The sequence below is a fragment of the Apteryx rowi genome, unplaced genomic scaffold, assembly GCF_003343035.1.
Source record: "Apteryx rowi isolate R43461 unplaced genomic scaffold, aptRow1 scaffold_747, whole genome shotgun sequence".
Lineage (NCBI taxonomy): Eukaryota > Metazoa > Chordata > Aves > Apterygiformes > Apterygidae > Apteryx > Apteryx rowi.
The window spans coordinates 142057-365062 of NW_020451035.1; the positions used below are offsets into that span (position 1 = coordinate 142057).

The 223006-nt window shown below is 38.0% G+C and overlaps 3 protein-coding genes across 4 annotated transcripts; 1 reads left to right on the forward strand and 2 right to left on the reverse strand.

The window, feature by feature from the left end:
* Nucleotides 1-1880: 1880 nt before the first annotated feature.
* On the reverse strand, nt 1881-40315 carry MOSPD2 (motile sperm domain containing 2). Its single transcript, XM_026087947.1, has 15 exons — nt 40151-40315; nt 39837-39900; nt 31295-31450; nt 30430-30516; nt 27689-27843; nt 22227-22287; nt 20917-20955; nt 19838-19962; nt 14634-14804; nt 11689-11801; nt 7956-8052; nt 7027-7123; nt 5617-5746; nt 3642-3744; nt 1881-3130 (listed from the first exon to the last, which is right to left on the reverse strand). Exons 1-15 carry the CDS (start codon nt 40157-40159, stop codon nt 2984-2986), a joined length of 1554 nt encoding a protein of 517 aa, XP_025943732.1. The 5' UTR covers nt 40160-40315; the 3' UTR covers nt 1881-2983.
* Nucleotides 40316-40748: 433 nt separating this feature from the next.
* On the forward strand, nt 40749-55562 carry FANCB (FA complementation group B). Its single transcript, XM_026087946.1, has 9 exons — nt 40749-40832; nt 41088-42136; nt 42697-42849; nt 43361-43456; nt 48273-48401; nt 49302-49468; nt 51612-52066; nt 52919-53156; nt 55080-55562. Exons 2-9 carry the CDS (start codon nt 41207-41209, stop codon nt 55498-55500), a joined length of 2589 nt encoding a protein of 862 aa, XP_025943731.1. The 5' UTR covers nt 40749-40832; nt 41088-41206; the 3' UTR covers nt 55501-55562.
* Nucleotides 55563-93990: 38428 nt separating this feature from the next.
* On the reverse strand, nt 93991-222439 carry GLRA2 (glycine receptor alpha 2). 2 transcript variants are annotated; one of them, XM_026087950.1, is made up of 9 exons: nt 222372-222439; nt 220052-220185; nt 200184-200251; nt 193045-193268; nt 179220-179302; nt 177790-177927; nt 174813-175027; nt 121223-121372; nt 93991-94269 (listed from the first exon to the last, which is right to left on the reverse strand). In XM_026087950.1, exons 1-9 carry the CDS (start codon nt 222437-222439, stop codon nt 93991-93993), a joined length of 1359 nt encoding a protein of 452 aa, XP_025943735.1. The 2 variants fall into 2 exon arrangements, with proteins under 2 accessions (XP_025943735.1, XP_025943734.1); XM_026087949.1 differs by lacking the exon at nt 200184-200251 and adding an exon at nt 200348-200415.
* Between the last annotated feature and the right edge of the window lie 567 nt (nt 222440-223006).

A 223006-nucleotide genomic window follows, 5' to 3' on the forward strand; every position in this document is an offset into this window, starting at 1 on the left:
AAGGGAGGCTGTCAAGAGGATGGAGCCAGACTCTTTTCAGTGGTGCCCAGCGACAGGACGTGAGGCAATAGGCATAAACTGAAACACAGGAAGTTCCATCTGAACATGAGAAAAAACTTCTTCACTGTGAGGGTGCTGGAATGTTGGCACAGGCTGCCCCAAGAGACTGTGGAGTCTCCAGATATTCAAAACCCACCTGGACATGATCCTGTACAACRTGCTCTAGGTGACCCTGCTTGAGCAGGGGGGTTGGACTAGATGATCTCCAGAGGTCCTTTCCAACCTCAACCATTCTGTGATTCCGTGTAATTCTGTCTGAATTCTTAAACGCCCTAGCCTTACAAACTGAAAGTTTCATGCATTGTGGAAAAAAAAATTTTGAAAGTAATCTTCTCTTTGTTGATGTCAAATCACGCGACTGCTGTGCCCTCTGTAATGTTAGTGTGTGCTATACATAAAATCTTCCCAAAATGAGTTTCTGAAAACTGTGCTTCCATGGGTAAGCAAACAAAACCTGAAACTATTAAGAACTGAAGACAGGGAAAATGTTGATGGGTCACCATATGCTTTTTGATAATAGAAATAAAATTCTTACACAAACAAAATACAAAGCACAGTGCTGCCAATTTCTRCTTAAGAACACAAAATTTTATGGCATTAATTTTTTTGGCTTAGGTATATTTTTCCATATATTGTATAATGTTTAAAACATGTTTAGATTTCCCAGGACAATATATATTTGTATTGTCTGGGTTTGCATTACTCTTGCCATGGTAGTGTTTACATGCCAGTATCAGGTGATATCTTTCATCACGGTTAGCCCTCTGCCTAAGAATTTAAGATTCTTTCATATTTGTTTTGCACGTATCTTCACAGCTTCTATCATGCAACAGAGTAGGGGCAGTTACCATACTGATCCCTCTTCATATTAAGCATCTATAGACTAACAAAGAACAAAAGCCTCAGAAGGTGTAACTATTTTTAAAAAACTAAATATTCATATTCAAAACTGCATATTTATTCATATTTATTTTGTAACTGTATTTTTCTAAAACATTAAAATAGAAAAAAAGTCCATCTGATCCATACAAAGAAAATACCAACATAGTAATAAAATACTGAAAATATATGAGAGCACCAAAACATTAAAATATTCATATTGGCAAAGACTCTAAGAATATTTCTTGCAATTCTATGGTAAAGTGCTATTCAATCCAGTCAAATTAAGGAATAAGCATCTTAACAGCATGGTTAGTAAGCGTCATCTAAAAATTACAAATTACTGTGTTACTTTTCTTAACAACATGACAACAATTCATTTTGTGAAAAGCATAGAATTTGAACTGTGAGCACAGGAAAATAACTTAAAAGCTTCATAGTAAACAGTGAAAAATATGAGTTGCAATTCATTAAGAAAACAAAATAGTAAGAAGCAAGCTGAACAGAAATGAGATTAGTGAAAAATTAAGAAAATATTGATATGATAAAATGTATAAATTAAGAAAGGACAGAAGACTGTGTACCAAACAGTTCTGTAGACTTGCCTTTTACAAAGTAATTTTTCAGTAATCATATTGAATCATATGCTGCTTTATTAGTTAGTTTACTAACACATTTTTTTAAACTGCCCTTTTCTATTTTCTAGAAATAATGTTACATCTACAATACATTGAAGAGAGACTCTCAGCAAAAAGAAAGATGCAATGTATGACCTTTATTTCCCGCAATAATCTCTTCTCATCTATTAAGTTGACAGACCAAAACTAAATAACCTACTATGCAAGCCTATTTGTGGTGAAAATTAATTCTAGTAAAAAAAATATTTTTAAGTTTTAGATATTACCAAGAGTGAAAAATTTAAAGGTATGAAAGATATCAGCCTCTTTAAAAGGATCATTTTAATATACATATTTACAGCAATGAGTACAAAGAATCTGTGTTAGAATAAATTCTCACTAGCTTCATACACCATTTCTACAATACTTTCAGAGAAATTGCAGATACAACACTTTTATATTCCCTTCAACAATATTAAATTTTCCTGACTTGACTTGCCTTTTCATATATTCATCCATGATTTAAGCATACTGCACACCTCAGAAGAAGTTCTTAACATTGATTAATTATTAGCCTTTTTATGAGCCATAAATAGGTCATCAGAAGTCAACTGCCACACTTTTTTGGCGTTTGACTAAGAGCTGCTTTCAAAAAAAACAATAAGGGAAGTCTAATAGATGAAAGCATATATAACACGAACAGTGTCTCAACATGTATATTTCATCAATATCTTTGGAATCAAACAAGGGTTGTTTTCCAGGTCAATATGGCTGTGTGCATGGTGTTTGGTAGGCAATATTTATAATAATTTTGCATTCAGAAAAAGCACGAGAATAAGGAATATGAACAAATGAATACAGTGATCCTGAATTCTCAGAATGATAATTATCAGCATTTTTAATACATGCTGTGTTCATGTACCTAGGTAATATGAAAAAGCTGCCTGTACTATGTAATTTCTGTAAATTTTCCTGAATGAACAGGTTATCCTTTATAAACACTAAGCAGACTGCTTGCACCTTCTATGACAGCAATTCAGGATGTAACCATGAGTATGATCAAAAGAAATTAAATATAGTATTTCAAATATTTGAACAAAACAGAAAAAATACTATACAGTTTTAAATTATGCTGTTGTATTCGGTTGCTCCTTCCTCCTCCCAGTTCAGTAGTATTTATTAAGCTGTACAGTGAAAATAGCTCCCAGCTCTAACACCCTTCTCATGCACCTTACAAAGTGTCAAGTTTCAGTAATTTATTTTGTTGACCATTCATTTCTTCTTTTTTCAGTAAATTGTATCATCATTCAGTGTTGTAGGCTCACAAATCTYATTTTGGCAGTTCCAGAATCTGAAAGCAGCACTGGAACCTTTTTCACTTCAAACCAACCCTGACAGGCAGCATATTCAGTGCAAAGCAACGCTTTTTAGCTTCTCTGGGTGTACACCAGGTAGAAGCAGAAGGCAGCAGTAGTAACTGATAGTAATGATAAAACCACTAACAACTGCTGGAACCACAGGCAGCGATCAATCTGCTCTTGAAGTCTTTTATTAATTTGCAGTAAACGAGTTAGCTGAAAATAAGAATAGTTGCATTAAATTAGAATCACTGCAAACGAAAGCACTGGTTAATTTAAAGCCATTCMGTCACAATAACTGCAAGCACAGTTATAATATAAAAATGATTGCTCTTAGTGATAAACTTTTCTATCGCTGCCTACTTCAGTACTCTGTTCCACTAAAGAAACTTAGAATTTTTATGGAAAATCTATATCATCTGTATCAAGCAAGAACATCTTTATATTAGTAAGAAAAAAAGACTGCTAAGTCTCATTAATACCTGAGATCTGTAATATACACAAGAGGAATGAGAATACTGATTGAAAGTAGTAGTGTTTTATTAAACCATTAACATTCAATAAAATGATTAAATCACTAACTTATTTAGTTACTTTGAAGTGCCAAATTTTTCAAACAGTAAAATTTACAAAGTATCAAGGAGGTTCAGCACAAAAAAAATTCTTTTCATCTGTACCAAATTTAATGATTTTTTTCAACATTCAACACAAAGGAGTACATTATTACCTGTATGTGTAAATCTTCATTGGTTTTTGCAGGAATATTAAACGCATTCTCTTTTAATGTCAAAGTAGAAGGCTTACTACTTTCTACAACATGACACCTGAGTCTGTGAAAGGGAGGGAAAAAAGCAGTGTATTCTCAAAATCATAAATTTAATGCAACATTGAAAAATTAATACAGAAAGTAACCTGTCCAACCCATTTGGTATATGCACTTTAACACCTCTTTTGGTTGACTGATTTTATAAGCAATGATTGCAATGATAGTCTGAAAAGCCTTCCTCAGTCCATCCATTATATTTTGACAATGTTTGATATACAAAGAGAAGTCAAAATGATCTTAATGCTCAAGTAAAATATACCTTTATTATTTTAAATTCATAACACGAGATCCACTGGGTTATTTAATCAAATCCTTACTACCAGAGATGAAAAAAATTAACTGAACAGTAAACAAAACCTATAGGTTTTCTTTCCATTTTAAACCTTGCCAACGGTATTTTCCATGTACTCCATTTCTTCTACAGTTGAGTAAGCAGGAATAGAATTTCAAGCCATAATTAAAGGTATTGGAATCCAAAGCAATTTATAAAATATAGTAAAACATCCTCTGATAACATGCAAGTCAATTAGTGTGGGAATTAATTTATCTGAACTGAACAAATGGTTAAATGCTGTAGCATTTGTGTATTTTAAGGATGAAGAAATGCTAGAACTTCTCTGGCAACAAAAAGCAGAAAAAGGGACAAAGGCATGTAATAAAACCTAAGTAGATTCCTCAGAGAAAGCACTTGCACATATAATCTTAGAGAGACAGTAATGATATTCTCCACTACTTTTAATTTAGGTTTAATAAAAAGTACAGATCAGTTCTGTATTTATCAGTAATGTATGTACATGACATACTGCTACATTAAGCATGTTTGGGAAATCTAATTTTCTCAAACATTCATTCAGATGGGCTGTTAGACATATTATTTCAGGTGACAAATTTAATATAATCAAATATTTTTTCCCTAAAATTTTTCCCTATTGTTTCATGGTCTGTCCCCAAAAAAGAAAAAAAAAACAAAGCAAAAAAACCCTCCAAAAAAACCAACATTTATTCAAAGAAGCTAAAGGTAACTCACATTTTATAAACCAGAATGTGCAAAGGTATGCAAGCCCCTCCAAACATGGCAATTATTTCCCTAAGTGCACAAATATAATCTATAACTAGCCTCCACATTATGTACAAATTTTTTCCTCTCCTTAAGAACTTCAGAAGATTAAAAAAAAAGGCACAGAACAGTCTAAAGTTAAAATGTGGTAAAATATCCCTTTTTATAGATAGAACAGCCTCTTGATATCATGGCTCTAAGAATTCTAGATGAAAAAGAATTATAATGAACCAAGACTTTTCCTAGAAACGTGCAGTGATATAGCTAGATGTGAAATAGATCTGAATAAAGAAGAGCAACAAGCATATTTAAAAGTGTGTATAGTTCCTGGAGATATTTTTCCACCAGTAAATAAGGAAAACACACATATTAACACATGATGGGCTTCAAAGAAATCTTCTACAAAATTATGATTTTCCCTCAGAGAAAGTTTGTTAATATCGGCAGCTTTGCATTTGGTAATTGCTCTTTTCTTGCTTGTTTCTTTTTAGAAAACTCAAGAGGCACATTCTCATTCAAAAAAGAAAATCTGATCTCCATCTGTATTGTCACATCCATTCACATTTTTTTCCATTTAACTCTTAAATCAGAACAATTAAACAACAATAAAGAGAGCATGTGTAGAATGTCATGACATTTTATGCATTAAAAAAAAATCCCTCTATCAGTTAAACACAGAGGAGGTAGCAGTGATACACCTCAGTCACTAAGAGTACAATTTGTTCTGAAAAATCTTTTCCTAGTTTTGATACGTAAGTACCATAAATCAGATTACACAATATGGCTAAAAAAGCCTGTCAATGAAAACCATCTGCTTACCTATGTTCCATCACTTTGGTCCTAGGGACCTCTTTCCAAAACTGAGTCAGTTCTGATACACCTGCTCCAGAACACTGGTCCATTTCTGCTGCCATTATGAGGAAACGATCCTGCAGAGAAGCTGCAAATCCTGCCCTCGGGGGGGGGGGGGGGGGGCAGGAAAAAAAACAGCAACAGTGTGTTTGGATAATCAATGTTACAGAGCATGTGGAAGCATTTTTGAACATTAAGTGCTCTAAATGGGAGCTTTCAGGACATCAGACACTGACTTACAGGAAATAAAAAGAATGAAAACATTCCCTTACACTCAACAGTTTTCATTACAATTTGCCCAAAGTTCTACACTGTTTCTTTTAACAGAACTAGCTTCATCTGAATGATTTAAGGAGAACTCAGAATTCTGTAAAAAATGTATTTTCCAGAAAATTTTCCTGCCCTTACAACTACTTAGGAAGCCTGCTTTACTACAGATAAACTACTACTGTAATACAGCACAAGCGGGATAGCTGTCACTATCAGTTTTTTTAGACAAGAAACAGAATGGGCTAAAGACAACACCTGCTCATGCTTGAGTGGAATAGTAAATCAGTACGGACAGTTACTCAACCAGCCAGTAAAGTGGCACCAAACAGAACATTAGCTGCCAAGTCCTGCTTGCCTCTCCTTTGGTGAGGTACCAGTCTGGGTACCTCACCTCTGTCCAACTATGGTTTTCATAGTACTTGCTATCCTTCTTTTGTGTATGGCTAATGCTGCTGAAGGATTCAAAAATGGTTTGAAAAAGAACTGACTTTTTAAAGTCACTTCAGTTCCTTAGAAAATAAAGCTAGAAATGATTTATATCATATCAGTTTTTCTTAATAAGTGTAGCAACAATGAAGTATAATATCAACTTTACTAAAAACAACATGGATCATATTAATGACCCATACAAAACAAAGTCAATCGTGTTATGTTTGAAAGTGTGACAGGCCATTGGAGTCCAAGATTAATACACTTGACAAGAGATGTGTACCAAATACAAGCCCACATAAAACATTGCTCCACCATACACTATCAAATGAATATTCAGGAAACACATCTGAAACAAAAATTGTCCTGAAACACATTTCTATGTAGAGCAACATAGGGCTGTTCAAAATCAGAGATGAGAAATGAAAACAAATTACATGAACTTCGACAGTGCAGAAAGTGTGAATTACAACTCCAGAGAAACGCAGTTTGAGAGACACGTTCTCTTACAAATGATAATACTCTCATATATTCACAAGACCTTTCCTACAACAGTCAAGACATGGGTCTCAGATACCTTATTACTCAACAAGAACAAAGATTAATATCTAGAACAGCCAGACTCTTCATAAAACTTGTCCAGACTTCTTAAAAATTCTACTGTAAGGTTTTACTTACCACCATGAAGAGATATTATTATGTCTAATGATGCACCAGGTTCACAGCTGCTGTTACTGGGTTTAACTCTGTATTTTTCAGGAGCAGTTGTTCTCACCTACAAACAAAACATACCAACCAAGCATGTAAGTAATACACATGCAAACTGTGATCATTTCATATCCTCCCTCTTTCTGTAATGGCCAAAAAGAAAACAAGTATTACTGGAAGTCCAAAAACCTTAACTTAATATTGTTTAAGACACAGTGATAACATACAGTCTTTAAAATACTTTATTTTGTAAAAAGACACTATCATTTTATTTCTTTCCCTCTGTCAGCCACTTTCATCCTTTCTTTCCTGGCATATGCTGTTTTCTCTTTTTTATATAAAAATAAAGCCAAGAATATCAAATAGAGTATCTGTCAAAATTATTGATTTGAAATTACAGAAACTTAAGTTATTTATTCCTGTAGAGAACACAGAAAACGTGGTAGAAAACCAAATCAAGATTAAGTCAATTCAGTATTTCTGAAAAAAAAAMCATTGCATTCACTCCTTTGAGAGTGACATGTGCATCACTGTGGAGCATTATTTGTTCACAGGATTTATAAAGGAAAACAAATTCTAAAGAGATCACTTTTCTAAGCTCAACATTTTCTTTTTATGGAAGGTTTAGATCAGTATGAAAGAACTAACCACCTCTGTAGCTCTATTCCAGTCAGTGCTCCAAAAGATTTGTATTACTGATTAGAGCCTTTACAATGGTACACGATACGCACAAATTCAAAGATTTCTTTGATCTGCTTCAAACATCATAACAGCAGGAAAAAAAATATGAGACCTAAAAAAAAAGGGGTTTAATAGTATTTCTTCCTCCTTCCCAAAAATTATACAAGAAAAAGCCACACATTTAGCAAAGTAACCCAGTGAATACACAAAACATTTACCTTAAAAGCCACTATGTTTTTAGTCACGTTTGTCAGCACTATCAAACATTTTCTCTCTCCAGTTTCTTTGGATCCAAAATATAGTTCTTCTGCTGGGCTAACAAAAGTTTAAAAAGAACTGGTTTATTCAAATTATCTTTACAACATAGAATAAACTTGACTACACCTAATAAAAATATAAAATACTTTCAACCCAGCAACTACAGTCTGTTTTTCATTAAAACACTGTGAAAATAAAATTCAGAAATTTTGTAGTGAAGCTTGGGGTTGACTCATGATCACAAGTGGACTTAGCTGCATCAGTGGAGTAGGCTACTGCTATTTACTTCTTACATCAAGAAGAGAGAGTGACCACCTGCTACAGCAGGAATAGCTGATAGCTTTAGAGAGTTGCCCTTCAGCCACTACATTTTACAATGGTATGTTAAAGAAAAGCATAATTAATTAATATTCTAATATGATAGGCTATACACTGTCACAGCCAAGAAGTAATTTCTATCTCACTCAGCTATCCCTGTAACAGGTACAATACATACATAACAGGAACAGGCAGATATTTGGGGTAGTAATCATTTCAACTGCTATAGCTAGATGCACTTGTACTTATGAGTCAGACTTCACACATTTCTGGAGACACATGCAGAGCTCCACAAAAGAATTTAAAGTTTTGTCTTTTTTTTAAATGTTCTTGTGCAATTTAAAAACTCATGCATAAAATCTTTTAAAATGATATCACAGTAGCACAACTCATCTTGGAATAAGCATTCAAATGAATACTATGCTGAAAGCAGGGCATGCTCACATCCCACAAGCTGAGAGAAAGCTTAAGTAACAGGGAAAGAACTATTTTCTTTTAATAAGTCTTGTTAAGAGTACATAAAGAACGGCCATATTCTTTGACATAAAGCCTTTTCCAAAAAATGAGCATAATCTTATATTGTGAGGGTTTTTTTTTTTTTCTTCTCCCCATTTTTAGAATGTCAATTTTATGTTAGTTTGACCTGTTCTCTCTCAAAGGATCTCCTTTCACAACACCAATCCTTCCTTCCTTCTCATTTAAACAAAACAGGATATTAGCAGAGAAGAAAAATACTTGGGGCTTTAGGGCAAGCTTGAAGGCAGGGAAGAGTAACTACATTTTATAAGGCACTAGACAGTTCACTTGACTATTTTTTTTTTTTTTTGGTGGGGAGGCAGGAATAACTGTGCTAAGGCAGGCACGCAGTAACAAACTGATGGGTTTAAACAAAATTAATTGTGTAACTGTATCCCCTTGTCTCAGATCTTTTCCCCCTGTTCCCAAACTCAACTTCAGTAAGCAACAAGTAAAGAAACGAAGGACTGTAGCTATTAGATACTTCAGATATCAATACCACCCTATTGCAATGTGAATGTTACACAAATTGCAAAACAAAGCATGAATGACACTGGAAAGTGTTAAAAATAATGTCAAAAATGAGCAAAAAAAGAGCTCGAAGAAAGGGATGTTGTGGCAGAGCTAGTAAAGCCTGACATTTCTTGCTATACCAACTGTGGCAACAGACAGGATTAAAAAAAAACAGGCTTAAGGGCCAGCTTTGTAGGCATACTGTCCATCAAGTCAAACAGCAGCATAGTATAATGCATATGCATATATATGTTTTATTTTAAAGTAGCACACAAGATTTTACATTCCTTCAGAAACCCTATTTTCCTTACATCTGAGATACAKGGGAGTAAGCATTTCAGCTTGTACTAGGAACTCTAGTCTTCAGGACACAATACAACATGAGAGTTTTCTGCCAGACAGTGCAAGTGAACAGCTACACCTCCCCGCTCTCTTACCAAATTTATTCATTTATTAATCAGGAGGACCAATATTTTAGAGAGAGGTATTCATGGAAAATGCAGTAGTGGTCTAAACTAGGGCAAGACAGATCAAGTGAGCGTGGCTATAAACGTGAGAAACAGAAGAGCACAACTTTGAAAATGTCCTGCTTATTAGTTAGCTTTGGCCATACACCAGAGCCAAATGTAGCAAGTAGTGCTAGGTGAGGAATATTTGCGTAGTGGCGGGAGAGGTCGAAGGCGGCCTCAACTGAGCTTTTGCAGCAGCAGCAACCCCAGAAGGCACAGAAAGGTTACTGGTTCTTGGCAATTTCTGTTGTAGCAGCACTGCTGTGCCTCAGCTTCCTTTTAGTATCTGCTGCTCCTGTCACATGGCAGTGCCAGTATCAGCAAAAATACAAGCTAGTCATGCTGGCAGAGCTTGTACTCTAGTTCATGCCTCATCTTTGATATAGGTGCCTGTGGCTGGAGGACTGCTGGTTATCTGGTTATAAACTGCATCAGAATTCAAGGCCCAAAGAGATTCCAGGAAATCAAAATTAACTCTAGCTTCTACAGAGTTAGAATATTTATAAAGAACAGTTGTGGGTAGCATACTTTCTCATGAGTTTTTGTAAGGAATGAACAGTAGGGACAATGGAGACACCAGTATTTTATTTTCCCTGACAGCAAAACTACAGTATCAGCATCTCTATACTTGACTAAATTTATTCTTCCTTATAATTTGCATAAACTCCAACACTTCTATTCCAGTGGTAGAGATTAAAAGATTTTAAGAAAAAAAGTACCTTTTTAAATTTGTTTTTAAAGACATCAGTGCAAGGAAATATCTTCTTTTGTCACGGGGAGAAAAAAAAGGAAAATATCCTATATCTGACTTATTTCTTCAAAGAAAATCTAAGTTCATAGATTTTAGAAATTCTTTTAGAAATCAAATCTGCAATCTCTGCCTTTGTCCTGCCATACAGGAAATCAGGACTATACGGAGGACGGGTTGGCACACAAAGGACAATATAGCTGATTTTCATTTCAAAACCAGAAACATTTCACACACGCAAATATTTTAAATGCTAACAAACATGTCATTATTCAAATTCATTTCAAATCTAATTTAGTCAGCACTTATGAAGTTAGCTCACCTAAGAAATTATCTATAAATTAGACATTTTCTTCATTCACCTAATAGCAAACTGGAAATGAAAATAAAAGTTAACATCTAAATCAATTTCTAAACAAGCAACTTAACTTGAAAAGGCAGTGGAAAGAAAAAAAAGATATCAGCTAATTCATTTTTCTTCAAATTTCCTGATACAAAGCAGATTAACTGCAAGACGTATGAATCTTCAGTGACGAAATCTTCTGAGCAGAGATGCCGTTTATACACAGCACTTCCCTCACTGAAAGAATCATACGCTTTTAAATTTGGCTTTATTGGTGCAAATTACTAGCACAGACATTTAAGCCACCCTAATTTAAAAACAATTTAAAGAAAATTTATCAGAAAGCTGTCTTAGCAAACAGATCGCTTAAAATTTTGTTGGCTTAAGAAGCCAAAGTTAAACCACTAAGCATTCTCATTACTGATATACATTGGTTTAACTAAATCAAATGAGTGAGTTTCCCAGTATAAATGAAATATGCATCTATTAATCAGCATAAAGCATGCCAATGGTTATGTCAAAAAAATTAATTAAAAGCAACACACTCAAATCCAGAAAATTGTTTATGGGCTTTGGTGGAGGGGGGGATCTTAAAAGGTATTCATTTAATTAATTCATGTTTATAAATATTGTTTGTTTTCTCTAATATTCAGAAAAAAACAGTCTCTCAAAAATTGTAACTAGCTCCATAATCAAGTGTCCAAAGCACATTGTGAAAAAGCATTAAAAAGGAAAATTATTATTACCTGATATGTAATAAAGGTCCTTTAAAAGTGGTTAGTGCTTTCTTTGCATTTTTTGGTTTGAAATCTGTTTTGTCAGTTTCCTCTGATTTGGGAATTTGTTCTACAGAATTCATCTGAGTAAAAATGACAATTATAAAGATTAAGTAGAAACCTGGCTCATACATGTTAAAATCATATAGGTATTTCATCAGCAAACAACACGAGGCAGCTCATTTCAACAATATGTATACTAAAGACCAAGCTTAATATGCATTTGCTGAAGCTGCTGGAAGTCCACTGCATAAAATGTTTTTGCATAAGAAGTTACATTATATATTAAGCATGCATAAAACACAACTTCTCTGCTTTTTGCAGGTATTTTCTTGATGCCCGAGATGGTTATTCTTAAAAGCACCAAGCCCATAAGTTATACTACTTCAAATATTTCAATTTACAAAGCACTGATGTTACTTTACTTATTCTTCCACTGCAAAACAGAATCAGAACAGACACGCCAATACAATCATTACAACACTGAACAGAAAACACAACAACAGTTCTGCACCTCATCGTATTTCAGAGCTGTTAAATATATCTTCATTACTTTTTAGATTGAATTCTAAGGTATTGAAGAAGAAAAAAAAAGAAATGCTGATTGAATTGGTGCATCCAGAACTGCAGATACCTTAGGTTCTGAGGCTTTCTTCCTCTACTAGATTAAGAAGGCATACATGTCAACAAGCCTGAATATACATCATATAATTCCAGAATTCTCTGTTTTTTAACAAAATGCAAAACAACAGGGGGGAAAAATAGAGAAGACTGAAAAAATAAGTGGCATGATGGCTCATCGAGATCAGCTAGCTAAATAGTTTGTTTAGCCTTATTTTTATTCCAGTTAAAATACAAACAGAAGGCCTGAAGAGAATTCAGTTTATGTAAATTTGAAGTAAGGGAATGGATGAAATTTAAGATTTTGTGGAAGAGGTCTTCTAAAAACAAACAAATCACACACACAGCAATTTAATTTCATTCTTTATAATAATAGTTATATTGGAAGTTTAAGGTTTAAATACAGTACACTAGTAATGTGTTTGGCTTTATTTACATTATTCTGATTAAAGTCACCATCAGTGAAAATATTACTATAGTATACATTAAAGGTGGAATTCCTCTGGACAAATGCAAGTTTCTGCAGGACAGGCATTTACAACTAAGTTTATTACTCATTGGTCCCTCTACTCTGTAGAAAGAAACAGGCACTTCTATGGGATGAGAGGAGGCATACATATATAAAATAAATCAGGCAAATTTTCAGTGATGACAAAAGCCCACAGTTAAAGACTGCCAGTGCAATAAATAACAATGAAGGCAATGAAGTCTCACAGATCACTCAAAATCTATCACTTTGGAACCTGGCCTATTTGATTATTTATATTTAGATATAGCCAAGTACAAAATAATTAATTTAGAAATAAGAAATGTCAACTATTTCAAGAGAATGAGGGCCTGTTTCCTGAAAAACAGATTTTGAAAAAGGACATAACATTAAAGTGGCAAACAATGGTATGCTTGCTTTGGAAGAAAGGGCAAATATTAATCTTGAACATATGAACAGAAGATAAGCGAGTGGAGAGTAGAAATAAAACAATAATCTACTTCTTGCAGAAATTGTATCAACAATGAGATACGGTCCAAAATTTTAAGAGCATGTTAAAGATGCAAGATGCCTTAAAAGTAATTGATACATGACAAGTTTAAATGTCAATCTGCTTAGTTGATTGAAAAGACTGATTAGCAGCTTGATTATGCTGTATTACAGAGAAGATACCATAAACTAAACCATTATTTTTAACACTTAGAAGAAAAGGAAAAAAATGACCGTAAGTAGAAAACTAAAGTAAACCAAACAAATCAGAAAAAACAAAACAAAACCAGCAACAACCATTGAGGGTCTAAGCACTGAAGCAGACTCCTATGTTAAGTGGGGCTCATCCATGTTGCTACTGAGCTAATGGTCAGGAAGTCATGATAGTTATATCATGCTTCCTTTTGGCCTTAAAGTCAGTGAAATTACATTATCCAAATAGCTGGCCAAGTTGCAAAGAACAGCTCAACTATTCTAAATGATACGCGTTTCAAATTATTCTGGCAAAAAGTTAAAACAGGAAATGAAACAAAATGTAATATTAAGTTTTTACGTTCCATTAACCAAAAGTYTTGTGATTCATATTCCAAAATTAATTATGGCCTTGAGTGATGAATTTCAGATTTTTCCTGCTGTTTTCAAGAACAATATCCCCACTGACTATCATTGCATATTCCTTAATATCACACCACTGCAGGAAGACTGTATTTTCAACACAGGATTGAGAGATTAGGGATACAACTTCTCCTGAGACTAAATAATGACTTTTATATGTTGAGATTTTAATCAATAGTTAAAAAAAAAGAAAGAAAAAAAGGACAGATTAACATCTGGTGAAGCATCAACAGACAGTTTTAATATTTTCTCTTGCATATACTGATTTTAAAAGAAAACTAGAAATTGTCTAGATATGTCTAGAAAACTAGACGTTTTAACACTCATATTACAAGATGTTCTGAGTAAAGATTAAAAACGGACTAACTAGAAAAACATGATCTTTGGAAACAAAATTAATGCACAAACTTTTTAAATTTTACTGTACAATCCATTAAATTCCAGAGACATACTAAATATTCAGTACACATTTTACACATTCAGAAGCACGAAGCTGGTCTTAACAGCAAAATCTGTTCAAAGTAAGAAGGAAGGCCAAAACTGTAAATATAATTTTCAGTTTTACCGAGTACTTATTTCAAACTGGGGGGGGGGGAAATCAAAATACAAAGTAAAAACCTGAAAAGAAAAAAATCATATGCCTCCTGTCCCACTTGGTAGACATATAAGTAGTTTTGCCTCAACTTTAATAAGAATTAAATACCTTTTTCGGAATAAGGTTTTGTTCTTCACTGGGATCCCCAGTCTCCTTGGTGTCCACATCTATCTCTTCTTTACTTTCATGCTCATCTTCACTAGTAACAGGCCCATTTTCACATAAAGGAGTTTGAAAATCATCATCCACCAATGGAGGATAACTATACTTGAAAGAATCCTAAAACATAAGGAGATTTTTAAAGGAATTTATTTTGGAGGATGAAACGTGCTTTCTCTGGTATATTTTAAAATGGAAATACTATCTATTAAAATTTTTGTCACATAATTATACATTTAATTTATACATTTTAAAATGAGCCCATGTGCAGAAAGTTAACACTATCAATAGTTTTAATTTTACCATCACTAATAGACAAATAAAGACAGTCACCTAATAAAGCCRCTGAATTAAAGCTACTGTCGTTACTTATAGATACACAGTTGGACTGTAAAATTTGGTTTGTCAGAAATCAGCATTCACAGTCTTAGCTCTGAAGTTTTGCTACCATTGTTAGGTTTTAAACCAAGTTTCCTAGAACTGACCGCTGTTTCTAAAGAATGTTCTAAAAAGCTAAACAATTTCAGCTGTTCTTTGTATTTTAGATTAATAATAGCAATAGTTTTTTAAAAAGCAATCCTTCAAGTTCAGTTTATTATTTGGACCCTTAACATACCCTGTATCTCATGCCCTTCTTATATATATATGTATATATATATTTATTTTTTTTTTTTAACTAGAAAAAAATGGAATCGCAAATCAATTTAAAGACTATGTTCAAGACACTTAAGTAATGTAGAAGCAGCATAGTGAAGTCCTCACTGCTTCTATAATAAAAGTATCACTTCTATTGGAGGACCAAGAAAGACCAGTTTCTGTTAACTAGAATTACTCTTAACACTCTCAAAACAGTTCTATCACATATAGTATTAGGAACATTAACAGTGCTCTCTTCCTGCTGCAATTTCAAGCAGTTTTAAACTCTGAGCGAACTGAATCAATTGGTTAGCTTTTCCAGTGGGACGGGGGAAATAATACATCTTTAATTCCTGTGAAGCTAGACTCAAGCCACACCTGCAGTTCCCAAACTATGCCACCAGAAAGGAGTTACAGGAATGGTGTTTCAAGAGTGTTCTCCACAAGCAGGTTTGTCTTCCCAAACAGCAACAACGACGTGATCTTAGGAAAAAACTTAGACTGGGACTTTCAAAGAAATCCCAGAGAACATTTTCTGCTAATCTCTGATCAAGACCTGAATCTCTTCCTATCCTTCAGGCTGAAGCAATAGCTGTGGATCTTTAGCTGGAAGATGAAAGGAACAGGTATTCAGTGTTCTATTAAGGACCTAAAGGACAATCTTTAAGTATCAGTAAGGGACAGATTCACTGTTAGAAGAAAAGATTCCAGACTGTTAGAAACACTATGGTAGGCTTGCAGAATATCGAGATCCTCCACTTGCAAACACAAGGCAGAAATAACCAAGTTCTCTTTAGCCAAACTAATAGAGCTTTTTCATCCAACTCCAGCATATAATCAAGAACATACGACAAAGCGAGCTTAATAAGAGACACTAATTTTGCTGCACACCTCACTTGGTCACATTAATGCATCATGATGAGTAACTTCTACAACTGAACAGAATCTCATCACCGGGACAGCCTGAAGTTCCACACTTCCCAATCACAATCCATTGGTTTCAATGACTTGGGCTTATCTATTAATAGGTTCAAAATCTTAGTCAGCTAAACATGACAGATTTTTTTCAATGCTTGATGTATTCATTGTACGGACCAATGGCTTTCTTTCAAAGGGGATGCAGAGACCACTATGTTTGGCAATATGAAGCATGGCAGTGGTATTTTCTCGGATTACGTGTTTGCAGGGGCTGTGAAATCACATGCAAAAGGCCCAGTGATGTCTTAATTTCAGGCCACTCATCTATAAAAAGGTGCTTCCAAGGAAACATAGGCCATGAACTATCAATTTAGAGAGATAACCTCTGTGAAGAGCACAGCATTGTAGTTGTACACATTGTTCAGCAATGGCGCTAGTAGAGGGAACCTTGGATTTATCAAGGATGAACTGCCCACCCTGACAAGACTAAACTGTGCGAATACACAATCTAAAATCCTACTGCATGTATACATATTCAATCTTGCACAAAATGTTATTGAAGACCCTAAGCAATGAACTTCCCTGGCTAGCCAGAAAAACTAATGTTTAAAGAATTCTAATTGGACTGTTCCAGCATCAACATCTGGAACCAGTCTTGTAGAAGGCGAACTACAACAAATATGAAGGAGAACATTTCCTAAGCGCATAAATATGTTATTAAACAAAAAGGATTAGGGAGTGACTTTTGGACACCTGACCCTAAATTTCCAGACTGCTTTATCATTGACTTCCTCCTAGATCTGTTTTGGCCAGCTCCAGCTAGTTCTCCAGGACAAACCTACTATAAAGAGAGGGAGTTCTACACAGGGTGGACAAGAATCACTCAGAGCCAGGCACGTGGTATGTAGCCCCTCTTAATTAGCAGTATGGAGATAGCCACAGCCAACACTGATGGGGATTGGATGGAACTTATGTAAGTTTATAATCCCATGTCTTGCAAAATCCAAGTTTGTTTTACATAATTAGTTTTAATGCTTTTGCTATCTAGAGACACATTTGTCCACCAGTTGTCCAAAAAAAAGAGTAAATCATTTCCCTCCTTTCTCAGCTGGGTGACAGTTGATTAAAGGACTTCCATGGTAACCCCCAGAAGGCTAAGGAAAGCCTCAAATTTATCCTGTGAGCAACCCTGAACTCCAGTAAACCAAAACTTAAAGATATTTGACTGAGCTATGGAAGCATAAAGGCTACATATAGAGAGCTGCAAAACAGTTCTGTAGATTAAGCAAAGGAATCACCGTTCACACAGTTCAACACTGCAAATTTCTAAAATGGATTTTTTAAAATTCTGAAATTGGTCTCTATCTACCATTCTTCTTGGATACCTASGTTCTACAGCACTTTTTTTTGTATTTTCCTAAAGTAACTAGCTAAATGAGCTGTTCCACCAGCTGTTTACATCTGGCATAATCTGGCTTTTCCAGGGTGGAGCCTAAYAAGAGACACAGAAGAAAGCAGAGAATTGAGAGAATCTAACTTATGGCTACAGTGTGGAGTACAACCTAAGGACAGATGTGCTTTGCTCTTCACCCATGCCATGCTAGTTGCAAATCTGATGATCTTTTCCTAAAAGGCGGAGAAACAAAGACAGAAACAAAGAAATTARAAGGAGGAAAAAAAAAATGCTTGAGCGAAAAGAATGAGAGTTTGTATAAACTAAATACAGCCTCAAGAAGCCAGCCTTGAGAACAAAACTGGTAAATTCACTCTTGTTCAGAGACTCCAGTTGCCTCAACAGGAGCCAAGGTTAACTGCACCATGAAAAGCTGCATCCTAAGAAAAGGTCAGTAAGTTTTCTTTCTTCTGGACACTGAAGGCTCAATATTTAGAAAAATATACCTGGTAGTTCAAAATACAGGGCTTTTAATATGCAGAAATAGAGCTGTTTTTTGAAATTGTTGATATGCTTACAATTTTTGTTAAGTAAATGCACTCATATTCCACTAATTTCTTTCTGTCACAGCAACTTATCACAGGTTTGGATAAACTGCTGTATGATTTGGAATTTATGTTCTTCGAAGATGGGCAACATGAAGCTAGCTTTGTCAAGTATCATTAAATGGCCACGAGACCTTTCAGAACCCAGGGAGGATAAAGCATAACTTGAAGACTGTGTGCTCAAGCATTTACTTCAGAAAGACAGTAAGCAAAGCCTCAAGATTCATTCTTCGAAGACTTAATTGTCAGGTAAGACTGTATCAAAAGCAGACAGGAGATATTTGACTCTAAGAATGAAGAAAAGAACTTTTCTCTCTATTGCAACAACAAGACAATACACCCTGTTGTGGGAGCTKGGCCCAAAAGCATTACTAAATTCCATCCCAATCCTTACTGAAGCCACTTGAGGCACAATCAGCCATTCCCTCCATGGCCACTCCTGAAAGTCAGAGATTTCAGCTTTCTGTAATGAGTTCTTTTACAACAGCATGGAASTAGGGCAGCAATTCTCCAGGCAGGAAGATGTTATCATCTTTTTGTCACAGGTTTCTTGCCCTAATGACATAAAAACTGCTTTTTAAGGGGTGCTACTTTCAGTCAAATAAAAAACAAGGTAACTTCATCTTTTTCTATTCCCAAAGTAACACTATTTCATATGTTCTGGCTACCAGAACTCCACCTTGACTTCAAAGAAACAAGCTTCTCCTACTCAGGCTGAAGCAAAATTTTTCTTTTCTCCATACTGTTAGCTCTGTAAATACAAGAAACACTTAGAAAAAATGGGAAAAAAGAATAGTTAATAACTCCTCTACAGTGGGATTATACCATTACTGTATCCTGTCTGCAAATATTTTAAAGGAGAAAAACATTCTTTTTTTCAAATTCTATTGTAGAGATTATACAAGCTATGATTTACTAGCTTTGCAAAAAATGCAATTTGTTGTGCAAGATACTTGTGCTACTTTACCATTTAGATTGCACTAGGACAGGACTTAACTTCTAGCAAAGTGATACTGGATCACAGTATACTCTCTGGAGCTCTAACATGTTCTTTAAAAAAAAAAAAAACTTCCATATCCATGCTTAAAAAAAAAAGTAGCCCAAGGGACAATAAAGGAAAGAAAATTGAAATATGATTGTCTTTACTGAATCATAACTTTGGAGCAGGATGAGAAATTTCAGAGGGCCTTGACACCTGTTCTCTGTTTGCAGAACTTCAGTGTCACAAACCAATACATAATCTCTCTAATTCATCACGTGAGTGGAAGGAGGAGAGACTTTAACTGGAAATTGTGTGTGKGGGGGGGAGTTGATTCTGAAAATTAAGAAAAGTAATTTCCTATGACTTAAAAGTGAATGATAAAAACAATTAACAAAAGAGATTTCTATACTTCTTTTGTACATAAGACTGCCAGATAATAAATTCTCATGAAGTTAACTCATTTTACATTAACATGATTTACAAATTACCATTTTGACATAACAGAAAATTTCAAGAAATTTCACATCCATGAAATGCCAAATTTCAATTCCATGTATGYAGTTTAAATAAGCATGTCTCAAGCCTTTACAAAAGTACCTTGAAATGTTAATGTACTTACAGTTCCACCCATGTGAGGCGGCAAATACTCTCCACTAATGTAGTCCTGTACTTCATTCTTGTTTGTGAACTTTAACATGCTTATTGCATCTGGGCCAAGCCAACCCTTCACAATTTTAAAAGCAGCTTTAAAAAAAAAAATTATAAATTGTCAGGAAGATTTTTTTCAAGTTTATGGTAGATGTTATAGAACACTCAAATGAGCTACATGACATAAARTATGGCAGAACCTGCTCTGAAAATATCTGTTGTATTGTGGACACAGTGCAAGAAAAAGAAAGTATTTAAACAGAAAATATTTTATGGATATATTCTTTCCTACAGGTGAATGCAAATACATCACAAGACTTTCATGGAAAGAGTAATTTTGATTTAACTACTGACAATTTCCTTGTCTTGAAACTTAGATCAGTAGGTGCCGAGAAGAGTAAAAGCAATTGTGCTTCCAAATCTGAATGAGAGAGAGGTTGGAAAAATTATATACTTTCCCCAAGCTGAAATGTTTTGCTGCTTTAAATGAGACTTGTTTAGATCTATAGAGAATTTCCAAATATCAGCAATTTCGGTGCTGAGAAAAAAAAGTGCATATACAAAAAAAGAATACAGAGGTAATATAAAAAAAAATTTAAAACATGTTTATCATGTGTGTTATAACTAAGGATAATTATCAAAATACACACATCAGAATATATGCACATAACAGTGTCCAGCATCAGGTATCTCCCTTAAATTGCATAACCTAATTTTTGCCTGGTTTTAAGTGTCCACCATTTGTTGATGATACTATCCCTAAATCAAAAACAGATCTACCTTTGAAAGGATTACAGCTGGAAACATTCAAGGAATAGACTATTTATCTTTAAAAACTTGAGAGACCTTGATAACAGCTAAATATGGTTTCAATCTATACTTTAAAGAGGACTATTTAAAGTATGACCCAAAACGCAACACTAGAAGGAAAAACAAAAACATACCAAAAGCATGCAACCTAAAAATTGACAAATCTGAAGATGCATGCTTAACACAAATTCCACCACTTAACTATATTTAAAAAAAGTATTTTTCTGTAGATTGACTTACCATTCATTATCCATGGCATTTCAAAGATCACTATCTTCGCTGAAAAGACAAAAGGAAATAATATGAATACCAGATATTATGTATTTGTCTCTTTAATAGGAAGCACAGCAGTAAAGGCCATGTAAAAAGCAAATAGTCATTTTTAGAAGCCTCCATGTTTACTTCCCTGAAGAAGTGATTTTGAAGAATTGTTTAGAAACATGTACAAACCTATTTCTATATATAGGTATTAGGTGTTTGCTTGGGAAACAGTCAATAAAATCAGAAGTTATACACTATTCTGGGGTACTACTTTTCTGAGATACAAATATTAATAAATATTTGCTCCAAATAAAGCAGAGAAAAGATGAGAATTTATCTACACCTAGAAAAGCAACTGCTTACTAGAAAAGAAGGTTAACAGGCATATCCAGCACCACTTCTCTTCTTCACAGTTAGGCAAATAGCATAGCCCTTTGTAAATCTGTATTTAAGTTTTCTTTTAGCAAAGAAGCCTAAGTTAGTACTTCAATTAAAAACATGCCCCAAAATATATTTTTCTTGAATATGTCAAAACAAACAAAAACACCACACTGCACTTGTTTTTGAAGTTTTCCAAGCTGAAATCTACTATTCAGAGTTTTAGTAGTTCCTGTACATAATTGCAATCTTCACAGACACATTTTGACTTAAAATTTAGAATGCATGAAAGATGAACTGGCAAAAATGATTCAGTGTTTGTGTATACAGAAGAAATTAACAGACAAGTGTGCAGGTTTTTCCAAGTACCCAAACATGCCTTAATCCTGCCCTCAAAGGAGTAGACCATTGCTCCCAAATAGTTTCTATAGCTATTCATTCTTTTGTATCCTGAAGACTGCTACAGGATACCAACAAGTTTTCAGAACTTCTACCCAAGTAACGAGGGACAAAGGCTAATTCAATCCTACTAGATATGCATATTAATTTTTAATCCATAAAACAAGTCTTAGATTCTTCATATTTAATGAAAAAAAGTTGATTCTGTGTGTTTTATAAATAAACATTATACTCAGAATTGTGCTGATTCTTAAGAGTGCAAAAATACTCTGAATCTGTAATGTAAAAACATTGCATGTAATTAGGCTGTTTCTAAAACCTAAACTGACCTTTCAGTCAAAATCCTAAATTCTCAGGACATGTTTTTTATTTATTTTTACAATGCACATAAAGTGCATGCAAAAAGACTTTTTTCTGAAATAAAGAAATTAGTCTCCCCATCATCTGCAATATTATCAAGTACTTTTATTACACAACTCTACAGAGCTTCACGTGTAATATACAATACTTACTGAGGAAATTTGGATAATAATCTGTAAAACAGTTGACAATAAACCGAACAAAGTCCAAGTCCTAAAATAAAAGCACAGAATAAATGCAGCGTAAATCAAAAAAATTAAAAATACAGGTTTAGTAAGCATTTATTGAACAGTAAAAGATATTTATTATATTTACTACTACTACAAAGGAGACTTACAGAGGTAGAGAAAAATATATGCTGCTGATGGAAGATCCAAAGCCTGCCATAAAAACAGTAAAAATGGGGAACTGGCTGCTGAACTGATGGAAACACACTGTTGTAGCATTTACAGATAGTAAAGTGGGGAAAAACAGTACAAGAGGATTACCCACAACCTGAAAGCTTTATTAAAAGCTTCAGTAATTATAAACTAACTGAAAGCTTGGATATCTTTAGAGGCAGAAGGCAGCCTTTAATAGAAGCATTTATCTCACCCGGATGTTGCTTGTGCCAAATACAGTATCATGCATTTAACAGCATAAACACAGTGATAGATTTCCAAGTAATGATTAAAACCTCCTGTGCATTAGTGAGCATGCTGCTTTTATTTCTGCTGTCTATTCAAAAGCAGCAGTATCAGATATAGGGAAGATGGAATGGGTAATACCCAAAATAAGGGTATTTTGAATAAGTCTAGAATTAGAACGATAGGATTCAGCAGACCATTCAATAACTGTATTAATTCTAGTTACTTGAACTGCTTCAAAAAGACATGAGTTATCAGAATTACCTGGCTGCATATCAATGAGAAAAGCTGACACAGTGCATGAGACTATATTAGCAATGGAACAAGCAAATGAAACATGCTCTGGAGAAGAACTCAGAATTCCATATTCTTTTAAAATAAAGTTTATCACTTATTCTATTCTGCTACAAACAGCTGTTAAAAATATTTCTGTTCTCTGATAAAAATACTAACTACAGAGCAAGACTCTACAATGGGAGACTTGTGAACAGCATTTGCTGAAACTGTCTCTCTGAAAGTTTCAAAGACACTGGAAAGAAGTTCCTTCAGGATACGTGCCATAGATTGCAGGATCAAACTGTGGTTCTGCAAAAACAAAATGATCCTACTCCTTCATGCTTGTTATAAACAACACAGCTCTAGTTTGTTAACAGTGCGGACAGGCAGTTCTTAAGTCACAGGTAAGAGCATCATCCTGCCTGCAAAATTGAATTACCTCATATTTATTTGTAAAAATGTCTCAACAGGTTTTGTTGCCCTGCATGGTCCTAATGCAACATTAACCACTTTGCTTGGAAAAGGCAGAGAGAAAGCTTTTTTGTTTGTCTGTTATTTCTAAAGGAATTTCTCCCATGGCAACAAAAAAGAAAATAAGATATGGAACTGTACTTCTTRCAGGGATGGCTAAAACTGGTATACAGAATAGCATGACATTTTCTGTGAAAAACTTAAAAATCTTGATCTACAGAGTCAATGTATACAATTTTTAGTTATTAGATGGAATCTATAGATATCTAATGATAATCATGATCCCCACCTTACAATCTAAAACGGTTTAGATTCTGCTCAGAAAAGTGCATGCTAAAAAAAATCAACTTCTCTCTGCTGATCTCAGGTGAAGAAAATGACAGAGCTCTGTAGACTTTCATCTCATAAATTTCTCAAATACCACCTTTTCCTCAAGAAATCCTAATTTTAAGTTATTCTCCTTCTTTAGGTAGAAGCACATAAGCTAAGAATTAGTAAGGATGCAGGCGATCATACTGCTCTATTCCTCTAAACAAGCTTCTATAAAGCAAATCACAAAGGAGATTCCTTTAGTAAATTATGGACATGAATTTATGCTTTCCATATGAAGATATTAAGTAGGTAGAAAACTAGGCATAAGGGAAGAGATACCACAGCATACATCCGCTCCTACATCTATAAATTTCCAAATGATAAAAACTTAAAAAAAATACCCCTAACCAGTAAGCAGGCTGTTACTTTGTTGTACACCACTGACAAGATGCAGTTCTACTGCTAGTAGCGTCTCATTCAGACTTCATTAACATCAACTGCAGATAACAAAGCTGTACTCAAGCTGATGCCCAGACCCATGTGTAGCATGGATCACAAAAACAGGTTTGGTAAAGACTTTTTAAAGACACACTTTAAAAGGGCAAGGTAAAACAAAGATTGCACCTGGTGCACTTATTAGAACTAAGAGAATCTAGAGAACCAGGTATTAATCAGAACTTCTGTTCCATAACAAGAGTAACTTTTGAACCATAAGATTTTAATGACATACTTAAAACCAAATAAGAAACAACCTTAGAAAGAAAATGTATATATATATTTAAAATTTTTCCAGAAAATAATCCAAAATCCAGATGAAGCAAAGGAAGTGAAAAAGAAACCCCAGCAAATACTTGACCAATTCTATCTTCAACTACGATATATCTATAAATAACTCCATGAGGAACAGTTTGCCTTTTTGGTCCTCACGGAACTGCTGACATATATCATGTATGAACACTAATGGAGATCACCAGAGGATCCCTATGTCAAGTTTACTAAATTAAATCAACCAAAAAACGTATTTCATGAGTCACTTTAGTTTTGCAGGTTAAAATCCATCATCTCAGAACAACCTGTAAGAAGCAAAATGTTTCGAGGCAATTGTTTACCTCCTGAAATAGGTAACAGTATTCCTGCATTAGAATGGAAAATTACGATACTGGCCTGAAGCTTTAGCTCAGGCTACAAAAAACATATTCTACATGCTACCATGTTTATTCTACCAAACTACAAACAAACTTTGCATAGTATAACATTCTTCAGGGGAAAATAGTTGTATGCATGCCAGGTTACAACAGATTCAGCTGGTGTGGAAGAATCACTGAAACAAAAGTAAACATACTGTTTCCCTGAATACTTATGAAATCCTAGAGGTCATGTAAAAGCAAACACTTATGTGCTTTGATCAACTAAGGCTTTAATGAAAATGGAAGATACTCAATTGCCAATTTTTGGAAAAAAGATCATTTCATGGGGAGGAGAACAAGTAGAAATTTTAACATTTCATAGCTATGTTTTTAGGATAAATTTATGAAAGATTATGGCCAAAGAGGCAACAAGACATAATGCTTAAAAAAATCCAATTCCTTAAATCTTCTAATTTTTATATGTTACCACTCCATCTGCGCAMAGGATTTAAGAACACACTTAAGTGCATCTATTCAGAAAAAGGTCATAAATACACATTTAGGTTTCATACAACATAGGTGAACAATTTGCTAAATTCCAATGAGCATCTAAACAAACTATGAAGCTTACTTCAGACAGGCAACTGACTCAATCCTATGTGTGGCTACGATAAATCTATAAATAATTCTGAAAGCAGACTACTGACTTGATATATGACTAATTGTTATGAAATACATTTTCTTAGACTTATTTGCCAATACCTAGGACATAAAATTTCAAAGTCTCATCAAATATAAAAACATTGCAAATTACTGTACAAATASGATATTGCTTTCTGGAGTGCTTTCCAAAACTAGCATAATCCTCTTTATTTCCTTCAAGATTCAGTTTTAGTTATGTCCAAGGCAAAGAAGAAATCCTACTTTTAAAATAATTAGGGTTTTTTTTTTTTTCCTAATTGCAATATTGTGAAAAATGACCAGTATTATAGACCAGACTGGGCTATGCTATACTGTTCTGCCTTAATTTTACAAAGGCAAAGAACATCTAGAAACATGTATAAAGTCCCCAGCAGAATTTTCTGTTCTTCTGAAAAAAGTTGGGACCTCTCATTTGTGTAAGATCAAGCTTGAATGAAGCAGTCTTACATAATACTGGCAGGGTGGACAGGTAACTGAGAAAAGTGGGTGAGTATTATTCCTGGCTTAAGTASAAACATGATTCTGACACAGGCCTACAATTCAGAAGTCTTTCTATCACAGCTGTTCAGACAACAGATAGAGTATTTTATAAAGAATTTTTCTGTATCTGTACACAATAATAAGCATGCAAATTTCTTCAGCATAGCTTCATTACATGATTAACCTAAGCTTTTGTTACTAAGAAAAGAAGGACTTGGAATACTGGAAGCAATGCCTTCTCTGTGAACTACTCTTAGCATCAAGTTAATTTCCAAAATTCAAAATAGAGAGTTCAAAGTGAAAAGCCTTTACTTTTAGAACTGAACAAAYTTTCAAGTCCATTCTTTGAAAACTTTTTTTCGATTCACATGATATAGCTTTACTCATGTTCATCAGGTGCAGGAAGTGCGTTTCGTCCTCTTATTTTACAAAAGAAAGGATACTGACAGAGTTTTCTTAGTGCAAAGTCCTTGAATTCAAGTCTCAAAAATTGTGGCAGGTAAAAATCTATCTTCTACTATAATTTTAAGTAGAAAGTGTATAATGGAAATAAGATGGAATAGGGCCAAAATTCTTTTGCCAATGCAGTGGACAGATATCACAGGAAGCTGTTCCAGATGCCTGGCATGAGCACCTACTTTGCAATACAATGCAATCATTTGGGTGTTATTTCAGATAATGTTTTGAATACTCACTTTCAAATACAAACTTCAGTTACGCTGCTTATGCTGTCAGAGGATGTACATCATGTATTCTGTTAATACATGGGCACTGGTATTTTCATTATATATTTCCTTGTATTCTGCCCCACAATACTGCATCAGCACCTCAAAACAGTTAGGTTGTAGCTCACAAGGTGAATTTTGGAATACAGCCATTACAGCTACCAACAAAGTACTAAAAAGCACAATGGTTAGCCATCCAGGAGATAGCAAAACAAGTCTTCATATTACAACTGATGCAATGGGTGGAGAGAGGGGCATACAGGAACTTAAGAAATGCAGACAGTTTAAATACACACTGACAGCATATATGGTATGAAGAACAGAGAGACAGGAACAGAACTGCCAGCTGGAGGAGATGCTGGCTTTTCAGAACAGATCATCATTCTCAAAGGTCTTAGCACTGCATCTGCGGGCCTGACTTGTCATGCTTATCCCATTTTTCCATCCTTCACTTCTGACTTGCCTTGATTTATCCAAGAATGATGACAACAATGCAAATGTAGCTGTTCAGGAAGAGGCAGCAAGTGCACACATAATAAAAGAGGGCTCAGCCTATTATGTTTTGGGTACTTAAAAATTAAATCCTACAACAATCATCTGTGAAAATTCACAAAGCAAGCTGGTGGGCAACTGCTACATGTAGTCATTTTGGCTTGGTCACTTGTCAAATTGAAAACAAATTTTCAATGTGCGGTAYAAGACTTTAAAAAGTAAACTTTAATATGTAACAAAGGATCTAGGAAACAGCTCAAGTCATGAGAAGAAGCCTTACAGATCACTCCTGTGAGCAATCATTAAATTATTTAGGTTTAATGGACTGCACAGGACCTGGGGAGAAGGGGACTTGGATTAAATAATTCAGAAAATAATCAGAAAGAAAAATAAAAATACTTACTATGTGACTGATTCCAGTTTCAGCCATGTCGAACACAACTGTTAAGGGCTTCCCGTGATCTCTCTTGGCGTAATGTTCTAACCAAAAAGCTACCAGTTTCTTTTTCTCAAGTTGCTGTTTAGGATCTCTTATATGAAGTTTCACTCTGAACCAAACTTGGGAGCAGGAAAAGAAAGAAAAAAAAATACACAAAAATTGGAACAACAAATTCAAATTAACAGAAAATACTATACTGACAACAGTAGAGGATGCATTATGAAATTCAAAGTCTCTGCTTTTGTATTCTACATTTCTACTGGTTTTGCAGCCACTACAAAACAGCTGCATGTTATTTTTTTCCTTTTCTTGCTTGCATTTTTATTCCAGAATTTTTAAAAATTAAAAAGACAAAAAGGAAAATAATAAGCATTAGAATAGGGAAGAAACAGCAGAGTGGAAAAATACTTTTCATGTATTTTATTTAAACATTTCTATTATATTTTATCTAGAATATTACTTATTTCATAATTTGAAATTAAATTCATGCAGTCCTCAGAGATATGATATGAGGTTCTGTATATATTCCCAGTATTGTGATTGTGCTGCCTATTGCTTCTGTGTTGCCTTTTCTGCTTAGATTTTCCATATTGTGGTTAAAGTGTTTTGAAAAATTATTTACACATATATTATTGTGAATTATATAAAAAATAGACCTTTCTAGAACAAAACAAAGAAATCCAGAATACAACATTATATAATGAAACATTATATATTTAATTACATAACAAAACATTATATAATGAAAGCTCAATGCATATCCTTCTTTCGGAAGCCCAACTCATAACCTTTGGAATAAGAAGTGAGTCATGTAGAGACAAGTCTTTCTATAAAAAGTAAATTTCAAAGTAATTGACTTTATAAAAAAGCCTAAAACCAAATGACTAATTGCACAGTGAAGTGATAAAAATAGGTATTTGGAGAAGGGCCAACATGTGTGATTTTTTGGTACAACAACAACAAAAAATAAATAAGCAAGCCCTGAAAACAATTGTAGATGTACTCTAATACCTTCCTCCCTAAAACCTGGAAAAGTTTTACTTAAAATAAGTAAAGTCTCTCAGTGTCTTTTATTTCCTTATCACAAGTACATACTAACAATTGCAAGTAAGAAAATTCTGGCTCGCGTAAAGCAACAAACATGTTTTTTTGAAAGGTAGCATATTAACTGTATGCTGTTAAGTTCAGAATTTCAGAAAGATATCCTGTCCAAACACAGGACACTCCTGTAAATAAGCAATAATTCTTGAAGAGTTTCTTTATAGGTTAAAATGTCTATTTTACATACTGGGATAAGTGTGGAATGTGTGGTGTCTGGCTCAAGAAACATGCTTCTCAAATGCTGACTAACCAGTAACTCATAACTACCATACACTCTGAATCTGCATACCAAGACACAGACATTCTGACCCAAACATCACAGGAATAAACATTCAGGGGATAGGAAATTAAAACATTAGTTATGACATAATAGCTGATATAATTACTGGCAGCTAAGATGTAATACACTGTTAGTGACAGTAAAATCAAAACTCATTATTCACCCAAGTTATGCATTCTTGCCATGAAATAAGGACAATTTTTTAGTCCAACCACAGATGCAAAAGTCATGTTTTCCTACTTCAGTTTTTCTCTCCATAACCTCACCAAAATGAGCATTCAGTAAAATCATGCTCAGCTTTCTCAATGCTATATAAAGGTTTCATCACCCCTCATCCTTGATTACCTACCTTGTTTGAATACGGGCTGAAAAAGAAACTCATCAAGGTATTAGTAACTTTCCATACAGTATTGAATCTTACAATGACAAAAAAGGGACACTTTGATGAAGTACAGCCACAGAACAAGAACTGCATTTTTCTAGTCATGATTTTATTGCAATACTAGTATATTACAGTGTTTAAAAGGCAGTCACTTCTGTAAAACAGTGGATTGTTAATCTATTTCTAGAGGTATGAACTAGTCTTGGCAAACCAAAGAAAAGCAGAATTTCAGATTTAATAATTTATTTTCTAAACTTTCAAGATCATTGCTTGGAGAGTGGCATGAGTGATTTGTTTTAAAAACTCTTGTTTCATAGGATTTAAAATTATTCACTTTTAATTGTGAGAAATGTTGCTATCCATATATAGAAAACAATATTGCCCATCTATTATACACTAATAAACTTCAAAGTACTTCAGGGAATATTTACTGTTTCTCTACAAATCTTATTCTTTAATTACTAAAAATTAATTTGACACTCAAGAGTTTTCTCCTAGAATTCCTCAGCTGTCCACACCTTTACTGAACATCACAATGATATAAACAGAAATCAAACCTTACGACCTATGAACCACAAGTATATGAGAATATGATGGGCTGCTGGAAAAGCAATGACAATGCACTGTAACATAAGCAAGGCTTATTCTAGCTATATATTCACCATAGAAGATGCAGAACAAGGCATTTTAACAGAAAAGATAAAAATTGCATTGACAATTAAGATAATGGTTTATGATTTTTGAGAAGTGCTGATAAGCTTTGCTCATTCCACTTCTGTGATCCAAAGACATACTGCAAGTTATCAACTGCTCATCATTTTTGTAAAGACAGTTACCAATAATTGCTTATTTTTAAAACATTTATTTTTCAAGATGGATGTTGCTAAAATGCTGGAAACAAAACATAATATTTTCAGTCATCTATCATTATATGTAACTTACATAATTTATAGCCCTCTTTATCATATCCATGTAGAAAGATGGAACCATTTTCAAATAACCATTTTGGAAGGACAGATTCTGTCAAGTCTAGGGGGGGAAAAATGATTATTTCAGCAAGTTAATAATCACATTTTAGCTTAACAAAACTCAGTACAAATGCAGAAGTCTCACAACAAAATACAAAACCCCATTTCTAAAAAATAACTTCCAGGGCATTTTATCAATTAACACAAAGACTGAGTTCCTTTGAAAAACTTTACTATCTTCTTCCTCTCATGCTGTAGAGTAAAATCTACTTAGGAAAAGAATAAAAATTTGAGGGAAGAGAAAACACTGCAAATGTTTTGTTATTTTTCCTCAAATTTCTACAGTCCCTCGTTTTATCCTTTCTGAAATCAGATTCTAAGGTCTTGGAGATAAAGCTCATCTTCAAAACACTTTCACAGCACATAAAAAACAGATCTATTCTGTTCAGGGTCTTAGGCCACTAGAGTAATTGCAGCTATGACAAACGTTTTTATCACAACAGAGTCCCAAATTTTTAAAAGGATTTCGTTCTGGCAAATGTACAGAGACAGAACAAAAGATTCCTCCCTTCCTTCCCTCCTCTCAAACAACCTTACAATAAAAGATAGCAAATAGAGATATGGAAGCACAACAAAACAGAGAGACAGTACTGGGCAATATAAAAAGCAATAGTTCTAATATTTTATTTTCTAACTGAATAGAAAAGTTTTTGCTTAGCATGCTGCAGAACTTACACGACCTCTGAGAACAAGGTGCTTAATGAAACTGTATATATGGGCTAGCTGTAGTTCAACAGGAAAGCAACATGCCTCATCACAATAATTATAACATAGCTTACCATTAACTGTGTATTCTTTCCTCCACTGAAAGCTTTCATCAATCATCTTCAATGTATCATCCACAACATCGTGCCTCCAAATCAGATAATTTTCAACCCATTTATCATCTTGCTGAAGTCTTTCCACATCTCTAGAATCATATTTATCTGATTTATCTAGAAAACCAATTTATTATTGTAAGAATACAGCACTTTTATGAAAACACGAAAAGATTTGTCAAGCGTCAACATAGCCATCCACTAAATACATAAGATTTCTTTTGCAGTCCCAAACTTAGGCAAAGCATGTGATGAGAAACTGATTAAAAACTTCTATCATCTTATCTACTGTGATGACATTTAGAAAAACTATGAAATTATTCTCACTAGAAAAATATTTTCAGTGATTCTTATTCAAAGAAAAAACATTACCAATCAAGTTGTGTATGACAGGTGTAATTTTCCTAGAGACAGACAGGTTTCTATAATTAACATATAAGTGGGTATATAGTCTAAGAATCTGTGTTTCGGTGAGTGCATATATAAATAAGCATTAGCAATTCAAGCTTGAATTCTCTAAATTGTAGGCATTTGCATGATAGACCATGAAATGCTAGAGAACAGAGGAAAAAAATGACTATTTGACTGTGCTTTATGCACCAGCACATTGAACAAAATTAAGTGTCCTTTTGAAAAAGATTACCCATTTCACACCTGTTATAAATTGTTACTTTACTGTACACCAAATACACAACTCTAGAAGAGTGCAAAACCCCAAAGCCTCTTATTCTTCTTGCTTCAGCAGAAGAACAGGTTAACAAGCTTTAAGAAGTACTTAAGATGAGATAGGAGTTGCAGCTGCTCCTTACTTTTTTTTTTTTTAAACCTATCCCATTTTTAATAGGAAAGTTTTAAAATACAAATACCTAAACGGACATGTTTTTATTGCAGATATGTTCAAATGAAAAGGCTCAGTTTTTAGATCAATGCTTCTCTTTCTCTTAAAAAGTTGCACAGCCATTTTAGGAACTATTGGGATGCAAATAAACTAAGACCCCAGAAACAGGCTTCTGAAAGCAACAGATACTGATAAATATCTCTGCTGACTACTAAAAAACTTAAGTTCTTCTGACTATTAATTTATACTGATATGTGATTTCCCCCTCATAACTAGCATGAAATTTAAGATTGTTTCTTAATGAAATAGATGTTATTTTTCACTTACTGGAAGGACTGCTCCTCTTTCAGAAGCAATAAATTGAAAATAACTACCTTTATGGACATCATAATTAAAATAAGTATTTAAAACAGCTACTGGATGATTTAGGTATGCCTATTTCAACCAGACCTATTAACTGTGATGAAGACACTAAGAAAAATACACCATTAATTTCTGATGATATTTTTAGTTTTACTGGCCTAATCTAGGTTTGAAAACATGATATATTCTACTTGTTTCTTAATTTTTATTCTCAATTTCCCAATACAAATTATCAATATAAACACAAGAACGATATATTAATTTTAAATGCACCCATCTACTAAGAAAAGTAATAGCTGCACCCCCTATGCATCTCTTCACATTCAACCTCCTCTCATATACACTATCTACTCAGTTTCTGCTTCTTCATTAGGTTTCAGACTTACATTCCCCTTGATCCTATTCCACTATCTTATCTTGTTCCTTAGCCAAGCACAGTCTCAACTTCTACTTTCCTTAATCTTAGTCCCCTRTTTGTTCCTTCCTGTCCACCAGGCTCCAATTCACTGAAAGCTTGTTCTCTTTCAGGTCCTCCTCTGATCATTTCCACACTCACATCAGACAGCTTTTTCCCTATGTTCTGACCAAGCCCAGATGTATGAATATTCAGAGTAAGAAAGACTGGGATGCCATTTAACTTCTTTGTGGCTCTGGGTGAGCCACAGATGGAATAAAGTGCAAAGATCTAGGGTATTAAATTTTGTGAAGTCTCAACTGCTTATCTGAAAATTGATTATTTATTCCCCCAATGATTTATGATTTGGGCAGTTTTGCCTGGGATTAGCAGAAGGCACAGAAAGGCCAACAATATCTAGTTTCAAGTTAGAATCACAAAAAAACTTAATATTGGAGAGGATCTCTGCAGGTCACCTAGTCCTATCACCTGCTCAGAGCAAGGCTAACTTCTAAGTTCAAACAGGCTGCTAAAAAACTTTGTTCAGTCAAATTTTCAAACCTTAAAGGGTGAAAATTCCACAGCCTGTCTTAGTAAAATGTTCTAGACCACGAACACAGCATTTTTTTTTTTTTTAATTAAAAGTGGTGCCATGGATTAAGACTGTATTTTTCTTTCAGCATCTTTCTCTGAAGGTTTGTTAGACTGAAACTTCGAAGAAATACTGCGAGAGCCAGACCTCATACGCAATAAAACTGAACCTTGGCAACATTCAAGAAAAGCAACTGGCATCTGAAAAACTGCACAGAGTGTAAAAAATTGCAATTGTTGAAGTCCCATTTATAATGGTGTAACGCATTCCCATCTAACTTATCTTCAAAAATACTGTGATGTAAAATAACTAAGCTAGCACATCCACAGTTAGCTAAAATAAAAGCAGCACACCAGCTATGGCAAACTAGGGCTTTGAAAGACCAAAGATTTACTTTAACCTAAGCACTACATGCCTATAGTACCTGAGCTACCTACCTTACTTTGAGCTGGCTTAAGACTCTCTAACACACAGTAGCTTCCTGCTAAGAATGACTGTAGTTATTCAATTTGCTAAACATTTTTCCTAGATCAGTTCCACGTATACCCTATTTGTATAAAGAATTTGAGTACTGTGTAATTACAAAACAAACAAAGAAAAACCCCAACACACCACCAGCTAAAAACTAAGAGGATAACATTTCATACTACTTTCTGGAGACTCTCTCTGCTGTCAATATATATTTGAAATCAGGACAGTCAACAGAATGACAGGTTAGTACCTCTTGTATCTAACAATTATTTAAATAAATTCACATATCATTGTGTGGAACATACCTCAGAATACACATTTATGGGTCACTAACAAATTTTCTCAAAATCTTAAAATATATAATATTAAAAAACACAAATTTAACTTAATGAATACTTTAAAAAAGAGAAAAAAGGAGAAAACATTTTATCCAAACTTTTGCATTGCAATGAAAAGCAAGGTGAATATGAAAAATTATTACAAAACTTTATCTCCTCTTCAGTAACTAAGTCCAACAAGGTGATATACATAAACTGCTTGAGCATGTGCTGTTGCAGGTATGTAAAGAAAATCAGCTAGTCAAATACTGCTTCCACATGCACTGCATAATACCATTATTTCAACCAAGTAAGCTTGGCAAGACTGAGAGCATCAGAGTGCTTCTTACTGATTTAACCTTACCTGATTTAACCAATTCTTGCTACAAAATAGATAAATAAATTTTACAACAAAATCTACAACGAAATTTTCTACCCTAAAGAACATTTGGGATAAAGGGAGAGGATTGGGAAGAGACAGAAAAAATTCCATCTGAACATCAGCTTCTTCCTTTTACTCCTCTTCCTTTTTTCTTGACTAATTAAGGAGTTCCATCATTTCTACGGCAACACTCTGCCCTCTCTATTAACAGCTGTATTCCTTATTTGAGAAACTTAAGGTGAAATGCTATGATTTTTCTCCAGAAATGCTATGACTACTTCCAAGAGGCAGGACCTGGCATCCTACAAAATAGCAACTCTAAAAATAACTTCAGAATCACACAAAACTAAATGAACACAAGTTCCACTGTAATACTTTTTCTGGAAGGATTAAATTCTTTGATGTACAACCTTTAACTTTCATTCTAATAAATAACATTTTTGTTCACTGTCATCTACATTACCAGTAGACCAACACTGCAATGCTGTGTTTTCTTCTGGCATTCATGCTTTAAGAATAATGGAAATTGGAGAAGATTCAAAAAGAAGATAGAAGAAATATTACAAGACTGGAAAATGGGCAGCATACTTATGTTCCACATTAAAACGTCCAAGAGAAGTTCAGAATTCACAGATTGTAAGAAGCAACTCCTCCCTATGGAAAGAATGCTATCTAGAAAAGAGATTTTACAGAATAAAAAATTCTGTACAAAGCTAAGAAGTATGGATAGCAACTACATACCTCTAAGTGGGGGGAAAAAAATGTAAATACCTTACTGTATTAATAAATTGTAATTAGCAACTCAAAGCACATCAAATGCTCCATTACGCAAAACCTTTACATTTAACTATTACCCTTCTAAAACATACTTCAGTCAAAAGCTCTTGGGTCTGACATAGGGATTACAGCATATGTCTGTATAATGCAAGATGACACACTTAACTATCATAATTGTTCCTCTGGCCTTGAAATCTATTATTAGAGTCTATTATTTATCCATTGACTAATGTTCATTTATCTCAAACATTTCTTAGAATTTTCTAAATATCATTATCTACTCAGGGCTCAAATAACAACTTTGCTTTCTTCTCCAGACTAGACCTGCTGCTCGCTAAAAAGAGGAAACCCATTTTAATAGGCTGTTGATTTTTAACATGTTAAACTAAGTACTACGCCATTCAGATATATGCTTCCAATTGTTAGACAATGAAATCGGCGAAACTGAAAACAATTTACGGTCACCAGCCGTACAGGCACAGGGAGGAGGAAAAAAAAAAAACCCACCACCACTCCCTTCCCTTCCTCTTCACGCCCAGTACTGAATTATTTCAAAAAAAAAAAAAAAAAGTAACATGCAAATATCTATCTCCTTCAGAGGTGGATATCTATCTCCTTGAGAGGTGAAGTTTAAACTTTTAGCAAAAGAGTACACTGTTAATGGTAACAAAAATATTTTAATAGAAAGCTCAAGATTCAATATCACACAGCTTTCTATGAAAGTATGTTTATTTCATACATGTTTCCTATTTTCCTTCCTGCACTTTTCAGTCTGAAAGCCAAGAACCTGGGAAAATACATTTTCAGAGCACAAGCAGATAAAGCAGGCATGCAAAACATTGCCTTTAGAGTTTTCTACCATAATCATATCCCACTGTTCTCTCTGAGAATGCCCCATGTGTCTAAAATTGTATTTGAAGTGGCCCATTTGAGTAACAAGATATAGTTTGTCACTGGCTTAAACCAAGTCATGACCAAATTTAATCTTTAAAACTATTTATACAAAACAGCAGAGTGGGAAATCTCTGCTGCGAAATTGTGTCTGAAAATTCAGCTTTGCCCAAAACAAAAAGGAAAGGAGGATACAAATGGSGAGCAACAGGGAATATGGACAAGAAAGATAAATACACAAAACAGAGAAGAAAACAGACTTTTTGAACAGGAGAGAAACTAAGGTTTGATTATAAATAATTTCCACTGCAACATTAAAATGGGAAGTAATAACCTCAGACTATAAGCTAGTTTTAGAAATTCTCTAAGCAGCGAAAATGCATTGAAGAAAAAGACAAGATTATTTACTAGAAAAAAATGCTAGCACAAGTCAGTACTGGAAAATAATCTTTTGTTCTCATTGCTCCTGTTACCACTCAAATCCTTTACATCATCAACTCTCACAAAGAACTTAAACAAACAAAATTGAAATGACTCCAAACTGCACAGAACAGATAATGTGCTGTCCAACTCCTACACTAGACATCATTCATTCATCTACTGGACTAAGAGGAATGTTTAAAAGGTGTATTTACAATAACAAAATGCAAGGGTTTTAATTACTAGGAATATAAATTCTTCACAAGCACTGAAGTTGTCTTCCAAAATTCAGCTAGAAAATTCACTGAAAGAAAAAAAAAAAAGTCCAAGATCTCAGTTAACATAAAATACCATTTTGCAGACAAGATCTCACACTGGTCAAGCTTTCCTTCTAGATCATCTCAGTGGCCACATGAGTTCAACAACTTTAGCAAGAAAATTCTCATGCAGATTTGGGGGATATGAGCCAATAAGGTTCTCTGACATATTTTCCAAATTGTACCTAATTATGAAAATAGTTGGTTGATTTAGTCACATAAATGAAACAGCTGTTTAATGCAGAAAGCAGACATCCAGTGCTTTCAAACATTGAACATGACTTTTTCCATCTTACCTTGAAAGTTCTCAAGACTGTAGTGTATTATTGGGTTATAACTTTTACTTGAGATATTCCAGCATGCATCAGATGTGGCAGTTACTATTAGGCTTTCCTAAACCAGCTACATATTAAAATGTATTTTTCATATATTTAGCTTTAATCTAAAACATTGTATTCTGATAATCAGTAATTTCAAACAAAATAAGGTTTTGAAAGGCCCTCTAAGTTTTTATTTCACAACAAAAATAAACATTATTGCAAGAAAACAACAGCATGTGACCAATAGCAATTCCTCCTGTATAGAGGGAACCCCACAGCTATGAGTTCCATAATATGGTAGAATCACTTCACAAAACAAAAATAAAGTCTCTAGATTAATCAGAAAAACTGTTTTCCTCATAGGAAAAAGAAAACAGTGGCAGCTGCAGCACAAGAAAAAAAAAGTTATTGAAAATTTCACATAAATCCTAGTACTTGCAGTTCATCTGTAAATGGAGTTAGGCTCGCTTCATAGTTAAACTCACTTCATAGAGGCCCACAATTCTAAGACCACACCAAACTTTCACAGACAGCATCAGTTTACTTTTCACAATGTATCTTGACAGTGCCACTACTTTTCAAAGCAGACTAAAATCACTAGATATCAAGCAACACTTTGTACCCTTAAAACATAGAAAGTCATATGCTTGGGGTATCTGTATTATTAAATAAAGAAACCTCCATAACCCTTTCAAGTATGAGGAAACATTTTAGTATATTTTAGAACACATACAGTAAAGGCAGAAGAACCACAATAACACTGAATCCCTGTGTTTTTTCACACTTCAACTGAGTTACTCAACTGACAACAGTCATTTGCTTATGGCATTCCTAAATTCAAGGGAGAGATTTAAGAATGTTAACTCAAAGGAATCCTAATCTCATTTTCTTGAAAAGACTAAAAGTTCTAAACCATGACCCCAAAATGGGCTGAGAAAATAACTGTACAGAATATTCCAAGAAGTAGAACTATAGTTTACCTTGCAATTGCAACAGTGTTTCATTCTTTTAATGGCTATAACCAACCCAGCAGAGGCTTTGTTACAACTAGAAAAATTTGTGGAATTCCAGCATTCTAAGGGATAGCTCAGCTGAAAAGATAATACTCCCCCTTTTTCCAGCTGCAACTGTCCCAAAGTAGTTTTAGGCTTTCCAAAGTAATTTTTATAAGTAGTTCTAGGATAACAGATTACAAAGAAATATGAACCATCTATCATGGGGAAACATATGCACTAACTGAAAATATCAATAGCCAAAAAACTTTAAGATGATCCTTCTCTCCAGAACTTAAAAGTTCTAAGAATGCCAAAGACATCTTTAATCACAGAGATGTCACATGATAAAGTAAGTTCTCTCTTCTCCAAGATATTATTCCAATAATTTTATCATCATCCCAGAAATACATGCATTCTCTAACCAGGGCCAAAGTTGGTTTCTTTATTAATATCAGTAGGGTAAACATATGAGATAAAATTGCACCATTCTCAAGACCCTCCAGAAGTTTGCAAGAGAAGTACTATACCCAATCACAAAGAAGCCATAAAAAGTGTGGAACTCTTGTGAAAAAGTGGTAACTAAGTCTCAATAATTCTGATCAGGAACATCAAAACAAAGCACGTGTTCACAGGATTGAGGCTTATGTTAAAGGAGGTACATGCAATTCCTACACTAAACTGCTGAGTTCTCATTGTATTTGCATTAAAAATTGGATGGGACTATGTTTTTAATAGAATGCCTTTAGACATTCATAATAAAACTCATTCCTTAGTGCTACAGTTGTTAGCACAAGACACTACTATCTATTTTCCTATTATAAGCAATGCAAATCAACCTTGAATTGGAAGGAAACCCCTCTAAGTTTCCCCAGACATTCCCTTTCCTCTAGGCATGCCAGCACCTCCTGCCCTTCATTTATGGGTTTAAAAGCTTCTGCACTTAAGAGTTGAGTCGGACACACAATATGATTTTAATTAAGCACAGCATGAATTCAGAGTGCAAGTTACTCCAGAAAAGCAACTCCTTTCCTAGACAAACTGGTTAGGGCCAGGAACTTTTTTTTTCTTTTTTTTTCCCACCCCCTTCAATGTCCAGGCCCCAGCACTAAAGCCAGCCAGCCAGCAACCAGGACTCAAAAGGACCTAAAACCTTTGCCCTGATACTCCCTGCCACCCAGAGAGACCAACCCAAAAGAGAGCACCAAGAGCCAACAGAGACAACACCATGCTCCGTGCGTCATCCCTGCCTGGTAGTTTCGGCCACCTGAAGAAGCGGCAGAGACACCCACTAACCTGGCTGGGAGGGAGAGAAGGGAAAGAAGCGGCCCACAGGCGAAAAGCAATATCGGGCAAGCGCCAGAGGCCGCACACAAGGAGCCGAGCCCACCGCTCTCAGCCCACCCCAGCTCCACCACCGTGTACTCACCTGGCAAGTACTCCGCCTCGAAACGCCGCCGGGTCTCGCTTATCAGCGCGGCCTTGTCCTGTCGCTGCCGAGGGGGAACAAGAAACGGGGAAGGACGTGAAAGGAAGGGAGAGGCAGAGGCCCGAGCCAGCCCCCCTCAGCTGTGCGAGCGCTGCCGACGGGCCTGGCTACCCCTGCGCGCTCCGCGCCGCTCAACCGCCGCCGTCACCCCCCCAACGGCAGGTGCCGGCGCGCGGGGGCCGCTGGGCAGGGGAGACCCCGCGGGCGGGCGCGCTCGGCGGGCGGGGGGAAGGCGCGCGCACGCAGCCACTCACGTCAGCCATGGTCCGGCGGAGGCGTCCGCAGCCGCAGCGGGACCCGCGCGCGCCCGAGGGGGAGAAAGAAATAGGGACGGAGGCGGTGCGTGACCCCTCGAAGGGGGCAGAGTGGGAGGGGGCGGGGCCAGCGAGCGGCCGCACAGCCCAGCACAAGCGCGGCGGCGCCAGGCGCGGCCAACCACGCAGGAGCCCCGCCCCCTGTCCCCGCCCCTTGCGCCGTGCCGGGCTCTGGGCCCCGCCCCCGCCCCGGCACTGCTCGCTCCCCTTCCCCTCCCCCGCTTCCTCTCCCGTCATGCCCCGCGTGGCGGGAGTTTCGGAGCGGTGGCGCGCTTCGCTCCGCGCCCCTCCCCTCTCCCGCGACCCAAAGCTGCGACAGCCCCGGCCCCGGCCCGGGCAGGGCAAGGCAAGGCAAGGCAAGGCGCTGCTGGGGGGCGAGCGGCGCGGGGGGCCGGGCTGGGCTGGCGCAGCCCTTGGGCCGCTGTTRGTGCAGGAGCGGCTTCAGTGGCCGTGGGGAGGGCGGTGAGGCCTAGCGAAGGCTGCGGGCGGGGCCGTTACGGGAGGCGGCGGCCCCTGCTGCCGCCGGTGGGCGAGTCGCCGGCGACCTGTGCGTGGTCAGTGGGTGGCAATTCATCCCTTCTCTATTTCAACTCGCAATATATTTTGTAGCTTTTGATGAGCGGTGAGTTAATGCTTTGGTAAATAAATGTTGGAATACGTTTTTGAAACTCACTTAGGTTATCTGCATCTCTCAGTGCAAAGTTGCTTAATTTCACTCTAATCCTGTAGCTCTGCAAAGTTAACCGCGTTCTAGCCTCATGTTCTCTAGCTTAGGCTTTGTAATTGCTTTACAATGTGTCGCTTTCCTTGTTCTTAAGGATCAATCAACTCAGCTAGGTCTAAAACAATTTAATTTTGTTATTGTTTGTTTTTGTAGAAAAAAAATGTCCAACTAGATTAACATTTCAGCAGAGAAATCTTCCTGACCAAAAAAAAAAAAAAAATAGAGAGGCATACTGTTTTCTTGTAGAGGAATGGGCATAAAGATAAAGAAAGATGCTTCTGGGTGAGGAAGAACAAGTCTTGTCCTACAATGGAGAAGTCCTCATATTTCAGTTGTCGAAAACAAAGCACGTGGAAGGAGCAGCTAGTAAAATAACAAAGTTATCTGTCAGAAGAATGGTCTTTGACAGAGACACTAAACTGTTTATTCAGAAATCTTCCGGACTATTCAACATGCATGGCAGTCACTTAGAAATTGAAATGATTTGTTGTAGCTGTACCACAGATTCCAGATCAGGAATTATTCTTCCCTGCATTTTGATGAAAAAGAAAAAACGGAAAAACGTTCTCAAATATCTCTTGTTGTTGCTTCACAGCTCCAATCAGTTTGAACAGTCCTTTCATTTTAAATTGGATTATGAGCTGAAAGAAGACATCAGGTTGTTTACCGGTCCTTCAGTCTTGTGGAGGCATGCTAACAAGCTATTCTACATCTCTTCCGACACCTGCACGATTCTAAGTGCTTCTGTTCAACTTTCTTCCATTGTGTGGGCAGGGGAAATTGAAGATGAAGGCACTGTTGTCTTAGGAATAAGAACTGCTTGCTTGCCAGAAAGCGAAGATGAACAAGAGTTTTCCGCTTCAGATGGAGCTATCTGGGGTAGTGAGTTCTTTGGATATGCAATTGAAACCCAGAAAATGATAACTGGCACGTGCTTTATGCCTCATGCATACAGCAGAGTGGTATCTGTCTGTGTCTGCAAGAAAGAGGTATTGAAAAAACAGCTCAGAATATCAGTTGTTGCCGTCACTCACAAGAATCAACTTATTTGGTTTCAAGATGGTCTCCCTAAAGGTGTTTGCGAGCTTCCATATGAGAAACCCTGTTCAATAAAAACAGCTGTAACCAGTAGCAATGACTTACTATTTATTGTTTCTTTTGCCTCTGGAAATACCTGTGCTATATGGAGAGACAGCTTCCAGGTATTTGTGACCTTAAATAACTTCCTTTTACTACTGTAAAATAATTCTGTTTCTTCTTTTTTATATAGTCTTATCAGAAGCTTCTGCAAGTGAAAAGCTACGTGTTTAAGTTTTTTATGTTGCTTCTGTTAAAACAACCTGTATAAAGTATCCAATCGTTTTGCTTTTATTACTTTCTCATATCTCTGAAAATGAGTCCTGCATTCTAGAATTTAATAAGTCATTTTCTGAAACCGAGCCAAAATTTCTGTTGTGAATCCAAAACTTATTTTGGATGAGAACTTACAGCTGTAAGATGGCTATGAGTGTGCTCACATAATATACATTAGAGGGGCACTAAACCAATATCATCTCAAAGTATAAACTGCCTTCTGAAATTTACTACCTTTGTGAGTCTCACTTCCTGTTCACAGAAAGCATCACTTCAGGGAAATGACAAGAAAATGCCATACTTTAGTTTTCTAAAATTTAAAGGAGAAACAAAATTAACTGCTAAGTTTTTTTTCTAATACTCTGTCAAGAAGAATTATGTAACTCTGGAAATACTTCTTCTACTGTAGGTTGCTTCCAAATGGCAAAAAGTGAAGTCTGTTCTCGTAGATGATTTTATTGGCTCTGGAACTGAGCAAATGCTACTGCTTTTTAAGGATGACTCAAATACAGATGTGTTGAGTACATTCAGAATAATGGATTTTGGAGAAATCAACTATGCAGTAAGTTCAACTTGCCTTTTCCCAGCTATTCAGTCTGTGCTTTCTAAATTAATAAACTTAAGATTCTTTAAAGTATGTGTGTAACGTGAATTGAATATGTGTTGTGAAATGCCATGAGGTTTTAATACAATACCCCTTTTTTAATTCTGAGATTGGGAGATAACTCTTATCTCAAGAGACTATTCTACTTTCTTGATAGTATCAGTGTTCTTTCGGGAAATTAAAATAATGCCATTGAAAATGATTTGCGTATGTAAAAGGTTTGCTACGATACTTACCTTTTGGCTAAAAATTTCTAATTGAGACCATAGTCCTCATTAAAAATCTTCTCATAATTGGATCTTTCTATCATGTACCATGAATCTCTAATTGCTTTCAGAAGATAGTATTTTACCTTTAGATTGCATATTGTAATCCTTTTGGTTTTCTGATTTCTTTTCCTAGACTTTTATAATGGCATATTATAGTCTGTAGCTTGCTTTCTATTGTTAAATTAATTTATCTTTTTTAGAGTGATATTAATTATAAAGAAGATGATGTTCCTACTGCAGAAGGATTGCAAGAGAATGGTTTGCTTATGGTCCAAGCCCTTGAAACAAGATTACAGGTTTGTAGTGAATAGCTCTGGCTCCATGTTTCCTTCAAATTACTTTTCTGTATCATTACATTATCTAAAAGGTGAGGTTAACAATTCTGTTTTTATTGGAGAAGTGGGTCAGGAAGAAATCAACATTGTTAGGTATCCATTCTTGAATTGGTGATAGGGTGTTTCAGTACAAATATGTTTGGATGATAGGAAGGTTCTGATTTGTATTTTAATTAAAATTTTGAGATAACACAGAAGCCATTCTATCAAAGCTTCATAACAGCCATTTTACTCATAGACATTTAAATACCAATTTAATAATATCAGAATGTTTACTTCTTTTGCTCCAGATTGTTTACTTCGAGATTGTGTAGTGCCAGGTTTCCAATGAGTGAGTTAATCCTGGAAGAAAAAAGGGGATTATGGTGTGTTTTAYTGTCCATGGACTTCAGTGAAGTTGGCTTTTACTTTGCCTGATGTTTTTCCTCCTGTTACTACCAGTTTTATTAGAATAATTTTGCGAAGTAGAGTAAGTGAAGCTAAAAAGTATCCTTCTTTTAATTAGCTTATTTTATAAAACAACCAGGGGGAACTTGTTAGAGTCCAAATTATGAGTAGGACTATAGCTTTGCCTCCTACTGAAACTTGAGGATGCAGCTTTCTTTCTACCTTTTGTTCTGTTAGCAAACAGCCGGCATACTCTGTAAGATGTTCCAATGCAGTATTGTGCCTGGTCACCCTTGTCTACACTAAATGGTAATAACTGAACAGATAGGAAGATTATAAAAAAAGGCTTTGGGAGATACCGTGAATCTCAAATTAAGTCAACCCGGTGAGGCTGTCATTAATTTGCAAATACCACTTTAGATATGAGATAGGAGATAATTATTCCCTTCATTTCAGAATTAGTGAAAACTTAGGTAGTGTACAGTGTCAGTTTGCTCTCCAGCCTTTAAAAAGGAAGCAAATTAACTGGTGAAAGTTTAGTTTAGAACTGAAAGAAAAGGAGCAGTATGACCTATTAGGAAAAGACTGAAAAAGAAAGATTTTCTGGTTTCTTCTGATCAGAAGAGACTTCTAAAAAGATGTTATAAATCTTCCAAAAGATAAAAGCTGTTGTTTGGAGGATACTGAATACTAGTTTTTCTTATTTCCTGAAGGCAGAATAAAAAAATTGGCTTCGTTCGATGACCTCTTGAGGTCCCTTCCAAACCTACATTTATGCAGTTCTTCAATTTGGAAATTAGAATCCTATTGGCTTTTACATAGAAAAGTACAAGTTTTCTTCAGTATGCATTGCTTTCAGTTTCCTTTTCAGTAGTCTCTTATTTTAAATTTAAAATTGACTTCTTTGCTACTATGCTCTTTCCTTGTTCATTACGTTACTTTCTTCTGCCAAACAGAATTTAGTTTCCATCTCTCTCTCTCTCATTTGTTGCTCCCACTTTGGTCGTGAAGATTGTCTGCGAATGTCTGCCCTGCCACTGAATGCTAGGAGTTCTGTGTAAGCTGTCCTTTGACTATGTTCTTCTCTTTAGACACCAGTTGGCTTTTACTTGTTGAGTTTTGAGAATCTGTGCCAGGATCAAATGAATAGCCTAAGTATATCCTATACTTTCTGCTGGTTCTGGTGGAAACAAGCCGCTGTCTGGAGATTTTGCCTGTCTTCCGATGATAAAGTCTTTCTGACAGAGGCACAGAGTCCTTCATAAGACCCGTTGTTTGTTTGTTTGTTAAGACATCTTATTGTTTCCCTTCCAGAGTTCTGCTAGATCACTAACTTTCAAAGCCATGTATTAGTATGAGGGCTATATGCAAGTTAAAAATCTTATTTTGTTCTAATGCTGTAAATCCTTGAATATTGCTCTGGTAATGAATTTGGAAATAGACATGAATATATTTTTTAACCTTCATTTGCTTCTTTGTTAAGATCTTTGTTGTTCTATGTTTCCCTGAATAGTAAAGCATTCTTGATTATTGTCATCTGTTGTATAATTGTATTTCAAGGGTGTTTGTTTTGATGCAATAATGCATGAATCCTGCTTAACCTGGGAATTTCCAAAGGTTGTTTAGCCTTGAGTTGTTTCTATTGATAGTTATTACCAAAACTCAGGTCTTCTAGAAATTTGTGATCAAATCATGCTGTGACAGTCTCTATGGTATCTCCTATTTTAAGACAAAGGGGAAAAAAATAGCAAATGCAGCCCTTTTTCATACCTCTGTTGCTTACGCCTAAGTATTTCACATATTTCAGCAGTTTTCAGCCGTACAAGAGCTTTGGCAGGAATGCATTGTGTTCTGCTGCATATAAGTAGGCTGGGTGTAAGTTATATGCATTAATATATCTAAGCTGCATTTTGTAAACAGTGAAATTGTAAAAGCTGTCAGTTTGTTTATTTTTGGAACCATTTTAAGTTTATCTGGTCTACGGTCTTTTGGGCTGAAGTCCAGCCTGTTCTCCTCTAAAGAGTTTCTTCTTTAACGCTCACTGTAGTAACTTACTGTAGTAACTTACTAAAGAAGACTTTCTTCAGCAGAGTAGTGCAGCTACACTGCAACAGTTGTGGTGAGAGGGTTTCTGATGGTTCCGGTTGATTGCTCTGGCAGTAATCCCATGAGTCAGTAGTGTCTTTTCACAACCCACCCCTAGCTCTTTAACAGTTTCGTAAGGACTGTAATGCCAAGTTCTTTTGACTAGAATTGAATGGTTCCTTTCCTTTTGGTTTGTTTGTTTTGAGGCAGGTATATTTTTGATGATGTTGACTTGGTGAGGGGAGATATGTTCTGTACATTTGATTTTTTTTTTTTTTTAATTACTTTTTTTTTTTAGTCTAAGTTTTAAGTATTTCTTTTTCCATCTTTGCTTTGGATTGGCCCATTTTCTTTTTGACTTTTTTTCATGAGGAATTTTAGCCACTTGAAAGCTACAGAACCACTGTGAGGGTGACAGAGCACTGGAACAGGCTGCCCAGAGAGGTTGTGGAGTCTCCTTCTCTGGAGATATTCAAAACCTGCCTGGATGTGATCCTGTGCAACGTGCTCTAGGTGACCCTCCTCTAGCAGGGGATTGGACTCGATGATCTCCAGAGGTCCCTTCCAACCTCAACCATTCTGTGATTCTGTGAACCAGTTATTTACCGTAACAGCAGCTTCAGCTTCTAGATCTGCAACACATTACGGTTCAATTACGTTTTCCTCTGGCTTTTTTTGACTGCTTTTCCATTTTACCTTTGCTTCCCCCAATATTATGTTAGTCCTACCGTTCATGAATCTGCCTTTCCATTTTTTTTTCTTTGCTAAGGTGCCACAGTTCTTCATGTAGTAGTTTTAGCTCTGTCTATACTGATGTTTGTTTATTTATGAATATTGCAACTTGAACTGCAATGTATTAAAATGATGGCTGTTCTATGGCTGTTCTACTTGCTACTAAGCCTCTGCCTTAATATGCTTTGCTTTTGACAGTGATTCATCTGTTCCACTGTTCATGCTGGATTTTCTCACAGTGCTCTTGTTTGGTTCTGTACTGTGATATTTTTATGTTAATGTTTATTTTCTATTTTGAGGTGATCTAGTTTTACTTTCTTAGCTTCACAGTGCAAAGATCATGACCTCTGCTGACACTTGTTGCTCAGTAAATCTTAGCATGTGGCACATAGAAACAAGTGAAACACATATCCTGAGACAGTTGCTGGGGGGGTTGTTCAGTCTTGTTTTTGTCATATGCTAAGTTTCAGGTCTTTTTCCTGTATTGTTTTTATGGGGGAGAAAAGGTTCTCAAAAGTCAGATTGGTCAGGAAGCATAGATCTGTGAACCTTTGGCCATTTTGATTCTTTCTTAGTCTGCTTCCCCATGTTTTTTTCTGTTTCTTGATTACATGCTCAGGAGTTACTCACCAGTGGGAATAAGTGATGTTTCCATGTTCTGATGACTGTGCTTGGAAAAAGTCTATAGAAACATCTTTGTTCTCTTTTCTTTCTCTTCTTCCCCCCACCTCGCTCCCCAAGTCTGGCACTGCAATATTGCTTGGAATTTGGTACTTACGATGCATGGTTTGAGAGGTGGAAGTTTTTTGGGTTTTGTTTTTGTTTTTTTCTAACAGAATTTATCTTGATGAATGCTATTCACTCTAAATGCCCTTTTGCTGTTACAGCCTGAGCAGATGGCCTCATTTCTATTACATGAAGTGCTTTTTATTAAGGCCTGCCAGTTGGTTCTGATTGATCCTGAGATTTTTTTCAAGTTTAAAGATTGGTTTTGCATTCCAGTGACCAACTTTTTTCTCTTGCTGACGGCATTAGATTTCTCAGGATCTTGATTTCCAGAAAATAGCTTTTCAGGAGCTTTCTTAAAGTCTAAGGAGCTAGAGCTGGCATGCATTTCTTTACTTAGAAGTGACCTACATGTATGTCTGTTTGTAAAACTCAAATCTTCATAATACTTTCTTGACCTATAATGAATACAAATATTGAGAAGAAATCTAAACTGATATAAACGGAAAAGTGAAGCAGGAAGCAATAATGAAAGATTTGAATATACATACATACATACACATACACACACACACACACATATGTATATAAATAATTTGAGAAAATGTACAATAGAAGTTTTTCTTAAATTCTAGGTTTAAAACTGAGAGTCCAAGACTTAGATGCATATTTTGGCCACAAAGTAACCTGACTTTCACATTTTTAGAAGCTTTACTTAAAGAACGCCAGGACCTTGGCTTGTGATACTTGCATAAAATAGAAAACTGAAAGATATGTTGGTAGCTTCAACATGAATTGGTTGCAGTAGACAAAAACATAAGTCTAATGATTGTTTTATCTTTTACAGGCTGGTTACACCTCTGTTCGAGAGTTACAGCACCATTTAAGGCTCAAAAAGAAAGTTATTCTTGAATCTTGCAGAGCATTAATAGATCTTGTTCAAGAAAGAAGCCATATTCTACCAACCACAAAAAAGGTAAAATGCAGAAGAGAGTACAGATCACAGAGAGATCACTTCTAAATTATACTGAGACATTTTCAGATGATGCCACCCTCAACTGCTTGTTACTTTCACCAATAGAGATAACCACTATCAAAACTCTTTAATCTGCTTCAAATAAAGTCTGGTTCATTACCTTAGCCTGCCAATGAATATAGATAAGAACAAACTTAATTGTCTTTGCTTGAAGTTGATTTGCACAGTACCTCCTGACAACTGAACCGTAGAAGGAGTAACCTCTAACAGTGTGTGACAAACAGTAGGGGGATTGTACAGTCTCTTTTGGCACAGCTGCCTGCAAATTGTATATCTGTCTGTGGTCTAACATGCTACAGAAAAATGAACTGTGATGTATCTGTGTAAGCAAAATTGATTTATAATAGAGGGAGAGTGAACTGTGGGCTGAGAAGGTAATAGAGTTCAAGAAAATGTTATCTCAGTCGGTTGCTATAAATAAGCATCCTAATTTACTTCAAATGGAGGTGATCTTCATTTTAGTTCATGTTATGGTCCCTTTCAAGTCAGTCAAAGTTCAGACAGCAAAATCTACCGAACAATTAACACCATAATTTAAAGTAGCTTTTAACACCTTAAATCTGTTTTGGACAATTAATTGTATGACAAATCAGGATAGGTACTTACCAAGTTTACAAAGAGAGGATGAGTTGCGCTTGGCCTGATTTCATGTACTTTGAGGAAAAAATGCAATTATATCTTGTAGACCTCTTGTAAAGAATAAACTAGTTCATAACGATTTCACTTTACGTATCTTAAAAGCAATCTCTATGATCATTTTGTGGTAAAACAGTAAGTAATGCGATATAAAAAGAAATAATATCTGCACTTACTTTATCTAAACAAACATTTTTCTATAAGGAAGGTCTTGTCTCTCTSTGGGATGATACAGAAAATCCTCTTCATTCTCTTAATGAAGAAGTATCACTGACATCTAAAGTTACAGAGCACTTCATAGAGAAATTGTGGCAACGTATTGTGGATGACAGATTGATAGTTGGAGTAAAACTAACTGAACCATTTAACTTGTAAGTATATAAACTTATCTAATAATTTCACTAAGTAATTTTATAGAAATTTGGTTTGCAGGGTAAGTCCTGCAGTAACAAGAGTGGAGTTTCTCACTTCTATATGTAGTGTTTGTTGCTGYTCCTTGCCAGTATTGTTGCTGCTCCTTGCCTCTCCCCATCTCTATGCAAGAAATGGGTTATATAGCCAAAAAACAGTTGTGTCAGTATAATCGCATCTTTACTGGAGATTTTTTATGACAAAGTTTTCTGTGACAAAAATCGTGCTTCTTTACAGTCCGGATTGACATAGCTGTGCTGACATCAATATATGGTGCAGATATAGCTCAATTTTAACTGTAATGTTCCTGTAATGTAACTGTAATGTTCCTGCTGCTTTTGTGTTAACTTGTTGCCATTCCTAAACAGAGAGTGATTTGCTTAAAGAAGAATGTAGAAGAAAATATTTTAAATTCTCTGATCAACTTGATAAATATTCTTCTTTTGAATTGAATTATGCTACAGTCAGGTATCCAATCAAATAAGGTATTTGCTAAGCTTATGTATTATGTAGATCACAGGGAACACACATGCATACATTGCTCAAAGCTAGTCTTTAAAAAGATTTGTTTGTTCATTTTAATTGCTCAGTTCCAGTGGTGAATACTGTTAAGAACAGATAATGTTCAGCAGATGTCATTTCCCCCATTAAGGAGAGGGAAGGGAGGGAGCTAATTTAGAAGGCAGTTTCAAAAGAAACAAGATTACCTGAAACAAAAACTTGGGCTGTGCATTTCATGTAAACTTTGTTGGAGTTGGAACTTACCTTTTGACCTAGACTCCCACTAGCAGTGCAGCTGAGACCGCGTAGGGTAAGCTTGAAGAGTATTGATGCCACTGAAAATCATTCCAGTGATTGTGAGGGAGTTGACCTATTACGCCCTTTAGCCAATCTGCTGGAGCTGTGGGTATATTATTTCTCAACTGCCAGACTGCAACAACTTCACAAGAAAGTTGACCTCATCTTCTTGACAGCCTCTGTTAAGAGCCACTGAGGCAAGTGATTGTTTTTGCCTTTCCAGTGTTTATTTTTTTAGCTGTGATGCCAATGACTTTTTTTAAAATGAAATGCCTAATTCCTGTATAGCCCCAGAAATGCTGAGAAGATTTGGAACTGTTCTTTAAACAACAGCAGCAATATTGCACAGTTGAGAAAAGATCTGTGAAGATGAAGTCATTTGTCAAAGGTTACCTGGTAGGCTAGCAGCAAAACCCAGGTTTTCTGGGCTCCAGTTCATATACAACAGCCTGTGGTTTTGGGTGAAGGGGCTTGCCTTCTTTCTACCACCAACACTCTAAGTCTTTCCTGACTTTTTTTTTTTGTGTGTGTGTGTGTGTGTGTGTGCATGTGTGTGTGCTCACGCGCTTCATGCTAAGGCAAGATTGCATGGATGTATTAGATTGTCTTGTTAGCTGATGACGCTTCTCTCCAAAGAAAAGAATTGGACATTTATAAGGCTTTCAAATGTCAATGACATCTTGAGACTGAATTGACTGACAGAATAAAATGTTCATGGAAACAGTAATAGTAGGATTTCTTGAGAGAACCCCATGTTCACTGAATAAAGCACTTCATACATTTCAGGAAATTACTGCACCTTTCAGGTAATAGTATTTTAAATCTTTTTACTCTCTACACGCAATTTTGTTTGAATATTTATAGAACAATATAGAATATCAGAAGAGCTGTGTCCTTTTAGGTCTCAAAAGTGGCAAAATTGATACTTTCTTTTTTTTATTAAAAGAAAATTAACTCTTTAAAAATAAGTTACAAATGTCACAGAGCACCTTCATGGGTTATATGGAATTTGCAATATTTTCGAGGTGAATTAGACTCCCAAATTTTATTGCCTTTCAGTTGAAATTAGGCATCTAACTCCTAGAAGCTCCTAGAAAATTCAGTCTGTATTTTAAAAATCCTAATACCATACTTGGATGAAAGAGTTGTTTAAAGCACTTATACTCTTTTGCACAGTCTATGAATTAACATGGAATGATATTGGTGCTTATGGAAGTATTAAATGTTTGTATATATCTGCAAAGTAATTTGTCAGATGGCAAAATATGAACTGGGAGTCCAATAATCCTATATGGATTTTCACAGGTCGCTGGGTGATGTCAGTTTATCCTTAGTAATGGATCAAGACTTCACTTTGATTTCTCCAATCATTGAGTGTCAGAATAAAATCATTACACTGAACAAAGCCTTTTCAGCATTGGCTATCTCTTCATCTCAAATTGAACCACCTCCAAAAAAGATGAAACTGGACTTTCATAGCAAGAATGATGTGAAGAAAGAGCTTCATAAGAGAAATTTGAAGATTCAATTGGATGGAGCAAAAACATTCATTGCTGTTACCAGCCTTTCACCATTGTTGGCATTTCATAGTGTACGTTGCACAGTTCTGCTACATGCGAAGAAACAAAAACATCAGAGTGATAGTTTACAGAAGAGCAAAAAGATTACTTTACTATGTGGGAAAATTCTGTTAAGTTTGGAAGATATTTTACATGGAAAATATTCAGTAAAGATGTTAAGGGATAATAGTTACTGTACAGGTAAATGAGTTGATGCAATTTGATTTTATAGAAATATGGTTAATTCTTATTTTTATTCTATATCATACTAAGCTAAGTTTTCTATGCTGTAATCTTATCTGTCATTTTGAACACAATCTGGATAAACCTTTTGTGGTCTAACAGCTGGGTAAAATACAAGAGAATAGGAAAAATTTTCAAAACAGAAAAATGTTAAGTGAGTTGCTTTAAGGTTTTGTGCTAACATTAGTGCTGAAGTGCGTCTGGAGAGGTAAATTTTGAAGATAAGTCTGAGTACAGAATGCTTCAGCCTATTTTAATTTTTTCTATAAATGGGAAATTTACTGTTGATTAGATGCATACTTACTTTCTGACATAATATTACCTCCTAAATAATAGTAAAGTAATTGAAGTTTTTGCTCATCTGCACAGCTCTAAATCAGTTTATTTTTATTTGTTTTAAGGTTCTTGACTGAACTGATTTCTAATTAAGCTTCTGCTAGCATGTTCAACTGTTCTCTGGGTTGTCTGCTATGAATTTTAATTTCTTTATTCCTTTATTGCTGTATCATTGGCTAAAGCCAACATGTCATCTTAGTATCACAGTAGGTTATTAATAGTTTTCTTCTGGCAAGGTGACATTTATCTGTAGAGCTTTCTATATAGGTGGGGGCTCTGTTAATCAACTAGCCATTTTGCTTGATAAAAGTAGATTTGGAATTTAGGTGAAAAAATTCCTGAAGGACTGATTGCTGAGGTGTAGACTCTTGAAGTAAAACCAGGAATGTGAACCAAAAATCTAATCTGATTTGTTGTATGCAACATGATCAAAATATTTAGGTAAAATATATTTTTTACTTCACTTTGTTGCAGGTTCCTTGGAAGATATCCTTGCTGTCCTTGCGGTATCTATCAGATTCTCCTTTCAGATTGTGTCTTCTGATTGCACATTGACTCCAGTAAATTCATGGTTACTGGGAGAAATGGAGTGCACACCATTTAAGGAATGCCGTGACAATCTGTTCTGTCATAAAGTGGGAAATCTGTATGGTACAGTTCTTAATTGGACCATGAAAACTCCATTTGAAGGAGTTCTAACCTTGTTTTGCAGGTAGAGTTGGTCAAAAAGTGTAGAGTTTACTTAACTCTGTATAAACTTTTTTATCGTTACACTGGTTCTTAGTGGTATTTTTCATAACCAATAGCCCCGTAGAATTATTTTCAAATCAAAACCGTCAGACCTATCTGAACTGCGTTGTTTAATTTTGTCTGTGCCAGAACACTGAATTACAAATAATTCTAGTCTTTCTGAATGGGTTCTTGGTACAGTCTTTTTTGTTCCTTTCACTGACCTGCATCATAATTTAATATTCATTAATTGTATTATAATATATAATTTTTCTTCAACACGTGTTGATTTAAAATATATATATATATCCTTTAGGGGATGTTAAAAAAGCAAGATCATGCCACATTTAAATCTAATCCTTTTTCATAAAGAAATGAAATGAAAATAAATTCTTTTTCATGTAATTCAGTAACACTACCTCAGAAAAAATTCTTATTCTAATTCTGCATGTTCCTGATGTAAATACTTCCTATCTACCACAGTTTGTAACAGAAATAATCTGGAGTCTCGATGATTTTTCCTTTTCTGCTCTGAACTGTTGGACTATGGGCTATAGAATACCTCATGCCATACTAAACAAGTTAGTAATTGTTTATGATTCAGCTGGATAAGGTTCACAATGTGCAAAGTACCTCTCTTCAGGAGAGGAAACATTTGTCAATTCTTGAGTTCAAGCTTAAAAAAAAAAGAAAAGAAAGAAAGGAAAGGTATATCTCCTAGGATTCTCTAATTTATAATGAGGTCAATCTTTTACTCAAATTAGGAATTGATTTATTTTGTTTTATATAAAGAATAAAGGCTGAAATGTTTAAGAAGAAATCAATCAGTAAAATTAAGTGCTTTAACACGTTAAGTTACCTTATATTCACTTTGTACAATTTTGCCTTAATATTCAGTTAATTAACTGTGCATTTTTGGTGTAACTATGGCTATATTTTCTATGTCTTTTTCTTCCTTCTTCAGATTGATCTTTTGTTCAATTAGGATATTTCTGTGACAGGTGAAAGCTACAGACTGTCCTTGCAAAAAACATTCTTTTTCACAGCTTTTCCAAATTGAAGCAAACTACACCTGTTAACTCAGTTAAAAATAATGGAATATTAAGATGAAATAGAACTACTGTAAGGAAAAACAAGTGGCTTTCTGATCTGTGTGAGAAAACTGGCTACTTTTTTTTTCCTTCTTTTTTTTCTTTTCTGCTTCATCAAAGGCATCTTCTGAGAAGCTAGTCTGGCCTAACCCAGCAAATAAAACATTTGACAAACTTGGCATTCTCCTTAGAGATAGGGTGGCTGTTTGATCTATCACTCATGTGTGCTACGCTTGTATTGAGGAGAGTAGCTTTCCTGGTGATTACCATAGCCAGCACTATATTTTTCTGGGTTCTTAACAAAAATCAGACATTCAAAATTAAGTTCAACGTTCCATCATTGCTGACTATTCAAAAAAGACAACTGTGGGCCACCTAATATCCATGCATTGCATTTCTATTGATATTGACAATCTATGAATATAAGTGATTTTTTTTCTGCCCCTAAATGCAAACCACACAACATATCTCCCTTATACTATGATACATAGCCTTTATGTACAAACACTTGCTTCTTACAGAAACAAGGGATGCTTGTGTAACCCTAACTGTGGACATATATTTCAGTGCAGAATGTTTATACTGCTGAATTCTGCTTAGTATCCGTTCTTTTGATACACTGTGGCTAGTGGGCACACCATTAGAAAGCCATTGTTTGCTCTTTTGTGTACAGTATACATAATAGTTAAAACCATAATCAGCCTAAGTTTTTCCCTGTTTGATGTAAAGTAGTTTTGTTATATTTTCCACTATAGAATTTTGAAGATACAAGGAAGACTTCAGGTAGCTTTAATAATAATATCCTTATTTTACAGAAATCTGACTGTCTTGTTCCAGTGCCTTCATAGCCTCACTAGAGTTCTCCCACCAAGCAGTGATATAAAACTCCTGAGATCTGGAAGCAAAGATGTACTTACTGACCAGTTAGCACTGGCTTTGGAAAAAGAAGTGCTCATCTCAAGGAATTCTTTCTCCTCAAAAGAAAATAAGGCTGAAAACAGTTTGACATGGGGCAATGAGACTGGCAAGAAAATCAGTGMTGCTCCTGTGGCTTCTTTCCTGGACAGTGAGGAAGGAGTTCAGCAATTCAGAAAGAAGCTTCAGAATGAACGGGAAGAGAGTATGCTAAGTATGAATCAAACAATGAATGGTGCCCTTTACCAGGAAATCACCTTGAAAATAGCAGAGGCTCAGCTCCATTCTGATATGATTGTGTGGAGACTGAGCAAATCCTAGAGACTATTCTCTCAAAATTTATATTGAATAAAGTTTTAATAAAATTATACTATTAAATACTATTTATATTTTCATAGGTACTTGTTCATGTAACTTTTTATTCTATAATGCAGGTATTTCTAGAGATAAATATTGGTATTTTGGCTGACGACTTGTAGCTAGTTTAACAAGAAATTAATATTAAACATAGCTGATTCGTTATATTGTTACAGATATCTAAAATATTATCTTTTTATGGTATTTTCTAATAAATTTTACTCAAGTCATAGTTTTTGAACTATAAATTAACTATACTTGAAAAAATTATCAGGCATGTACTGTTTAAAATAGTAAGACTTGTAAGATGACTGTTCACACAGACAACAATAAGCTTTTTTAGAAATCTAGAAATCTTAACTTAAAGTCTTAAGCACCCAGTTTGAATTCATAATTGGAGTAGGGGATTCAAGAAATTCATAGAAGAGGCAGGCAGTCATCTTGCTATTTCAAGTCTTTGAAATAATGTAGATTTAGTAGTACGACTTGAGGGGAAAAATCTCTGAGTGGACCTGCCACCCTCTTTTCTCTAGCCCACCCTCAGATCTGAAACATTTTGGAATATCTGTTGGGATTGGAGAAACTGGATTAGGCYTTTTGCAAGAGGTCAGTGAACTCCTGAATGTTCACTGCCATAAAATTCCATCAGATGTGAGAGATCTATCCCCACCCATAATCCTATGGCAGGGCTAATCCGATTGGTAAATCCTGGAGGTGACTCTGTCCTTCCTTGGATCTTAACCTACCCTCAGTGCCAGAAGACTTGCTTGTTCACTCCCTGAGTCTTAAATGATTATCTACTGATACTAGCTATTCAGTAGTTTTGACCTGTATCAAGTATCTTAAATAATGGACAACTCTGTGCCTGTTCTTCCTTTCATCTCTGGTTTAAAGAAGATGCTACCTATGCATCTGGGAAGAGAACTGCCCATGATCTTGCAGCTACTGCTTCTTGACATAGTTGCTGTTTTGATCAATTTTTTCCGTCATAGTTATATGTTGTTAGTGTCGTAAGTGGCAGAAGCTTAAAAAAAATGAATAACAATATTTTGCTTCCTTTTATCTCTGCTTTATGTAAGCAACAAATTCCTAGTGTTTGTCATTTTTTTTCTAAAGATGTCAGAATTTTCCTTTTTAGTTTTCCTGTAAACAAAGCTTTAATAATTAACATGAACTCTGATAAGAGTTTGGAAGGAAGAATATAAGATATTTATTGATTTAAAAGATTGACCCTGTAAAATGATTCTATATATGCATTTTTTAACAGAAAGTTCAAATTTTGTATAGATGCCTTCCAGAAGCAAGAGAGAGTCTACTGGAGAATTCTTTTCAATTAGTGATATTTTTCAGTCCAAAGTGTCTTTGCATTTTTGACAATAGGAGTAAAGGAGTGCACATCTAAAGAAAAAACACTAGCTAGAAAAACAACACTAACTAGAAGAACGATACATGAGAAAACATTTCTTGTGTTTTATAATTTCAACACTGTTTATTGAGGTAGTCTCACTTTTGAGATACTCAAAAGCATTCAGTGTCTACTTTTTGGGATATATAGAAGGGAAGTTTGCATGAAAATGTCGAAAATGCCTTAAGAAAGGGTCACAGGCATGTGAAAATTTTGATATTCACTGGATGCGAAAGAATCACAAAAAATACCTTTCTTTTTTAAGCCATAGTTCTGCTCAGCCCAGAGTCAAAGCTAAGAGTTTACTGTAAGGGCTTGACAATTATTTGTCACTGGAATTTCCAGGAGAAAGTGCCTTGTTGTAAACGCTTTTAAAAGAAGGGAAGAATTTCAAAATGTAATCCTGTAGCTTGCATTTAAGGGTGCTACCTTGGTAAACCAGATGAGTAGAAACTTTCAGAGCAACAAAACTATTATTCAGCTCAAGACACTTGAAGGAGTTTATGCAAAGCAGCGTAAACAGTCCAGCAATTCATTTTTATTAGCACTCTTTTAACAACCTGATATAATGTTTTATATCTAACAACCTGGTATATTTAACAACCTGGTATAATGTATTAATCTTAATACGTGCATCTGTCTCTAAAGAGAAACTTCCACTTGTATTCTCATCCCTCAAACTAGTAGAGTGGGCTGAATGAAGAAAAGCTACTAAAGGAAAAAGTTACCCATTTCTACTTTCTTGGAGTTCTGACTTCACTTGTCTTATTTAGAAGCAGCAAACAAAGAAATCACGGAAGTGTGGAAGGGAGAAAGTCACATAATTATTAGAGTAGAATAATAACCCATTCAATAACATGTTCCTATTAAAGAGCTTTTTCCAGAGGTGTGACCGCTTACTTTGCAGATCTTCATCAGATGAGATCATTATAAGCTTTTCTAATGCCCTGAAGGACTTCTGTGAATGATTTTCCAAGTGACCAGTAATGCATGATGACATGGTACAAGTTTCACTGGTAGTGGTGCAAGTGGTATATATGCTGCATACGCATAGGAGATATTTTTACAGCACTAAGAACATCCCTTCATGTGCCAAAATCTAAACGGACAGCTAGAAATACTTGGGAGGTTTATGCTTGTATGTTCTTTTGGGCCTGGGATCATGGAAAAAGGGAGCTAATTTGAACACAGGTATTTCAGGCTCTGCAGGATCTCTTCTTCACACTGTCTGCAATGGGAATTTCTTTAGAGGTATGTGCTTTTCTTCACCTACTTTTCAGAGGTAAAAGCAASTAAAGAAGTTAACTCTCAGTTTATTTAGGCTATCATGATGATTAATCTTGGCACATGCTGGTGTTCAAATGGAGAGTCCAAATTGCACTGACTAAGAAAACTACTTAGGTTGGTTCAATATGTTTCTGCCATGAACAGCTGGAGTCCCATTTTCTAAATTTCCATATTGTGAGCTCTGCAAGTGCTTTTTGAGCAAATCATTTGAGAAATGAAGTCAATTAATAGCAACAGCAATCCTAGTTCCTGGGAATTGGTGTTGCCTAGAAATACCTGATAAAATTGTTGAATGCTTGATTGTTGTAGATTCCCTTTTCCCTGATAGCAGATTGAATCCAGGGAGATATGATAACCAACAGAACACTTTTTGTTAATAAAGCTGTTACTGATAGCAGATAACTATTCACACAACATATTCCCTCACACACTTGCTCACAATTACCTGGTTGGAGCAACAGTTGGGAAGTCCATCCCAACCCCTGGGACCTCTGGTTTCCAGATGGGTGTTCAGAAAGTCCCTCAGAGGACCCTTTACTTTATGAGGTGTGTTTATATAATCCTGTAGTTTTTGTCTGCATATAGCACCCTCTGGCTGGTCTGAGTTCTGCAACCCACTGTTAATGCTTGTGTGTGCTAGTGGCTTTGGATACAGTCAGCAGACTCTTGGTGTCCTGAATTTATCAGTTCTTGTGGATTTAATTGGACTGTATCAGTTTCTGGAAGACTTTCACATGCTGCTTCTCAGCATGTAATTTTCCTTTCTTCAGCCTGCTGTTTTCTGGTAACTTTGTCCATCTGCACCTCTAGAACCCATTCACACAGGAGGGGCCTTTTGACTTGTAAACTTTTTAGAAGGTAGTAAAATTATGCCTAGAGCCGACTTGTTTTGACCTCAAAAAGAGCACATCTTAGTGCTAGTTTAAATGCAGTTTTGATTGCTGAAAACCAGCAGGCATTAGAAATGGTTCCATATCTCTGGCCAGGGCAGTGATCAGCATGTGGACAATGTACCTTGCAATGGCTTTATTGCCAACCATTTGAAAAGACTTTGGATGCAGAAGGGAAGCCTGGTATAGGAAATACAAGTTGTCATGCCTAAATGTTCTTTTTTGTCTATCAAAGCACTTCTAAAGTCAAGATGATTTAAAGAATAAGAAGAGGGATTATGTGTCAAAGAACTCTGTTTTTCTGGCCAAGTTAGTATAATAAATCCTATTCCTTCTCTGCACAGTGATTGCCTCTCTGTTATTCTTAGGCTTCTCAGGAAAAACCTGTCTGCTCTAGAATATTCTCTCTGTTGGATAGTAATATTTCCTTTTTATATAACTTATTTTCTTTTATAATCAACCAACAGATTACTGGATTGTTTATGGTAGTGAGAGTTAAGCCTCCTCTCTCAGCGACTAATTTGTTTCTCCACAGCTTGTGACAATTTGGGAACCATGACTGTCTTATGACTGTTCCTTTTTGAATCATGCTGACTGTGCTAAGGAGACAAAATAATAATACTAGTACATTTATCCATGAACAAGTTACTCATTATAGACTATTAAAAAAGATGACAGGGACAGCAAAAGGAGTATCCAAATAATGGAATTTTTCTTCTCCTCACCTCCCTACTCTTCCAAGAGAGTTGAAAGGAGTGGAAGCTAAGTGTTGGTGCAAGGATTTAAAAGCTTGAATAGAGTTAAGGGCAATGTAGGGTTTTTCATTTGTTTTTGTTTGCTTTTGTTTTGGTTTGGTTTTGGCTCCTTTTCTCGACGTTCTAGACATGCCACTGGGTAGGACCAAAGTGATGATCTTGATTCAGTACAGGAGTTTCAAGGCAAAAGAAAAGCCCTACCAAATGCTCCCAGGGAGAGGAAAAGGAGTAGGAGGTTTAATACGCCTGTTTAGTCGTATTAATGATTGCTTTAAGATTATATTACTTTGGTCTTTTCTGGGACCTCAGGTTTCTGGTATCTTACAACCTTACCCCTTTTATGTATTGAGAAATTCATAACTCATAGGTACAAGATGGGAGCTGCATGTTTAAAAAGCATTTAGAGCAAGAACTGCTTCAGTGGCAGGTTCGTGTTCGTCCAGTCCCTGCTTCAGATCCTACATTCACAAAACCCTGCTGCTTAACCCTGTTGTGGTATTTAGGTCAGATCCACAGTTTGTTAAAGCAGTCTCAGGTTAACTAATCCTCCTCCTCATTGTCTAAATGGAAAGGTGGTGACTCATCTGCCCAGCTGCAATCCTTACCTATGCAGAGAGGCTATAAAGACAACTGCTTTGTAATGAGTTCTTCAAAACACGCTGTGCCTGCTATCTCTGTACCCACCCCCCTTTCCTCTCCTCAGAGTCCTAGTTACAATATTGAACTTAACACATGACGTCTTCTTTTATAATCCTGCCTTTGAAGGGTTCTCAGGCATGAGGGGAAAAAGAGAAGTTGCTAAACCTTCCAAAGCCCCCGTGGCTAGTGGGACTCTACTGTTTCTACAGAGTCTGTACTGTTCCTCCCAGCACAGACTATACCAACAGTACATTTTGAGAGCCTTCAGGCTTCCTTCCCTTCCCCAAATAATCAAATACTTGAGACCCAAAAGTCAGTCATTTTTATAATGCAAAAATTAACTTTGCCTCATTTTGTCGTGTATGAAACAGGTATATTTTCCCTCTCCAAAGGATATAACTCTGTTAAATCAGATAACCTGCAGATAAAAGGCATGTCCCTGATGCAAAACACACCTTGATAAAGTTTTCAAGTGCCTGGGGCACTCAAATAAGCAATTGTGAAACACAGAAAAAACATTTCCTTTCCCTGCCCCCACCCCTCACCTTCCATCTTGCCCRCAGCTGAGAACATCCTCACTGATTAAGATGATAGATGTTGGATGTTTTTTAAGATTTCAGTGATTAAGGCTCATTTGTAATTTAACTCTATTTATCTCTATTGGTGGTGGGTTTTAATACTATCTATAACCATTTTAAGTTTGCTTTCATTTTGCTTCTTCTCCACTTCATTTTTGAAAACTCAGCAATCATTAGAAGTGTTGGTATACCACTTCGKTTTTTTTTTGTTTGTTTTTTTATCTACACTCACTTAATGTGTCATCTTTGTAGAAATCCAAAGAGGAGTGAATTTTTGTTTTCTGGCAGAATTTTTCTCCTTTCTTTTTCCAATGAATATGACAGTTCTTAATGGTAAAAATTGTCCAGATGTGTCCAAATGCAGATAACTTCTACTATCTTCTTTTCTCATCCAAAATCAGCTGACCAAGATAACATTACATCAGAGAAAATCACGTAACATTGCAGGGTAGGTATGTATATTTTTCAATGCAACTGGAAGAAGAAATGATAACAGTGAGAGTGAGACCAATTCAGTATTCTCTTCTTTTTAATCTTTGCTGGATTTTTGAAAAGAGGCATACTCTAAAACAATTGCTGAGAGCAGCTGTTGGATTTGAAGATCCCATGAACTTTGTTAGAATATTCAACATGGGTACGAATTCATATTTGTTATCACATTCATTAGCTTATGAATTCGTACTCATGCTGAATATTCTATCATGTTAGATGCAAGAATGTTGTCTTTCTCTGTCCTATCCAAAAACTGCTCTTATATTACTGACAGGGTGACGAATATCATGAACGATGAACAATCCTATGAACAGCAATTATGGCCTGCTCAGCAGGTGACTTGTAAAAGGAACAGAGCTGAAATCAAAGATTCCCGTGGGGATAATTGTTAGCCTTCTGATGCTGATGGGACTTTTTTCCCCTGGTGATGTCTTGCCTAACTTTCTCAAAGTACATGATTTATATTTACTCCAAAAGGGCATTTCTGTTCTGATTGTTTAACAAAAACGCTTAAGAATTTACAGTTTCAGTTTACTGCATATGGTTTGGACAGTCATGTGCATTGCAGCATAAAATGTCTTTCACTTGCCTGGAGTGCCTGTGCAAATGCAGAAATGAAACCATTATRTTCCTGAGGTAGTATCTTAGTTTCCATCTTACTGCTAAACTAAGTGAACTATTTCAATGCCATCTACCATACTAGTACGTACCACCTTCTCAATAAATGCATGGTATTATTTAGATAGGGGTCAGCATTCTGTAATTTTATGGAAAGAATATATCAGTATCATTCTTTTCAAATAATTTTTTTTTTAGGTATGTGCTGAGTGCATGTATAACTTACTGTGAATGACTGATGTATTTCACCCAGAGTCTGGAAAAATATGATTCTTTGTTGCTGGGGTGTTTTACCTCTGAAAAAAAATTGCTAATTTAAAAACTTTTTCCTTTATTTAGGATTGGACAATAAAGTAGAATTGGCAGAAATAATCAAAAAAGATGAATAAATGATCCATGCTTATTGCATTTTCCCAATACTTGAATATTTCTTCTGCTGAAGTTATAACTAGATAATCCACTGAACTATCATAAATCTATATAATCTTCTCATCTTCTCCAGAAAAAAAAAGACTGGAAATGCTTGGGGGAAGGAATAAATCCCCACTCTATTTTTCCACTGAAAGATATGAATTTGCACAAATTAGAGTATTTTCTGGATAAATTGACATATTGTAGACAAAAAAAGGATGGAAGAACATCTGTCATTTTGAAACGGGGTCCTTCTATAACTATTCTTTTTTAAAGACTTGGAATGGATTGGATTCTTTGAAAATCTACATTAGCCATCTGTATATTAGTAGCATGTCTGAACAGTAGTACCTTAACAATATCACTGATCCAGAATTTGAATGTTTTAATTGACTGGGGGTAGCCTGAGGTTATTATAATGATTGTTTTAACGCTATTAGAAATGCATTTTCTTCAAGTTATTGGAATCTGTAGCATATTTGACATATTTGATTTACATATACATGTACATCTATCCAGATGATACAAACAGTTTGGGGACAGGTCGGTTCTAAGCCATATGCGGTTCACAGGCACTTATCTTGCCCAGTGCTGTTTCTAATGTCCTCTTACACTGCTTGTTAAATCCATCCCACTTACCTTCCAGGCTAACATTTCAGCTGCAGAGTTTAGTTTTTGTTATATGCTTGAAAATAAGAATCTTCACTTTTTAAAATCACAAAACCTTTGAAATGTCAGCATTTTCTTCTCATATGGCTGGGAGGTAGCAATTGGTCTGTCTAGAGTTATGACTGCCCTTCCCATCTGAATGTCAATTTTTAAACCTCTTGGGATCCAATGTAATCTCTCCCTCTATTCCCTGCCTCCCTTTTCCCCATCCTAAACTCCTTCTTAGACCTCCTACAGTCTTTGGGTTAAATCCTGGCCTCATCCTGGAGAACTATCTAAAAGCTTCCAAGGTCTGAATCCCTAAACATCCATGTTATCATTTAGAACTTGATTTTGACCTCAGCTCAGAGTTCACTGCCGGAGCATGGGGGTGAGTGAATGTAGCAAATCCCGATTTATAATTACACATCCTACCCCTTTGCCTAGGCTTTTGTCACTGTTAGTGTCATTTTTGAATAGTTGCAGCTTGACTGAACCTCCTAAGATAAAGGCAGAGAACTAATAAATAGTAAACACAGCAATAAGTTTAGTGTTGCATTTATTTTGTAATTATCCACAGTTTATTTCTGAGTCTCTGTTCTTACTTACTTCCTTTTATTTACACTGGCAACAGATGTGATGCCCCAAACTTATTTGAAATTGTTTATAATAAAACAGCCCAATAATATACCCATATTCAAGAATGTAACAATTTCAGCTTGCTGCAATAATTAATAATGATGTTCTAGAGTGCAAATCTTCATGTCAAACTGCACATTTTGTGGTTTGAATGAACAAATGCTAGAATACATGTGCTTTGAATACCAAAGGTGTGTTGTAAAAGGAAATCAGACTTCAGGAGTGAGCTATGAGAAATCATTCTTCAAGTTACATATCATTTCAGGGCAGAGGAACACCATTCCTCTTTCAAGCTATGATAGAAGTACTATTTTTTTTTCCTTTTTGGTTCAAAATTTTTTAATAATACTGTAGAGAAGGAGTAAAGATACACTTAGGAGTACATATTTCAGACTTCCAAAATAACATTTTAGATATAACAATAAGCAGCTCAAAAGCTATTTAGTCAAATATTGATAAGGACTACTTATCTCCAGRTGGAATTATCAAATTATTTTGAATGTGTCAATCAAAGCACAAGGAATTTTTTGGCTATCACCCACCTACTCAAAAATCATACAACCACCTTGTGACAGGTACTATTAAATGAAAAAGTGATATTAGAGCCATTTAATCTAGTTAAGCTGTTTGTCTTTCCAGTTTGAAATGATGAAGAACGCTAGCATTAGACCACCAATGAGTTAGTTGTAAGTTAGCCTGAGGTGATCTTGATCATCTACAGACTACAATCTGGGAATTAGCTTTCTTTCTTTAAGGTATTCTTTCATATACCTCTGTGGTCTTGCCTAAGAGTTTAGGTAAAAACGTTAGTACAGAACCTTTTAATTCATCTTAAGAAGCTTCTACAAGATAATTAATGCTGATAAAATGCTTCAAAGACATCTATTGGCACTAAGCAACATTGCTACCTTATTTCACTTACTCCCGAAAAGTGTATAAATTCCTCAAATGCTTCCTATACATTTAAATAGGTTTGGGGTTTTTTTGGTAATCAGTTCACAAGTCTTTTCTTTATTGCAGGTGATGTGCATTGATTTATCTCACCTTAGCAATGGAATCTCTTACCAGTCTGTTCAGAAACAGAGTAAATCTTATCTCACTGGACTAGGCTGGGCTTCTCTATTTGTAACCTACTGCAGTTACAAAACCATTTACAAATTTGTATTTTCCACAGGTGTTAAAAAACAGACATAAATCTACCCTTCTGTTTTCTTGAAAACAAGAATTTGTCACTATAAAAAGAATAGAGAAGTTTATTTGATACCTGAAAACTCAAAAAAAAWTTTCAAAAGAAAAAAAAAGTCTAATTTCAGTATATTATTTGGGGTTGGCAAAATATGTCCCTTCAAATATTCTTATAAGAAATAAAATTGTGTTTAAATCTTCCTGACATATTTACATGAATTTAGTTTACAGCCTATCTCTTGATTAGTAATCAAGGATATAGTAAAATGCTGTTCACTGAAAGTGCATGTGTCTGCAGTTGGCCTTTGTTGATTCTTGGAACAGCAGATGATGCTGTGAATGAGACTGCATGAGTCTAGCTACAATGGATGTCTTCTGTAAAAGTAGATTGAGAATTTTCAAGTTGATGTTTTCTGACCATCTTTACCAGTAGGGCAAACAGTAAGTGTCACGTTAGCAGGAACACACTTGTGTGCAGAAGAAAATACCAGTAAATGTACTCCTCCCCACCATACAAACATGATTGTACGGTACTCTTACTATGAAGTATACGCTGTAGTATAAAGAGGGTAGTAAGGGCTGGGAGTGACCTTTAAGTTTTTCCTTAGATAAGCTCTCAGGGTATGCTCTGAGGGCAGCGCTGTGTTCGGGGACATTGTGGCTATGGCTCGCCCAGGCCCGTGCCTGGGTTCAAGCACGCATCAACTGCACGAGCTGTCAGCGTGCTTCCTAGCATGGTTTTGGCTTGGGCCCGCAAGCGTTCCCTGGGCACAGGCAGGGGAGAGCGAGGGCTGGGGCCAGTTCCCAAAAGTCAGTTCAGGTGCAGCTATTCCCTTTTGGGAGGAATTATGCTTAGGTGTGCAGGAACGAGAGGGAGCAGCTCTGGGCGTGTTTCAATTAGTAGAATAGATAGTTTGTTCTCACACAGTATGGAACCAAACACCAAAAGTACTTTTAGCGATTGGAACATTGAAGTGATTTTTCACTATGGGTCCTGTTTGCTTTCTTCACTAAGCATTTTGTAAGTGACTAGAGGAGGAGGCAGGGCTCCACGGAAAACTGTGCTTTTCCACTGCATGCTCTGTGAAATGAGAAGTGTGATGCTGGCTGGTCTGAAATCCCTGCTCCAAGTAAAGAGCTTTTCTGGAGTGCGTCTCCGAAGGCTGCAGCTCAAGGGTGCCGCAGGTTGCTGAGCACACAGGAACTTATCTGCGCTATTTCAGCTGCTGTCAAAAAGGTCAAGGAGAGAAAAGTAGGTACAAAACTATAAACTTGGAAAGCAGGGTGGAAGGGGCTGCCTGTTTAACTGCAGCTTCTTTAGCAAAGGCTTTCCCTTGCCATTATTTCCCTTCTTCCCCGGGACAGGCTCCCGGTGGAGTTGGGCTCAGTGACAGAGGGGATGTCCTGCCTCCCCACACAGCACTTTGCACAAGCTCTGCTGGCCTGAAGTGCTTTCATGCCCCAGCCTGCAGGGACATGGCTCTTGCTGTGGGTGCTGCGTCACCCGCAGAGATATTGCTTTGGAACATACAGTAGTATAAATAGTACTCCCATTCATATAAATAGCTCCACACATTGCTAAAGTTATGGTGACAGGGTATTATACCGTTGGTTTATTTATAGCTCTGGAAGCTCTGTGAGCTAAGTAACAAAGCACCGAATTTGTTCTGTGAATTATTTTGATTTTTTTTTCCCCTTGACACACTCTAATTCATAAAAAATCTTTCTCTATCAATCTCAGTTTTTTGTCTGCAGTGATAGAGAACCAAAAAGGTTTGCCAAATTAAGGGGCAGATCCCAATTTGGGAGTGCTTTTCTGGTGACCTAGAGACAAAGTTGTAGGCATCTGTTTGCTTACAGGGGATGGGGACACACAAGTCTGGATAATCCTGGTGTGGTCATGCTTTTCAGTTGCTGTCAGCTAGGAATGATCCAGCTAGGAGAGTTTCTGCTTTAAACTTGAAGCAAAATCTTTCTTTCTTTCTTTCTTTCTTTTTTTTTAAGAAGCAGGTAGTTAGATGTCACTTTGACAGCAATGACATAAAATAAACATCTCCGTTTCCAGTTTTAACACGAAATACCACTGTCTGCCTCTCTGTTCCCAGCACTAATTAACTGATCCATTTCCCCAAGAATGCTGGTGGTAGTGGGTGGATGCAGACGGCAGACCTGAGAGCAAATACACTGGAAAGGGACTGTTCTTGTCGTTATGGCTTGAGATTGGCAGTGTATGTGTGATGATTAGGATTCAGGTAAGGAACCATTTGCAGTGAGTAGGTTAATGCACTAGTCTCATGCAGCCGCCTCACCTTCAGATGGACTTCATGTTTCAATTCTTGCTTTTTGCCAGAGATCTCTTTGAAGGAAGTCAATGTGAAGGAGGTAAAATGGAATGTAGCAAATTACTGCAATTCTACAACTTTGTTAATTCAACAGTTAGTGTTAGTGCTCCTGGCTGCATGCTTATGAGCCTTTGGGATGAGGTGGTGGAATGTTAAAGGGAGTAGATGAAATAAATAGCTCAATAAAATGCTTGTGATTTGGACTTTTTCTGAGAAGCTGCCTCCTCATCAGATATAAAATGTGTTCCTTTATAACATGTGCATTATGGAGATAACTCTGATGGAAACTGACTGAAAGGCTGCTCTCTTACAGCATACTAATAAAGTCYAGTATTTGTTCAGGTGACTAAATACACTGTGACTTTGCCTAAACACCCAGTAGATCATTTATTTGCTTCAGGTTTTTTGCAAATATTAGCAAAAGGGACAACTCAATAGTCATACGTCTACAAATGACTGTATGGGGAAATAATTGGTGTGAACTATGTACTTTAACATCTTTGCTAGTATTTTTCAGCTTAACAAAGAATCAAAAGGGATAGACTTGGTGCCTTTGTACTTAAGAAAATGTTTATTTCCCTCAAAGCATTGTATTTGCCTAATTCTTTTTCTTTACTGTTTCACAGTATTATTAGTAAGCATGCTTGTTTTTGTGTGGTAAGGGTTCTGCGCATTGCCAGCCCTGCATTTAAAACAAAAAACTTCCTGCCACCTGCCTATGCCCAGATAGTAAACATCTAGAAGTAATTCATGCCTAGGATTCAGTGGAAAATATTACAGGGATGTTTAGTCCCTGACTGTGGTATGAGACCTTGAAAAGCCAACAACAAAATTAAGAATACAGTTTGTAATCAGTTTTTCTCCCTTCCAAAGGGAGGACAAATTGTAGTTTTTCTTTTCAAAAGATTTTTTTCCACTTTGATTTTGTCCTTCAATTGACAAACAAAATATTGACCTCTTTCTGGAAGGTCTTGGCTCCTTTGTTGGAGCTGGAATGCAACACTGTTAGCAGGGGATTGAAATATAAGTTCTCGTCAGCTGGGAACAAAGCGTACCCATAGCACACTGAATTCATACAGTCATGGGCAACGAGGACTTGGTGACACCTATATCACTGTTAGGATGAAGCACTGGTTTGTAAAAAAGAAGGGGAACTTGCTACCTGGCTGGTACCTAACTAGGGGGGCTTGTTTTGCTTTGATCTTGCTGAATTTGGTGAGACAACTGCATTTGACAGGTCTCCAAGGAGGGGTGGGGAGTGATGCAGAACGACTGCGCACAGGCCAGAAGGAGATTTGGGCACGAGCAGCAGCGCTGGTGCCTCGGACTCGCGGGGCACCTGCAGCTGTGTGATGTGCACGCAGTCGGTCTGAGGCACCCAGCGGTGCATGAAACCACTTCTGAAAGAGTCTAGCATTTGTTTGTTTTTCTCTTTTTAAATGAGCCAAGGGACAAACCCAATGAGAGAGGAGACCATGGGTCTGTGCTCTGCCTGCAGGCTAGCCTTCAGCAAGAGCACAGGCAGCATTTAATGGCGATACAGCCCCTCTTACAGTAGGCGTCAAGAGCACTGTAGAGAGACAATGTGCCTGGATTCCACCTGACTGTCTTGTGCTGATTGCTGGGACACAGCCACAAGACTAACAGTTGCTATTCTCTCAATAATGAGCTTAACCAGAGTCTAGTCTTAAGCCTTTGTACCATTGTGCACCTTGGAGTAATTTTTAAAGTAATTATTTTAACGACATTTTCTGTATATTTATTCTAGCATTTTTGAAACTACATTCAGCATCCCTCCACATCCTCATTTCTGTCACTAAACTGTTGCTTACATTTCATTACTTTATATGAAATACAATACTATATTTCTTTTGATGTCCAAAACTGCACTTTTCCAAACACAGCCAAATGCCACCTAGTGATTAAAGCAGGAATTGCAATTAATSGTTTATTAGTGCCAACTGGCTGATAGAATAATTTTTAGACAGCTAATTTATCATTGTGATTTCAGAAGTCTGTTATAAAATTCTGATCGATGCTTACTATGAGTAAATTAATTTAGAATCTCCTAATTAAAGCACTATACAATTACAAAGTATCATTTAATTGTGATGGTATGCATTTTTCCAAAGAAACTGTTTCCCTCTCCATTTTCTATATTTCTTCTGTATTTCTATATATATAATATATGTATAGAATCATTTCAAAAGATACCTATTGAATAATGCTTAGCCATAGACAGGGTAGAGGGCCAGCTGGATAGCATGGTACATCTGTTTTACATCCTACATAAGTGGCATTTTGTCATTTCTGAAAATTCACCCACATTTCTTTTAGGCAAGATAATGGCATTTCTATTTGTGCATTTCATAGTTATTTTTGTAGTTTAAAAGTACGTGTTTTCTTCAGAGCTGTATGATTCTGTTTGCAGAGATAATGTGAAGACAGAACACGTTTTAAGGAGAGGAATTGTTTTGTTTTCCTTGTTAAGCTTTCACACTGGGAATTCTCCTCTTGCTGGGTACTGCAGCCTCAAGTCCTGCATTTTTTAACTTGTTTTTCCCTTGTTTCATAGTACCCCTCATGCCAAGCAAGGAGCATTTCCTCCAGGGATGAGACTTGCGGGTTAACCCCACTATCTCTCAGCAGCGCTGCCTGCCTTAGTGGGGTGTAGTGGTTTGTGCAGTGGGAGCAGACCTGATGTGACTGCGGTGTGCTCAGGCTCCCCTTGGGACAGATGTGTATTTGCCTACTGTGTGGCTGTCAGCCCTGGGGTGCTGTGGGACTGTATAACCCAATGCTTACAGCCGTGTGTCTGGGAAAGCATGCTCTGCAATGTGAGGAGTGTCTCACCTCTTGAGAGAGGGCAMGGCAGTGTGCGTTTCTGGCCATGCTCCTGGGCAGGGCACTTTGGGGAGCTGTGGACAGTGGTAGCACACTTACCTCTGCTCGCTGGTGATACCATCCCGCATCTTAGCACAGGCTGACAATGATCCGCTGCTAYGGGGAACAGTGTGCTGCATCGAATCCATCAAGTTTACGCAGTGAATGAGACAGTGTAATTTTTCCTCTTTTATTATTATACATGGCTTTCTACAATGCTTTGCTGGTCATGACCTGACACGTGCTTCAAGCCAGCCTGGAATATAAATTCCCTGTGTGCTCAGTGTGGCTGCCGTAATGCTGGCCAACTCAGTGCCTCTCCAGCTGTACAATACCATCCTTAACCCTGGCTTTACACAAGACTTGTTTCCGAGAACTGCACCTGATGGCACCTGAATCTTTGCTTGCTTGGTCTATCTTGACATAATGCAGTTCATGTTCTGATGCAATTTCCTATTGCTCTCTTGCTTTGGCCCACAGAAAGCTGTTGGGAAAGGCAATTGTTCATCCACATTTGTACAAAATTAAGTCCTGAATGATAAAATCATAACAAAACTAACAGCTTCTGAAAATAGACTAGTACGCAGAATGCAATGGATGGTCTCCAGCCAAAGAATAAAACAGTGCCTGGCCTGAAAGGCATAAGATCCTAAAATAAGCACCCCAGCTTTTAACAGAGAAACACATGAATCTTTCAACCAAATTTTTATATTTATTTAATTATATTAACTTAGAAAGGAGAAAAGATATACTTTAGACTCTTCTGGCCAAATTCTTTTCTGTGCAACTTCTCTGAAGTCAGTGGAATTACAGGAGGAAAGGATTTAGCCTTTTATGTTAATACCATGCGTGCACTAGAGCAGAAATAAAGCATTTGTCAAAGCTGACCAGTATAGTGTACATCTATTTATTTATTTATTTTTTGGCCTAACCTTATGAGGATATCTGTATAGAAGAATGGAAGGCCATTGTGATTAAAGTATCTGAAATGCTGGCTTACTCTTAAATGATGCAGTAAAAAGCCAAAGAAAAAACACTTTTTTTACAGGAACCGATAGTCATTTATAAGGGAGCTGATCTCACCCAACAGACATGGAAGTTGATAATTAACCAGAGACAGRAAGGTTCATCATTTGGTAATGAGCTGCCTACAAACCCATCTGATAAATAAAGGCTGTCAAACAAAATCTCTTGGCGCAGCACATCAGCCTGCAGGRCTTTCTACAGTTGGCACTGGAGACTTCAAAGGATGACAGTATCTGACCATCTGATTAAGTCAAGAGATGCTGATGAAAAAGTGATGTGTGCTGTAAACAATGTTTTCTAAATACTCAAATGCTGCAGAAACAAATGATTAAACCTCTATATCCAAGATTATGAATTTCAGGGGAGGAAGGGAAGCACAATCCCAGACCTGTGCATAAGTATAGCATAAAACAACAAATTTGCATATGCATTATTTAAAACCATTACTGGAGAGGAGGCAGTGATGGGGAAAAAACTACTTTAAGAAGATGAAATGGGATCCCAGAACATTTATAATATCCATCTTCCCTGTGGCACAAACTGGCATACATACAGCTAGCCGTTATTTGTTGCAATTTGTACAATTCAAAGCTGTTTTTCACCCCGTTACAAAAGGCCCACCCAGTAGTCTTGTCTCGAAGGAAAACTGTAAATGGCAGTTACTGAAGGCTGGCACTCCATTCATCTAATAATACAGAGCTGAGCTACGCAATGAAAACTTTCAGTTCTCTAAGGCTGTATTACAGTCATGTAGGCATCTTGGATGTTAAAGCTTTGGGGAGCTTATGTGCATKTAAAAACTGATTATATGGGAATAGATGGCAATAAGGAAGCACATCTTTTCTCTCTCCAAACCAAAGCAAGCTATAACACACACTGGCCTCCTCGCTCATGGTGAACGGCCTCCTTGGTGCACGGTCCAGGATGGATCACCGAGCTCTTAGCYAGGGCAGGACTTTGAACGAAACAGGGAGAGCCCTCGCCCAGCTCCGCGCAGAGGCAGCTCTCTAGAGACCCCCTTGGGGCTGCAAAGGCCCCGAAAAGCTCATGGTGTGCAAAGCACTTAGTTCTCTCAGATGCCTTTCCAGCACCAAGTACTTCCCTGTACTGGCTGACTGGCGTTGTGGTGTGGCGAGGCGAAGAGCTCCCCGGAGCCGGGCAGGGGCTGGAGCTGGCACCAGCACTGCTGCGGCGTCCCAGGGCAGCGACTGACAGCCCTGGGCTGGGCTGAGATGGGACCRGGGCTGGTGGGGGGGAGTCCGGGGAGGGGGGCAGGGACAGGGATGGCTGCCAGGGCTGGACACGAGGGACCACCCCATAAGAGCTGCTGATTCCTAAAGGGTATAAGAGATCTGCCCAAAATGTAGTTTGTTGTTGCCATCATGAGGAGTCCCAGAGGCACAGTGAGGACCTGACCACCGGCGCCCCTGTCCTCTGTGCAGGTAAAAGCAACTCTCTTAGAAGTGTTTGTAAAAAATTATCACCTCCGCCTTCCATGAGATCTCACACTGAGCTTTGTCCCACTATCTGGCATCCCAGCAGGCACATCTGGGCAGGTTTAGTAATGCTAGCCTGTGCCAGGCAGGCTGGACCCGGGGGGCTGTCCCTGGGATGCTTTGTCCAGCCGTAGTGACCACACGCCGGGAGATGTGGCATGGTCCCAGCGGTGTGTGGTGAGCTGGGGTTTGGCAGGCTGGGTYGAGGCTGCGCGCTGAGCCGACGTGGAGTGGCTGTTTCCCAAGGCAGCCTTGGAAACGRTGTAGTCACACTCGCGCTCGCAGCCTAACAAACCTGGCTCTACGTGAGCTGCCTCTGCATGGAGGCAGCTGGTGTGTCTCCAGTGCCACAGCATGGTTAATCCGGGACCAGATAAAATGCCCTCATATACGTTTTTACAATGAGTGTATTAAATTCCCAGTGGGCATTACTGGCATGTGAAAGGCAGGAAAAGCAGCTGTTATTCCTGCTCCACATCAGTGGGAATTCCTAGAGAGGGTTATGAGTAACATGCTGACCTGCTGAATCCCATAATGGTCTATGAATATTGACTAATCCTTTACAAAATCATTTGTTATGTTTTGTAAGTGCAGACCAAAAAGAAATTAATTTTTTTTTGTAGATTCATTTCAAGGTAATTGAGACTAATGTTGCACTGAGTAGAAAAAATATTTCCTGTTCCTCCAGTGACAGCAAATACAGGACACATATGACTGCTGTTAGTGACATGGTCTATCTTGATTGGAATTTAGTGTGTGGAATTTCATACATGCAGCGATAAATGATCTACTGACCATACTATCTGACTGAACTCATGACCCTTCACTTTAATTATATTTTAAAGTGGTTTTGGACATTCAGGATAGTTTAATTATGAAAGTTAGGAGCAGCTCAACAGGTAGAGTTAAACTGAATTTTTTACTTAAAATGAAGATTCATTTTCTTAGTATGTGCCCTTTCCAAATGACATCAATTGCATTTTCTAAGGCTTTACAAATTAAACATACTCATTAGAAGTTAAAATTAATTCATATTAGTATGCCAGGGCACGTAACTTTCAATGTAAGATTTTTTTGTGTGCCCTTTATCTCCCTTGCAAAAGCACACAGTGTTATCTTTTGTTTTTCACATGACAGTAATATTATGAAGAAGCTCCTTCTTCCCCTTCCTCCACTAGCTGAGCTCAAAATGATTGTGTTTACTATCAAAACATGAAGACTGCAAGCCACACACACACACACACACACACACAGAGAGCTGTGTTACCTGGTCTCTGAAACATTGAACCAAAGCCCCGTAGGAGAGGTTGTAAGGTATCTAGAGTGATAACATGCTATTTGACTGCACAGCACAGAGATTCTTCCAATACACTTCAGATCTGTGGAAATCTTATGCAAGTGTTAATTTTTGTATGAATATCCTTGTAAAGAAGCAGTGGCCATTTACCACTGTTCTTTCTCAGAACTGACTATCCCTCTGACATCAGAGTCTGTGGATCCRTCAGGTAGTTTGCTAAAAGAGTTCCACAAAGGACATTTCTCGAAACATCTGCCTTTATTCTCAGTACAGATGAAGCCACGTAGCCCTAAGTGGTGGCCATTTGCAGGAGCATATCTCTATTGCTGTTCTTGGGTCATGACCAAAGAAAAGGCCATATAAGAGCTTATACCTGAGACCAGCCTTCGGTGTAGAACAGATAAACTTGCAAAGAAAAAGCCTGTGAGAGGGAGAGGGGCAAGAGCCGAGTACCTGGCTGTGGCCAGCTACAACCAACTGAAACCACAGGATTTACCCCTCAGCTTAATCTGCCAGACCAGACTCCCACGTCAGGATCTTACCTCCAGGTTACATTTGAGCCTTTCATTGCTCTACAGGAGGCTGAGCAATCTCTTCTAATTACAACAGGAATAAAAGGTTGCCTGTTCTGAAAAAGAGCAGTTTTTCAAATTTGGAAGAAATAAGGCAAAAAAGAGCATTGATCCARAGCATCTTTTTAAAAATCACAAGCTACTTGCTATACCTCCTCAAGAGGAAAAGAAAAAGGGAAAGGAAAATGAAAGTACAGATATATGGGAGGTGTATAGGTGAAGCTGAGAGGCAGTAGGGCTTTAGAGAAAGCTGTTGAGCAGGAATGGTGCTGTAAAGCCCCATGTTGTCATGGATTACTCAAGGAAACCAGGCAGCTGTATACCCAGGTAGTCTTGCTGTTCCTGTTTCTTTAGCATTGAATTGAAATGCATGTTCTGGTTATTTATTTTTAATGTTTTCCCCTCAAGGTGTCACTGCAGGGTAGACTTAAGGCTATTTACAAGCGACAGCTGTGCATTTTCATTCCTAAAAGTGTTTGGCTTTCTTTGAAATGTAACCTTAACTACAAACCCCTTGGGTTAATAAGCATGGTAATTCAACATCTCCATAAAGTCGGTTTCCCTTAAGTTACTCTTYCACACTTTTTCATCTCTTCTTTATATAGTTCACCTGGGAAGAAAAATAGTTATCAACAGCTAAGGCATTGGTTTTAAGCCCATTCAAAAGCAGCTCTCTTTCTAGTGCCTGTGAAATGCTGATCTGGAATACCATGTGTCATTCCTGTCTCTGCAGTAAGGCTGCTGCCTGCACTAGGATACTATTGACAGGCTTTCCTGGAACCCTTAAGTTTTCTGTGGAAGTCTTGAATTGAAGGGGATAGCAGCACTGAGTCACTCCTTTTCTGGGATCTCAGGTAGAACACAGGCTTACTTAAAATGCTTGCCTCTTTCTTGAACTGTAATCAAGATGGGYTTATTTTTTACTATTTAGTCTCAAACTGAAGAAATTGCTAAGAGTCTTTAGTAGTTCATGAGAGGAAAAATCAATTATTCCACTAGCAGTAGGAGAAATGAAGCCTCATATCCCTAAATCTCCTCTGCTTTACAGTAATCCCAGTTGCTTTTTCTAGCCCCTGTGGCACCTCTATCTGAGGGCAACATACATGCAGTTGGACAAATATGCTAGTTGTCCAGCCAGCAGTTGTTAAAAAGAATGTGTAACAGCTGAAATCTGACTATGTTTCCTTTAGGGGGATGAAGGGATTAATGAAGGGATTAATTAAGGGATTAATGAAGGGATTAATTTGGGTTTTTCTCCTATACTGAGATACTGGTTTCATATATCTTGCAGGGTATTTTAAACATGTACCTTACCATCACATTCAGTTACAGTTAGCCAGTGAACTCAAAAGTGATGGTACTTAAGCATCATTTTCTTAGGGCACCAAGCTAAAAATTATCCATTAGATGAGCTAGGGAAATTTCTTTTACTGTTGCTCTGTGTTTCTGCATATCACTCATCTTCTTGCTTGCGTACAGGTTGCAGAAATGAGTGGGAAGACGTAGCTGTTATTTAAGCATCCTGTAAAGAAGTTAGTACTCTGTATAGGCATGGAAGAGAATAGGGAGAATCTACTACTGCTTGGGTTGGTACCTGTTCTGCTCCCTGCATATTCTGTCCCCTATATACAGCATAACCAGCTGCTAATGACAAGTGTCTCCATCACAGATGGTGCTTGCAAATAACATTTGCCTCAGTCTTAGTGGATACAAGAGTGTTGTGGAGCTAACAAGCCAGGGAGACTGGCTCATCTTCTTGCCTGGAGTGCTTCACGCATGCCAAATTTAAAGGACTCTTGGCAGGAGATCGCCCTCACTGGTGGCTCTCATTCCARTTCTGACTTGTAGATGTTTTGACTCCAGGCTTTCAATCTTGATTTTATTTCCCTACCCCTTCTGCTTGGCCAAGTATTTGATCAATCAGTCCTAAGTAGGAAAGTAAAAGCACGAGTGTCATCAAGGGGAATTAGGCTTCTGCCTCTTCTCTTTCCCCAACTGCATTTTGTCTTGTGCCTTCTGTATATTTCTTGTGATATTTTCCTATTGCTGACAACAATAACATATGAACATTGCCACTGTCTTTTTTGTAGCAGAACACCAGAGCTACCTCTCAATAAACTGATTGGGTCAACAGTGGGTGGTACGGAGAGAATCTGAATTAAAGCATGACTGGCTGAAATACGAAGAGGTATGCAATTAGGGGCCATTAAGCTGAGCGTCTGTACTTGTGATGCAGTTGTGATGATGTTTTAAGTCAGCCTCTGCAATCTAATTCTATTCGCTAACTATATTAAGAGGATGTTATGCAAGTGATAATTCAATTACTCAAAACTTAGAAAATACCAGCAAGTAGGCTGTATCTGTGATCTAAAGTGCATATTACAGGACAGTCTCTAATTACTTTGTTTTCAATACATTTTTAAAATCTCCTTCAGAAAAAGAAATCTAAAAACAAGAGTAGGACCTGGAGGTTTAGTGTGTGCTAAAGTCTTCCTTGAGACTATGATAKATCACAGGTTACATGGTTAGTGAGAATTCATTCATGACCTTCAGTTCATATCCCTGGTAACTTTCATATACCTCCACCCACCTCTTTCCTCACCCTCTGCTGCTACTCTCTAAAAGAACATTGCCCTTTTCCAGCAGGATGGTGCTTCACTGAGTCCTCTTCACAGAAATTGGCTCCTACCTACAGATATATGTATTTTTTAACTGGCCCTCATGAGGAAGTGTCCCTCCCTGCCTTTACACTTGCAGGCACTCTCCGTGGCAGGTGAACTTCACAGTCATCATTTACAACTGGACTTTTGAGAAAGCCCCAGACTGGTCTGTATTTGGTTGTTGTCTAGCAAAAGAATAGCAAGTGAGGAGTAGAAATCCCTCCTGTGCAGATCCTGGAGCCTGGGCCAAGGAGCCCTGACGTCTGGACTTGCCCAGTGTGGCAAGTATAGAAGGGCAGTCACCATGAAACCAGGAAGAAGGTAATGTGCAAATCATTCAGAGAAAAAATCATTACTGATTACTACTCTAAACCCACAAAAGTTATGTCTGCACTGCAGCCAGAGATGTAATTGCTGTATATGCTGCTGTATCCAAGCAAGCTTTAGCCTCGCTAATTCAATAATAATAACAAGTTCAAGCAATTCAATAACAGTACAAGTTCAATCACAGCAAAAATAACAGTGAAGATATAACAAACCAAACCTCATCTCAGTGCAGTTACCAGGCAGCCAGGGTCTCAGATGACTTRGATAGCTTGAAGATATCAGGGCATAGGTTTCAGTGCACTGTTATTAGTAACCTGTCAACTAAATTAAAGCTAGCTCATATATGCAATATAATGCATACTTTGGATTTTAGCATAGGTATAAATAACAACATGATTTAAGAGTGGCATATACTATTTATCTGTCCTGGACTATAATTATGACAAATCAGATGTCAACATTGTTAGTCAATTAGACAAGTTGTGATTTAATTTCTTTAAGCACAGCTAARCACTAGATTTCAGTAAAACTCAACTATGTGAAAAATTTGAGGAGTCTATGCCATTACTTTACCAAGCTCATTAGAGCTAACCAGTATGAAGTAACTATCACTGAATAAAACAAAAATCAATTTAAAATGTTCCTTTGGAAACAGGAAAAATACCTTCATCCAAGAAAACTTAATATTCCTCTAGAGAGAAACTATGTTGCATTTTTGAATAGAATTCCTAAGAGCAGCCTGGTCTTAGACCATAGGTGTAACAGTAAGGATGCTTTTTCATTTCAGAAAATACAGTCAGACCACTGAGTTACCAAGAGCCGTTCAGCTCTTCAGCATTCATTAAGCTGCAAATGTTGAGGTTCAGAGAACACAGCAGTCACCTTGTAGTCTAGGATGTATAATTGCTCTATCCAATTTTATTTGCACTGCTTAATGCAGTATGTCAATTCATGACATATTGATTCAACTTACAGAAGTAATTTTTTTTCCAGTTCATTTAAATTATAGTTTAGACTGAACATGCTTGAAGGAGATGGCTATAAATTATGTCAGCTTTAAGTAAGTCTACGTTCAAAAATACAATTTAAATAAAAAGTGCTAACTAATTTTGCTTAATTATTGATTTGAGCCTACCCTGCTTCTTGAAAATGTAATTACAAATGTTGAATTTGGTCAGACCTACGGGATTATATGGATTCAAGTGGTAAAAAAGGGATTTCAGTCTCTAGATCAGTGATGAAAACACGTTCTTTGACAGAGGCTCCAAGAAAAAAGTTCTATGGGTGGTTCAAAATGTCTGTCTGGCCATTCATCAGAGGACTGCAAGTGTCAAAGAGTTCCTTTCCAACACAGTATCTCATCAAAATACTGACCAGAGCAATGCTGTTTGAATAAAAAGGTGTGATCATCTCTCAAGCTGAAATGAATGTCTGCAAAAGTGTGTGCCTTATATACAAATTTTACCTTCCTGACTGAATTTTTCTCACCCTACAGACTTTTATTTTTTTGGGCACCACAGTATGAACAGTAACAGAAGGACATGAGGAGTCTTCTGAAGATCCTCTCAGGCAATGGTGACTTAAGGAAGCATCTCTGCTAGGCTCAAAACTGTAAAGTAGAGAAGTCTAGAGTCCAAGACACTGGCATCAGAAGAGGTCTTAAAAATAAGATCACAGTTTATATTTTGATCATTCAAATGATTCTGCATGTTGCCAAGAAGCTGTGGTAAAGCTAAGGCAATCTTTCAGAAAAAGATTACATCCTGAGATTTTATATTCCTGGAAATCCACCAGCTCTTTGAGGAATGTGCTTTGACCAAGTTACCTCCAGTTTATAGAATTTCCTATGAGATGGTTTTGCCAGACCACAAGGTTAAAATGAGTGTGTTTTACACCAAAAGTTTTAAATGTAACCTTTTTGGTTTACTAAAATGCAAATTCAATTGTCTTTAAGGAACACCGTAGTACTCTTGAAGGTTAAATTTATTGTTCCTAAAAGATTTCAGCAGTGATTAAATAAAAATCTTTTGCTGATACATTCCTGAAGGATAACATTAGGTTTGTAGGAGGATTTGAAAGATTATGTGAGGGACTGTGAAACAATTTCAGGRTAACCTCAAATCCATGTTTTTGAATTACTGCAGTCTCAATGCAGAAATCACGACGGGATCCTTTTCTTTCATTACAAATCTTCAGCTTTCTTTCTATCAGGAAAATGAGAGTCTCCGAAGGGCTTGTCTTTGCCAAATAATTTAGGTATGCTCACAGTCCTCCCTCCAACAGAAGCTGTTTGTTTTCCATTTGTYTGCACCGCTGAGCAATTAATGGGTTTAAAAGAAACTCAGGGCAGGTGAGGAACCCAGCTGCACTTGCACTTCTTTTAGTACTCAGGTTGCCCAACCTTTGCCAATCTCAGCACTCTTCTTGGCAGAGCAGTGAGAAGATCAGAAATCTTTGGACAAGGATTTGAAGGTTGGCCAAAAGAATTAGATGGAGAGCGAATGCTAGGGTGTGGGGATTATTTGCTGGTAAAGGAAGACTCATGTTTATTCAGGATTGGCTGACACAAACCCAGTGTTTCTTGCAAAGTTAGGAGACTGGGATCTGTTTTTTCAAGGTCTCAGACCATAGACTTGAGATCTTTTCCCTCTATAAACCCCTACCTCACAAAAAATTTGCAGGGAAGAGATTCCTTTGAGAAGCTGACAGAAACTGTTATGCGATCTCTGTGGAGGCTTTCCTGAAAATGAATGGAAAACCATACTATTCCACAGCTTGGTCTGTGACAGTGGAAGATGTCCCTATTCCCAAGAAGCTCAGGTTATATCCCTCCAAGCTTTCAGCCAAGAAGAAACAGCTTGCAATACATGTGGCACTACAGYGTGAGCAGTAAACATCACATTAACATTTATAGGGACCCACTGACCTGTCACTGCGGGTTTGGCAGCACTGTCTGAACTGCCCCAGCATCTGCGAGCCACGTGGATGAGGCAGCTGGGATCGCTTAGGGACAGATTGCCACCTGCCCTTGTARGACTATGCAGGCTTGAGGAGGGGGAGCACAGAGAGACTGCCTATGGCCATGTGCCCTGTGCAACCTCCTTGCAAAGTAAAGCCAAAAATGAAATAAAAAGCAGCCCCTGTAGCTCAGCTCTGCCCTGGCTCAGGGAATCTTGGGGCAAAAGAAAGGGGATGTTGCCATTATTTAACACTCTCCKGTGGGACTGGGACAGTGAGGAGGAGCATGGAGAAACARGGCAGGTTAGCCACTTACTTAGCCCCAGGTTGACAATCCCTTCCCTGAAATGCAACAGAGACCAAAAGTCACTTCAGCTCCTGAGACTCAGTCTCTGTAAAGCTCCTCTGGGGTTGTAACTTAACAAACATCCATGTTTTTACCTTCTTTGTTTTTTATTCATTATTACTGTTCTTTCCTTAAAATAGGAACTCAAAATCTTATTTTGCACAGATACATGGATTGAAAAGCTATTCAATTCTACCACAACCATGATAAAGACATCTTCAGGGAACGTACTTACTGGAGCAATCTTTTCAGCATTATTCCCCAAATAGGCTAAGGAAACCTCAGCTGTTTCACCAGAGTAGTGGTGCTGTCAGGTTTCSCTTTTCTCCAGGAGCGGAAGCATATGCACCCCTTTTCACAAAGCTCTGYGGCCTGCCCTGGTCTGACACCAATATACCCTGTCTGAAAAGCAAGGGCCTTAAACACTGGGAAAGAGCAGAAAATGGGGAACATGAAGTATTGTGTACAGCAGTTTATGGCTACTGGTACAGAATGCTTGAACTGATCTGATGAACRCACCTGGATGTGCATAGCTTCTGCCAGAATGCATAACTGTGACCTAGACCTTGGCGTGCAGAGGAGCTACTTTGATACTAATAGTCTTCTGAAGTCTCTGCTGAAAATAGCMTGGGAATAATGGAGAAGAGATGTGTTGTCTGGGGAAGATTTGGGGGTCTCTTTTTAATCTTTTGGCTCTGAGATACATAGGTAACATTAAAGTGGTATAATCACCTGTCAGACTTGCCTTTACACTGGGACAATCATAAAAAAATGTCTATGACAGGTATCTTTGGCATTTTTTTTCCTGTTAAGGCAACTTTTATAGCCCTTTAAAAGTTTCCCACTGCAGAGATACAGGATGCAATCCATCATGTTCTCAGGTATTTCATGCTCCTGGGAAAAGGTCAGAGGTCTACTCAGAAACTACTTTTGGGGAGAAAAAAATGAAGAAGGCAGTTACAAATGAATGACAGGGCAGAACTCCAGGGAGAAAAGATAGTTTGATTGTAAAATTAAAGGCAGAGATTTCCAAAAGCATTTAATGATTTTGAGTGCCTCACTTCTTGGGTATTCCACCAGAGAAATCTTTGAGGCCTCATTTTCAGAGAATAAGTGCTTGGCATTTCCTGAAAATTATGTCTCCTTTAACATATTTCAAGCGGTGCATGAAGAAAGAGAGCTATTGAAAAYCCCAAGGCCAAGATGTTCTTAGTGACTTAAAATGGTCAGACAAAACATATTGTCGTGCTGAGACACATCCCTTCAAGGATTTTGAACATTTTTTTTCTTTCTGTGAAAGAGAGAATAAATAATAGTATATCTGAAATCTTACACTGCACTTCAGTTGTGTCATAAAAGATAGAATTCCTATTTGATATTAATGGAGCAGGTGAAATGTGAAATGATATTCCTTTAATCTTTAATGAAATTTCTGGTTTTAGCATTTAGCTCGTCTGTTCAGTGACATAGAAGAGCTAATAATATCACAGTTTTTGAAGGATTTATTCACTACAGGCAGCCTGATTTTCTGAAGCTGTAGCAGACTATTTAGGTGCTCCAATGTTGCATGAAAATAATAATAATAAAACAAATCCTCTGTCCTTGAAACCCAGTGAGCAGAGTTGGAAAGGTATAATTAAAAAAGAAAAAATCTCCCAATAAGCCACCACCGCTGGAGCAGGAGAACAGTAGTTAAGAAAACAACAGTTCTCTAGAAATTAACAGGAGCAATGGGTTCCCAGGAAGTCTTTAACAGAGCATGTTCTGTAACTTCAATAAAAAAAACATGAACATCCAACACCGAGAAGCTGAATGGTGCTTTCTGTAGTAAACTGCTTCTCTCCTGTACTACTTCAGTGTTTTAAAATTTAATGCTTTATTTTTTAAAATCCTAAGGGATGGGAAAGGTTAGTAATGAAGTTGCAAAATTTTTTTGTGGGGGRAAACTGAAACTTTCTCTTAAGGGGTAGGGTGTATTAATTAACTCTGCATGAGAAAGTTTTCTATCTGTCTATCTGTTGACGCTTGTCTCTTCATTTCTTTCCAGCTCCTGATTGTTTATCCTTCATCAGACAGTTGTCCCAGGACCGAGCTTGAGGCATAGGCTCTTGACTGGAGAGGCAGGACAGAACAGAAGCAAGAGGAAATCCCAGGAGGGGAGYGTGAAGGAAGATCTTTCCCCGTCGCTTTCCTGGGGGAACACAGCTGCACGGCCTGAGCTCACCACAGGCAGCATTGAGGACACAGGGAGTTACAGAGGCAAAGACAAACAGATGCTACCTCCCACAGCTCCCCATATCCCACAGATCCTCTCCAGCTCCCATGCTCACCAATATATACCTAGAGACCCCTCCCTAGTCCAGCCTTTTTTGGGAAAAAGGTAGATTATACAATCCCTTAAGATCCTCCCCCCACCTCCACCGCCTCTATTATCCATAATTTCAGCTGAAACTTTTTTTTTTTTTTTTTTTGGTCCTGGCATTCTTAAAACAGGAGAACATTGTAGGAACGTCCAATGGATGCATTTATACTTCCAAAAATCAGAGATGCTCTCCAGTACCCCTTAAAGCTAGTTGGTAATGGAGTTAAAAAAAACCTTGGCCATTCTCCCAGCTGACTATCCTAATAATAGAAATGCCCCTCAGACTCAGTAGCTGATACTGGGGATCTGTCAGGTGATTTCCATTAAAAAGAGTAATTGRTGATAGAAGTCCAGTATAATATCCTTGGTGGAGTTCTGCTTGTGTTCCTCAGAGCACCACAGGGATGAGYAATAGGAGGCCCTTTCTCCACTCACTATTTTCAGTTCTTCTTTTGTTGTTAGCACTTTACTGAAGTCTCTGCTCTTTTCTAGGTCTCTCCAAACCCTGCTTCTCTTAGCTTTCCAGTTACCATTTCTCTGCACACACAGAGCAGCAAACAAATTCACGCTCTAGCCGTTGCACCAGCTTGTAGGAAAACTCCTGAGCCTGTGTGGCCAAGTTGCCGAGCAGTGCTATGTGCAGCCTAGTGTCGTGGGATGGATCTTCCTCCACCTGTGCCATTTTACAGAGGACCTTGGTCACTTCTTCCACCCAGGCTGGAAGGACACTAGCTAGTAAACCCATCAGGTTTCAGTGGCCAGAGATGAGATGTGCATGATGCAGTGACAACAGCCATCTACAGCAATGATGTTTAACCACACGGGCATTTAACCACAGTTTGGTAAACTCTAAGAGACAATTTGTCTAAATGGTGACAGTAGGATTAAACCACCTATAATATAGTCTCATCATGGCTACTCCAAGGACTAAAACATTGCTCACAGCTTAATCTAGACAACCCCCAGGCCCCATGTGTTGCTGCAGCCGCTTCCTCCATTGGCAAACCTCCCACACCCTGAGGGAGGCCTGGGAAGCCAGGGGTTGCTTTCTGGGGCACTGGTGCTGCAGGGACCCTCCCTAGCCAGAGCTGGAGCTTTTGGAGTCTGTCAGAGGGATTGCGGCTCCTCTGCCAGCACCGGCACAGGGGGAGAGGTTGGAGAGCTCTCTCCAGGCCTGTTAGTGCACATTTCCTTTCTCATTTATTAATATTAGCTCGATTTTTAATTTGTGCTTCAGCARTACTCACAATCATATTTTCTGCTAGGCTCTTCATCTGTGACCCAGAAACCTTATCATAGAGCCCTGGGCAGAATGCCTGCTTAGCAAAACTCACTGTAGATGCATCTGAGCGCTGCCATTTACAGAATGTCTAAACTGTGCCTCAGCTATTTCGGATGCTATATATATTTAATCCATGGCAGTATATTAGCAGATCAGACTAAGATTAATCAGGCTGAAGGTAACTTTTGGACCTTTTCCATAACTAGGTCAGAGATAAATAAGGTAGATTGTTCTGTGCTACAACACAAGCAAGCACTGGGTAGCAGGTGAAATTTTCAGGGACATCAGCCAAAGAGATACTGTAATAAGATTAAGGGAAGCAAAGTGAAAGGGGTGTGTGTGTATATCTGCATGTGTGTTCACAAATGTGATTCAAGCATTTTCAATTTGCAGAAACCATTAATTTCCACTGAAATTTTCTTTGCTGTTATAGCAGCAAATATGCAAATTTGCTTTATGCTAAAATATCCTCCCCTGTTTCCTTAGTGTTATAAAATCAGTCCTTCCCACTGATATTAATACAGAAAGCTACAGCTAGAATAACAATGCAGCTGTTTGGAACCAAGGAAAACTCCCTGCATATCAGGAATGGGTTTCTATATATTTTGAGATTCAGTGATGCCTGGAATACAGTCAACAAACAAGTAGGAATTATTTCCTTTTAAAAKAGAATAGGTCACATTTAGAATGTCTAACAAAATGTGACAGCAGATATTAGTGGGGCACATCTTACCTGCAAATTAAAAGCTCAACTAATATTAATAAATCAAAAGGAAATATTAAAAACCTCTTCAGTCGCTACCAGTGTTCCCTGAATAAGGCCACTAAAGCACTGGTATATGCACAAATTCTGATGAAAGGAAGATATGACTAAAATACTAAATTATGTTTAGGAAATTTTTTAGTTTTGTGCACACTTACTGCACTGACAACAGCAGAAAGGTCAGTGGTGAAAGCYCTCGTTACAGTAATTCAAGGAAACAGTCACTGGACTCAAAAGTGAAATGCAAATATGCTGTAACAGTGAGACTGAGATGTAGGCTGAGATCCTGTCCATATTGAAGCTTTCTGATGGATTTTTCACCATCAACTTGTAATGGTCAGAATTACATCCAAGGTCAGTTTAAAAACCAAGGTCTCTTTTGTTTTTAAGTAGAGCTAGCATAAGAAAAAAATCAAGAAAAAAAGATTCCTTTTTTTCCTTGCTCCTTTCATGGGCTTGTAGAAGGTTCTGATATTCTTCCAAGTAAAAACATGCTTTCTGGGCCTATAACAATGAGTATAATACATATGGAAGGGGTACCAATTTCCCTGCAGCAGGCAGTTCTTTCAGCTCTTTCTTTTTAAGCTAATGGCTCAATAGCAGCCCTTCTCTTCAGCCCTGTTCTGTTTGGCAACCCCTGTTAGGAGCAGCACTGACAATCTCCCACATCTGTCCTAGAGGACTGACATTATTAGCTTATTACTGGAAAAATGCACTCCTTTGCTAAGGGTTAATTTGCTCATCACGGACATTTATCCATGCTGTTCTTGTTTGTTTCCCCAAAAAGCAACCATACACATATCTCCTCCACGCTCCAAGCAATGGCTAAGAGGGCATCTTTAACCACACAGTGGCAGGCTTCATTTCCAGACTCTCATGCCTCTTAAGCAGAGGCCTAACAATGCAAAGAGAAAAGGAGGTAGTGTCTCCTCTGTGAAATAACTGGCTAGTGCTCTCATTTTCTCAGTGAAAATCCGTGCTAAAGACTCTGTCTGATTCCATATGCAGCATTATGGTTTCTTCTTGTTTGGGGCATGTGTCCTGTTAGGTGCTTTGCAATGGGATCTTCTTTTTATTAGTGGGATGGTACCCAGTGGACAAGACTGATGATGATGTTCTATAAATACATGCTCTAGACTTGAATATTCTTTAATGAGTTTTCTCTTCCCATTAGTCTGTTCTGAAGAGGGGTCTGCTCCTGGCCCCACCGCTGCCCTGCTCTGAGGGCTTTCCTCGGATCACTTCCCATCCTGGGAGACTCCCTTTCCCCCGTTCCCCTTGGCAGGCTTTGCGCAAGGTGCCTGTTTGCCAGTGTCTGGCACAGTGGGGCTCTGGCCTCAGGCTGGGGTTGCAGAGCAGCCCGAGATGGCRCCTGTGTCGGCTGGTTCATTCCCGTCTTCCCTCCACCTCCTCCCTCTGTTGAGCTCCCTCCATTCTTTTCGTGCCAGCCCCAGCGCTCTTCATATCCCTTGCTGTGCTCTTCTGGCACCTGGGTCAGTGAAAACCCTTCACTGATTTCCCAGGTAACCTTCCTGAAGGTTAAAGATTTGGAAAAGCCCTGCTCAGAGTTTGATGCATGCTGGGCCGGTGAAGAAACCTAGGGGAGAGACAGGCCCAGAGCAGCCCATAGTTAACCTGGGCATGGCCTGGGCTGCTGTGGAAACATATCCTCATTCAAGGGCCTTTAGCACTACTGAAAATATCAATAATACATTGAATTTAGTTTTTGTTCCTTGCATTAACATAACTCTTTTCTCTTTTTGGAAGAAAGAAAAACAAGGAAGGTGATTTTTGGGTGCTGCAGTGTCTCAAAGTATTTCCAACAGTGCCCCCTGAAGAGGACTCTAGTCACACCCTCCCACGTTCTCTACTCTCCACCTGCAGTAGTAGTTTAGCCCTTCACTGGATGGAGCCCATGTGGATGCAGCCACAGCTGCATCCTCATTGAACATCTGGGGCTAGTATAGGCTGAATGTGCTGGTGAAGAGGTCTGAGCAGTGCTGGAGTCAGGCTCAGCATCCACAGGATATTCAGCCTCAGGACACGTAGCAGGCCTAATCTGCAAGCATCAGAGGGACTTCTGGGCAGCGCGTCATGGGTTTGGGATCTCAGAGGGTGGTAGGAAGGGCACCCTGACTATACGTATTCCTTCTTCCATGCCAAGCACCTGTGGTGCAACCCGCCTTCTCTGTCCTCATCTCCCTGCTTGGGTACTGCGGGGACACAGTGCAATGACCAACAGGGCTATTTTTCAGAGGCACATCCAGATTGCCCTGCCACAGTGACCCTGAAAGGCAGACAAAGAGAACTTGGAATTGAGAGAAGGAAATTCTAGACTAAGCAAGGGGTAAAGATGGGATTTTCAGAAGTGCCAAGCCACAGAGCTGATCCTGCTGCTGTGGTGTCAGGGGTAAGACTCCAAGTCACCTCAAGGAAAGTGGATTTATGCCAAAGCAAAGAGAAAGTGGAAATTTATGAAACCCCTGTGTAAATGCACTTTCATTAAATGCTGCTGAGGAATATATTCCTCCAGTGTACCCTCGGGGGTCTTGCAGTTTTTTCCTGGATAGTGGAAAGGAGCAATGCTTCCAGCTGCCATCTTCCTAGCACGACATACATTATCTGCTGTTCCCAGCAATAGAAATCCATTTTGCTGAAAGTCAGATTCAGATCTTCTAGTAAGCTGAAAAAGCTATTTTTTGAATCAGTTGTATAGCTGCTCAGAAGACTAGAGAGCATTTTATATAATTTGTTTCAGTAAAAACATAGTTTATAGCACAAGATAAGTGCTGTCAGGATCCCCAGAATTCACTGCTTTTTCATTAATATTGCCTCACAGGCTTTCTCCATGGAAAAGATATTAATTTAGCATGTTTGCTTCAGTGGAAACTTAAAGAACTAAATGTATGCATTTCACAAAGTCAGTTTTCCTAATTATCTGAGATGCTTATTTTGACTCCAATTTCTATTCCTCCTTAGAGGATACTGAAGAGAAATAATCCACTCTGAATATTTTCCCTTCTAGATTATTTCTGTTGCTTAGCATTTGAAACTTATCCTTCATTAGGGACTGATCTAAAAGCTATTGAATTCAATGAAGCACTTGTTTTTCCTTCTGATTTCAGTGAGCACTGGTTTGGAATTAAAAGTAAATTGGCTAGATGAGAGTTTGTCTGGAACTGGTGAGACTACTCTTGTTCTGTGGCTCAGCCCTAAATGTGATGACATTTCACATTTTCCATGGAAAAGTAGGAAAAGTATCTTCAAAAGCCATAAATATCTTCTTTTTCTCTTCCTGCCAAACCAGAGAAGAATAATTTTTTTTAACAAAATCTGTAATTTATGGCATCTGGCATTTATGGAAGAAAGTGTGTCTTTGCTCAGATTATTCTCTTAGGCAGGAATTGCTCTAGACAGCCTTGATTTTGATTTTCTTGTTTTCCAAAATCTTCTAAGATAAGATTTTTTACGTTAAAAAGCATTGGAACAAAGAACTTTGAAAGTCTGGCAGAAACTGTTTTTTTTGTTTTTTTTGTTTGTTTGTTTGTTTGTTTTTGCAGGGATACCACATTATAGATGATGAAAATGAATAGATTCATTGAAATCATTTTCATACTACTTTGTGTGATGCAAATCTCATCCTGGATCTTTTGTTACTTTGTTCCATGCCATGCTCTAATTTTAAAGGAATAAGGATTAGAAAGCTGTGCATATATGCTTCATGCCCACACATTAAATTTATTTCTAAATATAGAAATGTATATTTCTAAATATAAAAATGTCAGTACTGTACTGGGTCAGATCTTTTGAATATATCCATGAAATGTGACTTCCGGCTGATGTAGAGTCCTGTTACTGAGCCAAAGACACCAGTTCAGCACAATGGAGAATCCTTTCTAGTCCTTTCCTGCAGTCTGAAGATTGATTCCAGATGCCCCCACAATGTTTTCAGTAATGTCAGCTGGAAAGTCCTGTGGTGCTATTTCTGCTTTGTAAGGATCCTGGGCGGTTAAGTCCCTTCCCCCAGCATGTTAGGACCATGTGATATACCTTGCAAGCATCCTGCATGCAGCAGCGCTCAGGATGTCTGCTAGCACCACCAAGAGACTGTAGAATTTCTTGATCTGGGTTGAGGATGTTACTGGTCCCAGTATGACCTGCCTGCAGTGCTGTGGACTAAATGCAGTGCTGGCCTTACAGCTGAGGGACCCTCCTCAATCTGTAGAGAAGAGTCAATTCTGTTTTTAACTATGACCCAAAGGCTGTAAATTTTGTTTTTTGCCTCACCTTTGGTCAGCAACACCTGTGCCACCAATGTCAATGACAAGTCTCAAGATATACAAAGATAAAGGATTGTAGTAATTCAGCCTGCAGTAACTGAACACTGTTTTTCCATCAGCTCATTCCTGTTACTTTCAGCATCTCATGCTGGAGAAGAAGTGAGGAAGAATGAGAAAGTCACGTCACCCAYGGAGGAGTAGGGTTGGCCCTTACTCCTCATCTCTGTAGCCTGGGAAAAAATCTGACCCCAGAGGCATCATATATTCTTAGCAGTAACCCCAGCCAGTGGTTACGAACTGCCAGTAACTCATGACTGAGACTCCAAAATCCACTTACCCTCCTATTGCTACATCTATCAACTATGATTCAGTACATCATAAGTGATGGCTGTACAGCTTGAACAAATATGGAGAAAAAGAAGGGAAACAGGCAAAAAGAGACCTCTCATCTCACAGTGCTTGCACATTTTTGTCACTTTCCTCCTATTGCAATAAGATTTTTCTTAAAGGCCATTCTATGGTTTTGACTTTATCATTATCCAGTGAGAGATGACTAAAGTTTTCTCCTCAGGTACTGAGCCACTCAGATCCAGATTGTAACAACAGGATGCCAAAAACCTGATCTGATGTCAGCTTTTTTAAAGCGTAAAGCCTTTTAACTTTCTTGATAAGTCTGAAGTCATTATAGTTGTTTTATCAATAAATGGAAGTAGCTTAAATGCTCTAGGGATTCATTTTCTTTCTTACCAGCTAGGATTGTAACCTGCAGGCTTTCCAAAACATATGGAAGCTCTTCAGAATGAATATAGGCTCTTTCCTTTCATCCCTCTGTGTCTCCTACTCTGTGAAGGCTATTTGTCTGGGACTTATTCTCTAAGCCATTTTTTTCCTCTTACAGTACTGTTGAAAAGAAACTGCTTCACTATTTAATTCTACTGCCTTTCTGAGTGCAAGGTGACTGGATTTTGAGTCCTGTTTCCCTGATAACCCTTCTGAGCATTCATTTAGGGAAGCTGTGTCTTTCACCTCCTGTAAATCCTGATACTCTTGTTATTTAACTTTTTATATGCAGGCCCCATTGCTTTAATTTCTCAGTCCAGATTCCATCTCACTGTTGTCAACTGTGTTCTTTGAATACCAGCTTGGTTTCCATCTCTGCATAAGGTGGTTTACAGGGACATTAGCAAAGATGCTGTGAACTCTTCTGTGTTGGGTGGCCACTGCTAATTATCATGCTTAGTAGCTTTGTCCGGTTCATGTGCATAATTTATGTCCAGAATTTAGTCAGCTAATTTCAAGATTCACAACTAATTCCATTTTGCTATAAATTCTCACTGTCATCAAAAAGAGAAAGCCCTGTGGGGGGKTTGTGCACAGAGAACTCCCATGACGGGACCTAAGTTTGTATATAAGGCAACACCAGGGCAATCTTCCCATGCATACTSCCAGTACACCTCAAATCTGATCCGCAGAATATAATTTTACAAACTATTTAGCTAATGCTAATAGCCAAGTAGTGCAAAGCATGCAGGTGAGTTTGTGATGTGGATGCTGGAAGCACACCAGATTCACCTCAAAAAGGAACCTGCAAACATCCATCAGGTGAGAATAGTTTTGTGACTCTGCTGCAGTGGACTGCATTCATACTGGGGAGACTCTGACACTCATTAGCAACAACTTTGGGCACCGAGGATTGACATTAATGCTGGTGTTATACCTTAAAGTTTGAAACACCGTTTCTGGAATGAGGGGCTGGTAAAAGTGAGCTCTGACCTTYTGCTCAGGTAAAGGCTCCTTACCTCCTGAACAGAGCTGACGGCTGGGTATCCTCACCCTGCCAGAGCCCATGGCGCTAGGATTGCACTGGGGTTTTCTTCAACTGAATTATCCATCAGTCATATACTATTCCATGGTAAAAAGGACTAAAGGCAATTACACAATCAAAATTACAGCTATTAGAATAACTAAATTTGCCTTAAAAGCCTATTATGCAAAGCAAAATAATGTGGATGGGTTTTCTWGAGTTCTCACACTAACTTCAGGTTCACCTTTCTAGGATTATCAGCCACATCCGAAACCACAGTCTTAAAGAGAGAAAAATGGCTATTGCCAGTTCAGTCACATGTGTAAGGGACAGGAGAGGCTATAAAGGTAAGGCGAGTAAGGGGAGATAAAATACACAACTGCCATTTCTACCATTGATTTACATAATTGCTTTGGAAAAAGCCTTGTCAAGATCTTTAGATTCCTTTCCTGGTTCTGAGGGAATAATGCAGCCTGGTAGTTACAGGCAGCCACGCTGAGAGCAACACACACACACACACACACACAAGCTTGTCCAGGCCGTAATATACACATCTGTAACCTCTCAACAGGATTTGGTCCAGGCATCATGACGGACAGTGGGAAATGTTACAGGTACATCATGTCTCTGTACCAAATCTCACTAGGAGAGGGAGGACAAAAGTCCATCCTTTGTAGCTATAGGGTGTGTATTTTGGCCTCTCAAGGGAAGGGCAGTAAATGGGATGCAGGTTAATTTGCTTTTTTCTGCACTGTTTTATCCATATGGGACAAAGGGCCCTGAGTCATCAGTAGAGAGAAGCAGTTCTGGTATCTCATTGGGCACTCACCGTAGGCCACCTGAGCTTGCCCTTTACCTCACAGGAGTGGTGAAGCTGTAAGAAAGCCCGGAGAAGCTGAGGATACCCTCTTAGCTGCTTGGAGCCAGGGAGCAGCACATGTGCAGCTGACAGGTGCCCGGATATGGGGAGCAGGAGACGGCACCCCTTCTGTCCCAGGCCTAGATCAAGGCTGACCTGACTTGTGCAGCTGGATGTAAGCCATCTGGGTTTGACTCAGCCCTGGAGGGCTTCTGGAACACGTCATATCCTAGCCACGTTTCTGACATTCACCTGACATCATAATCCCAAGATCTACAACACCCACTTTGCTGCAGAACAGAGAGTAACATTTGGCATGCTAAGCAGATCAACAGAGGGTTGCTTTTCACCCTCTTTCTGCTGACAGAGCAGTGGATGAGCTGGGCAGTGGCACAAACAACCCTGCTGCAAATGAAGAAAAGAATGAAAAAACAYTAGTAGCACATTTAGCTTTATTGAAATTGAACAAATACTTTTTTTTTTAATAAACCCTTTTACAGCAAGTGTAAAATTTTAATGTTTGATTCATTTTATGTTACAGGTTGTCTTCTTCCGTGTAAGCAAAAATACCATCTTTTTTWTTTTTATTTTCTACTTTAAAACATGTAGCAAGGATTTGAATAACACAGATCCGGCACCAAAAGGTAACAGGTTCTGAAAATCACAGTACAGTTTTAAAATTCTTAGGTTAATTAATGATATTTAAAATGATAGCCACTTTGAGTAAAGATATAAATTAGAGGTCTGTAAACAAGTTGTGTTTACCTATAGAGCTATTGATTGCAGCTACAATGAGAGCAGTAATAGAAACTCAATGCTAAACTGAGCTACACCTTTGAGGAAACAAGATCTTACTAAGTAGTGTGGTACAGGGTAGCACAATAGGTAGAATACAGTTTGGCACCTCAAGTTGCATGTAAAATCAGCAGAAATAAAATGAATTAAGTGCACTGTCTTTCAACAAAAATAAACCGGGCAGTTTCACTGGTTTTGGAGTGTCAGCTATCAAATAAATCACACAGCACACAAGTTCAACCCCAAAATTACAATTCTAGTAAAGCAAGATAATATTAAAATGCACACCCACAAGGATAGTAAAGTATAAATCTTTTTTTTCTCTCCCCTGTCAGTAGAAATAATTTACAACCCACAAAAGGACTCCTTGGTGAAACCACTAACTACAGACATGGTCATGGAATGTAGCTCAGTAGACTTTTTTCAAATAGAAAGGCAACATTATCCTGAAAAAGTCTGGTCCTCTTATAACTTACTGTACTGTAGCCACCACCGTCTCTTGGTAGATGTTTTAGGAGGATAGTTTGTTTTCTGATTCTCTTTTGTTTTTAAAGATAATAATTTGGTGATAAAGTTGGGTAAAATTTGGCCCCATTTACAGATGTGTGATCAATGCTGAATCTGGAAGAACAACACTGAAAGTACATATGGTGAACCCTTATTGACTGGTTTCATGGCATATTGTTTCATGCAATCACTTTTCTTTCTCTACTTTTTTTTCCTTTTTGTTCTTTTTCTCTTCAGTGTCCTGGGGGGGGGAAAAAGAAACCCTTAGTCCAAATGACAGAAAGACATTTCACTGTTTATTTACATGTGTATCACTTTGGCTAAGAAGTCCTGGCAAACCAGAGTTGCCTATTTCTTGTGAATGTCCTCATGCCTTATAATTTTGTATGTAATCCAGTAAAAGATGTTGAAAATGAGGAAGGCGAGTGGAAATGCAGCACGGGATATTGTATCAATCCTTTTTGCACGGTCAACAAACTTCTTTTTGATGGACTCTGAATCCTTTGGTGGTGCCAGAGGTGGGTTGGTTGGAGTGGCCTTGACTGCTGTGCCATCTTTGACTTGGAGACAGTGACCCATTCCATAGCCACTGAAATTGAATCTGCTGTCACGAGCAACTTCATCTTCCTGGAGGATAAAGAAGACAAATAAGACATGATCACCTGCCTACAGAGCACATCTTACATTTGAGTAGTTGAGGTGTACACCTCCAAAGCACCTAAGCAAATTAGCCGGTGAAGCTGTGATACAAAACCCAGGCCTCAAAGACAGGTACACAATTAAAAGTCCCACAAAAATACAGGGAAATTAGGCAAATATGAATGTTTGTGAATCTGAGCCTTAACTTCCCTAGCTATGACTAAACCACCAGACCTGAGTACCAGACTGTATCCCAAACCCATAGGGAAGAGATCTGACTGTGCACACTTCACCTCATTGCTCTTGTCCTGCTTCCTCTGAGAAGGAAATGTTGTCATGTTGGCTGCAGGGAGCCTGCTCTGGCCAAGCTGACTTGAATGATCAGGGACCCAGGACTCAAGCACATGATAATGTGTACCAACTGCTCCGTCTAACCATGGCCCCTGCACTTCAGTGCCTGAGCTATGAAACAAGGATAGATCACTTCCCCTCTCACTCACAGGAATGCTCTGAGGATCAATACCTCAAAGCACATTGAGTACTTSGTAGCAAGAGTTAGGTGCAATATTGGGAGATAATATAGCACCATCTTGAAAAAATCCATGCTCTCTCTTGTCTGAGAGGGAAATACTTGCTTTTGGAAAGGTGAGTAACTACCGCTGAACTTTATCATCATGATAACTGTGTGATGAAGTGGTTGTGACTGTTTGTCCTGGTAAATTCTCACAAMCATTTCTCCTGTCTGATAGCACAATAATATATGCGTTATAGTTACTGGCAGCCCTCCACAAAGGATTCAAAATCAGCAAACAAGCAACTCTATTCTTCTTTGTTYCACCAGGGATGAAACGTAGGTCCAAAAGCTTGCCCTAGTTAAAGACTTTCTTTTTGACTGACAAATATTTCATTGTTGACTTTAAATGACCGCTTCTTGGACTCACAAGGAGTCCACTCATGGGAAATACTCCCTCACATCTTTCACTACCCCACAGCCTTCTGATCCTAACAGAGAATCAGAGACTGCAAGAAAAAAAAAAACATTAAAGAGGCAAAATATTAAGGAGTCTACATTTGCTGAACTCAGGGCAGGGGGTGGGGTGGAAAGGAAAGAGGATAATTTACATAATTTACATCAATTCAGGATGCAAATCACTGCTCTCTTACAGGAACACCTCTTTCAATAATTGCATTTGTCTCTCCCCCCTCATTGGGTATATCACCTGGCTTGCTCTCCTTACCTCGGAGCTGACATACAAATGTGAATAAATAATAGAGTGACCCAAGGTTACCAAATAAGAAATGATCACTCTGAGATAACATTGAATGTGTCTGAAAGGAGGATAGGCAATAAATAGTGTTCTTAAGCCTCTGTCACTTTGGCGTGAAGACTATTCTATGGTGTACCCATGAGCAGGCGGATAATTGCACTATCGCAAGGCTGTTTGAGCAGTTATCCGAGGTTTATATTCCTTTCATCTCAAAAGCTCACCATCATTAAGAGAAAGAAACATGTTGCTCTTTTTTTWAATTTTATTTATTTACAGTTTTCAGTCTCTCTGTGAAAAATCTGAATCTGCTTGTCCTAGTGATTATAAATATGTAAAATGCTTTAAAGATGAACCCACTGAGACCTACGTTTTGGATAGTAGGTTTCTTTTGCATGACTTAATAACATTGCAAAGTCATCCAATAATGCAGGAAGCTGCCTTTCTTGCAGCACTTTCCCTGTTACTGAGTTTGAAAGATAAAATGCAAACCCAGAACATGAGAGGTGATTAAAAAGGGTAATAGATTTTCAGCAGCTGTGTTACCATATGTACTTTATTCATTTTTTTTTAAATTTAATTTCTGTTACTTGTGAGGGATCTGTGGAAGGAAATAAAATGTACTGAGCTCAACCCAGGACTTGGAGAATCTAGATGTCCATGTCCTGTTGGGTCACAGCTTTGTTGTGTAGGGCTGAGCAATTCATCTTCAATGTTACAGCCTTATTTTTGAGCTTACACTGTTGTAACTCTAGTGGGAGGCCATCTAAGATTAAGGACAGGGATCTCTAAATCTCCTTCTTTCAGGTCTTAAGCATCTAACCTTTAGCTGCAAGGATGCACCAGTTTCCCAACAGGATTTACAGCCCTGAATTTTCCCCAACAGACAGCTGGCTGTGCCATTTCTTTCTCAAAAAAATGAGAGGAAAGTGTGCCCAATCCCCATGCTGGCTTTTTATTTAGGACTTCAGTAGGTACAGAATTTACCCGGGACACAAGAATTACAGTATTCATCTAGGATATGAGGAGTATGTGTTCAATTTCCTTCTCTACCTGAGGAGATCTGAATCACCTTCTCCCCAGTGAATGTCTGTATCGGTTTGTTACCTGTTTTCAGAACATGGAGCTGTTTGTTGGTTGCAAAAAAATGCGCTCTTCTGCAGCATTTTTTTTTTAAGTTTACCAGAAAAACTCTTTTTAAAAAGACTGAATAATTAATTAAGAGAATGGCACTGTATTTCTACTCTGCTGCTTGTTTCTGTCTTTGATATTCTATTCTGACAAAACCTTAGCACTAGAGAGAGCCACCTAAGGACTGCAGCTGCTGTGATTATCTAACTGCCTATGTATGCAAACAAGGCCACAGTCCTTATAGCCATATGTTTTTTTAGCAGGAAAATTCTCCAGTAGTCATAGGCCCTGCTGCACACTTTACGGCACTTTGCAGTCTGGTGTGTGTCTCCCCGCTAAGTGCTGTCAACACCCACGGTCTTACTGGCAAGACCTGACCCAGTCAGAGCTCTCCAGCTTCATCATATGTCACCTAAAAGACCTTGAGGTGCCACCCTTCTTTCCTAAAATAGGTCTGCATTGTTGAAAATTCAAAATGAAACACTGCAGAGATTGAGACCCATGTGTCTGTCCTAGGCCAATATCTTTCTTGTGAGACTGCAGACTCCTCTCTGCTGCTGAATAAAAGAGAGCCAGGGAGTAAATTCAAGCACTAGAACTTCATTCTCCAAGCTACTTGTGGGTTAGCTCACTGTGTTGTGGCCCACACCGATGAGCTTTCTCCAAGACAAATCTGCTCCACTGCGGCTATCACTAAGCACTGTGGTCACTAGCCGCAAGGTGATGCTTGGCCTCAGGAACAAGGACTTGTCCCCAATGTACTTTATTTTAGCAATACAGACATAGTCAGAGAGACTCCCTCTAAAACACCATAATCACAGTGCAAAACTATAATCTGAAAATTCAGGTTGTCTTCCAACATTCTGTTACATATGAAGCATATTTGGGCGGAGTCATGGAGAAAGAATTCCAAATTTAGGTTCTTTGACAGAGAACATTTTGTTTATTTTTCTATATATGACATGGAGAATTGATCCCAAGCACCTTCTGTTAACAAACTGGCTATGTCTTCCTTTAACACAGGGGCTTGGTAAACTACTGAGCAAACTATCTCAGATACCCTCTGGCATGATGGCAGAATCACTCATCATTCTTGAGGTCGTATTCGGTTCATACCATCTCACATACCCTACAGTGGAGATTCATCCAAAGGTAGTCTTTGATCTGTGCTGTTCACCAACTTAGTCACTGACAAAATAGTGCAAACCACTTTGTAACATTTCTGTCTTTGGTTTTGTTGGTCTACACATAAAACTTGCTTTCATTTTAAAACAGACAGGACCTCACTTGCTTAAATCACAGGCTATTTATGGCTTTACAGATTTTAAAACAAAAATYGAAGACCAAATAGAAGCCAATGGGCACCAACTGAAGTCTCATATCCAGTAATCACTGAAGTGAATGTCTTTAACCTTCTAAAGGGATGTGAAGATAGTCTTGCATTATATATAGTCATAACTCAGTCTAGCCTTGATGAAGATATGGGGAAAAGCATCACAAGTTAGGATGAGAAATGGAAAAGAAAGAAATAGCAATGTGAAAGTATTTTGCTATTTTTCCCTCAGATGTTCACACTCTTGAGTATTTTAGAAGGATCATCCTTTGAAAATTAAACATATTTCCTGCATGTTGGGCAATTCTATAGACATATTTTCAACACCATCTAATTTATAAAATAGTTATATATATTATCTTGTGGTGCGATACAGAACATTCTTAGGTGCTGGCTTTAAAGAATTTTCATAAACAAAGAAGTGATTTTTTTCTTGATTATTAATTTCCTTACTAATCCAGGGGTAAATCAAGAGTTTCATATTCTTGTCATGGTATCCTCGTTTTCTTTCTTCATCTTCCATCTTTGTAAAGCTTTTGTTTCTACCCCATCAGGTCTAGAATATAACTAATACTATCAACTTCATACTACTGCAATCAGGAATGGGAAAAAATCTTTAGGTAATCTAGCCCTTTCCTCCCCATGCATGCACAGCTTTCCATACAACGCATTCTGAAGTGCTCTGTCCAGACCATTTTTTAAATGCTTATTGTCAGCATTAACTCAATTTTAACAACAAGTAAAATGAGAGAGGGGCTGGCTTCAACTACTGTATTTAATTTACTCTCTGATGTGATTTATTCATTTAATTTTGCTACTTCTTTCCCAACATATGGTCAGCAAACAATTTAAAAGAATATCTGGTTTGATTAAATTTCAAGGACATAGAAGATTAATTTTAGGTATAGATTAAAGAACATCAGGGAAATTTTCCTTTTTGGCATTCATAAGCACAAAGTTAGAAAACCACAATAAATTTAGACTTGAATGCAAAATTAAATCGATAGGAATTAGATACCAAAATAGCTTTGGAGACTTTATTCCTAAATCATCTTTATGATTTTGAAACACCTCCCATTTCTCAGTACATTACATAATTCACAGTATGGTTTCACAAAGACAGTCACACTCACATGATTTCAGTTCTCAGGAGTCAGTGAGAATGTGAATGAAGGTAGTTCAGCTGAGGTAGCATATCTGGATTTTCAAATCATCTTTAGTCCCCCACAGAAGGCTCTTAAAAAGCTAAATTGTCAGAAGACAAGAGGGAATGTTGTTTCACAGATTAACTAGTTAAAAGATAGTAATAAAGTTTAGGAGTAGAAGATCAGCTTTATATCTGAGGGAAGTTGTGGGAGGTGATCCTCCATGGATCTGTACTTGAACTAGTAACAGGGAAGATATTTACAAATGAGCTGGGGRGAGGCGTTCCAGAGCAAGAGCACCCCAGTGAAACAGGTTATCCAGAACTGCAAAATCTAAACCCAGCTTTGCAGAAGGAGCTCTAAATACTGAGTGGCCAAGTGAAAAAATGGCAGCAGATGAAATCTAGTATTGATAGGTGCAAGCTAAAGCACATTGCAAAAGATAACCCTAATTGTACATACACAGTAACGGGCTCAAAATTAGTTCTTTCTCAGGAGGGTGTTCTGGGAATCACTGTGTAGATGATTCTGAAAACATTAGCCCACTGCTAAGCAACAGCCAGGCAATTGGGAACAAAACAGAAAACATAGTTCTGACACTTAAAGCATTCACAGTGTGCCCAGTTTCTAAATGCGAGGAACATTTCTGGTCACCCAAACTCAGTAAAGACATTAGAAAAATTACAGTTAGAAAAAGTACAAAGGGGAGCAGCAAGGATGACCAAATATTTCTTTTGCATGAGAAGAGACAGAGTAATTGAGCTGTCTGCATCAACTTAGAAAAGCTGTGTTTGAATGAGGATATCACAGAGATCACAAAATCCTAGTTAAAATTAATATTAAATGGAGAAAATGAACAGGTTATGGTTAGTCTTTTTTTTGAAGTGCAAGAAATAGGATTAAACACAGTGATACCACCAGGGAGAATTTATTCTTTTTCTTTTTTTTTTTTTTTAAGGAATTTATTTTTCATTTAACTGTGTAAATTATTGTGAAAGGATGTTTCAGAGGATGAAAATAGCAAAATGGCACAAATTCATGAAGAATAGGCTCATTTGTGGCTATTGAAGGTGCAAACTTAGTTCAGTTTTTAGTAATTTGAGGGTYTTTTTTTTTTTCTCCTCACATGGCCCTGCCTTGAGGCTAAGCCCTGCCAATGCAGAAAGAGATGACTTTGATACAGCAAGCCTATGTGTTCCAGTTCCTTAGAGAGGGGCAAATGTAGAGACAGAGCAAGATCTGGGTGATACTTGGTAAGGAAGAGGTCACTGACAGATTTCTCTGGTTTGTTCCATTCTGGGGAGCCCTGGAACTCAGCTTTTCTACGCCAGATGCCACTCCATCTCCTTATTTAGTTCAGGCTCCAGAGGAACAGAAGGTGATGTAAAGTTGTCACTTTCTCATCCCAGTTCTGCCCAAACTATAACTCAGGCCAGTCCCAGAATTTGGCCTAAATATTATTCTTCCTAGATATTCACCAGGGTGTTTCATCAAAGTCATAAGCAGTCTCTGACTGACCCTACTGTGTGATCCTGCTCAGTCAGGGTGTACCACTCTGTATATTACAGTAGTATTCATCCCTTTTCCACCTCTCTTAACAGCAATTTTCCTGCTCAGTGGGGTTTGCTTTTCCCCTCATTTGGACGCTCATGCTTTATAAAATCTAAGTAAGACAAACCTCATATTATAAATATCATCAACATTTTAATTATGAAAAGAGAATTTGGTCATTGCTGTCTTCAGTAAGGATTTCCAATGGATAAATTTAGGCCTGTTTTCGAGAGTTCTGTTTAATAATACCTCTTATCTCCGATAAACAGCAGAAAAATCTTTGAAGCATAAATGATTTACTTACTCRTTCTGTAAGAAAGAACAGCAAGTGAACTGTTGTTAATACAATAATGAAACAGTAGTTAATGTGGCTTCGCTCTCCTCTACTAGGAACTGAACACTATCCAAATGAAAGAATAACATAATTTAAAAAKGTTGTGGTGCAAAAATATTTTCCTGGATTGAAATATCTTAAAACGGAACTGAAATCTTTCAAGAATTACTTTAATAATAGAGATTATACAGTCAGTAATGGTGATCAGGTTGTTACAAAAAGAACGATTTTTCTTTTCTTTAGTAAAGCAAGACTTCTTCCCTTCAGATTTTGTAAGTTCAGTTAMTATAAATTTCTTATTCAACCTCATGTTTTATATATAAGATATAATTAATATTTTAATTTTGGGAGAGGAAGGGGGAACCAGATGAACTCTTGTTTTGCAAAGTATCATAGATGTTATGATAGAGAATTATAACTCCTAAATAAGGGCAGATTTATTCCTGACACAGCAATATTGTGTCTCAGTTTCCCTCTGTTTTAAATGAAAGCAGTGCTTTAAAATGTCCAGGCTCAGTGATGTGTGAGTGTCCTTGTATAGGCATCATTTGTCTGGATATTAAGTTCTCTCAGGACAGTGAAGTTTGGAGACTTGACCGCTCTTGGATAACAGTTCTGCCAGTCTCTTTTTGATGAAAGGAGTGACTGGTCAGTTTATCAATGGGAACTGCATATTAGTCTGTTTTATATCAGACAAATGCATGTTAATGACTTAGATTTGAAGGATAATATGCTTTACCAGAAGTCTGATGGATTCAGGGCAACTAATTTCTCCTCATCCTGTCTGCATGTAATTCTGCGTAAACTGCAAGGCTAATATTTAAACATGATTATTCCAACATTTTAACTAGTGTGTGGGATAATAATTAATGGGGACATCAAAGCACATGAGGGAGGTCAGCAGGGCACAGTAGGTAGGGAAAAACATGAACATGAAGAATTTTGGACAGAAAGGTAGAGAACAAAGCMGTGCAGAGACAACATGGCTCTGCTTTGAGGAGCGAACTTTGCTGTGGCTTGCTTCCATTCTGATGAACTGAACAGCATGAGCCTCTGTGAGCTTAGTGCAGCATCAGCTCATATGATTAAAACAGCTACGACACTTTACCTGTCTACATACTGAATAAATACAGCATAATGCAAACCAAGATTATATTTGCTAACATGCTCCAAAACCTAAAATATCTATGGAAACTTACCTAGAATGAACCTTCCTTTTGCTCTCTGCAAAACAGCAGCCTCTTTAAAGATTAGACGGCACCATAAGCAGACCCACCCTGTTTGCAGTGTTTAAGCCCTAGCCTCAGACTTCAGCACTCTCCTACCCTGAAATTTGCTGCCTTCTGCAGGGTCAACATAGTCCAGCAAATCCTGTCTCAGGACAAGGGCTCGCTGTGCCCTGGGTGTGTGATGGTTTTCTGGGAAACTATCATTGCTTTCTTACAGCAGCACATGAGACACCTGAGCCTGCAGGCCCTGGTTGCTGATGGAAATATTTGAGCACAGGCTTCCTCAGGATTTTTCCCAGAAGGTTCTCTGGTGCTTGTCTTCAAGCAGTTTTAAATATCTGGGGGGAGATGTTTTTATTGTGCCTTTTTTTCACTGGTCTCTGCCTCAGCTATAATCAACTTAGATTACTTTGCTGGAACACCCACGTGTCCTGACCTTGGCAGCTCAGAGYATCTCATTTGTTGAACAGTCAAAATTAAAGAAAAAAAAGTGTATGCATGTGTATACAGACCAGAATTGACACCTATGGTCTGATTTATGTGGATGCAACTCTTTGAATGTATCAAAAATATACTATACATATTCACTTTTGTATTTTCATTTTGATTTGCTTCTATGATGGATTATTCTATRAAGTTCTGATATTATTTATTCACAGCAAAATCAACATTCATTATGAGGTAAAAATCAGTGGCACTCAATGCTATAGCAACTTGATGGTCTAATCTTTACACAGAATTAGGTTTTTTTCTGGTCTGGTAACTAATAAATCCACAAATTCTACAAGGTCATTTGAAATACTCATACAACRGAAATGAAATAATGTTTCACTTCAGATGAGTTTGATAGTTTTCATCTACTATATTATACATACACAAATATATATACTCACACAATCTGTATATACCCACATACATAGATGTGTATATATACGTACACATACAGACTGTTTTTCTTGTGTGCGTCTACTTAGTTTAGTAGTCTAATGCATTTGGATTCCCTAAGGGTATCTGTTAATGGGAAATCTACCTAGTTTGAATTTGTGTTTTCCTGTTTAAGATTAGGAGCGCTCTTCATAATGTTTATCAAACTGCAACCTCCATTTTTAATATCTTTTCAAAATGCTAACATTTCTGCTAGCTTGTCACCTTCACATGGGACTGAAATTCTGAGGAGCAGGGACAGAGGACACCTGAGTAAAGGTTATTAAACCTTCTCAATCTTCTCTGTCCAAGGAAAGACTCTTCAGTGGAGTTTTGGCACCTGTCCAGAAGACCCATCTGCCCAGACAGGCTGGTAGCTAAGCAACAGATCACTTGGTGGTAGACTATTATTACTTGGCAAAACTGATTAAAGGATAACCTGAAACAATAGATTTGATAACATATGAGAAAAGTCAGTACTGAGAGATACAAAATTCAGTTCCTTTCTCAGCCCATATCTGCTCTCACCCCTTTCTGCTCTTTGCAGCTAAATTCCCTTCTCCCAAAGAMAAGACAAATCATAAAAGAAGAGGTTATTCTCCTCCACCTTGCCAAGACTAGTTCTGAACTGAGGGGGTTATTCTAATTTTTAAGAATGTCAATTTTTTTTTTTTTAATAAAATGTCATTTTCAGTTTTAATACCCACAGAGCTTCTAATTGCTCAAAGAGCTTCCAGGTGCAAAAAAGCATTTTGAAATGTATCACTACTCATTTGTACTACCATTCACTATATGCACCATGCCCTGTTGCTGGCATGGAAAGCCGGAGTTCTTGCAGAGTGTATTGGCCCACAGAGCTTTTGTGTCTTTGTTCTGACTGCCCAGAACTTGCAATATGAACCATTTAGGAGTTCTGGAAAATGAACACAGTAAATGCTGCAAAACCAGAAAGTGGCATTTTGCTTTTATTCTAAGTTGCAAGCTCAGCAAAAAGAGTTGCCAGTCATGCATACTACATGTTGTTCTAGTCTACTGAAAACTCAGTAACTGGTAATGTATGCATATAGTAATAGATTAAAGACTTGGCACACTTCTGGAATACTCCAATGGCATGTCCGCTAGCAGCAATACCATCTGCTTTTTCTTATACATGCTAAATTTATAACATTGTGCTAATTTATGTATTAGCTTACACACTACCTACAGGAAATTGTGCTTAACAGATAAGCAATATTTGGGCTTTGTGACTTCTCTTCAGCAAACAGTTGGCAAATGTGTCTCCAATTACTCTCAGTTCTCTCCTTAGAGCAAGGAGTTTAGAAATCAGGAGAATTGATTATGTACTCTTCTTATCCCTAAAAGAATGACAGTGACTTGTCAGTTCAACTCTTATTTCACTAAGTATTTGTTCATTCAAACCTGAGTGGAATTTTAAGAACATGTTTTAACAAACCGAAAGGTGGACAGACTTTCACCTGGAGTCTGGACACCAATGTTATACAAGAATCCTGATATTACACAGATAAATTAGAATGTACCCCTTCTGTACTCAGTGGCAGTTTTACTATAAAAGAAAGTTTACCATTAACAGCACCTTCTCTTCAGCTGGCTTTCAGCTTGACATTACAGAAAATAACCACCTTATTGAGCAATACCATAAAGAAACCTACAAAACACATAGGCATGTTCTTCCTGTGACTTGGAAAGAAAATAAAAATATTAAAACAAGAACCATTGAGTAAGCGCAATATTGGCAATATCTCCCTCCTCAGAAGTGGTCACTGAAACTCTGAGGCATGAGAAGATAGAACACCAGGCTATGAAAAGCTCCTTTCGATGGTCGTTTTGGGTTTCCACTGGTCCTTTTTCCAGTCAACATCATGGCTGGACTGTTTATGGGTGATCCCAGAGCTAGTTCACTTGCAGTGTCTCTGCATGCCATTGCACTGAATGATTTCTCCCCAAAAGGATAAAAGGCTGAGTTATACTTTCTTTGGGTCTGAGCGAAGCAGGTATTTCAAAGTGTTAGACCACTGAACCATCACCTGAGGGGACAGGTGTGTAAAGGATATTTTAAATAGATACATATAATAGATGGCTTCAATTCACCTGTCTTGGAAAGGCTCATAAAGCAAATGTCAATATAAGGAATAAGGCAATTTGTTTAGGATGATTAAGAAAATCTGGCTAATATATCTAAGTGTGACAATTCCAATCACATCTTCATTTCAATTTACAAGGAAAGAAATAAACTAGGCTTCATTATTGTTCATGCTGCTGGTGCTATATATTTGACATGATAATGTACAGTATTAGTCAGTAAATTGACTCACTAGACTGCCCTTGATCATATGCTCCATTTTCTGCTCAGCAGGGCCTTCTCTAACAGCTATATATAACCAGGGAGAAAAAAAGAGAGACAGTTCTYTCTTAGATCATTATAAGATGATGTTGCATTCAGTTTTCCTGTTGCTTCAAAGGTTATAAATGATGTGRTCTTTTTGCCATCACAGATAATATATGGCTGCTGTTTGTCTGACTTGTCAACTCCTCATACAGAAATCCAATACTCCCCACTTGTCACACATTCATTTCAGACACGTGTTCTCTTGCAAGGCCCAACATGGAATAGTCACTGTACTTCTATCTGCCAGTTTTTCAGTCTTGCTTTGTATGGTCCTTCCTTGTCAAACCACAGTTGTGACATTAGCAATCACCATGAATACTTGCAGTAAATGTAGAATTTCCTGACTGTAATTAAAATTCTGCATGCTTTCTCTATTGAATAAAGAAAATCATTATACACCTTAATCCTTAGCTCTGTTCTTCTATCATACAGTTTGTAAATGTCTGATTGCTGAGCTAATTGCTCAGGCAGGTTGTTTTTAGACTGCATCATGCATATATGGGTTTTATATCACTGTCAAAATAGGTATTAGATTAATCCTGGCTCCTCATCTAAAATGTTGAAAAATTGCTTCCTCAGTCCAGGCAGAAGTTAAAATTAGGATGAACCTTTAAAAAGTGTTAGAGGATGAAGGGCAGTTCTCAGGGCTAAGAAAGGATGAGAGCAAAGACTTAGAAAGCAGACAACTCAGTAGGAGAATGGCACAAATTACAACCATACAAACTGTTGTAGCTGTATTTCAGTATCTGAGTATCTGCTGCTGTGTAACCTGTGCTGCTGCAGAAGGAAGAGGAACCAAAGAACCTTAGGATAGAAAGAGCCTATTGTTATTCCTGTCCAGAATGGTAAATAATTGTTGAGAGTCTTTTTTAGTGACCTTTGTTCCAAGAGTACTTGCAAGTCAAGGAGAATTACAGGATGTAAATCAGAAATACTCAGCTCCAGGTCAGCACGTCCACAAAGAGATATAATTCAGCTCACAGTCTCCCTGAGGAACAGTCCCTCACAAATCTCTGTTAGACTCACTCACGATATATTGGGCACATTACAGAAGAAACTGTTTAAGAGCACTGATTAATATTTTCAGTGACTGTAAATCTCCCAATGTGCTGCCTGATGCTGGCTACACCAGCTGGCTTTCAAAGACTCTTCTGGTCCTGTTTTCCATGATCCTGTGATTCTGTGTTTGCAGTTTGAAGAATGGAATAGAAATCAATAACTTGCCAGGCCAAACAGCTTTCTCTACATTGTAATGCTTTATACATGCAAAGAGGCTAAAGTCTAAGCCTCTCGGCTTTGAAGCTTTGAAGTCTCCCGGAAAAAAAGATCCTCAGGCTCCCATGAATCTGGTACCAATTCCTAAGTCATCTTCACCTTGATATGGAAGACAAGAGGGGGAGGACTTGTGGATAAAGAAAGGACAAAATTCACATTCCACTGTGGCCTGCCAATTACCTGCTGGGGTACAATGCTTTGGGAGTGCAGACACCTGTCTCAGGTTAAGACAGCCCTTAGCTTGCATGAGAAATATGGTATGGTAAGCCTCCCAGAATCCCTTCCTATCTCCCATCTGCTGAATAAGACCTTACTGAAGGAGAGCAAATTCTTGCTTCATAGTTGAAAAAGGTAAATATTTGGCAGAACACTCAGGAGAGTCAGGTTAGGCAGCAGAAGCTCCAAGAACACTTTGGCTGGGATACCATGCCACATGCAATAAAACCATCTATTAGCATCATGTGGGTTTTGAAAAATATTCATGAAATAACAACTCTTAAGATCAAACCTGGCATCTGATGAAAACAATCCTTTGCCATGATATAAATCTGTTATTCAACCCAAGCTACGCAAACATTCACAAGATAACCCATCAAACAAAGGGAAATGAAGCACCAGAATAAAGAAGGATGACAAAATCATCAATCTTCACATGTCAAAAAGCAAAATTCAAGTAGATTATGTTTACAACAAAATAACACAATATAAGCCACAAGGGAAAGTGAAGAAAGATCAAAGAGAAAATAAGAGACAGACAACATAAACAGGCATCCCCAGCATCTAGAAATAATAAAGGAACAGAATGGTACAGCACCAGAGCATCTTAAAAGAGCTGTCGTGTATTTGGAGAAAAACATCCTTTGTGAAAACTTGAAAAAAAGAGTTTTTATTTACAGCTAGGGAGCAACACAACATTTTCTGTGCCTGCAGAAAGCTATCCTCTTTGGAGATTTTATTACTCTTTTCCCACAGTACCATTGGTCTCTATGAAAAAGTACAGCTTATTTCTCCACCACATGAACATCCAGCACAAGTAGCAACAAGGGCAGAATAATAAAAGACCAACCCATTAATGAAAAACACAGAACTGACTCCTCTATAGTTCATGACAGAAAAATCTAGGACATCTCCAAAATAAAGAACAAATGGCAGTGCTTGAAAACATTTAAAAAGAAAACTGCAACAGCTAGCTAATCAGTTGCTGAAGTCTACATGAAAGGTGAAGTTTGGGTACAGCAGAACTGACATAGAAGGGTGTTTCATGATAAATTTTTAATTATGGGAGAAAATAATCTTTAAAAATATGGACCACCTCATGCAGTGTTGCCACAAACTTATGCTGTTACTTCTTTTACAGACAAATAAATAACAGACTATAACTCTGAGTGTTCATTTTGTACTACTGTGTCTCCCAATTTTCTTTGCTTCCTTGCTTGCATGTCTTAAGGACCACCAGTAGCSCCCTGACCACCATCTGAGAAATCTGAAGTGACAGGCTGAAGCTGGCTTATGCTGAAGTCCTTAAATATGCTAACATTTTTCCTACTATTGCTCATATTTTTGTATGACCACAAATATATCAAATCAGGAAAAAAAAATACAAATACTGAAAATTCCTTATAGAACTGGTTCTCCTCTTTTCTTCCTCAGCCCTGCTCTCTTTGCAGGCACAGTCACTGAACCCAGTATTACTTCKTACTTGACAAATACCGGATGAGAATATACATTAAAATTTGCAAAATCAGTTTTAGAGCATTTCCATTAGGTGACCTATTTGCTTTCATGCAACATGTAGCTTTGTTATTTCTATCTCTTAATTAATCTTACAAAGGTCTTTSTCCCCTTCCAACATTGTTTTCACTCCCAGTGTGAATTCCTAGCTGCTCCAGTGACCGTATGTATCCCTAGTTCTGCAATGCTGAGGAGCTGATAAGAACCACCCATAGCCAGTTTAAGAAAAGCATTAAATAATTCATAAGTTATAACATTGAACTGTGTGTTTTCTATGTAAATAGCAAAGGCTAGCACCACTAAAATACCACCTCTGGCTAAGGAAGTCCTTGAGCTGAAAATTCCTGGAGCCTAGGGGGATACACTGAGGACATATTGCTGTAAACTTGCACTCTTCTTGCCTTCGTCTCCGGGCCTCCTCCATTGGCAGCTGTCACAGACAGCTTCCTGGGCTAGACCAAGCCTTGGACTAACACAGTAGAGTTGTTCCCATGTTTTATGATCTCTGAATGGAGCTTCCCACAGTGAGGAGACACAGCTGATTGCTGAACAGCTCCCCCAAGAATTTCAAAGTAACACTTTCTGTTTGACTTTCAAGTTTGGAWAACAACCAAAAGAAAAGTTCCTATTGAATCCCTTTGCCGTTTAATTATGATGCAGTATGTTTAGTTTAAACAGATTACAAGCTCGTTTTGCCTAAGATGTGAAATCTGAAAACAAGAATCCAAATCCAGTATTATACCTTTCTGTATGCATTATTAAAGCAATTGTTTTCAAGCATAATATTACATCTACAATAAAGTTCTATTATTTCTACCCTCTTCTTATTCAGCAAATTGATAGGCATCCAGTTCTTCAGGGTCTGTGTCAAGAAAGTTGACTCTTGCCAGGTAGAAGGGTGAAGTTGAAAACAAATGCTACACGCAGAACACATTGATTAGGCTGTGAAGCCAAAAAACAGATTTGGGAATGGGGTAGGAGAGCAACCAGGCTCACACTCAGGAAAAGGTTGAAATGTAATTTAAAATGTTACACAGAGCAGTAATTCTGAAGGCAGAAGACAAATCAAGAAACAACAAATCCTCTTTATTTTTGCAATGGAAATAACTGCTGGAAATATTGGTGAGGCTGCCTAGAGTGAAAAGCATGATACCCAAACATAAGAGACTCAGAGAGAACTAGAATTAATACATTCAGAAAAGCTGAAGACTAGGCATGGCAGGACATGCSAGGATATGAGAGTTTGGGGGAAAATGGATATTACGAAGCAGACAGGCACAAGAGAAAGCAGATGATCTATGTGGGAATCACAGTCCAAAGGCAATGTAGGGAGAGTAATTTCTAAAATATGTTTCTCCTTCTCTGCTTTTTCACCTTAGAAACACACACACACGCCTATGAGGGAACCTGTCTGCTGAAAGACTGGCTGACCTTATGGCCCAGTAAACAAACTGCAATAAAATAACTGCCTGGTTTGCCACCTGTAAAGGGTCAGCTTGGAAGAAAGGCAATTATCTTCTGCAAGAGCCACTGGAAGGTTATAGGAAATGGGGTGCAGCCTACACAAGGCTGAAAAATTGCTGAGCAAGAGCACAAAGTAATTTTCAGAACACTCGAATGTGCCTGCATGTCAGTGTAAATATCTGCAAACACAAGAATGCCCCTTCTTGAATTTCACATGGGAAGTCCCATGGCAGTTGCAGGGTCACCAACCTTTCACAGTTAGGATAGGGTACCCATGCAGTATCAGGACCCATACTTCACATACACTGAAAAATATGGCACCTGACAAATACATCTTAATTAATTGAACTAGTTCCATAATGGTTAAAAAAAAAAGAGTATTAGGGACTTTGCAGTATGTCTACCAGACAGAAGATGCCAAAGGTTGTAAAAGAGCATCCTGTGTCACAAAGGTTCTCTCCATTTCACCAGCCTGTAATGGCATCACACTCAATTAGTTCTCTAAAATGGACACTTGCTGTAACTTCTCTTGCTTGCTGTGTTCAGCACATAAAGAAAGTCTACAACAGCAAAATTCTGCAGATGAAGCAAATCAGACAACTTACAGTGTCTGATTCTACACTGTGCTTTGCAAAACCTGAACATGGAATATGGCAAAAGTTTGGGTTTTGGAGGAATATCTGTTGTACAGCTCTTTCCTGTCAACTTGACAATTGAGACAAACCACAYTGGAAGAGCAAGCCCTCCAGGGAAGTGAAATAAAGCTGGCATAAGTTAACAGAGAGCACATGGATTAACTTCTTGGAAAATTTGTGCTAGAGAGAGTGATAGCTACTCCATGCAGCTACCAACATAAGGCTTTATGCCCTGAAGAGGAAACAGAACTTGCTTTCCTAGAATGGAGTGTAAGATCTCACATTAGTGAAATTCAGATAATGTCTAATGAACAGGGTTTGTGATCTCCATTCTTAATTAGCTATTCTTTTGACAGATGAAGATTACAGAGCACTCAAAGGCAAGTCTCTACCACCAGCAGGCTTGGGAAGGCTTAACAGAAAAATCAATGAGTCAGTCACAGGCAGAGCACTTCCACATGACTAGCAGAAAGAACCAACTTAGAAAACTACATGGAGAATCACTTGAAGAGAGTGGTGAAGCATCAAAGCAAAGGCATTATGTCCTCTAGGTGCCTTTTGTCATGATACCACAGAGAAATTAAAAACCTTGGCATCATAGTAAAACAACATGCTCATACAAGTGCATTATATAATATATGTGTGTACAGATGCATGCACAATATCTGGGTGAGAAATTATATACTCCAATTAGAAGTCAAATGATTCAAAGAGCTATGCTATTGCTCAGACAGAAGTTACAGACTTGATGAAGGAATTTGTAGGTACAGTTCCTGGTTTCTGTTATTCCAGATGTTTAGATTAGGTAAACACAGCAGTCTTTTCTGACCTTTCAAATCTGTTAATCCAAGAGCTAGAAACAATCTGGCACACTCAGTACACCAAACATGCTCAACTAACCACTGGAAAACTGAGCTTGCCAACAGAAATGACATCAACAGTCTGTCTTGGCATTGATACTATTGGAGCAAAGAAGAGTTGTGGGGGCAGAGCCAGGGCTGTGCCAGCTCTAGAAAGGGACTGATCAGCTCTGAGAAGCCATGAGAAGAGTCCAGTCTCAGAGAAAAGAAATGGGTAGTTTGCAGATGTTTCCTTACTAGGAATTTTTAGTGATCTGTGACTGGGCTTGGCAATGAGTTTACAGACGCTTCCAAATTTGAAATGAGTCTGCGGGAGGGCTCTGGGAAGACTCAGCAAGTAGCACTCAGAATATGTGGAGCTTCAAGCTGTTTATTGCTTCCAGTGTAACTCTCCCTTCCTGCTTCCTCCTGTCGTAGCAAAGAAAATCTCATTCCCTACCATTCCATCAACTCCCAGTGGGCCAATTGCTTGCTTCTTTTGTGAAGGATAGATTAGTGTTATTACAAAAAATGAAAATCAGCCTGCAAGAGAATATCCAAATATGGATATCCATATTCACACTAAATAGCCTCTTTCTCTAGCAGTGGATCAAATGAAGTAAACGTCTCTGATCATTAAATCAAAGTAAAGGTGTCAGAATCAGGCTTTGACTGATCAGTTTGCTATAAGCAATGGCTGTAAACTTGAACAAGAATTACAAAACAATGTTGTTTGCCTTCTGGAAAGAAAAACAGAGAGAAACAAATGGCTTTAACACCACTTTTTAAAAAGCACTATAAAAAGTAGATTTCACTGGAACGCATGAAGTTTTTCAGACCTTCAGACAGCATGAGGTTTCAACAGTCTAGTTAATACAGTTTGGATTTGCACAATGTCATTTGGACAACATCATTACAGAATGCTTCACAATTAATTACTTTCAAATAGCAGCTTCTTCTCCCTGTGGAGAACGGGATTAATTGGGTCAGATGTAAATATGCATTTCATGGATCCTACTGAACACTTGCCCATCTCACCAATTTACCATGTAATTTGATACAACTGGTGTTGTAACTCTGGAGATGTGCAGGACTAGCACAGTTGCAAGTCAGGGTTGAAATACATTGATACAGCTGATGTCCTTACCCCATATTATGCTTGGCTCTAACAGTGTTACCTTTTCATTCTTGTGCAGAAATATTAATTTATATGTATTCATGCTGAAAAACTAAGTTGTTGAAAACAAAACTCAGGGCAGAACTCAGAACTGATATGAAGTGCCCTGATGAACCCCTGGCAATGCGGGCTCAGAAACTGTCTTATTCCCAGGTCTCTTCACTCCCTCACAGCACAGAGGGCTGGACTATCACTACAGTGAGAAACCCTGAGATCAGGGGCTTATTGGGTCCTAAGTCTGGGCAAGAAAAAGAGTAAAGATACACTACCTACAGGGCAGGAAGAAAGGAGACAAATCTGGGGCAAAGTTGTTTCCTTGACTCTTTATGGAGCCTAAGCCAAAAAGGAATAAACCTTGGGGTTACCCTGGCTTTTCACTCTCTGAAGTCTTGAGCAGGGACAGTTTAGGTCAAACGTAGTCATCCTGAAGTCCCCTGTCTTCATTTTTGTTGATAAAATTTGTATTCGATATTTTTTTCATCAGCTCTTTTCATGAAATAAGGTGGGCCAGAACATATCCAACAAAAGAATCATGAACTGCAAAAATAGTCTGGAAAACACAAGTTTGTGCCTCTGGCCTGTGTTTCTTGAAAAGCTTCTTCTTGTTGCTTTAAAGTGTCAAAAATAAGAACATGACTTCCTGGCTTTTTTTAGCTTCCTCTGCCCTATTTTCATTTTGCACTTTCCTCTAGGTATAATAAAAAATGAGACATTTGCACCCAGCTGGAGAGCACCTTTCATGAGCTGGAAAACTGCAGAGTTCATTTCTGGCATATTTCCTGCTGTTCATGAGTAACTACCAGGACAAACTCACTCAAGTGAAGTGCTAACTTCAGTCCCCAATGCTTGCAGGTTAGAATGATCATTTCATGCATGGCATGCTGGGTAGGTACAAGGGAGGACTCTGAGTTTCTAAAGCAAAAGCAACACTACCAACTAAACAAACAAAAAAAATATCAAATACACCTTCTGGCTTTTTTCCAGTTCTACCTGTCCCAAGGTGATGGAGTATACAGTCATTTTACAGTCCCAGATCTGAAATATAGTAGTACTACTCTTCTGTGGCCCCTTTAAACTTAATTCTACCACACTTACATCCTGCTCATATCTTGCTTTATATTAAGTTGTAGTTTGCTATGGTATTTGGAAGGTGGCCAGCATGAATCATCATACTGCATCATGTCCTATTTGGTGCTTTGGTACAGTGCCTGGTCCCGACGGTTTGATTTTCTGTGCCTTCTTCCCACAGAGTAATCCATGTTGTACTAGTTATGATTCTTCTGAACAATACTTTATATTCCTGTGCTTTATCTTCTGAAGCTTCAATAATGTTTGTACTCATACTATGGATGCAATATATGTACCCAAAACAGTGTGTCTTAGAGGTTCCTATCTGTCTGAGAAGTGGTAACTTTGGGAACTTGGAGCAACAGCTACAAGGTGGCTCAGTGGCTCACCATGCTCATTATATAGGTAACCTTTGTTGACAGCACAGTTAGCAAATTTTTTCTCCTCTGAAAACATGGGGTAGCATGTATTTATTTTCAATTAATAATAATGAATTTTCCATGGTCTGGATGATGACAGWTCCTCAATTTACAAACATGAGTTTCCTGCCAGTATTGAACCATGGAGTCATTCTGATTATTTCAGTGGATATAAAGATTCACCATTTTTGCAGGCTTAACAGCTCATCAGTTCTCCACTTCTCTGGTGGTCATATTTCACTTCACTTCACCCCTAGACTAGACATTTTTCTTTTGTGTTTTCTTTTTACAGAATTATGACTTTTGTTCTCCAGGCTAATCTACCCCTACTCTGGCACCTGGATTCCACTTCTTCAGCTGCCTATTTGTTCTGCTCCAGCATTCATTAACGTTTAGATATTAAGCATTTGATATTTGGAGGTGTTTCTCAACTGTTAAGCTGTTTCAGTAATCTCTCCTGAAAACTGATATTATATTTTCCATAAATTAGTCTGCCTTTAATTACAGAATCTTTTATGTGCTCAAATTTTTATTTGGTTTCCAAGATTTTCTCCCTTAAAATGTGACTATCCATTTTCTCTTCTGTTTCTTGGTTTGGGGTGAAAAACAATATAAAATCTATCATCTTACTGTATCTGACACGATAATACACATCAAATACAGATGCTCCTGTGCTTTGAGTTTTAATCTTAGCTTCCTTCCTCAAATAATATTGTGAGCAAAGCTTTAACTCTATTTTTTTTGCAACACTTGCAAACAGTACTTTATAAAATAAACAATTTTTCCACTATTTCTTTGTTTGTGTTTGTTTTTCTCTGGAATATTTGCATTTCCAGGAAGCTTAGTCCCTTCATTCCTCCTATTTTCTGTTTCTAGCTGCTGCTGTATCTGTATTCTCTCATCTGCTCTGGACCACGTGGACAGACTGCTGCTACTATGTTTTTTGATCCATTGTTTGTATACCACCCCTATGACTGAACTGCTTCTTTTCATACTTTTTGTTTTAGGACTCTTCTCACTCTTATGTGACTCTAGACTTATGCCTAGATCTAGACAATTTCTATCACAACATTTTTCTAGTTTGAAGTGATGTTTTTGTTTAAATGTTCAAACCCATTATACCAAGGCTATTTAATAAACAATAAAAATATCCTGATGTTAACTAAGCCCACTCCTACCCTATTCATACTCGCAATAAAAAAGCAGGCAAGGACATGAAATCACAAGGTGACTTAGTAATATGTGCAAATGTATTGTCCCTGTCTGTTGTTTAACAGGTTCAATGTGGTAGTATATCCAACTATAACATCAAACTATACGATCATTTTGGTGTATTTATCTTCTCATAGATTTTTATGCGCAGTTACGTTAAAGTGCTAATGCAGTTGCTCTACAGAAAGAAAAGTTACCACAACCTCTGGAGGGTGTTTATGTACAACAGAATCTACCCTGTGTTTAATCCATTAAGTAAGGAAGATGTCAAAGAGAGAGAAAGCCATTCAGCCTGGATTCCTATTTTTCACAGTGAAACTCTTGTGCTTGAGCTTGATCTGTGAGTACCAAAAATAGCACAGAAAAAAAGGGTTTTCCTTGAGCACTTCCCTTATTCACATGATGTGGCATGTTACATAATGCGAACTGTGTGCATTACACTGCCAAGCGCTGTACACACGGATGTTAGCATATAAAAATTTCCATTGGGGACAGTAGTACCAAATGTTTTAAAGGTAATGTCAGGCTAAAGGCACTGACTTTTACAACTGGCAAGTCTAGGAAATCTTACAAAATTGTTTGGAGGTCTGACAGAGGGATCTCAATATGATCAAAATGGCAGAGATGGCCTTTGAAAATGAGTGTTACTCAAAGAGTACCTCTTCTCCTTTTTAAAAATGCAAATATTTTATCATTTTGGCAGTCAAAATGATTTTGTTTGGACACTTGCATCTGTCTCTCCACTGACAGCTCCCCCAGAGAACAGCAGTTCTCTAAACTGTTCTACCAAATGTTTCCATCTTTGCTTAGCAGAGTTATCTTTTTCTGCTGTAATCATTTAGTTTCACTCCCAACTCTTTCATTTGAAAGCACCATTGGTGCCTCCCTTTGCTAATCTGCATGCATGTGAAACCCACCGGATGCAGCATTATTATTTGTATTGCTCTGTGCACCCTGCACATGGGATTAAAGTCTGTTACAGTCTCCAGCCACATGGTTTTTAGTTCAAGCTATAGAAAGTATCACTATTAACACTAACAGTCCCCAACTTGACCCCTATTCTTGGCCATGACAGTAACCATCACATACATAATTTAGGACCAGGGGGCTGGTAAGTCATCTTTGAGATGCTGGTATGAATACTGTTGTACTGTGACTCATTTTGAGTTCTGATCATATAACATAATAATTACTGTTTTCAAAAAGGGGTGATGGGAACCTATGTAAGCAGAGTTCTTCTGCTTCCCTTGAATCCCATCATTTTGAAAATTAAGCAAATCTCATTTGATTATTACAAATCAGATTTAAAAAAGAAGTACTTTTTTTTCAGGTGATCAGGCACTACACAAATTTAAACATTAATATAATGAAACTGTACTACATTCTCAATACCGTTGTGCTCATGGCTTCTGCAGCCTATACTCTGTCTATACAAAAGGGAGTATATCATGATATATAACAAATAGGCAACCATTTCACTCATCAGAGAAGTACTGCTACTGTTGGATGTATTCCACTGTGTGCAGGAAGGCTACACAAATTTTTAAGACAAGCATGGAATACTATCTCCAGCAGAAACTGCTTGGGGAATTGAGATGGGTTGAAGAGCTGATTAACTGAGGATATAGGGTTTTATTTTGTTTAGAAGGTTGCAACAGGTCCTGATAGTGCAATCTTCCATAATACAATGACAGGTCAATGGTTCAGCTTAAATGCAATGTTTGGACCATCAACAGTACAGCCTAAGCCTTCCTAGAGAAACGTTAACCACTATTTATTGGGTCTGACTTTTGGCTTAAGAGATCTGACAGGCTCAGGCTTCTTGTGCTTTCATGCAATGCTCTGATGGTTGCCACACTAAGAACAAAACCCAGCAGTGGCAATAATGAAAGCAGTGACAGAGATGCAGGCTTACAAAACTGAAAACAGTCTTTTTCTTGTTCTGTAAATCTAACTGCTTAATCCAGGAATTTTGGCCAGATGTGCTTTATTACCTATTTTTTGTCTCCCCAACCAAATTAGAACTGAATGATGCAGTATAAATATGCAATCACCCCTCTTTTCCACTCTCTCCTCTTGACTGTGGCTATTGGATGTACATTCGCTATAAACTCTTAGTGCTATGAGCGATAACTCAGCAAGTCAAGCTCCTTGCTTGTGAGCCTTCTTGTGTCCCCACAGTCTATGTTCCCTTCAAGAGGCAGATCTCCTTCTGAGCAGAAAAATACTGAGCTACTGCTATGATAGCACCACTCCCAAAACCTATGCTTTTGTAGGCTGAATATATGGGTAAGGGAAACATGGACATGGCCTTGGCCTAGTCTGTATCTCCTCTGTTCACTTCTCAAGTGCAAACCATTTTCTGTGCTGGGAGTCCTCTAAAAGAAATCAACACCATTGGAGCTCCAGCTCCTAGGACTTTGCAGCAAAAATACTTCAGAGTCATGGCCTCTTTGTGTGCCATCCTGGCTGTATATACAGTCTATAAACATAGAAGAGAGATTTCTCCAGTCTTTCCTTAGGTAGAGAATAACTGGGCCTTACATGCACCTTAGCTGGGCTACACCCCTAAGTGATTGATGGCATATGCAATGCTGAGTACTTACTTGGACTGGTTTGTATTTGCATGATGTCAGCTGTCCAGTAGCAGCATAGTCTTATTGGTCTTGTCTTCTAGAGAGACCGTGGCAATTTCCTTGTTACGTTTGGTTTTGTATATGTGTAAATATGATTATTTCTACATTAGAAAGGCTCCAGAAATGAAAGCTCTCTTCCACTGTTTGATATCATGGCTCTGTAAGTCAGCAACTTATCATATTGCAAACCCTCTATCCTAATTTTGCTGTGTACCAGTAACTGTGGGTTTTGCTTCAATTCTGAAAGCTAACAATTCCCTTTACAGTGCACCAAATCCACTGAAATCATCGGCATCTTATAGTCACATAGCTTTTTACAGAGTTTGGTCAAAGTCAGAGGCACATGACAGCTCAAAAGCTGTTCAAGCAATGTGTTTGTTTTGGGAAATCAGCTTCTGAAAGATGTAAATTCTGGTCCCATTTTATTTAAGTGAACAAATTTCATTTCCCAGCCACCAGTAGCAAGCAGAGAGCTGTACACCAAGCCCATTTCTCTCTCCATCACTGATTTTATTATCTTCACTACTCACCTGTAATCTGGATCTATCAGCTGCTATGATATTGCTTCAGATTTGCTACGCATTACACTGTGTAAAAGATTTCAGCCCCATGGCTCTTTTCCGACAAGTAAAAAGAAACCGATGAATATATTTTGGATTCATAGGTATTCCTTCTCCACTAAACAGGGTTCAGGACATGATGAGAAGGAACACTGCACGTTGATGGTTCAGGAATAAGTATCATACCAATAAAAATTTCATTACAGTTTTGTTGGAATGTACTTATTTGAAAGATGAGACAATGCAGGATTTTCTGTCTCAAGGCATCTCCTACGCTCCTGTTCCCGTTCACTCTATTTTTATTACAGGACCAGGTTACAGAATACACAYGCACTTTCCTTAGGAGGTTTGGAATGGGAGTGGCACAATCCAGCCATAGAAAAAAAGCCAGTATAAAGATGGGCCACAAGAATGTATAACATGAAACTGCTGTTCATGCTGGGGACAGTACTGTATATTTTGTGATGACATTTAGCAAAGAGAATACAAGAGGTTACTAATGATGCCATGAAAATCATCCATTCTACTGATTTATGGCATCATTGCAAATGCTAAAACTTTCTCTTGCTTTCTCTTTCTCACTACAGTTTTACCCTCAAACTTGAATTGCCGATCTGATTCACTGTCCCGTGAGCTGATGACTCTTTGCTCCGCAAGCCATTCATGCGCCGCACCGACTCAACGCTTTCATTCCCAACAGTCACAGTCTGTGCCTGTCACCAGACCGTCAGCATAGACAGCAGCAGCAAGAATGGGAATAGCACAATGGTAACAAAACRACATGTACAACACGCAAAGAGAAGAATGGCTCAAATAGAGAAGACCATCATGCAAAACAATGTGAATCACTTTCAAGACAAAATTAACCAAGAAAATCATGAGAAGCAACCTCAAGTAAAGAGATGCAGACACCACATCATAAAAAGATGGCCTTAGTAACTTTATTCCCCATTTTGAAAGGTGAGCATCCAGATTCATAGGAAAATGAAAGCAAGCCTGTGCTAATGAATAGCTGTCTCTTACTCCAGCAGAATATTTCTTGTATTTAATTAGGGCATTTCCCATTTTGTATAGAAGCCATGTACAAGGCTTAGGATAAATGCAGATCTTTTGGTGATTTTTTAAAAATACATTTGTTTTAATAGTCACCAAAGTAATCATTCCCACTGCAGATGAGTGACCATTGCCATGTACCAAAGCTCCGTCATTTTTGACTGATGTCAGGGCCATACTGTTCCTTACAGATGTTGGTGTCTTGCCAACTTGTTCACCTCTAAAGAAAACATTGTATCCGAAACTGAAATTACAGACCAAATACAGCAGCTTCTGCTGCTGCTCTACTGCTCTTGGAAACAAAGGCGTCCAGTGGCTGTGCATCTGGCATGTGTGCCTGTGACTGGCAAGCATTTCTCTTCTCCCTGGGAATTTAATCTTAACGGAAATCTCAACTCACCTAAAAATAACATTAAGCCAGTGGACAGCACTGGATTACTTCCCAGAGCATCCATCAAATAATACATTAGCTACAGAATATTTATTAGACAGACATATCAAAACAAAAATGCCCTGTGCCATTGTTGTCATCCTTCTTGTAAAGGAATCCATTATTTGCTGCTTAGAACACTTGTGCAGCTCAAGTGAATATTTATTTTACCTACCAAATGTTCATGGGCGGCAGTAAATCTAAATGTTTCTACTGATACAGAAAACCAGTGACAGCAGGAAGGATGAATAACGTAAAGTTCTTATAATTGCAGGAATGATCATAACTGGACTATAATTCAATTTAATGTCAATTTAACCAAAGAAAAAATGAGGAAAGACAGACTTCCTAAAAATGTTTCTAGACTGACATTCAGGATAAAAACAAGCCTCTCTTCTACATTTCAGTCACTGGTATAAAATGATCTGATAACGATACTCACAGAGTCCTTTTGTTAACAATTTCAAGTTAGTATCAGTAACAAATTGTGAAATAGTGGACTATAGAAAAGAAATTTTCCTAGTCTCTGTTTTTCATTCTCATGTGTATTGGTTTCAGCTGGGAATGACTCCAGTCATTGGTGATTTACAAGTGAGGGCAGAACGGCTGATCACTTCTTCAATAGGCTCTCCTAAGGAATCTCCCAGTTTAACCTGACTAGCTAGGGTAGCCCTAGAAAAGCCAGATCTCAAACAGGTGCTGATATCAGCAGATTTGGATGATGTCAGAGAAATATATTGGTACACTATTATCATCGCTGCTTCCGACTGTACCTTATCTGCTAGTAGATACCCCATAATAGCATAATATTTGGGGACTGAAAGAAAATCTAACATCAGTCTGGTCTGGAAGAGCTAATAAGGTACAGCTGCCTCAGGAATTGCAAGAAGAGAATAAAAATCTCAGAATCAGTGACCAATCCATTGACATTTATTGATAAGGTCAATGAGCTGCAAATAAACCCAGTAGCCAGTTTTCAGCTCTTTGTCAAGGAGTAAATCACTCAAAAGAAAACCTTAGATTGAGACTTTCCTTCAAGGGAAAGAAGAACTGAGGTGAGAAATCAGACTGTCAGCATGTTGTCAGGGCAGACTCAGTCACCCTAAGTAAAGAGCAGCTGTACCTTGTTTTGTCTTCTTTGCTTTCGTCGAAGTCTCAGAAACTCCTTGTGCTGTCGTGAAACAAAGTTGACTGCTGCATATTCCAGTAATGCAGCAAAGACAAAGAGAAGGCACACAGCCATCCATATGTCAATAGCTTTTACGTAGGAGACCTAGAATGAAATAGGACACAATGCATTATATTCCAAACTCCTTCATAAACTGAAGATATTTGCTTGAAAAAATAAACACATTTCTGCACAGCCTGAGTTCCAGTTGTTCCAGTTGTTCTTGTTTGTTTGTTTGTTTGTTAGCTTGTTGGCTTGTAACAAGTAAAATAATTGAACTATTCATGGAAATGTGTGCTCACAAAAAATACATTAATTATGATTTACTGTCTTTGGCAAAAGAATTAAAATTAGTCCTAACAAAACATAAATGCTCTCATAGKCACAATCACAGCTTATCAGAAAGAATATGGAGATAGGGCAAGATATGATACATATTGGAAAACAGCCCTGAAAAGTTTATAGCTGTGACTCTCTTAATCCCTTATGAACCAGTTACCATATTCATTAATTAGCTATGTTTGGTATCCATAACCCCAAAGTAAACTCAGGGTACAGCATCCCACTGGTTGACATAACTTCATATATATGTTATTCAGTATTCACTCATAGTTGCTTGACCTTTATCCAACAATTCTATAGTAAAAATACATCTTCACAGATATTATATATTACAGATATCCAAATACCAGATATCATTTATATAGTAAAAGCCCATTCTGATTTGAATTGAATGGTCCACTATAAAATCAGATGTATCCCAATACTGTAATGTCATAGGGCTTTTTATCCTATTACCCACACAGTAGGCTAAACAGTAGCCAGTTAATGAGCTACACACTATTCATGTCAAAGGTACGTTGTCCTTCACAGCTGTGTTTGTGCTTTGTCTTTCCTTGTAGTCTTAAAGTTTTTAAGCAAAGACTTTATATATAGGCAACAGCAGGTTTTCTCTTTTGTTTACCAGGTATTACATCCAGGGTGAAATTAAAATCATCTGACTAAATGTCTGCAATGCACATACGAACTAGTTTTCTAAACTTCTCTGATATGAATGAATCAAGGAATGAAGAAGAATAGGCATTTCCAGGATGCAATGCATCTGACCTGTTTTAAATGTCTGCTTTAAGAGTAGATGATAACACCCTAAGAGTGCGTCTTCATCTTCATGTCTGTAAAGAGGAGCTTAAAACCACTCTCTCAGTGTAGACATGAGTGGGCTTTACTCAGTTGTCTGAATAGAAGCATCATTTACTGCCACCTTAGGTACCTAGCCTCCATTTGCTAGTCCACAAGAGCACAAATCTCTAGTATCATATTGGCAAGTCCTCGGGAGATGTCTCAGATACCCTAGGGCACCTCAGATGACACCACCACCACCACACAAATGAATTATATCTCTAAAGCTAGGCAAAATGGATCTCACCCAAAACTCTGAAAAATTATAGCAAACAGGTATTTAATGGCTGAATAATACCCTCTATGGTAACCATTTCAATGCAGTCAGAACACAGAGTGGTCTGAAAGGAAAGCAAAAAAGGATGTGCTGTGCATCTGATGCTCTAATGTTTAATAGACCCAAGTCTCCTCCCTGGACAACCTCTAGCCTGGGATACTTTGCACACACTATTCAAAATGACCTTGCTTTTATGGTAGTGGCTACCATTTCACATTGAAGGAAAGCATGCCTATTTCAGGAGATTTTGCTCCTGTTCACCACTCATTTGAATAGCATCAGTTTTCAAAGTCTTTAGAGCATTTTTTTGTTTGTTAAAATAAAATAGAATATACTGCCCTCCGTGCTCCAGCAAACAATATGAGCAAGGGAACTAGCATTTAAAGACTGGCAGAAATGATACAAGCTCCATTCTGCAGGTCCTGAACACTGAGCAGGAAATTTCTGAGGAGCCAAGTACTGCTGCTCAGCACATACAGCATTTAGCAGGGAGCTTGCCTTCTCCAAAGGGAATACTATAGTATTATAGTAAAGGCTATACTCCAGCTCTGCACTGCAGTGCCCACTGCCATGCCCAAAATACAACATGCCCCATCTAAGACAGAAGAGAAGCACTTAGCAGGCTAAGGTCATACTATGAATTCATTCTTTTAAATTAGATACACAGCAGGGATGCATTTCTCTCTCTCACACAGTAAAATCTTACAAGTTACACCTTTACTGAGCAGCTGTAAAAGCCAGTGAAAACTCTACAGTGTCCCAGACACTGTGCCACAGACTGAGGCACAGTAGGAATCAAGCCACTGTAATTTCTGTAAAATGGAGCTGAGTATAGATTGTTTGTTACCTTCTTTTAAGGGGCAGCTTGTTTTCCTTTACAAATGCCCTTAGGAGTCATACTAGACATGCATAAACAGCTGGAATGTGCTGCCAGAAACAGCACAATGCAGGGAACTGAAGCCACAAGAATCAGCATTTCTGACTGTGCAAATCCTGTCCTAGCGTGCTTAAAGCACTGAGGGCAAAATAATAAAGGAACCCCTGAGTTAGCCTTCCTGCCACTTACACAGTACTGCCATAAATGGCCTTCGCACAATTGCTGAGCCTGCTGGATTATTTTAACTCCAGCCTACTGGGCTGGCATCAGAGGAACACAATATACTTGGCAGGTACCTAGCTTGTTTTATCGTTTAGCCATTGCCCTACCATGGCAGAGCTTTAAATGAGCAAACAGAAAGTGATTGCTTCCAACAGCACATTAAAAATAAATAATGCAAAAGTGCTGCAATAAGTGACAACTGAACCCTTCGTTTTCAAATCATTTTATGCAATTTTCCCTTTTTTGCCCGTTACATGCAGAGAATTATGTTGCTAAAAGTCTAAAAGCCCATGCAATTTTCTGAAAATAGGATTTTTTCTAGCCACCCCAATGCATGGAAAATTACTCAGATCTACTGCACCAAGCCTAGGAGGGCTAAAGCACGCACAAAGCAAAGGATCAGTGGATTTCACGGTCCGTCAGGGTCAGTCCGTCAGCCTCAGCTGACATTCACCTGTGTCTTCTTTCACCCACGAAAGGTCCACATTCACCAGATCCTAGACTGTTCTGAAGCAGACCTCTCTCAACCACCTCCCCTGCTGAAGCTGTTCCACTTTGTATAAAAACACTTAAAAATGCATTGGCTTGGGGGCTTGGAACACAGACTCCCCTTCCTAGATGAGAATCTTAACCACTGGAATATAAAGTCATGCTTTGTGTCTGAGTCCCACGCACAGGCATAGACTGAGGAAGCCCTATCACAGAGTATTTCATGGTGGCTGAGCGATTTACTTAGTGACATGAGCACAGAAAGGGTTTGAATTTGATCTGCACATTTCAAGTGAGTGCTATAATCACTTGCCTACCAGATGCTGCAGCTTCTTCCTGTGTTTTGTGAGAAAAACTGGCTCATATATCAATGACATGCCCTTTCCTAGGAGCTCCTCAGCRTTTCCCCCTTATCTCCACAGGAAACTCTCCTCTCTGCAGGCTGTTTTGTGGATCTTATTCCTAGGTGCTTATTTCTCTTTTGCACTAAACAGGGAATGTTACACATCCAACTTTCCTTAAAAAATGTTGCTATGTGACACACACTAAGAAAGTGGGGCCTGAAAAACTGAGTACTTTGTGGTATTGTAGGCACATTCATTGTTTCAGCAGGTTCTTCCACCAAGTCCATAAACACTGTTAGCAGGGTTTTTTTTCCCTAGATCACAATATAGCATGAAATCTCATACATTTCCCCAACTGAGAGGCTTGACTTCACCTACTTTGATAAGGACCAGCTTCTCACCAAACAATACTATATCTCTAGCTTCCTTAACTACCATGTCCATACTCCATGCTCCATATTCACTTCTGTGTTCTTGTAGGGCATAATAAACCTCGATTTTTTTGGAGTGGGTTTCATCTCATCTAACTTAAAACATCTATTATGTACATATCTTTTAAACTTAAATGGTGAGAAATAAGCATTTTAGGGCAAAATGCATCTAAGTGGAATGTAGACAGCTATACCATAGTCAAATAAACTGCACCTGAAAATGTCAGTCTCTCCTTTCTGACCAACACTGGAGTTTATATTGACTAGTTCAGCTATAGATATCTGTTTTGCATAGGCCTATATTGGTTAGATAAAGCCCATGAATCATCCTTGTTAGCTAATGTCTTCATTTAATTTTAAGCATCAAGCAGAAGTTATATCTAAAACCTACCCCATAGTGGTCTACATAGTACAGACTGTCCCCTGAGCACTTGCTGCCTTTCCCATAATTTCAGTTACAGGACAGAATGCAAGGTCTGCAGTAACCCTACAAATACAGACTTAACATTATCAAGCTACCAAGTATAAAATAAGATATTAGTAGTGGGGTTTTTTTTTTTAGAGGTAGACACTGTAAAATTTTATCTGAAAAGCCTATAAACCCAATAAGACATTGGCTCCCTTTACTTTATGGAACTTGTAGAATTGGATGTTTGGAATCTTGGCCTCATTCAGCTTTATCACTTGCAGAAAGTACATTAAGCATTTCTTGCAGTTTTCTTTCTTTAAACAACTTAACTGCTCTGTATTTTACTTCATGTTGCAGAACTTGCTCTCCAGGGTTTTATTTTGGGGGTTTCTGAGAGRCAATGACTCTCTCTCAATCAAACCATGAATTATATTAATTATTCAGATGCTCTGTAAATGTTTCAGGGTGAGTTAATGAGGGAAATTTTTCACAGTGAGGTCTGTCTGCAACAGGAGCCAAGTATGATAAGGATGAGCATAATAAATGTGACAAAGAAAGCAACTCCTTTCCCTTCATATATTTCCTCATCTTTTATTTGGCCTTGTGCACTGTTTAAATAAAAGAGTGGTTTGTGCTCTATATAATGTTGCTGTAACGTCAGTGAACTCAGGGAAGTTCCTGAAAATGAACATCAAAGGAGGATTTAGGGTATTCATGAAGTGCTTGTATATATTAAACCTTTTTCCAGCCCTGTTTATTGTAGCACTGTGATTCTCTCACACCTTCTTGGTATCTTTCCAGATATAGCCGTGGGTTGAAACTGGAATGAAGCATTCTTTTGTAGAGAGAACCTGAGGAAAAACATGGTCATGGGTACTGCAGTCGGGCAGTTGTCATTTGTTGAGATTTGTGAATCAACCCAAATGTGAGCTCTATTTCTGATATAGCACAAGCCTCCTGAGACTCCAGACAACTGCTTTAACTCTCTGATTCAGTTTAAAAGATGTAAAATGAGAATAAAAACACTTCCAATCTCTTTCAAAGTTCTACACTATGAAAATCAATAAGCATTGTGAGGTGCTCAGAGTGTGGTAAGAACCATATACTCACTATTTTCATAGATAAAATTTGATGAAAAATATCTCTGAGTTGTGATATGAAGCCAAAAACCTCTGGTTTTGCATGGTACCACATTCCAGGCAAGACTTTTCAAAGAAGGAARTTTTAAAGTAGTTGGAAATGTTACAGTTTGAAATTAATTTCTCCTATGAATTAAAGAAAATCTCTTGGGAAAAAGATTTCAAAGAAGTTTTCAGATTGGAAATATGAAAATAGAAAAAATTACCCTTTAAAATTGAAACTAGAACAAAAGTTATGTAAATCTACCTCCCAGTACAAGGTGTTGATGTTGTATAAAATATCTATTTATTTTTTTAAACCAAAACATTTACACTAAATACTGTTATCATAAAACTTATTGTATTTTCCAAAACATGAATTCATAAAGAAAATGATAGTTCCTTCCTGCAAAACAGCTCTACATTGCTGAAGCTGAAATGGCCAGTCCCAGTTACAGCACATTTTCCAGGCAGAAAAATTTCTGAATGGAAAAAAAAATGCAGCCAGCTGCTGTTATAAGGGAAGTATCTACTTTTTGGCTCTCTCTAACTCTGGATCTTTATTTTGACTCAAGTGTTTCACCCTGTGAAGTACCATCATTCTAAAACAAATTCAGATCAGAATTCAGACCACAACAGGCTTTGGGACCATGCTGGAACCTGTGTGACTCTGCAGGACAGTCAGAGGGCAGACCATCAACACCAATTCTAGCTGCTGGGATGTCCCCCTTCTACATCCGGTAGTACACGTTCACCCCTAGAAAACCTGGAAAGGTCCTCTAGGTCACAGATAATCTGCCTTAATATATTTTATCTTCTCTGTGGAATATCCATGTAATCAGGATGAGCTAGAGCCTAGCTCAGCTTTTCTTGCCTCAGCTAGCTCGGTCTTTGACCCAAACCCAGAGCAAACCTTTGGCTAGGAGTTAGAGCTCTCCCTGGCCTTGCGAGTGAGTGGTTAGAAAACACCACTGCAGAAATTGATTGGCCCCTTTCTACTTTATTAAAAATAAGGAAGAATCAGGAAGAAGCCAAGAACCGGCTTGTAGCCAGGAGAGGTTGAGGCCATCTTTGTGATGTTTATAGCGCACCCACTGCAACACGCTAATAAAGAACCAAAGTAATGACTAGCTTTACTACAGAAAGCAATATTATCAGGGARCCCAGCAGTTCAATGTTGAAACCCTGGCGGTGGGGAGTGGAAGAGGAGGGAACAGTAACTAAAGCTATCATTTCCCAGACTGTGATAAATGTTTGCTTGCCTCTGCAAGATTTTAATGTCTATATTCTTTCATTTATGTACATTGCAATGAAAAGAGTTTAAGCCATCAGAGCTATTACTCTGTTACTGGAAAATATGTATGGACCAGATTTTGACAGGAGGCAGTTCATCACTGAATCAGCCCTGTGGAAGTTGTAGGTGTCCTTTGTTTGCTCACTTACTGCAGCACTAGGTGGGCTGGAAAGACAGAGATCTGGCTCGTGACCTTCTTCCCTTTTGAGGTGAAATGGGGTTAAAATCAGGTCCCGCATGTCCTACTCAGGAAACAAGCAACTACCCTCAGGTTAACATGCCTATCCAGAGTTGTTTGTTGGATGAATAAATGAAAAAATGGCAATAATTGGTCAGCCTGAAACACACATTTTCCAGTTATTTAAATAAACAAACCAAAATAGTTTGTTCAACTCTTTTTTTTCAGAAATATTTACTTCATCTTCCATTTTTAATGAAATGTGGGCACCTATCAAGACAAAACAAGAAATGACCAAGAATTATTTAATTTAAAATTTTGAAACAAACTTCCTCATACATGCAGCCATTGGGTTTTTTTCCACCAAACTCAGCAGAGACTCACAAATTGCTCTAGTTACTCCAAATTGCCTTTTCTGGTGAATAAACTATTCATCCAAAATTTTTTGCTCTATTTCTATTGCTGGTTCTGCTAAGTCATGAGATGCTAAACCTTCCACCCACTGCTGATGCAGAACTAAATGCTGGCTGTATTGAAGCCAGAAAAAGCATGGAAACCGTTTATGGTTTGTTTTTTCTTCAAAGGCAGTTCTTTAAAGATGTCCAGAGAGTTAAAGTATTTACAAAGATGCTCAGAGGCAGAATCTGTGGGCAGAGGCCAGATGTGACAAAACTCTAATACTGCCAATAGCTATCTTTTTTTTTTTTTTTTTTTTGGTGCTACTGTGCATATACCCTTTCAGTGTTTGCATTCTTGAACAAGAGAAGAAAAATATGACCCCTTCTCCAAAGAGTTTTCAATTCCAAGGAAGGGAAATAGCATTTCTGCAACATATCACTTCTCTGCTATAGGCACTACAGCCAGCCAGAAGTTTCCAGAGAGGAAGTTTTCCTGCTGGAAAGCAATGGTTTCACAAACCCAAAGGAAAACGCTAGCATCTTTGACTTTGACCATGGACACAGGCCTGGTTTTGTGACAGCAAGTCTCTGCCAGCCATTCTGGCAAGAAGACAGGCAGGCCTGGAGATGCCACTTTGGGGGCCAGGCTCTGTGACTGGGAACCTGGGGCAGGAGTGCATGCGGGAACCTTGCAAAGATAACTCAGGAAAGTCAAAACAAACTGTCTTTTTGATTCTTTGAAAACTTACATTTTTTTAATTCCTAGTCTCATCACTGTTCAAAACTTTTTTTTCCCTCTTAGATCCATATTTTCCCTTGGAAAACAGATTCTGGGTACCACTCAGCCCTAATATCCACAGAAGCAGTACCTGTTTGTGAGTAGTGATGGCCACCAGCGTACCAGTTCGATCCCACTCCCTCCAAAAAGCAGGCAAAGTGTTTCCCACTTTCAATCAGAGTGGGATTTGCCCCTAAGAAACTGCAGGTATCCAACATTTTGTGAACCTCTGCCACACATGGTTAAGAGCTTATTCACAGGATCATGTTATAGTATACCCAGCAGGATGTGATAACGGAGGCACAAAATAGTAACTACACCCTGGAGATCTTTATTTCTTTAAATTATATGATTATATTATATATGACATATTACAAAAAAGTAAACGTGTTATAGGTAAAGGAAAGCTATTCTAGAGAAGCAATAACATATTTCTCTTTAGCATGAGTTGTGTCTGTTCACACTTTATGATCTTTCTTCTCAAACAGCATATTTCCATCTGTAAAAAATGTAATCCCATTAATACAGAATCAGTTATCAGGTAGGTGAAGTCAAGAGTGCTTGTTTTTCCTTCCCAAGGGCATACGAAGTATTGGCATATTCATCATGTGTCATTTTGTACCATCATATGGTCTAGCTGCCTTGTATTTCCCATTCCTGAAAATTCATTCTTTCTGTGTAGGAAATTTAGACAAAGATGCATCATTTCCACTTCAAAAGCCCTTGACTTAATGTGATTATTTTTCAGACAGAAAAAAAAAAAAAAGAGCAATAGCTTAAGGGAGTTTTTCTGCCAAACAGTTATACAGCTGAGAAAACAAAAGCTTGTGCTTTGGTATGATAATGGTGTTGGTTCTCAGTTTGGGAGCAAACTGGGTGATTGTGTTAGGCAGTGATAATGCAGGAACAGCCTGGTCTCTATTTCTTGGGGGGACTAAAACTCTCATTGAAACTGTAGCCAGGGTCAAAAGCCCAATGTTGTGGAAAGATAATCAACTGTCTGTTGTATCACTTTTTACTAAGAGGACACTAAAATGGAAAAGTCTCTTATATCAAGGCCTGGAGTTCAAGTCTAGTGCAGATCCTTACACAAATTGCTAACAAAAAGGTACAGATGTGAAATGCTGAATTAGCTGAAAACAAGAGGATCTGGTGATGCTGTTCAAGAACTGTGCTGAGTTCATGCCTTGTAAACAGGGACAGAGTGGAAGGAATGAGCAGATCCGCATCTGAGAGTGTGAAGCTGGGCCTCACTGATTAACAAAATGATAAGGGAACCGGTTATTTCTGTCTGTTTCTCTATTTTAAGGCACCTGTGAAAACAAGCTTTGGGGAAAATCCAAACTCTGAAAGAGAAGGAGAAAAAAAATGCAAATTTCTCTATTCATTGTTAGCCAGGACTTTGGGGTACACCAGGGCAGTACTTAAGTCATCTCATTGCCCTGATCCTGAAGAACATACTGAGTGCAAACACGTCAGAGGACACTACCACTTCCTCCAGATCAGCCACATCCTGAACACTATATGGAAATAGAAGATGTGGTTCTTGTCACTCTCCAGTCTGGTCTCTCTCTGATCCTTTTGTAAAAAAGAGTCTGGCTTAACTGACCGACAAAAATGTGCTCTGCTGTAGTGTTAGTGTTGCAAGTCTGTGACCAGGAGGCAGCTAGCCCCCACCCCACCCCAGTCCAATGTCATAGTCGAAGGTGGTACAGTTTTGTCAGATCTCCGACAAGCCAGTAAAAATCGTCGTCTGTGCTTGAGCTGCCTCAGAAATAGAGCTGCAACACCAAGCACAGGCTTCTCTCCAATAATATTCTGTGCATCTCCACTGTCGTCCTCTGTCCCATTTTGTATGTTTTGTCTTCTTCTGTCCTCAGGAAGTCAGTTTTGAATAAGAGCTCCCAGGCATTAACAAGTCTTTTTCTTTTTTCCTTCAAAACCAGCCATTTTCCTATAAAGCTTTCTACAGTCAAAGGGAAAAACAACCCTTCTGCCTCCACAAAAACCTAGGGTTCTCTGTGTGTGAGGACTCCACGCAGGTTACTGCAGCATCTCAGTGGTCCACCAATTAATTCTTCAGGTTTGGCTTGTGAATAAAGAAAACCAGAAAAGGAAGCTCAGACTGGTGGAAATAAAATAGAGAATACCAATATTTGTGACATTCTTGCATATGAACCAAAGAAACTAATAAACAGACAGGTGGAACCATGTGATCAGTTTATAAAGGTAACAGATAAGAGTAGATGTCCCTGCTATAAGAAAACAGCTTCTTGTCATTAAGTAATTGAGAGACATTCATCACATGGAAACACCTTCCTACCTGGTTGGATCAGGAACTCATTACAAATTGAGAATTATGCTAGGCTGCATTAAGAGATGGGCAAATACACATAAAGGCAGCTTCTGTAGTTATATAACAATATCAGTCTCAGGACTCATTTAAAATAAAAGTTTCAGGCACTTCGTTACTAGTAAAATCAACAGATAATATTTCTGTAGTGTCATTAAATATGCACTTGACTAGTTGGACTATTAAGTAGTAAATTCTTCGGTATAGGAGAGTGTGGACAAAAACAATCACCAAAGAAAACACCTGAGGAAAATTGAAGTGAAACCACAAAACCATGATTGCATGGTTGCTGGCAAGCATTGCTGGCAGGATTTTGAAACAAYGTCATTAAATTCACTAACAGAGTAATATGCTGATACTTACCAAAGGAGTATTTATATTTAAGATTCATTTGAAATAAGAAGTCAATGTGGTATGTATCTGTGTACAGCCAGAATGCTTATTTCTGAAATGCCAGGTTCTCTATTGTGATTACAGTTTTCTGAAATTTATTTTTTTTTAATGGAACATTAACTTAGATTCAGACAACTGTTTTCTTTTCCTCTGTAGATTCAAAAGAATGTGTGAACCAGTATGCATCACCTCAAGTGAATAGTAATCTTCATTCAGCCAAGCCAGATGCAGCCATTACACCTGCAACCTGGTTAGGAAGAATTGCACCAAATTGCATTATTCTTTGACCTTTGAAGAATTAACTGTCTCAGCACACAACTGTTATCAAATAACAAATCAGGATTTCTTTTTTTAACAATAGGAACATATCCCTTCTTTTCATGTAAACCAAGCAAGAGCAGTACAACTGACTGGTGGTAATGCAGCTACTGAGATCAATATGAGAAACATTTGCACCTATGGGTACATGTTTAGGTATTATTTTTCTATTGATGGCATGAAAATTGTGTTAATGTTTGGGTGACTGCAGAGCATTCTACAGCATCCTCTCCATGCTGTATTTTCTATTGTAGTCACAACTAAGTGAACCATTAAAAGTGATCCAATTCACTGAACCAAACAACAAAAAAATCAAAATTAGAAAAAAGGATGCCTAGGGCAATATGTCTTTTTTTCTTTAACTCTTGATCTCTGCTATTTGTGAATAGAGAGTTGATTCTTCTAATTCCTGCCAAAGATTCTATTCCTAAATTCTGGATTTCTTAGGACTTCCAGCAGGATAATTTGGGGAAAAAGGTATTTGTGTATTTTTGTGACTGTCAGTCTCTCTAGATTACAGAGATTAGGTTGTAAATTAAACATATCCTTTTGGTTAGAGAAAATTGCCTTACCAACACTAAATATAGCATCAGACTAAAACAACTAAGAATGGGATGATTCATTACATTACTCTCACCATCTAAACATGCTTCTTTCCTGACTGTTAGTTGATTGGTCACTTATGATTACTGAGTCACTTATCATTCTTAGTGATTCTTCTGGCTCTGTATTCTGAATTGCTACCTTCATCAGAATAAACCAGAAGAGAGAAAGAATATGTTTTTGGTGAATAATTTAAGTAATGTGTAACCAATAATAATGGTGCAACAAATATATCTGGATATGCAGTCCATCAAACTATTCTATTTTTGAAGAAGGGAATTTTAAATGAAAAAAAAAAACTCCTTAAAAAAAGATCCTGAAGTTGACATTGAAGAAAACACAGGCTCAAGAGGGATAACATGGTCCAATTCCAATTGTAAGTGTGAGTGAGTCACATTTCATGTACAGTAAAGCACTTGAGGAAATGCAGAACTGAAAGAGGATGTACAACAGGAATAATAGAATATGGCGAAGGTGAAACGTACGTAGAAAGAAATTGGTGGTCTGAATATTAATAAGCAGAAAGAAAGAAAGTGGGATAAAGAAGGCAGGTGAAATGCAAGAAAATGGAATTCTAATAAAGAGGAATGAACAGCAGCGTGTAGCAGGATTCATACAAAAATTTCTCTTTTTTTAAACTTTAACTGAATCAGTTTTCATATTCTAAAGGGATCGTGGTTGCCACATTAATGTAAATATATGTAAGTACAAACCCACAGTAGCTGAAACCCTTCTGCTCAGGACCTGGGTCAATACTATTCTTGGTGAAACAAAGGTTGCATGCCCCAGACTGCCATTTTGAGGAAGGTCATCTGCCTCAGCACAGTGCAGAAAGCACAACATTTCATGCTTTTCCAAGGACTCTTCCAGCAAAGAGCTTGCCTCACCTTTTTCTGGAGGCCATGCTAGTCAGCTCTGAACCAACAGGGAAGCTCCAGGAAGCCTGCATCACCTCTTCAGAAGAAAAAAGCTAGGACTGAGGGTTTACATAGCACCAAATTTTGTGGTAGAAATGGGCCCAAATAGCAGATATGAAGCTAATGACAAGTACCTTGTTCTCTGTTTTTCCTGTTTGCATTATTTGAAATTTAATGATCATTTCATTCACTTTTCTAAACTTAGGTAGTGCTTCTTAATGAAGATCTAGTTGTCCTTACCAGTCTGAGACGTCTGAACAATTAACTTCTGTTAACTGAATTGCATTTTTGATCCAGTTGTAGAAGACCAGCCATGGAAAGAAAAAGCATGAAAATCCTGCCCAAGAATTCACTCCTTGTCAGCTCAGTCTTGTGTGCACATGGAACCCCCAGGAACACCTACGTGTGTTCACCAGATTATGCAAGTGCAGAACAGAAGAGAATATGTTACATTTCATGTTCACTTTCTGCTGTGGATCCTGATTATTCACAATAACCTACTGATGCTCTGCTGATAACATCACAACTCAGAATGCAACTGTCTCCTCAGCAATTCAAAGGCAAAATAATCTGTCAATTTACAGTAAAAGCTGGGCATCCAGATTTTGAAACTTTGCTTCCACATAGTCATGTACTAAGGTTTTGTTTGCAGCTATCATGGTTTTTCACTGAGTTTCATTTTCAACTGAACTGTAAATCCAAGTACTTTCTGAATCATACTGTAACATTAGATTCTCTCCAGGGCTATAAAGCTAAGAGCTTTGAAACTGTGCCATCATACAGCAAGGCAGAGTGATGTCATTTTCAGCCACAATGTATATCACACAGGAATCTAGTGCAGATATATAAAATAGCCAATAGCTAAGAACATCATTGCTTCTTACTGAAGGATGTTTGATACATCTTCGAAGGAAGCCTTCTAGCCATGCATACTTTTGTTTGTGGCACATCTATTTTCCCTTCTTAACTTACCTTTGAGCCAAAGTACTGGAATTTCATAACAGGAGAGTCCTTTTTTAATGCTTTTTTGGGTATCTTATCCTAAAGCCCAAAGTTCATTCCTATATATGACCCTTTGTTCCTCATCCATTGTCTAATGCCAGAGTGGGTGCATTTGTTCTGTTCTGCAGCTATAGGTAAAGCAATCAGAGATTCTCTGTGGGATAGAAAATCAGAACTGCACACCATCAAGCACTAAAGGTGTTCACATCACTCTCAGTGTTAGTGGCTGAGGCAATGTAGAGTACAGAGGGAGAGCTATGAGCAGGATCATGCAGATACCTCTCAGAAAGGCTGCCATTGGTGCTGGAGGTTCAAAGCACTGAAACGCAGGTGATAGAATTGTTTTCATGTCAGGCTGATCCTGTATGCTCAAGATTTTTTGAAGTCTGTTGCCCCATAGCTATCAAAGGCTTGCTGACTGCTCACAGTATGACTTCATGATACCAACGAATGAATGTTCACCTCACAAATAAGGCTGGAGAAATCCAGGAGGGAGCTAACAATTCTGTATCTACTGAGCCTGTCACCACTTCTTGGTGAATATTCACAGTGCAGATTGCTCATTTTTGCAGAAAGTGGGGGAAAAATCACTTCTGGTTCCTTTATTTCTATTTGTAATTTGATAGACATATGCTTTTGCATATGATGTATTAGGTTACATACTTCCTGCAGGTATAGCACTATATTGGATGGTATCTGTCCCTTTGCTTCTTGGTTTTGTGTGTTCTTGGTTTGTGTCACATGCTGTGTCTGTAAGGAAGTGACTAGGTGAAGTAGAATCACCTACAGGGAGGAAACACTACTGTGTCCTTTGGGAACTACTGACCTGCTCAAACAGAGAAGGCTCAAAAGATGTAATGATATGCTATCTGGAGAAACTGTACTGAGGAGAAGCCAGTCAGGCCTCAGAGATGGTGGACAGAATATTTCCTAAGACCCAAAGTGGACCAAACAGTGTTTTCTGTCACTCAAACTTATTGAGGTGGCTGGAATCAAGGACACAGTAGGCAGGAGGAGGAGAGCTGTGTATGAACCCTTGCATTTCTGCTCAGTCTTACCTAGTTGCTTTGAATTTTCTATATTTAAAAAAAGTTAAACTCTTGTTCTATTCATGTTCTACTGAAATTGGGTAATTTTTAAGGTCTAAAAGCCTTTTAATCTCCTGGGCCACCTCATTAAAAAGCAGATATAAGCACGTCCACCTCAAAGCTCTGGCTGATTCAGGGTCTTGACACAGGCACCATTTCACAAAACAAAAAAATTCAGTGCCTTTCAGCAGACTGCCCAGCCTTTCATGTGTCAAACATTGAGTTAGTGGGTGTTTCCTCTGATACTCATCTCTGTACTCCTGGGGCTTCAGAGCAAGAAGTAAAAGCCAACTTGTTCACCAAGAGCATAATTTACTGCTGCCCTGCAATGCCCCCATAATGGAATCGCCAGCTAGCTCACAGAGCTCTCTCAGGGACTGTTTCTGTTGCAGAAGTCATACACCTGGATGCCACAGAGCCAAATTTCTGATTTCTTCCTAACAGTGGTGCCATCTGACAAGGGCACTGCACAAGTCAAAGTTTTCTAGGCCAGACAGAGCATATGTCAAAGTCAGGAGAGAAAGGAACCAGTTTTTCTGATCTCCAGGCAATTCTGGCCTGCTGGGATGAACTGTGTGGCATGGTATAACTTAAAAGAAGCCTCAAAACTTATCCAGCCTACACAAAAGAAGACAACAGCCTATATATAAATAGCGACCTGTATAACTTTTTTCCTGTCAGTTCCACAACCAGTTAGAGATGAACAAAACTTTGAAGTGAATCATGTTAGCTCCCTTTTTCTCTCTCTATCTCTCTCTTTTTAACTATGAACATTACCAGGAAGCTCAGAAAACACATTAGTCCAAATTTTAAATCATGATGATCAGGGTCAAATCATAACTCTTTCAGGAGATTTTAATAAACTGGCAACTGTGTAAGTGAGTAATTCTATTTGCATAACTGGAAATGAACAGGTATCTTGCTCGTGTTATTTAGTGGACATTTGCTTTACTGATAAGTTTAATAATAGTAATAGCTCACTTTCAGTTTTCTTTTCAGCACTATAGATTTTTGCAACATCAATCCATTCCTGATACTAGCCTAAATGGCTATAGCAAGAATGCACATCAACTTCTTTTATATCCAGGTGGCTATTACAAGCTACATTTCCATTATGAATCAACAGAATTAGCACATAGTACACAGTTTTGACTCCTAGTTATGTCAAAAGAAGAGCCCAATAGGTCTATAAAAAAGCCCAGAATACGCTGTCCCATTTACACAGTATTCACATTCAGCATTAATAGTACATATCTCTGGAAAACTCTCTCTCTCAAAAACTTTGACCCYGCTAGCAAGTTGCTGAGGAGAGTGACACATGGCTAGAAATACAAAGAGACATACTTCATAATATATTTAAAAGCTATCTTTATGTCTGATAAGTTATTAATGTATGTCAGGAATTTCAGCAACACTTACTCTATCATTATTAATTAGAGCTGTGGGGAAATATTTGCCTGGCTGGTGAACCCTGTTAAATGTTTCTCACATGAACTGACATCTACTTGCCTGTCATTATGTCTGAGATGAAAAACAAATAAACTAACTAACTAACTAACTAACTAACTAATAAAAAGTCAGAGAACTATACTGCATGGAACAATAAACGTTAGCAGGGACTAAATTGTATCTAATGAGACTTAAAGACTGTAAAAGCTCTCAGTATTTCTCTGCCTTTTTCCCCTGAAGGATTTTAAAGAAGGGTTCACCTGCTTCTCAAGGAGCATTTGCAGTACAAGGAAATATTACTAGCTCCATTTTACAAATAGGGAAATTCAGGTATGCACACAGGAAGCAAGCTGTCCAGGGAGGATACAGAAGGAGCCAGTGGCAGAGCTGGAAAATAAATCAAAATCTTTTGGCTATCATCACATCCATATTTTAGACTCCAGGTTGTCCTTCCCACCTGTCTGTGAGAGCAATCTGCACGGCTGGCCATCCTACAGAGCTGCCTAAACCCATGGGAACTTTCCTGGGGAGACTCTGCATCATGGTCACACTGCAAATGGGATTTCTCAAAAGATGCATATTTGTTTCACTGTCAGACACATCAGGAGGAGAAAGGAAGAGTGACAGGGAAGAAAAGGTGGAATAATAGTACCCTCTCCTTCCTGACTGTTGATGGCCATTTGTTCTTGGAGACAAGAAGCAGCAGTGAAGAGCAATTCAAAACGATTTGTTTTTTCAGTGTAGGTTATACTCATACTTAATTGTTTTTTTTTTCCAGCATATCCAGCTGCAAGAGAGATTTCACTTAAGTACTTGTTTTCAATGTAATGTTTATGTTGCAACCATATTTGTCAAGTTTGCAACACTTTACTGCCTAAAGGGTACTTTGGGCCTAATATTATTCCAACAGCCATGATTTTGATTGATTGCACATCAGAAAGCTTAAGTGTGGAAAACTCCTACACAAAATCACTTTAAAGTATGGAAATTAAAATTTAAAGGCTGCTTCTTTAACATGTTACTTGTGTGCCAGGGCAGTCCCAGCCCCAGTCTGAAATGTGGGGGCAACAGGGAGGGAGGGGGTCACAGCCACTCAGCCATACTCCCACAGGACATGTCCCACAGGCTCAAGCTTTACATTAAGTGGGCCTAATCTTTAGCATCTTCGCAGCTCCCAAGGATGTTCATCAGCAGCCTTCCCTGTACAGAATGGTTTCCACGGTAGGATCTGCTGAGCTCTTGGAAAACTCTTTATATTCTTATCTGGAGGCTGTTATTTTTAGAGTACTTCTCAGTGTATCTCCAGGAAGGCTTCAAATCATTGTTTCTGTTGTCACTGGTTTTACAGTGCAGAAGATGCACTGACTCTGATTTTCAAGATATATTACAAGAGAAACTCTCAATCCCATTCCTCAGCGATACAGCCCCCTTTTACAGGGCAGGTGAGTTTCCATGACTACACTGGTCTGATTCCCTGTGAAATAGTTTACCATCTCATACTCCCTCTCTTAACTCAAGGGATGGTCTCCGCTCCATCTTTCTTCACAACCCAGTTTTCCTAAGTATTTACTCTTTTCTTGTCCACGTGATGGGCAAAGGAAACAACAAAATACAAAGGAATAGCAATTAACTGGAGAGGAGTGCTTAATTCCTCTTTCCTCTTTGTCCAGTATCCCTTTGATAATAGACACATAATAAGATCTGGGTGCTTAAGTCCAACATTGAGATTAAACACTTAGCCTTTGTTCAGTTGCTGCTTAACTCTGGAGATAACCTAAATTCATTACGTCCTTCTTTGTTTGACTTCAAAGTTTTCTAGGATGCTCATTTCTGCTCATGCCCAGAATAGCTCTTGGTATGCACAGGGTGGTATTTAGCTCCAACCTAAGTCCAGACAAGAAGCTACAAGGAGCAATATATAGGGACTGGGTGCAGGAGGTTTATTCAGAGTCCACCTAACATGCATTAACAGTCTCAGGTGCTTTACAAAATGCCTCAGTAGCTACTGGAATATTAAAACAAGGTTGTGACAACCCTTCCATAGAAAGCCATGTGGTAAGAGTGCTCACCAGGGAAGAAGGAAATATATCTTCAATGCCTTCTCAAGCCTGAGAGGATATCAATCCATCTCTTCCACCTCCCACAATACCTACATCAGGCCATGGCCAAGGCTGGGAAGAGAAGGCACTTTGATGCTCAAATAGGAGCTGTTCTGCTGCACAGAAAGGAAAACAAGATTATTGATTTTTGTAGAGAGAAAGAGAAGAAAAGGAACTATGGCCATCTCGGGTATGTTGTCAATCACTGCCTGGAGCAGAAAAGTACCTTATTTGGTGGGTAAGTTATTCTCTTGTTGTCCAATTTGAAGTGATAGCACTGCTACTGTCAGAGCAAGAGTTCCCAGCTAGGTGAAAGATAAGGGTAGGATTCATCTTATCATCTGAATGGGTGGCAGCTCCAGAACAGAGTTCATCCCATCTACTTTAAATGGTTCTTGTACACAGGGATGAATTTGCTTTCTAGAGGTGCCAATTTTGTTCCACTGAAGGAGCTAAGATAAAGTATATTCACCAGCCAAATCAATCTGAAAAGACAGATAAAGCATTCCAAAGAAAAAGAAAAAAAAACTAGAAAAGAAGGGGAGAAGAATCTATTGAAATTAATCTGGAGTTTAATTTAGAAACTGCAAAGACTGTTCCATCCTCTTTCTTGCTGAGAGCAGTCTCCTAATTGGAAGAGCAATTCCCTTGTTTTGTACAGGTTTGTCTGTTTAACTTTAAGGCTTAACAGACACAAACATGATTAAAATACAGTCTCAAAAAGCCTTTCAACACTACTATTTATTTTAAATACTATTGTTTAATCACTGATTTCCTTGTAGTAATTATGCTACATTTAGGCATTGGGGTTTTTTAATTGGTGTTTTACTGTGGCTTGGATGTGATCCTGCAGAAGTCTTGTAATAACCAAATAACTAGGACAGCCTAATCTAATAATTTTTATGCACATATGATGTTCAGGGGGGTTATTAAAGTTATTTTCTCACTAAAATGTTATCAACTCAGGAAGTCGAGCTGTTCCAGGCTTGTGACTTTTCATTGCAAAAATGTTTTATACAGTTGTATGCAACAGACTGAAGTTGTACATGCTAATGTCATTTATTCCATCRAATTTCTCTTTTGAAAGGAACCTAGCTATTCTCTATTTTTGCTTAAAAAACAAACAAAATTATGTTGTTCAAATGGCAAATGTTTGCTGAAACTGAAAGCTGAAATATTTGTCTAGACCAAAAACTCTTAGCAAGGATTGGATATGCTTTAGTTTGACAGGACTTGTTCTCATATACCTTAAACTTAGGACACCAGGCCTACAGAATTTTCTCTTGGTTTAATAGCATTGTTTCAGGCCCCCAACACAACAAATTTCAGTGATTCTAGGGGTGAAACCTGATCAATTTTACACACCAAAATGGAAGTCAGTCCCTTAGTACTAATTTCCCCGCAGTGTAAAAATAGTGATAAGAAAAAAAGGAAAAAAAAAGAAAAAGAGAAACAGAATAGAATGAATGCAAGTTCCATTACTCAGATTTCTTTGTTCTACTGGAGTAGTCTAAATTTCAAAGCCACCTCCCACACATACACTAAAATGTAACATTTTGAAATTCAATACTTCCTCAGATGTTGCACTCAGTCATACAGTTTATTCCTAGGTATTCAGGATTTAGCAGAACTACATCAGTATTTTTCTGCTCTACTGATTCATCCTGGACACTGAAAGGAAGATCTGATCTACAATAACCCAGCCAAGAGCACAAGCAAAGGGGAAAAAAAGATTAAAGTATGGGCAGATAAATATAAGTGAATGTCAAATATTACTCAGTTCCTTGGGCCACGATATGCATAGTGTGTCATGACTCCACAGTCATACATGCTTCATTTTTCTCATTTGAATGACAATTCTTCTTGGTGTAATTGTAACAAATATAGCCATACTGCAATTAACATTATATTCCCAGTGAATTATCTTTGATTTTTTAAAGTTTCAGAACCCACGCTTGGAAGGCTTTCTTTAGTCAGCTAGAGATTCCACAGCGTCAAATTGTCACAAGGCTTTCCCAGTGACACTAAGGATGCAAAGACTTAACCTGCTGTTCACATACTTTGTTACTTAGCCTTGATTATTGCAGAAATAACACTTAGTGCTATAAAGTTCAAATAAAGCATTGCCTCCTCAAGTTCAGCTGCATCCAAATGTTGGCCCATTCATTCCAAAGTGTTACGCAAAGCCTCTTGTTAAATGGGGACATTAGCTGATAGGGGTAGTGATAGGGATAGTGGTAGGGGAGCCTAAGATACTGTCAGGGCCCTGAGGACATCGGGAAGCCTTGGTGGCCCTAACCAACCTCCTTGGGGACCCCCACCTTGGCTCTCTCAGCCCATGGACCCAGGCACTCCATGTAAGCTCTGTTCTATGCCCTAGACATAGTCCATATCTCCTACATGGACTTGGGACTTATGTCGTAGATAGCCCTGCCTCCAGCCCTGCTTCCTGTTGTCCTGACCCACTGACCAGGCTGCTGGCATGGTCCCTGGGCGCATCYGGATCTACGTGCCCAGCATCCAGGCCTGCCACTGGCCCTGTCTCCTCCTGGGTGGACCCTATACCCTGCCCATCACTTCACCTCGTGTGAGACTGTCAGTGGATCCTGTTGCTGTCACTGGCCTGGCCTGGCTCAGGCCCTGTGGATGGCACCTGCTGGAGAGGGCACAGCCCCACCAGTGCCTGTGCCTCTGCTGTGGGTGCCTCTGTCCCTGGCTTGTTCCCTTGTGTTCCTTGTGCAGCAGCGCAGGCAGAGCTGACAGATATCGGGGCTACCGCTGTTCCTGTCGTCGTTGTTCATGATTTACTCCGTTTTATGCGGGCCTTTCCAACGATRCTGCTGTCGGTTCTTTGCCACATGTAACACTATGAATATGGGTTTGGACATTGAGGACATTTCAAAGTGTAAAGAATAAAGTACAAATCGATATCAGGTGTACTACATTAATAACCCACCTGTTTTTGGAAACCTTGCTTCATCATGCAAATATTATTGGAAATAAAGAATGAATATTATCTTTTAGCAGATTTTTTTTTTCTCCAGAAAGATCCATCAAAAATCAACATTCTGTGTTTAAGAACATTTTACTACCAGGAGTATGAAACATTTTGATATGGCTACAGAGTTTTCAAACAGTGATCCTGGAGAATCTCAAATCCTCTGAAAACTTCATTTTGAATTTTTACATGATCTTGTTTGAATTTTTCAAATCTAATGAGGAAAGAAGCAAGGATGATAAATACATAATAGTTCAAGACAGGATAACTAAAAGCTGCTGATATAACATTATGAAACTTCAAGACATTCTTCCCATTCCAGGTCTAGCCAGAAATACCAGATGTCACAGGATTTACATGACAGCAAATGCTCTGTAATGAAAACTGCTCAGGTAGGTTCCCCAAACTATTGTGCTTATAGGGCTTCTGGAAATGGATCTGCTTTTCTCAAGTTCTCTCTGTCCCTCCTCCACAGGTAGGAATGAGGAAGGACAGAAAGCTTCCTTGGGGAAATTTCTGATTTTCTCTTCCACACCCGGTTCAATTAGTTCCCAAATGTGTCTTGCTTTCTCCAGTTGCAAACAATGAGTAAATGGTTCCCTGCCTATGTGAACAATATTTTTCTCCACTTTTAATCTTCCTTTGTTGTTCCAGGACATATTTCTTTTCCTACCAGTAATCCAGAATAAACACTTGGAAAGTAAAACTTGATCCTGAAAACARCTTTACAATTTTGGGAATTTTATCCTTGTCTTCCAAGCCATTTAGCAATTACTGTCTTCAAATTATGACCTGATAGCGCTCACAAATTCATGTATTATGCTGTTCAAAACAAGGACTTCCAAACCCTCTATGCTATAATGACTTGTTTTCTGGTGGTTTTGAGACCTTGTTGGACTTTGTTGAAATCAGGAAGAAATTCAAGACAGGAAAAAWGCAGAATGATAGTCAGGATGCCATGATTTTGAGATCCCCTAATATGTAACATACAAGGAATAGTAATGAACATTTAAGCCATGTGAAGTCTTTGCTTTAAATGGGCAGCTTGGCTATATCAAAAAAGGGGAATGTCAGCAACACATTAAGAATACAAGCATCACTCTTTCTGAAAGTACTTGTCTGACATGAATCCAGGGTAGAATATAAGTAGTCCCAAAATAGGGCTATTTTCAACCCTTACTTCTGTTTTCCAGTGACATTATAGTCACAGAAACTTCTGCTGCCAGATAGGAACTCCCTTTTTCAACCCTTTTACSAAGCTCCTGCGCAGCAGAGATTTTTCCCTTATCTGCAGTGAGCCTGACACAAAATAGATGTGTGAAAAGATGCCTTAACTGCAATTTTTAAGAGTCTAGTAGGGTTTCCTTACTTGACCATGCATTTTCTGGTGAACAACTCACTGAAGTTCACTTTTGATTAATGTGACTGTCATTTCTGGGCTCATCTTCATTCATGAGTAATGGCAGAATTTCCTCTCTCCATTTCTACCTTTAGGTAATGGCATGATAACCATGGTTTGTGGGCAGTGACTGATTCATACAAGACCACAGTTGCTTACATTAACAAATGCGACATAATATGCATATCTCTTTTTTGGTGCTGCCAAGACAAATGATATAACACAATGGTACTTTGGCATCTGAGAAAGCCTGATGCTATGGTAACATGCCACATGAAGCATCCCTAGGAAGCCCCCTTCTCTGCAGCAGATGGCAACCAAACAAAGTCTCCAGCAAAATACAGTCTCCACATAAACATTCACCTTGAGTCAATGCCCAGCTGCACTGCAAGACTTCAGCTCCACAGTTCACATGCTCCAAAACAAAACATGTGGTCAAATCTTTGCTGGACAAAGGATGAGTACACAGCAGGTGATAGAAGACAGACCCAACAGAGCCAGCAAGGTGAATTCTGACAAAAGGAAGCCACTGCCATTTTCCCTGTGTTATTATTTTATCTGCTTTCAGTAAATAATGCCACACTGAGAATTTTAAATACACATTTGCTTACGGTGCCACTTCAAATCAGTATTTTTTTCTCTGTAAAAAACATGTAATTTCTCTGCCAAAGGAGATATGAAGACCTTGAATACCTCTTAATCTTTATTTGGCAAGCAGCAGTACAGGCTAAAACCCCGATCACACCTTGTGTTTTATCAGGACCACAGGTGAAAAGATACTATTAACTTTCTCAGCCCTCAGCTGATGCCTCCCAGTTTGGAGCAGGTATATAGTTCATTTATGGATAATGACCTCCAGGGCAGGAAGGAAGCTTTATACTTGTACTCCTTTCACTGAGACCCAGAAGGATAGGGATACAGTAACCATCCATGTGTGTCTGGACAGCTTGGCTACTCCCAAACTGCTGTGAACGCTGTAAAATGCCTGTGCCCATCCTCAAAGGTCTCCTGCTCACTTCAAAATTTGAGTTCACAGATTAGGCTCTGATGCACTGGAAGTACAGATCAGTACTCCAGACTAGACTGCACACATCCAGGTTGTGCTGTGGAGTTGTATAGAGGAACCAGCACACATGGTCTGAGCAGGAGCACATCTCACCTCCCTTGCTAACATGAAAACTGAGCAGGTACGAGAATAAGAGTCTGCTGTACCACTTCTCACAGGTAGTGAATGATTGCAGACATGCTGTTCATCCTTTTCGCTGTCACACGGAGCCCAGGACAATGGTAGTGAAATAAGGTACTTACAAGTGGTAATCCTCTCAACTCTTCTACCCCTGGAGGTGTAACAGGCCGAGGCAGTGTGTTAAACTGCCTGTAAATTCCCCCTCTAGCGCAGGTTTGTGTGTGCAGTGAGCACAAGTGCTTGTGACAAAATGTCACAATTTCACACTAGCAAGGTTTCAGGAACCTACATTTTCCCTTGGGGCTTGCTATTTTAAAACGCTTAAAGTGTATTATTTGTATGTGTTTTTCCTTTTCATTTTCATGTCAGGGAGACATGTCAACAATTTGCTATGGAGATAGAAGGGATGGGGGGAGTGGGCTGGAAATACTAATCAGTCACCTGCCACCTTCATCAGCACAATAAGATGTCAAGCCAGACACACATCTGTGGTGCTTACTCTCATGCCAAGACAGAGCTTTACTTTCATCACCTAAAGATATGTATATATAGGTATAGCTGTGGCTGCACCATCTCAGCTTTCAACCTATTAGGGAACGCCAAATTAGTCAGGCAAACTGTAGCGCAGTTTTATCACTTGGGAATGGGGCAAAGATGCTTCTCTGTGCTGCGGATCTGACCTAGAGGTTTTCTCAAGGGATTGTTAATGCCAACTGCCAATGTTTTATAAAAATTGTTTTGTTAGTAGTAGAATTATTATTAGTAGAGGTATTTCTAACTAGTAGCTAGAAATACTACTTTTTATATGCAAATGTAGAGACTAATATAAGTTTTAAAAGACTAGGGGGGTTTTTGTTGTTGTTGTTGTTGAGAAAGTCTGCATGAACATCTGGGACTTTAGTACTCTGATATCTGTTCCCTAAAATGGCCTGCCTTGCTCCCTCCCATGTTTGCTCTCTGCATGAGACAAAAGCAGGATGGGCTGTGGCCAGTCCTGAATTATCTATGTGCTGGTTACTGAGCAGTACCTGTGCTGGTTCGCCGGCCAGCAAGCCAAGGATTTGCTGTGCTTGAGTACAACTTTTCTTTGGGCAAACAAATATGGGTATCTTTTCTGATTCAATAGCTTCGGACATTTGATATCTTTGAAATTTTGCCCTGCTGTTAAATTTCATTGTAATTCTTTCTTCTGAAATAATTTCTTCAAGGTTCTTTGGTGAGAACTGAAAAATATATAGATGGACAGGCAGGAAGGATATGTGCAGCAAAACAGTTTTTTTTTTTCCTTAGAAAACAGGCTAAAAATTGAAAGAGCAAAATATGGAAAAGTTTGTGACCAATGTTTTTCTTCCCAAAGCTGGGACTTTAGAAAGTTGCAGTATATACAGTGAATTTCTTTCCCTTCATTCACATTCAGACATGTTGCACATTTTCACGAAGTAATCAGCAGTGTGTTGATTAGGCTGGCCTCAGATGAATGTGTCAGAGGGTCTGAAAGATTATAGCAAGCACAAAAGAAATGAGAGAAAGACTTTGTAGGTTTTGTCTTGATTAGACTTCAGTTTTCCTTTGAACACGGATGCCAAAAATTGAATTAGCTAACAGGATGCTCTKCATGACTGACTCTTCTGAGTAACTTATGTCCAGTATCATGTCAGCTAACCATGACTAAATAGTTCACAGTAAGATAGGTCTTTTCAGTTAACGTTAAATGCTCCTGGCTAGTTGGTTGTCTCTGCTTCGTCACGTCATCAAATTATGGTAAACTAGGTCCCATTTGGGGACAACCATATGGGTGCCACCAAAAATGGAGCTGGAAGCTTGTCTTCTACCAGGGCAGAGCTAATGAGGGAGACAGGTTGAAACTTTCTTGCTATTTTAATGTTTATTAGAAGTGGAAAAAGATGTCACATCATACTTATACGTGACCAATTTTGCTCTTCTGTGATTTGACTAACCTATTGTGATCCTTACACATACACCCATTTGGGATCTGTTTCTGGTAGGTACAAAAGAGTCATAGCAAGAAAGGGCAGTGAATAAAAGTGGTACCAGCAAACTTGTATCAGGATATCATATTTAGGTTTTTATGTTGTTTTGTTTTAAATTCAGTATCAGAGCAGGGTGTAAATGTCATGATTTAAGCAAAGATTTCAGCTAGAAATTTTTCAGAGAACAAAAAGCAGTGAATCAGATACGCTAAGAGTAAATAAGCTGTTCTTCTTGCCCTCTTCAAGATATGAGTAACCACTATAGGCCTGTTACTCTTATTTTTATATGGAGATTATTGAGCTGGCACACTCATCCTCTTCCCACAAGTCACCCACATTGAATACATGGGTCATGCAGAAATACTTATACCAAATTCAATAAACCTCTCACAAAGCCGTTTGCAAATTATGTGCCAATGACACCATCATTGACATTATTTTCCAGCATGCTTTCATGTAAAAAAACTAAAGGAAGAGAAGGCCTGCTGTGACTCTTAATATGATTCCCCTTTTTGTTATAGATATTAAAAGAATGTATTTTTTTGCTCCTGAACCTTCGCATTTCAAAGTACTTTGCATGAGTGCTGTAAATTTATAACACCCTTTTTGAACACAACTGTATGGTGACTTTTCATTCTATTGTCTTCATAATAACTGGAAGCTTATTTCTTTGGAAGAATCCTTCCAAAATCTGAGTGACTTACAGAGAGGAACAGAGCCAACTCAAACCTGAAGCTGTCTGTGGTGCTTAGAAAAACAAACTGGCTGATGTCATTGAGTTTCAAGTTTGTCCTGCTCTACAGAAGAATGAAAGGGAAGGAGTTTTTTAGTCTACATCACTATTCCACTAAAAATTATAGGCTTTATTTCTAAAACATTGGCAGTTGGCATTAACAATCCCTTGAGAAAACCTCTAGGTCAGATCCGCAGCACAGAGAAGCATCTTTGCCCCATTCCCAAGTGATAAAACTGCGCTACAGTTTGCCTGACTAATTTGGCGTTCCCTAATAGGTTGAAAGCTGAGATGGTGCAGCCACAGCTATACCTATATATACATATCTTTAGGTGATGAAAGTAAAGCTCTGTCTTGGCATGAGAGTAAGCACCACAGATGTGTGTCTGRCTTGACATCTTATTGTGCTGATGAAGGTGGCAGGTGACTGATTAGTATTTCCAGCCCACTCCCCCCATCCCTTCTATCTCCATAGCAAATTGTTGACATGTCTCCCTGACATGAAAATGAAAAGGAAAAACACATACAAATAATACACTTTAAGCGTTTTAAAATAGCAAGCCCCAAGGGAAAATGTAGGTTCCTGAAACCTTGCTAGTGTGAAATTGTGACATTTTGTCACAAGCACTTGTGCTCACTGCACACACAAACCTGCGCTAGAGGGGGAATTTACAGGCAGTTTAACACACTGCCTCGGCCTGTTACACCTCCAAGGTAGAAGGGATCTCCCTTCCCTTCTATACTCATAGTTATTTTCTTTCTAAAAAAAGCTTTGGGGAGTTGATTTTATTTTCAATTCTTCAGATAGAAGTTTTCTCCATACAAATAGAAACAATGAACTGGAGAATGAAGAAGAGTTTCAAGAAATAACATCTCAAATATTAAAGCCTTCATTCATTTTTACACAAAACATCAGTTAATTGACTGCAATTACTTGAGAGAGAATGCTACATTGAATGATTTCTCTTTAATCTTGTTGATTCCTAAATACACAAATCCACAGAAAAAGGGATACAAAATAAGACTAATATTTTTGCTGTAGTCTGCCAGGTTTTGCAATTTTTTTGACTGAAAAAACTCCTAAATGTAAGAGAAAATGTCAGAGAGCTCTTCCTCCATGCGTTTGCCTGAGACAACCATCTTTCAGTAGGATAGAAGCACCTCTGTAGTTTGGATGTGGGCAGACATACAAAAAGACTGTGATTTTCATACCTTTCTGTCTTACAGTGGTATTCAAATCTATGATACTGTGTTTCAAAATGTCCCATTATTAGTATTCTGCAAGCAGTAAAATGCAAAATGTTTACATTGATTCCAGGTCAGACTAGACAAAACCTGGAAGAGAAATCTAGTGGGGGTTAATGAGCAGACAAGGCACATCAGACTCAAGATGTCTGTGCTGAGAATACTTTAGACTGGGGGAGCACTGGAGGGAGTGGGAAGGTATCGAATATGCTTGCCCTGTTCTTACTTTTTCCTGGGAATCTACTTGTAGCCACTAGCAGCAGGATACTGGTCCAAACAGTCTCTTGGTTTGAACCAGTGTGGCCCTTCTGATGTTTTTCTGTATTCTGACAAACTGATGGATAATTCTTTAGGGAATCATCAATCATCAGATCTTGCCATACCATAGAAAAATGTTTTAGAGCCTCTCGCCATGTCCAGCTGCTGCACAGAGAACCCAACCCTTCCTCCAAGCAATACTCCTTTCAAACCAGAGATCTCCTCAATCCACCACAGGTATCAGCAATTCCAGCTGTAATAATGCTTTAATTTTTACAACATGATTGTCACCCCTGTGTTTGAAGGAATTAAATCTGGCCTCACAACTTTCTTCTGGACCAACCATACAATCCCTCACATCTTGTGCTGTGTGATGGGAGTACATCCACTGTGTCTGGGGCACATGTCCAGTCATCACTAGGAGAGGCTGATTCACAAACTAGAAACTGCAAAGTATATTTTCCTATCAGAGCTTTTTTGTATACAGGACATTGTTAATAGTACGTGCCAGCTACAACACAGCATCACTCTGGGCCTGAGACCCTACAGGGCTACAAATCAGGCTGACTGGCTCTGCCTGGTCCAGGAGATAGGCCCTAGCTCTGATGGCATGCCTTAAGTGCTGCATTGGAGAAACCTGAGAAGAAGCATGAGGAGAAGATCAAATGAGGAAGTGTCATGTCTGAAGTGGGTGATGTGACTGTCCTGGGGAAACAACYTCATCCCTGTTTGAAAGCTTGCAAAATTGAACAATATAGGGCTCAGTGACCTGACCAGAATCACATGGCCTGCAACAAGCAGAGCTGGATAGGACTGTAGGGATGGCTCTTTGGCAGAGCAGCTGCAGAAGATTTTATATGGCAGAGTCCACTGTCATGAGGTACCCACACTCGGTTTTGTGCCACATACCTATTAGGGCTGGCATTGGCTCTATTGACTATGAAGGCTCTTGTAATCTGACTGTTTCTGGGCCTGGTCCATGCCTTAAAACCTCAGTGAGGTTGGGAATAGACCCTGAATCTGGAAACACTTGGTGCAGGTAACTCTAGTATTCCTCGTTCATTGATGTATCTGTACCTATTCTGTTCCCACAACTCATACTGAAGAGATCCCCTTAATAAGTGGCAGGTTCTAAATAACATATTGCCACAAGTCCTGAACAACAAGCACCACAAAAAGAGGTGACTTTCAGTAGGAATATACTGTAAGTACTCTTTAATCTTCAACTTACAAATTGCTAGATTCAGAGCCATTCCTTAGGAAGCATCTGTTTCCTGCTGCCTGATCTGCACTGAAGCACCTATGCCAAGCCTTCCTTCTCTCCCAATCAACTAATTAATTCTCATGATGGGAAACAAATTGAATAAATCTGGAATCCATTTTGCCTAGTGTCTGATCCCTGCACAAGTAACTAAATCTGCTGTCTTTTTCTCTGCTCTTCACAGCCAGGTGCCTATTCCCAGTCTCTCCTGTCCATTTGCTGATCACTGCTGTACACAGTCTCTGTCCAGAAGCTGAAGAGTCCAGCACAAAAGCTTCTGCCTTTCCAGGGAGCAAGGTAGAGTGAGCAGGGATTCCTCCAAACAGCTTTTACACATTGTCTCCTTTCAGGCTCTGCAAATGAGAGCACACACTTGCCATTCTCCTTTGGCTTCTCTTATAATAACCTGCAGAAGATGTTTGATGTTTCACTCAGTACTAATTATTACACTGGATATTGTTTTAATTTCTATTAGTGAATCTCTGACACTTTCAAATTATTTTTAATATATTTTAATACTCAGCAAATATTCAACACAGAACAATTAAAATTCCCATCTCACAGACAAAGTCTAATGTGTACTGAAACTTGGGTTCTCTCTTTCTGAGAAACAGAGATTAGATTGACCACATAATTTGCTGAACGGTTGCTTTGGCTGCATGATTCTTTAGTACAGCAACCTGCAGAGGATAATCGTGGCAGAGCTTTGGTCAGAGCCTCTCCAGGATATTATTCTGTGACTACCCAGCAGGAATCCAGTTAATACTGAGAAGGAGATAGCCATATGACTGAGTTTTCTAGCACTGTTTTTAGCAAACGAGAATTAAAATGTACTGCAATTCAGCAGAATGCAAATAAATAACAACAGCGGAGTTGCTACAGCCATAAGGACTTAAAGAAAGCGAGGTTTGAGGAGAGGAGTTCTCTCTTATTAGAGCAACTAATGTTGCTGAGAAAAGTGGAATGCTTTTTGAGATCAAAGACCCTTTATCAGCATAATCCTGACAAGAAGCATCACAATCCATACAGCAAGCAAGAGTACAATAAAGGGGCCTACTGAGCTGATCTTCCTTTCTCTGAGGTGGTGCTCTGCTCTCTCCACCCCGGCCCATCCTGAGTAAGAATTGTAGGTCAGACCCACAAGAGGTCTTGTCGCTGTTCCGGGACTGTCACACCAGTTCTGCTCTCAGCAGACCTTGTGGTCATGATTGTGAAGGCAGAAAGGAGGTCCCACAGGCATGCCAGAAGCAGATGAAAGGTGTGTTGAGGTATAGGAGCCAGGGTCTTTCTCCAGTCTTGGTCTCTCGCAGTGCTGGTCTAACCCTCTGATGCCAACAGAGACAGGAATCCTCTGTTGTCCCCACAGGAGCTTTGTCGAGAAGCTGCTCTAAAGGCATGGCTGCAGAGTGGCAACAGGCAGGGGCAAGGGTGATTCACAGAAGCTTTTGAGATGAAATTGAAGTAGAGATGTCAAGAAGGGAGCTGCAAAGGCATTTTTAGTCAGGCAAAAGAAACCTCTAGATGCAGCTACRTATTTTCTCTGTCTCCCCTCCTTCCCATTTCAGCTGGAGTCAGGCTGCAGAGAGGGGGAAAGTTATGTGGCTGAGGCAGCGGGCGGCATGGCAAAAATATGTCAAGGAAGGCCTCAAAAGGCTCTTCAAGACTGGCTGGCTGGTGCTGTGCATGTGTCAGTCAGGCATATATGTCTGTGCATGTGAGTCAGGATAAGCTGCCTCTTGCTTTCAACTGGAAATGTATTACCAGTTCGAAAGGAAAATAGTCCTTCCTGCCTCTTTTTATCTGTCCTCATATTAGAAATCACTTTTTTCCCTCCTTTAAAGTGCATAGTTTGGCAGCCACAACACACTGATTTTAGTCAAAATTACCTTTAGTCTGATCAGGCATGCATGAAATTAGTTTTCCTTTATTTAATAATAATAATAATAATAATAATAATAATAATAATAATAAAGAAAATATTCAGTATATCCCAAAACATTAACAGCTACTTCCTTGATATATTTGGGGGGGGGGGTAAATTTCATTAATGAAATCCTTTCCTCATAAAAGCACCAGTTTCCAGAAAAAACTTTTTGCATGACTTTCTATCCCAAGGAAATAATATACCTTCACAAAATAATTTTCTCACAAAGAGCTATGTATTTGCCCTGAATAATAAAATGATCATAAAAGGCTTTGGAGAAMGTCACTTGCAAAAGAAAGGGTTAAGCAATTTCAATTATACGAGTTGCTCAATACTCTTCCTCCAATACAGTTTCAGCACAGTACCTGCCATGGCTCAGCACTGCCCTAGCAATTTGAAAGACTGTCACTCCTGCTGTGCACCCCACTAAGTTCTTGTCCTAGACACACATGCATGCAGCTTTTGAGCTCTTATTTCCAGTGTCTGCCTGGCTGGGTTCTAGAAACCAAAATATAAACCTCAGGGTTAGAATTTATTTTGCTTCTAAGTGTGTAAGAAAGGGTATGAAGTGTTGCTGCAAGCATTTTTCTAGCCAGAAGGGAATACTCAGATGTCCTTATGGGTTGTTACTATCCTTAGCCATGAACATAGAGTCAAGTCAGCAGCAGACACTCAGCTTGAGTTTGTCATTTCTCTGAGTGGCAGTAAAGGACAACTCACTTTTACTTTTCAGTTTTTATTAGGGCTTGTGTACCTGTAAAAAATTCATATGCACTATTGTCCTAATGGCTCTGAGAAGACACAAAGCTGTCTGACAAACAGAAAAAGGGGAGCGATGCTGTTCATAGTGTTTATGTGAAATCCTGCCTCTCTTATGGTGTTTTTTTCCTCAGTCCTTGTGACTAGCTTTCACCTTGCCTCGGACTTGGGTATTCAGCAGTTAAATAGGCTTCTTTTCACACCTTTCACAATCACAATCAGAGGCCTAGGACCTCTGCCCTGGGGGCAGGAAGGCGACTGGCATACAGTGAAATAGTTGTTCTTTTTCTCTAATAGCTTATGTCAGCAGTTATTCTTGTCCCTTCAAATGCGGCCTCTTTTTCTTGGTAAATTTTAATTACTATAATCTAAACCTCAGTTTCTTCTGTCATCCTAGCTACCTGCAGTAGATAAGTTGTCTGCTGAGGTATTTCATGTGTGTGGGCAGGACTGACTCCTTATGCAGGCTAAAAATATTTGTTCCCTTAATGCCATGGTAGATTCTATCCATAAGAGGATTAATTAAACCATGACTGTGAATGTACAGATATCATGGTCACCCACCAGAGAGCATGCACACAGCATGCACACACACACACACACCACAGCAAGAGAAATTAATGTTTCAAAACAGAGAACTCTGTTACTTTTCTGCCAGTGAACCTCTCCATCTGGGCCTTGTTTGGATAGGCTCTGAAGGGGATGCATACTCACAGGAGCAAGGAACCTCATCCCAACTTTGGGGCCTTCAGACAGGATTTGAGTCCTAGAACACAGGAGACAGCATGGAGAGCTCCAGACCACTTCTCCTTCCTCTACACACCCAGAGGGTGCTGAGAGCAACCTGTCAGGGATTCCCCAAACTCAGCCTACMGGAGGCTGCATCACACAAGGCAGGATTAACCCGTACCTCACTGAAGACTACCACAGATGACTTTGCAAACCAGTTGTTGCAGGACTGAGGATGCCACCACTGGTCCCTGAGGAACATTGTGTCTGTGTCACCTTACTCTCGGTTTTGCCTAAATGGCACAATATGACAACATGTTAATAGCAACAATAGATTTTTTTTGTAGTGGTCACGAAACAGCAGGCTAGCCAGAACAGAGCAAAGAATAGGGTTGGTTCACTGCTTAAAGATCATCATGGAAGTATTTTATTTCATTTGAATGAGTTTGCAGTCCACAAGTTATATTTTGCAATTTAGAACCTAAAACGGTTCTAAAGTATGTCCAGAGCTGATGAGCCATTTTCCTAGCTAAGTTCAGAGCTCCTCACTCCAGGGGAAGCCAGGATCATCAGGTTCTAATGATATCAATGATAACTGTCTGTTTAACTTAAGAAGATTCCCTTCTCTTAAAAAGCTGAAGCTGCAACAACAAAAATAGGTCCTGAATTGATCACAGGACAAAACATTAAGGGATAAATTGATCTTCACAGTAATTCCACTGGCTTCACTGAAATTATACTAGCTTGAATTTGATGACATGTCTCTATTAAACTTTTTTGTCTTGCTACAAAAGGAAGTGTGGGGAGTGGGATCAGGCTTTTAGCATTTGAAATTTCTGGGATTTGTTAGTATAGGGGTAGGTACCATTCATTCCTTGGCTGATAACAATATTTTCAGGAGAACTCGGGGTTCAGTGCCTAAATCCTAGGTGCGCTGAGGCTGAGGGGAATCATGTCCTATATTTCCATTTCCTTCTTCATTTCCTGGGCAAAGACAAGCATGAAAGCAGGGGATCTTCAGAGGCCAAGTTGAGGTGCACCTAAACTATTCAGGAATGTGGTGCAGAGAAAAGGGGTAAGGCTTAGACACCCAACTGTCTACACTTGCCACTGACACAGCCACCCTCCCTTGGAGTTAAGTACCTAACCCTACTTCTTCTGTCAGCACATCACCACAGAGAGAACAACTCTACAGCTGCCAGTGGTTGAGTGGTCCCCAACCTGTGGTTTGCAGTCAGCATGCTACCAGTGTTGCTTACTACTGAGTGGTACTGCTCTTACTGTCCTGACTGGCAGCCAGGTAGGATACAGTACTATTTTGTATTACTGACTAGGGATTGGTGAAGGTTGAGACCCACTGGTGCACAGCAAGTATTTGGCAGGTACAAAGTCATGTTCTACATGATTCAGGAAAAATATGTACCAGCTAAGTACCTTACCTCCCAGCTACTGCTTATTCTAGGAGATAGGAACAGTGCCAAAAGATCAGTAGAAGGTGAAAGGAAGGAGAGGGAGAGAGAAAGGTTTTTCTCTACTACACAAATAACAATAGAATTGTAATTAAAACACAGTTCATAAAGAAGCTTCTTGACTTTAGGCAAAGCAGGAAGCTAATTCCAAATCCTTCATGTCCAAGAAGTGCCTCTGCCATTAGGACAATGGCCATGTCTTGTCCCTCTCAGAAGATGCCTACAGCACCTATGATGTTGCTAAGGCAGGCCAAGGGATGCCTGCTCTGACAGCTGTGCTCCAAGGCTAGCTCATGCCAACATGAGCTAGCATTCTTAACATCCTATCAGGTAGGAAGTGAAATTGGTGTTGAAACAGTATAGAGAGCTTAGACATTTAAAGGATTAAACTGCCACTAATGATGTGTGTGGGCCCCTAAATAGCATGAACCATTTGCATTTGATTCTCACATATCACTATGAAATTTAGAATACGTGTACATGGCATGAGGATGTCTTTCCAGAAGATTAAATTAACCCTTAGGTGATTTGCTAACACATCTTTCCAATATCTATTTGTTTACTGTCACCACAGAACACTGTATTCTTAAGCATTTCATAGGAAGAGAGTGAGGAACATTATCTCCTATAATTTAGAGACTGCTATGCCTATATTGCAAGCTCTGTGTGTCTACACCACTGGCTGTGCTATCCCAGTATCCATATAGCCCAGCCACTTCCCGTTTAAAGGGCAATTTGAGTTCAGGCATCTAATGCAATACATCAGCCCTTGCCACATGTGACACTGAGCCTTTTTAGGACTTAAGGGCAACTTGTCTGTTTGGCGCCAACCATGTGATGTCACCATAAAAAATGACGGGGGTGGGACATGGGCTGGACTACCTGATTTACCCACATAATCTTGCCTTCCTGCCTTCCTGCTCAGTTGTCATCCACAGAGTTCATGTATACCTCAGCTGGCCATATGGCAAGTCTGGCTTAAGCACAGTACTCAGGAATTTAACTCAGCTTACCACTGGCTCTTGCTGTGCTGCTCTTGATAGTGTCCAAGATAGTCAGTGTTAAGCTAGTGCAGCTGAGCTTATTGTACACCATGGTGTCAGCATTATTGACACACTAGAGAYATATGAGCAAATGGATTTTCTGCTAAGTTAGTTTTGATTGGGAATCTGTTTTTAGTTAATTGAAGACAAACTAGAGAAAAGAGAAGTAAAATTCTTGTAAAGCAATTTATCCATGTGGATTTAAGCTGTGGATTACATCTTCTAACAAATATAAAGGGGAAGAGGCTTAAAAAAATTCTCTTATCATTTTTGTGAGTGCTTATGTTATTGTTCTCTGTGTAACTGGAGTGTATGCTTATAAATTGCAACTAGCTGTGTGAATCTATCACACCACCCATAGCTTTACCATATAAGACAGAAGGATAATGACAAGGGGTTTCAGCAGAAAATGTGAAATAAGAGAATATAAGCAGATGTCAGTAATCTCAGCAAAAACAGATGAGAGTAAGACCATATCCAGAAGCATTACACAAAGAATACAATTTCTAGTTTTATAAAATAGGCATGAGTTCTATCTTGCTCTGCCCACATTAAAAAGGCAATATTAGTCATAAAAAATTCTATATAAAGAGGCAAAATCATCTTCTCATTCCCATTTACAATGTACACACCCATGAATAAACTGAATTCTATCCATTCTACCCTTTTTTGCACAGCATCTGCAGCTCATGTGCAATTGTTTGTCCACTAAGATTTCTTAAACTTCTGGAGAGTTACTGCTTTCCAGAACACATTTCCTCAAATGTAGGCCATATGCGTGTAACACTCTGAAAATAAAAATTTTGTTTCATAAGTACTTGGAGTGATTTTTTTATCTTGTTTCACTATTTTATAACAAAATGGTGATCTATCTATATGTTTCATAAGACACTGGAAAGGCAGAGGCTCATAAACTTAAACAGCCAATAATATAGTATTTAGTGCAGTAGCTCCAGATATGTATGATGGTGGTCTCTACATTTTCTCTAACTAAAGCATCTTTACAGCTTGACAACTCAGCTGTTATTTGTATAGTAAATGGAGAGAAATAAGCATCTCTGGGGTGTGATTCAGCTGATCTGTTTGAGACATTTATATTTAGTCAGCAGAGTTAAGGTTTAGTTTACCCCTACTCAGGCTGAAAATCAGACCTGGTCTTAATCAAAACTAAGGATCCCACATTCCCGGTCTCATTCCTGTTGGTTACCCTGGGATCACTTTTTCTCCTGTACCCCATAAAACCTCATCCTGACCCTGAGAAACTTTTCTGAATTTGGCAAATTGGTGTTTTCAAATAAAAGGTAAGATTGTGTTAAAAAATTCCCCAGCAGGTTGAATTCCTTATTATTCAACACATAACAGGCACTTGGCTACATTGATGAGTCCAGAGCATCACTTGGACCTCTATGCACTGCTGCAGGCTAAAGAGTAATTGATGTCAACATCTTCTTGCTGCTTTCCCAAAGCAGTAAACAACAGGTAAGCTCAGTGACGCTTACCTGAGACAAATGTGAACGACACACTTAAAAGAGAAGATCTCAAGAAGCACGTGCTTCAATGTATTCTCATGTATTCCTATGTCTTATCCAGAGAGCACTAAAAGAGATGACTCCCATCCCTTGCCTCTGATGCTCATTTGAACTATTCACAACTTTCGAGCCTGTCAAAGTGGTATGAAAACCCCATGAAGAGAGGCGCTCTCAAAAGCAATCACACTTCTGTATCTGGTCACAGCTGGAAGCCCTGAGAGAACAACCTTTCTTACAGTATCCTAGCAACTTCAAATGGAGTGTGCTTATGTGCGACGAAGGAGAGGTAGGAGGGGGAACCATGTGTGACTGTTTGAAAATATTTGTATAAATATGTTCACTTCAAGTKCGTTTCGACAAGTGACATGAATGGTGACAGGATGGATTGCTTTCTACTTTTTTCCAGTACAGCTCTGGTTTTGTACGAAACCACCAAATTRCAAATTTTAGGCCATTTTAGTAGCATCAGAAATGACAGGTTAAGACAAAAAGTATGCAGGATAATTACTTTCCTCAAATTTCATTCTGACACTCAAATCCCAGTTGCACTGCTCTTATCTACTGTTACATCTGCCTGTTATTATGAGCCATTAGTAGCAATGGTGAAATAGTTTAGGCCTTCTATAAAGACTTTTTATGATGTAGTGGAAAGGAAAAGCAAAAGTGTTGAATATGCACAATATCTTTGACAAAATTCTCAGAGGAAGACAATGCTGCATGCAGCTGGCAAAATGTGTGTTTATTTGTTAGGTAAGATGTAATTTCACTTCTGTTTTAATCCTGTCACAGAATTCTGGCACTTCTGTTTTTGAGACTCTAAATCCATCTGACAGTCTAAATCCATTTTTGAGAGTCTAAACTTGACTATATTCTCCTTTTATCACCAAATTAATATAAATAATGACAATTGAAAATTTAAATAATTGCATCTGAAAAATAAGGTGTCATATACAGACCACTGCTATTTTTAGAGATAAAAAAGTTGCACTGAAGCACATCTAATATAATAAAAGAAAAACAAATGTTTTCACAAGACAGGAATATTGGAAACTGATTGTAATTTCACAACATTGTTTTCCTTAATTAGCAAAACTTCCTGCTGACTTAGGATCACAATACGTTCAGATTCTAGAAATGACCAAGAGACCACAACATAAGAGACCATAAATCACAAAAGCAATTATGTGGATAGTGTTGAAATGTTAGAATAGCTTCCTTTTAATGATCTGATAGCACTGAAACTGTAAGAACTCACACAAAAACATACGAATGCCAACTTTCAAACTCAGAACCATGATATGTTCTCTTGGAAGGAGGAGGTAGTGCATTATAGGAGACAATAAAGCATCTGAAATGTCAAGGAAGGCCATAGAAGAAAGGGAAGTATGACACAACTGATTTCCAGCTTTCCAATTTCAAACTGAAGCATTGCAATAGTGTATCCAAATCAAAGTATTTCAAACTTTGCTTGAATATTTTAATTTTGAATCATCTGAAGAAAAAAAATCTTACATATTCCTTTAAAAGAAGATACTTTTCTTCAGAATGTGATGTAGTTAAAAAAAAAAAAAAAGAAATATTCTTCCACCAAAAAAAGTAATGTCCTCAAACTAGGTCTCTAGTTGGTAAATTAGCTACAGGATTTGTGTTAGCTTACAGGATCTGAAGATTTGGCCCCCTCTCTACAAAACAGATCTCAGTTGTATGCTGTGTGCTTGTTCCATGCATGTAAGAGATCCACGAATCTGGTAGTGCTGGGGAATTTACCCAGGAAAGCTCAGCTTTTTATTTTCTGTTAAAGTTGAGAATTCTTCCATGTAGACTGTTGGGCACATTAAAGTGTAAGACTCAGTTAAATACTTTATATGAGATTCTGAGACCCACTTTCAACCTTGTGCATGCACTGAACTCTAAATGCACTTATACAAAAATAGCAAGTAAAATCTGACCCTGGTGAGTAAGCAGCTCTGACAATATATCCTAGACTGGAGCGCTGGTCTTCAGAACCTCTTGATTCAGAGACTCATATTGGCCCTGCATTTTACCTCTGCTTCCTTGAAACATGCAGAAACGCAATGACACCCACACACAAAAGCCTGAAAACTCACTGTGTGAATAAATGCAACCCAGAGCTCTCATAACAGCATAATATAAAAGCTCTATGTATTKTAAACCTATGCATAAATGGAACAATAACACTGGTACATCACTCACAGTTACGCAAGAAACACAGTATTGGCTCCAGTCAGTATGCAACATGACCGGTTTATATGCAGAAGGATTTGGTAGGATTAGATGATGACAATGCATTCTTGAAATGCTTGATCATTATTATCTAGAAACGCTTGCATAGGAGAAACGGTTAACTAGTAACAGCACTTCTCTCCAGTTTCCTCCTAGAATACACAAAACCACGTGCCAGTTTATTCTGAGAAGTGACTTTTTAATCCATTGTGAAGTTACACATCTGCTGTTTCAAATATTTCTAGCTTGTACGTATTCAATTTTCTTTTCTAATTTACAGCTCCAAGAGTCAAACTGAGTCCTTGTGATCATGCAGTTCTTTGCCTGTAAAAATGATACTGCAGGCTGAATTATGCACTGTGGGTAGCTCTACTGGCTCTATACAGGTCCTTAAAGTCATTGTCTGCAACCTGCTTGTCTTAAAGATTAACAGATGTGTTACACATTGTAATGAAATAATGGTTTGGATACCACCTCATCCACAATTCATTCACTCTAAGCTGTGCTGTCTCAGCTTGTGAAAAAGCAGCAGAGGAAAAAATATATTTCTTTTCCTAAATACAGCAGGTTTGACCTTAATCACACACACATAGTAGGTGTAGAGAAAAGCATTTTTTATATAACCATTTTTCTGAAAAAATAGAGCTTAATATTTTGAATATGATGATGCACATTTTACTTTTTTTCACATTGTATGTTTGTGATGAGGCTTACCTAACATGACTTAAGACATCCAATTTTCAGACTGGTTACCCTGGCTTCCTTTGTAGTCAACAGACAGAAAAGTACTTGCCATAAGCAGTGCATCTGACCTATCTTATGCACCTGTCTGGGCTTTGGAAGAATTTCGTGGTGGAGGTGCCTCTTTCTACTGATTAGAAAGGCAGTCTAAAATGACTTTCAGCTGCCTAAGTTTTGACATTAGTCTCACTGCAGGTTTACAAGTCCAATATTTTCTTTTTGATTTAAAATTGGTTGTGATGTACAGATGCATATAATAAAGTAGCCATCATTAGTCTGAGTGAAAAGAATTGTTTGGGTTTTATTTGGAAAAGTTTTACAAATGCAAATACAGTAGATACACAATTTCTTTCACTCAGAGGTTATTTTACTCTTTCCATAATGTGCTGTTAGAAACCATAGCTGACAATAATACTATTTCCAAGTTCTTCACATACACCTACATAYGAATTTTTTCAAAGCACGTATATCACTATTGATTTTGAATAAATGCACATAAATCAATTATCGATTTTAAGTAATAATCATTAAGGGTCTTGTTTACGTTTTCCTCACTCTTTCCTCTATACCCACATACTAAGCTGTTTTTTTTCTCTTTTTCTGTGCTTTTTTATCTTACATGGATGGAAAAGTAATCTATAAATTAAGACAATTCCTCAAATCCAAAAGCCAATCTATATTTTCTATTTTACTATTTTTTCAGGTTACCTTTATTCACTTTAATTGATACAAATGATTGTCTGTCTAGCTTTGCTGATGAAGAGTTTTTTTCTCCTCTCAGGCTAATGCTGCTACTGGCACGCTGCTGTCTCATAACTAATGAAACACATAAACTTCTCTTTTATGTATTCTGTCTTAATCCTAATTGTTCGTATTTGATGTTACAAACACTTGACTTCTTATGAATTCTTATTTCACCTGACCCATACACATAAACTATCAACTGTTTGTCTGACTGYGGACCTAGAAGGCTCTTATGCAATAATGTTTCTCCCAGTTGCCCTAGAACCTAATGTTATTTAGCTCACTAAAAGGACTTAAGTGGCCATTGTTCAAATTCCTGTCTTATATTCCTTGTAGATTAATACTCAATTTAATCTAACTTTTCCATTTTGATTTCAATTTAATCCTCAACATACTTCTTATTCCACAAATGGCAAGAAAAGTCATGGAAACTTTCAAAATCTCCTTTTTTTGTCCTTGTTTATGCTCTGATGCTTTTTTTTTTTTTTTTTTTTTGCTATAGCATTCTTTGTTAGTTTCCTCCCATTGAGAATTAACCATTTACAATCAGCTGAATTTCCATAAAGCAGTAACTTGGCCTAATTTACATGGAATAAGCATGAACCACTACAAGAATTTTCTTATTAACTAAAACTAAGCATGTTACAAGCACACAAGAGTTAGATGACTTTATAAGCACAATTCCAAAAGCACAAAAAAGGATAAATCTGTTTTTTAAATACCTTTTATAACATTTGAGAAAGAGTTGAAATTGCCATTATTATTGAAAAAGGCAAAAAAAAAACGCTTAAAAAACAGGGAAAGTAGAAGGGAAGTCGACAGCAATCAATATAAACAATAAATTCTGGAAAAATGAAGAAAAGTATGGATAAAAAAAGTGGCAGAATTTATATATAATGATGGGAACAGTATAATCAGGATTACTGGGCACATTCAGACAAAATGCTTTTGAAAACAGCTCAGTATTAGGTCAGACAGTTGAAATCAAAGAGCAGGCCACATCTGTAAGAAGGGTGACTGTATCTTGTACAGTAATGATTCTCAAAAGGGGACTGACAACTGAGCATGAATTATGCAAAGCTGTGGGTAAAAGGTGAACATAATTATTGAGTCTATAAACAGAACAGAGAGGAGGAGGAGGAGGAGGAGGAGGAAGAAAGCTATATTAGGAGTTTCCACAGTAGCGTACTTGTGGTGGCTATATTTAAAAATGCTGTTGACACAGTGAAGAAGGTACAGGTTTGAGGGCTAAAGAAAACGTCCCACAGTGAGAGACAGAAGAAGCTCAATCTTTTTAGTTTACCAAAAGAGAAATCAAAAGGTACTTGATTTCATCATAGAATTTCCTAGATGAGAAAAGACATTGGGTCTAAAAAGTCTTTGTAGTCGAGAAGAGAAATGCATACCATAAACCCTGGCTGGAAGCTAAAGCCAGAGAGTCCCCAGTCTCTAAGAAATATTTCTTATTAAGAGCGCAAATGAATAGTTATTAAAATAAGCTTCCAAATTTCATTTTCAAGTCAAAACTGGATACCTTTCTTTAAGACATGCTTAAACCAAAGAAGGTATTTATAGAATCTAATTGTAACAACAATTGGTTCCTAAGACCAGTGTTATCCTGGAAAAAAACATTGCTCCCCGTAGCCTCAGAAAAAAAGATCTGTGACTTGCAGAAGTTGCTAAGCCACATCAGAATAGAAACACCTAATTAAACTATGCTCTGATGACTCGTAACTTCATATCCTGGCTAGAATGAACATGGCTGGAGCACACTATAAGCAATTTGATCTTGTTCTCTTATTCTCAGAATACTTCAGTTCCCAAGCTTGCTCCTGTGGCTGAAGTAAGGTTTTAATTAAAGCAGTTTTCTTCTGAACTCTTAATATTATTTGAAGTTGAAAAGTGTCTACCAGGATCTCAGTACACGTTAGGTCTGACTGCAATGTGGTTTTTCCCTTCCCTAGGAATTTTTGACTTTTCAGAAAATGTCTTCTGAATTAGAATTAAAAAAAAAATGTAAAAAAGTCACAAATCACAAACTTGATCCTTTTAAATCATTACAATTAACTGTTTCTGTTATTTCCATCTTCCTTTCAACCTTTCAAGGTATTTTTAGATTGATTAACTTTTGATTTCTTTGTGACAAGACAGTTTCAAAGGTAAAAAAAGATGTCTTGGAGAAGTCAGAAAGTGGTGTTTAGAAACCAAGAGCAATGGTCTGGGAACTTTTTCCAATGTTGAAAGAGAACATTATTCTAAAGTACCTTTGCATAGCTTCAACAATGGGACTTTTTTTTTGCAAAAAAACAGTTCTTTGAAGAAAATTCCTGATCACTTCTAAAATGTATATCACTGCTGGAATTCTGACCTAATACAATGTGTACTACACAGACAAAGTTGATTTAGGAAGATCTACTTATTTGTTTTCAAATGACTGAAAATACATTTTCATTCTCTCTTCAGGGTGATTTTCTGTTGTTACAACATCTTAATTTTTCAAAAGAGTATGAATTATCAGCAAATCATGATGAGGATGATGGCAAGCACTGGCAAGCACTTATTTTAAAAGTCTATTTCACAGACAGTAGAGGGAGGAGTGGGTCAAGAGTTTTGAACTCTACTGCACTCAACAGCTGCTATTTAGGCTGCCATTCTTTAACTAAGAGGGAAGCACTGCTGGAGGAGGTCAGCCTAATTGCCAAAACTGTGAAAGAAACTGATCAAATGAACTTGCCATAAAGTGCATTATCCATATCCAAGCAATCCACAGTCTTTTAATTAGATAAGCCTTTCCGTTTGGGAAAAGCTTTTACTGAAATCTCATTAATGTGGAGAAACTAATCAACTCTCATAGCTACACTCACTCAGAGAGTTTTACCATTAAACAATTTACCAGGAAATCATTTGCCAATCCTCAAATCTTGCCTGAAAAGCATGYGCAGCACACACTTTTCTGACTTGTTGCAAAACATCTATCTCTTGTTCCAGTCAATGCAGCAAAAGATAAGCAGTTATATCTACACACAGTGGTGTAGCTGGCATATAACACTTTTAGCTTCAGCAATATAATGTTTATCCTACTTCTAACTGAGCGTTGGAAAATTAACAGAAAAAATTTATTCATTTCTTATTTACCAAACAGATGAGATTATCCACTTCCAAATTCAATGCTACACCATCATTAAAAAATGACAAATAAGCCACAACCAGTTAAGAAAATAATTATGTGTTGCTCTTCTCAGTCATTAGATGGGACAGATAGAGAAAGGAAGACATAAAAAATAAAGACCTCATTGCCTCCTAAAGTACCATTTTAGCCATTTTCAGATAGAGAAGAAGCAAATTATTTTTGTTTTTATATCCAAGGATAGATATATGCATAACTCAGTTTTCTTCATGGCATAACCCTGTCATCCTTGACTGTGAGGAGCCCTGGTAAGAGGTAACAATTGTGGTGATATCTTAACATCTGCTTTAATTGAAGTCATTCCCAGTGACAGGATTTTGTTTTCATTCTAAGCAGATACTGTTTCGGCTAGAAGGTTCAGCAGACAGCAAAACGCAGCCAGCACACTCACAAAATAGATCCTGTCAGATAACTACAGCTTTCTTAAAAAAAAGCAAGCAAGCAATTTGATTGTTTGAATAACAAAAAACAACAGAACACACTGTCCAGCTCTAAGAGTTTTTATCATAATCCTGACATCTGGGTCATTTTAATTCCTTAACTTTTCCTTTTTTATTCTTCGATTCCATGCAGATTTAAATTGCTTTTAATCCAGTTTTGAAGAACAGAGCACACTCAAGCATAGAGTGGTGCAGTCCAGGAAGTGTTATTCTCATTGCTGTCTATAACCATCTGAATAATTCCTTGGAAAATTAAGAGATGTTTTGCCAGCTGATCATACCCTATGAATGGACGGGCGTCAGTGCCTCTCAACTACAAATAAATTTCAAAATTAGTCCTCTTCATCGTATTTTAATATGAATCTATCAATAAAGTGTTTTGATTGCCATTAGGCATACACAGGAAAATGCCCTTCTGCACAAAAGACATGACATGCAATCGTTTATATCAAAGAAATATTTAAAATTAATTTTTAAAGTGTCTCAGTAGACAATCTTTTGATAGAAACAGTTTCTACCATATGCAACAAATATTGATACGTTCTCTCACCGCAATAGCATCCTTATGTATAATTATACACAAGCCTGTACTGCTACCTTTTCTATGAATGCATGTACTGAGGAATATTTGTTATGTGTTTGCCTTTTTTTGTAACATATATATTCTGCTGTGATTTAGTCATTTAAGTTTCTCTCAAGCCATAGTAGGTGTTTGGGCCTAATTCTCCAGAGCCTTAATCCTTGTTAGAATCAGGAAAGACAATACAGTATGTCGTCTTTTCAGAGACAAGGAGGCCTAACATAAGATATGAGCTACTGAAGATCAAAGCCCTTTGCTCTCACAGTCCCTTTGCTTTGAGGCAAAATATCACAATTATCTCCAAGTTTCTAGAAAGAAGAAACAAGGAGGAAAACAGACTACTTCATCAAAGTTTTTAACTTTACTGTCTGTGAACAATAATGAAGCATTCTAGAGTGCATGATTACAGTTCCATGCATTAAAAACAAATTAAATAGTTTTCTTGCCAATACCCAGTTTAGAATTGTTTTATTTCAAAACCTGATATTATTACAACAAAAAATAGTGTGCCCCACTACTGGCAAATTAAAGTTTTAGTTATGTCATATCTCAGTCATTGCAGATCAAAAGATACTGAGTGATCTAGTTCCTCCTCCTGTAGAAGTTTGTTTGATGTACCCATTAAAAAAAGTAAATAGCCTCTCCCTATTTTCCTTTTTTGGGGGGGTGTTAGTGGTGGTGGTGGAAGGGGTCAATGTTTCTAAGCATCAATATAAATGAACAAAAATGAAAATTTTTTCCARGTAGAAACATTTTCACAAAGGAAAAAAAAGACTTTTTGTTCAAGCAAATGAATTCATGCAGTTACATTATAACTCTGAGAAAACTTTTGGGGAGTAAGATGTCAATGGACCAGCTGTCTTACAGCAATGTGCAGATTATAGTAAAGTTCAGACTGGAATGCAGTAGCCTTAAGTTACACTGCAAATGAACGTGTTTTCACACACTCCAGGGGCTTAATGTAGACTCCATCAACATTATTTAAAATGAAATATTAACAGAACATATTCATAAATAATGCTGTTAGATGATCTAATACAGTCAAGGCTTGAAATTATTTGAAATGAATGATCCACAACAGTGTATGTTGTTACTTTAGAGCGGATTTGCGGTGCTTATGTGTGTGAAAGGGTGGCGCTGCACGCTCCTCTGAGAGCCACTAAAAGCCACCAGAACATCCTGGAGGGTGTGCAAACAAAGCCAGAGAACCCCAGGACCATGCCAGGCTTATGAAACAAACAGCACATTGGTGCGCACAATAACTTCATGTCTTATCTGATGTTTGAAATAGGCTCCTCTGAATGCCAGCCCTCCCAAATGACTGCATTATAAAATCTTCAGAGGAAGTACCAGCAGTACTCAAAATACATCCCAGAGGTATTCAAACACATCTTACTGTGTATTTTTAGCTGTCTTGCATGGCAGTAACTACTGTTTTTATAGTACAGTAAATACCAGTGTCTTCACTATACAGAAAAGTAAGCTATAAAGTTTAAATTAGTACAGTGGGAAAAATGACTGATTTACTCAGTCTGTTTATTTTGACTTTCATATGGTAAACTATGTTATAGAACCTAATGTATTAATCTTTGTCGAGTCAGACCTCTTTGGTCAGTTTTGCACGGAACAGACGGCATCGTCAAATTCACTAGATTCCGCACATAACCACTGCAGGACCAAAAGATTTACCAGGACACCTCATTTCTGCAGCAAAGCTCAACAGGATAATGTGGCAACTTCTAGGAACAGATTTAGGTGTGCTGTGTAACATCTGCGTCCTCCTTCCTCCTACTGTTCTCACAAGAAGCATGGATCCTTCTGTTTCTGTCTTTTTACCCTTGCAGCAGACCCAAATCTTTGCTTTTGCAGAACTGCAAAGGCCGTGGAACAGAAGAAAAAACATTTCTACCCATAATGGATACATGATCACAGCATATATAACCACACCAAAGCTAGTCCAACATAGTTTTTATTGAAATACTTCTCCCAGTGAAGCTGCAAATGCATAGGCTAGCTGTGTAAGTAAATTCCCAGACCTCAAGGGAGCAAGATTTGTAGGAAGGGGAGGCATCTTTTACAAGACCAGCTGATGTAGGAGGAAGAAGCAGAGAAGCATCTGAGCACCACACAGCCTTTTCATGAAGCAGTAACCTGTATTATCAAGCTGGTATTAACATGGGTACAATGCTATTGGTACCTGAAGTGGCTAGGAAGCTCTGTCTGGTACATCACTCTGTACCAGATCTTCCACTGCAGCTCAAAGACTCTCTTGCCCTCAAACACAAACACGTATGTAGCTTGCCTGAAAACCATGGATGAGAAGATGTAAATAAAGGGGGAAGAAGTAAGCATAATTAAATGACACCTGGATAAACTGGAGAGCAGAATCAGAAAATGCCTTTTTTGATCTATGAGTCATGAGCAGAAGTTTATAAACAGCTTGATGGAAGTTTATTTTGTAATGTTTTGTAGGACTGCATATTTTGTACAGAGAACTCTATATTTAGTGACAATCAGTTTATACTGAACTAATTACTTCAATAAGTCACAGTGTGCAAATACATACTCAGCTTTTTGTGACCCTCATTTTACTTTGAAACATTTTTGATGAAAAAGATAGCTTCAGTCTATAGAATTTCTTTGTTAAGTAGTGTAGAACAAATTTATGTATCAAATTTCAAATACTGTATGGAATATAACAATGGGCATCAAAAACACAGTCTGCATCTGAGATTTAGTTGTACGTAGCTTTGCAAGCACATAAAAAGAGGATCCAGATAAAGCAGGTTTCCCTGAACTAATTCTCCTAATGTAAGTAAAAGAAGGAATACGTTATTGTATGAATTATACATCAAAACTATAACGGGAAGGGAAAAGAAGGACATATAAAAACATGGCAAACAAACAAAACAAATGAGTGTTAAAACTTTTCCATGTATGCACGTGACTGAAGAGTATGTCTTTGTGGTTAGATGACGATGTGGCCTGACTTCCTAAGGGTTTGAACAGCATGTTCATTTTTATTATAGTCAAGAAAATTGGGAAGTCACTGGGGATGTTTTCTGAAAACTTCTTTCTAATTCCACTCAAGAACCCTCAACAAATTTTTTAAAAGTGCAAGCTTGTTTGAAGTTGCCCCATCAGAACCAGTGAACATGTAACATAAGGCAGGCATTTAATCATGGTAGGGTTTTAGGATCATCAGGTCTTCACAGTAAACAACTAATAAGAACTAGTTGGCCTAATCATTTAAACAGTGTGTCTAGTGCTCAGACATCCATGTAAGGCAAGTAACAATTAATATATCTCATAATAGCTGAATTACTCTGTATCCTACACTTCCTTCTCAGATACTAAGACTTGAATTGAAGTAATCTTCTCTCAAAAATTGCTTCCATTCTAAGTTATTTTATTATTGTTTTTATAATATTGCTACATCAAAATGTATCACCTCTGTGTACCAAGAGATGCTTTAGACAACATGATTTTGTTACATAAAAGAGTAAGTTACTAGCTTAGGTGTTCCACTTTGTGTGAAAACAAATGAACACAGAATAATAGGATCTCTGAGAACAGTATCTATTCCATTTTTCTTTATTGTTATTTCTTCTCATCTCTTCCCCCCCCCCTTTTTTTTTTTTTTTTGGATTATGACTTTATTTTAACCTAAGTTCAAAATCAAAAAATGTGCTGAATTCTTGTAACTTCTTTACTTGGTAACTTTCACATTCAAAAAAGGAGAGGTTGCTTCTCAGACTGGCCTGCCAGAAGCCCAGGAATCCTGAAAAGCAGCCAGAAATGCTGGGGATGCAGATGACACRCAAAAACACTAATTTACTGCCAAAGTGTACAGATTTCATTGACTTTGGTTTTGCAAGCCTCTGCACCTATTAGAATATAGTACTTTTATTACATTTAGTACTGCATTTAGTGATCTGAAGCACAATGAAGTGAATGGAAGTAGTCCAAGTGGTTTCAGTGAGTTTTGAATGAGACTTTTTCAGCACAGATTGCTCCCTGGGGAAGGAACTTGCGTTCATTAAGCACTATGCATAAAAGTAACACAATATGAATGCTATACAACTCTGTAAAATACAGTTGCTATCACTTACTTGATTTAAACTATCCTCAGATGTTTTGCTTTATGGCTTGAAAAGTAATTCACTTTCTTGGACTGTTGTTGCTAAGGTTTAGTTTGTATGTATAAGAAGAAAACAATCTGAATTATACCCAATTACTAGCACAGCAGAGAACTCATTATTCTTTCAAATACTACTTTCTAAAACACTTTAAAAGTTTTGAGTCTGTTGACTCAACAAAAGGGAAGCTGTTTAAAAATAAATATAATAGTGAGAGAATAGTAATTCAATACTCTAAAGATGTTTGCTAGCATTTCTTGCCATTTCTGCACTATTGTACCTTGATATCCTCCTCTATACTCCCCCAGCTTATACGGTGGCAGTAACCATAAAATATGTAGCAGCATGTTCTATGTCTATATACTTCTCATGACACCCAGAATTTTCTCAGTGCRTTTGCTGATGAATATAAACTGTCGTGCTTGTGCAGTGTTTCTTCCAGAAGGCATTAGATCTAAGCACACAGCAAGTATTACATGAATTTAGRTACCTTCTGCAGTGCTAGGTTACATCAGATGTCTGATTTGCATGCTGTAGAGTCTGCTGCACAGATGAAGTGCAGACCACCCTAGATGCAAGGGAGCTCCTGGGCTCATACACAGGACTTGCAAAATTCAGTGTTTTCTGGCAATCTCATTGTAGACATGTGGTTGAGCTGATTATCCTGGTCACATCCAGGATTTCTGTTCAGCTAGTCAATCAGCAAGAGCTACTAGCTGGGTGGACAGACATCCATCTAGCCAAAATTTTCCAAGTGCAAATGATGACATTTCCAGAAGGCTAGATATAGAGTATCAGATGTGGACAAGGATTATATAAGTGAACATGTAGGAAGGGGAACTGATCCTATGAATCCTGCTATTATAGATCACTACTCCTGGCTATCCCAGGAATGGATTAGTCAGAATGGAGGGAAGGAGTTATTCAACCCCAGCTTTCTGGATGAGTTCTCTTTGACTCCATAACAGAGCCACTGATGGTAAGGGTGACATATGGTCACATCACCCTTCACCAGTCTTCTGTAACAAACACAACACTACTTCGTCACTACGAAAGAGGGTCAATATTTCTCTGCTGTTATTCCCTATATATAAAATCATTATTTCATCTCCATGAAGGAAGCAGGGCTTAGTATTGCTCTAATTTTGCCAAACTGTAGAGGAAGAGAATCTGTCTGCATTCTGAAACAGGCACTGCAGCTTTCGCTTCCTAGAAAAGTAGCTTTGTTGGGATCTAAATTCTCCCATGATTTACTGCTACTTTTTGTAATCAAAATYCAACTTTGTATAAGAAAACATAAAAATGCATATTCGTTTCTTTAATACTGTGTTGCTGTTATCAGAATTTGACCCTATATTTGTAGCCAGCATTTCAATACACTATAAAGATAATAATTCCACAGAAGTAACAAAAAAAAATACCAAAGAAATATATTTTGTTTGGAAGAAGCTTTTTAGATGGTCCTCTTATGTGCAGCAAACCTGAGACTCAGCTGGAATTAATTTCCTTCTTTTATTTCCTTCTTTTCTATTTTTCTTCCTCGCCTTGTCTTGCCTTGCCTTGCTTTGCCTCGCCTTGCCTCTCCTTGCCTTGCTTTGCCTCGCCTTGCCTCGCCTTGCCTTCCTGGCAGCCTCAGGCTCATGTTTAATTTTCAGTAACTAAATGCCTAATGTCTGTGTTGTCATGCCCTACCATTATGAAAAATTATGCATCAAAATTAGTATTAGTTATTAATATGGAGAAGAACAATTTCAAGGAAACAGAACTCTGGCATGTAGACCTATACCTGGGTTGAGAACAGTGTGTGGGTAATTACTTCTAAACAGTAGCACTTTCTCATCATTTAGATAGTAACTTGGAAACTGACAAAAAAAAACTAACTAGGAATCTCCTAAGTGCATTTTTTTCTTAGCCTTCCTTAGCTAAAGGAATTATTGTCTTTAAAGTTGGTGAGTTTCAATATTACTTTTTTTTGTGACAAAGATTTCATAAAATTGAGAAAAATAAGGAGAATTAGTAATAAGAAGAATAAGTGAGTAAAATAAAGGTAAAATTAAGTTCTTTAAATGCGTGTTAATAAGAATAGGGCACAAAGAGGGAAAGTACATTGTAATAAAGAGGATGGAAAAAACAAATACAACTATTGTATTCAAGTCTAGGCTGCTTTCACACATCAAGGTTGCATCTGTTCTTTCAGGACTCTTGCAAAAATAATGCTCCTGTCATCTCTTATTCTGTTAGATATTCATGCTTGGAGCAATTTTTAAAATGGTTATTTTATTGACAGCCTAACTTCCTGTATCTTGGCAATATATAGACAGGATTTTGAAAAACATTACTTTTAAAGAGTCCTTTTGGGACTTCAGCTCTAACACTGATTTCATTTAATTCTTTTCAAATTTTTATATCTAAATGCATTTCAGCTGCACAGATTTATTAAGAAATACAATTTTCATATTAAGTTACACATGGGGTTTTGAAATAGCTATGTGCCTTCAACAGCAAAAAAAGCTTGTTTCTTCTTCTTGTATGACGTCTCACTGTTGATGTGAGATGTATTTGCAAACATGGTTTTATAGCTACATGTGCACATGGAATGAGTTTTGAAGCACTTTGGTTCAGATCAGTCCCATATTTCTTCAGGCACTTGAGTCATCTAAGATATAGCAGATACGCTAGCATTTTCTAAGAATCGCATTTTTAGGTCATCTATGGCACCTTCCATATCCTGGTGAGAACTAACTCTTATGTACAGAGACCGCAGCTGTACAGTACAGCTCAGCTGAATTCACAGAGTGGAGCTGTAACAGCCAGAAGTAACCTGACTGAAATGTGTGCTGGGTTCTCTGGTGAGATACATTTCCTTATGGTCAATCTTCTGGCAAAGGAACCGAGCAGAAAATACTAGGAGACGATAGAATAAGGACAGAGCATCACAGTCCTCCGGCAAGTGCTGAGATCTATCTATTCTATCCTGAGGCTGGAGAAGAACCTCTTCTATAATCCAATTGCCACAGTCAGCATATTCTGGATCTTCCCAATTCTTCTACTCAATATAAGCCCAGAAACATGTCCAGCAAATACTTCTCTACTCCCACAAGGTAGAATACAAAGGGGAGAAATGTTTCAGCTGGATCAAAGGCATATGATGAAATTTCTTTTTGAGGAAGTGTTAGCATTTTAGGCATGTTAGCATGGCAGAGCATCTTGGCAGGGTATGTTGGCCCAGTTGGAAATGTGGGTGTAAATCTGCACTGTGGTGATTGTACAACCTCTAATTTTCAAGCCATTTAATTTGGATCAAACTTGGAATTTATCAGCATGGAATCATATTGCACCATCTAGATGCAGTCTTTGGTGACTCCAAGCTTGCTACCTAGAGAGTCTGTATGCTCATTGTCAAGATTGTCTCTATGTTAACTTTCTCTTCAGAGTGTTCAGTTAGCAATATTGACTGAATTGTCTGCACTAATGTTAAGAAATTATCCATTTGAAATTCTGAGTTAATATATGAAAGAATTTTATCTTTACATTTTGCATGGAAAATCATATACATCTCCAAGTGAACAAGTGAAGCTGAACCAACTGTTGTAGTCACCCAGTTTTAAAGTGTCATTACCATCAGAAGAGTAACACAGTCTGTGCAATTTTTTAAGCTACCCTATATAAGATCCATTTGAAAAAATAGAGTATTTGGAATAATACTAAATATGATAATGTAGAATAAAATACAGTGTGCTTTCTGGAACGGACCTTAATCTATACAAACACACACAATTTGTGCTTTCACTGTTGCTAGCCCAGTTTTGTGATCCCAGCCCTTGTGATGCAGGACTTCTGTAAAGAGGACACTTCAGGGAGCATACCTCATGATCCCTTAGACTATCATGAATTGATCTGCTTCTGAATTCTCTTCTAGGAAATTGTACAAAACCTGAGCATGCACATGAAATTATGGATTTGTCTTGGAATGCTACCGGAAGAATCATTAAGGCTGTGCCCTTGCTGAGAAGAGCTGTCAACCCAAGTAAACAAAGAATACAGTTTGCAATCTGTAATCCCACCTAAGGCAGCTGGCCTAGATTAAAAAAACACGCAAAATTCAAGTGAGAGGCGCCTTATGTGACTAGACGGGACGGAGGATTGGGAACAACACTTGGATGAGAATCCAGACTAATTCTGCCATGAAGTAAAGAAAGACATCAGCAGTCAGTACATCACTGAAAGTTTTTCCAGAGATATCTTTCACTTGTCTGTATATATATAAATATATATATCCTATATATGTATACTTATATGTGCAGCAAAATAAGTGCAATATCTAGCTGTGCCAAGATGTTTTAGAATCTAACCATCCAGAAAAGACACGTAGAGTTTACAAAGGTCCCAATCAGATTAAATGCCTAATTTTCATGAAGGTGCTTTCAGAAATTCAGTTGGGAACATAAACACTTTAGAAAATCTGGCTTCTAAATTCTGAAGTATAAGTGCCAAAACTAGTAGTAACTCATTAAAATCCATAGCTTTGAACCCTCTGGCCATTTCACAAACCAACAGAAACCCTCCTCAACCCAAACACATGGGTTTTGCAACAATTTAACATCACACTGATACCACTTTCTCAGGTATTCTTATCAGATGTATGTTTACACAGATCTTTCAGAAACATCAAAAGTAGTACAAATATTTCTTGGTAATAACAAATTGGTGATATAAAATGATTTCCTTACTTTTGGGAGGGAAGCTCTGGATCCTGAACTTTGAGTGGTCATTGTCAAAACTGTAGTGATACCCAGTGCGACTCTAGCTGGAGCAGCATCCATGTTGATCCAGAAAGAAACCCAGGACAAAATGACAATCAGCAGGCTAGGAATGTACATCTGGATTAAATAGTATCCCATCTGACGCTCCAAATGAAACTTGACTTCAATGCATGTAAACTTTCCTAGAACACGAAATTACTTTCATAAATGCTTTTTGCACATTTTTGTCTTATTTTCTGAACGTAAGTTAGCTGCCTGGCCTGTTTTCTAACCCAACACTAAAAACAGGTCCTGATATACAAATATGAGTCATCCCTTTGTTACATTCTAGCTTGAGAGAAGACCACATGATATTCCCACAGAAATCCTGAAGCAGACCTGTGCCCAGTTCTTCAAATTAATTGAGCAAATGAACAGTAGCACAGTTGTTTCACTTCCAGAAAACATAATTTAATGCTTTTTCTCAAAATTTAATAAGAGTTTACATTAGTCAGATACAATGTTTAGTATTAAAAGGTGAAAACATTTTCCTCTTTTAATTGCACGAGATTAAGCAAACATGTAATTATACAGACAAGCTGTAAAACATTACTCATATGGTCCTATGGTAGATTACACCCTGTTTCATTCTGAGCATGTCATTTGCCTGTGTCTGTGGATTACTYTTCACAGCAGTTCCAGCTCAAAGCCTACTCTGAGTTTTGCCAAGAGTCTAACTCCAATAAATCCACAAAAATCTCTTGTACAAGTTATGTGATTCTTTAAACAATAAATAGCTACTCTGTGGGGGTAGAGGAGCACAGAAGTTTAAGATCTCCTAACACTGGAGCAGTCATGCAGTGAGTGTTGCAACATCCTGAGTTGCAACAGCTCATCAGCTACTAATCCAGTCACTTTGTACTGCTCTCCAAATTACTGTGTATCCTGACGGTGGTTAGGTACTGTGGAGGAGCTCACTCAAGGCAGGCTAACCTGTGTACATTAACTCATGCCTGTAATGTCAATCTAATTGTTTCAAAGAAGTCCTTCTGTGTTTGTTGGCCAAGTGCATTGTCCCTCGTTCACCCTCTGCAGGTGAAATTAGGTTTTTGCTCCTTTTTGTGACAAATACATACTTTTCTGCTAGTCTGGAATGCTGAGCAGAGGATCAGACAAGTGCGAGAGCTGGCACAAAGGACAACACAGAGACCATCTGGCAAGGAGGGTGGGGAGAAGAACTGAATAAATCGGCTAGGAGACAAGCTGCAAAATTAGTCACCTGATCTGTGACCCTAAAGACAGACTCTGAGACCTGGGTAGCGACTGATGCTGACCAGTCTGCCCACAGAGCAGGTCTGGAGAAGGGGTGGGGTGGCCCTGCGCACAGCAACGGTGTTGAAATAGCCCCATCCGACAACGGGTCCCCAAGGCAGCAGCACAGCCTGGATGGTGTGCCTCGCACTGCCAGGCCAGAGGAGCAGGTGCTGGGGAAAGGCTGCAGCCCGATGATAGAGCTTTTATTCTCATTGTAATTTAACTCCAAATCTGAAGGAAYGGTCTACAGAGGAGACAGTAACACAGACGTCCGCAGGCAAAGTGTTCCTTTGCTTGAATACTACTTTTCAATTCCCCTTGCCATGCTACACACTTTGAACTTCTGGTTAGGAGCTTTCATCCTGTGGAGTGGGAGCTACTAATTGGTGTTTTTATCCTTCACAGGGAATCTCCATGGGTATACAAGGAAGCTGTTGCCTGAAGGGGCCTATCACCTTCTCTCCCTCCTCTCTTACTGTCAATATTCCAACCTGCAGAGTGGCTATTTGACAGTAAATAATTAGAAAAGCAGCTGAGCTCACCTATTCGGAGTTCAAGCCATGCAGAGGGAAATGGCTAAACTTTGTATCAGCCAAATTACAAATGGTAAACTCTGTCTGTTGGAATTTACTCTTCATTATTCCCTTTGAGTGTGAGAAAAGATGGGAAGTCATAGCAGTCCCCCTTTCCACACCTACTGGACTGAGCATCACAAAGTTTTCCTTTCCTGGCACTTTGGGCCCGAAAATGAGAAACAGTATTCATAAAAATTAAAAACAATAATTTTCTTTTCATAAGAAATGAATGTGACTTTATTTTTGACAAAGGCAGAATCTCTCAGGTTATATTATTTCACAGAATGAACCAAATGTAGTTAATGCAACCAGACTGGCTCTTATGCTGAAATGATGAAAAAGTTATTTTAAATGAGAAGGATTATGTCTAATCGCAGAAAGCACCCAGCAAACCATTCATAAAAATCTCTAAATGCTGTCCCTATTAAATAGACTCCAAGCAGCTAAATCCAGATTTTAACAGAGCTTTTTCTGCTCTGTAAAGCTAAAGATAGAAAACATGGTTTGACTTTTTTAATGGCAAAAACAGGATAAATATTACATTCCTAAGCAAACATTTTATTTCTCAACATTTCATATTTATAAACTATTCATATCATCAATAAAAGCAACATATTTTCAAATACAACATCTCATAAATTAGACAACACATAAAAACTGGTGAAAATTTGATATTTTTCCTCATCAGCACTTTGAAATCTTGGAGAAATATATCAGGTTCAGAAAAGCCAGTATTTTAAAACTGATGAATTAGTACTTAAGAAAAAGATTCAGTTTGATAAAAATGTTTTATTTTGAGGAAATCAAAACAACTAAATTTTTTTTCAATCTTGTCTTTTAAAATCAATTAGAATATTTTCAAATGAAACTAAAGGATGTTTGGAAACAAAAAATCTTCCAAACAAGCAAGAAAAAAAGAGAGAATTTCTCTATCTTTTTTTTTCTCAGATTTAAAAAATAATCAAATTTTAATTTCAAACTACTTTGTTTTCATTTCATCCATTTTCTCCCTTTACAAATAGCCCACAGGTACTGTTAGGCACAATTATTAGTAGAAAAATTAGAAAAATGCTCACCAGTGTTGTAATGTTTCGTGCAATAACCGAGTTCTTTATCTTCCTTCAGAATAAACTGTGGCAAGGTTAAACCTTCTGCAACTTGCACAGGCCCATCACTTAGCCACTCAAATATCAGATCATTCATAGTATAGCCAACTAGGATAAAAAAATCAGAGCTCGTTAGTTGGTAGTGGACTGGAAAACATGAAAAAAATATTATTAAGTCTGAGAAATGTCTCCTATCCCGATAAGTGTTACCTCAGCTATATCCTTAAACCATCCAATTAGCGACTACACTATTGCTATTAGTTACTAATTACTATTACTGTGCTATTCCTGTATTGTGAGAGAAACAAATATGTAACACAATTATTTTCTGAAATACTGCTTTGGTTTGTTTCTAAAAAATAATTTTGCTGGCCCATAAAAGATACTATTTACAACTGAAATGGCATTTCACTTTGTCTATGTATCAGCCTGTATTTTGCTTTGTTTTCATCATTCTTTGATTATGCAATTGTTAGGCTCCAACAAAATGAGGATTTCTAGACTGCACAATGCTGGATCCTTGCTTAAAAGGAAACTGCAGCTTTTGTAAACCTGTGAGCCTACCACTGAGAGGTGTGAAGCAGAAAGACAGAGGCTTTGTCTCACTAAAGTCAATAGGCATTCTCTTTTTGACTGCAACGGCTACATCTTTATGAGTAAATTAAAGAGACTGTGACGCATTCTCTGGCCACAGAGGCAAGTGGTAACCAGCAGCTCGCATCCATGTAGCTAAACCCATTCTTCCCTCCCACAAAAACAAACAAACAAACAAACACACACAAACAAACGGGTAGTCTGGTAGGTACTGCCTATCGGGAATGATCCGAGGCTCATGTCATCATCCAAGCCAAGCCTGGGTTTTGTCTGATTGTGACCTGGTACAAGTCCAAACTGTGCCAAGGAGTGCACTTAAAATCACACAGTGAAGAGAACTGTGCCAGTACTCAAGTCCATGCCTTGGCTGTGCTTAGGCTACTAGCATAAATAAAGCCAATAGGACCTGTGTTTCACTGAGTTTATTGCTTGCATTTTTCAAAGGACCATAGCATATCTTGATCTGACATAGCTAATCCCTAATGGTATACTTGTTATTCTTACTTTCCTGAGATTTATTTTCTCGTGTACAGCATTGCTGTGGTTACACCGGGAAAAGATACAATCCTGATGGGAGATGTAATGCTCCATGGAAGAGGGAGAGGGAAGGGAGATGGGACAGCACAGAGAGAAAGGACTGGCATTATAAGGTGATGGACAGTTAAAGCACTCCTCCTGCATGACTTTCSCTTACAAAATATGAATATTAAGTCTCACCACACAAATAAAACAATGTAGATACTACCTAACCACCAAAAGTTATGGTAATATTTGCTCTTGGCTAGGTAAAGCAACTGGACACTCACAACTCTCTAGCTGCATTGTACATGTCTGTACATCCATAGGAAAATTCTTCAAGTCCATGGGACAGGATAAGGTTAAAGTAAGCCTAAAAATGGAGGGAAAAAAAAGTACTGTTGTTAGAAATCTACTGTTTTTATCCAAAGCTCCATATTTAAAGTTTAAAGGATCACAGTCAAATCTGAGAGCCTCAGAAGTTTGACTCCTCATCCCCTCTTAGCTTTTTGGGATAAGATCCTACAAAGACAGAAGATGGGCAAACCAGCTGCTCTCTGGGTGCATTGGCTGATCAGAACCAAGACAGAGAAGACAACAGCAAAATAGCATGAAATGCTCTCCCATTAAAGAAACAGTGAATGCTTTAGGTATAACAGCAAACCCAAAGAATACAAAAACTGAAATTCTGGTCATAGGACACACATTTTTAGGTTTTGTCTTGGAAAAGCAAAGGAAGGAAACATAACCATTAAGGTTTTTTTAAACAGATAGTGGTTTTGTTATGTATGATATCCATTTTCGATCTTCATTCTTACCATTTAGTTTTTAAAGAAAGAAAAAAAGAACAACGCAGTAAATGCTAGAATTATGCARTAGTATAAGATAAAGACTGCAGACAGATGAAAGTAAGCCTAAAGGAACATTATCATGCAAACTAAATTTCTCTTTTAATTTTTTGGATGTTATTGTCTCAGAAAAAACACAATTTTAGTAGGCTGGAAATATTTTTAAAGTTTCTTTTTCTTAGTTCTGTTTACTTTTTTGCATTTGATAGAAATCTGTGTCAAGACTTCTCCTCTGCTGTTTTTTTTCTGTGTGGAAAGAAGAAACAATTTTAACAAACTAAGATTGTGGGATGATATAATTACAAATAATTAGCTTCTTTGAACAACAGAAGAAATATCAAGATGTTCTTTTAAGGTATATAAAAAGAGCACTTTTATTATTTGAGATTACTTTCAGCAGAAAAAAAAACAATTTTGACACACTGAGAGCAAATAAACAAAAACCTCTGTGTCCATTTACAGTCAAAGATGAGAACTAGATTCTCTGATTTGAAGGTATGCTTAAACTTTAACATGACACATTGAAAATATTGTTTTTGATTATTCCAACGAAMCCACAGTCCAGCTAGTAACCTAGAAAATACATGTAATATATATAGAGAAATATTTCATTAAGCTCTGTCTCCTTTGGTGACTTTGTGCTCCTCGTGATGCTTGTGTTTCACACCACATAAGGGTTATTCAAGCTCTTTGAGTCTATTTCTTCATCCTCTGCATTTTTTGTGATGCACTGAATGGGACTTCTAGTCCTGCCCTGCAATCAAATCACTAAAATGACAAGAACATGATTTTTAGGTAACTGAGACCAAAATTGTCTCGGTCTGATCAAAAATCATATTCACCAACTCCATGCTTTTGCCTACTCAAGTGCTGCATAGAGAATGTCACATTCTTTTACTCTTGACACAGGCTTCAGTTTACAAGACAACAACATCAGGAAATTAGAGACTGGTTGTCAGTGGCAGTGAAGTGCACTGAGATGAAGAAAAGCATCTAGTAGTCTTCTCAGCCCCACCATGGGATCTAACTCCTGTTTAACCTTTGAGAGCAAATAGCATAAGCATTTTAAAAAACATTAGTCACCTAGAGAAAAAAGTATATCTAGTAAACACATAAATACCTTTGAAAATCTGCCCCTTATTCTTTTAAATATTTTATGTGCTCTACAAATGTTAACTAGTCTCATTTTACTAGGTAATTTCCTGGATTAAAGGCTGAGCTATTTTAGTTGCTAATCCTCAGTATTAACAAAAGACTGCTTCTGCCTTTTCTTCTGAAATGTTGATATATCGAGCCTTCTTCTTTCTTTTCAGTCATCTTCTAAATATAGGTTAGATGTTTCAAGTTCACTTCAAATGTGTTTTTATGCAAATAATTTTCAAAAAGGCTACAAAATATGTCATTTGCTCATGTTCATAGAAGTCGGTATGGCCTATCCACCACTTAGATTTCACAGACTGTAAGGCATGGTCTCTGTTTCTTCTCTCCTTCATCCCTTTCTCCTTCCCAAAGTCCTCAGAGAATCTGGGGGGTTGACTACATACATAGACCTAATGGGCATGGGGTTCTACTTTTATTAGTGTATTATCAAACTCATGAGAAAGCAAACACATCCAACCACAGCTTTCAAACCTCCTAAGGATAAATTGATCCATCTCCACTGACTGCTAGATAGATATGTCGGTTTGTTTCTGGAGATGAACAGAAAACCTCTTCTTTCTCTCCTTAACAGTGTCCTTCAGAAAGACTAAATTATTCTCTGCTCACCTGGATAAATGGAAAATCATTTCTATTCATCGTACTGATGAGGCCAGCTCAAGAGAGCATGCCCTTATAGTTTTACTTCTACCTGTTTTTCATCTCAGCAGAGAAGCCATTCATAGCTGATATCTCTGCTTCTGTAATCCGCTTTTACTAGGAGTAATGCAAATGTTGAACCCAACACTTACTGCCTAACATCATGCTTCTGATTGAGTAGATCCATTGATTTTCAACAAGATTACTACAGGCTAAATGTTAAGCTACTGAAGTCTGAAGTAGCTACAATGAAGTCTATGGCGGTGGATCAATTTATAGCAGTTGACTCTTTTTCAGTAAAAATGTGATCCTGTGAATGTTTCCAAACCCAGGTGCCATGTCACTACTTGTATATTCACGTTAATAAGGAAACAGGATCAGTAATAGAAAGTGTGAGGCAGCCTTAACTACAAATATAGCTACCCACACCACCTATAACAACAATGTCATTGACAGAAAAGGTTTCAGAAAATGAATTATCTCACACTTACTTGGCAAATTCAAGAAGATTCCTGAAGATTTGGTACAAAGTGCATGGATGAATACTTTAATTGTTAATAAAACAGAAGAAACTGCTATAGAACAATTTTTTTTTAAGAAACCCTTCTATCAAGACATTTGAGATGCATAAACAAGATATTTTATAATGTAGTATCATAAAAGACTGCCTTTTTGTTTCTGATGGGAAGAGTTTTATGAACAATCTGAATGAAATCGAAAGGAGAAAAAGCCGACCAAGGACTAGATTTTGTCTTCAGTTACCTGAACGCTCTTTTGCCCCTATTAGCTAGGCGCAGGTTGCACAGCTAGCTCAGARGAAGAGCTCTGAGGCTGGGCATTATATATTTTCCAGTTGAGCAGACCAGAGTCAAGAGGAAAAAGAAGAGAGTCATGACTCCAGCTTCCCCTGGCACATCAGGCACAATGTCAGGGCCAGTAGGCAGCTCCGGAGGAGAGGCAATGTAACTCTCTCCTTTCCCGCTCTCTCTGCTGTCCTACAGTCAAGGATGAATCAGACCCTGGAATAATGAAAATTATTGCATGCAGAAAACAAAGAATGAACAATTAGCCATCACTGTGACACCCCCCCCCCMAAAAAAATAAATAAATAAAAATAACTGATTAATATAACTGTGAAATGTCAGAGGCAGGGCTATAAGCCAAATGCCCCAGGGCAGCATTGTCTGTATTAAACTTCGGACTAGCTTCCTGAGGTTTTATTCACACACCAGCYAAATCCTTCTGGGCAGCATCTGCTGATTCTTTAAATGCCTTCAAAGAGCAATGGGCAGTGCTGGAACTTCTTCAGACAGCATTTCTTTCAAGATCCCCTCTTTTATCCCTTAGCTTCATCCGAATGTCCTTGTAAAATCATTCAGACTCAGGCTGTAGGGCCTGTCTCTCTCCCCACCCTAGCTCAACATCTTGTATTTCTGTTCAATCCCCAGAAGCCCCCTTATCAGCATTATTCAAAGGTCTGTACTTCCAACTTCTGCAGCTAGGGATGCAGAACTCCTGCAGACTATGGCCTCCTTTGTTACAGAACCCAGAATAACTCATCGGGGGGGGGGGGGGCGGATACTAACTGTATCTTATTAAAGACTGTGTCAAACACAATCACATACACAAAAAGGGAGATAAAAGACACTGCATCAAAAACCCCTCATGTTCATGATCTTCAACACCTGAACACCTGATTTTGCAGTGTCAGTGTTTTTCCAGATGCAACSAGACTGGCCTTTGGATGGGCTGGCAGGAGGACTCAGCACAGGTATTACCACAGCCCTAAAAACAGCAGCTGTAGCCAGTCATCATCTTCTGTGAGGAAACACCAGTACAGGAGGGTGGCGCACATGTGCAGCCCCAACTCCTCTTACACCTGCCCATCTTCCCCACATCCCTCCTCCTCTGGACCCACCCGCTTTCAGAAAGCTCAGCCTCTTTCCTCTGCCTCCTAGGCTATCTTCATTCGTTCTCCTCCTCCCTTTCCTGTTGCTCTCTCTTTTTATTCCAGTTCCTGCCAAATACCACCCCCACCTCTCTTTGGAGTATCAAGACATGAGGGCAAGTCCATTGTATAACACAAAATTGACAAAAGCGCACCATCAGTAGAGATTGCTCAAAAGGAAGATCCTTTAATACAACAACAACAACAAAAATAGCAGTAAAGTATCTGTAAACAGGTTGCTCTCAGAATCATCTCCAGTCTCTTACTTTCTCTTAGAGTTTTTGATTTCTAACACTCATCACAATTATATTGAAGCTCCAAACATTGGTATTACTTCCTCTGATAATCCCACAACTCTAGAAAATCACTTCAGGGTATTACACGTGTAGCCTACTTGGTCAGCAGCACAAAACTGAAACAAAGAACTGCTAGTACTAGATTAAACTCTTAAGGAACTGGGTTTACACATTACAAAATCTAAGAATTTTGTTTGAGAAATGTAAGACAATATCTAATTTTAACTAGGATTTGTTATATTACTTAATTTGTAGCAAATATTAAACACTATAGTCTAACCTGCTCACACAAAACTCCGTTTGATCTATGCAGTAACTCTTATACAGGAAGAGGATATTGATCCCACACCAGAAAGACCCTGTGGATCTCACAATACGAGGTGTCTCAGGACAAGGGGAATAGTATTTTCATTCATTATCCTGAAAATGTGGCAGTTTGTAAGTGGGCTACAGGACAGCAGCATCTTCATATAATTTTTTTCTAATGAGAAATAACTACAGTCAGCCTTATGAAATACGGAAGTACTATTGGAAATTTAAATAGTGCTAGAGTACAAGTGCCTTCCAACTCCAAAAAATCATGATTATCTCCACATAAGTATGAAAAGCAACAAATGCCTCACCATGAGTGGGCATGGTATCAGAAATAACACTTAGTTTCTATTCTTACCACTTCATTTTTTCAAACTTCTCCCATCTGCAGCTTAGCTACTGGGGCAGGAGGCATTACAATTTAGGATTTTATACTGCAAATACCAGAACAAAACTAGCACAAGCATGGTCACTGTTAACATTGGCTACCTTCCATTTTTATGAAAAGTCTTGTATGTGTGCAAAGCCCATAGTGTTGGGCCTGCTGAGACAAGTAGAATTTTTTTCAGTATTGCCAGTTTTCAAGATGTTATCATAAATTTCATGATTTCTGGTGTTTTTCTTAAAGTTCCAAGCTGATAATGAAGCTCAAAGAAATTCTTAGCATTATTTTTTAGACTATTAAATTTCTTATTCTTACACAGCTGCTGAAATAACATAAAAATATTACCTAAGCACAAGTAGAAAATGTTCCCCATTAAATGGCAGGGGAGATGGAGTTGCACAGCAACCATGACAGCATTGTGTGACACAGGAGCAAATACCATTCAGACTGGTGCCACTGAAACAGGGAGGAGAATCTAAAATCTTATATCCTTCCCAGCCCCCTCCCCCACCAGGTGATCTGTGCCTGAATGAAGAGCACACACATTGTTCATATATCAGAAGGCCAAAAAAGAAAAAAATACCAGTGACATTCTTCTTTAAAGGGCTTTTCATTTTCTAGTCCACCTCATTATTTTTTCAGGGACCTGACTCATCATTTTGAATGTCAATTCTGGTAATTTTCACAGTCTACAGGCTTTGTCCTGTTAAATGGAACAGTCAAACTGTCTGCTTTTTCCTTTATTTTTTAGAAGTCCTGGAATTCCTCTCTAATATTTGTCATGTTCTGCAGCTTCATTTTTGTCAGATAGAAATGGGCTGAAGTCAAGCTTTCAGATGATGTGGCGCTTTCTCTGCAATGGTAAAATGCAAAATGTAGGCTGGAGTTTCATGTATTTCAGTTTATGAGCGTGTTCTCCCTGCCTGCAGTGCTTTGGTCCATGTATTGCTTAACAAAACAGGAACAGGCACAGAACAGGGTGGTGGATTTTTCATTACAGTCATGCCACACTTCTCATTGTAATGCAGTCATTGTCTGTAGATACACAATGCCAGCACATGAGTTGCCAGCAAATGATTTTCCAATTATTGCTCAAGCAAATCTATGAAATTAAATTCAAGTATAATTTCATGTAACAGTTAAATTACATAACCACCTGTTTCCTTTCCGTGAAGAATAGTGTCTCAGCTCTCCTTTTTTCTTTGTTAATTTTTATCTTAATTTTCCTACTTTGCGCTAGTGAGTATTTGGTATGGTGTTGTTTTCCTTCTGGCAAGGTGATGTCTCTGTTCCAAGCCATATATTTCAATGCAATTGGCAAGAGACCTCCATTCCTGAAAGCGTGTTCCAGGAAAACATGCTTTTTTATACCGTTCGTTTAGAAATGGTTCCCATGTCTACATCTTTTTACATCTGACCTTATACTGCCCCAGTGCACAGGTAAATGGAGTGATTGGTCACTAGCAATAAAGGACAGACATTATGGTTATCCATAAGGAGACCAGGTACACAGATGTGTGTTTGGCTTCCATCCAGTCAGCAATATGCAACTTTCCCATTGGCATAGACATCCAGAACTAACCACCTGCTGATATTTTTTTCATCCTGTCAGCCAAGAACAACTTTATATGTACAAATTGGGCTCCACCAACATTTCCCACCTTTTTACTTAGAACAAAGCCTTACTTTTTATTTGAGACACAGAAATATAGGACTCTAGAAGTGATATCTTGGTCCATCAAATCTAGTCATCAAATCTAGGCACACAGTCACATCATCTAATCCCTCTCAAAAATGATCAAGGTTCATTTAATGATACCTTGTTTTTCCCCTCATTATTTCTGCTGGTTATTGTTCCAGGAATTCAAGATGTTGATGGTTAGAAACTTTATAATTTCCAGTTTAACCTTACTTATGATCAATTTACACCCATTTGTTCTCTTGGCAGCATTGTTCTTTAGTTTAAATTTCTCATCTGTTGTCTTTGTGTTTACCTCACCTCCAGTGTTCTTGTATGTCAGCTAGAGATGTGCATGACATGACAGGAAGTAATGATGCAGCATATGTTCAGATACAATGTTCATATCCTCACTTTACCTTAAATGCTTTATAAAGTCATTCTGCATCATTAAAATGTAAAACATTCTTTCTTTAAGCAGGATGATCAATGGAGTTTTTATAAGAGCTGTACTAGTTGCATAACAAAGTACCTGTATTAGGTTTTATTATTTATTTAGTAGGTTTTATTATTTRTTATGCAAAGCAAATACTTCAGATCCAACAGAAAAGTAGGGGTATTGGAAACCCAGGGCTATATTCTGAGTCTGGATTTGTAGATTGGGAAGGAATGAGAGAAACCAAAGTGGGTGACGGGAGGGAGCAGTCAAGACACTGCTAGGAAACCATCCCAAAGGATGAGAGGAATCTGAGGCTGTTTGATTAAAACATACGAAAAGGAAGTGGGGGCAGGAGGGAGAACAAGAAGAAAAAGAAAAGAATGGGTGAAAAATAGATAGCTGATGATAATCCAAGGACATTGTGTTCAGACATTACGAAAATGGCTGCTTGTTCTGCAAAAGGCTGCAATTTTTTAGCCTCTGAAACCATTGTTATTACTGTAATCATGTCCATAAGAAGATGAATTAGTCAAACTCACTGGATTCACATAGCATGCAGTCACAATTGGTAAGTCGGTGACGTCCCGGTAACAGTGTGTGCAATTCAATGAAGTCTAGTGATTCTAACACTACTTATATAATGTCTATAAGGCCTCTGCCTATAATGCATAGTAGCTGTCAAATTCAAACCTTCTTTAGATATGTGCTTTATTTTGGTTAGCATTTCTTATTTTTAAATGCCTTTTTCTTTAATCTGGAAAAGTTAATTCAAGGCATATGAAGACCTTTATGCTTTTGGAAAGTCAGAGCAATGAACACAGAAATGTATGCGGTTTTGCCAAAAGGAAAAATAAATAATTTTCTACGGAAGTGTTCCTATGCTAATTGAGAATAGCTTCCAAGGGAAAATCCCCATCTTGTGAATATCAGTGTTGTTCTGGTAGGAGCTGAGGTAATAAATATGATTGTGCGAGATCAGAGAGAGGTATTCCTACACAGCAAACAGCCATGTCAATCATGATAACAGTCTCTCTCCTTCCCCGCTCTGCTAATCTGTCACATGGAAAGACAATGCTGCTAGCGAAGTCCAAATCCTCTTAAATCCCAGCATTAGATTGTAAAATAAAATTGAAGTAATCAAATTTAAGCACAAGATGCATACAGAATTGTAGACCTGAACAGTTTCTACAGCACCAGTTGTCTAGACTGCACAGTGCCATGTAAGAATTACGTGCAACAATGTCATTAGGTGTAAATGGAACTACATTATCATTTACCCAATAAGGTTCTGTATCCTAAAATTATTTTAGAAAATCCACACCTGACTTTAGTGTACCATGCCAACAGTAGCCACACTAAAGGTCTAGGAGGCTATAACAGATCAGTCCTAAAATAGTGCTAAATGGACTGTGTCTGTATATGGTACACTCCTTCTCCTTCCATCTCTACCTCACACACCCCTAAACACACTCCTGCCTTTATACTCAGACAGGGACACGCACAGCCACTTGCAAACAGAAGCATGGATACAACAGCATACCCATATGAGCTCAAAGTCCAAAAAACTCTGGGCTATAAACAAAGCATTTGAATTATCTTTTAAAAGATTTTTTTTTGAAGGATAGTGGAGTTTTTCATATGAATAGGGTATTGTGGAGGGATGCACAGTACTACCTAAGTATTTTCTTATCTTCTTACATATATTTTCTTCCCATAGGATAAAAAACACAGGTACAGAGGAGACTATGAAACATGGAGGTTTCACTCAGAAGAGCTGCTTGCTGTTTTTTAATGGTCTGATTTATAAATGTGCTAAAGATTGCTTCTGATGACTTACATGAGGTATGTGGTAATCATTATAAATCATAATAAAACCCAAAATGTGGGGGGTGAGAGGTATACACYTAGTGTCCTGGCACTCAGAACAATTGCAACAGCAGGAAGAGTTGATTTTGGAAACTCCTGAGTAAAGCAACTGGCACAGGAGATGGTATTGCAAATATATGTGCTGTTTTCACAGATACCTCTCTTCGGGTGCCTAAGCAGGAAATGGCTTTTGGATGTGCCAGTTCATCCCGTCAGCCACTTGTTACAGAAAGGAGGGTCTACCAATCACACCCCAAACAGCTGCACAAATAGAGAACAATCTAAAAGCTTGAATTTTCTGTATCATAGTGCTGTAGCAGTACTATCTCTTCACAGTACTGTTTTCTTTGCCTTTCTCCATAATAACATTTAACAGTTAAATCTAGTTCAAGAGTTAAAACAATGAAGACACATTGTCTAAATAACTGCAATATCTCTTGCACCGAGAAGATAAACAAAGACAAAAAAACAGACATTTTGAAAGACTTGAGTAATTTTTTAAGCACTTCCTCCTAGGTATTTTATTGCTTTTGTAATTGGAGTCATAAAAACAGGGGGAGAAAGGGAAGTAATTTGTGAATTTGCACAAATCTCCTCCCTAGAATTCCAGTGGCTCTCTTGCTGAATTATGCAACACCTTCTAAACTCTTTGCATATTTTTAAAATATGAAATAATCTGCTTTGTAACTCTTTCCGGCTGAATGCAGTGGCACCACATTTCAAGACAGCTCCACAGACTCTCCTTTATCAGGTGATTAGGAGCACATGGTGTTTCTGGATCAGGAGGTAAAAACAGAACTTACAGACCTTTTACCTTTACTTTCACAGTTGAGTTATATCATTTTATGCCTAAAGCTCATATGGCTGAGATGCACTGAAAATATTAACAGGAGAGGGAGGCAATTAATGCAACAAAGAAAAACACTTAAATAAAACCTTTCCACTTTCCCCTGCTTTGCTAAAATAAGTCTTTTGGCAAATGCTAATATTCTGAGGTGGTTGGCAGCTTGAAATGAGTTTGTGGGAATCAGATAGCAAAAATGTGTGGCTAGAAGACAATACTAAGCCTCCTTTGAGGTTCTTTAACATTTTCCTGATGTCCCAAGTGTCCACAATGGGCCAGAGAAGATATAATCCCTGCTACTGGAACATAAAATCAGTTCAATGGTGTATATAATACAAAATTCAGGTGTCACACAGAATATGACTGCCAGGAACAGKATTCGTATTATCATCACACAGCAATGCCATTCTGTCCAAGTGTATAACCCATCTACAAAATCCAATCCATGCAGAGATCCTTCAAGGGCTGGAAGCTCAGAGGAATGAGTCACAGACACCTGGGGGGGTGACTGTGTGGGTTGAGATTTTAACTCTCATTGTTTCTCAGCATACAAAATATACACAACATAAGTCAATTATATTGAACACTGCTATAATGAACCCCTCTTGTTGATTGCTGTCTGCACAGGGCTTTAAAATAAAAGTTATTTAACAGTGTTTTGCAGCTCGAAGAGCGCAATTAAGACTGATCTTGACTAAAGTAAAGTAGTTTGCTGAATGTAACTTTACTGTAATGGCTGGTTTCTCAAAATACGGGTGCCTCAAAGATTTGTTGTAATGTCATTAATGACAATAGGATATATTTACGGTATCAATTTATCTCTCATTCCTTCCACAAGGATCTAGTTCTGTCTGCAATACTGAAAAGTTTCCACCAATTATCCCCAAAGGCCCACGCTGTGTGCTGGTTAGTTTCTGGGGCTGGAGAAAAAATGTTGTCCTCCACCTTAACAGTGCAAGTCCAACTGTTCTTTAAAATAATGGAGATATTATTGAGAAAATGGACCTCCACCAACACAGATCCATCATCCCTCATGTTCCTCATACCCATCACTAAATCACTTAGATATACTGCAGAGTCAGAAGCCCTCTCTCAACACCATGTCTTGCCTCAGACTTTATATAGCATGTGCATGCTATCTGAGCTTGAAACAAATACCAGAGTAGGCACTTGAGCATGCAAAAAATATCTAAGAATAGGTTTAGACTCCTAAGCTTACATGATTCATAGATGGGTACATCAGCCACTCTGGCTTTATTTTCTGTAACAGCTCCCAGAGAATTAAATATAGATCTAGAAGTCTGCAACCATAAGCACACTAATTACTGAAGGTAAACTACGATTTAAATCTACATCATGCTTACAGTCACCAGTGAATGCAGGATAGCTTATCCCTCACTGAAAGGATAAACAGCCTCATGCTTACCTTGGGTAAAAGATGTGCCAGAGCTAACTACTGCGACAGAGGTAACATACTGCAAAGGATCCTCACTGACCTTGCAATAATTCATCTGATCAGCCATAACCTATACCAAGAGTCATTTTCCAGTACAGTCTTGACCCTGAGCTCTAGTCCCACATGACTGTCCAAATTCTTTCCTGAGAAGGCAGGATTGGCCTCTCAGAATATGTAACAGCATAAGCCAATCGTGCCTACTGTGGAGCATATTTCTATGTTTTTAGTGCAGTATATAAAGAAGATGAATACTAGTGTTAAGTAACACACACCCCTTGCCTGTTACGCAGCAATTACTGGGAGCAGTTATAGACACATTTTACACAGAATATGTTTTATATTTATATGAGATTAATTTGTCCTCAATTTTATTAAATTTAGAAATACGACAAAACAGCCTGCACTACTACTTCTCAGACATGTTAGTAAAGTGCTTTAAACATTTAGAGCATACTGAATGCTAAATGTTAAATATCATTATGCCAGGCTAAGCGCTAATGGTGTAGTAGTGAAAATGGCAGTGCTATAATATTCTTAATGTTCAGAAACCAATGACTGAAATATTCTTGTTTGTTTCAGCATAGCACAACTAAAAGCAACTGGTAACACAAAGATGCATCTAGCTCAGTATCTAGAGAATAAAGACAAGTTTTTCTAATTACTTCTGATTTCAAATTTCAGTACACTGGAAAGTATTATTCAAAATTATATGCCATGTTTTAGAAGCACCAGGCAAACTTCAGTTACTGCTCTGCAGTACAAATAATAGTGTGTTTTGCTTAATACTCCAGTGAACTACTACCTACTCTACTTCAGATCAGTTTGCATTTTAGTGTGAGAATTTTACAAATGTGATTCAACAGCTTGAAATATTGCTTTTCCCGCATGGACAAATGTCAGGAAAATTATCCATCTGCATTCAGCATGGCACTCAACTGCACTYCTGCCTCCAATAAGATGCTATCTGATGTCATTCAAACAGATGCATTCATTTCTTTCCCAGGGTGAAGCAAGAAGCATTTGTAAGTGACAGCATATTTATCACTCTGCTAGTGCCAGTTTCATCCTTGTATCCGATTATTTTCCTCAAACTGTTCAGGTATGCTGTTTTGAAATCTTGCTCACTAAATGTTTACATTCCATGCTGTTTAATCCATTCAAATATTACTGGGTCTGATTAAGGAGTTTCCACAGGTATTAAGTAAATGGAGGAAGTTCCAGGTAACTTTATTTATTTAGCCTCCTAGAGAACATGGCTGGCYTTAACATGGATCAACAGTAATTTCTGGATGAAAATCCAGGTCTCAACAGAATGCTCAGTCAGAAATAACTGGACATCTTCTGAAAGAATCTTCCTTACAGATGATTAAACTCACTAAACTACTTGTTGAACAGATATTACCATGTTTACCTTCCACAAAGCAAGAAAGCAAAAACCAAGAATCAACCCCAGGAACACACAAAACACAGTAATTACTTTTCTAATAATTGTAAGAGCAATAATATCATTTTTCGTACCTTTGACTACATATACTAAGCAATTAATGGTGCACAGTAAGCTGAATATCAAAGAATTACTGCAGATTTTTGCTGCTGTTTATGCCTGTGCAATGTAATTCTGATTCTTTGCATATGTCCCATTTCATCAGGTCATAGCAAACCGTGTTTTGTCGAACAGCATTTATTAATTCAGCCTAAATGCGGTCATGTGACACACACTTTTCAATGCACTTAGTATGAAAAAAAGTGCTCTGTAATTCTGGTGATTTTTAAATGTGAGCAGATGCATCAGATTACCCGGCGACTTGCATGTCAAGTTTATTACATTCTAAGCATGTTTTCACTTAAGGTCTTCTTTAGTGATTTAAAATACTATTCCCCTTTGCTTTTAAACTACAACCCACAAACTACTGACAAGTTAATTTCTTGTTTTTGTGAGCAGAGTGACTGAGGTAATGTTAATGGAAATTATCAAGGCATACCACTGAAGTACTAGACACCCTTAAGTTTCTAACAAGGCTAAGAAGTACCGCTGTGCCCCTTACAGACTATTTTGTGAAAAATAAAAGCTTATTAAAGGAAAGTAGGCAAATTTTCCTTCTACCCTGCTGTGATTAAGTCTCATTTCTGTTGCACACATGGGACAACAAAAAACTAAATATGTAAATTATGTTCTGGCTGTATCCAGAAAGACAGGGAGTAAGGGAAAGGAGGGGGARGAAGAACAGAAAAACAGGCTGGTTTACCTGATACTGTACAACACTTTTCCAGTCTTAGAAATCCTCAGCAACTTGTTGTCTGTTGTGACATCATGGAAGTTTGCGCCCTTCTCGTTGGCAAAGAATAAATCTGGCTTCCAAATAGAATCCAGCATAGAGGGATCCAGATCCAGGGAATCGTCAGGATATTCACTGTAAGCCAGACGTGAGTCGTTCCACTGCTGTCTCAAAAAAATGTTCACTCTGTAGTCCTACAGAAATGCCATGTAAAAAGGTTAGTAAGCCACCAAAATTAAAAGTCCACTTTAGCTTTGTCTATGCTCTTAGACTTCATATAGTACCAGTGTTATAGCAAACATTTGTGTTATCCTTTGAATGTAAGAACTGTCATTTGAAAATAAAGCAGTGTAAATACCAAACAAATGCAACTGGCACATTTTCCAAATTGAAATTACTTCTATGATGAAGAAATATTAACTACAACCTGAAATATTAAATACAACGCTGTGTCAATGTTATGGATTAACACAGAGGTACTTAGAAAATCAAAAAGCTTTGTTGCTAGCCATGTACCATTTCAACAAAGATTCTATAAAACTATTAATTTAAATAAATTGCTTACAATATGTAAATCAATTATTTCTAATGTACTCATGAATAGTTGCTAATTCCAGTGAAGYCAGATTTGTACTGAAGAAATTAAATCAGCACTTCTTATTTACTGTTTGTGTCCTTTTTCTGTCTACCGTATGCTTTTCTCTGTATGTTCCTTCATTCACTCCTCCCTCCCTGCATTCCATTAAAATTGTTCTAATTGCATTCTTCTGCTCGGTGGTCTGTAAGTCACAACTGGGAAGGCAGCAATTATTTAGAGGTTCGTTTAGAACCAACATTAACCCTGTGTCAAGAACTGGCTATTAAAAGGGAGTGTGAAAAGAGCTTTTAGGGTCTAATCCAAAACCCACTGGAGGCAGTGCAAAAATGCTCACGTTTGTCCTCCTTACCCTAAATTTATACGGTCAGCCAATAAAAGCTTCATTTCCCCCAGCTTTCCCTGCTGTTGTAGCATGTTTACTTAAATTTCTAAATTTAATTAGCCAGTGAATTCTCTCTTAGAAATACACCTACTCTTCATCCAAAAGGGAAATATTTAAGAATATTTATACAGATGACTTTATCTGAAGGAACATGGTAGCAAAATAATTTTGTCAACTGTGCAAGTCCTTTATGTTTAGGATTTGGTTCGTGGTAGCAGCAGTACKTTAAAACGGCAGCATTGTACTTTTAACTTGGAAAATGTATGAGTTGTCATGTGTTTAGTTAGGACATTGAACTGCATATTCTAAAGAATTTATCATCTTTGAAAGGTAAGTAAATATTATCACCCTGATTAAAGATGCAGTAAGCTGTTTGCCCAATATGCAAGCCCTGTTGAATAAGCCCCTCCAAGCATCACAATTTCCCACCATTCATTCAGTAGGTTCATGATGAAGAGTGTGCTTCTGACCTGACAGAACATTTCCAACAGCTCCAGCATCCAAACTGATGAAGGTTTTGAAACCTACGGGATGATGTTTCATGATCTTAGTAGGAACATGATTTTGCTGCTTTTTTTATCATTTTTGTTTGCTGGTGGGTCAAAACATGAGTGGCTACTAATCACAGAAAGACAGATCTAGTAGTGGTCTCAAGAATAATCTTGCATCTATTTTTCACAACCCACTTTTTGCTGTGGTTTCATACAGTTTCATACAGTTTAAGATCAAATAGCTACTTGGAGTTCTGAAGTTATAAAGTATCTTCACATCTTGTGATCTTGTGTTCATTGTTTCCTGGTCTTAGAAAAAGAGAGTTTGTCTTACAAGTGTATGCGGGACAGTTTCAGTTATAAAGCTAGGAAAATAATTTTAATTCTACWGAAAAGAAGGCTGGAGCTGTAATCAGAGATTGCTGATAGAGTAAATTTACTATAGCTAGTTGTTCAACTGCCTTTTATTTTTTCTTTGAAATAGGAAATAGGGATTTTTCCTTTCATGACATGGAAATCATAAACCAGTCAAATCACCAAATTCTTTAGAAAGATCTAAAAATAAATGTGCTTTCATAAACTTCAGTGGTTGGTGATTTAGGTAACAAAAACCAATCTGAAAAATCCTTATTCAAAGAAGAGCTCGCTTATGATATATATTATACCAAAAGCACAAATAATACCAATAGGCTTACACTCTCTTTTTCAGCATGTATCTTTATAAACATATCAGACCCATCACATTGATTCACTTAGAAATGCTTTCTCTCTGCACTCAGTGCTGTTAGAAGCAAAACAGCACTGCAGCTTGTATCTGATTGGCTTTGTTTATAGGCTTGATAACCAAAAATTGGAAATAGTAATACAACATGAACATTTTAAAGCCATCCTCACTTTTTTTCTCTTCTGCTTGTGGTATAAGCAGCTAAGAGGAATGTATTTTTGCAACATGAAGCAAAATCGTGTGTAGAATTTTGAATTTACTTTTTCCTGTGCTAACATTGTAACTATCTTCCAAAAAAAAGACATTCTTCTGAGAATGATATCACAACATGGAGCTCAGGCAGACTACTGTGTGTATTTTGCAAGTTCCTTCAGGTAAATGTGGGTGGACTGTAATATTGTACTCCTACACTACCATGAGTACACCTGCTTCACAAATTCTTTCTGACAGCGTCACTGTTCTAAATGAGAAGTATGGACCTAAAGTTTCAATCTCAGTTGCAACACTGATACTGGCAATAGCTCAAGGCAACTCATATGAATAGTTTTCCTCTGTTCTCAAGCCATAAAATCAGGGTAATACTAACACTCTCAAGGACTTTTTATCTGATTGACTTTATTAGATTTCTCTGAAGATTTAGGGACTCAATCCACAGATATACTAAGTTTGTATTATAGGAATCTAGAGAGAAATATCTTTCCATTCTCCTCACACTGGGCAAAGTCAGGGACCTCAATGCTGTGGCCACCAAATTAACTTCTAAGAGCTTCAGCAAAGTTCTGGGTCCCTTTGGCTGTAGGCAGTTACTCTGGCAGCAGCGGGGCTGGAGGAGCCCTCTCCTCAGTGCTATTTTCTATCTGTGAACTGACTCTCATCTCCTTCCTCCCACCTTCCCCTCCAATGGCTTTAATCACCCAGGTGTTGAGTCAGATGTCTGAGTCAAACAGCGAACTTAGCTGGCTTTACATGCATAGCAGAGGCTTGCCAGAGAGCCTGTGCCTTTCCTGAACCCTAAATATGAATACTGACTGGAATAGTGGTTTAATCATATATTGCAAGGTCATGAAGGTCATGCAACAGAAAAGCAGTTAGTCACCCATGTACCTAAAAACATTCAAGGTGACCCCAATGGCTTCAGTGGAACTGTCTGATGTAGTTAAAACTATACATATAAATCACTGAATCAGGATCTAGCAAGCTGATTTATGTTTTTTCTAATGGGAAGATACTAGCAGCCAGCCAACTGCAGCAAAGCTGTATTGCCCCTAAAATTTTAAAAAGAATCACAAATTTTTCTGCTGACATAAGTACCTAAAACACAACTAGAGTTTGGTCCATTTATCCCAGTAAAGAATTTGCTACCTAGTGTCAGTCATTGATTATAGGGCATAACGACAACAATAATGTCCTCACAGTTAGTCATTTCTATAATTAACAATTAGCTCGTCAATGTGCAAACTCCTCTTAGCTTCTCCTACGGCTGATAGCTAAAAAATCCTGGTCATTAGCAACACTGAACATCTGAATTCTTTGGGACTCTGCCCAGCCTGATGTAGATTTATCATCTGTGATATGCAACCACAGTTATGCTGTACAGTGAATTTTCTGCTGAATGCTGCATGTGTGAATGCTTCCAAAAATAGATACAGAGTTTACTGGCTTATGGGATAACTGTTTTATTCAGTGAAGCTACTTAGGAAGAGATTTTACTCCTTCTTTGCATGTGAAGGGTTTAATGAAAGACAAGTGGATCAATGAAGAAAATTTCCAGTGGCTCCATCTTGACTCTGATCTGGCCTTTTTTAYTATTTTTATTTTGGTATAATATACATCATTCTAATAGGCAAGAAAAGTGTCTCTTTTGGAGCAAAATAATCAATTGTGATACTGTCCCATGGGTGCATTACAGTGCAGAAAGATTAGTACAGGTGCATTTTTTTCCTAACTCTTTGAGGAAAACTTGCAACAAAACTCATGAAGACTCTGTGGAATTCATCTATTTGGAGAGAACCAGCACAAAATCCTGCTTTAATTCTCACAGAAGAGTTTTCATTTTTAGGAAAATACATGGGGCAAAGGAAATGTTCTGGCCTTTCACAAAGGGATGAATTTGACCCAGGTGTCGGTCTCAATCAGAGAAAAGAAGCTACTCCTGCTAATATTAYTGAGAACATGTCTTATTGAATTTGATAGGACTGGAACATTAATCCTGTTTGCCATTTTCATTTCTCCCCCTGAGAGCTTCTCAAAACAAGTTTCATCTCCCAGAGTTTCCAATGAGCTACTGTAACTCTTCCAAGTTATATTCTGAAAATGTGCCTTCAGTACACCTATATAATTTCACTAAGTATTCCTGTCCTCTGAGACAGGAATGTCTCTTTTTGACTTACAACCCAGTGTTTTAAATGAATCTTTTAGTTTTATGTCATAACCATCAAGAGAATGTTATAGGCAAAAATGAATCCTAGGAGTCAAACAGAACTCATTATTTGTCACAAGGTCTGCCAACATTTTACCACACAATTGCATCTAGTTCAGAAAAAGCAAAGTAGGTGGAACAGTAACTGATGTCTGCCTCTCAGAGCAGTTTTAACACATCCTAAAACTAGTCATACCAGTCATTAAAGAAGTGACAGCATTAAGAAAATCAATACCAAACCATTGAACAGCATCTAAGAGAACTCTCCACAGTTTTGGCAAATATTATGAACAAAGCAAAATAAGAAAGCCAACGGTCTTTGTTTTCAGCTACTTGAATGTTTAGCTGTTTTCAGCAGAATGTGTTAATGATCATTGGAAAGGGGCACATTAACATATTTGATAGACGGTAAAATGCAATGAGGGGATTTAATCAAAGCAATGAAGGAGTCTAATTAATGCAATCAGCATTAGGTCGTGCAAATATTTTCATTGAATGCCATCTTGTAAAGCCAGTGACATGCAGGATTTTTGCTAGTTAAAGCTGTGCTGATGTCTCTGCCAGCTAAGACAGACAACAGACATGGCTGGGGGGAAAAAAGCTACATTCATAGCTATCTTTTCACTACCCTTTAAACAAAGGAAACAAATTAAGTTTTCCAAAAACCTGAAAATTGCATCTGTTGAAAATTATAAATTACATCAATATATGTTTTTTCCTGTCATTTTTAACCTGAATTTAGTTTTCTCACTAAGATGCTTTTAAAAGTYGACAGATATATACTCCACGCATTAAGTTATTTGTGTACTTTATAACCGTATATTTTATAGCTGTGTCTTTCTCACATTATCTAATAAAACAACTTGTCCTAGTAACAACTTGCTTTTTATCACTGGAAAAAGGTTAAGTTATATGKTTTTTTAAATAAAAATATTTAGGAGTACAGGACTTGTGTTCCTTGGGCACCTCTTTCTAAAATGGCAGCAACAATTAAAATGACATTTACATTAAATATTTAAATATTAAATAAAACACTTAAATTAGGCTAAATAGCTACTCTTCCTTCAAAATGCAAAGATCACAAGGCAATGTCTATCCCATGATATAAAGAACTAGCCTTTGGTATACCCTAAGTTCATTGGTAATTACCAAGAGCTCAGTCCTGAGTTAAAGGTGCTAAGCACTTTTATTGCCTCTGGCTTCAGCAAACACAGAAGGACCTCAGCACTGCGTAGGAGTCCTCATGAAACAGAGTAGTGAAACCTCTTTGAAATTGCTTCGTAAGTGCCTATAGCTCCTTTCCTGAGGCAATGCACACAACTCTCGCAAAAAGAGGTATATTCAGTGCAGGTGCGAGYATGCTTTATTAGCGTATTTTGTCACAGAGGGGACTTGAAGAATCCAAAACCAAACTGGAATGTGTCACTAGTCCCCTTTTAGAATGTGTTTAACCCACTTCTTGTATACTAATACCTAGTAATTATCATTGTTTGAGAAAAGCCATTACTATGAGAAAGACACCAAAAACACTCTGAGGATTAACAGTTGCCAGGTATATGCATGCTTGAATAAGTAATTGATTTCTTAGGTTCACTGTTTGAAATAGAGGATTAAAAAACTCAACATTCTTTCAAATGACTTTTTTTCATTTTTCTTAGCAGAATTTAAAGAAAAATGAAAATTTGCTTCCAGACCTTCCCAAAAAATCAGTTGGACTAAAATTAGCATTTCCATCTTTTTAGCTCTGACTTCTTCAGTCTTAAAATTTAGCAATTTTTAAAACAAAAATCTCATATTGAAATGAGAAATTAAAGCATTTAATTTTTTAAATATCACAATGGAAACCTTGAATTTGTCATTTGGGCACTTTTTTGGCTGACAGTGTTCTTTGAATTTAGTTAAAATATATATTTCAGTCCTCTAGAATCTCATCATTTCCTAATATCAGTTTGCCCCTCAAAATTCCCTGGTCTCCTCATAGTTATATTTTTTAGTCATTTGACCAAACTTACGCATTCACTTCAGTTGCTGATGTGGCTGCAGTTCATAGAGAAATAGCTGAGTTAGTTTTAAATAAGACAATTCAGTTACCTACATAAGCATAGCCTGCAGAAATCTATAATTCAGCATGTGGTGCAAAACACACACAAGACGCCAAAAAAGTACTAGGCAGGCAATCCCAAAGCTGAACTCCATTATTCTGCATCTTCAATGCTAGCAAGACCTGGGAAAGCTCCCTTGGGATCTCTCTGTTTGCTGCCATCACAGTCACTACAAACTGTGATACAGTCACTACAGATATGCCTTAAGACTTAATAATTAAGTTTAATAACTTAAATATGTCCCTATATTGCTATTTTATATTTATTTTATTTTAATTCAGCTGGTAGATTTTTAGTAAGTTAAGAACTTAGTGTCCCTGCATCTACAACTTCTCTGTTCTACATCATATCCCACTCCTTCACAAGATGGCTTCAATGGCCAGTCCCACTCACCATTGTAGTTTCTGCTATTGAACCAAAGCTGTTGATAAATATGTTGCAGGTAACATTTACAGGAGGACCTGCAAGTTGAACAATAAATAGAAAAATTGACAGGTTGCGTTCATGACATATATTAAGTATTGTTGTTTTCTTGCCAGTGGCATCATAGCACTTACCATTGTGGTTTCTGTGACTGATCCAAAACTGTTGATAAAAATATTGCAAGTAACGTTTACTGGAGGACCTGTGGAATGCAATAAAAATGTTGCAATATACATTTAAACAAAAGTACAGATCCCTCAGCCTCTGTACAATCTGGTACAGATGTGGCTGAAAACAAGTAGAAAGTGAGTTTTCCCAAAAAAACATGTAAATGTCTACCAAAAGAAAAATATTATCAACACTAATTTAATTATCCTAGTTTCTGTAACAGTTGTAGCTTCAGTAAAAGTTGTTATATAAATACATAGAACTATATCCTTCTTTTAAGGATTTATGAGAAGTGTTGAGGCATGGATATTACAATGCTTTCTTTATCCACAGCACCAGCACAGAATATGCCATCAAATGTAAAYACCCCTCTCTGCCTTCATTCTCAACTTTACAATTGAAAGATTATCTCTCCATGCCTATTCCATTCTGTATGCAAAGGCATGGCACTGAAATTCCCAGCAAGGGCGACTTTACACATTGACTCCAGTCCGCTGAAAACAGGACTTAGACATGCAGCTCTCTCTGCACCTGGTATGGAGATGTCTGCCTTGTCCTAACAAAATATTTTAGCGCTATCTGTTCTGACTTGACACATCTTTCATTAGACAGCTATACACAATCTCTTTCTTCCCACGTCCTTTCCTGATATTTAGCAGTCACTGAAGTGTAGCACAATGATTGGGGACATAATATTGAATTTGTTATCTATTAGCCTGCTGGGTTTTTAGGTGTGATGAAATAAACAGGTGTTTTTAACTGAATCAAAAATCAGCAAGTACAGATTAATGCTACATGACTGAATTTCAGTGATGCAAAAGCTGATTCAGTCATTTAATATCAAATACCTTTTTGTCCTCTCTTTTCCCATTACTATTTTTAATCATGTAAGTTTCATTCTATTTCCAAAAAAACCGAGGGTATAGAATATAAACACCTATGTGAGGTTTYGTCACTGAATCTGAAATTGCTTTACAAAGGACAGAAATATTATTACTTCTTTTGTAAAAAAAAGGAGAAGCTGAAGTAATGTGCCCAGTGACATCCAGTAGTCCAGAAAGTACAGTGTCAACTTCCTGAGTGTTAGGTCACACACACATCTTGGGAGACAAACTTGCTCTGTTTGGGAAAGAAAACCCACAACAGTAATGTGCTTTAAGGCTGTTAAATTCCAGTAAAATTTGTTGTTCAAGTCTGTTTTTGTAACAATTGTTTTTAAAATACCCTTCCTTTTTATCTTGTAAAATATGTTTTAACTTTCAAACCCAAGCTATAACAAGCCGAACAGTCTGCTATTCTCTTTCCAAAGAACTATATTTTTTCCTTTTCCTAAATCACAGTATAGTTTAGTGAACATCCCAAATACTTTTTCCTTGATGCTATTTCTACCGACTGGGGAGCTTGAATATCATCTTTCTCTAAATCTAAGTAATCAGAATTGCAAAGTCATTCATGCTGGAAGCCCCCTCTGGAGATCACTGAATCCAACCCACTAGTTCAAAGCAGGGTCAGCTAGAGCAGGATACTCAGGACCATGTCCAGTCAGATTTTGAATATCTCCAAGGATGGAGACTCCACAACCTCTCTGGGCAGCCTGCTCCAGTGTTCGATCATCCTTCCAGTAAAATTTTTATTACTTATGTTTATGTGGAATTACCCATATTTCAGTTTGTGCATCTTGTCATGTCACCAGCATCACTGAAAAGAGTCTGGCCCCATCCTCTTTACATCATCCCGTCAGATATTTACAAAATTTGATAAGATCACCCTAAGCCTTCTCTTCTCCAGGCTGAACAGTTCCAGCTCTCTCAGCCCCTCCTTGTGCATCATACTCTCCAGCCCCTTAATCASCTTCATGGTCCTTCACTGGACTTGCTCCAGCAGGTCCATGTCTTTCTTGTACTGGGAAGCCCAGACCTGAACACAATACTCCAGATGTGGCCTCACCAGGGCTGAGTAGAGAGGAAGGATTCCCTTCCTCGACCTGCTGGCAACAAGGTCACATTGCTGGCCCAGGACCCCCAGGTCCTTCTCAGCAAAGCTGCTTTCCAGAATGTCGGCCCAAGCCTGTACTGGTGCATGGGGTTATTTCTCCCTAGGTTCAGAACTTGGCATTTCCCTTTGTTGAACTTCACGAGGCTCCTGTCTCCCATTCCTCCAGTGTCAAGGTCCCTCTGAATTGCTGTGCAACCATCTGGTGTATCAGCCACTTTTCATGCTTTGTATCATCTACAAACTTGCTGTGGGTGCACACTGTCACATTGTCCAGGTCACTAATGAAGCTCTTAAACAGTATTTACCTCAGTATCAACCCCTAGGGTAAACCGTTAGTGACTGGCTACCAGCTGGACTTCATGCCACTGATCACAATCCTTTGAGCCCAGATGCTATGGGAGTCAGTGTCAAAAGCCATACTACAGTTGAGATAAACAACATCCACGCCTCTCTCTGAGAGGATCCTCATTCACCAAGCCAGTGATTTCATTGTAGAAGGTTATCAGGTTGGTTATGCATGATTTTCCCTTCATAAATCCATGCTGATTACTCCCAATTTCCTTCTTGTCCTTAATAAGTCTGGAAATAGTTTCTAGTATTATTTGCTCCATCACCTTCCCAGGAATCGAGGTGATGCATGGCCTATGCTGACTGGCCTATAGTTCCCTGGATCCTCCTTCCTGTCATTCTTGAAGGTATGTGTGACATTGGCTTTCTTCTGGTCCCCAGGAGCCTCTCCCCCACCAATTGCTCTGATTTTTCAAAGATAATTGAAAGTGGCCTTGCAATGACATTGGCCAACTCCCCCAGCACTCATGGGCAAATCCCATCAAGGCCCATGGACTTGTATGGGTCCAATTTGTTAAAATGATCCCTAGGCTGATCCCCCTCTGCCAGGGGAAAGTTTTCCCTGCTTCTGGCTTTCTCACTGCTCTCAGGGTTTGGGATACCTGAAGGCCGGTGTCACCAGGAAAGCCTGAAGCAAAGCAGGCACTGAGTACCTCAGCCTTTTCTGTGTCCCTTTCATCTTTTCTTTAATCTCACAGCATTGTCCTGCAAGAGTTGCATATCTGGGCACCACAACTTTCAATTCCTCAGTGTCAACAGAACCCAGTTATACAAGCTTAGCTATGTTAGGGAAGCTGCTGACACATCACTGACTGCAAAACAGACATACACTAAACAGTTAAATGCTAGAACACCATATCTTACAACAAAGCAAACATCACACTTCATTTCTGTATCCAGTCATATAATGTCTGTTACTTTCCCTACACTAATAGATTTTTAGTAGTACAAGAATTCAGTAAACCTAAGTGTTGCCAATGGAACCATTCACATGCTTCGCTCTCAGAGTTATCTTGAAAGGGCTTTGCTGGTGAGATATTGCTCCTTTTTTATTTATATTTATTTGTTTATAAATATCAAAAGTACAGTGGGAGATTTACAAGCAAATGAGAATAGAAGGTACTTACCAGAAGATCTTAAGAACTAACCCTTGATCATGTAATTCACAGATTCTGAGCAAAGAGCCCAATTTTCTGTTAAAGTCAATCTGTTTGTGATGAGGTTTGTAAATGTGCCTAGGAAATGTGGGTGAATGAAATAGAAGAACAGAAGTGTGTGAGAGGAAAAAGGTAACTGACTGAGCACCAAAGTTTGCAACACTTTCATTTTTTTTTCTAATTTTTTTTCTATTGTTGATGTTATTATTCCAGTGGGGAGGTGATTTACTTGTTTTGTATGTCTTAAGAAAGAAGTGTGCTTTAAAGAGGGCCCATCACACCATTTTTTCCAATGAAATATTTCACATACTCATACTCCTTCTGCAAGATATGTCTAATCAAATTGTGCATTTCAAATGAAAGCCATAAACTTCTGTGAAGTATAGCTGAGGTCTGTGAACATAATCTAAAACTCTTCAAAAGCAATGAAAACATTTGATTTGATTTTACTGCCTTAAACAGAATCTCAAGAGAGTTGACATTACCTCTAAAAAAATTAAGCAAAGTATATTGTATAATCAAATCCTTTTTTTTCCCCTAGTTTTGCTTTTGTCACCTAGAATGCAACAATCTAACAGGCCAGGTGCCTTTCAGGCACATTCAAGATAGGCAAAGTCATTTTTGAGGCATGAGGTAAAATGCCATTTTTCTTGAAAGAACTTAGGCCAAAAAAGCGGGTAGTTAATGTGCAAATCCACCAGAAAGTGTTTGTCTGAAAAACAACTAAGATATCATTTATGTTCTCTTGCAACTACATTGCCCCTGCTTCCCCATTTGATCTGATCTAAGTGCCTGCTGACAGGAGTCTCCAAAACACTTCCTTTTTACAAACATGTGACATTATAATGTGCCATACACCTCCTGTGACTTGAAGGCACTTAATACTTACAGAAACTCCTCAGCACTCATCTGATTACCTGACTGCAAGAAACCCTGAATATCCTATAACATATTCCCATGGATTTGCTTTGGCATATTGCCTGATGATTCCTGTACCAGTGTGCAGCTGTGATCTTGCCACCATCTGGCTGTAGAGTGAGTCTTTTCCTTGTCAGCTGTCAGAGGGGGATGAATGGGAGGGAGTTCCCAGGCTGAATAGCAAGYGCCAGAAGATGGCTGCTGAGCCTATTCCAGCTGTTAACTCTGTCAGGAGCTTTTGCTGAATCTCCTCTGGTACTGATAACACAGAGCCCCAAAGCTTTCTTCATTTGGTGGGCTCATGTCAAGATTTACTTGTACTCTTGCCCTGGAGATTATCCTAATTGTGACTAATCAATCATATCTATATTCCCACATCCATCTAAACTCCACATTTTTCCAGCGTACAGTTTCCAGGCTGAACCTGGCAACCTTTTACTCTTCACATTAGTTTCAGCCTTATAGGTAAAATGTGCATTATAATCATATAAGGGGTTTTAAATGATTCCTGTGCACTTGTCAGTTTTCTTTGATATGTGTATTTATGAAGTGATTTTGTAAGGCAAGCAAAAATACAGTATGCGTGCGCACACACACACACACACACAACTGTGGGCAAAGTGGAAAGTTGTGGAAGCAAAAGCGAGAGATAATGAAACAGAAACAGCTCATGCAATGAATGTGAAAATATTGGCAGGATATTTAGAGATCTGTGAAGAATCTTATGTCCAAATCTTGTGTCCTTCTCTATGTGTAGTACTTTTTAGTACACATTCTGACTTTGGCCTATGTGCCGATAGACAAGGTTTTTCCCATCATCTGGGATGGTTTACTTAGTTCTGTATGTATATAGAGGAGACAGGTGAACTGAACTTCCCTACTCCCTGTACCACAGGGGGCAGGATAAAGACCAGGACTGTGTGACAAAAGTTAGATCAGTCCAGCCTGAGAGTAGGGATCCAGTGAACAAGACCAGGGGGCAAAGTGAGGAGACAGCAATCCCACCAAGGGCTGAGCATTCCCTCGTCTGTGGAGTGGCAATTTCAAGTCCAAGCTGAAACAAGGGAGGGGAGGACAGGAGGAAGACCCATGCATTGACCTGAACACTGGTAATGCAGATTCCAGGACAGCAGGGGAGGGCAGCAGACCTCATTAGGGGCTTTTCTTGAATTGCCAGTTCTGGAGGCAGCTGAGATCTTAACAACCACTTCTTCTCAACCAACCTGAACAGCCTTCAACATCCAGGATAGTTCTCATGAGGCCTGAAACAGAGCTAACCCCCATGGAGGGCTCTGCTTTTGCAGTTGCAATACTACAAGTACCTGAATTACCACTTCAAGAGCTTGCCAGCCTCTCTCTTCATGGCCTTCAGGCGCATCCCTGTAAGCCAGTCAGCAGAGCTGAACTACCACTGGGGACACAGGTCATTAGTCATAGCCACGGTCATTGGACAGGTGCAAGTTATTTATCCTTCTAGCTTTCTTCCCCCTCCAGAGTGAGGCAGGCAGGGTAATGAAAAGGGAAGTGCTGTCAAAGGCAGCTCAGCCAGCCCTGGGGTTGGGGACCCTGGAAATAGGGCCAGGGAGAGAAAGGAGGCTTTGATGCACTAGGAAAGTTGCTCTGAGGCACAGGGACCCTGTAGCTATTCCTGAAGCAGTGCAGCTTGCACACTTCTTTTCAGGGATCTGCCATAACGCATAGTCTAGACCCTGGCGAGAAAATTCACATGATTTAACAATTTTGCTTGAGGTTCAGGTAAGAAAACAGAACCCAGATCACAGGTAGTCTTTATTGCAAATATCTAAGTGAGCCTTCTCCCTTTCCCTTTCCTTTTGCCCTTTGGGCAAAATCAATGTCTTCTTCCATTTAAATATTATCATTTCACTATAGTGTTAACACCAAGGATATGTGTCAGTCACAGGAGGCAAAATTAATGGCACCAGAAAAACATAGTTACCCTACGGCTTAAAAATCAAGGTGCCATTTCTTGTTGGGGAGTGATGCCTTTCATTTAGTCTTTTTAAGGGATTTCTGTGGAGTGCATCAGCCTGACTCCCTAGGTATAATCATGTCCATTAAACAGAGAATCTCTTCTTCTTTAGAAATAGTCACCAAAAATCCACTGCACCACAGCCATTATGTCATTATTATGCTTACATCACCTTTATTATTCATCAATGACAATTGTACCCATTAAGCAAAAAAACAAAAACAAAAACAAAGAAACAAACACAAGGGCAGAGAACTCAAGGACCTCTGAAATACAGTAATTGTATGGTACTTTGCACTGATCCAATTTGCTGTAAAAATCAAATAAAACCAAAATTATTATTCTGCTTCATCAAGCTAAAACCAACTTCCTCTGAAAGTTCATCTGTCATGTATAATAACTTAGTTTGCTGAGCATACCATATCTACTGGTAGGAATGCAGCAACAGTTTTGGGCACATCCTGTAGCATCTGAGACTCAGAATAGTATTCAGTGGTATCAATATACATTTATGAACAGAATAAGGCTTAGAGACACAAAGGCATTTAAAGAAACAGAACCATATCTGCAAAGATATTTAGGTGTTTAAATCCTTTTTAGGAAACTCATTCCCACTGATATCACTGAGCCCAGATACCACCAAGGATCTGAGGAATATCTTTGAGCAATGCTTTTTATTGCAATAGTATCTATAGATTGGAGAAGGCTCTCTAAACTACATGCCCTACCCAAAGCAGAGGAAGAGATACAGGCTACACTGAATAGAATCAGCAGGTAAGCATTATAGATGGACGAGTGTCTTAAATCCTGTTTTTCTCCAATTCTGGCTGCCTATTTTCACAAATGCACATATAGGCACACACACAAATATCAATAAATGAAATGGCATCAAGAGAACCTTTCTCCCAAATGAAAAGCTGCTTCCTTCACTTGGATAACAAGACACATCTGAGCAAAAACCCAGCCTTATAACATGACCTTAAAATAAAAAGGGCACGTCAAATTAAAAAACTGAAGGCCCTTCTTCAAGAAAATACGACTGAAGACATACAAGACAAATACTCTGGTGACTGTCAGATCCAAAGTGAGATGTAGAAAGAAAACATCTCTGGAGTAAGTATAGCTAGAGCCATCTATATATATATACGTTGACATAGTCTGAAGTCAAACAGCAAGTAAAGAATTTTTGAAGAGATGTGTGAGGCTTCAGCTGTGAGACTATTGCTGAATGTAATGGGAGTCATGCCGGTAAAATCCTATCAATGCTTCATGAAAGGAGAATCCCTGCTAAGATGCATCTTTTGTGCATTAAAGTGCTTGTGAAAATTTTTGGATTGACATGCTTCAAGAATGAATGCCTTTGTCCATAGACTCAGCACTGGAAGAGGAAGACAAGTCTCAAACTACAACAGTCTGCACTTAGAATTACAGGATAGTCCATACGACATGTTCCTTCTTCCTTGCCTCTTTCTGCTAAGGCTGGTAACAGAAACATATGTTACTGTCAGCTCTGGGCTGCAATGGGATATTTGCACACAGGTTATCTAGTAGACACTGCACAAGCAAAATTTTCAGGTACTATTTCATTTCACTCCCCAAACCAAGAGATCAGAAATGAAAAGCTCTTTAAACAGTTGGCATGCTCCCGATTTACCCAAATAACCTGCACTAGTCTGTAAAGAGGATATAGCCGTAGCAGTCACAATGGATTGTATAAACCTGCTGGAGCTGGCTTTCACATAGGCAGTTAGAGGGCTGCTACCAGTGTAGTCATAGCAGGCTGGAACTCACTGGAGGCCATTAACCTCAGGCATCATAGCTTGTGCTGAGCTCCCTGTCATCTCTGTGTGGCACGGAGCACCTCTGAGCAAATTGCTTGAAAGCTAGCTCAGATATTTCTGCATAGGCTTCAGTCACACTTGTGACTGAGTACAGCCAGTCCCAGAGCTAAAGCTTTGCATGTGTAAATGAGTCTGTGGAAATAAATTTGAAAACCAGTGAGCTAGATCCATAAACTTCCCATAGGAACCAGAAGCCTCAGCCCAAAGTTACTTTGTACTTTTGTTAACTTTGAAAATATTCAGATAAATGTTTTAATTCTTCCTGTGTCCATCAGATTAATTTTTTCTCTGAGCCTTCTTTTATGTTCTTTCAAATCTTTCCATCCCAAGTCATGACAAATACCTCATTGCAAGGCATTTCTTTCTGAAGTCTTCCTTCTTGCAATGCAATAGAGCAATGGGCAGTACTTGGGGAGATTGAATTGTATGCTTTTATTACAGCATGAAAAGATGCAGACATCTGCTTGCTGTCTTATCACAAAATATTGTTCACTGAAAGGACCAAATGGGAAGGAGGAGGCTTTCAGCCTGCTGGGAGCTGGTATCAGGGACACTCCTTGCACGTGATTCTGAGAAACTGCTCAGTTGCTTTGCACTGATGAAAACAGAGCTATCTGCTGCTGATCAGCATGTGAACTGCATAATCTGTGCAGACACTCCTTAATATGGTTAAGTAAAAGATAGTATTACCTCTCTAGTCATGAATTCCGCACTCCAGCATAGGGTCAAACTCCTCCTGGGTAATCTTATTTTTAATAAAATTTATGAATTCAGTGTAGCCAACTCATCTAAGAGACCACATGGAACCACAATGTGAAAAATGGGCACTGAGAAGAGAAGGAAAAAGGGAAAATATACTTAATGAAAAAAAGGTATTAATAATATTATTGAAATTCTGTTGACCTCGTCTAGGCTTCATTTTCAGCCAGAATGAACTGTCACAGTCTTCAGCTCTGCATACTTGCCTTGAAAACATTCCTTTTCGGAAAAAAAAAAAAACCTAACTGCTGTTTTATTCCTTTTCCTCTTCATATTTCTTTCTTTGTTCCTTCTCTGTAGATCTGATCTTGTACCACAGAAATTCATGGAAGCTCAGTTATAATATCAATAAGCACAGTCTCAAATACAGAGCTTGGTCAATGCCTCTCTCTATGGCCATGGTCTCAGAATTTATTTTAACTCTTTGTTATTCCTCTGAACCTTGGGCATTCCCTTTATTTCACAGTTCTACCAGCCTTTCCTTTAATATCTTCATAATCTTCCTTGCTTTACTGTCAGAAGACATATGCAGGCATTCAAGAAAAAGAGCAGTTTGTCTGACTAGCATTACTGACTGGACAATGATTTATGGCTGCTAGAGAATTATACACCAGATGATATATGGGACACAGATGAACAATGGGATTTAGACTAATGGTATGGCTCAGGCATAAGGGCAAATGACAACAGAACTAGATGGCAGTCTGCAACTGATCAATCATGTATTCACCACAACTTGCACTAAAAACTTTCCTACTATTTTTAAACCTTTTGCCTATTTGGAGCTTCCTATTTTTGACCTCCTTATAGTTCAAGTCATTTCCATACAATCTATGTAAAATATAGCTTTGAAATTAATTCCACTCTCCTGACTCTCAGCTTCAATAATCCCGTCATCTGTTATGTCGTATATTTAGCTCAGGCTCCTATCCCTTTCCCTTAGCAAATCTCCTTTCCCTCTGGGAATCTCTTTCCCACATCCTGAATACCAAAGAGGGTCTACATCTTTTAACTGCAAGTCCTCCTTAAAGCACTTCTCTGTCTCTTTCATCAGCAATTTATCAGCCATCAATTCTTCCTATATATAAAATGGCTGGAGAAATGGGAGAGGGAATGAGAGCTCTTGCCCAGACTAGAAGAGCAGCATCTTATAAACTAAAATAAGCATCTTATAAACTAACTTTTTTTTTTTTTAATCTATACCAAATCACTTGTTGTAAGGAAATTGTCAACGCTTTGATGCGGGATGCTCATTGCATTACTGAAAGGAGCATAACATGACTTTCACATAGTCTCAAGGCTCTGCTGACATAAAGCACGTCGCAGGGTCAGGGAGTATTGTGCTTTCCAGATTCTATCACCAGTAGTCCTGTGGAGCAGGATTCTACTACAAAGTCATCCAAATGAGACTACATTCACATTAAGGAGCTAATTGGCCTGAATAAATGCGGCAGGATCTGACCATAATTATTTAGAATTTTGAATAAGTCCACTAAGTTTTTCTCCTATAGAAAAAAGTTAAAATCTGTTTTTAACAGATTGTGTGTGCTTTATGCCACACAAAACACACCTCAAAACTGTGACAAAACCAACATTCTCAGGGATATGGAGCCAAAGAGCTGCAAAATTCTCCTAGATGCTTATTTTTAGGATGGCTATTCTAACCAGACCAACCAAAGGATTTTAACACCTCAGACTGCTCCATCTGATGAGATATTACTGTCAGGAAAAGAAAATTGCTGCAGTCTGAAACTCTTATGTGGAGTGGCCCCATGTGCATTTCAGTTTGGGCACGTGTATGTGCATGTGTTTATGCATAGGCAATAGGCAACATTCACAGCTGGCAAAAAAAGAGTATTTATACTACTACAGGTTTGGCCCCATACATGTAATTTGCATGCATCTCTTCAACAAGATGAGATGTTGCTTTAAATCGCAGTGTGAGTGTTTAAAGCAACATTCATGACAAACTTTTACTGCTATCTTATTTATTATTTAGGACTAATTCTGTATTTGACATGATAAACATCACAAGAAGAAAGAACAGTCCTGGTAAGGCAGTTTTAGTTCTTGCCTAAGAAGACAAAAAGACAGCACATATTGGGAATGTAGTCATTAGAGACAGGCTAACATGAGTATTGATCTGGTGAAGTTTAATCCTGGGTTTTTCCTGACTAACTGTGTTGGTTTAAGGAAAGAATTTAGCCTCTTCTCAACTGTATTTCCCCAAGCACAAGAGCAATGGAGATAACACATAGACAGGCTCCCGGGATGGAAGAAGCATGAATTTGTTCATGCAGTGTGTGTCAATCGAGTATCAATTACTATCCTTTAAGGGAAAGTTTCTGCAATTTAGCTAGTCTCAGACATGCCCAGTTGCTTCTGCACATTCCTGGGATCCGGAGAGGCAAAAATATACAAATAGGTGTTATTAGCTTTCAGATGAGAGCGTCCTACCACTACTGTCCTTCTCCAGACAGCCAACTGTTTACTACAGCCAATAAAGAGCTTAGTCCCGTAACAGGTAGAAGCAGCTGCAGTGTCTGACGTTTTGGTGCATAAACACCCAGGTCCTTGTGGAGGAATCTCAAGGACCTTACACAGTCCATGGGCAGAGCATGATGGTGAGGTACTATTTGCAGAGAGAAAATAATGAGCAATGAGCTTGTTGGGGGCCCTTCTGAAACTCTGCTTCTCAGTAAGGTTTAGGTACCTCATTCAGGATCCACAGCCCAAAATGTTCTCCTCTGAATCAACACATACGATCTGATTTTGAAAGAACAAACAAGATTTTCAGCCTTTTCTTCTAAAGCACAGCCAACTTTGTAGCCAATAACACAAATGTTTAGAAAAGTCAAACAGAAAAAGTCCTTTCTAGGATTTTCTATGCCTACCTCAGACTGAAGGGATGCAAAGCTTCACCTTCCAGGCCACAATGCTATGGGTTTCCTGGGAACAGGGGAGGGAAATCTGCCTACTCTCTCCTATTCAGAGGTGATTGTTTTCATCTTAAAGTACAACTATCGTCACTTTTTAAAATACTTAGTAGGTGTGAATGGCCTTCAGGGGCACTGAATCCAGGAGGCTGAGCAGCAAAGCATTTAGGATACAGCATTTGGAGAAAGAGAGAGAAGGTGAACTCATGCAAATTTGTAACCTAGTATTTGGGGCAATTATCAGAAAGAGGGAGAGAAATGCTGGCTCCCTGTGTCTGCTCTTACAACTTTTTTCCCTAGCAGTTACATCAGCTACCTCTAAAATGTAACGGTTACAATAGTCACATCCCAATGGTCAAGACTCATGGCTCTTCACTCCTAGACAATCAACTACATCACAAGGCTAAAAAGCTATGTTCTCATTGTATTTTCTCCCTGGCCTAATGATGTTTGAATTCTTTGCTGAAAAATGAGCCACTCAGGATCTTTTATAGTCCTTTGGACTATAGGCAGGCCACTCTTTTTTTTTTTCTTTTTTTTTTTTAAGTGATCACAGGTTCACCTTGAGAGAAACCCCATTCCTGTTGAATATAAGGCAGGATCAGAAATACCTGGTCCCTAAAAGGAAGACAAGTGGAGGGATGCCTAGTCAGAGAGCCTGCTTTTGGTTTAGGCATAAGCTAGGTGCTAACCTGCGTAAGCCTGGGGCAGTTCTGGGCAGACTCAGGAGCAGAACTGAAAGAATCTAGAGAACCTGAAAATAAAACAGCAAGGTGATTCCAGCATTACACAGTAGGGGGATGGGGAATTTCCATGTTTTTTTGTCTGAGGACCTATACTCCATCTAAGTCTCATTTTAAAAGCTTCTATATTTTGTCGATTCATGGAGCCTTTACGTTTCCACTCTTCACAGCTTTTGACATATAACCATGGCATAAGAAGTAATCAATGTGTCTTCATGCCTTTGCAATACCTGAGGATTGCTAGCAGCTGGCACAAATTAGATCAACCACTGAGCTTCTGTAATTTTTCCCTTATGAGTAACTGAGTACTTGGTGACTGGCTCTTCTCCCTCATGAACTGTACTGCTCAGAACCTGCATGCTTTCCAGAATCTGAATCTTCAAATTTCTGTATATATTAAATTTTAACCATGGATCTGATGTTTATGAAATTAACAGATCAACACGCACACTAAGTATTGTGCACCCTTCATCTTTGAGTGTCAGACCCTGTACTACCCTGTCTGTATCACTTTGGAAGCTCTTTTCTTCAAATTTTTAAATCACTCCTTTCTATGAAAGATTGTGAAATGCATATTTGGGAGTTGAACCATCAAACATATATTTTCTGATGACTTAATCAGAGATTTATATTCATATTTCCAGAGGAAAAAAAAAAGATAATGAATCTGTCTAATATAGATGTAAGTTTCTGCTTTCTATATACATATTCCTAGGTACTATATCACTTTATGTAATAGATTTATAGTTTACATATAGCTTGTGTATATTTATAGTAAATTAAGTGTACATGTTTTTATATATTTTATATATAAATAGCTTGTTTTCTAAGCCAGCCAAAACACAAGAAGACATTTAATGAGTGACTCCAGAGCATCAACTTCAACAGTATGAAATATTTAAATCTAAACAGGACACTGGATATGATGAAAATAAAACAAATTAGAACTAGATCAGAACAGCAGTGTCCTCTGCTTTAATATCAAAGGTCTTTAGATTTTCAGTGACATTTGTTTTTCATAAATTCCCTTGAAAGTTTATGCAGCAGCAGATCAACATTCCATGATAACAGCCAAATCCATTGATATCTCTTAATTAAATCACTGATTCTGAATAAAGGCAATACACCAGTAGGATCACCGTGGCTATTCGTTTAAATAAAAGGAGACCAGGAACGGATCCATGGCCTTAAGGCCAAGTGGCACTGATTGCCTTGTGTTCATACTGCTGACTGCTCGCACCCTTCCTGATTTGCTTCGGAGGGGGCTGGCTGCAGGAAGCTCAGGAAGAGATCTGAGGAATGAACAAATGGTTAAGCAGTATAGATAGTCAGGGGGTCTGTTTGAGCTTGCTGTCTGGCTCCTTTTATGTAGAAGTCTACACATAACCTAACTGCAACCCACGCAACTCCCCTAGCCTCCTGATTTCTGGGAAATAATCTGAAATCAAAGACAGGCAGAAAAATAGGTTCCATAGCCATCTTTATCAGGAATTTTAAAAGAAGCACAGTTAAAAGGTTCCTTGCATAATTGCAGTAAAGAGGTTCATGCATGAAAATGTGCATGCCTACAGCAGGGGCTGAATATAATTTCCTTGGCTATATTCTTGCAGTTAAAGAAAAATAAAACCATACTAAACGAAACCAGTATTCTGTTAGTAAGGTATCCTTGTGTGGTGTTAAATTGTGCAGCAAGATTTGTGTACCCAGCTTCATCTGAAAGCAGCATAAAGTTGCAGGTGTGTTTCAAGGCAGAAACTTAGTCTACCTCCCTAGGGACAGATGCTCACACATCTCAAGCAACTTACGTTTAGGGAGTGTGATGGAAGTGGTCTGGCCACATCCAAAAACTGGCCAGGTAGCTTTTCCCTCTTCCTACAACAAATCTTCAGCACACGGACTATGATTTGAGCGCACCCATGCCCTAGTGCTTCCTTGCTACATCCTGCCTTGCCTTGACAGGATTTGATTCTCTATTGGATGTGGTTTTTCCGAGCCTCAAACTGTATGGGAAACTGCCCAATTTGGGATACCCTTGCTGCATCTGACTTCATGGTCAGTAGTGGTTAGCTACTGAAGTTTGGCCTTGGGAAGGTTGTTAATTAATGGAGAATAAAACTCTCCAGGTCCACAGCTTATCTTATGTGTATTTTTCAACTTGTATTTGTGTTTAGAGATTGCTTTTCCAACAGGTATTTAAAGTGTCAAGTCTAGATTAATGTAGGTGTTTGCAGACAGAGCCTCTTCTTAGCACATACGTAGAAGCTGGGTTTTGTGTATTAAATCTGATGCCATTTATTTCATCCTTTAATGTCATATCATGGTTTCCATTCATGCTTCTTTAAGCACTTCATTGATGGTCAATTCAGGGGCCAAATAAGTAAGCAATGGGCTTGAACATATGGGAAAAAATGACTCTTGGTGCCAAGGAGTTAAAGTATTAAAGTGCATAAGCCATTTCCTGTAACAGTTGTCAGGCTAATTTTCAGTAAATGACTTAGTCCATGTGTTTATTATTCAGATGTAAACCCACTGACTCAGCATGAAAATGACATTACACCACTGTAATCACCAACTAATCTTTTACAACTACAGCCACTACATACCCAGACTGCATCCCTCTAACAAGAGTTCACTGAGTTCAGAAACAACAGCTTTTGAACAAGTTAGTTCACAGTAAGTTCTAGGAACTGCATTGCACCATCCAGTGACAAAGGTAACATTAATGGGCATTGTTGCTGGACACCTATATATAACTGCATAAAAATCAAAATATTCCTTAGCAAATAATGACTTAGTGGGAAAGAATGTCCTTAAAATATAGAATGAAATTCAGTACAAAAGAGAATCACAATCATCTTCACTGTTAACCTTTTCCATGCCAAAGGATAACACAGTTCTGGAGTTCTTGGGGTCAAACTTTCCTACTCTCCATCAAGTGGATGACAGCCAATACATTTCTTAATGTATTGGGCATAAAGAACATAGTAATGTTCACAGATAAATAGTTTTTTGTATCTGTTTAGTTCTAGCTTATGTTTAGGTTTTAAACTGGTTTTAGCAGATGAAGATGCTGAAAAGTGGAGATAATTTAGCCACTTTTAAAGGTCAACAACTGCTAGGAATTTTAAATCAAGCTGGCTTTCCATCAGCCCCTCATTTCATGTTGTGATTAAGCTGTAGATTATTTCATAACATCATGGCATTGCACATAGCGCTCTTGAGGGAGCCTGAGGTGTATATAATCCGTGATACCATTTCACCATCTCTGGTTTCTACAAGTTAGAAAGCACATCCTTAGCTAGTGTTATAACATAGGTGCCCTACACTGTCATTTCTGTTTTTGCCGAAAAAAACAAAGTGAATAACGGGGAAAGTACAAGCTCAGTTCGATTTTTTTTTATTTTTATCATTAAAAAAACAGAGCGTTAGTATTAATCAGGCAAAAAGTACATCATACAGGTTCCACTTTTTATTATTTTACAGCAAACAGGTTTAACTGATGTTATAACTGAAAAAGAAGTAGCGAATCAGCTCATAGGATCCCAATTGACTGTTTGCTGTCAACAGAAGGATTCTCAGGGACTTCAATTAGTATTGACTGTAGTCTTCATATTTACATTTAAAAGTATTCTCTTCTGTGTTCTTACATAAATTATTAGGTTTTTCAAATTCAATAAAAGATAAGTGTAAGATGAAAAAGTCTCCATTAAATATCTGACAGAAAGTAGTTAAAAGAAAGGCTATTCTGAGAGCTGTCGTTCTTGCACTTCTCTCTAGCTATCCATCTTGGGGACAGTGTCTCTTAGCATCTGGTGGTGTTGTATTTGATCACTTATTGTGCCAACAAGAACCAGAAATCTGCCCCTTTGTTTTTGAAATGATCTTATAAGGCAGAAAGACACCAAAAGAAAGGAGTTTTAGTGTACAGCACTGCTGCAAAAAAGAGCTAAGCACTGGTTTGTGTTGCTGATGCCTAAACATTTATATATTCACCTGTTGCTCCTGCCTATCTTCCTGAATTTWCTAATTCACAAGAGCCAGTTAGCAAAAGGCAGTAACTAATGATAAAATGCATTTATCTGGACAAAACACTGTGTCCCAGTAATATTTTCCCCTCTTTTTAAAATGTGCTGCCTTTATTTAAAAAATTAATCAAATAGCTGCTGTTTTTCAGTAATTCAGACTAGTAATGAAAGTATATATAATTATTGTATAATCAGTGGTATCAAATAATGGGTTCCACCCAGTTGCTTTTTCAGGATCGTCAGGCTTTTTTTTCTTGATACTTTAAAATGCCTATGGTGGACTAGGAGAGAGCTATGTAACTGATCTGAAAGAGGAAAAGTTAGACAAATGCATGAGTAGTGGCCCAACTATCTTGATCCACAAGGTCTTTTGTGAAATATAGGAAACACTTACTAACCTAAAACCATGATCAAAACCAGATAGCAGATCCCTATACTAAGGCACTCYTCCTTCAGACATCTTTTATGCTTAAAAAATTCTTGACTGTATTTCCTAAAAACACAAAAAATGTTATAAATTAGGTAATCATAACATTTTTTCCATCAATTCAGTTATATGATTTAGAATATCAGTGTTGTACAATAAACCATATCACCAAAAAAGATCTCAAACAGATTAGCAAGTATTAGAAACTGAAACAATTTATATTATGGCTGCAATACTCAGTGCAAAAAATATTTTTATAATACTTAGTTCCATGCAAGATAAATTCACTATGACCTCTTTGCAGCTACACTTCTTATTCTTTAAAAGGAAAAAATATGCAATATAGAACAACAGTACTTTCTATTTTTTTAAAGTTTAATGAGACTCAGGCAACTAGATCATGGAGTGTGTTTCATACTGACTAACAAAAATGGTTATCGCCTAATAAAGTTTTCACCGGTGTGAAGTTCAAAACCACATGCCTTAACTCTCTACTTTGGAACTCTGAGGTACAAAATACCCTACAGAGGGACATGAGAAAACCATTCAAAACCTTCGCCACAGGACTGAGAGCTCAGAGATGTGAAATTCTGAAAAAATGCTAAAAATATTTTTATCAATTCAAACTGCTGCAGACTACCAACCTGCTCTGGAAGGTGATTTCTTAAAAAAAGTTTAAAATAAGAAATGGCAGATTCATTGCCATCAAGGGCTCATGGGTTTCATCAGGTAGTGAGTTCCTGTTGGGAACACAAACAAACCACGCGACTTAGAGAGGAGCACTGTCTTTCAAGCAGTTCAGCATGTGTCCTGCAGCATCGTGCACACCATCTCTGCTCTACCCACCTGAGCATCAGATGAACAAAGCTATGAATCTGTCTTCTCCTGCCTTTTTCACAAAATGGTTTTAGACATGCTCTGGAGAGAAATAAAGGAGCTATCTTTATGCTTTCTTACATACAGGGACTGCTACATTTCCTGGTTTTATCTGAGCTACAAGAGATGAAGCAGACTTCTTTTACTCTCCATCACATATAAAGCACAGGAAGATAAAGTCCTTAATGAATGCTACCTTGCTCAATTCAGAACAATTTCTGCCTTCATTGGCATTCTTTAAAACTTCACTGATACTCATGCAAGTGCACAAAATGAATGTGAGAGCCTAATGCAATATTATTTACAACAAACTAATGTTAGCTTCAATCCAAGAACTTAAAAAGTACTTTAAAAACTATCTGAAATTAATATTTTAAGGTTCCCTGACTGAAGCAACATTTTTTTTAACTTGTCAGCTTTCAAGTCTTTGGATCTGAAAGCCACACTGCGTTCCTCCTCACTCAGGAGTCAGAAAAGCCACTTTGTTCCAAAGATTGCAATTCTCACACGTGGAACAGAGGGAAGAAACTGATCTTTGATCTGAAATTTAATTAAACACTTTTCTCATTGACATGTGAGATTCTTCTTTCCTACCAGTTGTATTCACTGGCTAAAAAATTGTCATTTGTTCCACTCATATTATCAGCTTTCACAGCACAGCTAACAAGGGTCAAAATAGTAAAAAATGCAGTTTTGGTCACCAAAGCCAATAGATATGAATCCAAATGTGAACTGGAATTGGATTTGTTGAGGAAGGAAATACTTTATCCCTTTTCAAAGTAAAACCGCATTCTGAGTTTGAATTGACATAAAGAGCCAGTTTTGGTGGAACTGTAGAGCTCTCCAAAAGTTCTAAATATTTACAATGAAAACTTCTCTCCCAGCTCTTTTCACCTGAACCCACAAGATATTCTGTGCTCACTTCCACAGGTATTTAAAGGATGACAGCAACGGAAACTTGCTCCGAATAGTAGTGGTTGAGAAAGAGGGCTCCAGTCTACAGGCTTGTTTGTGCTGGAATGATTGTGGTGACTCCCCACACCCTCAGTCCAGATTTTGGAAGGAAAAAAAGGGAAGTCATGAAAGGGGCAAGCAGAATATGRTTTTTACAAGTTTATGGTGGTCCTGAGAATTTGGTCCTTATCACTTAGTCAGCATTAGCAGAGTAAAGTCTGCTGTATGAATACACTGACTCCTGTCTCCCTCTTTTGGGGGGAGAATGTTTTACTTTCTTCCAGTTGAATTAAGACCTTTCAATTAGACACTGCTCTATAAAAGACTGCACTTCACCACTGAAATGTTAAGTGGTCTGCATGGCTTAAAAATTTCAGCAACAAGTCATTTCAATTGTATTTAGTGCGGAACCTGGAATCCTCTATAAATGTGGAATTAGTAAGGTCTTCAGAAACAATCTCTAACTAAACATTATTGTCATGTGCAGATAAATTTGAAAAAAAGATTCTAAAGTTCTAGACCCTTATTACCTACACTGCACTCTCAGTTCTTCCCATGAAACAATTGATGTGCATGAAACTATCACACCAGAAAACTTAAGTTATAGAAATTAGAATCAGACCCCAGAGGTAAAGCCCTCAAAAGCATAATTTGTCCAAAAGGTTAATAATTAATTTATCAGCAGTCTTAAAGAAACTTACCTTTAAAATTTGGTCTGATTCTAGCATCATACCCCGATGTCCTTCCCATCAATTTGTCCAAAAAATCTGAAGGAGACAGGGTCTGTGAGGGGGATTTTCCAGATCTTGAATCATGTTCTTTACAGAAAGTCGTCCTAAATAAATTATTAGCCACCATTAGCTACTATTTAGCTTGTATCACTTTCAAGTCATGAGGAAATTGTAACACTTTAAATAAAATTATCTTTTTTCAGTGAATGTAATAATAAATATTTGTATAGAAAAATATTACCTGTTTTTAATCAGAAAACTTTATTTTAGAAATAAAAATAGGCTTCAAGTAGTAGGCATAGACCATAATTTTTGCTATTCAGAAAAACTCAGCTTTAAAAAGAAATTCATTAGAACTATAGAACATTAGAAGATTCAGTTTACTCTTTAGGTGTAAAGCAATCTTATAGGGACTTTGATATCCTATGTTATATTGTTGCTTAATTTACATGTGTGCTGTTAAAACTATATTCATTAGAAGCCTGATTTAAAGTGGCCTAAAACTTTCAGACAATGGCTGGCAAAACTCACCAAGCAACTGTGAAAATTACTGATTTTGTCAATGCTGGGAAGGGTATGGATGGAAAAGTAGCRTTCTTTACAAATGCCACCCAACAAAGATTTAAATTATACGAGTGAAAGTCTGGATTCTTCACCAACAGTGTGAAAAGGGTTCCAGAATCAGTCACATCTGATCTCAGTTTTTTACCAATGAACATCAAGTGACGAAAATGATCTTTATTATCACTAGCCGGTATTTGTATGCAAGCTCTTAGAACATACCTCTGTTTTCAGGTTTTAAGAGCAAACTTCTGGTACCATGTAATGCATGTAAAGGTTTGTGTATATATCATATTACCTATTGCAAGCACATTAGGTATTATAGAGAAAGAATGTAGGAGTTTCCCTAAGTTGTTCCCTAGGGAAAAGAAATTAGAATGAAATGAACATATTTGGTGTGCAGGGACATGGATTTCATCATAAACTGCATTATATTGATATCTGAATAACCAATTTTATTGTTCTATCTTTCAATATAATCTTTGATCTATATTAAAAGTAATTCTATCACTGTATCTTCTACACCACAACTCTGTTTAAATATTTGCCCAACAGGAACCACTCAGTTCCAGGAGTGTTTCTTGTTCTTTTATTTTAATATTACTCTGTGTGTGTGTATGGGCATGTGTGTGCACCTATGTGTAAGTATAAACAAATTAGATATACAGGTGATTAACTGAAATTCAAAGCAAATGTCAGATCCCTTATCCCTTTATAAAAGCATCAAAACTATTAAAAGGCAATGTAATACTAAAATCTTGTGGTGTGATCCCTCATCTTTCAGGTTCCATTTACAGAGGGTGGTTGCTTCTTTTTGCTTTTGTCAATGACATGGTACCATTCCTGTATCTTTAATTTTTTACTACATAATACAAGATATTCTGCATTTAGATAGTAAAAATGTTCAGTTAAGATAATAAAAACTGGAAAACAATCTATTACGCTTATGGGATGACCCAATACAAATTACTTCTGTTTTCATTTGTAACCCACTAGTTATGAGTTCTGTTGTGATCCCAAACTTGTGAATATAAACACTATTTCACTCTGTCACTGTATACACCATTAGACATACAAATACACTTTATATATGTACATATAGATACACAGCACCATACAATATAGTAATGAAACTCATCTGAAACAATGTTTTTGTTAATTAAAACAAACTGTTTGCTTTGTACCACAAAAAGTCAATAATTAAAGCAACATCTCATCAAATTAAAAAAAGAAGAAAGAAATAACAATCACATGTACTGATACTTTAAGTGAGAATAAATCCTGGTCTAATCCAGGGTGTTCCCAAAATCAGAGGACTGGTTCTCTAATTTTAAATATTTACATTCTGACAAAACTGGTTCAATCATTCCCAAAGCTTGAAGAGTAGGGAATCAAAGCAACTTCCTAAATAACCTTCAGTGGGAGCAGAGAGAGTAAATTTAATTTCAGAAGAAAAACTGAAGAAAATGTTTTTAGCTATATTAATACTCAGTGAAAAGGCATGTTTTGGAATCAGAGAAATGGAAAATAGATTACCCAAACTTGAGATTTTTTTTGTGTTTGTTACCAAGCAACGAATCTCTGAGTGTAAAAGGGATAGCCTATATAAAATGAACATGAAATACTCTCAGATATAGCAAACAAACGAGGTTAATGTGATGCTGTTTCTCTATAGCTATGGTTTCCAAACCTTTTGATAAATATCATCACATAGAGTCATATCACCTACCTGAAGTGGTTTGTCTCTAAGAAAAATGCAAACAAGGTTGTCAAAATTTTCACTAGCTGCCGGTTCATTCCTCCTGCTTTCTGTGATGATTTGGAAAAATATCCCAGAAACGATTCCAGAGAGATGCAAGGAAAAAGTATGCTGGTGCTGCCTAGATTCCCAAATTCAGCAATAATTTAATTTTCTTGACAATCAGGAAGAGAAGGTCTGGATCTCTACAAACTGGGGGTAAAAAAGAAGTGCCAGTCCTTGGAATCATGGTCAGGTCAAGCCTAGGCTCATCTCCAGCAGCCAGCACAAAAGAGACAAAGCATCTGACCTGGTCGTTCCCCCGCCTTGCTTTTACTGGATGACGGAGAAAAAAAAGAAAGGAAAGAGAAAGAAAGGAGGGGGGGAAAGGAAAGAAGGAGGAGAGGAACTACCTGAAGAGCATCACGCAAAAGGGAATAACGCTGAGAGCAGTCTGCTGACGGTATGTTTTGCTTCGAAAATGAGTATTTATGAATGGTGGTGGGGCTACTGGGTTGATTTTCTTTTTCTTTTTTTTTTTTTTCCCCCCTGTCTTTCGGCAGTGAGGCGTCAATGTTGCCGGGGAGCGAGCGGAGCGGAGCTGCGGGCAGCCCCAGCGCCTGTGC

Coding starts and splice junctions, on each gene's coding strand:
- GLRA2 (XM_026087950.1), bottom strand. CDS start 222,439: ATGAACCGGCAGCTAGTGAAAATTTTGACAACCTTGTTTGCATTTTTC. Junction 177,928..179,219: donor TACAATGCAGCTAGAGAGTT/GTGAGTGTCCAG, acceptor TTTTTATCCTAG/TTGGCTATACTATGAATGAT. Junction 175,028..177,789: donor CACGAAACATTACAACACTG/GTGAGCATTTTT, acceptor TTCGTGTTCTAG/GAAAGTTTACATGCATTGAA.
- MOSPD2 (XM_026087947.1), bottom strand. Junction 5,747..7,026: donor AATAATATCTCTTCATGGTG/GTAAGTAAAACC, acceptor CCCCGAGGGCAG/GATTTGCAGCTTCTCTGCAG. Junction 3,131..3,641: donor ATGAAGATTTACACATACAG/GTAATAATGTAC, acceptor TCTTATTTTCAG/CTAACTCGTTTACTGCAAAT.